The 288,358-nt window shown below is 42.9% G+C and overlaps 2 protein-coding genes across 8 annotated transcripts; one reads left to right on the forward strand and one right to left on the reverse strand.

Annotated features, from left to right (window-relative positions):
• Positions 1-8,823: 8,823 nt before the first annotated feature.
• LOC149321200 (RING finger protein 225-like) lies at positions 8,824-22,057 on the forward strand. Of its 2 annotated transcripts, XM_089516467.1 has the most exons (3): positions 8,824-9,055; positions 14,133-14,236; positions 18,565-22,057. In XM_089516467.1, the coding sequence occupies exon 3, from the start codon at positions 18,699-18,701 to the stop codon at positions 19,386-19,388; it is 690 nt and encodes a 229-aa protein (XP_089372593.1). In that variant the 5' UTR covers positions 8,824-9,055; positions 14,133-14,236; positions 18,565-18,698; the 3' UTR covers positions 19,389-22,057. The 2 variants fall into 2 exon arrangements, with proteins under 2 accessions (XP_089372593.1, XP_089372602.1); XM_089516476.1 differs by lacking the exon at positions 14,133-14,236.
• A 2,930-nt stretch (positions 22,058-24,987) lies between these two features.
• Positions 24,988-229,398, reverse strand: LOC149321201 (gamma-aminobutyric acid type B receptor subunit 1-like). 6 transcript variants are annotated; one of them, XM_089516563.1, is made up of 26 exons: positions 228,842-229,391; positions 212,565-212,621; positions 201,935-202,024; positions 185,441-185,521; positions 128,622-128,700; positions 111,176-111,379; positions 108,716-108,904; positions 105,496-105,528; positions 82,340-82,503; positions 73,004-73,138; positions 72,293-72,463; positions 68,551-68,652; positions 61,239-61,304; positions 60,395-60,586; positions 58,301-58,543; positions 56,817-56,880; positions 54,690-54,767; positions 52,826-52,976; positions 51,707-51,839; positions 46,105-46,221; positions 43,902-44,009; positions 39,433-39,526; positions 37,900-38,027; positions 30,545-30,673; positions 29,422-29,565; positions 24,988-27,065 (listed from the first exon to the last, which is right to left on the reverse strand). In XM_089516563.1, exons 4-26 carry the CDS (start codon positions 185,456-185,458, stop codon positions 26,820-26,822), a joined length of 2,988 nt encoding a protein of 995 aa, XP_089372689.1. In that variant the 5' UTR covers positions 185,459-185,521; positions 201,935-202,024; positions 212,565-212,621; positions 228,842-229,391; the 3' UTR covers positions 24,988-26,819. The 6 variants fall into 6 exon arrangements, with proteins under 6 accessions (XP_089372689.1, XP_089372697.1, XP_089372716.1 ...); XM_089516571.1 differs by having other exon boundaries at positions 201,931-202,024; XM_089516590.1 differs by lacking the exon at positions 201,935-202,024 and having other exon boundaries at positions 82,340-82,500.
• Positions 229,399-288,358: the final 58,960 nt, after the last annotated feature.

Consider the following 288,358-nt stretch of genomic DNA (forward strand, 5'->3'; position numbering starts at 1 on the left):
TATTTTCACTTGGTTCCAAAATGATGCCAGCAGTTTAGCGCCACTTTAACTGCCATTCCATCCTATGAACTCCTGGGATTTGTAGTTTGTTGTATCACAAGAACATGCTATCAGAAGGCTAAATATCTCACAAAATTACTGATCCCAGAATTCCTCCGCATTGAGCCAGGGCACTTAAAGCAGTTTCAAAATGCATTAATTCTGAATTGTAGATGCTATCTTAACACCTACCAGCCTGAGCCATTCCAGGTTCCCATGGTCTACTCATTGGACAGGAAATTGTCACCCCTTTGTAAATCCCTCAAACTCTGCTATCCTGTTTCCATATTAACATTTTGGTTAGCTCTGTATGCTGTGTCTGTGTGGATTTTGTGTGTGTGTGTGTGTGAGAGAGAGAGAGAGAGAGAGAGAGATTGCACTCCATATTTTCTGAATAAAACTCCTAATTCATTCCAAACCTGGAGTTTATCTTCAAGCTATTACTGGTGTAAACAGGTGCAAATGGTCCAAAGGTTACCCAAGCCTATTGCAAAAGTAAGAGCTGTTTGACAGTGAAAGACGCTCCTGCTGAGAGTGGTGGAATCTCCTTTGGAGGTTTTTAAACAGAGGCTAGATGGCCATCTGTCTGCTTTGATTGTGAATTCCTGCATGGCAGAATGGGGTTGGACTGGATGGCCCTTGGGATCTCTTCCAATGCTATGATTCTATGAAATCCACTGACAGTCGGTACTCTGCTAAACAATAACTTCTTGTTTTCAAGGCTGTGTTTCTCTAGGGTTTAAAACTTCCACTGGGGTGATGTCACTGTACAGACACAGAACAGCCCCAAACAAGCTTAACTTTCTCTTGGTTAAACAGCAGAACAGACCCAAGAGTTGCGCAACACACAAAGTCACACACTTCTTATGCCACTGAGGTGGCCATTAAGAAAAGGTATTCCTTGCTCTAATGCTTCTCATGAAATAAGGCCAGCAGGGGGCAACCTTTCCTTTGCCTTCATCGCTGGTTAACCTCAGCCAAGAAGACACAGGACTTGAACTAGATGGCTCCAGACCCTACAAAATGTTCTTTTTTGGACATCAGTTCTCAGAATTGACCAGCCTTTATTGCTACTGCCCATGTTCTCAGAGGGATTCTGGGAATGGTATTCCACCCACCACCAGAACATGCATGTTTCCAAGTTGTGGCTTAGGGTATGGTAGCGGTAGCAGGAAACGGCTTCTCTCCAGAGCATTACAAGGTGACTGCCACAAAGCTGAATTTATGGATTTGATCTTTGTGATGTAATGAGAGAATGAGGGATTAGCTGTAAAGGAGGGCAGCACTTTTGTATGTTTTGTGAAAAGCGGACTTTGTGCAAGGTGCAGGTGTCCCCCGTTTGGAGGTGAGCTGTTTACTTTCTAAACTTGCTGTGGAGAATGTTTGTCACACCAAATGTTTTATACTACATGTCCCATTGTCCCTTGTAGAGCATGCTGACTAAAGTTTCTTAAATTATGTCCAAAACATAAGTAGAGAAATCGAAGGCTTTCATGGCCAGCATCCATAGCTTTTTGTGGGTTTTTCGGGCCATGTGGCCATGTTCTAGAAGAGTTTATTCCTGATGTTTCGCCTGCAGAAGATGCCAGCCACAAATGCAGGTGAAACGTCAGGAATAAACTCTCCTAGAACATGGCCACATGGCCCGAAAAATCCACAAAAACATATGTAGGGAGCCAAAGCTCCAGCCCTGTTCGAAGCCAGCCTAGTGTCCCCCTAACTCCTAGCCCACTTTGGGAATTCTGGGATGTCCATTTCAACACATCTGGAGGGCAAGAGGTCAAGGAAAGTTGCTCAAGGGTCTATGTTTTTTCTCCCTCCAATGGAGGCTTGCCTTGCAATGTGAAGGACTGAGTGGAATTTTCACATGAAGCAAAGCAGTCTAGAGTCAGGGGGAGCTGGTTTGAGGCTTGTGGTTTTCCCCATTCCCAACCCAGCATCTCCTTTGAATTCACTTCTGGCAAAAAAAAGCAGTGCAGATCTGGTTCTGCCAGCTTAGGGCAGCAGAGTCTGGTTAGGCAAGTCAGACTTGAATAGAGGGACCACACAAGGCTGCAGGAACATCCCGCTGACACACACGTGGCTACTGAAATAATGGATGAAGTTGGTCAAAGGCCCCATCTTCACCAGAAGACACCTGTGTGTCCCTGAAGTATTCGGGTCCTAAATTCCTTCCAAATTCCCCCCTCCCTCCTCTCGCAGCTCTTGCAATGAATGATGGGTTACTTCCCCATGTGGTCCCCTTTTGTTGCCCACCACCACCACCGAGGTCAGGTACCCAGACATATTACAGGTCCTCTAGATGCCACAGTACTGACTCCCTCAGTAGTAGCAGCAGCTGCTGAGGGGGGCTGCAGCTGCAACCCTGAAAGTTTTTCCAGGAGGGCAATGACTCTCAAGGCCACAGTGCCGCAATGTGCCCCTCTCAGCAGTGGTCTGGGTGGGCAGCCAGGGAGGAGGGCAAGGCGGTCCCCCTCCCCACACACCAGGTGATACCAACCTTAGTGATGGCACTGGCCAAACATAGGATTTCTCAGTGCTTATCAGTTTGCAACTGAAACAGCATTGATAAAGGCCAGGTGGAATACTGAACAGGGTGACTTCATCTTTGACACAGGGGTGCACAATATCACTGGACCCAAGGGCAGGCACACATGGTTCTGTCTTCCCTTTCCCCCTTTGCACTGTTGAGAAGAAAAATTTGGGGCATAGTAGCTTCAGGGGCCATGCAGGGAGCTACAAAAGACCACAGATGGTGCACCCTCATCTTACAGATGGCAACAAAGTAGAATACTGAATTGTATTTCCAAATCCCAGTGTTTATTAGCCTACCAATGCTACTACCTTTCCATTGTGGTGGAACTGTGGGGAAAGAGACTATGCTGACGGCAGCAGTGCTACTGGTAGGAACTCCCAGGTCAGACACAGTGATAGATGGGACTTAAGATTTATAAGTAACATTTTACAAAAAACATTTCTAAGGATTCTGTATGGTGTGGTATGGGAGGAAGCCAATGGCGGGGTGACACCATGAGTTATTGTACCAGGTGACACCAACTCTAGTGATATCACTGTTGAGCAGGAGCAGTAGTGGAGTATGACACTGGTAGAGGATCTTTCAGAGATAACACTTGTTAGTACTGCACAACACAATGGCTTACATTTGTTAGTACTGCACAGAAGGAGGCATAGTAAACTCCTTTTGAATGTCTTTTACCACAAAAACCCTACCAGCAGAGGAACACACTACATGACCAAGTAAAAATAAAATGATAATGAGTGATAATGCACTGAAGAACTGTATAAAAGAGATGAAAGCATGAGGGATTTATTAAAGGAAGAACTATATGAAGGTGAACCTATAATTTTAGAAAGTGAAGTGGAAGCTGCACTCAGAGCACTTGGGAGAAATAAATTACCAGAAGCAGATGGCATACCAATAGAGCTGCTTCAAGCTACAGAGACAGAGGGGCCATTCAGACTACAGAAAAAAAAACGGGTTTGAAAGCGATTCTTGCACGTGAAGTTCATATTGGATCCGAATCCATCACAATCCATGTCGGGGCTTGCACAAGGAAATGCCCCTTACACCAAGGTATCCAGATTCGGGCTAAAATCTGTCTTTTCTCAAAAGACTCGGGTTGCGCCAAATTTGAACTTGCCCTCGATCATGATCGGGGCAAATTAGGGAGGGATTAGGGTCAGGGGGCGGGCAGAGGTCAGAGCATTCCCTCCCATCATCAGAAGGGAGGGGGGAGGAGGAGGGGGAGGAGGAAAGAGCCGAAAAAAGGGGAATCTGGATGCAAAGGGTGACAGGAAGAAAGGGGGAAATCAGGGGTGACTTTTGAGCTGCAGAGGGCTGTCAGAGAGAGGTGGGGGATGGAGAAAGTGATGAAGGAGGAGGAGGAGAAAGGGGCTGTGGGAGGAGGGGAGCCATGGAGGGGATCCTAAAACGGAGCAGGAGGGGGAGGAGGATGAAGGAGCTGGGGGAAAGGGTCAGTGGGCATCCCCAAGGAAGGAGAGAGTCTGAAGGAAGGAGGAGGAGGAGGATTTCCAGGGGGAATTGGGTTGCGGGGCTACACTGGGGCATGTAGGGAAATCAGGCTGCTTGTTTTACTTTCACTTCCTCTTGCTCCTGGATTATTATTATTATTTGTGTTATATGAGGATGCTACAGGAATGCCTGCGCTGCATTTCCATTTTATTCCCAATTGATTCCATGGGTCAGTTGGAACTGACAGGTCACGCTCTCTCAGCCTCAGTGGAAGGCAATGGCAAAGCTCCTCTAGCAGGAGGAAAAGGGTCAGGTCAGGTCAAAGGCAGGGCACAAACGGAGCTCACATCAGGCAACCCCCCACCCTTTTCATATTTTTAAAAAATTATTTTTGACCAAATATGTGCATGATTTTTTTTCTTGAGGCAGACAGAGCAGGGCTAGCAGCTTGTGCACTTTCTCTTTTCTCTGCTCGCTTCCAGCAAAGGGGAAATGTTGCGAATGCAAATGTTACAATCAAAGGGCAGACCTACAATGCGAATGTTACATTTTTTGCTCTTGTCAATTAGACAAATGATACATGCTTTTGCTACTGAATTCAGAGGCAGCCCTGAATTGCTTTTAAAAGCCAAAAAAAGAAAAAAAGAAAGAAAAAAAGAGAATGCATGGCAATTGTATCCTTTACTGGCATTTCTGAGGTGAGAAATTTATTATTATTATTATTATTATTATCATTATCATTATTATTATTTCATGTGTAAGAGGCATTCTGGGGGGCAAGGAGTGGGGGATGCATTAGCTTGCATGGGATTGAAAATGGGGACAGGGGCAGATCTGACCCAAATGCCCACATATACACACAACACAAAAAAAAGAGGTTTTAAAAAAATTGAGAATTTGGGGCATTTTGTGCATGGCTCTTTAAAAAAAAGGAGGGGGGGACACTTCCGATGCCCCTGCAAAAACGTCACCATGACCGCTTGATTGACAGCAGGCACCTTCACAGCAGGCACAGAATGCATTCGATTTAAAATGCCCCTCTTTTTGTAGTGGGCACTTGCTAACTGAGAGATTCGGGGGAAGGGCATCCGAATCAGCCCAGTTCCTTCCAGATCTTTGATGCCAGTCTGAATGGGCCCAGAATCTACTTTAGTTCTAACCAAAATCTTTCACCAAATATGTAAAACAAAATAATGGCCCACCGATTGGAAGCACTTAATATATAGAGATTGAAATAACCATAGGACTATTTGCAGTGCAAGCAAAGTGATGCTTTAAATTCTACAACAAAGATTCTCATCATCCATGCATGGTGCGAGAAAAGCTAGATGTCCAAGGAAAGGAAAAGGCACTAGAGATCATATTGCAAACATACATTGGATAATGGAGCTCACCAAAGAATTTCAGAAGAAAATCAGCCTGTGCTTTATAGATTATAGTAAAGCCTTTGTGTAAATCATGAAAAATTATGGATTACTCTTAAATATATGGGTGTGCCACACCATTTGATTTTCCTGATGCCTAACTTGTGTTCAAGACAAGAGGCTACCATCAGGACAGAATACAGAAAAACTGAATGGCTTCCTATGGGCTAAGGGCAAGGCTGCATTTTCACCCTATCTGTTAACTTGTACTCTGAACACATCATACCTGAAACAGAATTAGAGTTGGGGGAAGGAGGCGTGAACATTTGAGGAAAAAACTTCAACAGTTTAAGATAAGATTATGATACCACACTACTAGCAGAAAATAACATATACCATACTGAAGAAAGGTAAGGAAGAAAGTGCAAAAACATGTTTACAGTTGAACATTAAGAAAACACAAATAATGTCCACAAATGATTTATATAACTTTAAAGCAGATGATGAAAACATTGAAATAGTTCAAGATTTTCCATACCTTGGCTCAGTCACTAGTCAGAATTGAGACTGCAGGGGGGAAAATAATCCGAAGAACTCTAGGACCTGTAAGTGCAGCTATGAAGGTACTAGAGAAGATCCTGAAGTGTAAAGATATGGTAACTGAATACTAAAGTTGGGATGGTCTACCATCATATTTCCAACTTCTATGTATGATTGTTTAAGTTGGACAGTGAAAAAAACTGATAGGAAGAAGATAAAGAGCCAAGATGGCAAACAAATGGGTCCTAAAACAGATTAAGCCCAAACTCTCTCTGGAATCCAGGATGACTGTCATATTTTGACCACATTATGAGAAGGCATAATTCACTGGAAAAGACAATAACTGCTAGGAAGAGTAGAGAATATTAGAAGGAGAAGGAGACCAGATATCAGATGACTGGACCCAATCAGAGAGGTCACAGGCCTGAGCCTGCAGGATCTAAACAGAGCAATGGAGGGCAGGGGGTCTTGGAGAGGTCATATTCACAGGGTCACCATGAGTCAAGGTTGATGAAAACTCTACATTATGGTTTTATTGTCAGAATTTATTCTGAGGTTTGCCTCTGACTTTCTCTGAGGCTGAGAGTGTGTGCCTTGCCCAGGGTCACCCAGTCAGTTCCCATGGTTGAGCCCTGGTCTCACAGAGTCCTAGTCTAATACTCAAATGACAACACCACACAGCCCATAAATGAGGTAACTTTAAGATGTACTAGAGTATTTGTTGTAATTTATTTTTTTTACTGTCTTATACTGAATAACAATGGACCCTTTTAGAATCATAAAGTTGGAAGAGACCACATGGACCATCCAGTCCAACCCCCTGCCATGCAGGAACCCTCCATCAAAGCATCCCCAACAGATGGTCATCCATCTGTTTAAAGACTTCCAAGGAAGGAGACTCCACCACACACTGAGGGAGTGTGTTCCACTGTCGAACAGCCCTTACTGTCAGGAAGTTCCTTCTAATGTTGAGGTGGAATCTCTTTTCCTGTAATTTGCATCCATTGTTCCGGGTCCTGTTCTCTGGAGCAGCAGAAAACAAGCTTGTTTCCCTCCTCAAAATGACATCCCTTCAAATATTTAAACAGGGCTATCATATCACCTCTTAACTGTCTCTTCTCTAGGCTAAACATCCCCAGCTCCTTAAGTAATTCCTCATAGGACATGGTTTCCAGACCCTTCACCATTTTAGTCGCCCTCCTTTGGACACGCTCCAGTTTCTCAATGTCCTAAATACTTTCTCCCTACTACAAAATCTGTGTCCCTGTCATCTGTATTCCACCCACTAAGTTGTTGTTGTTGTGTTGTTGTGAACTTTCAAATAGTTTCCAACTTATGGTGACCTAAGCCTAACTTACCATCTTTTCTTTACGAGATTCATTCAGAGGGGGTTTGCCTTTGCCTTCCTCTGAGGCGAAGAGAATTGCTCAAATCACGACAACATGCTGGTTATCCATGGAGTGATTGAACAGGATTTCTGCACTCTAGATATCCTCCAGATGTCTTTCTTTAATGCTCACTGTACCTGTTTCTCTGTGATTGGTGCCATATTCTTCCATATGCTGATGAATTTGCTTGTCTGCTAGAACACATTGTCTACATAGAGCCAGTTTGGTGCACAGTGGTCAGAAAGTTGAACTTGGAGGTCTGCCTTCTAAGTCCCCACTGTGCCATGAAACTTAGTGGACCAGCCCCGTTCAATTCACCTTCCTCTCTCTTTGCATGATCTGTCTCCCAAGATTATTAGAAGGATGAAGCCAGGAGCAGAGGGGATTGCTGTTGAGCTCATTGAAGGAAAGATGGGATATTTGTTGTTTGTTATCTGCCCTTGAGTTGACATTACACTCTGCAACCCTGTGGATGAGACATCTCCAAGACCTCCCCATCCTCTACCTCTCTGCTCAGGTTCGGTGGGTCCAGGCCCATGTCATCCTTGATTGAGTCTAACCATTTGTCCTGTTGTCTTCCTCTCTTTCTACTGTTTTCCACCTTTCCTGGCATCACTGAGCCCAAACAGACAGGCCAAAATAAAGCTGCTTCAGGTCACTTTGGAGGTATGCTATTTAAATGACACACACATCTTAAGAGGCCAGCTCCAGTGCTTAGGACTGGAGTGGGGCCTTGGTGCAGCTTACGGCATACCTCCAAAGTGACCCGAAGCAGCTTTATCTTGGCCTGTCTGTTCAGGCCCATTGTCATTTCTATTGATTCATTTTTTCTCCCACCACAAAGTGGGATATACATGTAACGAATAAATAATTATCCACCTGGCTCCTATTTTACTGTCTTTCAATAAAGCTTTTCAAATCTAGCCATTGTGCCAGCAATTCTCTTTTAAAAGCAGTGTGGGGAGGAGATGATTTTGAGATCAGCTGTACAGCCCCCACTGTCTTTCTTTCCATAGAGCCTTTATTCTTTCCAAGCCCTTTTCATATCTCCAAAAACCCACTGCATTTGGGAGGGAGCTTAGGGATGCAGTTAAGTCTTTCCAAAAGTTAAAAAAAGTGCACTCAAGGAATACCTTCTGAAATTGTTTAATGGACTGTGCAGGCCACAAGGAGGGTAGGAAGATCCCCTTTGGCCCTATGGAAATGATCACACTTGCTCTCTCTGTTACCCAGGTTCTGAAGGAGTGAAAAAGAAGCATACTTACTTCCGTCTCATGCAGGTCCTGCCTTTCAAGGTGGGCAATTTGTCAGGAGCACCTGTTTACTGACAAGAAAGGCTGAAGGAGCCTTGGGGAATGGGTGGGTGACTGGGTGCCGGTTGGAATGGACATAGGGGTCAGGGAAAGGCAGCCTGGGAAGTCTGAGGGAAGATTAAGCGCTGGCAAATTCCTCCTCTAGAAGCCAGAGGGAAAGTGAGAGAATGTGGTGGCACCGGCTTGGTCACCCCGCCTCGCCCCACAGCAGGTGGAGCCCTGAGGTGAGGTGTGACCCAGGAAAACATTCTCTCCAGGGGGCAGATTTCAGTCGCAAGGAGTGGCAGTGAGAGCAGATGACAACTGCAGAAGAGATCCCCCCCTCAAAGGCTGGGAGCACCATGGGACTGGCACTGGAGTGAACCCAGCCACCAGGCAGCCTGAGCAGGAAGAGCAACGTGTGCCTTTGGAGATCAGGTGAGACTTAGCATGGGAGCAAAGGGCTGGAGGAGGGTGGGTGTCCTGGGGGTGAGCATGAAATACATGGGCCCCTAGTTGACAACCTGGAAGAGATGGTGAGCAATAGGATGTCTCCCTCTCTGGAGGGCAAAGAACATGAAGGAGCTTGATGTGGGTGGTCAGGGCCAAAACAAAGCAAGACCAAGCAATCTCTCGAGGCCGACAGCCAATTTTCTTGCAGCCCACATGCTAGTGAAAGGTTGACTAATGGTGCTTTTTGGATGCACACAGCCTTCCCTGCTGCCTTCTTTTTCAGAAGATAAAGGTATGTGGTACAGTGGGCCCTTGGCATCCACTGGGGTTTGGTTCCAGCCCCCCCCTCCCCCTGTGGATATCAACATCCATGGATGCTCAAATTCTATTAAATACAATGACATAGTGAAATTGTGTCCCTTATAAAACATGGTTTGCTTTTGGAATTTATATATCTGCTGAATTTTTGGAAGCTGTGCATGTCTGAATCTGTGGACAAAAACATCTGTGGATACTGAAGGCCAACTGCATTAGAACATGCAGAGTCTGAATCTGTCCTTTAGTGGATGCCACACAGTACAACCACATGTCAAGGATTTCTTTAAAAGGTATGCACATCAAACAGATAAAGGAAATTTGAATACCTGGGCCTTCATTTCTTTTGATAAGGAACTGAGCTGAAGGCCCAAGAGGATGAAAAAAATAATGTAGTTTGTGGTCAATTTTTTTTGTTAAATGACAGAAACCAAATTTTGATGTTAAATCCATCAAGTAGAAACATTGAAGGATATATTAGAGGGGAAAGAAACTAAATACCAAACCTGTCAAAAGGAAGCATGAATGTAATTATTTGTTTATTTTATTGAAAACTAATAAAGATATTTTTAAAAAGGTATGCTTTTTTAAAGTTCCAAGGATAGTAAGATTGCTATTTAGGCAACATGCATAAAATCAGAATGGCTTTTCCCAAGCCTTCTGGGCAATCCTAGCCACCTTGGGTCCCTTCTGGGAGAAAGGTGGCATACAAAATAAATAAATAAATAAATAAATAACAGACTGGCGATCCCCCTCCCCCATGATTTCTAATGCCTAAAATGAGACAGCACAGCCTTGGAAATCTCATCCTCTAATACTCTCCTGTTCTGGGTATGTGAAAGCTGAAGTGCCCCTTGTAGTTATTCAGCAGTGTGAGGACAGTGCAGCGTGCATATGCTTGGAGGCACTCTTATATCAAATGTTGAAGCAATGTGTTACAGGTATCTGAAACATATTCTGTGGGGTGGATGGTAACAAAAGATAGCAGTGTGTGCAAACAGAAGTTGGACCTTTGAAAGTAATGTGATGACTGGTAATGTCATTGCTTTCCCCTGTTTGATGACCAACTTTAACGATGGGTACTGTCAGGGACATTTTGAGGGTCCTCCCCTCCTCTAAATTTGAGGCTATTTTCTAATTGGTTTAGATTTTCTTTAAAAAAAAACTAATTAAAAAGTCAAGAAGTAATACAACCAGTTATTTTTTGGAAAATGGCACTCATGGACAGGAATTTCTTTCCAAGTAATTTTCTAAATGTTGCTTTTTCACCATTTGTTGCTGGTGGGTTCTCAGTTTCCAAAGATGCCTGTGTAGTTAGCAGTCCCCTTCCATGGTTCTTTAGTAATAACATACCTTCCAACATTTCACAGATGAAAACTGGAACACATGTGGCCAAGCAACACGACAGTATAATCAAGATGGCAAATGTTTACTAATGAGGAATAATACACAAGATAGGAAAGGCTGCCGCAGTTTGCCTTTGTCTATGTCTACAGGGAAGGGCAACATTTGGCCCCTTTGTCTCCTATTCCCTCCACTGAGTTGAATGCAAACTGCTTTTGCACTTTAAACTCAGTTTGCAGCAACTGAAGTATGCTGAGGATAAAGGGGGAACGTGGAAGGAAAAGAAACTGGCACATTTTGAAAGCAGTTGACAAAGTGGGATGACAGAGGATTAACTGGGACTCTTTCTGCCAAATCAGGACAGCTGGAGCATACATAGTAATGGCTTGACTTGGTTCTGATCTTTCTCTTTGCTGTCATTCACCTGTAGTCTGAGCTGTCAGTGATTCCTGATACATTTTCAGGTGGTCCCTATGACTCCAGTGGGGGTGGAAAATACCAAAGAAAAGGTCTCGCAGAGCAAGGAATTTATTTGAAGAACCAGTCCACAACTCACTTTAAGACTTAAAGCTGAAACTGAAAACTGGCTTGCTTCATTTTGGCAGTTGAAAGAGCAGCTAACTGTGGAAACTTCCAAGTTTCCGTTGCTGTTTACACAGTCCTCCCTCATGTGTGCAAAGAGCTTTGCTTGATCATGGAGGAGCTGAATCTTAATTCACAAGCCCTTCCAGAAAGTTTCAGGGCATGGCCATAGGAAGGGAAAAGGCAGTGATCCAGAAAGAGCAAGCAGACCAGAAGAGTGATCATCCTTACAAGGAAGCAGTGGAACACTATAGCTCAGTTTACATTCCCTAAGACTGTATTTGCTGTCCCAATGCTATAAAACCTCATCTGATTCAGCAGAGAACGGGAGGAGCAAAAGGGAAGCAATACAGGTTGAGTCTCCCTTAATCCAGAATTCAAAAATATTTCAAAGTCCAAAATGTTTTTCACAGGCAGCTGAAATAGTGTTCCCATTGCTTTCTGATGGTTCAGTCTACACAAACTTTGTTTCATGCACAAAATTATTTTAAAATATTGTATAAAATTGCCTTCAGGCTACATGTATAAGGTGCATATGAAACATAAATGACATTTGTGTTTTAGACTTGGGTCCCATCCCCAAGACACCTCATTATGTACGTATGTGCAAATACAGGTTTTCAAAAATAAAATAAAATAAATAAATGCAAACTCCAAAATGCTTCTGGTCCCAAGCATTTTGGATAAGAAAATCTCAACCTGTATTGCAATGGGTATATGTTTCCTGGTGCTTCTAGGAAACGGGTCCTATTATCTGTTTCGTCTCCACATTTTACCATTTTAAGGATATCTCTTTAAAATGTTGTTGTTGTTGTAGCCCAGCAGCAGTAGAATACTCTTGTTCAACCCCCATTCAATAAGTCTAGAAATCAGAGCTTGGAAATATTACTGTTTTGGATGATAATTCCCAGAACCACTGAGTCAGCACAGCCACTTGTTATTTGCTGTTGAGTTGGTTTTGACTTAAGGCAACCCTATGAATAAGAGACCCCTATGAACCCCTGTCACCAACAGTCCTGCTCAGATCTTGCAAACTCAAGACTCTGACTTCCTTGATTGAATTAATTCATCTGTAATGTTGACTTCCTCTTTGCTCCCCACCTTTCATTTTTCCTGCATGTCATGTTGTTTCATGAGATGTCCAAAATATGATACAATATAATACAAAATACAATTTTGGCTTCTCGTGAGAGTTCAGGCTTGATTTGTTCTTGCACCTATTTGTATATCTTTTTGACAATTCAAGGTATCCACAGAACTCTCCTCCAGCACTACTTTTCCATGGTGATGGGCTTCATGTTCCTTGGCTGTAAGAGACTACTGAGAAGTTCTCTCAGCCAAACAGGAGCCAGACAATATGCCAAACAGTGACTGGGTAGTAGCAGTAGTGGAGGTGACACTCTTGAAGGATCTCATAGAGACACTGGTAGTGGCATTTCTTAATACTGTACAGAAGGTGGCACTGGCAAACTGGTCCTGAATACCTTTTACCTCAAAGCCTCTATGACGATGAGGCAATCCAAAAATGCTGTGTGGCCACTGCTACTAGTTAAATTCCTGATTGGAAAGTGTGGGTACACATGCATGAGCATGCATGTGCATTTCAACCCTAGTGCAAATGCCTAGAAAAGTGCATAGACAAAGCACACTAGTATGTCAATTGTCTTTCATCTCCCTGCCCCATAACCACTTACCAAGTTTGCTAATGTGGCTGAATGTCAAGGTATTTTGTAGTGGTTTGATTCCACTAATGGCCTGACTCCATCCTACAGTGTCCTGAAATTTGTAATTTGGTGAGGTACTTTGAATACCCTGCTGGAGAGGTCTAGTCTACTCCCTAGACCTAAAATTCTCCCCCGAAGTACAGATCTCCCTAGCAGAGCATATTAAGTACTACAGCACATTACCAATTCCAGGATTCCATGGGATGGAGCAAGGGCAGTTGATGCTGCATGAAACTGCTGTAATGGTATAGTGTAGACATTTTCATGGGTCTGGGCAGTAGAAATCAATATAAATCAAACTGTTAGTTCTAGGTATAATGGTTTAAGTGTTGGGTTAGTCAGATAAATCCTTTTGGCAGCCTGCCTCCCTGGCCACAGAAAGAGGCTCTGTATCTCTCCCAAATGGTGAAATGGACCTTAGGGTTGTAGATAGGTTGTTGTGTGCCTTCAAGTCATATCTGACTTATCCAACCATAAGGTGAACATTTACAAGGTTTTGTTGACAACGATTTGTTCAGAGGGGGTTTGGCATTGCCTCTCTATAAAGCTTAGAGTGTGTGACTGGCCCAAGGTCACCCAGTGGGTTTCCATGGCTGAGTGGAGATCTGAACCCTGGTCTCCACAGTTGTAGTACAACATTCAAACCACTACACCACAGTGGCTGTCATATACCTATGGGAGCGGGAGCGGGGGCGGGGGGGGGGAATGAGGGCGTTGCCTCCAAGTAAGAATCCCCCCCCCAAAATTAAATTTTCCATCATCCCCAAATTTCTAGCACTGCAACTTAAAATGTCAGTTGAGCATTTAGAAACAGAGGCTATGCGTCAAACAAATGGGGGGGGGGCAGGCACAGTTACAAACACAACAGATATAAGAATTCTAGATACAGTGCTAGAAATCCGCAGTGCTAGAAATTTGTGAAGTGAAGGAAATTCACTCTGGGATGGGCAAAATTCTTATTGGGGGGATGTCCTCCTTTTGCTCCCCTTCTAGCTACATCTCTGCTGACCCTCCAGAATTATAACACCCCACTTCCCTCCCTCTTGGTTTTTCAAAAATAGATCTGAAGATGCTTCACTTTAACCTTGTCTTTCCAGATTTCATAAAATCTCATCATTCTAATCAGCAAAGCAAAGGACGAAGCAGGGAAGGAGCTATAATTCAGCAAGATGTGGAGCACCACTTTTTCTCCATCCTTGAAGTAAATACTGCTGAGTTAGGAAGACCCATGCTCTGACCCAGTATAAAGTATTTTCTCTGTTCTATGTACACAGGGTTGCTTACAGAATAAGCAAAAACAGCTTACAGCAGTTAGAGAGCAGCAGCTCCTCCAAATGTGTAGAAGGAGTAAATTTTATGTTAGGCAAGTTCCTTGTTTGTGAGAATATTACAAATCCATCTGTCCCTACTTTTACCCATGAAACAGTGGTGGATAGTGTCCTCAAAAATGACGGTAGATTTTGCAGCATGTTGAAGGGCTCACGATGTTGCACATGAAAGCATGTAGAGACTGCCACAGTGATAGCACCACAGTCACAGAGTCCTTCATGGCTAGGCTTGCCAGGCCAGAACTATCTCAGGCCCTGAGATTTCAGTGCCAAAACCTAAGACTTAGAGGTAACCCCTTGTGATGACATAGAAGGCAGTCTTGGTGATGTTACAAGGGGATGTTATGTCATTAAGCATAATGCATTAAGCATCAACCACAGCTGAGTAGAGTATGCCATTTAAACAAAAAACAAACAACCCAAGGTCTAACAAATAAGGAAAATATACACTCACACTTTTTTCAAGGTAGTGCTCTTGTCCTGAGTTTCCATTCCCTTATGCTAAAGACCAGCGAACATGGTCCTGAGATCCAAGAACTATATTCTTGGTACAGTTCCACGGCTTGGAATGCTTGACCAGCCTCTTGAAACTCCTTAGTGAAGTTTACACGGATCTCTTCCGGCGGGCTTATCCACCGGACTCCATTTAAAAGGTTATGATGATTGCTCCACTCCTGACTATGATTGTTGGCTATTGATGAATTGGTGAATTTTTATTTTAGAGAACTAATAGGAATGTTGGTTAATTCAGTATTAGTGTTTTACTGATCGTATTTTTGTATTATTGTATTATTTTTATTGATGTAATCCTGCCTTGATCCTTGGGAGAGGCAGGAAATATAAATAAACTCTATTATTATTATTACACAGCAGAGCTTGGAAAAGTTACTTTTTTGCCTATCAAATTGCAGAACCTATGGCCATAGGTTTCTTAATGTGTTGCAGTAGCCACTGATGTTTATGTAGAAATGTGTGAAGACATTCTATGTCTCATTTGAGTATCTCATGCCCTCCGACAGTCTGGATTAATCCTCTGCTTTCTCACTTCTAAAAGTGCTTTTAAAATGTCCCATTTTCTCACTCCTTCTCTCACTTCTCCCCAATTTACTTCAGTTGCTTCAAGCTGAATTCAAACTGCAAAAGTAGTTTCCATTCAATTAACTCACAGGGGCAGGAAGGAGTGGAATATTGTTCTTCCCAATAGGCTCAGGCAAAAACAAACTGATGCAGCCCTTCCTAGCTTCTGTTCTTCTTCATTAATAACTTTTGCTGTTTTGACCACACTCCTGATGTTGCTTGGCCACACATGCTCTGGTTTTCATCCATGAAAGTTTGGAGAGTATGATGTTCTCACACAGGATCACACCTTAAATCAGTAACTGCTTGCAGCCTAACCTATGTTGTTGTTACCACTTTGGTTGTAAGACAAATACTAACACAGCTATCCCTTGGAAATGAATACAGGTTTGCCGAGAGGCTCAAATGAAGTTGTAGTATGAAGGGTGGGATCTGGGAAGCATATGCCACAGTCTTAAATCATTTCAGGCTGTAGTGTTTGAGATCCTTGGAATGGGGAAGTTTAGGGCTCCCAAGCAGAAGGACAGAGGGCATGAATCAGAACTGCCTGCTTTTTAAACAGAAAATATATCAGGTCCCACTGTTGGTTTTGCTTTGTGCTGCTCCATTTTTTTTTTTAAAAAAAACACTAGGTCCTGCCTTTTACAGTTGCTTGCCACAAAGACTTAAGCAGGTGATAACACTTATCTCCTTCTCGTTTCCGCACAAAAAGGCTTTACTTTACTGACTTCTACAGATCAAGCTTTTCTTAAAGGCACAAGACTGGTTTCCCCCCTTCCCACTCATAGTCAGCCACCCTCAGAGATCTGTTAATGCAAGGAATTTTTATTTGTAAGAGATTGTTCGTAATCTGAGAAAAAAAATGTAGTAAGGCATTAAAGATGTCCTGCTTTTCAGACTGAAGAGCTCCGTAAGTGAAGGTCAGTGCCAGCACAGCAAAAAAGAGGGTTGTGGGATGCATGTAAGGTGGATTAGTAGACAACTTGCAGAATTGGAGGGGTGGTGGTATGGTAGACCATTTTTATATGTCCTCACTGGAGATGAAAGGTATCCAGGGACATGGCAGGAAGAGAAGGGTGAGTGCCTTGGGGTGCAACGTGGAGATATTTTGGGAAAGATGAAAATCTTCACAGTCCCTACATTCTTTGGGCTCAAGGGAAAATGTTATAAAACAGACCCACCATATTCTTGCAGATACAAATATTTGATTTAATTTACTGATCCTCTTAGGGGTATCTTACGAATTCAGATTAATACTGGAATCTGTAAGGCCTTTTTCTATTTCTGGTCCTGAGTTCAGATGATTCGTAGCAGAGGACCAGTTCATAAAACCAAGCATTTATATGTGGCTGGTTTGTTAGTTATGTCATAGTCTCTGGTAGTTGTGAGAAAGGTGTGTCCTGTGTAACTGGAAAACTCATCTCTGGTAGTTTGCAAATAGCATAGTCGGGAAATTTTACTTTTTTGGATGGTAGCACATAGAATCCTGTTTGTAATCTATTTCATGTGACTCTGTCCCAACACAGGTTTCATTTGCTCCTTTGTTATTATAAAGCATACTAGATTCTGTCTTTGGCCATTGGAGCTTTAGCCATGAGAGCAAGCAGTGTCTGAATGAGGATTTCTACAAATAGAAAAATTAGCAAGGAAGGTGTGCATCAAACACCTGGGAACATTTTTACCAATGTGAAACTGCAAATACTGTAGTAGTGAAAGGTACTTTCAACCAGGTTAATGTTAGCCTGAATATTTAACACAGTGGGGTTTTTATTTCCCTGATGTGAGAGTTCTGTATAATTTGAAAACTTGCTTCTGGTAGTTTCTGAATAGCAGAACTTGGAAATTTTACCCTGTTGTAACAGTTGCCAGAATCATCTAGTCCACATGGCTACTGGCCATTCTGACTGGTGACTTCTAGTTGTTGTTAATGAGTATCAGATGGTAAAGGGGTGATGGGAAAGAGAATTTGGAGTAATGCAAGTTTCTTTTTCTGCTTCTTTGTACAAATACTCTGCCCCACCTTATATATATCTATGATTCCTGATATTGCTAACATAAGGCAGAGATGTCTTGCTGAAAATCCTTTCTCAGCAAAAGGGAAATTTGAGGTAGATTGAAACTAGAGCAGCACTAAGGAATGTTGGCTGTCTGGATGGTTTTTGGACTGCAGTGTTCACAGTTCCTAACCATTGACTCGGTCCCTCTTCCCTATCCACCAAGCAAGGATGAGCAATTTCAGGGTGAGAGCACTGTCTTGAAAGAAAGGAGCCCTGGTGGCACAGTGGTTAAATGCCTGTACTGCAGCCACTTGCTCACAAACCATAAGGTTGTGAGTTCAATACCAGCCAGGGTCTCTGGGTCGACTCAGCCTGGCATCTTTCTAAGGTTGCTAAAATGAGTATCCAGCTTGTTGGGGGCAATTAGCTTACATATTGTAAACTGCTTAGGGAGAGCTTAAGTGCACTGATAAGTGGTATAGAAATATACTTGCTATTGCTATATATATTTATATTGTTTGCTGCTGGCTTTTCATTCTGCTGCTGGCTTCTTTGGTGGCCTACATTCCAATATTCATTTTCTTAATAGTCACTGAATAAGTTACTACAGGACTGATGTTTTGAGGCTTTCCTCACCTGTTTCCACCTTCCTCATTCTACTCTAAATGGCTGAAGCAGCAATACCTTTCTTGGTCTACACTAAGGGGAGCGTGGGCTGCACGATTAGGAAATCATGCACATGTACATTTGTGATACTTTAGGAACAGGACATGAATGTGGATCATGCAGGTTCTCTTCAGATGTTCTGCAACCAGGGCTTTAAGGAAGGTGGCAAGTGCAATCCCATCCTCTCCATTAACAGTATGAGCAGTTCAGACAAATAATTCTTAATTCAAAGTATTGACAGTAGCAGGCATAAATGTCATATGATAAAGAGACCAAATATAGCTTGAAAGTAACATGATTTGCATTTCCCCCCTCGTCTGGGTTTCCTCATTTGGTATCTACAGATTAAATGGAGCACCTCCCTTAGAATCCACCTAGGTAAAGTCGCTCCCTGTACTGTTGGGGTTGTGCTGCCCCTTATCATTTGGGATAAATATTTGGACTCTCTTTCTCCTTCCCAGAAATGTCAACATGGGCCCAACCTGTTTCTCTGGCGTGGCTGAACCGAAATGTGGCCTGTTGACACAGGATCTGAGGCCTGCAGCCCATTTCTTCCTCAAGCTTTGGGCCTAACAAAAAAGCTGAGAAGAAGGTGATGGCCCACCATAATGTCGCCTTTCAGCCCGAGAACTCCTTCCAACAGCCAGAGCCAAAGGAAGAAGCAGGGAACAGTGAGCACAGTGCCCTGGACTGTGTCATCTGCTTCACCCCTTATGACCGGCTCTTCAAACTGCCAAAGGAACTGAGCTGCGGCCACATTTTCTGTCTGGAGTGCCTGGCCCGTATCAACGTCTCTTCTGAGGATGTCAACTCGGTCACCTGCCCAGTTTGCCGAGCGCCAACTGCCTTGCCTCCCCACAAAGGGCTGCCAGGCCTCCCCACTCGCCATGACCTCCTGGACCAGCTTCCCTCGGTCCCTGCCCCACCTGGCTCTGTGCGTTTTGACCGCCGACGTGGCTTGCTCTATCTGCCTGGTGGCAACAGGAGCCGTTCGCAGGCTGGACCCAAGCCTGGGACCGATGCCCTCAACACTGTCAGCCTGAGTGTTGACGTGGGGCGACCTGCCCCACAAGGAGCCAACCGAATCCTGGGCCTCTCTGGCTGGCCCTTCTATGTGGCTCTGGCAGTTGCCCTGCTGGTTACAATCGGCTTAATTATCTGTGGTATTTATATCTTTTTGATGCCATCCATGTATACTGTTTCAACGGGAGGGCCCCTCCAAGCAAATCACAGCTTTGGCCACGAGGTAAACCAGTCATTTCCAACGAACCTCCCTCCGCCCTAGAGTGAAGATGTGGGCGAGATCTAAATCGTAACTGCTCTTCTTTTTTCCCAATTGTTGTGACTGTACCAGCTGTGAATTTGGGGCAGAATGGACACTGTCACACCCCATTCAGCCTCAGCAAGCTAAGGGATCAGGGAGGGCAGGCAGAGAATTCAATTCTCCCACTCAACAGTCTTGCTAATTGACGCTCTTATCTGTGGAGGCAGCTAAACTACCATTTTACTGGTGAGTTGCTGCTTGAATGACCACAGGAAGTCCCTGCCACAGACATCCGGGTGCATTATCATCTCTAGATAACATCGCACAAACTTGTTATGCCTAAATAACTAATGTATTGCATCAGAAGCAGAATGGTGGGAAAGAGAACTTGTTACCCCTTCTCAGCACAAGGGTGAAAGAAAGCTTCCAATCCACCCAACCCGTTGGCTACATCTGCTCCAAGGGCAGGCAACCGAAGATCCTCTGAGTTGCTGAACTGCAACTCCTATCACCCCTAGTCAGCATAGCCAGTGATGAGGAATGCTAGGAGCTGTAGTTGAACAGTAGTTGGAGAGGGCCTCAACTTGCCTACTCCTGGGGCCCCTTCACATTAGTACATGATTATAGCACTGTGATTCCACTTTAATTGCCATGGTTGCATCCTTTGGGATCCTGGAATTTGTAGTTTGGTGAGGTATTAGAGGAACTCTGTGTCTGATAAGTAAATACCCCTCCCTAAACTGCAAATCCCAGGATTCCATAGGATGGAAACATGGGAGTTAGAGTTGAATCATAATGCTATAAATGTGTAGTGTGGTCTATTCACTGCTGCCAGATGAGATAACTGAGCCTGAGGGTCATAGAATGCATGCCTTTTCTAATGGGGCGGCGGGATTGTAAACCTAAATTCTCCTCTATAATATTTGAAAAATAAAACCTTTTTTGCAGTCAGCCAGTATAAGCAGGGAAAGGACTAAGGCAGAACCTTTTCTATCTGATGGGCGTGGACATTTTGTTTTTGTTTCAACAGGAGGCACTTGGGTTCATTGGAATACCACCAAAAGTTATCCATTATTGGTCTAGGCTTTGGAGTGGCACAGTTTCTTTTTATCCCGTCATTTTGCTTCATGCTCCCACCATGTAGCATTGGCTTCATGCTTGGGGAGTACTATGAGCAGATGTCCTCTAAAGGCTGTTCCTTCTGCATCTCTGGCAAGGGGACTGGAATCTGGTACTCTTGTGACTGAGTCTCCTTGTGCTGGTCATTTGCTCACCCACTCTAGCAAGGGGAGACAAAGAGGGGTTTGGGGAATCAGCACGTGGCAGGTAGGACTCTTAGAAGAGCTTGGAAATGTTGCTTTAAAAAATGAAAACTTGTATTAACTTTTCCAAGCTCTGACATGAACCTTGGCAGATTCCTGGTGACATGAATGGCTGATGGCTGGTCTTTTGATCAGCCCCTTTTGCCCACAGACCTAACAGCTTGGTAGTTTCTCTATTACTATGAGGTGGGTAAGACAAAAAAAAGTTTATGTGACATATACAACATGCTATGAACACCAGATCCATTTGGAATAGGAGCATGTTGCTTGCTGTCTGGGACTATAACTCTCATCAGCCCCCTCCAGCAGGCACTGCATGCTCACAAATGATGGAGGATATAGTCCAAAATTTCAGGAGAGTTATCCATCTCTTGGCTGTCCCTTCCTGGGTCTTGTACATGAACTTGCTAGCAGGACTGCCAACTCTGTGTTTCTGATAGCCTTTAGGCCCAGCAAGCAGAAATTAATTTTTTTAGACGTTTCCCTCCCTAAATTTCTACCCAGTACGCAGCTGATAAAGAGTATGAGTGCCCTGCTGGGGGAAGATGGGTAATGGCCTCTCACATGAGGCCAAAACTGTCACTGGAGTAGTTGACCTGGCTTCTTCTTGTGCCTTCAACAGCAGTCTGAAATGCTGAAATCAGGGAAAGTGAAAAGCACAGAGGAGATCAATATTATCAGCTTCCAATTCTTGTGGATCATATTGCTGGAAGAGGTAGAGCAGAAGGGCCTGGTTCAAAAGCTGAGAAGGAAATTGTTTTCCATTTTTTGTTTCATGTTAATGGTTTCGCTTCCCATCCCAACACATTGTGGCTACACAGCAGCCAAGTTTCATCCCTAGTTTGGCTGTTGGTCCAAATATCAGAAACACTGTTTCTCAAATTGGCATCACTGACACGATCCTTTTTGGAAACAAGCATATTTGCAAGAAATAATTTCAAACAAGATAATGTCAGCTATTTAGAACTGAGATTTGTGATAAGAAAGAACTAGAGACTGAAGAACCTTGAATTATACAAGAATTACCTCAAGAAGCTTCAACTCCACTGAACCTGGCATCACAGTCAAGATTTTGCCTGCAAAAGCATTGGGGGACAAAGCCCATTTTAGGAAAAACTTTGTTGCAGATAAAGCCTCACTGATTTATAAAGAACATATTGAGAACAACTAGTGAGCCACTACCCCTCCTCCTGATCCTCACCAACTTGAATTCTTGGAACAGACTACTGAAGTCTTATTAAATGTTAAGGCACTTCCCAAACAAGGGATTACAAATATAGTAGCTGCTACCAATGGGGATGGTTGAAGACTTCCCTTCAATATCGTCTATTATCATCTTTCCCTTATGTATTTCCCCCCAAAAAATATTTTCCCCAGAAAGTTAAATACATTTTCATAAAAAATTAAAAATCTCCCAAGGTTTCAAATGGATTATTATAAAGCACACCCAAATCATGAGGGATTATACTGGCTAGAAAGATGGCAGTCAATCACAATTCTGGGTCCATTAACACTGGAAACTCCTGAACAGGTACAGGGGCTTGTCTACATGGGCCAAATAAAATAGTCTCAACCCATTCTCAGGGCAACCTGTCTTCATGACACAGGGCCAGAGTATTCTGACCGGTGTAGATGAGTCGAGTAGATGAGTCGATAGATGAACTTCATGCTTCTTACAGCTGCTATTTTCATTTTACTAGAGTACTGAGGTTCACCAAATGTAATAGTACTAGTGGGGAAACAGATGGGAAATGTTGCCTTAGACACCAGAGCCCTGGAACATTTACTTTTTTGGACTATACAGTTTTCAGAATCTCATGGTCAGTGGCCCACCTAAGCCATATCCTGGGACAGTTTACATGCAGAATTGTAAATCTATGCCTAAACTATGAGAGGTAAGTTCACAACAGCCTGCTCTAGAGAGGAGAGCCTTTCTGCTTGCTGTTGTTAAGCAATGCACAGTAAACAATCTTCAGCAGTCTACTGTAAATTGATCAGTAAATCACCTGCCTACTCTATAGGGTAAATAGAGGTAAGATAGCAAATACTTCATAAACTGATGTGTATAAATAACTGCAGGGGAGCTGGTGTGGTGTAATGGTTTGAGTGTTGGACTAGGGTTTGGATCCTGGCTCGGCCATGTAAACCCACTGGGTGACCTTGGGTAAGTCACACTCTCTCAGCCTCAGAGGATGGCAATGGCAAAAACCACTCTGAAAAAACTTGTCAAGAAGAAAATTCACTGATAGGTTTGCCTTAGGGTTGACGTGAATGGGTGTTAAATAGACGCAATGCTTACTATACGGAGAGCTCTCTGGATATAAAGGTGGTTTGAAGAACAAAAGAAGGGGAACGGTAGCCAAGGTGAACACTGAGGCCCAGTTGGTACACAACCCCTGACTACAGCTTTATTTACAAAGAGATCTTGTAGACTAACCAAGAGAAAGAAGTTTGTAGTAAAGACTTTCATCAGATTCTTCATCAGGTATATTGGTTTGTTTGTTCCCATACATCAGTGTTGCACCTCCATCTGTCACAGTCCAGATCTGTTAGGCAGAATGAGGCAACTGCCCTGGGTGACAAGATACTAGGAGGACAACTGGCAGGAAGTCCTGACTTGGCCTCTCATTCCCACTTTTCCATCTGGTTTTAAAATGTCCCCATTTCTCTTTCCTCCTCCCACTTTGTCTTCAGTTACTATAAACCAAGTTCAAAGTGCAGAAGTGGTTTGCACCCAGGGTGGCCAGACGTCCTCCTTTTCCAGGACATGTCCTGCATTTCAACCTTTTGTTCAGGAGCAGTTCCAAAATGTACTCCATTTTGAGCATGCCTAAGCAGCATGAATTTCAGTGGGTCCTTGTTATCCGCTAGGGTTTGGTTCCAGGAGCCCCCATGGATAACGAAATCTGTGGATACTCAAGTCCCATTAAATATAATGGCATAGCAATGTGGTGTCCCTTATATAAAATAGAAAATCAAGGTTTGCTATTTGGAATTTATAATTTTTGAATATTTTCCATCAGTGAATGCTTGAATCAGTGGATAAAAATCTGTGGATAAGGAGGGCTGACTGTATTTTGTAATGTCTCACATTTTTCTTGAATGCCCTACACTTTGTGGTGCCTTTTCTGCCTTTGTGGTTAGGACACTGGTCACCCTGTTTGCACTTAAGCTAGCTCAGAAAGGCAGGGCAGAATCTTGTCCATACCAGTAGGCTCAGGCAAAAGCAAACTGCTGCAGTTTCTCCAAGCTTGTGTGTGCTTCCATGATAATAACGTTTCCCCTCTTGACCATGCTCTGCTGTTGTTTGGCTGTATGTGTCCCTGGTTTCATCTGTGAAATGTTGGAGGGTATGCAGTCCAAGCCTTTCTAGCTGAACACTTTATAATCATTATGTTCATTATGGCCTAGCAGTCTTGTCCACTCCAGCCATTTCTTAATTGTGGCCTATGAGCCCTGCTGCAAAGCCTGTCCTGCACATGGATTCCAGAACCTCCATTCAGGTCCCAACAACTCCACTTAGGCTAAATACTTAGCCTAATACGAAATTCTTTTAAAGATCTGGAATGGCTTCACTGCATTGTCTGGCCATAATTTTCCACGCTAAAGTTGGGCTCAATTTTTTAAAAAAGAAAACTGGGTCTGCAAGTTTGTGGCACAATCCAGTTATGATCAGCACTAACTGGCTGGTAACTATAATGTTGCTAAGAAACCTCCCCCCAAGTCTTCCGATCAGTTTTTCATGTTAACAAATGAAGTTCTGCATTCCATGGCCCTGGAAAAATAACTTTTTTGGGATTACAAAATGGAAAACCCTCCACCCACACACTGGGGGATCCTGGGAACTACAGACCAAAAGATTACATTTCCAAGGGCTGGTCTTGCTATTGAGATTAATGGAATTCACAAAAAGACTGCAGTTTGAAAGACATTTTAAAAATTATCCAAGGATTCAATACTATGTATACTTTTACCTGGGAGTTAAGTTATATGGACCTCAGTGAGGCTTCTGAATAGACATCTACAGGATGGCACTTAAGGCAATGTACTGGTTGGCATCCTGTTAGTAACAAACACAGGTGCAAATCCAATATACCCGTATTTTATGCTCACCTACACCAGCCACACTAATTCCTTTTCCGATGCCAGAAAGCCCTGACACCACAAACATCATATGCCCACCTTCGCTCTTGTGGAAACTGAATTTTTGCTCTGGTCCCTGTTGGAGCACAAAGAGAAGGAATGGCACCCAAACTGAGCAAAGCACACAATTCACAGATGAGTCAAGAATCCACATCTCATATTGTATAATTTTACTTAAGAACATTTGTATGCCGGATGGGGAAAGTATGGCAGGCATCTGGGCTTTCCCCCTGCCTCACCTGCTCCCCCTGCCCTGTGGGCAGCCTCCATTACTCCCCACATCTGCTGGGACAATAAAGTGCTCAAAATGGAAAAGTGTGGGGAGGAACTGGCATGGACACATGCATGCACAATGCATACACACATAACACACACGCACATGCGCTACTGAGGCAGCCCAAGGGCTGGTCGTAAGGTAGCTGCTGGCTCCTCTCCTGGCCTTCATCAGCATTCTGCCCAATCCTTGCCTCCCCTGTGGCTCTTGTTCCTTACGCTCCTTGGCAAGACTGAAGAGGGTGGGCAGAACGAGGGAGTGATGAAGGCATTCGTGGCAAGTATGGTCCTCCTTCTTGACCCACAACTCAAGACAGATGCATCAAGCTCAGGCAGGACAATAATACTTTAAAAACAGCTTCAAGGTGACAATGCCCCTTGGGATGTCTCTGCCTCCCCTGTATCATCTTAGGAAGGATACTTTCCTAACACCTTCATCAGAAAGAAACTGGCACAGTACTCTTCTGTGGCTATGGCCACCTCTAAAAGAGGTGCTCTGGCCATGTTTTGCCTTCTTCCTGTCTCTAGAGTTACCCTGTATGCCTGGATAAGAGCTCTACAATTACTCATTGTTTTGTGCAGCTGCAAATGTAAGTCTTCCTCTGCAACAGTAAGCTGACTGTCTTTAGACTTCAACCTGTGTATTGCAGTCCAACTTTACATGAAGGTGACCTCCCTGTAGTGGTACATTCTGCCACTAGTGTACAGGAGCACCAAGGGCCATAAACATGGAGTCCACTTGTGATATATGATGTAACTATGTGGGCAATGAGAGAGTTTCTAGTTGAAGTTGCCTGTACTGGCAACCAGAATCAGATTGCTGGGGCAAGGCAGGTTTGTTTTGACAAGTTCAATGACAGAAATACAACATACATTTACTGTAGCTTAATTAAATGGAACTGTCAGGGGTTACATGTTACAGGCTCATTCATACCAAAGTGCTCTGAAAAGCAAACTGTGCATAACAGAACACTTGTGCTACAGGCTTCCTCCATTCATGAGGAAATGGATCCCTTTAAACACTATTTGTATAGGCAGGCTGCTTTTGAGCTAGTGCCTGCCTGTTCCAGACAACCTGGCTACAGCCAGAAGGAAGAGATTTGTGGTCATTAAGAAGAAAGAGTCACTTGTGAATGACTGTCAGTAACTCAGTACAATTGATTTGCCACAGCCAAGTGTGTGCAGAATTGGCACAGCTATGTCAAACAGCCTAACAGTAGCTGTCAACCTCTTCCTCCAGCTCAGCATACATGAGCTGAAACTCACAAGAGGCAGCTGTTCATCACTTTGATTTAGATTTTCTCTCTCCTTCAGCCACACGGCCACAGCAACCTTCTGCCTGATGAAGAGCTCTGTTTCCAACTTTCCTACCCTCCCCAGATAGTAACACTTGAAAAGGAGTCAGGTGTGCATGTGCTGGGAAGGTTGGATGGGGAGGTATCCCTTCACCCCTCTACTTCTAGAATAAATCTCCACAGAGCTTGCACCTGGATTCCAGGTTTGGGGGGCAGGCAGGTGGACAGACACAAAGGGGGTTGGTTTTGTTTACAAAGACCAGAGATTATGATTTCTTTGATTAAAAAAAAAAGACCACAACATCCCCAGCCAACTGTACAAGTCCCAGCCCCACTAGCTCCATGAGAGCCTCTGCCCATCTCACCTGGGCTGCACAGGGGCCACCCACCCTCCCCCTCAGCGGTGCTTGTGAAGTCCGTCACTTGTAGAGCAGATGGACGCGGCTACCGTCACAGTTGTTGCGGCCTAACTTGTCGGCCTGTTCGGCCACAAGGCAGCGGACTAGAGGCAGACTGGGCTGGTAGAGGTTGGGGCCGGTAGCGGCTGACCCAGAGGCTGAGTTGTTGAAGTGGTTGTCAGTTGCACAGTTGGAGGAGCGCCGCCGGGAGCGCAGTTGCTGTCGGTCTTTGAGTTGTTGCTGGAGCTCAGAAACACGCTCTTCCTTCTGTTGAAGACAAAGACAAAATAAATGGATGGTGAAACTGACAGCAGAGGCTGAAGTTATCTGGATGTGGCTCGTGTAGGCCAAATATGGGGGAAAGCAGCACTGGAACAGAAAGGAAAACAGTATTTTAAAATTAGAACTTAGAGACAGCTGTGTTAGGCTGGAATATCTGTATGCAAAGAAATTTTGTAGCATCTTTGAGACTAACAGTGTGAAAAAAGTTGTAACATAAGCTTTTGAAGACTTGGTCTACTTCCTCAGATGCATGGAGAGTATTTTTGGACTACCACTCTCAGACCACTCCCCAAGACATAGGGAATAGAATCAGCTAGTTAGTTCACTGCTTGTTAATTTAACTTAATCCCCGCCACCCTAATTAACACTGAACAGCTGCAGTGTGTGATGGGGGTCTTTCTCCTGTTGATCGGGGTGCAGCAGACTGGCATTTCCAGCCTCATCCTGCAAGTGATCACTGGTGCAACAGTCAAAATCAGGAATCCTTTCACAATTCCTCCTTGTACTTATTGGAGATAGCTCCTGGGAGGGTGGTGGAAACATCAGTCTGCTGTACTCCAACTAACAGGAGAACCGACCCTTATTGCTTGTAGCACCTGCTGCCTGGTAAATGAGGGCTGTAGGACTTTTACAATCTCTACATATTCCCTACACTACTGAATATGTAGGGTTTATGAATATGAATCAGTTATGAATGCGTAACTCTAGGTCAGTAATGCAAACTTTTAAGCGACTGAGTGCCCAAATGCAATGGCATTCCCGCACCAGGTGTCACCCGGTGCTGGGAGGGGGACTTCTGGGGGGAAAACCCAAGGCACATTCTCTCAGCCTCAAACTAGCAAACTCCTCTCTGATGAAACTTGCCAAGAAAACTCTATGATAGTTTCACCTTAAGGTCACCATAAGTCAGAAATTACTTGAAGGCACCACACACACAAGTTTCGCTCCCTCTGCCTCAGAGAATGGCAATGGAAATCCTCTTCTGATGAAGCTTGCCTCACGATAATTTCACTGCTCTGGGCCGATTATTTGGAAATGACTTGGAGGCACACAACAACAACAACAGCCATAATAAATACACAAGCTCAGCACAATAACAAGAACAAAGGGAGCCAGCAGTTTGAGCATGCGACTCTGGAGACCAGGACTCAAATCCTGACCCAGAGGCTGAGTTGGCCTCTCGGCCATGAAACCCACTGAGAGACTTTGGGCAAGTCACATTCTCTCAGCCTTAGAGGAAGGCAATGGCAAACCTCCTCTGAAGAAATGTTGCCAAGAAAACTCCATGGATGGCCTCATTACACCTCATTAAATTACAATTCTCAGAATTCCATAGCATAGCAAGGTGCGAGGCTTCAGGGCTGGAGGGGGCGAGGCATCTGGCCAGAAAAGGTGGGACTTCTGGCCAGAAGGGGCATGGTCCACCCCTCCTTGTTATGGCTCAGTTTTCCACGGGAGAACCTGGTGGCAGCAAGGAGCCGGTCTAGCTGCGTGAACCCCTGCCCCTACTTGCTGTGGCTACCGTGTGCCCTCAGAGAGGGCTTTGTGTGCCAGAGACGGTATGCATGCTGCAAGTTCACCACCGTAGCTCTAGGTTATACATTCATAACTGCAATTGAATTGCAGCCAAAGTATGGCTGAGATTCTACATCACTGCGTAGCACAATTCCTTGAATGCAGAGTTATATGTTGCTTGTGCTGAATGGTGATAATGTGCAACTGGATGTGATAATGAGGCCAAATCCTATTGTTAATTGTGACTAAAGCAGACCCATTGTATCAGTTAGATCAGTGGTCTCCAAATTGTGCAGTTTGAGAGATTTTGGCCTTCAGCTCCCAGAAGCCTCAACCATGTTGGCCAATAGTCTGGGATTCTGGGATCTGAAGTCCAAAATCCCTTAAAGAGCACTGTTTGGGGTCCACTGAATTAAATTTACTTCCATGTTGAGTCACTGTTCCATTTACTTCCATGTTGAGTCAAGGATTGATATTGTAGGTCTACACTAGTTAGAACGCACCCACTGGATCCCAGCTTGAATGTGTATTCAGAGGAGTACTATTTTCAGTTTCAGCAAGAGCAGTTGGATATGCATCAGCCAAAAATACATATCTGCATGTGAAACAGCACCGAATGGGCCACTTTGCTTCCGCAACCTTGAGCTGAATGTAGACAGTGTGTGTTGGAAAAAAGATACCAACAGGATTTTGTCCTATTTCCTACCTGACTGAAATAATATATGCAAACTACAAGAAAGGCACAGAGTCACCTATACCGCAGCGTCATTGTTTTCCACCACAACCCTGAATAAGTCATTCCATCTCCCCACCAGCACCAGCTCACCTCTGCAATGATTTTCTCAAGTTCACGGTTCTCCTTCTCCAGCATCCGTGATTTCTCTTCCTCATTGTTGTTAGTGGAGGAGCCTGTCTTCATAGTGTCTTGCTGCTCAGACTGCCACTCTCCCCGGGTGATGAGACGCCGCATCTGAAATAACAGACCCCTCCCCACCATCAGTGTCCAACCATCTTTCCCACACCATACTGTAAGGGAACCACTGGAAGGCCTGAGGGCTCCTTCCCCAATTTACGTCCCTCCTGTAGAAGGTGTGATGTTAAGGGAGAGGGCGCCAGCCTTGATGTGACTGGGGACATACCCAATTATAGCTCTATGGTACAATTAAAACTGCCAGGGTCCCATTCTGTGGAATCCAATGATTTGCAATTTAGGGAAGGATACCTAGCATTATATGATTCTATGATTTTTAGTCACAGGACTCTACTACCTCACTTAACTACAAAATCCAGGATCCCACAGGATGCAGCCATGAGAGGAAAAGTGGAATCATAGTACTATAACTGCGTAGTGTAAATGGAGCCTTGGCTGAATGCTGCCCAGTGTTCCTCCACCTGATGCTCTAGTTGGAATATGGGGTTCAATTTATGTGGGCTTTCCCTAGTGCCAGCAGAGCAAAGTCAATCTTCAACAAAGATGCCAGCTGGAAGGACACTCCCCCCATCTGGCATCCTGGGCACAGCAGATGTGCTCTACTTTCATCTTCCCTATGTTGGGAAGATTGGGAAAAAGGGATGAAGCCAGTGCCTCAAAGTGGTGCATAACCTGGTCCTTCTCCTTCCCACTCAAGAAAGGTCAAGGAGGGGTAAAGCAACTGATGCAATACTGAGGCTGAGAACCAATAGCTCTTCTGCATCCTTTTCCTTCTGAGTTTGGGCTCAAGGGAGGTGAAGTGACCCCTTCCTGAGGCCCTCTGGGCTCAACATCCCAAATGTAAAGGAAAATATGAGCCAGATAGTCAGCAAATAACATTTTGAAGCTGGACTCGACATCCTCCCTCCCTTCTATTGCAGCCCTGTTCTCTGGCTGGCAAAGTAGAGGTAGAGTAATTCTAGCTCCCTTCCAGGGGAAGATGAAAAAACTGGCAAAACCTAGAAGGGTAGGGACTTACCTTGGGCACAAACAGCACAACCAGAGTGATGTAAGAAGAGAAGACAATGGCGAGTGAGGCAAAAGCAAAGGATGCATCCTGTTGGCTGCTGAGAATCATGGTGACTGGGGCAGTGATGAGACACAGCACCTGCGCGAAGGGAAGAGCCACACAGAGTTTGCATCCACCCAGGAATCACTTTCTTTTTTTAAAAAATATATTTTTAATTAGTTTTATACAATGATAATATTTACAATCCAATTCAACAATGTTGTACATTTATTCTCATTCAGTACTTCCTTTCATTTTTTCTCTCCAGTTATTTTTCATATTTCCCATTTCACTGCCACCTTTTTCAACACTTATTTTTCTTCTCTCGGTGAAATACCAGATCATAAATTGTTTAATAAACTTCCATCATGGATTTTACCCAAATTTCTATGTTTCCCTGTGGTGATGTTTATTCTTCTCTTCTTCCCCTGTATTCATCTCTTTCAATATGTTGTAAGAATTATTCATACAAAATCACTGCATAGCTCCCTTTCTCTCTCTCATATATTTCATCAAGGGTTCCCATATTTTCTAAAAATCTTCTTTAGACTTTCCTCTTAAACTCATTGTTGAATTATCCATCTCCATGTACTCATAGACTTTGAGTAACAATTGGTCCTGAGTCGGAATTTCGACCCCTTTCCATTTACTTGTGTACAGTACTCTAGCGGCACTGACCATGTAAAATATTAATTTCGCACAATTTCTTTCAAGTGCCTCATTTTCCACCATATTTAATAGAAATAATTTAGGGTCTTTATTCAATTTTACCTGTAATATCTCTGTTACTATGGAATGTATCTCTGTCCAGAACTCTTTAGCTTTTTTACATTTCCACCAACAGTGGTAGTATGTACCTGTTTCTTCACCACATTTCCAGCACAGATTCTTACATTTTTTGTCTATTTTGGCCAAAATATACGGGGTGAGGTGACATCTATATTGCATTTTGATCATGTTCTCTCTCAAGCTGAAATTTGGGGTAAATTTCATTCGTTTATTCCAATTTTCCCCCCATTGTATCAATGAAATATTTTGTCCCATGTCTTTAGCCCAATCTATCATGCTTTTCTTTATCACTTCTTGTTCCATATCATATTTAAGCAATAGTTTATATAGGCGGGAGATCTCATGTACACCTTCCTCTTTAATTATTTTTTCAAATTCTTTTTCGCCTTTATCTATTTCTTGGGTTTTTTGATCCATCAGAAATCTCTCCTTCAGTCGTCTATATAAGAACCAGTTACATCTGAAACCTTCCATAATTAATTCACTTTCCATCTTGTGTTTCCATTGCCCATCTTCAGTTTCCATTGCCCAGGAATCACATTCTGTAGGTCCCACAGTGCAATCGCCTTCCTCAAACCAGCACCTTATGGTTGGGTCGAATGGACATCCCCATATTCACTATGGGAACTGTCATTCAATCCATCCAGAGGGTTGAGAAGGCTGCTGTAGGAGCTGTTCAGGGTAAACAGGAAAGACGTCAATGCTAAGTATTACAATATAGTGATGACATTTCATAGTCGACTCTATGATTCACAAACAGCTTGACAACAATCCTGAAAAACTCTGGTTGTTAATCCTGTAATTCAGGGTTCAAGAGACATCATCTTGGCTGCAGTCCAAGAAACAAAACACAACAACAACAACTGATACCCTACACTGCCTTTGTTGTTGTATGACTTCAAATCATTTTGGACTTATGGCAACCCTAAGGTGAACCTATCATGGGGTTTTCTTGGCAAAATTATATATTACTGAATTACAGAGCAGTTATGAATCTAGACCTCTTGGTTATCAATCTGTAACTACAGTACAGAATGACAATGAGAACAGAAACAATGTGACTACCATGAAAACAATGACAAAATAATAAATATCATTTAAGGCACAAAATCAATATATCAAAGGAAAAGGAAACTATATATGAATGAATGAATGAATGAATGAATGAATGAATGAGATTTTATTTATATACCGCCATTCCTTCGATCACGGCGGTTTACAGAATAATAAAAATACAAAATTACACAATCAGAGTCCCCCCATATTAAAACAATACAATACAAAATTATAAAATCCATCATTCAATCCTAATAATTAAAACCAGTAAAAACACAGTGGAAGCAGTTCCAACCATTAAAATACACACAATACACAAGGAGAAGGATGGCATTAGGACACATGGGGGAAAGCTTGGCGAAAGAGGTAAGTCTTGAGGATTTTCCTAAAAGACTCCAGGGAGGGGGCCGAGCGGAGCTCGTCAGGGAGAGAGTTCCAAGTCTGCAGGGCCGAAGCAGAGAAAGCCCTATGCGCAGACATATCTCACGTTGGGAACTCTCAAAAGTTGTCTCCCACCTGACCTGAGAGTGCGGGGCTGATTAAATGGGGAGAGGCGGTCCTCCAAGTACTCTGGGCCCAAGCCATTTAGGGCTTTATAGGTAAAAACCAACACCTTGTATTGCGCCCGGAAGTGAATTAGCAGCCAATGCAGATCTTTCAATATAGGTGTTATGTGGCTGGCCCTGGAGCTACCAGTGACCAGCCTTGCTGCCATATTCTGAACCAGTCCCCCAGCTCCACCATCTGGAATCTACCTGAGAGGTAGGAACGGAACCACTGCAAGGCAGTGCCCCCGATGCCCAACTCCCCCAGGCGATCCAGAAGGATACCATGGTCGATGGTATCGAAGGCCGCAGAGATGTCCAAGAGCACTAACAGGGACACGCTACCCCTGTCCATGCCCAGACGGAGATCATCGACTAAGGCGACCATGGCAGTCTCAACCCCATAGCCCGCCCAGAAGCCAGTTTGAAATGGGTCCAGATAATCCGTATCCTTCAAGACCCCCTGCAGCTGGGAGGCAACCGCTCTCTCGATCACCTTCCCTAGAAATGGCAGCAGTGAAACAGGTCGATAATTATTTCGAATTAGGGGGTCAAGGGAGGGCTTTTTAAATAGAGGTTTTACAATGGCTGTTTTTAGACTAGATGGAAATCGGCCCTCCCTGAGAGATGAATTAACAATTTGGCGCAACATCTCTGTTACCGCCGTTCCCCCTTGAACTGCCAGCCATGAAGGACAGGGATCGAGAGAGCACTTCGTCTTCCTAACGCTGCTGAGGATCTTGTCCACATCCTCGGTACTTACAGACTCAAAGTGATCCAGTACAACTGAGTCCACGGAAGCTCTGGAGCCTCTACTCTTGATTCTGAATTAATAACAGCGTCGAGATCAGCCCTTAGCCGAGAAATTTTATCCGCGAAGAAGCTGTTAAATTCGTCACAGCAGGCTTTAGATGGCTCCAATATTGGGTTCGGGGGGGGGGAGCCAATTGAGTGAGCTCTCTCACAACCCTGAACAGCTCTGCCGGACGCGACTCTGCGGACGCAATACGTGCAGCGAAGAACGAATTCTTAGCTGCATCTATTGCCACTCCGTAGGCCTGCAAATGAGACTCTAGGAGTGTCTTGTCGGCTAAGTCCTAATGTGTCCGCCATTTGCGCTCTAGTCGTTGCACAGCCCGCTTCCTTGCCCTGAGATCTTCCGTATACCAGGGCTTCTTATTGGAAGCAGGCCGGAAAGGACACTTGGGAGCGATGCTGTGTATAGCCCTGGAGAGATCAGTATCCCAGGTGTTAGTCAGGGCATCAACAGTGTCGCCGTCAGTTCCAACCAAATAGCCCTCTAGGGCTTCCTGGAACCTATTGGGTTCCATCAGCCTTCGAGGGTGGACCATCCTAATAGGTCCGCCACCCCCGGGGGGGATCTGGGTGGTAGCCTTGATACTAGCCTCGACCAAGAAATGATCCGTCCATGACAGGGCAGAGATATTGGTTACCTCTGCCCACGGAGACTCCATGTCCGTACAGAAGATAACATCAAGTGTATTACCAGCAGAATGCGTGGGCCCTGAGACCAATTGGGACAGGCCCATGGCAGTCATGGTAGTCATGAACTCCCGAGCCGCATCAGTTGGAGCATGACTGGTCTCGAAGGGGACTCTATTAGGTGAATGGAAAGAATGGAAAGTGAATGGAAACCTGAATACGCTATGTGGTCCTGATTTATGCACGTGTGTATGTGCCTTCAAGCTGCCTATCATTATATGGTGACTTCATGAATGTCATAGGGGAGTTTATCAAATGGGAGGAATTTCTCTTAAATTCAAATGAAAAGAAAGCAGGGCCAGAACACATTCACTTAAAGTTGCTAGTTTCGCGCAATTACGTGAAAACGCATTGCATTCGAACTGGCTCCCCATTGCCTGAAAATAGCATGCCATTGCCCGAATTTGCATGTAGCAGTCTATCACGCAATAACGTGAAACCACATGATTGCGTTCGGACTGACTTCCCATTGCCTGAAATTGTGTGTGGTAGTCTATCATGCAAAAACGTTAAACCCCATGATTGCATTCAGATTGCCATCGGATTATACTTCCAATTCCCCTTGTCTGATAAACTCCATTGTTTTCTTAGGCAAGGAATAGTCAGAGGTGGTTTTGCCAATTCCTTCTTCTGAAATACAGCCTACACTACCGCACCTGGTATTCATTGGCATCATCCATCCATCCATCCAGTAATTTTGAGGGACTCAACTCTCTCTAGCCTAACTTTAGGAGGGGCTCAAGTGCCCCATTCCAGAATCCATATCTGTGGCCACACAGGACTCTTGACTGATTTGAACCCAGATGTTCATGAGAAATAGGTCTTGCTTAACATGGGGTGAGCAGCTCCATTCATAAAGCAGAAGCAGAACTTGTGAAATACAGTGCTTACCCATGGAGAATGAGCATTCAGCTGGTGAGGTGCAGAAATGCCCAAAGTCTGGGGCATGTCCACCTGGGGCAGGGGGAAGGAGGAATCAGAGGTTTGACACACTGATGCAAAGACCTTGGAAGAAATGAGTCACAAGTAAGCTTGTCACTTGGAACAGGTTGCTTTTTTAATGTGTGTAACAAGGGCACGACCAAGGCACATTTCAAAAGTAAAAAGTGGGTAAAGAGCTATTAAAATGTTACTGTTAAAAGTAACATTTTCCAGCTACCTTTTAAAATTACTCTTTAAGTGCATTTTATCAGAAAGGATTTGACAAGATTTTCTCAAGTTTTACGCCATTCACTTATCTATCCTGCATGTTGTTTTAAAAAAGCACAAAAGGAAAAGAAAGTAGTTACACAATGAGTGATGAGTTAACAGTGGGAAAAATTACTTTTCAAAGACTTTTCAATTTACTTTTCAAAGACTAGAAATAATGACAGTGATACACTTTTTAAAAGCAACTTTCCTCTGCTGAGGCAGCCCCATAGCTCTCCTATAAATCTATGCTTGTTGAGATGCAAATTGGTCCACTGGTTGAACCAGGGAAATTGGAAATGAAGTTGTCTGCATACTTCAAAATTGGGCAAAACTTTGTCCCCAGCTCCTAGGAGTTTCTGGGGTCAAGAGGACTTGGGAGTTCAGGCTCAGGTTTAGTTCTCCTTCTGTTGTCTCCACAAGGGTTATATTGGCGGGAAACAGACCGCCCATTTGGGGTGGCCTGCAGCCACCCCTTAGTGCTACGTATTGGGGCCAGGGCAGCCACAGCGGCAGCCCAGAGCCCCCAATCCGATGCTTTTCAGGACCAGGGAGCAGCAGTAAAATGCTGCTCCTCCCTGGTCCCGGGCTTCATGTCCCAGGACACCCCGGGAGCCGCTGCCAGGAGAGAAAGGGGCCACTTGGCCCCTTTCCCCTGGCTTTGTTCCTGCAGCCGTTTGGTGGCTGCGGGAATGAGGCGCTCCCCAAGAAGGAGCTCTGTTTTGAAGCTCCTTCCAGCGCCACTGAAAGGGCACCACAAGTGCCCTGCAGCGGCGCGAGCATGCCCGCACCGCACTGTTTGGCTGCGGCGTGGCCATGACGTCATAGTGGTGGTGTCCGTGTACACAGGGCACCGCCATTATCACGCCGCAGGTATGTGCTAGGGTTGCGGGGCGTCTGTAAAGGACGCCCCGAGGCAACCCTAGCATGTATCCAGGCCAGTGCAAAGCGCTGGTCTGTAAAGCGCTCCTGTATAATTACTCAGCCCCATTTAATGGATTTTGACAGAGCATCCATACAATGTCATGGGGCTGTACATATGAGGAGGGGGAAATTAGGGCAATCCCTCTCAAAATAAGAACTCAGCCCTCCCCATGAGGGCAATCTCCAAATTTCAGTCCCAAAATTTCTGACACTGCAATAATTTAGAAGTTCAGTTGGGCATTTAGATACATGTATAATTTAGGTATCCAAAGAAAAGGGGCAAGGAAGTTACTAAGGGAATGCAAACACAGCCAATATAAGAGTTTCAAGAGTGGATGGTTTTCAGGATCTCACTTTCTGAAGTGCTAAAAATATGGGGGCAGAAGGAAAATTTCTTGGGGGGGGCAGAATTGGGGGAGGAATGCTAAAGTGGTGTACGAGTATTGGACTACGACTCTGGAGATCAGGATTTGACTCCTTGCTCAAGCACAAAAACCCACTGGGTGATCTTGGGAAAGTCACACTCTCTCATTCTCACAGGATGACAAAGGCAAACCCCCTCTGAAGAAACTTGCCAAGAAACCCTAAGATAGGTTCTCTTAAGGTAATCATATGTAAAAACAAAACAACAAAACAAAACAAAACAAAACAAAAAACCTTGGACGTACACAATGACAACAACAATAACAACCTCATTATGCCACTCTTCATAGCTACACCACCGCAATTGCATCCCCCAAATGTGTTATTCCCTGTTGTGTCTTACAAGTTTCTTTTCACTTCACATTTTTAAATAAACTAAGGTGCGGTACACACCGGCCTTTTATGCTGTGCTTGTGCCGATTTTAGGGTTAGGGACCGTGTGGCAACTGCATGATCCCTCAGCCTAATATGCCGTGGCAGCGTTACAATGGTGGTGCCCTGCCATTGGTGCGCTCGTTACGTCTGCCCTGCGGTGGAAAAAGAACCCGCTTTTCCCGTTTTTTTTTTCCTCCAGAGGAAAGCTGTGCAGTTTGGCGGCTGCGGCTTCCGTCCATAAGAAAGTAGGCTGCTGGCAGGCCGCCCTTTTCGGTCTGTTTGTCTCAGGCCTAACAGATGTAATTACTGCACAATCAGTCAGCAGCATAAAGAGCCAAACCTTGGAACCTAACTTTCCCCCCACAATGTCTGTGGAATTCTGGGACCAGTAGTTCAAATAAGTAACATTTTGAAGGGCTGCATGTCCTCCCTCTTTTTGTGATGGAGGGCTAGCTCCTCTCACAATGCATGTAACAGTCAAGGCAATGCTTGGTCTGAACCTTTTAGAGATAAGCCACTCACAGCCACGTTGTAGATTGCCATGCCCACGGCTCGGTGGTCATTGATCTTCTCTGTTGAGACACCCTTCGTCTCATAGGCAAGGAAGATGCCCAGAAGCAGCAAAAGTCCCTTGAAGCCATAGAAGATACCTGTGGTCAGGGAAAGATGGAGCTGTAAATGAGGGTGAAGGGGAAAACTAAGGAGGAAGAATAGATGAGGTCCAAGAAGAACAGTGAATGGAGTTGTAGCAGAGTCTGCACATGGTTTATTTATTTATTTGGCTATCTCACCTATCTAAAAACATTCTGAGGCCCTTGCTCTAAGGAAAATCACAATATGCAATATTAAAACCCACAGTGACTTTAAGCAATGTTTATTAAACAGCACAGTTTATTAAAGAGTGTGCTGGATACTTTAAAGAAAGGATGCAGAGAACATTTGCTCCATGTGTCAGGACAGGTATGCGTAAGAGAGGCAACTGACCTGCTTCATCCCCAAGGACTGAAAGCACAATTACAGCAAAGCTTTTAAGTTCTATAGCACTTCCTTTTAAATTCTATCTGGCAGCTTTTTGAGAGGGTAAAAGATGCATGGTTAAGAAAAAAAAATCTGAAGGTAACTGGGCATAAGCCATATTCTGTTTAGGACACCAGGTTAGAAGAAAGATCCTGGCCTTGAAGGGAGAGAAGGAGAGGCAGGCACAGCTCTACCATGCCTAGCCCTAAAGGAAGTTGAAAGGTCTCCCTCCATCTTAACTGCTATCACCTTGGACTTGGAGGGAGAGAAGAAAAGGCATTATCTGCTGGACATTGCCATCCCCTTCTCCTTTTGTGTCATGTCTTTTTAGATTGTAAGGCTGAGGACAGGGAACTGTCGAATTAACTATCTAGAAGCCATCTGAGAGCCTTTGTGGCTAAAATGTGGGGCATAAATATTCTAGATAGATAGATAGATAGATAGATAGATAGATAGATAGATAGATGGGGCACAATTTGCATAATGTAGTCATATCTGGCCTTACAATTAAACAGGGTGAAGCTACTGCTTCTGAGAGAAGTTCATGGGAACCGAGGGAGAGAAACTTAGTTTAAAAAGTTATTACTGTATTTTTATTGCCAATGTTCAGGAGAGATACTTGTGTCCAAATAATTTGGCTGCCTCTGGGCAGTATCCACTTTGACTTTGAAGGAAGAACCATGAGGTGCCTGCTCCACCTTATGTAGCAAAATGTCTTATGCTGACCCTGATTGTAGTAGGATACAGATACAGGACTATTTATCCCTTAAGTTTACATTTTAGGAGCCAAGGAGCACCTGACACTAACAGATATGTGACTATTCCAGGTACAAGAAAGGACATATAAACACCGGGGGAAGGAAGACTTGGGTAACACTAAGCCAGAGCTGGGAAAAGTCAGACTGCAGCTCCTGGAGATCCTCAGCTGGCATGGCCACTGACTATGAGGGCTAGAGGATTCTGGGAGTTGTAGTCCAGAAATATCATATTTTCACACTGAGAATCAGACTTAGCTGGGTTTTCTGGAGAGGCTCTCACCTAGCCAAGTGTTCATCTTTTCAGAACTGCAGTGTTCCAATTTGGGTAAAATCTGCACATCAATGTCACTTTTGGGGTCTTCTTTGGTGAATTCCTGCAGGGGACACAGGAAGAAGGTACCAGAATGATAACAGGCTAGTGATTACCAAGAAAGATTTAAAAAGTAGCACAGTCAACAAATAGAATATGAGGCCACCGTGCGTCATCATAGAACTAACCATTTCTTAAGGTTACAATATAAGGGCCAAAGTACACCTGATGGCAAAGACATGTGCCTGTCTCAACCCCTTTAAATCAATGGGTGGAGATGTGATTTAAAGTTGAAAAAAAAAACAACCACATGCGGACAGGTGTTATCAGTACCAAACCCTTCGTGTTTTGTGCACTCCTCTGTCCCTTGCTGCCATACCTCCCCACTAGTTACCCTTCATCCAGCCAGTATCAAGAACCCATCTGAAAGGAAACAACCCTGCAACTATGTTGAGTAAAATGGCAAGAGATTTTTGCATGATCCACTCACTCAGACACCCTATTTATGCCTTTTTTGCTTTGCTTCCAAAATCAGACAGGATCTGGTGGCTTTAGGGTAACTATTTACTTGTACTTAATTCCTTCCCCCAATAACTAGAGTATAATTGCAATATATTATGGCTGTAGCTTAACAAGGGAGAACTTTATTCCTTTGCATTACAACTGTAACTTTTAATTACTTTTACAGTTACAGGGGTGTGGCCTCACTAAATAGTGAAGGAGGAATACCATATCATTCAAATGCTGGCCCATCCTATGCCTTATGCTGGTGCATTATTCTTGAGAAGGGAAAGAATAATTATAGCTATAATGGTGGCTAACTATTGGGGAGACCCTTGGAATTAAGATAATAACTAATTACTTTTTAAAAAAGTAATATTCCAAACTCTGTATAAATATATTCTCTAAAAATAGAATATTAGAAGGATTAAGAAGAAAGCCACTGGGACGGCAGAAGTTCAAAACATCAAATTGGACGGGAAGTAAAGGCTCAATGCTTGCAACTGTAAATATGAAACCTTGTAAAACTTTGCAGTAACCAGTCTGTAATCAGGAAGCTTATAAGCTTTTAAGAGGGAGTTTGTGGTTAATTATTGGCGAATGTGGTTTGAAATGTCTCTCCATGTACCATATTAGCTCTGACCACTATTAACACCTGCTACTAACACTAAGTTTTGTTCACAACACTAGTTCTGTGCTATCCATGTTGTAGCTACCATAACATGGAAGCTCTGTGATCAGAGGCACGTCTACATGGCCCAAATAAAACAGTCCCTTCTAGTTTTGTCAGTGAGCTGTCCAAACAATGTTTGGGATGAGTGGGACCAACTCTGGGGCTTTTCATTGACTCAGGAATTTACTTTAGAGAGAAAAAAGTGAGGATTAATTCCAATTTTGAGTGGAAAATCTGGATATTTAGGTGTGTATGTGGACTGTGCTCCATAGCAATGTTGGTGAGGCTGGGGGAAGGAGTTCAGAAATATGTACATTCACATGTATAGGGAAGGGGGGAAAACATGGAGTAGCCATGGCCATGTGGCCACACATACTTCAATTTATCAGGTTGGGGTGAATTTGAAAGGGAGACTTGTGTGTGGAGAGTTCTGCTGAATTCTCCTTAATGTGTTTAGGCAAGCCTTTGGTTGCTGTAAATAGGGGTAACCTGAAGGTAAGCTGGATTTTTCTATCAATGTAGAAGCATCCCAAGTCTCCTGTCTTTTTCCTGAGATGTGATGGCATGCTTTAGAATGGCAGTGGGAAATAGTGTTTAAGCCTTTCCTGCTGTGCTTTTGCCCTGAGTTAAATCACCCCCAAAGCTGTTATTACATCCACTAAGCAAAAAGGTTTTCTCTGTCATGTCTTTGGGGAGTAGTATGGGAGAACAATTTAGGTAGGAGAAACTACAACCCATGTTCCCTCAGAAGTGTTTCTCTGATCAAATTTGTTCCCTCTGCAATTGCTCTAAAGTTTATGGCCTCTCTGCTACACTGGAGATGCTGGATTGAGGCCATAAACTTTAGAGCAACTGCAGAGGTAGCAAATATCTCTGTGTGGACCTATGCCATGCTGAGCCATTTACCTTTCTACCCTCTACCCCTCTTGCATGGTCATTTTGTATTTCTTCTGGAGCAGGCAGCCTTGGAGAAGCATCTGGCTATGTCCTCCATGGGCAGCTGCAATATGATTTACAGCAGTGCTAAGACCATTGAAGAACCCTGGGGGATCGCATCTGGGTAAGAGGATATAGCTAGACACTTTTCTGAGCCTGCCTGCCAACCAATAAACCCAGAATGTCTGGGTGGGATGGTGTCAGGCGCTTATCAGTATGAGGGACCAGGGCCTTTGGGATCTGTTCAGGAGAAAGTAAATACCAACCTCCACAGCATTCCCAAAACATGTGTGCGGATGTCCCTACCAGAATTCTGGACTATGTTGGGAGAACTGTTAACAAAACTGGTTAGGGATCTTCTGTATCACATCCAGATCAGTCTTACGATGCCAACTAGGATGTTAAAAGTGAGTTTCCTGCATTCCTTACTTTGAGAAAGACTACCTATGTGCTTGCAGCATAGCATAAGGCTAGCTGGCTGAGAGGAGGCTTCTTTTTAAGAATTTAAAGATACCCATGGAAGCGTCATAAGTTTCCAGAACACCTTCCTATAAAGAATGGAAATGGCAGCAGTATCACCATCTCACATTCAGGTAGAGGAGCTGAATGGCGATTCACATGCTGCAAAACAAGGCTGGCCAACTGTGGTGAGGAGGGTAGTCAATCTTTGTGCCCATGTATCCAGGAGATAATTTTCCCTCCCTTTGGCCCAAAATGCAAATGGAAATGTGTGTGTAATGCTAAGAAAAGTGCTGTGTGTGTGTCTATACAGAGTAGGGAAGGAAAGTTTCTGTTTGTGCACATGTGTGTATTTGCTTTTTTGTCCATGTACACACTTCTGGGCCGCCACTACAGGTTGTGGTCCTTAGGACTAATAACACTTTCCCCCACTAGGGATGTATATATGTGGTTGAGAGGCCATGCCTGTTTCATAATCCAGCAGACAGAACATGAAGTAAGAGTTACATTTCAAGAAAGGAGGTTAAGCTGAACCTTATGCAAACGTCTTATCCTGCAATGTGTGCTAGTGGCAGTGAATTTTTGCCGTGAACTATGCATATGTTGCTGGTGGAGGGGGGAGCAGAGTGAGACAGCAAGAGAGCATCAGAGCAAAGGAATAGAGGACAGAGAGTGAGAGACACTGAAATATGAGCAGGAGAGAGAAATGTACAGTACATTGTGGGGGTGCTCATTAAAGGGAAGAAGAAAAAGTGAGTTGGAGGATAAGGATCAGAGTGGGAGAAATACAGGCAACAGGGACCAAATGGGGATGGAGGGAATTTGTGGCCATCCCTTGGTGGTGGTTATAAATGTGTACACATTTATCAGCCAGAGGTCCTAAAAGACCAGGTTGCCAAAAGAACCATTGTTCTAATGTCAGGGGCATCATTAAGGGAGTGTGGGGATGGGTAGATGCAGGGGGTTCAGGCCATATCAGGTGACACCCTAAGGGATGTGACACCACTGTTCCCTAAACATCTACCTTTCGGCACAAATGGGCTATTGTGTTCCCCTGCATCCCTTTAAAACACTACAGAGATGGGGTGGGGTGGGGAGGCTCTATGGGAGGAGAAAAGAGAGGCCCCAATTTCTTTAAACCAAAAAATTTCCAAAAACTAATTAAAAACTAATTTTAAAAATTAAATCCTTTTAAAAAATTTATTTAAAAACATCAAATCTTACCAAATTTTCACTTTAACCACACGAATCTATACATGAAAACCCATTTGCATGTATGGTATGTTATTGTAATTTAAAAGGTATAATTTAATTTTGCTAGTTGTTTATGTCACAATTATTAATATTATATTCAGTGATATATGCAAATTACAATTTACGAGTAACATCAGTGCATAAAACATTACTAAGGATTCTATATGGTGTGGTAGGGGAAGAAGTCAATGGGGATGGCACCATGAGTTATTGCACTGGGTGAGGCCAACCCTAGTGATGCCACAATTAATGTGAATGCAATATCTCCGGTGAATGTTTTCATCATAGGTCTGTTTCTAAATAAACAAGGATTTGAAACCATGATTGCCATTCTGGACTGAACACGCTGTTCCGTAACCTTAGCTATTTGTGGACAGCCTGCCAGTGCTCACTAGTGAGCAGAAAGGAACTCTGCATCTGTTCAGTGACACTCTTTTCACTGGTACTTCACATATCCTAGAGGTGTCACCTTTGGGGTGACAATGAATTCTACTGTGGATTCCACAAAAATTAAGCCGTGGATACAGAGTGTCTTATTTTGGGGACTGCAGCTGAAGTAGGTAAAGCTGCAGGGTCCTTACAGCCTTTCCACATAAGTGTCGCACATGTTTGTTACCTCAGTGGTACGCTTCAGTGGGCTGACTATTTGCCAGATGGCCAAAATGACAAAATCAAGCCCAACAAGCAACCCAACTGTAGCATAGAGCTTCCAGGGTTCCAGAGTCTAGAAGAAAAGGAGAAAGAAAAGATGAGATACTGAAGTGTGACCCAGATCAAAGAGACATTTCAGAATATCAGGAAATCAATGGAGATACTAAAAGCCTAGCATTCAAGCAGCTCTGTTAGACTGAGGTCCGCCTAGCCATGGTCTACCTAGATTAGCACCCTATTCAATATAAAATATAGGTATACCTCAGTTAACAAAGCTTCTGACAAAGAGGTTCCTTCTTACAAAGGCCCGGCTCTGCCTGGCCCAGCCTAGCCTTTTCTTGTCTTCTGCCTAGCTGCACTGGCTTTGGGATGATGATGATGATGATGATGATAATTTCTTACCCATATTTCTCTCTGGATTGAGGTATGGGACAACAGATTAAAATACAATAGATGGACACATAACTCTTTTAATTGATGGTGAACGGAGGGCTGGAGAAAGAGAGATTTTCAGTGATGGTTTGGAGTTGGAATGTCTAGAGTAAACAATGAAATAAAAGCTTGACCTGGGAAAGAATGAGGTTCTAATCTAGGGGATACTACCATAGCTCTGGGCACTTAACATACAAAATGTAAGGTAAACAGATGCCTCCAGAATCACTTACTGATCATGTTTGAATAGAAAAACAGAACACAAGGGGGAAGCAGATGAGCCTGCCTCACCAGCTATGTTGAAAAAGCATGGATCTGTAAGTTTTTCCACCAAAATGAAAATCATAAGAAAAGTGGAGGATGTTGGAAGGAAAAAATAATCCTGCAATGCATTTTAAAAGAAGCTTTCAAGTGGTCTCTAGAAGATTCATTTTTTAAATAGTTTTTTGTGGGTTTTTTGGGCTATGTGGCCATGTTCTAGAAGATTTTCTTCCTGATGTTTCGCCAGTATCTGTAGCTGGCATCTTCAGAGACTCTGAAGATGCCAGCCACAGATGCTGGCGAAACATCAGGAAGAAACTCATCTAAAATATGGCCACATAGCCTGAAAAACCCACAAAAAACTATGGATGCTGGCCATGAAAGCCTTCAACTTCAAATTTTTTGTTCACTTAAACAAGGATTACCTGACCTAGTTTTTTTTTCATTTCACAGGTGCATAATGTTAGTTTTGAATAAAAGTTTTGCTGAAACATTTTGAACTGCTCTTCTTTTTTGTGGTGTAGGAACCTATTCCTATTCTTTCTACATTCAGTACCACAGTTTATATTAAAGATGTAAAGCCCAGGAACACATCCACTTTGTTAACTGAGGTATTATTGCTAATTACTGATACAGTGCCATCAGTTCACATGGTTCTTTATTGTACAACATGATATATCCCTGACTTGACAAGCTTACCATCTAAAATTCACCACATGGGAAACAAAAGAACAGAATATGTGAATAAAACCAAGGGTTAATGTGGGATCGGAAGAACCAGACTGCATGGACGAGGGGACAATTTGCTGCTGACTGTCACTAAATAAACAAAAAATAAATAAAATATTTCAAGTAGTAATGACAGACCAAAAACAGAAGAAGGCAAAAATAGCCTTAACAGTGGCACCGGATGCACAATAAGCATCAAGAAGTCCATATCAGCTATATACTTATTGTTTATCTATAGTACATGAGTCAGTCATCGTTACCTGTGGTTCAAAAATTAGCATAACTTCATTAAAATGCACCACAGGAATGGTGACATCAGGAATGCAAGGGAAATGGTTTCTTCCTTCACCCTCCCTGAACTGGATTTAAGGGAAGAACGATTTTCTCTACAGGAGTTGGGGCACACTCACCACACACAAAAGATAAATGGTGTGGTAGAGTAGAAAACTCTAATCTGCCCTTGTGATTACCAGAGTGGAATGAGGTGGTATGGGGTGATTTCAGATTAATTTTCTCTGGAACAGAAGATGACAATCTTGTGAAAACCCGAAAGCCCATAACTGAACACATTCAACTACCATCATCCCCTCAGCAGAACGTTGCTGCCTTTATCTCTTTGTAGCACCAATCCAACATACTGTATATACATTATAACAGCTAAAAACTGTAAAGGAAAAAGGCCAGTGAGAAAATCTCCAAGCCTTCTCTCTATATGACCACTTTTACACAGAGGACAAACACATCACCTTCCGTCGTTCTTTCTTCTCTTCCTTCTTGGTAAAAACGGTGTGCACCCACCAGATTTTGGTGAACATGCTGCCATAGCCCAAGCTAAAACCCAAACCCAGGAGCCATAGCCGAGCCTGAAAGGGGGGGAGAGAGGAACAAAAAGCACAGTAAGAGCATGCTCTTCACTGCCATATCTTTCCCACCATGTCTGTTGTACCTTTCCACAGAGCTTCAGTAGAGAATGAACCTATGTGTATTGTATAGTGTGACCAGTGGGTTTTTATGTGCCAGTGCGAATTTGAATTCTGGTTTCCAGTCGTTGTCCAATGCCCATAATACCACTCTGGCCTACTTGGGCGGAATTCAATTAAGTTGTGCAAATCTGTCTATTGCCTAGTGGTGGGGCTATGGAGGATGGGAGAGAAAAGGTCTGTGAAATGTATGCTTGGACAGAGTCTAAAGAAAAGTGTGAAGGGTTTCCTTTCCAATACCTGTGAGAAGGGTTAAATATGTGCTTTACTTATGCTCTTTGCTAGCCACTTTGAATGTATCTTCCCCCTAAGTCAGAATAGCAAGGCAAAAATACTTTAAATTATTAAATTTATTTTATTTATTTATGGTATTTATACCCTGCCCTTCAGCCCTAAAGGCTATCAGAACGGCTTCTCCCTTATTAAAAATACTCCAAACTGTTTTCATGGGTGGCTGAGATAGTGACCCCTTTGCCTTCTGATGGTTCAGTGTACACAAACTTTGTTTTGTGCACAAAATTATTAAAAGTATTATTATAAAATTACCTTCAGGCTAAGCGTATAAGGTGTATATGAAACATAAATGAATTTTGTGTTTAGACTAGGGTTCCATCTCCAAGATATCTCATTATGTATGCAAATTCAGTATTCCAAAATCCTAAATAAATCCGAAATCCAAAACACTTCTGGACCCTAGCATTTCAGATAAGGGAGATTATACCTGTATACTAAAAGTCAAGTTGCTTCCAGCATTATATAGAACATAGGGGTGTTTGGTGAGAGGTGGGATTAAATACAGAATAGATAAGCAAGAGGGAGAAGGTGTGCTCTTGCCACATATTTTAACCCCAGAAATTGTTTTCTTCCACCTTGGGCAAAATCACCCGGGACTGAGTGCAGTGGGCAAGGGAAAACTGTGTGGTACAGTTTAATTCTACACTTTCACTACTCCTCCATTCTGCTGCCATAATAGCTACTTTATTCCAAAAATCCAGTTTCCTTCCCACCATCCCTGACCTCCCAGTTCTGATCCTTTGTTTCCTGCATTTCAATTTTCATTCTTCGCCCATCTTGATGACAGGCATTGGCCAGTATATGATCTTTAGAAATTCTCCACAATTCAGAATCTGCAGAACAGAGTTTCCTTTCATCTGGCCCCAATACCAGAGAGATATAAAAATAAAGCAGAGTGATGCACACCATTATCTAAATAGATGATTATAGGATTCAAAAGGAACAAGAATGGGGATTTTTTCGCCTTCTAACTATTTCAGTGTGCAACCTTCAGCACAGCCCATATTATGGTAGCTGCAGTGCAAAACAGCTAGTGCTTTAAATGTTTCCTATCCCACTATGGAGGAAATAATTTCAAAATATCTTTCTGGTGTGCAGGTTAGAGTTGACCATAGAAATGTCCACACCCCAAACAAACAATAAAAGAGAGGAGTTCTGGATTTTTTTATCTAACTCTAGAATTATTTCATATGATTTTTAAAAAATTAAGCATTTAAAAATAGCTCTGCTACTATAAATGAACACTATTTATTCTGATAGAAAATCAGAGGTTGGAAGTGATGTGGCAGAAAGCACGCAGCACAGTCTGCTGTTAATACTGCAGGCTTAGGGTCAGAAAGAGAGTGCCATATGACAACCCCTAATCTGGTTATCTCTCTGTTATAGGTTGGAGTCATGGTGAGATTGACAGGAAAGCACACAACAACTCTTCAATATATTTTAGTATTATTATGCCCGCTACAGCATGTTGCAGTGGAGTGAAAATCAGAACTAACTTGTATCATGGTCTCTGCATTATCAGCTGGGATACGGCTGTTAGCTAGCCACTAACAACTCTCTAACAGTAGCTTTAAGACTGCCATCTACTTGTGATCACTGGTAAAATACAATATTTATCAGTATCACATAGGTAATTTAAGGAGATTATCACACTGCTCTTTGATAGAGGGACAGAAGTGGGATGTTCACTCTAATGGTAGGGTCCTACTGCACCGTCTCATGGCTGGGCAGTAGCTGCCCTGTAGCATATTTGTGCTTCTGCCACAACTTTTAATGAATGGGAAAATCCTGTGAATAGCCTGTCCCTCACACAGTTAACCCATTATTGTGGATGTGTGTGATAAATCCTTGCAGGGTAATTTGGAGACTGATGATCTCTCTCTCCCTGTCCCTGAACATTCATAGCCGTTGTACTGCTGAAAAGAGAAGTATCTGGCTCATTTCTCGAAAGCAGCAGCCTTTCCTAAGCCTTCTTTTTTGTTTGTTTGTTTGTTTCTTTAAAAGCCGTAATCGCATAACGTTAATGAGCAACCAAAATACATTTCCATGATGCAAAAAATATCCAAACCATCTAGGAAAGTAAAAAAATAATCTTTATTTAAAAAATTAATTTACCTCACTGGGAGAAACTTTTTTCCCATGAGGAAAATGGAATGCCGGACTGATTTCCCATTAAGCAAAACCACGCATATGTAAGTGAATTAAATTTCAGATAGCTGATGAGTGAATTCTGAATGCAATGGCTGAACAAAACAGTGTGTGATAAAATTCATTGTTGACCTGTTATCAAGCTGCAATTACATGGTTATGCGAAAAGAAGCGTTGCTGTTTTGTTTGTTAAAAAGCCACAACTAAATTGGGAGTGAAGCTTCGTGCGATAATCTCCTATGTTGTTGTGTGCCTTCAAATCATTTGGGATTTATGGCAATCCCAAGGCAAACATATCACTGATTTTTCTTGCCACAAATTGTTTTAAGAGGGGTTGCTCTTGTCTTCCTCTGAGGCTGTGACTTGCCCATGATCATCCAGGAGGTTTCCATGACCAAGTGGGGATTCAAACCATTGTCTCCTAGTGTCCTAGTCCAACACTCAAACCACTACCCCACAATGACTCTCTTATCAGAAGTTAAGAGTCTTGATTGTGTGAAATAATAAATACCCTCATACTGTACTTTGAAAAAGCTGTGAAATGACAAGGAAAGTGACTATAATGTATTCCACTGTAAACAGTAAGGAGTAGAGTTTGAGCTTAGATTGGATTTTTATTCCTCCCCTGTCAAAGCACCCTTCAAGGTGTAATAATGCAGTTTGACAACACTTTAACTGCCATGGCTCCATCCTACAGAATCCTGGGAATTGCAGTTGTGTGAAACACTTCCACTCTTTGGCAGAGAAGGTGAAACACCATTTAAAATGACAAGTCCCAGGATTCCATGGGATGGAGCTTCAGTACTAAAAGCGGTGTCAAATTGCATTATTTCTACAGTGTAGATGCAGCACAAGTCAGAGTAAAAGACCTCAGTGAGAAAAAACCAGATCCTCTCTCTTTAGGTAGCACAATTTTTTGCTTAGGAACAACAATGCACAGTCCATCAGGAGAGGACTTTGGGGCAAGCATCCAGAGTCTCACACAGTGCAATGAGGGAAGCCCTGGAACAGCATAACTGGCCCTGACATGATCATCTTTTTGGGGCTGGGTTAAGACACTTCTCTGCTCCCAGGCATTTGATAGGATGTGACTGACCAATCTTTAAATATAGATTAACTGATTAATGCATTTATTTAACATTTATTAAAATATTTATATCTTGTTCTTTATTCAAAGACCTCAGGGTGGGGAATGATAAAACCAATCTAATAAATTTAAAATAGTGTGAATAATTAAAATAATTCTAAAAGGCTAGAAACATATTAAATAATCAACTGAATCAAAAGACAGATTAAAATAGTTTAAAATGAATTAAAACAATATGCCTAAGAGGCTTTTTGTAAAACCCCCAAAGCTTTCAGGAACAACTATGTTTTTACTTGGCACCAAGCAGCAGAAATACTGGCATTGATCAGGCCTCCAAGGGGGAGGGTGTTCCATAACTGGACACCACAACAGAGAAGCCTCTATCCCATGTCCTCAGACTGACTAATGGGAAACAGAGGAGGGTCCCTCCAGCAGACCTTAAACACTGGGCAGATGTGTATAAAAGAGACACTCCTTCAAGTACTGGGGCCACAAGTTTTTTAGGGCTTTAAATGTCATTACCACATCTTGAAATCAGACTGGAAGCATATGGCAACCAGTGCCATTCCTTTTAAATCAATGTTATATGTGTTTCATATAATGCTCCTGTCAACAGTGCAGCTTTTTTATTTTTATTTTTTGCACATTTGCACATTTTGCACCAGCTTTGGATTCTGAACCATCGGCTCCTGACACACTGCAGAACTAATGCACTTTTGACACAGCTTTGACTGCTATGGCTCAGTGTCATGGTAGCAATAGCAATAGCATTTACATTTCTATACCGCTTAACAGTGAATTCAGCACTCTCTAAGCAGTTTACAACCTGTAAGCCAATTGCTCCCAACAAGCTGGGTACTCATTTTACCAACCTACAAAAGGATGGAAGGTTGAGTCAACCTTGGAGCCCTGGGATCAAACTCACAACCTTGTGGCTGCAGTACCAGCATTTAACCACTGCGTCACCAGGGCTCATGTTATTCTGGGATTTGTACTTATGAGAAATATTTAGCCAGCTGTCACAGAGCTCTAGTGCCACAACAAACTACAAATACCAGGATTAAATGGAATGGAGCCATGAAAGTTAAAGCGGTGTTGAACGGCATTAATTCTGCAGTGTGACAGCAGCCATCTTCAAGGGCAGTACCATATAGAGCACATTACAGTAGTCTAGTTGGGTGGTTCCATTACATGGACTGCTGTGGATAGGCCATCCTTGTTTGTCCAGTCTGAGCTGGCCCCAAGCATATTGAACCACGAAGTCTACTTGGGTTTCCAGTGCCAAAGATGGATCTAAGAGTACTCCCATGCTATATATATGTTCCTGCAGGGAAAGTGCTACTCCATCCAGGTTAAGTAGTTCACCCAATTCCTAGACCCAAGAACCAATAATCCACAGAAGCTCCATCTTATCAAGAGTCAGCTTCACTTTATTGGACCTCATCTCGGTTTATTCTTGGCAGGGTGGGAAAATGCTGCTTTATATTATATATTCTTGCTGTTTTTTAACTCTTGTATAATTTATCTGTAAGAAGCATACAGTCTTTTTCTCCCCCAAGAAAAAGGCACCCAATCAATATCCAAATTTTAGCTTTCTTCTCACTTCTGCCATTGAAGCATAGAGCTGGAGGGGTCTTTGTAAGCTCCCTGGTCCAACTTGTTTTCTTGTTTGGTGCAAGAAAAATCCTGATCTAGAGCATCCCCAAAAGGGAGGTTTCCTGTCTCTGCTTGAAAATAATCTGTCCCAGAGGAAAAGTAGAAAACCAGAAAAAATTAAGTCTGTATCCAATCCCAAATTTGCCAAATGGCTTGTTCCAGACGGCCCCCCTCCATATGTACCTGGCAAACAAAAGGGAAGAGCTCCTTGCTGATGTGAAGACCATCTAGCCCAAGTGGGAAGACAGACGCCTGTGCCAGGGCGCAACCCACAGCTGTCATATTGTTGAGGTATGGCTGTGAGTTCTGGATGTATCTGTGAAAGGATGAAAGGTATCAGAGATTCACCAAGGTGATGTGGGAAGTTGGCAGGGGGGAGTTGTATCTCAAAAGGTCCAGACCAAGCTGTCATCTATTCCTAAGCCACTGGGTACAAAAGAATGAGGTCTCCTGTCTAAAACCCATCCTGTAGTTCAAGTGCTATGGTGAGGTCAAGATGAAGAAGAAAAGCTGCTCTCATGCAGTCAGTGAAGTAAACAGAGAAGGCTAGTCCAGCTCTTTCACAGAGCCTGGAAAGGTTACTTTCTTGGATGACAGCCCCTAGAAACTTCCAGCCAGCAGGGCCACTGGCCATGTTAGCTGCTGTGGATGTGGGGATTCAGGCTGTTGTACTCCATACGAACCTGCCAGAGCTTTAAAATCATCAAGGCATGGCTTTCTCTTGGTCCTATCACCATCACAGACTCATTTGGTGAGGAAAGGAGAGAGAGCCTTCTCTGGAACTCCCTTCCATGGGAGGCTAAGCTGACCCTCTTCCTGCTTTCCTTTCACTGGCAGGCAAAGACATTTTTGTTCAAGCAGGCTTTTAATATGTAATCACTCTCAGGGAGGCTTCTTATTGGGGTGTGTGCTGTGTTTATATTTTTAACATTTGTATTTTTTGAAGTAATTTTACATTGTTTTTATTAAATAAAATGTAATTGTATTGATAAGTTTTAGACCAATTTTATCTGTGAGCCACCTTGAGGTCCCACAATAAATGGGTAAATAAATAAATAAGTTCATAATCTTCTGGGTAGGATGATAGGTGCTAGAAGTTAGCATTATAGTAGACAAGGGGGCAGGTGGGAAGCAGGATAAGTATCCCACACCATTTTTAGACTGACTGGCACCGGCTATACTGGATTTCCAATCAAAAACATTCCCAACCCAACCAAGAGATATCAGAAAATGAACGTGAGACCTTCTTGCATGTAAACCATATATCTGCCACTCAGCTACAGCCCTCTGAGCATCACCTACCTGACATGCCCATTGTAGATGTTGAAGGCCAGACAGATGATGGCCAATAAAATACCTATGCTGGATAGCACCGAAACGGAAATGTAGAGCTTCTGGGAGAGGTACCGGAAGGTAGTGATGATCTTGGTGTAGTCAGCTGGTGGGGAACCCCCTGCAAGATATGGGGGGATTGAGAGAAAAAATGATGGCAGGCTATTTACCACATATTCTTTTCTACCAGTTAGACTGGAAATATTACATTTATAACTTTTCTTTACCTGCTCCCTCTGTCATCCTATAAGGCTCAAGACTTATAGGATCTATGATGTCCACTTTGAGCCACTGAGGCCACCACATATATGGTTTATTTGTTTACTAGATTTATATCCTGCTTCGCTCCCAAGATGGGATTTAAGGCAATTTTTTTGTGTGGCCATCAACCTGAATAGTTCAACACTTTTGTGGTTTACCATTCCTTCTTGATCTAATTTGTTTTTGTTGTTAACACTCCTCAAGTCAACCTCAACTCATGGTGACTCTATGGATAAGACAATTCCGAGCCCCTCTGTTCTCCACTGTTCTCCTTAGGATCCTGCAAATTCATATCCATGATCTCCTTAATAGAGTGCAATCATCTAATACACAATCTTCCTCTCTTTCTACTTCCCTCCACCTTCCCTAGCTTTACTGTCTTTTCAAAGGAGCCAAGCTTTCTCATGATGTGGCTGAGGCACGATAGCCTCAGTTTGATCTTCTTGGCTTCCATGGAGACTTCAGACTTGATCTGTTCAAGGATCCATTTGTTTGTCTTTTTGGCTGTCCAAAGTATTCTTAGCACTCTTTTCCAGCAATAGAATTCAAATTAATTGATTTTATTCTTATTCTAATCTAATACATGCCTCAAATATTTTCCAAGGTGAATGGGGTTGCTGTTCTGCTCTTGCCATACAACAGTGGAGCTATTATATTCATATAACTTTCAACCACCATACCTACAAACGAGTGGCCTTTTTGCCATATCAAGAATGGAAACTTCACACACAAAACTGAAGCAGATCTCTAACATTCTTTATGTGTGGCATCCTTTACTAACCCTTTGCTTTCTTTGTACTCTGTTCCTCTCAATATCACTAAGAAACATTCTATTGATTGCTTTGATAATATAATTTCACAGGTAAGCCACTGTCCAAATAAGAACCAGGCTGGATCAGACCATAGTTCAACATTTTCTGCACACAACATCCAATCAGTTACCTATGGGAAGTCTTCCAGCAGGATATGAGTGCAACTCCATTTTCTGCCTTGTGTTTCCCAGCAAGTGACATACAGAAGTATACACTACTGCTTCTGATACTACATGTGATATACAGCCCACTTGACTAATGGTCACTGAAAGGCTGACTCTCAGTGAATTTGTCCAATCCCTTTTAAAAACCATCCAGATCAGAAGCCAATATTATATCCTATGACAGTGAATTCAACAATTATGCTATGCACTGGGTGACAAAGGACTTCCTCTGTCACCAACCAATTAGTATGTCTTCAACCACCAACTGAAGATCAGGGATAGGAAAGCTCTGAGTTCATGGGTCGATTTTGCTGCCCCCCTGGACCTGCTGCAGGGCACTTCCCCTCAAAAAAAAAAAAAAAAAAAAAAAAAAAAAAAAAAAAAAGAGGCCTTGCCTGGACCAGATCCCAGGACCCTTCACATTAAAAGTAAAATTCACATTATTGGATCAATAAGCCCTTCATGATTTATGAGATGAGCAAGTGCTACTATTGCTACTTCTTGTACTGACAAACAGTCTAGATTCATTATGAGTTGTAACAAATGGATTCTAATTTGCATATTTTCCCCTCAACAGGAGCCCCGTCAGTCTCTTACCGATCCATTTTTCATTGCCATACCAGGAGAGGTTATCCTTGGTGCTGTCATAATACCCAATCTTCTTATAGATGCCCTCTGTTGATAGAGAAAGTCATTTCAGACAGTGGATTCAAAGAATGGATTGTGTGGGGAGATGGAATGAATTATTGGAACAATAGTGGGTAAAGCTGGTTCTGGATGTTCTGGCAAATCTCCGAATATCAACTCCCAATTATTTAACAATGGCAGAAACAAAAGCACAGTGGGCCTTTGGTAACCACTGGAATTTGATTCCAGAACCCCAAAACCTGTAGATGCCCAAGTTCCATCATATATGATGGCATAGTAAAATGGTGTGCCTTATATAAAATGGCAAAATTTAAGTTTGCTTTTTGGAATTTATTTTTTAAAATATTTTCAAGCTGTGGATGGTTGAATCTTTGGATGCAGAATCTGTGGAACAGTATTCTCATCCCTACCCAACACTATATTGTTGAAATTAAGGTAGCTTGGAGAAAACAGTGCTTGATTTTGTTGCGGAAGGACTATAAGCTGCACTCACCTAAGGTGCTCATAACCATTTTCTGTGAAATAATTCTTTAATTCTAAGTGTATCTTTTTTTTAACCAGCCCTAGGTATTAGATCTTAGGGTTCTAGTTTAAAAAATAAAGACTGTGCAAGACTGAAGTTGCCCACTTGTCTATTTTCTTGTTGCAGTTATTTGTTGTCACATTGGCTTTGATTTATAGCAAAACTATAAATGAGAGACTTCCAAGAACCCTCAGTTCTTAACAGTCCTGAAGTCCTGTAAACTCAGGGCTGTGGTTTGTAGGTGATGCTGACATTACAGGGAGGATGGAAATGAGTATCTTCCATGCCTTACAATAATCCCATGTATAGCATGGCAATCGTTGTTAAGTGCCATCAAGTCAGCTTCAACTTATGGCAAACCTATTAATGAGACCCCTATAAGCCCCTTTCATTAACAATCCTGCTGATGCTTCAGTGTGCAGAGTTGACTCTCCCTTATCTGGGATCAGAAGTGTTTTGGATTTCAGAGTTTTTTGGATTTTGGAATATTTGCATATGCATAATGAGATATCTTGGAGATGGGATCCCAGTCTAAACATGCTTTTATGTTTGGTATACATCTTAGACACATAGCCTAAAGATAATTTTATACACAGTATATTGAATAATTTTGTGCACAAAACAAAGTTTGTGCACATTGAACCATTAGAGAGCAAAGATGCCATTGTCCCAGCCACACATGTAGATAATTTAGGATTTTGGAGTATTTTGGATTTCAGAATTCTGAACAAGGGAGACTCAAACTGTACTGCCTTCCACGGTACCAACTGTTGTCTTTCCAAAATGTATCATTTTATGATGTATTCAAACAAAAAGGACTTCAATTCACAAAAAGGACTTCACTTATTATTTTGGCAGTCAGGTTTGATATGCTCTTAGACCCATGTATTTGTCTTTTAGATTCTCCTCCAGCAAGACATTTCAAATGAACCAAATTTCTTCCTGTCACTTTTCTTCACTGTCAGCTTTTGCAACCATACATGAAAATTGGAAATACTGTAGCATGGATGATCCTGATTTTGATATTCAACAAGTTCAACAATAATAAATTTGGCCTGCAGTAATGGTTATAGGGAGGGGGTTAAGAATAACTATACATCAGGAACAGGTAATTTTTTTAGGGTCCTGGGGAAATGTCCTACTGAAACCAGAACTGGCCAATTATTTTTTACTCCACCAATTCCAACAAGGCACATGTGGGCTGTTCATTCTGGTTTCAAAGTGAATCACACTTCCTGGAACATTATTTTCTTTCTTCAGGGGTTACAAGGCCTCTGGGTTCTTATGGGAGTGGGAGCACATATAAATGTGTTCTACCTGTTATAATGCTATAAATGGTACAGCATGGTTAGGGCACACCATAGTCTCAAAGAATAAAACAGCATCAATCCAATCACAGCACTACAGAGTGCCATGCACAATATGAACCACCCTGTGCTAAAGTGAATAGCAAGAATAGCAGCAAAATGGGGGCAGAAAGGGGAAAACAAATGAACAAACAACTTCAAACAAACTATGCTGGCACATTCAACAAAACAGTGACTCTTGCTCACCCTGAAGTTGCTCAATGAGTGTCCAGGCCATACGAGAGCCACTGGCATCAAAAACTACATGGCCCTGAGGAGAAAAGGGAGAGTGTATTAATACAGGAGCAACAAAATTTATCTACACTGGTAGGCACTAAGTCTTGGACCTCCACTGTCCCCTTCTGGTAATAGATCAGAAGTGAGAAGGTTGTGGTCAATCTGACTGAATCCTCTACAGATATAATCTACTCTAGTAGCATTTCCTGCCCTTGAGAGACTGCAATAATGAACACATTTTGAGCCTGAGTCTCTGTTCTGGGGTAGACACAAGGACTGTGAAAATCTCACCTTTCCTTTTAAGAAATACCCCAAAACAAAAGCCAGTAGTTCAAGGATATAGCCATCAGTGTTATGAAGGCAAGTCTGAACATATACAGGAACCCTCAGTCAAAAACTCCTGTATTCACATCCATACATCATCCATCACTTTATTTATATCCCTGCCTTTCTTCCACGCTGGGAGTCAAAGCAGCTTAGGGAGACTCGATTCAAGCTTGTATTTTTCTGAGGTTTCTAAAATGAGTATCCAGCTTGTTGGGGGCAATTAGTTTACACATTTTAAACCACTTATGAGTGCTTAAATGCACTGATAAGCAGTATAGAAATGTACTTGCTATTGCTGTCTCCACTGTAGAAACAATGCCATTTAACACTTCTCTCCAGCCTATGGAATCCTGGGATTTGTAGTTCTACAAGGTCTTTAGCCTTCTCTGGAGCCCTGGTGGCACAGTGGTTAAATGCCAGTATTGCAGCCACAATGTTGTGAGTTTGATCCTAGGGCTCTGGCTTCCATCCTTTCGTAGGTCAGTAAAATGATTACCCAGCTTGTTGGGGGCAATTGGCTTACACATTGTAAACCGCTTAGAAAATGCTGACTTTACTATGAAGTGGTATAGAAATGTAAATGCTATTGCTATTTTCTTAGCCTTCTCTGCCAAAGAGTGCTGGTGCAGGATTCTATAGGATGGAGCTATGACACTTAAAGTGTTGTGAAACAGTGTAGATGCACCCAGAATCACAGGCAGAAGAAGCTGGGTTTTTGTACTCAGCCTGGATCTCTCATTGTTTGTTCTTCTCCATATACTCTGTGCTAGTACAGTATTTGATAACCACTTCATAGAATCATAGCGTTGGAAGAAACCACAAGGGCCATCCAGTCCAACCTCCTGCCATGCAGGAAGACACAATCAATTTCTTTTTTCCTGCTTCAGCAGTTCTTCTTGAAAGCCCATTTGAAATTGCCTGCAAAATTACAAAAGTAGGCTTGGAATGGGAATGCAAATTCATCCACTTTAAGCAAAAATAGGCATATTTTGCAACCTTATGATTATGTATATTGTGCAGCTCTAGGCTCTATAGAACAGATTATTAACAGACCTGCTGTAGACTATGGGCATTCTGTATCCATCCAACTCGTGCGCTCAGGAGATTAGATGTAGAGAGCCACTCACCGAGATGCCTTCAAAAGCTGAAGAGTTGAGTGCCCGGTAGATCTCATCTGTAATAGTCCGGTTATTGTAATTGAAGTCTTCAAGGCGCAGTCCCTTTTTCACCAGTTCAGTTGAGGTCTTGTTAAGTGCAAGAGCCAGTGCCCAGATGGCATCATAAGCCAGTGGGGCCTCCTGGAAACCACCTGTTTCTTCTGGAGATTTTTCTACACGTTTTGTCAGCTTATCAATGAACTCTTGTGATGTCTGAAGGCAGCATGAGAGAGGTTAAAATTACCTTCACTATACATAAATTACTGGTAAGATTGGTAGAGAAGTTATTCCCTTTCATCACTGTTTTTACAAATCAGAATTTTATTTTATTGCATTTTTTAAAGAGTCAAGGTAACATTCGTAAGAGACAAACAAAAGGACATGAAAACTTTACAGTACAGTTCAGAGAATAAGACTGTCCTTGAGATTCGTTGTGTTTGTTACATAACAGAATGCAAAGGAACCGATGTTGAAATTTTTAAAATGGGAGAAAGAGCAGCAATATAAAATTCCTTCAGAAGTGCAGTCTTTGTTGTTTACAAAATGTGTGTGGGTGTCTCTATTTTCACTTAAGCCTGAATATTTTAAATATTATTAATTAAAATATTTATATACCAAAATGTTCAAAGCCTGATAGAAAATGTGTTTCTTGCACTTTTCTCAAAACAGATTTTATTGTGAATTTAATTGTTCTAAATCAATTTTTAAAGTGAATTGTATTTAATGTTTTTTAATTTTTTTTGCATTTCAGACTGTTTTAACGCAGGGGGTAGTGGTTTGAGCACTGGACTACAACTCTGGAGAGCAGGGTTTGATTTACTGCCCAACCATGAAACTCATTGGGTGACCTTGGCAAATCACTCTCTCTCAGCTTCAGAGGCAATGGCAAACCTCTTCTGAACAAATCTTGCCAAGAAAATGCAGAGACCAGTGAACCGTGGTCTCCAGAATCACAATCCAACATTCAAATCACTACACCACACTGACTTTCAGCAAAGATGCCGCAGGCACTCGAACACTGCACCAAGCAGGATTTTGTAGGCAGGTACAAAACAATTTGAAGCATGAACCTTTTCACAGGTAAAAATAACCATGTAATAAAGGTGGTAATTTTTACCAAGTGTAGCTAATTTTGAATTATATACAATGGATATTTAGCTACCATTAGATCCAACAATACAGTTACAAAATATTGTTTCTTGAGAAACTGCAAGAACCTCTTAAATTGGACTCAACCACTAGGGAGCCCTGGTGGCGCAATGGTTAAATGCCAGTATTACAGCCACGAGCTTGTGAGTTCAACACCCACAGGGCTCCAAGGTGGACTCAGGCTTCTATCCTTTCATAGGGTGGTAAAATCAGTACCTAGCTTGTTGGGGGCAATTGACTTGCAGATTTTAAGTGGTATAGAAATGCAAATGCTATTGCGTTTGCTATTGCTTTAGTATACCAAGGTTCCTTTTTGCCAGTTACCAGAAAAGGCCAATTAAGTCTTTCCAAATGAGAGCTGCTTTTTAAAACATGAGTCAGTTTTTATTAATGAAATAAATGCCTTCTCTAAGGTCCATATTAAATTTCTAAAAATACTTTTAATTATATTAAAGTATCAGTAGATATAATGAATTGTCTTTTCAAAATGGGCAGCAATGCATTATAGTTGCATCTTCTTTAAAATGGGTATGTTTGTTAAACTGTATTTTTGCTAATTTTGAATGTTGGGGAAGTTCTTTTTATCAGGTTAAATTTATTTGCATATTTTGAATGATCTGAAATAAGAATAAATGTTTAATTATTCTTTTTTAAAAATATCACCTCTCAGCTCAAACTGGACCTTGCATACCTGTTAGCAGCCCAACCCAAGCTTGGGAGCATGTGACAAGTGTCTTTGAACACATGCTGAGTAAATTTCCTTTACCCTTAAGCAAATGAAAACAATTTGTGATGTGAAGAATTCCCAGCCAGTGGTGTCACTGTAAACAAGTTTACAAGTCTTGAAAAGCTTTCATTTTAAGAACTAAATACTCAGAGATATATTATCTCTTGCCCATCGTAACTCTTCCTCACCATATTGGAAATGCTGCGTGTGTTCTCCGGGTTCAGCATGACGATCTCGGTGGTGAAGTGCCCTTCCACTGCCTCTCTCATCTCCTCCTCTGTGCAGTTAATATTTGCATCCTTGATTCGGAACCAATTGTCAGCATACCAGCCAATTAGGAACCAGACATACTTCTTCCCAAATAAACGCTCCTTGTAGACCTATCCCAAGTGCCACAAAAGCGGAAAAGAGGTTTACCAATAAGTAATCAGAGCAATGCACACAGCTTGAGTATCTGCCCATTTATCCTTAGACTGGTCTTTTATCCAGCTACAAGTCTACAATTTCTAGCCTCTCATCCTTTGACCACTAGGTGGGCAATTTAGAGGTCTGGAGACTGCATCTGCTCCTGCAAGATCTTGGAGGTACAACTCTTGCCATCCCCTCAGTCTTATTAGTATTTTCTAGTCTGTTGCATCATTCAAGGATCCAGTTTATGTATAATCTCCTAGCTACTCTGTTTAGTTAACTTCCATTCATTTCATTAGTGTTATTGGAGCAACAGTGCCTGCTACCTCCATTACTTCTCTGACTGAAATGGTCTGTAACATGAACAAATGTTTGGTTATTGATTATCACCCCCAAAGCTGCTTTCATTAGAACAAGAGTGAGTGAAATTCTGGACCCAAAGCCTCCCTGAAGCTCCTAGATCTTCATCCTCTTCCAAGTCCCATTCCAACACTCTCAAAATGATATTACAGTGGCTTCTTCTTATCTATAAGGACCACTAAAGGGGCAGAATTAAAGAAACATCATGATGGTATCTTGAGCCGCTGGTATTCCCAAAGGAAAACATTGCCTCTGAGTACTCACTTCACAGAAGACTTTCCGTGCCTCCGTCTCATAAAAGAGCCCAACAATGATGCGAGCATCCTGCCGCTGTAAGGGGGGAAAAGTGAAATCAGATGACCAGAAGACATCCCTACAGAGACAAGCACCATAAAATCTTACACACAGTTGGAAGAGCATGTAGTTTATTTCACCTTCGCTAACACATTTTCATGCAATGTACATCAATATATATATACACACACCTGTATTAGCATTTGGGACAGATTTTTTTTTTTTTTTTTACTATAGCTCCCAGAATCCTTTGACCTGCATGACCAATAACCTTGTTGGCTAGGGGACTTTGGCAGTCGGCAGTTCCTTTGGCAAAAAGGAAACATTTTCAAGCTGTGAAGGTCCTGAACTCATATTTATGTACATTACTATTACTATTGAAAAGTATTACTGAAAAACAAAGTCCATAGACTTCTGTTTAATCAGGCACAGACATCTATCTGTACAGCAAACACATATACATTCTCTCTCTTCCTAGTCCCAGGAAAAGTAGATGGAGAAAAATCTGTTTTCTCTCCCACACATTCCCAAATGCATACACCTGTAGGCTTAAACTGTATGATCAAAAATGCAGTACCACCCACAACTCCAAATGCAGAATTTAAATGGTTGCTTGTCTAACCCAAAACACTAAAATATTTCTTTGGAAGGAATTTTAGCATTACCAGAGTGCCCTATGCAGAGATGTCAGCCTTGAGAGATGTCCAACAGTATCACAGGTCTTTGGGCATAGGTTTTTATTTAGCTTTGCTGTTGTGTGCCTTCAAGTCATTTCTAACTTAAGGCGACCTTAAGGCAAACCTATCACAGGTTTTTCCTCTTGAAAAGTTTCTTCAGAGGGGTTTTGCCATTGCCATCCTCTTACCAAGGAATAAATCTAATTCGGGTAACACTAGTCCTCATATGACAAGCTTTCTCTAACTTTGTGCCTTCCAGATGTCTTTGACTACAACTTCCCCAGCCATCATACTTGCCTTAGATCAGGGTTCGGCAACCTCCGGCCTGCGGGCCGGATGTGGCCTGCTGAGGCCTGCCGCCTGGCCCCTGGCTTCTGTTGCCACCGCCGCCGCAGCCGCGGCCGCCCGTCACAGTTTTTCACCGCTCTGGGCGCCGCCATTTTGGGCGGCAAAACAGCGGCGAGGTCGCGCGAGACTTCGCCGCCATTTTGGGCGAAAAAATGGCGGCGCCCATAGCGGCCTCTGGGGCTATGGGCACCGCCATTTTTTCACCCAAAATGGCGGGGAGGTCGCGCGAGACTTTGCCGCCATTTTGCCGCCCAAAATGGCGGCGCCCAGAGCGGCGAAAAGCTGTGATGGGCGGCCGCAGCGGCGGGCCTCTAGGAGGCCCGCTGCCATCTCTGGGGCCCTCCAGGAGGGCTCCGAGGGCGGCAGGGGGCCTCTGGGGGGCCCTTTGCCGTTACTGGGGCCCTCCAGGAGGGCTCCGACGGCAGCAGGGGGCCTCTGGGAGGCCCGGTGCCGTCACTGGGGCCCTCCAGGGGGCCCTCCAGCACTGGCGGCCCCCACCAGCTTTTTTGCCGGTCTCTGACGGGGCCTGGGGCCCCGTCAGGGGCCAGCAAAGATGGGGAGGCCTGGCCCCTGGAGGGTGGAAGCTCCACCCCCGGCACATGGCCCCGCCCTGGAGGGTTGAAGCTCCACCCCCGGCTTCGGCCCCCCAGTCGCCTGAGGGACAGCAACCCGGCCCCCGGCTCAAAAAGGTTGCCTACCCCTGCCCTAGATCAATAATATATTGTGCAAAGTAGTACTTTCTTTGATTTGTCCGGAACCTGCTACTAATCAGATTGGCATATAGCATAGTCAGAAGAATCTAGCTGCAAATTCTGCATGTTTGATGAAGGCAAGTGCTCAGTGACACAAACAGAGGGAGAGAAATGTTTTGCTGTGCTTTTTCTTGCAGAGCTAGTGCTGATGAATCCCTAATGTTGTTTCATTAATGATTAATAGACCATACTGTGCCTGGTTATCTGATGTTGAGATTATTAGCAGGCAAAATGCCCGTCTCTACATCCCTCCCTCTTTGGGGAGAGGAACATAATGCCTGTGTGTGCTGGCCCCATAGGGTCTGGATCCAAGGGGAATCCGTGGGGCAGTGCCTAGAAAGAGAGGCAAGTGTTTGCACTACCCTTAGGGAATTCCCACCATAAAGCTCTTATTTTTCTCCCCCAGGAATGAAGGAGGCCACTTAGACATGAAGGAGAATGCTGACGGACACTCGTAACCCTGGCCTACTCTGAAAAAAGGAGAAAGAAAAGAGGCTAAGTGCTTGCTGCTCCTAATGCTGAAAGCAGTATCTGGCTCATTCATTCGGATGGCGTCAATTCTTCCCATAGCAGAAGCTGTCAAGAGGATGGGGGTCTTCCCATCTGCCAGTTCAGGGGAGAGCAGCTGCCACCAGAACAAGCCAGACCCTGTATTTCAGTGTGGCTGCCTCTTTCTTCCGCAGAGGCTTGGCTTGAAGCAGGTGTGTTGTGGAAGCTCCTGCAGATCTTTCCTGGCTAGAATGACTAGACAGGAAAGACTAGGTAGGTACTGAAATTGGACTGTCTATCCAGTGCTGCTTGTAGCTTCACTCCTTTTTCTAGAACAGGGATTGGCAACTGTGCAGAGAACTTCATATGGCCCAAGTGATGCAAAGTCACTTCCAGTCACCATTTTGGCTGATTTTGGGACAATTTTTAAAGATTTATTTTGGACTATGGGGAGGTTAAGGGGGCTTTGGAAGGTAAGGTGAAGCAAACCACAGTGGTTTGGACACAATTTAGGTTGTTTACAGACAAAAAATAGCCTAAAATCAGTCTGTTTGTTAAAAAAAAAAACATTTTTACTCTTGAGGCTTGGGGGGGGGGGGGGCGGCTCCTGGAGGACTTCATGGGCCAGGATCTAGGAGTCCCAAGGTCCATGTGGGTTTGGGGGGTGCACATTGTTTAGACTGGCAGCAGTAGGGAAATGGATGATCCCTCATTAAGAAAGCTACCCTAGGCACATGTAACTGTGGACACATGTCCATCCGTTTGCTATCCTTACATCTTTATAGGCCACCTTTCCAGACAAAGCCCATTCAAGACAACAGATAACAATAGAAAACACAGAATGGCAATAATATGATTCTATTCAGCCTTTAGAATCCACACAGTCCAAAGATAAATAATACGTTAAAATATGGCTCCAGCAGCATGAAACCATTTTCACAAGCCACAGCAAATAAAACGAGCAGCGTGTCCAATGAAATCACACAAATCACTTGCAACAGATAGGCCTTCAAAGCCTTTCTGAACTGCAGGGGTGCTTCCAGGCAAATCGTTTGCTATACAATCTGACTGCCTTATTCAAAGAAATTTACAGGAGGTACAGAGGATGGCATTTTCAATTTGAAGCCCTTCCTGTGTTTTCCTACCACTTATTCTGTCTTTTATTCCTCACCATAAAATAATCAATAAAGAAAGGTTGGGGATGGTGGTCAGATCAGGTGCACAATACCTTTTGAGTGTCAGTGGTATAGGAGCCACCCATCTGGAAATACTCAAGGAATGAAAGAGCCAGCTACTCATCCCATGGAAGAGAGTTGAACTGGTTAGGGGCCATACTGAAAAAGCCCTGCCCACAGTCTCCATGAATCCAACTGACTAAGGCAAGCAAACAAATGGGGCTCTGATTCAAATCTCAAGACATGAGCATGGGTAGTCAGGGACAAGAGCAGCTCAGATGGGGTTTGCCTTTGCCTCCCTTTGAGCCTGAGAGAGTGTGGCTTGCCTAAGGTTATCCAGTGAGTTTCCATGGCTGAGTGGGGATTTGAATCCACTACACAATGCTGGTTCTCTTGTGTTAATTTGTAATATGTATAATAATAATAATAATAATAATAATAAGTAGTAGTAGTAGTAGTACAGTAGTAATATGTGCCTTACACATATTGTGTGGCAGCATTGCTAGCATCGCTCCCAACGTCATATGGCTCCCTGGCCCAGTATTAAAACACTGCATGTGGAACTCTCCAGAGAGGACGCCTTGTATGTAGGATTTCACACACCTTGTACCACTGCACTTTTGGGTTGCAAGGAAGACTATATACATAGGCCTCCTTATGCAAACATTCAGGTTCAGTGGTAAGTTGATTTGTATTTTATTGCATTTGCTTGTGTATTTCTGTCCGCATAATTCATTTTAGAATTGTACTGTATTGCTTTTATAGTTGTGTTGCTCCTTCCTCCCCCCCTCCTTTCTCTCTGTATGTGCATATATAGATATATAGATACATAGGCTGCAGCACTGATAGGGCTGGATGTCTTTTGATGTTTCGCTTGTGAAGCATCATGTACACTGATGGTACTATATAAAATGATGATGATGATAATATCAGGGGAGGGTCAGTGGTACAACCCTTCTTCTCCTTCTGTGTGAGAAGCCCTTTTTATGCAAATAGTTCGTTAAGGAGCTATAGGTCTGTACATATTTGGAGAAGTGGACTACGTAGAAACCGACATGTACATAGACATTTGTTATTGTTAACTGCTGTCAAGCTGACTTTGACTTATGGCAAACGTATGAATGAGAGACCTCCAAGACAGGAACCATCCTGCTCAGGTTCCGCAGACTCAGGTTCAACAGACTCAGGTTTCCTTGATTAAGTCCATCCATCTGTAATGCAGTCTTCCTCTTTTCCTATTGACTTCTACCTTACCAAGCATTATTACACAGGTCAATAAATAGACCCAAGCACCTTACTTTGCATCAAAGACTTGCAGTACCCCCCTCAGCAACACTTCACTGACATATCCTTAAAAGACTAAATTCTGAACTTAGCCATCAAGATTGTAACAGCTTAAGTTATAGCAGTTAAATATAAGTCTCCAAAGTTTCCAAAATCTGGGTTGGGCAATGTGTGTTCCTTCATATGGTAACTTCAGCATCCATCACCTCTCCCCAGGGCAGCCAAAAGTGGGGGAATGATGGGAACTGCAGCCCAACAACATGGGGTGCCTAACCCTGCTCTAAATGAATAGCCCACCTCACATCCATTTCTAAGGGAACAAACTGCATACTGCTATGTTTATCAGCCTGCCTAGCCTTTGCATGTGTAGAATTATCCATTTTTTTCTGCTCCAGATACTGGACATCTGTTGGCTAGGATAAGCACAAATTAGAACTGTCTCAACCCTCACTTCCATGACTCTTTCTCTGCAAAGGAGGTTATACCTTCACATCACTATCACAGACAGGTTTCCTATGAAAATATATGCCAAGTTTTCATATGAATTTTCTAGTCTGAAGTTAGCAGAAAGTTTGACCTCTGGATTCCATCCCTGCATTTTCTGCCACAAAGGCAAAGACAGACTTTGCTGTCTAACTCAAAAACTGCTTTGAACTGTGAACTTCTGTAGCCAAGAAGGCTTTAAACTCCCTCCCAAGAACATCAACTATGGCAAGGATGGAGACAAGAAGAAAATCAACACATTTGAAATATAATAGAGGAGGAGAGTTCTACAGATACCATTGACTGAGAAAAAGATGAATCAGTCCAAGAGTAAATCAAGCTTGTATTTCACTAGAGGCCAAGATGGCTAATGAGGCTGTCATACTTTGGACATTTCATAACATGATGTGACTCATTGGAAAAGATGATCATGCTTAGTAGAATGGGAAGCAATAGGAAAAGAGGAAGACCATATTACAGATGGATTCTTTCAATCAAGGAAACCACAGCCCTTAGCAAGACCTTAGCAGGGCTGTTGAAAACCAGGATTTTTGGAGGGTCTTTTACTCATAGATCATCATAAGTCGAAGCTGACTTGAAGGCAAACAGCAGAAACAACAGCAACAACATGGGGAATGTGTGGGCCTGCAGATATTCTTGGACTGTAATTCCTATCAGCCCCATCTCGCCCAGACAACAATTGGAGGGCTGCACACTCCTCATCCATGACATACATCAAGTATATGAAACTAAAGCCATTTTGTCCCTTTTGTTTCCTTCATTAAAATTCTCTTCTAGATTAAGTAAACCCACATGTTCTAATCTTGTGCGCAGGCATGTGTATACAGGGGAAAGGAATACTAACTAATCTTATCTCACCCCTTATCTTGCCTGGATCTTCCCAGCCAAATTACTAAGGATGCATACAATAATCCTCTAGGGGGCTTGAGCCGTTTGAGATTAGAAGTCGGCAGAGTATCACTTGGTATCCCCATTAGATCTATCATTTGAAAGACCCACCCCTCTGGCATCATATACAATCTGTTCCTTTTTCCAAGTAACCCCAGGAGTGCCATGATAAAGAGTGGGTAAGGATTCTTTTTACCCCAGATTCTGTAGCAAAAGAAGAGTAAATATTCACATTATCCCAGTGAAGCTGGTACTGAGATGTAGTGGGTAGGGGTAAGGATGTAGAGTGTGACGTTGTTTCATAAATTTAATACAGGTGGGGAAGGACTGAGTATGTATTTCACAAGCAAAAGGTCACTGATTCAGTCCCTTGCATGTCCAGGTGGTGGGCAAGACCTCAGCTGGAGACTGTTGTAGAGCTGTGGTCAGAATATTAAATGCATTTATTTTATTATTCATTAAGATATTTATATCCTGCTCTATATCAGAAGATCTCAGAGCAAAGTACATATAAAGTCAATTTAAATGATTTCAAAACATTGACAGTTAGAGATAATTTAACAACCCAAAAGGAAATTCATTTTAAACAAGTCAAAAACATATTGGGTGAGATGGACAGAGAAGCCCTATTCAGGCAATCACAAGAACGGTTAAAATCAATAGGCAAGGAGGGAAGTGTACTAGCCCACCACTCTATGTATGCTGTCCTCAAGCAAAAAGCACCAGTCTCAAGAGGAGAGCCTCTGTGATGTGTGGAAGCTCTCCAGGCAACTGTGAACTCTGGAAAATCAGAATGTCCAAGTGTGTAAAGATGCTCCATTGGACACTTTCCTCTACCATGGGGCAGAAAGAGCAGGGCTAAGCACAGTCTTCCTTTGTGTGTGTTGATTTTAACTCTTTTTTAATGAATGCCTGAACTAGGCTGTGGTCTAATAAGGTATCAGACAGCTTTTATATAACAGAGAAAGCAGGAAGCACAAGAAAACATTTTAGTATTCTTGCTTCTAAACATGACACACAGGCAGTGCAACTCTGAGGGAGTCCTTGGTGGCTTCTGGAGATGGGTCACATGGGAGAAGGAAGACTCTAAGGTGGATTGAATTTAAAATCTCCCAGGCAGGATATGCACCCCTCTGCCACCCACACTGCCACACACTTTGATCACCTTGAGATTCTTGACAGGCACAGCAGGATCGGAGAAGAAGCTTTGGCGGAAGGTGATCTCAATGTCAGCCTCTTTGACACGCTCCTCCAGGTCATCCAAAGTCTGTGGGAATACAGAAGGAGACAGTGTGGCATCAAAGAAAAGGATTAAGGGCAATGGTTTAGTTGAGGGCCAACACTAAAGTAGGGGAATTCACAGTTAAGGGTTACCATTAACAACAATGAACCAGAAATGTGAGTATTCTACAACAGGAGAGGGCAACTGAAGACGGGGCAGGGGTCATTTTTCCTGCCTGCACTGGCTTGGCATGCCATATGAGCACATTTCAACATGGCCAAAGTACAGTAATGCAATGTCACTTCCAGTTTCCATTTGGCCTATTTTGGCCATTTTTTCTGTTTTGGGGAGGTGGGGGGGTGTTCAGGGGACAAGATTCTTGCCTTTTTACATGGTTTTGAGAGATTTGGCATGGTTTGGGGGCAATGAATTGTTGCAAAATCAGCCTGAAAAAAAACCTTTAAATTTTTTTATGGAAGGATCTTAGGCCTTTGAGGGGCTTCTGGACGGGTCTCATGAGATACACTTAGGGGACCCTTGAGCTGTACACTTTGACAACCTGTTTTACAATCTCACAACAAAAGCACAACACAGCTTCCTGTGAATCACAGCCCCCCCCTCCCATTTTCTAAAGTTTCTAGACCCTATGTTTAATGGGGAAGGTTTAATTAAATTCTTCTTGGAAGAGGACTCTTTTACTGCATTAGGTCTTCCCATAGCAATGAAAGCAAAGCAACCCTAATTTCAAAGAGTGAATTTTAGCATAAAGAGTGGCCTAATGCATGAGAAGATAAATTCTGTGCTCTGTCTGCCACTTTATTTTGAATAATTTGAATTAGTTTTAAGAATGCTTCCTCTCACCCCCTCAAAAAGCCCAAATAATTTAACAGGTAGTTTGCGCCTTAAGGGTGCAGAATGCTGTATTGGAAGTGTTTTAAAAATAATAACTGAGATTCCCAAGATTCTACAGGAACCATGAAATGTTCCCATTAAGAGCCTCACTTAAATTGTCAGCACAACTGTGTTCTTGCAAATTTTCTAAATAGCTCTGGACAAGGCCGAGGAGTAGACAAAGGGCTAAGAACAGATTTCAGCTGAAGAAGAATTGTTCAGTCCAGAGGGAGCCAGTGGAAATGTACCACAATGAGACATTGAGGGCTTCAGCCATTTGCCTATTACAGTTTTGCACAAAAATAGCTTCATTTGTTTAACATTAGCATAAATGTGATGGACATTGGAAAACAGCTGGTAGAAATGCTCCACTTCTTTCATGGTGCCTTTGTGTGATTTTCTTCATCTGAAACTAGAAGTGGTAATTCTTCTTAGGACGTCTTGGAGAGAGCCCGCATTCATTTGAGATTTTAGATGACATTTATTAAGATTCAGTAGGAAAAAAGGGACCCAGAAATATATTTTCTGTCAAAGAGGGAGCAGATTAGAGGCATACTAAAGAGATCCTTGCCTCTCTTCTTTTCCCTTCTTCCTTTTCTCTTTTTAACTTCTCATCTCATAGCCCATCCCATCCCACTCTTCTCTCCTCATGGCTAACTTGCCTTTAGATGTATCCATACTGCAGTAATAATGTAGTTTTATACTATTTTAACTGGCATGGTTCCATACTGTGGAATCCTGGGATTTGTTGTTTGGTGAGCTATTCAGACTGGTCTGTCAGAGAGCTCTGGTGCCTCACTAAACTACAAATCCCAGGATTCCACAGTATGGAACCATGCCAGTTAAAGTGGTGTCAAACTGCTTTATTTCTGCTGTGTATATATTCGATGTTAAGTTTCTTAGGGGAAGGACTTGTCTTCTCCCTTTATATTGATTTGCATATAAAATTGGTAGCCTGCATAATAATCAATAACAATTGTTTGCATTTTTGAAGTAGAATGTTTTCAGCTATATCCTAGTTATGATAACAACTGGATATTTATTTTGAAAGAAAAAAGAAATCTCCATGTTCTAATAAAGATCCTTAAGCTTAAAATTCATGGACATCCCATGGATTTTAAGAAGTACACCTTAAGATTGTGAGCTCATTCAAGAGATGGGATGTTGGTGCTATGAGAGAGGTACATTTTGATATCTGACTAAAGTCTGGAAATTTACAAGATCAACTCAGGTAGACAAGTAACTCCTTCAAATCATGTAGTATCATATACTCGGAAACTCAAATCTGCTAATCAAAAAGGTGTATGCAAATAGAGCCAATTAGCATTCATAATATATTCAGTGAAATAGTGTTGGTTTGACACAAATTTGGAACATTCTGGTATGGATTCAGCAATTGGCTCTGACTCAGAAGAAAGGGGACAGGAGTAATGTTTAGGGACGTGACAAGGAAATAGAGCAAAGGTACACAGGTAACTCCTTTCTTGTATACTAGAAGCTCTTCGAAGGATAAGTCTATGAAAGCTCATGCTACCAACTTTTTTCTTTCAGTTAGTCTCAAAGATGCTACAAGATGCCTTTGCATAGAAACTTCTCTAAGGTCCTCTTCTTCTCTCTGACTTCAGAGATGTCACTTGCCTTCTTTTGAAATCACAAGGACTAGCTACTTAACCTGAGGTGTTGTTTCTGCCTTTTTTGACACAGTAAGTGTTGAGATGCTCTGGAAGTTGAAGACTGCTATTTACTGTTGTGAGCTGCTCCTTTAATTTAGAAAATGGTCTAAGGACTTCAGCTAAAGGATTATGAAAACACTCTCCAAAATGGAGTGGAAACATTACTGTTTATTAGTGACAAGCAGAATGCTAGTCATGCTGGGATTTTTGTACAAGTTGGGCTAGTATATTTCAAAGAATACAGAACATGCTGGAGGTGTCTCTCGGTATGGCAGTCACAGTTTTAAGGATGGGGGAAGGTTTTGTCTTCACTGCAATGCAACCATGTCTCCAAGGAATATATGTTACTTTGTCTCATAGGAAAGAACAGCAACCATGCATATATACAGGGAAAAACAAAATCAAGACATGCACTTAAGGACAGTATAGCTGTCAGGACTAAATCTTCTCTTTCTCCTGGCAACTCCACTATCTGTGAAAAGGGGCGTGTTTAACCTCCTCTGTATTGAGAAGGACAATGATTGAGCACATGCTTTGCATACAGAAGATCCCAGCTTCAATCTCTAGCATCTCTAGTTCAAAAGAACAAATGATGGGAGAAAATCTCTGCTTGAGAACCCCCAGGCCAGGGGCCAAACAGAATAAGCCTTAAGGGACAGTCCAATGGTGGCAATCATGCAGTCAATCAAATGTTCATGGACTGCAAGTCACAGCATAACTTAGCCAGCATAACCAATACTGAGAAATGATGGGAGTTGTAGTTCATCAACGCTCCTGGTTGCCACTCCTAGGATAGATGATCCAACAGTCTGGCTCAGCATAAGGTAGATTTATATATTCTCCTGGTTACATATTGTAGCCCATCATTCTGGTCCTCATGGGAACCTGGGTCGATCAGCCCTGTTCTGGGGTTAGTGCTTGAACTGATGAAATACAGGGGATTGATTTTTATAAATTTAAATTGCAAGAACAATTCCTTAGTCTTGTTGGCCATACAAGGGACTGACTAGGACTGTCACTGTGAAGGAATGCTGGGGTCTGTTCTCTGAGACCTGCTGGAAGTAACAGAATGGCTGAAATTGGTAGTGGCTTGGTGGCTTTTTAGGGTCAGGGATCCATACCGAGGTGAACACCTCTGTAGTCTGCTGTATGGTGGCAATCTTCTTCCACCCCCACTTCTTAAAGAGTTGCACACGGGTGGGGTTGTGCAGCGTGGCAGACGGGTGTGTGCGGAAGAAAGTGGGGAAACGCTGACGGTTGGATAGTGCTGGAGAGCTGGAGCCATAGGATAGCTGAAAGGAAGCAGAAGACGGAGGCATGGCTAAGCAAGAAAAAGGCTGAGAGGCCAAAGTTGACCTCACCTAATTGTGGGGTCAAGATTTTCCATCTATCCCACACTCAATCTCATTTCATACAGGCATACAAAATTGAATCTGTGCCAGAGCTTGGGAAATCCCAGAATCCTCCTGCCCAAGTTATAATCAAAACATGAACTTTTCCAAACTCTATGACACCAAAGGCTTTCTCATCCTACCTTCTGTATAAGACCCTGCTTCAACTTTGTCCCCAACTGCCTTCTAGAGATGCTGCTGTGGAGGCATTGCACTTTATCATCTAAACTGCTTATCCCCCAATCCCAGTGACATGATGAGAGCACTGATTTAACTCAACATTGAGAGAAATGTGCTTTCAACATGCTCAGAGGCATTCTCTTGATATATTTCAGATCTAGAAAACAGACTGTTGGCTGAACCCTAGTTTGAATGAAGACCTGCCTATCCCATAATGCCCAGAGTCAAAGGGTATGCAAGTCAGCATTGAAGAGTGCTTACCACAATGAGGTTCCACATGCGTGCTGCCTCAGCCACCAGAGTGGAAACACTGCTGCACCCTGGCATAAGGATGATCTTGATGGGGTCATTGTAGAGGAGTTCATAGAGGAATTTGGTGGCCACGCCAGGTTCACACTGTGAGTGGGTGGGATAAACAGAGAAGAAGTCAAGTCATGAAAATGGCAGTGTCCCTGACATGTGCATACTCCTCCGTGCACCCCAGTCAGAATTCAGGGGGGGAAACCCAGCAGGAGATCATAGGAAACAGATTACAGCAACTGCCCCAATCTTATTTATTTTCATATCAAGTCACACAGTAGATAATAGACAATACAACAGTAAAGTGGTCCTAACCGAAAGAATGCAGCTGCAATTTACTTGCGACCTACAAGATGAATAGGAACAGGCATGGCAGGTTATTGCTTGATATGGAAAGAGTGAGATTGTTATCATGGAACTTCAGGATGAAAAAGCAGGAAGGCAGCAGCTTGGTGAATTTTTGTCGTTGTGTGCCTTCAAGTCCCTTCCAACTTATGGTGACCATAACGCAAACCTAAGATGAAGTTTTCATGGCAATATTTGTTTCTGAGGGGGGTTGCTATTGCCATCCTCTAAGTCTGAGAAAGTGTGACTTATCCAAGGTCACCAAGTGGGTTTCCATGGCCAAGTGGGGATTCAAATCCTGTTTTCCCTACTCCAGTGGTCAAGCCACTACATCACACTGGCTCCTAGCTTGATTAATAGAGAAGAGAAAGATTTAAGGAAGGCTGTGGAAAAGAGGCTGATGCAGAAAGTCCCACTCTGAATCCTGGGCATATCCAGGCAGAATCTGAGGCCACGGAGAGATGGTGCACTCCACTTATGCTGCACTATAACTTTAATCATCCTACAGCTAGCACTAAGATGGGGAAGATTACTGGAGTAGACAATACTAATCAATATGGACCAATAGCCTGAGTCAGAGGTGGTTTCTTGTGTTTTCTATCTGCAACTGATGAGAGGGAGAGGCAGCAATGGAAAGCAAACGTAAATGTACTTCTGCCTCCCAAAGAGATCCCTGCCCTTCTATATTCCCAGCAAATTAAAAAAACACACAGCCGCTCATATATTCAGGAGGCTTCAGTTAACTGTCATGGCCATACCTGTAGAATCAGGCCAACACTTCAAAGGGCTAGAGCTGTTGGGTCTGATACTGGGTGGCTGCCTGTGTGTGTATGAATGTGTGCATGGTGGAGAAGGAAATAAGATCTTCCAGAAAACAACAACAGCACTCGGCCAGCAGATTTTAATAATGAAACATTCAGCTTGGCATAATAGAGGTGATGAGTTTGGACTGGGTTCAGGCACTGAATGAATCCCCTGAATTCTATTTACAAATAGATAAAATAAACAACAATTATGGGTCCTGGACAGGGCTTGTATGGGGATAGGCAGAGAGAACTTTGAGGGACTGGGGTTCTCCTCTTCCTCTCATGTCCCATGTCAAGCTGCTTTGGTTACCTCCTGTGTCGCAAGTGTGCAAGAAGAAATGGGGTAAGAGCAAGCAGGGGGTTCATTAAGGATGCATTTTCTTATTTGAAAGGTGACCATTAAAATATATACCTAGTCAAGCATTCTTTCTCACTGTGTTTGGTTAACCAGATTGCCTCTGCATGTGCCTACTCTCCTGCTAGCAGAGAATTATGGGAGAACTCACCTTTCCTTGTGGTCTCACAGCTTGATTCTGAGGTTGAGGCTTCAAGAGAAAAGCCTTCCCCCATTAAACAACTCCAATAACCTATGGTGACCAGAGATGATGGAAGTTACATTCAAGGTGCAGAAAAGGGAAGCTAAAGTGATCAAAGAATTGAAGCAACTGTCCTACAAGGAAAGGTTATAATGCTTCAGGCTGTTTATGTGAGTAGTGAAAGACATGATAGTGGTGTATAAAATTATGCATGGGTGCTCATCATTTTAGAATGAGAGGTCATCCACTGAAGCTAAATGGTGGGAGATTTAAGACAGATAAAAGGAACTCATTTTTCAAATACTACATAATTGAACTTTGGAATTCACTGCTACGTGAGGTGATAAAGAGAGATTAAATAAATTCATGGAGAGCCAGTGTAGTGCAGTGGTCTGTTGGACTAGGACGAGACCAGGGTTCGAATCATTTCTTAATTATGTAAACCCACTGGGTGGCCTTGGGCAAGTCACATTCTCTCAGCCTCAGAGGATGGCAATGGCAAACCCTCGCTGAAGAAACTTGACAAGAAAATCCTGTGATAGCTTCACCTTAGGGTCATCATAAGTCAGAAATGACTTAAAGGCACAGAACAACAACAAGAGACTTCAGTAGGTTCTAATTCAATGCCGATATTTATCACCTCCAGTATCAGAGGCAATATGCCTCTGTGTATCATTTGCTGAGAAATGAGAGGTGGAAGGTGCAATTGCCCTCATGTACTGCTGGCAGGCTTCCCAGAGGCCCGTCAGAGATTGCCCAATGGATGAACATAGGCCCTGAGTCCAATCTGCCAAGTCTCTTATGTTCAGTGAACAGAGCAGCCACCAGGTGGGGGAAATCTGATTGCAGTGGCAGAAAGCAGAATCAGAGAATCATTGAGCTGGAAGAGATCACAAGAACCATCCAGTCACTATCCTGCCATGCAGGAATACAGAATCAGTGCACTCCTGACAGATGGCCATCCAGCTTCTGCTCAAAAACTTCCAAAGGAGGAGACTCCACCACATTCCAAGGAAGCATCTTCCACTGCCGAACAGCTCTTTACTGTGAAGAAGTTCCTCCTAAAGTTGAGGTGGAATCTCTTTTCTAGGAGTTTGAATACACTGCTCCGTGCCCTAGTCTCCGGAGTAGCAGAAAGCAACCTGGCTCCATCTTCAATATGACACCCCTTCAAATCTTTAAACAGGGCTATCATATTACCCCTTAACATTCTCTTCTCCAGGCTAAACATACACAGCTCCTTAAGCCTCTCTTCATAGGGCATGGTTTCCAGACCTTTCACCATTTTTGGTCGCCCTCCTCTGGACAATCTCCAGCTTGTCCACATTCTGCAGCACTGAGCACAGCACTGGGAGGTCTGATGATTTCCAAGCAGTGGCCAGAGTGCTGGTGTCCTGATAGCCACGTATTGTACTTTCCATCCTGCCCCTCTCCATTCAGAGGGACTAAAAATGCAACAGAGGCCTCCCTCTCCATATAGTCCTTCCTTACCCTCTGCATCTTCCCCACTGAACCCCTGCCCTGTTGTGTCTCTCTCTGGACAAACATGTTAGGCATCCCACTTGCAACTTCTCTCTCCCCCTCCACCCCATCATCCTGCTCCTGGCTGTGCGCCTCCACCGCAAGGGGATGATGAATTATTCAGGGCATCTCCGCCTGGGAAAGAGGATCAGTTTCCATGGCAACCCCATCGGCAGGCGCTGCCACGGCAACCTGTCAGCGCCAGGGAGCGGGACTTCAATGGGGATGGGGGGGGACAAAAGCAATGCAGGAGGGTTGGGGTAGATAACTGGGAAACAGGGTACCATCAGAGGAGGAGTGAAAGGTGGAAGAAGAGAAGAAGAAGGTGGATGGAAGGTGGGGGATATACATTTGTAGGAGATGGGACAGAGAACAGGACAGGCTGAAAGATAGAGGAATGCAGATGGGGGTGATGATCAGGAAGAGGTAAAAGCCTAAATGGAGTTGGACAGGGAAGAACACAGATGTATTTATGGAAATTCTAGCTGAGAAACAGGGAACAGGGCATGACAGACGAAGAAATAGCAGAAAGATGCAGATGCAGAGTGGATGCTGGTGCAGATTACTGCATGCACCCGTGGATAGCTGGGAACATGGAAGGAATATGTCAGGCGTGGGAACCGCCAGACAGAGAGTGGGAAGGCATGTATGTTTATTGGGGGGGGGTGTCAGGAGATGTTTAGGGGTGTTTCAGTTTGCTAAAGTCAGTACGAGGGGCTGCAGGGTAGGCGGCTGGTGCTGGAACAGCTGCAAAACATGAACTGCAAACTCAGGGTACTGCAATGTGGGTATTCTTGGAAAACATGCACTTGTGAAGATGTCTGAAGCAACATAACTAATCCATAGGCACACACAACACTAAGAGGAAAAAAGGAAAAGGTAAGATGAAATGGCATGGTAAAGAGAGTGGAAAAGGCACTTGGGTTCAATCCCCCAGTTCAAGGTGGGAAAACTAGTTATAATTATGGCAACATATGAAATGAGGAGCTCCACTTCAATTGCATTCCCAGTACTGCTGATGAAAGCCAAGAGATATGGCTTTGCTCCCAGGCAATATTTGTCTGTGTAAGGCTATCCTAGAAAGCTTAAGCCATAGAATGAGTGCTGGTTTGTCTTCTACTCAAGTTTTTCCTTCCCATGGCACATTTTGGCCATAGCATCTCTTCCTGTGGTATGAAGTGATGCTTCGAGACTTAAACTAACATGGTGGATATAAAAGTAGTGGGATGGACAGATAGCCCAATAGAGTATATAACTTGTCACAAATATGAATATACATATTTGAAAACAAATACGATTTACATGGGGAAGAGCTTAAGTGCATCAAGAGTCAAAAGCAGGTACAGCAAATGCACACTGGGGCAGGAAGAATGAGTACACATGGTGTGTATGTGCAAGAGAGAAATGCAAAAAGGACAGGGGAGATGTGACAAAATGTGGCTATACTGATGCCCCACTGTTTGTCTGTGGAAGCAAGTCTGACAGAACTTTGGTCACCCTTTAAAAATAAATAAATAAATAAATAAATAAATAAATAAATAAATATATATATATATATATATATATAAATGTTCTGTTCCATGGTGATCAAAATAACACATTCTGGGGAGCAGTGTAATTTAGAATATCAGCAGAGACAGTCCATGGCCTGGGGAGGGGAATGTGGGTCCCCTCCCACGCTGCGCTTGGTGTACTGCCTGCTAATGAATAACAAAATTAACATCAATAGCTGGGGATTGCAGGGCATGATGGACAAAGCTGACCACATCTCGTGATGCTCACTTGCTGTGCAAACATATGTGCAGCTGGAGGTATTTGGACTGTGGGATAGCTGCTCCGTTTGGGAAGGACCTCCACAAGGAAGAAAAGATCCTTGTTCTTGCAGCACTTCACTCCTTTCCCACACCACAAAGCCAAACACACACAAAAAAACATACGTTGTTGCCTGTAGATTCCTAATCCTGAAGAAAGATTTTTACTCCATGGTTCAAACTGTACTGTGTTGTTGTTTTTGTACTTCAAGTTATTTCCAACTTATGGCAACCCTAAAGTGAACCTATCATGGGGTTTACTTGGCAAGATTTGTTCTGCAGAGGTTTGCCATTGCCTTCCCCGGAGGTTGAGAGTGTGTGACTTGCCCAAAGGTACCCAGTGGGTTTCATGGCTGAGCTGGGAATTGAACTCTGGTCTCCAGAGTCGTAGTCCAATGCTGACACCACTATGCTACATTGTCAGTAGCCATGGTCAGAAGGCAGGAACTCTCAATTGTCCCTCGTTCAGGAGTTTCCAGTGGAACATTCAGCAATGTCCGCTCAGGGCTCAACCACAGAAATAGGCTTCATGGCTCTAGCAATGACTAGCCATCCACCAATACCAGTGGTCCCAAGCCACAAACGTCTACCTCACCCCATCTTGTGTCACATCTTCAATGATACCACCTTGTCCCACTTACTTGTCCCACTAGGTCACCATCATATCCCATTCCAAAGATAATTCACCACTATAAATGCCATAGTGACTCTTGACTGCAGTCTGCTCCATAATGACAGTAGAACTTTGCCCAAGAGATGACAAAAAAAGATGGATCTAAAGACGTACTGAATCTATCCGCAACTTAGCAATGCTAGGATGACGCTCTTCCAAGCTCTGAACATATAGCCGATAGTTAGGGCCAGCCCTAAAGTAAATAAGCTGCGGTAAAGGAACACCTTCATTCCCTTTCCCTTCTCCAGTCACTTTTGCAGTGTTGACAAGCAGCATGTATGGCTTTTACAGAATTGAATTACCATGGCCAAGAAAAGTCATGTTCTCCCAATCCCCCCCCCCCCCCCACACACACACAACAAGCAACATCTATCTGGAAACTGCAAAAGAAACACACACTCATTTGATGGAAGTTTGCTTCTGGGGACAGTTCCCAAACAACCTGTAGAACCAGGAAATAAGAGATGAAAGACATTCCCTTATTGTTTAGCCATCTCAAATCACTGCTGGTAGTCCTGTCAACAAACACTGAGCCACTCCACTTAATCTGGTGCTCCTTTTAGCTTACTGCTCCAGACAAATACCCAACTCAAGCACCCCTGAGTTTGACACTATCAGCCACCTTCTAAACCCCATTAGCATCAATCACCTGTTTTCCCCCAGGTACTGCTGTCCCTGAAGGCACAATTCCCCAATTCACTTGATAAAGGACTGATCCTAGGTACTTCCCCCTTCTATCTACACCCTCTCTCTTCCTCACATTCCCCCCCCCCCACACACACACAATTTTCACAAGTGTCTCTCCCTCCAGGAGCCAGTGTACTGTAGTGGTTTGAGTGTTGGACTAGGACTATGGAGACCAGGTGTTGATTCCCAGCTCAAACATGAAACCCACTGGGTGACCTTGGACAAGCCACACTCTCTCAGCCTCATGGAAAAGCAATGGCAAACCCCTTCTGAGTAAATCTGGCCAAGAAAATCCCATGATAGGTTCTCCTTAGGGTTACCATAAGTGAGAAATGACTTGATGCTACACAACACACACAAACACCATCCAGATACAGAGCAATTCCATGTGTGTCTTGATAGGACTCTTCAGCCCCCATCCCACAGGCAGGGTCCCTGCAAGCCCCTTCTCATCAGCCCCATTTCTGATCGTGCCTCCCAAACTCTCCTTGCCTCTAGCTGCCACTCTTCCTGCATCCCTTCCTTCCTTCCTTCCTTCCTTCCTTCCTTGCTGCTGTCAGGCCAGACCATCCTCACAAAGCCCTCTGCAACCCCCCTCTCTCACAGAACACTGGCTCCCAAAGTCTCTTTGACATGTCTCTATGGGGTCACCCCTGTGAAGCTCCTTGCAGCCCATTCAGCTCAATTCCCTTTGGCTTCAAACTAGCCTCGTTGCTGTGTTCTCCTGGCAGGGTTGCAAAGGATGTCTATGAGAGGTTGCTATGGTCCAACATCACAGCAAGGTGAAAGAGAAGAATGGGGGGAGGAAGAGAGTCCTCTGTGGCCATACTCTCAAACTCTCCATCTCCCACTTTTTGGAGCCCTTGGCCACTCATCCAGCCCAATCCTTTTCTTCACTCCTCACCTTCTTGTCTTCTTCAGTGTTGTCCTGACTAGTGAACCTTCACCTTCACCTGCACTGGCCACCCCTGCCTGCTTTGTGAGGAGCTTGGAAAGCTTTCAACAGGTATTTTGTGCATTTGGGTATGATTGTTGTGTGGGTTTTGGCTGTTATTGTACTTTGCTACATGGCCATCACGGCTACCCCTAGATACCATAAAGGTATCACTGGTGGATGTGGGATGTTATTTTATTCCACAAAGAGATCTCTCCAAGCAACCTTAAGGGTCCTGACACTGCTGTATCCCGCTATTTGGGGTGGGCAGGACACACTCTGGAAACAAAAACACAAACCTAGATGTTTGCCATCCAACCATCCCTCCAAACCCCTGGATGGCTTACGTTTCTCTCTGCTGCACTTGGCCATGAAGCTGAGCCCAGACTCCACTCAGCTGGGCTCAACTTTCCACTGGCACCCCAAGCCCTGCAGATGATCCCCATTGAAGCATCCCTGCTCCCCAACCCCCAAGAGGACCAGCAGCTCCAACTGCCAGGGCCAGTGCAGTGGGAGACCTAGGATGACCAGATATCCTCACTGCAAAGGACAAGACACTGCAAAATGGAGGACATTCCAGAAAAAAATGGAGGACATGAGCAAATCAAAACCAAAAACACTCATGTTGTTGTGTGCCTTCAAGTGGTTTCCAATGTATGGCGACCGTATCGTGGGGTTTTCTTGGCAAGATTTGTTCAGAAGGGCGTTTGCTATTGCCATCTCTGAGGCTGAGAAAGTGTGACTTGCCCAAGGTCACCCAGTGGGTTTCCATGGCAGAAACAAACACTCATTTTGGAATTCCTCTTGGGCAGAAACTAAAAACTAAAAACACTCCATATATAAATGGGTCCTTATGCTTCTGAGTGATGCTCCAAAGAGAGGACATTTGGGAATCCCTCTTGGTCAGAAGGGTGAAATGGAGGACATGCCCTGGAAAAGGAGGAGGACACCTGGTCAGCCTGTCCTAACCGCAATGGAGAACAAGGCACTGCAAAAATGGAAGACATTCCAGAAAAATGAAGGACATTTCCAAATAAAAGCTAAGGACGCTCATATATAAATGTAAACCCAGACTTCTGAATCCCGCTCCAAATGGAGGACCTTTTGCAATTTCCTCCTGGAGAGAAGGTTGAAATGGAGGGCTAGGAACACTCAAATAGAAAAGTAAAGCCCAGTTTCTGAGAGATGCTCCAAAGGGAGGAGGACCTTTTGGGGCAATTTTGTCCAGATAGAGAAGAAGTCTGGAATGGAGGACGTGTCCTGGAAGATATCTGGTCCCCCGTCCTAACCACAAAGGAGGACAAGACACTGCAATCATGGAGGACAGTCAAGAAAAATGGAGGACACTTCCAAATAAAACGCTATGAACACTCATATAGAGATGTGTCCTCATGCTTCCAAGTGAGGGTTCCAAATGGAATTTCCTCCTGGATCCAAAACACACTGGAGAAATAATCCATCTCGACACTGCTTTAACTGCCCTGGGTCAGTGCTAGGGAGTCCTGGGAATTGTAGTTTCTTGTCATCCCAGAGCTCTCTCTCTCTCTCTCTGACAGAGAAGGCTAACATCTGACAAGCCCTCTAGTTCCCAGGATTCCCTAGCACTGAGCCAGGCAGCTAAAAGCAGCCTCAAACTGGGTTGTTGTTTCTGCAGTGTGTTTTGGATCCTGGAGAGAGAAGGTTGGAGTGGAGGACGTGTCCTGGAAAAGGAGGAGGAGGAGGAGGAGGAGGAGGAGGCCTGGTCCCCTGCCCTGGCCCCAAAGGCACTGCCAGACACGGAGGGCATTTCGGAATTCCTCCTGGAGAGGAACTAAAAGCGAAGGGCCCTCCTGGAGAAATGGTAAGCCCTCCTTCTGAGGGACCATCTCCTCCTGGCAGAGAAGGGGGCTCTGGGAGGGATGGAGGACGCAGAAGGCACTGCTGCCCGGGGCCCTTTCGGAGGAGGAGGAGGAGGAGGAGGAGGAGGCCTGCCCGGCTGCCTTACCTCGCTGTCTCGGTGGTCGAGCCGGAGCTCGTAGTCGGGGAGGATGTCCCTGCGGCTGTTGACGTCGTCGAGGGCCATCTGGGCGGAGGGCAGGCAGGCTTGTCCCCCGGGCCAGCCGCCGGTCATGGGGAAGAGGGCCCCGATGTGCAGCCGCTTCTTCCCTGCTGCGGCGCAGAGCAGGAGGAGGCAGGCCGTCAGCCCCACCGCCAGCAGCCCCCGCCCCAGGGCCATGCCAGCCCTTCGCCCGCCCGCCCGCAGCTCAGGGCCCCAGGCGCCCCGGGGCCCCAGCAGCCAGGAGAGGCCGGCAGCAGCCAGGGAGCCCGGCGCCCACCCCGGGGGACCCAGAGCCAGGGCCCGGACGCCCCGCCATGCCGCTCCCTGCCCGGCTCAGGCGCCCAGGCGCCGGCTGCTGCAGTCAGTCAGTCAGTCAGAGAGAGAGAGAGAGAAGGAGCAGGAGGAGGAGGAGGAGGAGGAGGGGGCTGCTGCCACGGCGCAACGCCGCCGCCGGCGTCCAGGGCGAGCGGGGAATTGCAATGAGCCCAGCTCCGCCGCAAGGAAGAAGGCAGGCAGGCAGCAGGGAGGAGGGAAGGGGCCGAGAGGGCGAGGGAAGGGGCCCGGGAGGAGGGGGAGGGAGGGAGGGACAGCAGGGTGGCGATGGAGGGAGTCAGGCACGAGGGCATGGAGACAGTGCCTAGAGAAAGCCCCTGGCACCTCTGAGACTAACCCAAAGAAGTTGGACCAAAGTCTACTTCCCCAGATGGAGGAGGATGGAGAAGGAGGGGAGGATAGAGGTGGTGGGGGCAGCAGGAGGCGGTGGAAGGCAAGGCATGGAGATGGATGGAGGGGGTCAGAAGAAGCAATGGAGAAAGAGGGAAGGAGAAGGATGGGATGATAGAAGAGCAAGTCATGGGGATGGATGGCATGGGAAGATGGAGTGAAAGGAGAGCCAGCATGGAGATAGATGGCATGGGAGAATGGAGAAGGAGGGTGGGGACAGCATGGGAGGATGGAAGAGGAAGCCATGCAGATAGATGGCATGGGAGGATGAAAGGGATGGAGAAAGAGCAAAAGAGGGGTGGTGGGGAGAGTAGGGGATGGTAGAAGAGGAAGTCATGGAGATAGGGTCAGCATGAGAGCATGGAGGGAGCCAGAAGTTGGGATGGAGAAAGAGGGAAGGATAGAGGTGGTGGGTACAGGAAGGGATGATGGAAGGAGTCAGACTAGGGCCTGTTACAGACTGCCAAAATAAAGCTGCTTCGGGTCTCTTTGGAGGTATGTTGTTTAAATGATGCATGCATCCTAAGAATCCGGAAGCTGCACCAAAGCTGCACTCCAGTGCTTAGGAATGGAGTGTGGCTTTGGCGCGACCTCTGGACTCTTAGGACCCATGCATCATTTAAATAGCATACCTCCAAAGAGACCCGAAGCAACTTTATTTTGGCAGTCTGTAACAGGCCTAGGGGACGGAGACCGTATGTAGAGAGATCTTGCAGCATCTTTGAGACTAACTGAAAGAAAGACGTTGGCAGCAGGAGCTTTCCTAGACTAAAGTCTACTTCCTCAGATGGAGAAAGAGGGAAGGGGTGGACAGTATGGGATGTCCCTACCACCCTTCTCTTTCCCTCTTTCTCCATCTCCTCTTCTGACTTCTGGCTAGTGTGATGGTGGGGACAGCATGGGATGATGGAGGAAGTTAGAAGAGGAGGTGGAGAAAGAGGGAAGGAGAGGGATGATGGGGACAGCATGGTATGATGGAAGAGGACATCATGGAGATGGAGTCAGCATAGGAAGATGGAGGAAGTCAGAAGAGGGGATGGAGTTGTTAGTTTAGAGATAGATGGCATGGGATGATGGAGATATTCAGAAGAGGGGAGAAATAGTCAGCATAGAGATTGATGGCACAGGCGGATGGAGGAAGGAAGAGGAGGGGATGGAGAAATAGGGAAGGAGGAGGTGGTGGAGACAGCATGGGATGTCCTTACCACCCCTCTCTTTCTTTCTCCATCCCCGCTTCTTACTTCCTCCATTCTCCCCTGCTGTCCCCACCACCTCCTCACATCCCATTCAGCTCCATTCCCTTTGGCATCAAGCTAGCCTGGTAGAGGGATGGTGGGGACAGCATGGGATGATGGAGAAAGAGGGAATGACAGGGCTACTGGGGACAGTAGGGAATGATGGAGGGAGGGCAGCATGGGATGATGGAGGAAATCAGAAGAGGAGATGGAGAAAGAGGGAAGGATAGAGGTGGTGGGGACAGCAGGGGATGGTAGAAGTCAGATTAGAGGATGGAGAAAGAGGGAAGGAGAGGAATGGTGGAGTCATCATGGGATGATGGAGGAAGTCAGAAGAGGGGATGGAGAGAGAGCAGAGGAGAGGGGTGATGGGGACAGCAGTGAATGATGGAGGAGGTCAGAAGAGGGGATGGAGAGAGAAAGAAGGAGAGGGATGTGAGGACAGCAGGGGAATATGGAGGAAGTCAGAAGAGGTGATAGAGAAAGAGGGATGGAGAGGAAAGCAATAGGGAGATACAGCAGGATGGCAGGAGCTGGAGGAATATCATGAGGAGGAAGGCAACAGATGGGCCCAACTTTTGATGGTGGAAGATGAGAGAAGACAAGGGTGGGGGCGAGGTGGAAAAGTGGTGAGATGGAGGCATGGAGACTATTAATGGGATGGTGAAATTAAGGGGAAGTGACCAGAGCAATGGAGCGCTAGGAAGGGCAAAGGAGGTGATGGAGAAGAGAAAAATGAGAGAGGATGAATGGATGGACAAGAAAAGAAAAGCAATGGACATGAGAAAGACAACCAGGGATGATGAGGAAAGAGGGAGAGTAGGCATGAAGGACATGGGACATAGAAGAAGGTAGGCCAGAGAGACTGGAATAAAACTTTAGGGTTGCAAGGATGAGCAGTCAAGAGGGAGGGAAGGCAAGGAACTAGATGAGAAAACTCCTGCGTGTTTTGGGGGCGGGGGGGGGGGGGGGCGGCAGGGAAGCAGGAATCAAGGCAGGATGGACCAAAGATTGTGGGCAGTAAGATGGAATCAAGAGATGGAAAAGTAAAGAGGCAGAACAGGAGCAGAGAGAAATGGCTACTATACTTCATGACAGAAGAGATAACACAAGCAAATGGAGGATGAAAAGTGTAGCAAACTTGGGGGGAAAGGCGATCAGTAGAGGAAGATGGAAGCATGCTCCAAGAAAGAAAAGAGTACTAAGCAAAAAAAGATGAATATACTTAGGCCAGTTTTTGGGGGAAAGTTGGTACAAAGAGTTAGTGGCTGGAAGCCAGTGGCAAAGGCATAAAGTATGAAGAAGAAAACTGGAGATAGGAAGATGGGCTGAGATGGAAGAATAAGGGAAAAGGAGAGAGAGGTGAAAGGAAGAATGGGGGGAAAGTTGATGGAGAAGCCTGGGAGAAACTGGTGGTCGAGGGGTGTGTGTGTGTGTGTGTGTGTGTGTGTGTGTGTGTGTGTGTAATGGTATTAGGGAGGATGGAGAAAGTGCTAAGGTAGGGTGAGGAAGAGAAAATGAAGCAGAGCTAATGTGATGATGCAGGAAAGAGAAACAGTGATGGAGGTAAGTTGAAAGTTGAGGAAAAGACACAAAGTAGGATGGGCGCCAAAAAAGTGGGAAAAGAAGATAGAGGAGATGTTGGGAATTTTATGGAGGTATGTAGTAAAGGAAGGCAGAGAGAAGGAGGACGGAGGCAGAGGGGCAGAGCAAATATTGGGAGAAAAAGCAGATGGGACACAAAACATTTCAGACTAAGGGGAAAGCCAGGCCACATTCTGAGAAGTCCAGACAACATTAAGACAAGGATGCAATGGCAATGGCTAACAAAGAACTAGGGGTCAAAGCCATCAATGGCGGTGGTGGGGGACAAAGGAATCCCAAGACCGCATGCAGAGGGAGCTCCACTTAGAGCAGCCTTCCTGAACTTCCCCAGACAGCAATGGCCATTCTGACTGGGGATGATGGGACCTATAGTTCTGACTAATCTGGTGAAACCCAGGTTGAGGAAGGTTGATCTAGGATGAGCATCATGCCTTGGACCTCCAGCTGACCAAAAGAAACTCTAAAGTGATTTTAGCAGCAGATAAAGGGAGCAATGAAAATGAGCTGGACACAGTTGCTTTGAATCAATTGTGTACCTTGTTCTGATGGAGGGGGGGCAGATTTTTTTTGGCCTAAAACAGAGGCACTAGGAGCCAGGTTTCCCGGATCTGTGGGGAGGGGGCCTCAGCTGATAGAACGTGTGTACTTTATTTGTTGGAGGGGGGTACTGTGAAGTCCTGGGCTCTTTTCCCAGCTCTGGGGAAATAGGGAGGAGGTGGTGTATGTCACCAGCTCCCCTCCCTGCTGGTTGCTGACATTTTCCTGGCACAGACACATGCGGAGGTGGCTGGGAAGGGAACGGAAGCAAAGAAAGGAATAAAGATTCCCTGCAGATCAATGCACTTTCACCAGCCGCTCTCTAGCATTCACCCCCTGTGGGGAAACTGAGGCTTAGTGAGAGGAAAAGGTATGCAGAAGAAAAAGGTAAAAGTGGAAGTAGAAATTAGCAGTGCAGGAATCTCTACCCACCCGCCACCTTCAACCTGCTATATAAGTCCTTCTTCTAAAGCTTTATGGAAGCTCGAGGCCTTAAACTTCAGGCTTGAAAGGGTAAGATTTTCTTTGAGAAAAAGAGGACTGTAGCTGGTATTACCTACTGTACTAGAAAGCACTTTCCTCCTAAGAGCTATGAATAAGTAATCTTCCTAGATCATCAAGGTGGCATGTTTCTCTCATATACACACAAGATAACAGAATTCAAAGATATAGCTGTCTTCGTCTGGAGATTAACTGAAAGATAGAAGTTTGGAGCATGAACTTTCCTACACTTGAACATACTTCTTCAGCATCTGAGGCTTCATGCTTCCTCAGCACCTGAGGAAGTAGACTCAAGTCTATGCAAGCTTATGCTACCAACTTCTATACTTCAGTTAAGTCTCAAATTCAAAGATATAGCTGTGATAGTCTGTAGAATCAATACATAGAGAGATCTTGTAGCATCTTTGAGACGAACTGAAAGAAAGAAATTGGCAGTATGAGCTTTCATAGACCAGTAGACTCAAAATGCATCTGAGGAATTGCTGCCAATTTCTTTCTTTCAGTTCATGTCAAAGGTGTTACAAGATCTCTCTACGTATTAAGTCTCAAAGGTGATGCAAGATTCCTTTGCACACATCCCTTTGCATAAGGACATGGTGAGTATACTGTTCCAAGGTGGTGCACACAAGTTTGGCCACCATTGTACATCTGGCATCTTGTTTAAGGTTTGACGCTCCCCCTCCAGAATTTTTGTCAAATTATACCCAATTGCCTAGAACCTACAGCCCTGCTTCCACTTCTTTTGAAAAAGGGGCATCTCTGGGAATTGGGAGGCATTGGACAGAGAGGAGATGGAATGTGGAGGGTGCTTAGCAAACCATTGTCTCCAGATGTGGGCCTGGAAACAATAGCATGGCCTACTTAGTCTAACCTTAGGGCACTTTCACACTACCCAATTATAGTGCCATTATTCCACTTTAAATGCTGTGGTTTCATCCTGCAGGATCCTGGGGTTGGTAGTCTGGTGAGGGACTAGAGCTCTCTGCAAATTCTTAATATCCTTTGAGACTACAGACAAGAAGGACAAGTGAATCCCACTCCAGCACTGGCAAGGAGCTAGAGTCTTCTTTTGTTGCTGTGTGCTTTCAAGTCATTTTCTACTTATGGTGACCCTAAGGTGAACCTATCATGGGACAAGTTTCTTCAGAGGAGGTTTGCCATTGCCATCCTCTGAGGCTGAGAGAGTGTGACTTGCCTATAGTCGCCCAGCAGGTTTCATGGCTGACCTGGGAATTGAACCCTGGTCTCCAGAGTCACAGTCCAACACTCAAACTACACTGGCTGTATAGAGTGCCATAAGATAACTAAAATCAGCAGGATAGTTTAGGGCATATAGGGCAAGTTTTGTGGCACATGAAACCCTTTTGCTCAAAAGCAGGGAATAGTCCAGAGGCTGAGGAGGAATGGCGTGGACAGCCATTGCTGCCTCTCTAGCATCTGATGGGTTAGACAGTGTTTTTATCTAATGACAGGGTCATCCCCATCCCTCCCAGGGTCTGAGGCAGATGTGGGGAGAAGCACAAGGTCTAGTCTGTTGGCCCCTAATATTCTTTTTCTTTAAATAACAAACAAATGGATAAATTGCCTTTCCTGCTGGCCTCCAGGGGCCATTTTACACTAAGCATCTGAAGACTACGAAAGCTCATGCTGCCAACTTCTTTCTTTAAGTTACTCTCAAAGGTACTATAAAGCCTCTCTACATACTGATTCTACAGACTAACACGGCTATATCTTTAGATTACAACACTATGAATTCACTTTAACTTGAACTGCCTTGACTACATCCTGTGGGATCCTGGCTGAGAACTCTAAATAGCAATAGCAAGTACATTTCTATACTGCTTATGAGTGAACTAGCACTCCCTAAGCGGGTTACAATGTGTAAGCCAATTGCCTCCAACAAGCTGGGTACTCATTTTACCGATCTATGAAAGGATGGAAGGCTCAGTGGACCTTGGATCCCTCCTCAAGACTGAAGTGACAATGTTGTGACTGCAGTACCAGCATTTATCCACTGCGCCACCAGGGCTCCCTTTCCCTAAATACCTTTCACTAAACTGCAAATCCCAGTACTCCATTGGACAGGACTACTATAGTTATTAAAGTTGAATCATACCACAATGATGGGTCAGTATGAAAGGGCCCCATGGCAAAGGGGTTGCAAGCATCTCCTGTCTTGCTTAACTTCAGAACATATCCATTTTTCAAAACTGTAAGACCACTCCTGTTCCTCCATCCCCACTTTTGGGCAGTCCACAAAACCTCTTGAAAATCCCAGGGACAGAAATTTTGTTTTCAGGCCTACTGAGATTTCCCACCCTTATTCTAAGGTATGCTTCCTATCCTTCCTCCTATTTAGCTTCCTTAGGGACTTGCTTAACACGGTGAATGAGGAGGGCACTAAATGACAGGCTCCAAGACTATGGCAGGAATAGATGGAAGGAACTGTGGCTGCCTTGGGTTCAGCAGACCTAAAGGTCTTATGCCTTGATTGCAATGTGGGATCCATATGCACCACTTAGGTTCTCCCTGGGTTCTCAAAACTGTCCCCAAAGGAAAGGATGTTGCAAACTCGATTCCCACTTTGGGGCAAACATAGGATATAAGTTAATAAATGATGATAGTGACAATGGCAAGGGAGAGGAGAGGACTGTTCAGTCCAGTCTTTAAAACGTGTGTTAAAGCAATGTTTACTCATTCCTGCCTGAGGACAAGAAATCATAATAAAAGGGTGAATCCCAAGTGAAGAACTTAACCGTGAGGCAAATAGTCTCTCAAGATTGGTTTTCAGCACTCTAATGTCACTAGCTGAATGGCCACATCCCAATGGGAAAGAGACTAGGCCTTCTTTGCCTAGTCAAGGCTTTTTCACTTTCTTCAGATCTCTTTCCTTGTGTCCCATGTCTTAGATTACAAGTCTAAAGCAGGGATTGGTGGCTGTAGAAATGTGAAGACCCTGGTGGGCTGCATTTCCACACCCAGTGTGACTGGAAATGACATTGCATCACTTTTTCCAATTTTATTTTTATCAGATTTATTTGCTGTTCTAGGGCATGTGAGGGTTTGGAGGGTTTCTTGGCGCAAAACTGTTGTGTTGTGCAGTGGTTTTTACCTATTTCAAGCATTTTGGGTGTAAAAACGTGCCCTAAAGGGCGTGAGGTTTTTGGGAGGTTTCAGAAACAACACATTTGGGCCTTGCAGGCCACATGTGGCTGGTGGCCAGATTATGTCCACCCCTACCTTAAAGGCAGTGACTGTCTGATTACTGATATCTGTAAGATGTTCTGAGAGTAGAACAAAATTTTTACATAAATAAAATAATAGGAATGAATAAATAAATCTGCCATGTACTCTAGAGATTGTATAGGAAGGGAGCAGAGAGCAACTGGAATCTTCCCTAACAATGGTCTCTGTCTTCTTACATGAAGGCCTCATATTGAGAAGCATGGTTATTAGGATGGCAAAAGGCACTGTTGCATCTAAATATTAGTTATCTGTGCCTTTTATTGGAGAAATGTCCTTTTACAGCCAAAGTCTCTGGGACTGAAGAGCCTGAACACGTTACACTTGCCAAAAGGATGCATCTGTGAACATAGCCTTCCCATGGTTAATAAATCTTTACTCATGACCATAACATATAGAATCGTTCATCCCACAGAACATGACTGTCCAGAGGCAAATCTCCATACTCCTGCTGGGGGCTGCATGAGAGAGGAGCATGGAGATCCACTATGACATGGGACAATCTACATGTTGAGGCTGTGACCTAACCTGGGATCGCTCTCTTTAGGAAGGATATTTTCAGAGGTATCCCTGTGGGACAAATATTAGCTGTGTTCTGGCTGCCTAACAACTGATAGAAATAATGTGTGTGATGGAGGCTGATTGGGAATATCTCTTGGAAAGCCTCAGAAGAGCTCTGGAAAATAACACCCCAAAAGGCTTGGAAGAGCACCTCTCCCTACATTGGGTTTGGCAAAGTACAACGTATGGGCAAACCGAAGCCTCCAAGGGCATTTTTGAGGGAGATAAAGATTTAAAGAAACAAACGAAGGTTGGGATATCCAGTACAAGGACTGAACCGGAAAGCTAGAGAGGAACACTCATAAGGTATTTACCACATTCTTGCCTACTCTTTCCCTAAGTAGCTCAGGGTAGCTTATGTATGTGTTTCAATTGCATACCACCTACTTAATGCTTCCCCTTTCAATGATAACACAATGAATGGAGAACTAAAGGAAGGCAACAACAGTGCTAATAAGTGCAATATAATGTAGCCCATTTATTGCAGAGGTACCTGCAGTGGACAACTAACAATGATAACCATTTTTAATATGCTGGTGTTTAGGCTGAGAAACTCTAGGGAATCATTGCTTCAACAATACTCCTACTTCAGCCCTCAGGAGGCCTATTTAGCTCCTTTGTGCTTTGTTCCCTGTCCTTTTAAAACCATTTCCAATGCTCTTCTGAGGGGGAAAAAACCAGAGGCTTTCCAAGGGATATTTATTATTTTAAGCAAAGGAGAGGACCTCACTTGTGGATTGATGGCAGCACTTTGTACTTTTAAGCACAGAGTATTGTGGATGTGGAACAATTAGAAACTTCCTCTTACTTCCCTCTGAGCGGTGGGCTAGTGGAGAGGCTGCATGCAGTTCTCAAGGCCATTTTAAAATCTTTTGTAATGTGGTGAGTATAAAGCTCAGGAAAAATAGAGTGATGCACAATCCTCGCCCTCCATTACCCAAATAAGTACAATGTGGATTGGTGTTAGACTGAGAACTGCATTTCTTTGAGTGTTTTACCATATGAGGCTGGCATTATCTACACATAGACATAGAGTAATAGAAACATAGAACTTAGTCCATCCCCAGATTTCCAGATAAAGTACCCCCAGCCTCTTTTTGAAAACGCCTTAAGAAGGAGATGCCACCACCTCTATAAGTAATTGATTCCATTGCTGGACTGCTCTTTGTTGTTTGTTGTTAACTGCAGTTGAGTCAATCTCAACCCAAGGTGACCCTGTGGATGAGACATCTCCAAGACTCCCTGTCCTCCACTGTTCTGTTTAATCTACTGTCAAGAAATCCCTTCTAATATTCAATCAAAATCTACTCTCCTATAACTAAAAACCAGTTGACCTAATTCTACCCACTGAGACAGGAGAGAACAGGCCTGACTCCTATTTGTGGTAGCCTTTTTGGTATTCAAAGAGTGCAATCATATCATCCCTCAGTCTTGTCTTCACCAAGCTGAACATGCCCAGCTCCTTCAGTCTTTCCTCTTATGCTTTGTTCTTCATACCTTTTATCATCCTCATGCTCTTCTCTGAACCTGCTCCAGCGCTCTCTCTCTCTCTCTCTCTCTCTCTCTCTGCCTTCACGTTGCCTGTCAATTTATGGTGACCCCATGAATTTCATAGGGAGTTCTTAGGCAAATAATATTCAGAGGTGGTTTTTGCCAGTTCCTTCTTCCGAAATATAGTCTAAAGCACCAGATATTCGTTGGTGGCTCTCCCATCCAATTAATAACCAGAGCTCACCCTGCTTAGCTATATCCTTTTTAAAATGAGTCACCCAGAACTGAACACAGTACTCTAGATGAGGCCTGATCAATGCAGACTATAGTGTGACTATTACTTCCCTCAACTTGAAAACTATGGTGTGTTACAGACACGCCGAAGGGGCATGCTAGGGTTAGGAAGGGGCGTATTAGGGTTGAGAAGGGGTGTCCATTCCGGACGCCCCTCAACCCTAGTACGGACCGAGTCCGTACAAAATGGCGGCACCCATCCACACGGGGGCCGCCATTTTGACGTCGCGGACGCATAGCATCTGGACGTCGCATGGTGGAAGTGACACCGCGAGTGTGCAACTAGCGCCTCGTGGCGCCACTTCTGGGGCACAGAAAGAAGCACCATTTTGGCGCTTCTTTCTTGCTGCACCCGGGAACTGCGCGATTTGGCCGCTGCAGTTCCCGGACACAGGAACCGGCGGCGGCGGCGGCAGCGCACCCTTCTTGGGCGCTCTGTAACGCGCCGCTGTTTTCAATATATATTCTAATATATCTGTTCTCTTATTTTAAAATGCATATTCTGTCAACATCTCATAATATATAATATATGCAACCCATGTGGAGATAGTTTCTGTTTGTTTGATATGTTTCTTGACATGAGTGTACTGTACATGCTTTTTAGCTCCTGTAGTTTGTTGGTTTATTTATTAATTAAAATATTTATAATCTGCTCCATATAAAAAAATATAATTTAAACAAGCTAAAAATATAGTAAACCTAACAATGAGTAAAAAAAAATAAAGAGATTTAAAAGTTTTTTTAAAAAAGTATTTGGGATGAATTAATGAGGCCCAAAGACCTACCTAAACAGCCAAGTTTTCAGTTGGCATGGAAATGAATTTGTGTTACCACCAATCAGGCCTCCAAGCCTGATTGCACAAGGTGGGTATCATGGCTGAGAAGACCCTGTCCTATGTCCCAACACAGTGTAATGACCACACTAGCGGCACACAGAGTAGGACTCCCCCAGCAGAGCTCAGTCCTTGGGCAAGCACATATAGGAATGTATAGAGAAAAAGAAAGAGTGAGAGAGCCATCGTGGCATAGTGATTTCAGTGCTGAATGAACAAATCCACTGGTTCTGCAACTCTGGAGACCATGGTTCGATTCCCAGCTCAGCCATGAAACCCACTTTGGGCAAGTCACACTCTCTCAGCCTCAGGGGAAGGCAATGACAAACTCCTTCTGAAGAAATCTTGCCAAGAAAACCCTACCATAGGGTCCGCCATAAGTCAGAAACAACTTGAAGACACAGAACAACAACAACATATACAGCGCACCTGCATTATACGTGGGCATGCTATATGCGGCTTTGAGCACACATGCTCCCCAAGGTGCGGGAAGCGCACGGGGTGCAAGGGGCAGCGTGTCCCATTTAGATGAATGGGCATGCACCTCTGGTGCGCGTGCGCTGCCACGCAGCCGCACATACAAGCCCCATTCAAATGAATGGACTCGAGCATAGGCGGAATTCACCTTACATGGGGGGAGGGGGGTCCAGAACGAATCCCCCGCGTAAGGCAAGGGTCCACTGTGTATACACACACACACACACACACACACACACACAACCTTGTCCTCGTTAATTTCAATATTAAATTGGGAAATACTCCACAGTGATGTTTACTGAATGATATGTGACCCTGTTATTGGAAAGCATACCAACAGGGACAAGAGTTTGATAGGCTGTAAGCCAGACAGTCCCTATTTAGATGCTTTCTCACTCATTAACTCCATTGGTGGCTTCATGCTATTCTCTCACCCTCCTCTGTCATCTTCAGTTCCATTATCTACGGTGCTTAAATCAAAATACAGTACTGGTCTGCCTTACCTGGTACACTTGGAATACTTGAGATGTGCTACATTATTACATTTTAACCAAATGACTACTATGAAATGATCAGGAGAAGAATTTTGGAAGGGTTTGAGACACCAACCATGGTTGGGGGCTTGAAAACACCCACAGATAGATTAGGTTTATCAAGTTTATTTAGAATAAAAGAAACAAAAAGCAAGATAAAAGATGATAAATAGATCACCAATGGCATCAGAATACTGTAAGTACTTAGCATTGCCAAGGATACATTGTAAGTGTGGCCTCTCACAGCTGGAAGCATATGTGATGCTTCAAAAGTCTCAGAGACATTATATTCTAGAGACAGCAGCACCAATGCTTAACTCCACAGTATTTGCATCATGCCAAAGTCTAAATACAGTGTGCCCACGTTATACTCGGGTGCGCTATACGCGGCTTTGAGCATACGGTCAAAGCTGCACGGGAGCGTGCAAGGTGCAAGGGGTGGCGTGTCCCATTCACATGAATGAGGTGCGCTCCCGTGGCGCATGCCCCACGCACCGCCGCCACACCGCCACAGGCACGAGCTCCATTTGTTTGAATGGGGCTTGAGCATCCACGTTTTTTCTTATGCGGGGGGTCCGGAACAGATCCCCCATGTAAGAGAAGGGCGGACTGTACTTAGGCTAGCATTTAAAATATGATGATTAATTTATCAAAGTATGGCCCCACACTTAGTGTACCCAACATTTTAGAATGGATGATTTATCCCCTCTGTGGTTAGCTGTCCTTGCAAGGATTGCAATAACTCTTAGCAAAGCCTTGACCATCAGGTTTCTTTTTCTGAGATGCCTCATTTGAGCTGGCACAGCAGCTCACACCCTAAAATAACTTCCCTCGTCCTGCCTGTCTTGAACTTTGGCAAAAATTTTCTCCTATCAACAACTTAGAAATCAAAGACTGCAAACGTTTTCTATATTTCTACAGCTGTTAGTAAGTCAGCAGATATGACTCTTGCACTATGCAGACAAGAGGTCTGTGATTATAGGCTTAGAAGCTTAACATAAGTTGATCAGGCTTTATAGCTAATTAAGACCTCTAACCAAAAAGGGAAAGCTAAAACTTTCTACCTCTAAAAATTCCAACTGTTTATATACTTGACATGTATTATACCAATGGAAACACCCTATTCTTTATGCAAGGAGAGTTCAATGGCTTCTAGATGTTGTTATAATTTTCTTAAAGCAGTGAACAGGAAGAAAAGTACTGTTCTTTTAAAAGCAGTGAACAGGATGAAAAGAACAGAGGGCTTACTTCCAAGAGAGACTGATGGAACAAATGAGACAGAAAGAATCTGTCTTATGCATAGAAGTAATCAGAATGGCAGGAAGCAAACACTAAGGCTAGAATTTATAAAATATGGTGTAGACGCAGAAGAAGACGGGGGCTGCAAAGGGAAGCTATGAAGGAACTAAAAAAGATTTTCAAGTGTAAAGATATATCACTGAATACAAATGTCTGCATTGTCCATGCCATAATATTTCTGATTTCTATGCATGGTTGTGAAAGCTGGACAGTGAAGAAAGCGGACAGAAAGAAAATCAATTCATTTGAAATATGGTGCTGGAGAGGAGTTCTACAGAAACCATGGGCTGCCAAAAAGACAAATAAATGGGCCTAATTGAAAATCAACCTTGAATTCTCAGTAGAAGCCAAAAGGACTAAGCTGTCATACCTTGGACACATCATGAGACATGATTCATTGGAAAAAATGGAAATGTTTGGTAAGTGAAAGTTAGTAGGAGAAGGCAGAGACCACATTATAGTTTGACAAACTCGATTAAGGAAGCCACAGCCCTCAGTTTGTAAGAGGGCTGTTAATAAGAGAGTGAGGCAACATATTCCATTGTCAAACAGCCCTTACTGTCAGTTCTTCCTAATCTTTAGGTGGAATCTTTTTTCCAGTAGTTTTAATCCATTGTTCCATGTCCTAGTCTCTGGAGCAGCAGAAAATAAGCGTGTTCCATCCTCAATGTGACATCCCTTCAAGTATTTAAACAGGGCTATCCTCTCATCTTTTAACCTTTTCTTCTCCAGGCTAAACATATCCAGCTCCCTAAGTCTCTCTTCATAGGGCATGGCTTCCAGACCCTTCGTCATTTTGGTCACCCTCCTATGGACATGCTCCAACTTGCCAATATCCTTTTTTAATTGTGGTGACCAGAACTAGGCACAGTATTCTTGGTGAGGTCCAAAGCAGAATAGAGTGATTTACAGTTGTTCCTTACTATACATGGGCTTGCCATCTGCAGATTGGAGCATCTGCAGATGGCCCCACCCTATTCTCCCCAATGGCAGCATGTGCATATGGCTGTGCAGATGTGGCTGCATGCATGGTGTGCTGCCATTGTAAACGACAGGACCTGAGGTCCCGCAGTTTTTGACATCTACAAGGGCATCTAGAATGGGATTGCTACTGCCAGATACAGTTGCCTTATTCTGCCTAATAGCAGGGCTGGCCACACAAATAGGGGAACTTATACCACCTGGAAGGTTAGAGTTGTGCATTGCTGAAGCTTTTGTACTAAATGAATCCTTTCTTTTTCATACAAATCTGTGCTTAGACTTCTGTTCCACAAATTTCTGCCCCATTTCTGTCGCACATTCTTCTATATATATATATATATATATATATATATATATCCACCCTGATTGCATTTTGTAGAGAGGCGGGATATAATAATAATAATAATAATAATAATAATAATAATAATTAGGCTGTAAACTTGCATTAAGGTGCACACATGAAAGGCTTGCAGAAAACATATGTAGCAGTATGAGGTTTAGTTCTGCTCTTGTAGAAAGCACACCAAACTCAAATTCAGAGCTCCTCAAGACTTTCTGTCATAATGGAAAGTTGGAGAGCAAACAGGTCAGAGGGATACATTGAGATTCATTGTCCCAAAGAGATTATTATCTTAGGGATAGTGATGTGAACTGCTTGGGCAGCCTCCATGTGCATGTCACGAACACAACAGAAACAAGATCTTGGGTAATGTTCTTCCAGACAGCACTATCAGGAGCAATGGCAACACAGTGGCAGAAAATGGGCTTTGAATGAAGAAAGGAGGTCCCACGCTCAATACCTGGCTTTCTCATGTTGAAAGATCAGGATATGTGTAGTCACTCATTCTGACAGTTACCAATTTACATTCCACCAGTTCAAAATCTGTGGCAATTCTGTTGACTTTTATCAACAAAACAATGTTGGCATGTCTTTTGTAAGGCTAAAGAATCTTGAATTGCTTATATAAAAGTAAGCTACTCCCAAATACTATTAGGGCAGGGATAGCTTATAACAATATACTCTTGCTGGGAAGATCCATATATCCCTAAACTACAGTGAGACATATAGCTAAATTCAGAGGAAATTGGGAAATCTGGTGGGAGGATAGCAGATGATGTAATTATCCTCATTAATCAAAAAGGCCCAGTGATTCGCTCCTGTGAGAACTGCCTCATCTATACACTGTGGATGAGCTAGGAACTCATGTGACAGGCTCCCTGCCTTGAGCATCTAGAGAGCCATGACCAACTAGAGTAGAAAAAAAATGACCTGGATGGCAAATAGCCTGACCTATTAAAAGTTAGATTTGTATGGCCCCAGTCATTCTAAGGCCACCCAGGGATGACTCAGAGGATGAAGAACAACAATTTGTAATCTCCCAAGATTATTCCTGGCAGCAAAACAGTGATATGAAACCACAGCACATCACAATTCCAAATCAGAGTTGCAGAACTTAGAAAAGAGATCATGGGGCTGGCTGGAGGGACTCTGAAAATTCTGTCCAAAAAGGTGAGCTTTCCATGCTGTGGCTTGGAATTGACAAGCTGTGGATTGAGCAAGGAGCAGATCTCACTCTTGACAGCATTTTAAAAAACAACCCAGAGGGGAAGAACGGAAGAAATGGCATCCATGCAACAAGCTTCAGACTTGACAAAGGGACAAAGTGTGCATGCAAATGAGACCCAATGGAAGCTCTGACCACATCAGTGATGCTGCACCAAAAGGCACCAGTGATCAAGAATTCTGGGCAGGTGTGCCCCACTTTGAGAAGAATGGACACTGCCCTTGAAAGCAACAGTTGAGATGCATCAAAGGCATATGGGAAGAATGTGTATGACTCTTCCTGTAAATGTTTGCAATCCCAAAGAGATTGGGTTGGTACAGAAACCTAACTCAAATGGGAACAGGAGAGAGAAAGAAAGATTTCATTTATTTGGCTGTTTACAACCTGAGCTGGAGCAAAAAATTCCCTTCCCTATTCAATTCAGTAAGAGGAGAGCCAGCCTATTATGAAAAGCTAAGCACTGGTTTAAAGAGAGCCACCAGAGCTTTTGTGTGCATGAATGAGAACCAGTGAGGTATTGTGACTAAAATCTTGGATTGGAAAAGACAAATTTGAGACCCTGTACTGGGAGAAAGGTAGGATATAAATAAATAAAATAATAAAATAATAACAAAACCATGCAGTCTGCAGTCATCCACAAACTTTACTAGGCTTGCATCTACACTGCAGAAATAATGCAGTCTGACACTACTTTATCTGCCATAGCTCCAACCTACCGAATCCTGTGATTTGTAGTTTTGTATGGCAGTAGCACTCTTTGGCAGAGAAAGTTAAAGATCTTGTAAAACTACAGATCCCAGGCTTCCATAAGATGGAGCTACAGCACTTAAAGTGGTGCCAAGCTGCATTATTTCTACAGTGCAGATGCACCCTAAGTGACCCCCAGGCCAGCTGCTTTCTTTGTGAACCTAACCTAGCTCACAGGTTGTTGTTGGGACAAAATGGTCTCCTTGGAAGAAATATATAAAAATGAAGTGGATGTCAAGTTTTCTGTCAGTTTAGTACAATACGTCTGGGGGCTGACTTTGATTTACTGAAGTATAAAAGAAAGGCAGTCTGTGTATGTGCTCAGAAGAGATATGAGCTCTTGGATTCAGAAAAACAATTGGTAGCTTCTCTCGTTCAAAATGCCCTTTATAAGCAAGAAACAGCTTGTACAAAAGACCACAGAACTGCTGTCCTAGAATTGGTTTCCGAGAGGATGGCAACAAAGTGGAGGAACCGATATGCTCTAGACTTAGGCATCAGGTTCTTATTAACTTTGGATAGGAAGGGAGGGAATTAATATAGCAAGATCACAATAATTTCCTTTTATCCAAGAATTTTCAAGAACATCAGCATGAGCTGGAGAAAATGGTGCTTTGGATAAGAAAGCAGTTGCATCCAGGGCCAAGTGGTACAGAGAGTTCAGTTCATAGGGTCTTAGTCCTGTTCTGCGATGGAATAAAATTAGCAGGATCACGTGAGAGGAGACCTTTGGCTGCCGTTGACTTCTTATGGTTGGACAGCTGGGAAATTACAACATGCAACCTGACTAATTAAAATTTAATTGATTAATCATAGTTGGAGGGAGCATAAGATCCTTTGCTTCTGGATGTTGTGTTTGTCTACTGTTGCAGGGATCATTTTAGAAGCAGCAATCTTCTGTGTCTGAAATTGAAGGAAGGAAGGAAGGAAGGCTCTTTTAAAATGGGGCTTGCCATTTGCAGTTTTAATAAGTCCATCCTATGTTCTTGGCTTCAGGGGAAGGCAGTGGCAAACCTCCTCTGAATAAATCTTGCTGAGAAAACCTCATCAGAGGGTCGCCTAAGGGTTGCTATAAGTTGGAAATGACTTGAAGGCACACAACAACAACCACAGGAGGTCCATACATAAAAATGTTGTTATAAAAACTCAGCATAAAAATTATTTCGGGGAGCCATTTTAGCTGATTAAAGAGAATTTAAAATCAATTGATCTGACAATCCCACACCCGCCCCCCAGGTGTGGGAAACTCATAGCTCTCCAGCTATGGCTGGACTGCAAATCCCATCACTTCTAGCCATTACAACCAACTGTGTGAGATCATGGCTACTGCAGTCTAACTGGAGGCTCACAAGTTGCCAACACCTGAATCATCTGATTAAACACTGCTATTATAATGTATGTGGCAGCAATGCATCAGTTTTCCTCAGTGCTCAACACTCTTTATATACATTATTCAGGAAAGTACTTAAAACACTCGTGTGAATTAAACTAGGATCATTTTCATCCTCACCCTCAACACCCCCCCTCTGTGTGTGTGTGTGTGTGTGTGTGTGTGTGTGTGTGTGTGTAAAAGGTAATAAAATGGCTGATACATTACCTCTCAGCCACCTCCATCTATATAATGGGGACAGTTATCAGTCTGAGTGCTGTGACTCTCTGGTGGAGCTGAGATTTGACCAGGCCTCTGCTCATTGCTCAGGCTTTTATCCACAACATTAAACTATTTCTCTGTTCATGCACTCATTAATAATCATCTTGACTGGAGTTACATGCCTTAGTAACATCCTGTGATACAGCAGTATCAGGGATTTTGTTGTTGTTATGTGCCTTCAAGTCAGCTCCACGTTATTGTAATCCTGTCATAGGATTTTCTGGGCAAGATTTATTCAGACAAACCTTGCCATTAATATACCCCCAACATTTAACAGATGAAAACTGGAACATGTGTGGCCAAGCAACATCAGTGTGGGATCAAGCATGGCAAAAGTTATTAATGATGAAGAACACATAAACTTGGGGAGGCTTTTGCTTTTTCCTGAGTCAACTGGGAAGTCTCTGTTCTCCCATTTCCTCTCCTCTTTCCCCCGCTCAAGTTAACTGGTGCAAATGACTTTTTAACTTTTAATTCAGTTTGCAGCAAGCTGAGGACAGAGATGGAAAAATGGGAAGAGGAGAGAGAATTACTCAACACCTTCTTTGCCTTAGTCTTCTCACAAAAAGGCAAAGGGTGTTCAACCTGAGGAAAGTGGAGCAGAAGACAGAAAACGGGAAATTCAGCACAGAATAAGTAAAGAGATAGTACTGGAATACCTGGTTAATCTAAATAAATATAAGTCTCCAGGATCAGATGAACTACATATAAGGGTATTAAAAGAACTGGCAAATGTAATATCGGAGCCATTGGCAATAATCTTTGAGAACTCCTGAAGAACAGGAGAAGTCCCAGCAGACTGGAGGAGGGCAAATGTCCCCATCTTCAAAAAGGGGAAAAAAGAGGATCCAAACAATTATTGTCCAGTTAGTCTGACATCTATACCAGGAAAGATTCTAGAGCAGATCATTAAACAGAGAGTCTGTGAACATCTAGATGGCAATTCCATAATCACAAGAAGTCAACATGGGTTTCAGAGAAACATGTCATGCCAGACAAATCTGATCTCTTTCTTTGATAAAATTACCAGCTTGGTAGATGAAGGGAATGCTGTGGATACAGTATATATTGATTTCAGTAAGGCCTTTGACAAGGTTCCCCATGACATTCTTGCAAACAAGCTAGTAAAATGTGGGTTAGACAAAGCAACTGTTAAATGGATTTGTAATTGACTAACTGACTCTACAGAAAGGACATGTCCTCCAGCTGTTCCGATTTGGAAGGGACAGTCCTGATTAATCTTCTGTCATTCCATTTTTTCAGCTGCCCTTAAAATTTCCTAGTTTCTCTCTCCTCCTCCCTCTTTGTTCTCAGCTTACTTCAATCGCTTCATACTGAGTGCAAAGGGTTTGTACACCTTGACAGCACTCTATTGTTGCTTAGCCACATGTATCCTGGGTTTTATCTGTGAAACTGGGAGAGTATGGAAAGATCCTACTTTTGGTCTTGCTGGGGAAGGTTACGGGCACCAGACAAACCCCTTGTTTCAGTACCATCTTAAAAGGTATATTTGGTGAGATGTGAGAGAGTGGCTTTTTTGTGGCAGCTCCCAGATTGTAGAGCTTCTTTCAAAGGGAGTCTAGACTAGCATCCTTCCTCAGGCAGGACTTCAGCAATTGCTTGCCCATACGGACAAAAGTCTTAACTAGACACAAACTTTTTAACATTTTAATTTGGAGAGAAGAAGAGGTAGACATAAGTCCTTCATGCCTAGGCCCAGAAGAAGATGAAAGGCCCTCCCTCCATTCTAATTGCCACTGTCCTGGCTGAGCAAGGAGGGTGAAGAAGAGGCAGTATTTGCTGGATTTAATTTACTTCCACACTGCCATCCCCTTTTCCTTTTGAGTCATGTCTTAATTAGATTAAGGGCAGGGAACTAGGTTTTGTTTCTGTTTTGCTGGTGGCCTTTTACTTGTAATGTGCCATGTACATTGATGCACTATATAAATAGATAGCCATGCACTATAGATGGATATTTAAGTTAAGTATCTTAATTTAATTCATATTTTAATATAATAACTAGATTTTAATACAGATAATTTTAATATGTATAATTGATGGTGTTTTTATTGGAATTTTCTTTGTAATTATGTTGAAAGCCACCATGGATCCCAGTTCTGAGTAATGGTCAAAATATAAATCAAATCAAATCAATACACAGATTTGAAAATGGCACCAGGGAGTATTTCCCAACCCAATAATAATAATTCCCTCTTCTTGTTTGGAACTTGCAAAGGTAAAAGAGATGTTATGGCACCCAATGCAGTCATAAATACAACCCATTTTCCTAACAAGGTTTGGTAGTTTTTGTTTATTAAATTGTTTTTGCATATTAAATTGTTTATACAGTTTTGCAGAATAGGTTTAGCTTTTTCTGGAGTGCACCGTTTCAGGCTGAAGGTGTGATTTTATATGTTTGAGTCATCATCCCTGTGCTCTCCCCCCAACATACACACACCTCCCTACATGGAGAAAACTAGCATACCAAGTGGAAGAAATATGGCTTATCTCTAAACACAAATCTAAAATTAAAAAACGGCAATATTTTTTATCAAAAAGAAAGAATGCTTCAACTTCTCTGCACATCCAAGATGTCCTTGGACTAACCCCCTCTCCAAAGACATATTTCAAGGTGAAACAGCAGAACAAAAATTCCTCAAGTGGTTTAGATAAGGACAAAGGCTTTTTAAGCACACTACATATGCTTAACTTGGTTAGCCATACAAGGATATCTGCTTACATTGCCATCCTACTAGTTTTGTTAATGGACACTGTTAAGGGATTTATTACTGTCTATGCTTTCTGTATTTCACTTCCTTCTGACCACACTGTCTATACCCCCATCTGTCAGCTGACAATAACTCTTCATGCATTGGATTCCATAGACAATGTCTGCAAAAGGTTACATCATAACCTTTGTGTTTAAGACACTTGAAGATTCTTTGCCATTTTCCATGATACACAATGCATCCTTGGTATCTGCTGGGGTTTGGCTCCAGGATCCCACGTGGATACCAAAAATCCATGGATGCTCAAGTCTTATTATATACAATGGCACAATAAAATAGTGTCCCTTATATAAAGTGGCAAAATCAAGGTTTGCTTTTTGGAATTTACAGTATATCTTTTTGGAATATTTTCATGCAGTGGATGGTTGAATCTGTGGATAAAACAATCCATGGATATGGAGGACTGACTGTACTTCATTTATTTGCATAAAGAAGTACTCTCCTTCCCAAATGTTGTAGAAGCATTAAAAATTTACCCCATTCCTTTGCAGTGGGAAAGGCTCTACAAGGATTGGGAACTGTGAAAGGGTAGGAAGCTGTAGTGGTTGCTGAGGAGACTTTGGAGGGCTGTTCTCCCATCATACTGACTTTGCCCGCCCCACAACCTTTTGCTCCTAAATTCTCTCAGGGATATAGGGGGCATTTTCACCATGCTTTTGGGGCCCTTTTAGATCCAAGAGAGGCCTTTTAAAACAATAGGAAGTGAAAAGAAGTCCCTTGTGCTGTGTTTTTAGGCTGTATCATACTTAATTGTATTGTGTTCTTAGACTGTAAATGGCTTTGGGTCCCAATTCTGGGAGAAGAGCAGGATACTACTCCTACAACTACTACTAAATTCCTGTTCATGTTGTATTTCCAAAAAAGGATTCTCTAGGGCTTAATTTGGTGGTGGTGGTGGTAATGGGGCTAAACCATTGTGGAAATTCCCACTCAACCATTAGAAGGCATTTTGGGACAATTTGTTTTTAAAATTTTGCATTTTTTTTACCTTGGAGGGCTTAGGGGGCTTCCAAACATTGTAGAAATGACACCCACACACCCCATAGGGCATCTGAGAACATTTTGGAGGAAAATAATAAGAACAGGAATAAGAATAATTGTTGGGGGGGGGGGGGAAATTGCCATTTTTTCCTACCTAGGATCCACAAAAATGGCCCCGGGGGCCACATGAGGCATATGAGCCACACTTTGCCCTCCCCTGTACTTGAGTCTGGAGGCTGAATTTATTATCTTACATTTCTTTTGAGATTTTTAAGAAAACAACACTAACCAAACCCACCTAAGAAAAGCAAGCAAACAAACAAAACAAAAACAATGAAGAAAAAGAAAATATTCTGAATGTTGGCAGTGTGCACTTTTTAAAAACTTAACAAAGTTCTTATTTTCAGTGAAAACTGGAAAATAAATATCATTCTTCCCCGCAACCCCAGAGCATTGAATTGCAGAGTTAGGAAAAACAATTTTCTTAGACTCCAACTCTCAATGCTGGCAAGGGGAATATTAGGGATTATAGTAAAAAAAATATTAATTTTCCAATGTCTGGCTTTAACATTTACAGCCAGCCTTGACTTTAAACAAAGGAAAATAAAAGCAACAGACATTGTAGCTCCAATCTATTCCCCAGAAGCCTTTCCACTTGCCTTCCTGCCCTTAGCTTTGCCTGTTAACTCTGCCACTTTACTGACACTCTGCTCCTGCCGGGCCCCTGAATTGCATTCAGCTGCCTGTTATTCCAGTCTGGGGATGTAGGTCACTCTGGGATTAGTGAGAAATGTCAAATCTTTACATTCTCCCACATGATGCTCACACACCTATCTTTTCCATGCAGGCAGAATCATGAATTTAGCAGCTGGGAGTCAGGACCGCAGAGGGATTAAAGCCCTGTCAGATATCAGGTCCCTTAGGATCAGCTGGAGGTGGATGCTAGGATGAGAGATTATACAAGGCAAGACCAAGATCTGGTAGGGTGGGGTGAAGATGAAACAGATTTGGAGATGTGAGAAAGCACAGAGGAAGGGAAGGTAAAAAGCAACTCACCTGATCCAGACCTGGAAACAGGAGGACGCCACACTGTAGAAGGAAGCAAGGAGAGAAAGTGATGATCAGACCCACAAAAGATGTGGAAAAATATTCTCATCTCTCCCTAAACAGAATAGTTAAGTTCCAGAATAACACACTCTTTTCAGAGTCTGACAACACTTTAACTGCCAAGGATCAATGCTATGGAATCCTGGCATTTGTAGTTTGTTGTGACACCAGAGTTCTCTGACAGAGAAGGCTAAATACCTCACAAAACTACAATTGCAGAATTCAGAGCATCGAATCATGGCAGTTAAAACGGTGTCAAACTGTATTAATTCTGCAGTATAGATGCAACCTAAGACTGAGAATGAAGTTTAATTAATGAAGTGGATCATTAATTAAATAGACACCCTGAGACCTTGCCATTCAACAGCAGACCAACACAGAGATTAACATGTAAATCACTTCCTCTCAACCAAGGGTCACACAGTATATACATACCCCACTAACTCCCATGCCAACATTCTCTGAAGATGCCAGGAACATGGCCACATAGCCCGAAAAGCCCACAAAAAACAATGAAGTTTCTGCTTGCTTATTTTTAGAAGCTATTTTGTTTCTAGTATGGAATGAATACCTTTCCCTCGGTGTTTGGTAGAGTTACTTTTTAAATTTTATTTCACCTCCCATAATCCTCTGGTGGAGTATTGAAAGATAATCAGTGAGAGGAATTTTGGGGGCTGCAGTTCAAAAGTAACTTTCTCAGGCTCTGCTTCTTGAATCTGTTCCACCTGTACTCTTTGTTCAACATCTCAGACTTTGTTCCCACCTCGATCCGCAGGGAGAGGCGGAAAATATAAATTATTATTATTATTGTTATTATGTTCCAAGTCCCGTTGCTGATTAAGAAATAGCCATTGGACACATGCCTTTGGGGCAGTGGAATCCACTTTGCAGAACACCAATTCAAGGGAGGTTTATCAGACTTCACCACTTTGATCGAAAGGTCAGGAACCTCCCATAGGTTGAATAGGGCCTGTAAAGCTTTCCCATCTATCTTGTGGCCGCCTCCCCTCTCATCTCCCCCATCCCCAACAAGTAGGTTTTGAAAAATAAAAGCTCTCAACTGGCTTCAGTGGAAGGTTTTTCCCAAGTCCAGCTGAAGCAAAGGGAAGGCATGAGGATTGATTCTTCCCTCTCTACAAACCATAATGCCTCCTTGTACAGGAATTAGCAAGACTACAACACAGGAAAGGAGAGGGGAGCAGGGTTTTGTGTGTGCATGTGAGAGGGAACTTCCCTCCCTAGCTTTGTTCTTATAGGCATCTGGGAAAGACATAGCTGTTCCAAAAGGCTTTTAATTGATTTTTCTCTTTGCTTTGTTATTTTAGTGATGCTTACCTCCATTACTGCAGTTTTATTTGATGTTAATTGATTCTGTTGTAATTTTATACTGTATTTCTTTCTTTACTTATTGTACAATGTGCTCTTATGTAAGCTGCTCTAACTGCAGGCCTGTTCTATACTGCATTCACTCTGTGAAAAAAGGCGGGGTGTAAGCATGTTAAATGAATTGATAAACAAATAAGGGTTCAGTCCTCCTGCTAACTAACAGGCTCTAAGTTGTGATAGAATGCCATATATTCCTCCTCCCTGCAAGAATGCCAGAGATGCTGCCATTGTGACACTAATGTGATCTAGTGTGGTATAGTCTTGTTGTGTTTCTTTGAGTAATTTCTGACTTATGGCCACCCTAAGGCAAATCTTTGGTAAGATTTGTTCAGAGGGGATTGCCTTTGTTTTCCTCTGAGGCTGAGAGAGTACAACTTTCCCAATGTCAGCCAATGGGCTTCTATAGCTGAGCAGAGATTTGAACCCTGGTCATAGTCCAACACCCAAACCACTAGACCACGCTGGCCCTCATGTCGTTTAGTCTTGGGATTTGAGAAATTCAGATTAGTGTTGCAAACTGGGAACTGGAAAATCCAAGTTCAAGACCCTGATGAACTATGAAACTAACTGGATGACCTTGGATTCAACATTGCATCTCAGCCTGAGCCCAATCTATCTCACAAAGTATATGCTTCTGTAAACAGAGTGAGGCTGCTCAAATTTCTCATTTAAATTTGGTGGCATTATGGGTGGAATATGGGTGCCACAGAGAAAGAGTACATGTAAGACGTATCTTATACCTCTACCTTGTATGACCATTCCCCACTGATGACACAACTTGATATTCACCCTGAAGTTTTCACATTTCTTGTTATTCCTACAAGCAATTGCCCACTATTGGCCCACTATTCACACTTCCAGAGGAAATACGTTATGCACAATTAAGTTTTTCTTTCCAATCCCTCTTCCTCCTTCTATATTATTTTCAGACAAAGAGTATTCTTTCAAAGTCATATTTACCGTATTTTCCGGCATATAAGACAACTGGGCATATAAGACGACCCCCAACCTTCCCAGTTAAAATATAGAGTTTGGGATATACTCACCATATAAGACTACCCCTCTTCCAACACACACCAAATAAAAATTAAAAAAACATCAGATTTGATTTCAGTATGGTAATTTTAATTCAAATGACATGCAGGTACTTAGCAGGAAACCTTGTTGTATACAAAGCCTGCTTGGATTGGTCAGTTCTCCCTGCCTGCCCAGCCCTCCCTGTCTTCAAGACTTTCAGAGCAGTAGCTGCTTTCATATGATCATAGCATATGGTGGGGATGTGGCTGCGGCCATTTTTGAGCTCCCTCCACCACATGTGGCGATCGCAGATTCTCCAGTCCAGCTCAGAAGTTTCAGCACCTGCCCTATAAGATGACACCCAGCGTATAAGACGACCCCCGACTTTTGAGAAGATTTTCCTGGGTTAAAAAGTAGTCTTATACGCCAGAAAATACAGTACTCAAGTTTTATTGTACCAAAACAAATTGACCTAGGGTCCCTGTGTGTCTGTGTTTCTCAGCAGAAATACACCTTCTGTCTTTAAACTCTCTGCAGAAGTCAGAGAGAAAAGCCAGGATATTAAATATGGCTTTTGTGATGTTAGACTAAAATCATGTAGCTAAAATATTCTCTCCCCTCCCCTCAGAAATGTCTGTTAAGTCTCAGATCCACACATCAATTTCTGAAAAAAGATGCCATCACCCTGAGTGAGAACCTTCTCCTCCAAATATAACCCTCCATCCATCTGGCTTCCCCACCTTTTACATCCTGCCATGTGACTTACATTCACAGATCGGCTTGGCAGAACTCCAGCGGCCCACCTTGGTGCAGTTGCTGCGGGGGCTACCCACTAGATGAAAGCCAGGATTGCAGCGATATTCCACCCAAGTGCCTTCCACAGGTACCCGTTCAATTCCCCGGACATGTACTTGCCCATTCTCTAGACTCAGATGCATCTTGGGACAGGTGCGTACTGTAAAAAGCAAGGAAAGAGAGAAGTCTTCATTTTCAGCAGCATAGCCTAATACTGACTTGCAGCTTGGTGCTGTAACTTGGGTCAGCTTAAGCAGGAGGGTGGAATGCTTCATTTTCCAGATCTTTTGGACTTCAACTCAAAGCCTTAGCCAGCAACCAATAGTAAAGGATGAAGGCCAAAGGTTCCTCACGGGCATAACCAATAACATTTCACAGATGAAAACCCAGACATGTGTGACCAAGCAACATCAGAGTGTGGTCAAGGTGGCAGAAGTTTTTAGTGAGGAAGAAGATACAAGCTAGGAGAGACGGCAGCAGTTAGCTTTTGCTTAAGCCTGCTGGGAAGAGTAAGCTTCTGCTTCTCTCCTTTCCTCTTCTTGCAACTGAGTTGAGCACAAAGTACTTTTACACTTTGAACTCAGTTTGCAGCAATTGAAGTAAGCTGAGGGTGTGCCGAGGAAAAGAAATAAATGGGTTCGTTTTTAAAGCAGCTAAAAAGTGTGATGACAGAGGTTTAATTGGGATTGTCCCTGTGAAATTAAGACAGTTGGAGATGTTAAAAGTTAGGTGTTGATGTATATACCAGGAGATTTTAGCAGTGGAGGTTGTTTCCCCATTCCACCTGCTCCTGCACATCTCCAGTTCTTTAAATTGCTGCATAGCAAGCAAACATTCAACGGATCAAGGTGCCCCCATCACACCATCCCTTCAGTGGAGAGGAGCTGCCGCTCATGAATTTTTCTGCCTATCTTACAGTTTTTTTATTGGTTTGCTTATAGGATTTATGCCTTCACCTTTTGATGTGAATAACAGACAGACTACTAAAAAAGCACTATTATGACCACAAGGATAAAAACAACAAGCAGAGCCAGCAGACAAAAACAGCAGCTGAAGATCAATAAACAGATGATGTTACAGATGTTAAAGGTACACCAGCTCTCTCAAGAGCAGGATGGGGTTGGAGCTCAGTCTAAGCTACTACAGCAGGAGTGGGAAACGTGTAACCCTCCCTCCAGAAACTGAACTTCAGTGCTTATTATTTCTGACTATGGACCACTCTGGCTGGGACTGATGGGAGCTGATCTCCAGCAACACCTGATGGCATACAGATTTCTCCTGCTTCTACTAATGGCATGGGAACTGTATCCAGGGTGTTAGATTTAGCCTTTCTGGTAACCATGGAACCAACCACTTTACCTACCTAGGCCACATTGTCCCACAGAAGTATTGTTCTCCACTTTTGGCCCCTTAGGAGTCTTGGATTTCAACTACCAGAACCTCTCACCATTGATGAAGCTGCCTGACACTTCTACGAGTGGAAGTCTAAAACATCAAGAGCTCCTTCTTATCCACAAGTTTATTTTGCTTCATCATTTAGGACACAGGTGAAAAGCTATGGAACAGTGTGAAAGGCATTAGCCCTCCATCCAGGTGACCTTAGAAGGCTGCAGCCCCCCCCCCCCCTTGGCATCTGCTCCAAGAAAAAAAAATGTCCTCAGAGGCTCTGTAGGGTACAAGGGGCATTTTTATTGTGTTTTATGCCCAGGAAAGGCCTTAAAATTAAATAAACCCAGCACAATACAGTGGTTTCAGCACTGGACTATGACCATGGGAAATCACAGTTCAAATCCCTTGCTCAGCCATGGAAACCCAATGGGTGTCCTTGGGCAAGTCACACTATCTCACACTCAGAAGGCGGCAAGAATAAACCCCCTCCCAACAAATCTTGCTAACAAAACCCCAGGATAGGTCAGCTTAGAGTTGCCATTAGTCAGAAAAAACTTGAAAGCACACAACAACAACAACAACAAACTTTGTTTACTAACAGGAAGTCACTTCTTGTTCATTTCCTGTTTCAAAAAAGACTTTCCTTGGGCCTAAACTGACCCAGGTTGCCCCCAAAACATGGTGGAAATGCCTCCCCAGGCCCCCTAGAGATGTTATTTGGGGGCAAGTAAAATGTTGCAAAAAATGGTAAATTTTTATTTTTCAGGCGTGTGGAGTGCAAGGGGTCTCCAGACATGGTGGAAATGCTCTTCACAACCCTAGAGAGCTTTTGCCAGCATTTTAAGAGCAAATTATTATTATTTTTTGCGAAACATTTTTATTTTTGCAAATTATTCTTTACTTTCTAAGGGGCCCCAGGGGCCACAAAAATGGCCTTGGGGCTGCATATAGCCTGTGGACCAAACTTTGCCTGCGCCTGATTTAGTTGCTGCATTAATATTCATATGCTTTCCCTCCTCTATCGCATATCCATAAGACTCACAACAGCGGCTCTCCACATCACTGTCTGTCCATGTCCCGTTGGGCAGGCACTTGCGCACTTTGGGCCCCACGATCTCACGTTCAGGCCGGCAGACATATTCAATCTCATAGTCAAAAGGCAGGAAGCGGGCAGTCTTCACTTGTTCACGGGTCAAGCCTCGATAACGGATTCCACCATCCCAAGGAGGAAATATAAGTTTGCAGCCTGGATGGGGAAGAGGAAAGGAAAAAGAGGAGGAAACGAAAAGAATAACAATTTCTATATGAAATGTGATTAAAAAGTGTATCATACCATGACACTGGATGTGGTGCAGTGGTTTGGGGTGGAAAAGACTTGATGGCACACAACAACAACAACATCAGCAGCAGCAATAAGGGATTTGGAAGACTTGGTCTCAAATTTCCATTCTATCACAGAAGCATACAATAATTCAAAGACATAGTTGTGTTAGTCTGGAAAATCAGTATGCAAAGGGATCGTGTAGCACCTTTGAGATTAACTGAAAGAAAGACGCTGGTTGCATGAGCTTTCATAGATTCGAACCTACTTCCTCAGATGCATAGAGTAGAGTGGAGAGTCCAGAGACAGACTTATATAAGCTGGTTGTGTGTCAGAATGTCAATTGAAATTCAAAACCTTGTGGGTATGGAAAGATGAGGTGGCAAGTTCAGTTTGGTTTAGTTGCTGGGGAACAAAGGCAGGAGGAAGGATGTCTCCTAAAGCCAAGGACATTAGCTAACCATATGAATGAGTATCTGAAGGTAGTGTGGGAAAAAGAGAGAAGGTGTGATTAACTGGTCAAGGGCACTCTCATGAAGGTGGCGGTTAGATAGTGCTGAAATGTGTGTAGTGTGCCATGAAACTATTATTTCTGTTCAACCTGCTGTTGATGGACTGTATTCTATGGATACATTCCTATTCTGCTATTTTGCTTTCCAGTCTTTCTTTGTAGTTCTTTTATTCAAGGACTGGTTTTCTGAGGTCTGAGACAGAATGCCAGGGAGACTGAACTATTCTGCTTTTAGTTTTTGGGCATTCCCATTCCTAATGTCTGGTTTATGTCCATTTATCATCTGGTGCAGGGATTGGCCTGTTTGCCCAATGTAGAATGTTGTAGGGCATTGCTGACATAGTATGCCATAAATCACACTGGAGGATGACCAATATTAGAAAGTCCCTCTAATATTATAGTTGATGTCACTAGGGTCTGTGATGACATTTTCTGAATAGATGTGTGGGCAGAGTCGGCATCTGGGTTTGTGGCAAGATCTTGTACCAGTGTCCATATCTGTGTTGTGTGAATAGGTAAGTACCTGTCTGACGTTTGGAGGCTGACTGTAGGTGAGTAAAGTCTAACACCAAGAGTCATTGGAGTTTATTACATTGGCTTTGCTCCTGCAATAGATGCAGGATGTAACTTTAAGAAAGAGGATTGTATCGGATTTCCCCATCACCAGGGAGCACACAACCTGTTTACAATCTGGGCTTCTCTGGGTTCTTCCTGCATCTTCTTCCCATTCTTGAAAAGATGCAGCAGAAACCCAGGAAATGTGATAAGATCTACCTTCTTAAAGGTACATCCCGTGTCCATCATGGGAACAAAGCGAATGCAATAAACTCCTTTGAGAAGGCAGCCTTATTGTCCAGAATGGGTTGTGCTTCACTGAACGGTCTCAGTTGGGTGCTGTATGTCACCAGTAGTGGGGTTTTGTCATTTTCTCTCTTAATTCTGTTCTGTAATATATTAGTCCTGGGTACGAGTCTTGCTTTGTTTGTTTGTTTGTTTGTTTATTTACTTTATATGGTGGGAACTGTAGCTTGAGGAATGTTTGCTGTAATTAAATAAAGGTATGGCAGGACCAATTCCTCTTTTCCCCTTCAGGCTGTGCTGTCTCCCAGTGGCTTTTATGAGGACTAAAAATGTGCATTTTGTGTGTCTTTGGCTGAGAGCTTAGAAGGGAGTGGGGAGAGTGGGGGTTGGACTGCAATTCATGGCCATGCTAGCAGGTGGATTCTGGGACTGTAATCCAGCATTTACCAAACTTTGCATTACCCTGCAGATAGCTGGAAGAAAGGTGGGAAAATAAGTAAATATTATTTTAATATATGTGTTCCCTCATCTAAAATAGTAACTAATTAGTCCTTGGTGCATAGCAGGTTGATCTCAGGATGTTGTAGCTGAAAATCTTGATCTCGGCAGGAAATGGACCTAATGACCCATAGGGCCCCTTCCAGCTCTATGATTCTATGAAGACTCTCAAGTCTGCAATGGCAGTCTTAATAGCTGTAAAATATTTTTTTTATAAAATATAAATAAAATATAAATTAATTTTACATTTTTAAAAAGAGGGGGATCAGTCATTGCACGTTTCTCTATCACCAGTGATGACGTTAGAGTGAATTGCCTGTTACAGACTGCCAAAATAAAGCTGCTTCGAGCCTCTTTGGAGGTATGATATTTAAATGATGCATGGGTCCTACGAGTCCAGAGGTCGCGCCAAAGCCACACTCCATTCCTAAGCACTGGAGTGCAGCTTTGGTGCAGCTTCCGGATTCTTAGGATGCATGCATCATTTAAACAGCATACCTCCAAAGAGACCCGAAGCAGCTTTATTTTGGCAGTCTGTAACAGGCCACAGTAACTTCAGAAGCATTCTTCAATTCAACCTGAAACCTAAATACCACCTAGCATAGCAGAGATAAATCTAATTAGGCTTTTCCCCCCTCCCACACACCTTCCTAAAACTGAGGGTGCTTCCAGATGGACAGTTTCTAGTCCTACCAATCAATAGGCACTTTGTAGCTTTTCTGCTTCTTCTTTCTCAACAGACTTTTTTCATGTGCGTGTGGTAAGAAAAAAAAGGCAGACTTCACAGTAGGAAAATTTTGAGGCTTACAAATTGAAGAGGCTGTTGTCTGAACTTGCTCCCTCTTTAAAATTCTGTGTTTGGGGCACAATGAAAAGCTTCACTTGGACGCACCCTGTGCAGGGATTTCACTAGGGAAGTGCGGTGTGTGTGTGTGTGTGCAGACCACACCAGGTGACACCCTAAGGGGAGCATGCCACCACTGCTCCCCAAACATCTACCTTTGGGCAGAAATTGACCAAGGTGTTCGCCTGTGTCCTTTTAAAATGCGAAAGCGATTGTATGAGTGGGACAAGGCTCAGTGAGAGGAGAAAGAAAAGGCCCTATTTTTTAAAATTAAAATTTAATTCTATTAAAATTTCTAAATTAAAAATAATTAAAATTATTTTTAAATTGTCTTGAAAGACACTACATCTTAACAAATTTTCACTTTACATTAGACAATGTACATGTAAATACATTTAGGCTGTGCCTAATTTAACGCTATAATTTTAATTTTGCTAGTTGTTTATGTCACAGTTACTATCATTATATTCAGTGATATACTATTCATACACTATTCATTATGATAGGCAGTGTGCCTTCTAGTAATTTCTGACTTATGGTGACCTATCACAGGGTTTTCTTGGCAAGATTTGTTCAGAGGGGGTTTGCCATTGCCTTCCTCTGTGGCTGAGAGAGCGTAATTTGCCAAAGTCACCCAGTGGGGTTCCATGGCCAAGCAGGGATTCAAACCCTGCCCCAACACTCAAACTACTACAGCATACTGGCTTTCTATGATAGGGATAGTTCACATTAATATAATGTTGCGATTAGAAGAGTCATACGCAACCCATCTCAGCAGCTATTGTGAGGACTGCAGCTAAACTCAGAGGGAACAAGGCAACTGGGGTCAGGTAAGACATGGTATCATTATTCCTGCTAATCAAAAAGACAGAGTCCTTCAGCTACAAGCCTGGTTCCAGTATAACACTGCTCACGGAGTGTATTTTACATAGGCACCCTATACATAGGTTGCCCCTGTTAGCAATGTAGAGTGAATTTGAACTATCTTTTCCAAAGAGCGAACTTATTGCACTGTGTGAAACCACACAGGGTACTGATCATCCACCACCTCAGTCCACCAAGAGAGTATTTCCTCACACACTTACAACCAACCAGGGAGCTAAGGAAGCAGAGGAGCGGTACACTTTTCCTCACCTCATGGGCAGATGCACCAGACAGATGGTGGCTCCCCATATGGTTGTATTCCCACAAGCTGCTACTTGGTAAACGGCCATCTGTATACACTCAAATATAACAAATTATTCTATATACTCCATAAAGACAGTAGGAAAAGAAAGAGAGAGAAGCACCATGATTACAAGAGTGCATCGGCATTACTTTGTATGAGAAAGGGAGAACTAAGCCAAGGCAAGGAAGAAGAGGGTAAGACCTATATAACTCTTAAGAATATTATATATAAACTGTAAAGTTCTGGGTTCAAGTGTTTACTCAGATAAAATCAAATCTGGTGACCTGCTGGTGTTACACCAGCATTTTCTCTGCATCGAGTAGTGGTTCACCAACTGTATAGTGGAGGAGACCAGAAGGGAACAGCCAGAGGTGTCACTTGGAGGGTGCTGGGAGTGCAGGCCACACTGGGTGACATCTTATGGTGGAGTGACACCACTGCTCCCCATATATCTAAATGGGCTGTGGTGTTCACCCTTTAAAACCACAGAGCTTAGTGGAAGAGAAAGACGTGAGTAGAGCGAGGCTCAGTGGGCAGAGAAAGAAGAGGCCTCATGTTTTCTTTTAAATTTCACTCTTTTTGAAAATAGCAAAGTTAAGTGTTAAAAGGAAGAAATTGGTTCTCAACCATTATGAATGTAGGTTTTTATTCTCACAAATATAACTAATTACTAGAAATGACTAGTATGTAGTATCATTAGCTATGTTTTATTTGTTTGTTATGAATAAATAAAATATGAAAAAATAAATTCACTATTTTTAAATTTTCTTTTTTAAAAAAAAAACACCCCACATCTTCCCAAATTTTCACTTTAATCACATGAAACTATGTAAATTTGGTCTGCACATATGATATTGTAATTTAAAAGTACAATTCATTTTTTCTAGTTGTTTATGTCACAACTATTGCCATTACATTCAGTGATGTACGGGAATTATGATTTATGAGTAACATTAGTACAAAAAAATATTACTAAGGATCCTGTATGGTGTATTATCGGAAGAGATCAATGGCAAGGGTGACATCATGAGTTACCGCACTGGGTGACTCTAACCCCACTGACGCCATTGGGAGCAGCTCATATACCATGAGGAATTAAGTTAACTGGAAGGCTCACTGTGAGCCCACCGCCCCTCTACAAAATGGGTGACCTCATCTCTCAATGAGTAATTTTAATGCAAAAATATAGCATGATTGCCTGGCCTTAAAATGAAACTGCCCTTTCTGAGTCATTGTTCTGAGTGTACCCCTTTGAAGCAGAAGGAGCATTCAAAACAGAGATGGTAACAGGAGTCTGGTCGGGTCAGTTAACTTAGATCAACAGCCTGTCTCCCCCAGTTGTCTACCAAATGCCTCTGGGAAGACCACAAGATTTCAAATATATCCTGCACTTGCTCCCCCAAAACCTGACATTCAGTGGTACACTGTTGGCCCAAGACATTTTACTTTCTGTTGTGGAGAATAAGATGCTCTTTCCCCTTTCCTTGATGAAAATAAACAAGTAACTGAACTGGCAATTCACTCTAACGTCATCACTGGTGATAGGATACTGTCTTCCACTGCCTCAGAGGGCACTACACGCTATGAGTAGGTCTGTTTTCCCAAACCTTTTTGCTGCTACTTACTATTCCACATCATTTGTTGCCAGAGCTTGGAAAGATTTCTTTAAAACAGGGGTGGGAATCACATGCCCTCCAGGTTTTGTTGCATTGTAACTCCCAGCATTCCTCACTATTGGCTTTACTAGCTAGGGGTGATATAATTTGCAGACCAACAATATCTGGAAGGCTGTATGATCTCCATGCCTCCTTTAAGTCCTATCATGTTGATTTTACTTTATATAAAAGCAATGCGTTGTCATTTCTCATTGGTCACTTTCAAAAAGTAGCATGTCATGTTAGCTATCAGCTATACATTGCTAATGTGTTACTTGTAAATAATTTTTTTAAATACCAGGAATGATGTTTTCAAGTCATTTTTTATTTATGGTGACCATAAGGTGAACCTAGCACAGGGTTTTCTTGGAAGAATTTGTTAAGAGGGGGTTTGCCTTTGCCTTCTTCTGAGGCTGAGAGCGTGTGATTTGCCCAAAGTCACTCAGTGGGTTTCATGGCTAAACAGAGATCCCAACCCTGGTCTTCAGAATCATAGTCCAATGCTCAAACCACTACACCAAACTGGCCCTGTGGCTGATATTAAAACACTTAAAAATAATGAAGCTAGCTATTGTTGCTCAAAAAAATAAGTAGTGATGAGTAACATTGACCCGAGACAGATGGGCGGGAAGCGACGATGTGGTGCCAATTCTAGGGTTCAGGAGCATGCAGCAACCTCATGCTCCTGAACCCTAGTCCATAAGGATGCTGCCATCATGATGACGCTGCCACTGTACAGCGACCAGACATTGCTGGCAGGAAGCAGGGTAACAGGGCTGTGTCACAGCCCTTATGATGCATCGAAAAAGGAGCCGCCTAGAGCAGCTCCTTTTGGACGGCGCGTCTGTGCTGCAGCAAGCGGATGCTGCAGCACAGATACAGGGCTTACAGAGGCGGCTTCTAGCTGCCCATCTGTACTGCCCCCTAGTTACTTTTAACATGTTATATCCAAGCTCATTTTTGCTTTCTCAGGCAGCTGCCTCATATTGTCCAAGGATAGGGCCAGCCTTATGGAGCATGATAGTCCTGTATGCTGCAACTCAAATATATTGAAAGGGATTTCTGAACATGCAAAGGAAATCTTGTTCATGTGAAGGTGAAAGAAGGGGTACCCCTAATTTGTGTTGAGAAGACAAAAACAAAAATGTGTGCTCAGCTACTGCGGATTTGGAAAATTTCAGCTCTATCTACCTTGCATGATTGTATTGTGGATAAAAGGGGAGGAATCTGATGTAAGTCAGTCTTGATCTGTAGAGTTTCTTTTTTGTGGGCAGGGGGTTATGGAGACAATTTGATAAGAGGGAGAAGAAACCAGATATTGGCAATGAACTGTGGAACTGAGAAAGGGAAGAGAAGAAAACTAGGGTAGTTCACAGAAGGCTTTTGTTAAATTAAGGGGCATTATTATCAGGCAGGAGAAAAGTAGAGCTGTAATTAATCACTAACAGCATCACTGTGTCCAATCTAATAAACCTAATTTATTTAAATTGGGAAAAGTTAATTTAAACACACACACACACAAACAAGTTACTGAAATCATTTATAAATGTTTAAGCTGATATTGCTGCTGAATCACCCTGGAGTCTTCGTTGCTGGCTACACAAGGAATCCCTACAGGTATTAGCTGACTCTCCCAACATCAAGGCTGGCTCAAGCCTTTTTTCCATCTGAGATAGTAAAGCAAATGGTTCCACATTTTGACACAGGTCAAAGAGCAGAGCACCCAGCCAAGGGAGCATTTGCTCTTCCACCCTATCAAGGTGTATAATATCCAAACCCAGCTAAGTTATTTGGGGAGCAGAAAGCAGAAAAGCCCACAAGCATTCTTCCCCATTACTAGCAAAAACAAAACAAAGCCCTTACAATAATTAGAAATTAATTGCTAACCATTTTCCTCCCTCTGCTAGCAGCAACAATTTGTTACCTGAGGCAACTACATGACTCTCTAAAGGCATAACTTCACAATATCCACAAATGAACAAGAATATAGAGTTCTGTTCCTGTCTTGTTGTTAGGAAACAGTGAGTTGACTCCCTCAACAAAAGCAATTTCAGTAATCACATAGAGAAGAAAGCTTTCAAAGCTCACTTCCTGAAGTATAAAGTTTGGTTTAAAGTTAGGCAGCTATAAATACACGGCAGTGATGTTACGGGACTGTTTCTTCACCACGGATGAGGAGTTTGGAGCCAGAGCAATTTCCTCATGTCATGGAACACTGTTCCAGACAGCTAGAAGCCATTTCTGCTGAGCTTATCTCTCCTTTTGGGGAAGAATGTTTTCCTTCCGAGGGATAGAAAAGCTCAACAGAAATGGCTTTTAGCTGTATGGGAAAAATTGTCTGAGGAGAAACCCCTCCTTCAGAAAGGTAGAAAAGCCCAAGAGAAATGGCTTTTAGCTGTTTGGGACCAGTGTTATGGGAAAGGGTTCTATGCAATGTTGTGGCCAAGGTAGGTCTTTGGGGAAGAAGTCCTGGTCCCCAAATGCAAGCAGAGCTGGCTTACCACATTTTGAAGTAAATGACATATAATACACATGACCTGCTAGAGAGTCCCCACCTCCTATATGACGATTAAATCCAGGATCTAAAATGACCTAATTGTTCCACTGGACTTGGTGGAGATCTTGGTGGGTGTTTTGGTGATGAGTAATAATAATGAGAAATGACCTGAAGGAAGTGAGATAATGAGCAGTGTGGTAAATAAAGAATGCTGTAGGCACTGTATGACAAAATTCACAGGGGAAAGAGAGGTACACATGGCCAGTTCTACCATAAGACAGAAAGAGACAGCTACTGCAGAGCACTGTTTTGGGGTATTGGGAAGGGCAACATTGTGAAGGGGTGTTATTATTGACAACAACAAATTGTTAGGCCAGGGATTAAGGGGACTGGGGATATCCTTGAGGCGTTTTCTGCCTTCTGTGCCAAAATAACTTGGCTAGTGTTGGTTAGGCTACACCTTCACTGGAAGAGGAACACCACATGCTATTTTGCCTGAGCCAGCAAAATGTCTTGGGCTCTCCTTGTGGGGAGGGTGATGTGTTTGTGTGCATGTCATCCCATTTGGAAGCATCATCTAGTTCATCCTCCTGCCATGCACAGCTAATCTTCCTACACAGCTAAAGCAGCCCTGAAAGAAAACCATCCAACCTCTGTTTAAAGACCAAGGGTGCAGAATCCACCATCTCCCAGGACAGTCGATTCCACTGTTAAACAGCTTATATAGTCAAGAAATCCTATTGTTTAGGTGGAATTCTCTTTTATTGTAATTTGAACCCATTGCTTCATATTCTAGGGTCTGACTTGAAACCCTGCAAAATGACCACTGTGAAATTTCAGTGCAATACACACTTGCCAGGGACTCTGCTGGCTGGGGAAGGTGGGAGTTGTGGCCCCTTCCATCTGGGGCATGCCACATTGAGAGTTTCTTTTAAAACATGCAGTAGGTCTCTTTTGGAAGACAGCAAAGAAGATAAAGAAATCTGGCTGTTCTGTTAGTGTAGGTTTTATTTGTGCCCCAACTGAGCAAAGCCAAATTTAAAAGGGAAGAGAACAGGTGTGTTAATCATAATGTACCGCAGGAGAGAGCCTGAACCATGCATGCAAATCAAGTAATTATTGTAGAGCACACTGTGGAAAAGTCCATTGGGGACCAACTTTTTCATAGGCACATTACATGAATTATACAGAATGATTTGGGGGAAACAATGAGGTACTGATTACCACCAGTACCTCACAGACAGATTTATTCTTGTGCTCGCAGTGTGGCTGGCTTTATGTAAGGCTGCTTTCTTAACGCAACTACCAACTTTTCAAGTGGCTCCTGAAGCTATCCCTTTAACAGGAGCATGATGAGTGTTTGATGGTAGTGTTTGTCCCCATGTTATGGTATTAGGGTATGCAAAGTGTTCCTGAGAACTCATGATTGTGGCACAAAAAAGGAAAGAATGCAGGGACAGAATGGATCTATGTCATGTAAAGTCGAAGGCTTTCATGGCCGGCATCCATAGTTTTTTGTGGGGTTTTCGGGCTCTGTGGCCATGTTCTAGCAGAGTTTCTTCCTGACGTTTCACCAGCATCTGTGGCTGGCATTCTCTGAAGATGTCAGCCACAGATGCTGGTGAAACGTCGGGAAGAAACTCTGCTAGAACATGGCCACAGAGCCTGAAAACCCCACAAAAAACTACAATCTAATGCTGAAAATGTTTCACCATTGGTATATATCACCGAATAAACTGAATTTGATATATATGATGGGAAATGCAAAATGCTGGAAATGCCAGAAACCAGACGCCATTTTTTTTCATATGTGGTGGGGCTGTAGGCTTGCTTGTCAATACTGGAAGAACATTCATTCTGCAATAACTGAAATGCTTCAAACTACAGTTTCCTTTGACCCTCTTCTCTTTCTTTTAAACATGACAATTATAATAACAGACAAAGCTGTAGAAAAGAAACACAAAAGAATAATTATTTATATGGTAACGTCAGCAAGAATTATATATGCCAAACACTGGGAAAAATCTACAATACCTACAAAAGATGAATGGCTTTATAAACTGTTTGAAGCAATGGAGATGGATATTTTAACTGCTCGATTGAAAAATAGTCAAACAGAAGCAATAAGTGAAAGGGAAAAGGAATGGCTATGTGTTGAAAAATATATAGATAGAAATAAATGCATATGTGACTAAGATGGAAATGTCAGAAAGGTTGTAAATATATGTTACAAGTATATATAACCATGTTATTTATGTAGCTATATATCGGGTTATACATATATGACAGATACACAAATCGACTCTGTGGGTTGCCGACTTTTTGACGTTATTTTGGTCCCTAAGGGAAATCAGCACAAAGAGAGAGGAAACAAACATATGAATAAATAAGAGTGCTAAAGATCACCTAGGAAGTATAAGATACTTGATATAATATGTGGTTTAGGATCTATGATATAGCCAATATGTAACCGAAAGCCTGCATGTTTTGTTTTATTTTTGATGTTTTCTGTTTTGTAATTTATACATATATGTTATATGTTGTATGTTATATGTTCACGTGTTTTATAAATAAATAAAAATTATTTTAAAAAACTACGATATATGTCATGTCTTAGAGACCAACTGCATGAAATTTTGTGGATGCACTGACAGGATACAATACAGATTTCCAGAATGATGCAAATTGTGACATTGGCAGTAAACTTTCAAAGAGTTGTTTATGATGATGCAGGTCTTTCGAGCACTACTCTTGAGATGTGAAGGCAATATATTCTGCTACCTGGAAGTCAGTTCCCAAGTAAGAACATTTTCTGAGGTTATTTTCATTACATGTGTAACTGTAATGGGACCTGTATATAAGTAAATGTAGCATGCTGAGAAACCATGATCTCTGTTCATATCTCTGATTATAGACTGGAATTTTAAAAAATATATCCTAGTTCAGCTGTTTCTCTTTTGTGGTTTTTAGCATTTACCAAAAGTGGTCGGGCAAGCAACATGTGAAGTTGGGAAGGGGGCAGAAAACACCCATGAAGGGAACTGGGATTAGAAAGTCATCTGATTCCTATTATGAACTTATTTTCTTTGAGATCAGCTGTGAGATTTTCCCTCCCCAATCACTCTTGACTGTAGAATTCAAAGACCTAGCTATGTTAGTCTGGAAAATCAGCATCGAAAGGGATTTTGTAGCACCTTTGAAACTCACTGAAAGAAAGAAGCTGATAACATGAACTTTTGTAGACCTTAGTCTACTGCCTTAGTTCTTTCTCCTGAAAACACACTACAAAATCTGGATGGAAAGTGCATTCCAGGATGGTTACTTTGCATTCTGCTTATCTCAGCTGACTTTGAATGGAGGGATAACCTGAGCTGGCTCAGGGGTCATTTTAATTGATTTAAATTCCTTTAGGGCTGTGTTTTGTTGGCTCTAACCTGTCTCCATATGCATAGTAGGGCTGCACACACACTTGCAATAGTGTTGATCAGAACTTGGATGAGTGACTTTTTTGGATTACATCCCTTGAAATCCCACAGCCCAGGGTTGTGCTAGCTGGGGGAGGGATAGCTATGCATGGCCCAGGTGGTTAATGTGTTGGACATGATACAGCATTCTTCTTCTTCTGTTCCTCAGCCAACTAGGCTCAAATATCATCTTCATCCTCATCTTTATCAGTAATATCCCACCTTTCCTGTAAGGAGTTCAAGCTGGTGTATGTTGTCATTCTCTCCATTATTGTCTGCACAACAACTCCTTGAGGTATGTTAGTCTGAAAGATAGTGTTAGCATGAAATATGTCTTTAGGGTCTTTTATTCTACATTTTAAGCAGGCTTCATTTTATTGCAGCTAGTTTCCTAAGGGACACAGAACTGTTTGCTCTTATATTTGTTAAGTCATTGCTAAGTTACTGATATTTCAAATACTGCTGTAAGTTTTGACTCAGAGTTTGCTAACTAAAAGACTGGTGATAGCTTTCATGGCTGAGATTAGAACAAAACAAGCCAATGCTACATGCTGTAACAGTTAAACAGACCCTGTTCTCAGAAGGGTGATGTGCAAGGAGGGAAGAGTGTTGGTTTCATGCCTTACCTTTACTTTACAAATGCTTGCTTATGCTAAACAGTTCTATAAATGCTTGGTGTTTTCTGACTAAAGTTGTCCATCTTGACTACTCTGAGCTCTTGGTTGAACTAGGAACCTCAGTAGCTAGGATTGGAATGCCTTGGCCAATGCTATGTGTATGTGTGTTTCTTACTTCCTAACCAGATTCAGGGCTCATCCCAGCTCCATGTCTTACTTGGGGTGACATGGTAAGGCTAATATTTTAGTCTCTCCCAACAATAGTTACTGGGCCAAGGTTACTCAAGTGAACTTCATGGTCAAGTGGAGATTTGAACTTGGGTCTCCCCAGTTCTAGTTCAACACTCTCAACACTGCACCAATATGTGGAAACCTGCTTATTCAAATACATGGCATTGTCGAGAGTGATTGGCTTTTTTTTTTAATGGAAATAGTTTGGTTCTTATTAAATGCCCCAGGGTTGGGGTGACCTAGAAATTTTGCAAAATAAAGATATCCAGTCTCCAACTATCTGAATGTTAAGAACAGAAAGACTGCTGCGTTGGATCAGATTACAGGCCCATCCAGTCCCAGCACGCTGTTCCCAGCAGTGGGCAGTCAAATGCCCCTGGGAAGCTAGAAAATAGGACATGATGGAGATAGCCGTCCCCTGTTGTTTGTGCCCAGGATTTGATAATTATGTTAGCTGTAATGAAGAGAAACTGCTCAGCAGCCTGCTTGACAAAGACAATTGCCATGTAATTAACAGCCATTCAAGTCAGTTTCATTTCCAGACAAAGATGCAGCAAAACACCAACCCCAATTTTTTTTCCATATTCATTAAAGACATTTATTCACACCAAGGCAGAAAAAAATAAAATAAAAGAAGGAGCACAGATTTCTGCTATTGTTGCCCGCTCCACTGAGTTCTGAAAAGCTTTTGACTCCATCTGGCCTCCTGAACCAAACCTTAAATTGCCACCATGTGGAATCTGAGGCAAACATATGACCTTATCAAATCCAATCTCTCAGTATGATTAAAGAACAAACAGACTGGTGCTTTGGACTGAGAGGGAAGAATAAATCAGAGGTGTCATGGAAGCTTTGCCACACAGAAATCAGCTTGCTTTCAACCTGCACGTCAACAAACTGCAAGCTCCCCCCCTCCTTTTTTTGGTTTTGACTGGGCTGAATGAAAAGACAAAGGAAGCTCAAGGCTGAACTAGATGTACCACATCAGGCTAGGATTTGAAAACTCAAATCTGGATCCACACAGCACCTACACCACAGTATGGGATGAGCATGGTCTGAAATGACAGCAGCATCTGGTGGCTTCAGTTAGATGGGTAAATCTACTCCAGGTTTCAGCCTAAAGGAGCTGTCTAGAGTGCTGACCATATTTGGCAATATTTGGCTTCCACCTTTAAAATTTTGACCGAAACCTGCTGACATGGAAGCCACCACTATCACTGAATAGGAGATGTTGCAGAGAGATGCTCGAGGTCCTTCCTCCATGTAAATGCTGAGGAAGAAAAGAGGAGTGAGGCCCATCTCCACCACTGGACCCAGCAGCTGCTAAGATGTCCTCCTTCCACCACCACATCTCAAACATGGGAGAAAACCTTCTAATTTATTCATTTCTGGCCTTTTCCCCAAAATTGGATGGAGGAATAGCAATAGCAAGTATATTTCTATGCCACTTATCAGTGCATTTAAGCACTCCCTAAGTGGTTTACAAAGTGTAAGCTAATTGCCCCCAACAATCTGGGTACTCATTTTAGCGACCTTGGAAGGATGCAAGCCTGAGTTGAGCTTGAGCCCTTTTGCTGGTATTGAACTCACAACTTGTGAGTGGCTGCAGTACAGGCATTTAACCACTGCGCCACCAGGGCTCCTCGAGCATACCCAACACCCCGCTACATTGTATAAGGGGATTCATATTTTCATGTCTAGAGCCAGGTATGTTTTTAGAGGTCACAGTTACCTTTGGAACACTAAGATAGGAAAGGCACATTGACTAAAGACATGTGGAGGATCTAGGTAATATCAAAATAAAGGTTAAATAGCTTTGCTGATCACTTTGTCCTCCAGGTTTTCCACATACCCTCTTGCACTGGAAACAAAGGAGGTCCCATTGCACTAAGACTGTATTTCTTACCTATTCCCTGCTGTGTATTCCCAGACACCATTCCTGTCCAACTATCTTGAGGTTCTCCTATATCCAACCACTGTTTTGTTAATCCAAAATTAAAACCATCAACTGGAATTGTCCCTTCGTTAGTTCCACAAAAAAACATTCAAACTCTTTGTACTTCATGTGGGAACATTAAGTGCCCCTTGAGGGTGCCAAACAGATATAAATATCCAACCCACACATGGTCACTCTGTACATACAGCTGCCATCTATCGGAGCTCTGTTCAGTCATCCAAAGCTTCCTCTTCCTGTATCATCCTCAAACGCTGTCTGAGCCAGCCCTGCTTTCCGTGGATTCCTTTCCAGGACTCATAAATAGCACATCTCTATAATCCTAAGACTCTGCTATGCAATTTCCACACCTCTATTTTGGTTATTCTTGTATGGTGTTTCCAAATTTTTACTATGTGTTTCTGTGCTCTCTTGCATATCCCTAAATAAAACCTCCTTGGTTCATTAAATCTAGAATCCTTCTGCAGTTATTACTAGAATACATAGGTGAAAACGGTCCCTTAGGTTACACAACTTCTTGCAAATCTCAAAATAATTCACCACTGTTTAAAGAGATGCTGACACAGCTTGTGAGGACCCCCATTCCCCCACTTTGGGGGTAACAAAGGTGCTTTATGCTGAGTCAGAATATTCATTCAAATGGTTCATTACTTTTGATAATGACTGGAAGTAGTTCTCTAGGGTTTCAATCAGGATTCCTTTATAACTCTACCTGGAGATGCCAGGGATTGAACTAGGGATCTTCTGCATACAAAATGCATTCTGCCACTGAGCAATGACCCTTCTCTCCCTCCTCCTGCTTTTCCCTCACTGACAGTCCCAGATGTGTGTTTGCCAAGACAACAGCCCAATGAAGGAGAAAATTGGGAGAATGAAGGAGACTGCAACAGAGAAAGGGTGCTGCCTGGTGATTCTGGGAATTGTAATCAAAATGTTCTGCATACAATGTCCACCCTCTAACAAGAGTGCATAAGAAAGCAATGTTTCGAAGCCCTACTTATATGACAGCAAAGGAAAAGAGCATTTTCTGCTGCAGAGCTTTGCTTATTACAAGACCACCAGTATCCCTTCTGCGACTTTTACTGGTGCCCATTGTAGTCCATCTGGATAGATTATTGTTGCCAAAATAAATTTTAAACCTTTAAACTTTGAAATGACAAAAGTTTATGAGCCTATAGTAATAGGAGTTTATCCCATTGGCTTTGCTTCTGTGACTGACGTGGGATGTAACTTTAAGTAGGCAGATCTAATCCCATTTCCCTGACACTGGGGAGTACACAGCCCATTTGCAACCCAGGCTTCTCCAGGATCCTCCTGCATCTTTTCAAGAACGGGATTTTCTCATTCTTGCAAAGATGTGGCAAAAGCCAGGATAGTAGCAGGCTGCAAATGGGCTTCATACTTCCCAGCAACAGGGAAATGCAGTAAGATTTGCCTTCTTAAAGTTGTATCCCGCATCTGTCGCAGGAGCAAAGCCAATGGGATAAACTCCTTTGCCATATGGATTTTTGAAAAAACCCTGAACAATACTTCTTTTCCTAGCAAAATTCTGTAAAATTTCATTTGCATAAATAGCAGACAAAATATATTTTTAATATGGCAAGATTTTGTAAACTCACTGGCTGCTGAGGAAGGGGTTTTAAATTGGGGTAATGTACTTACAAGAAGTTAACAGGAAGTGACCTCTGATCACCTCCTGTTCTAAAAACAATCTCTCATGGCTCTAAAATGGGTCAGGGGCCTAAAAGTATGGCAAAAATGCCCCTATACCTGCTAGATTATGTTTGAGGGCATTTGGGTCAAAATTTTAAAAACTGAGGCAGGGTGGGGGTACAGTTCTCTAAGGACTCTTGCAAGGCAAATACTCCTCTTCCTCCTCCTATGACTTATTGTTATTGTTATTAAGCCCCCAAGCCTTTCAGAATTGCCCACTGCTGGTTTAGGGCCTCAATGTGTCTTAATTAGCCTTTGGGAAGGAACCACACAGGAAGAGTCTTAACTGCTACCACCCTGGTCTTGGAGGGAAAGAAGGCAAGGGAGGCACATTTTCATCATGCTTAACCCAGAGGCAGATGAAAGGCCCTCCCTCCATCTTATATGCTACCACCCTGGCCTTGGAGAGAGAGAAGGAGAGGCAGGCACAGCTCCACCATGCCTAGCCCCAGAGGCAGATGAAAGGCCCTCCTTCCATCTTACTTGCTACCACCCTGGCTTTGGAGGGAGAGAAGAACTGGCAGTATCTGCTGGACCTGAATCTCTTCTCCACTGCCATTCCCTTCTCCTTTTGTGTCATGTGTTTTAGATTGTAAATCTGGGGGGTGGGGGGGGAGGAGAACTGTCAAATTAGCAATCTGTAAATTGCACTGAGAGCCTTTGTGGCTGAATAGTGGGGTATAAATACTCTAAATAAATACATAAATGGATAAATAAGAGAACTTCAGTGGAAAGGCCGTCATATCTTTGGAGAGCTTTCTGAAGGAGTCTGGAGTTAAAGGGCATATAAGTATGGGATTAAAGGGAGTTTGACAGGGGACTCTTTTTGCCAGCCGTTTTTTCAGCTACACATTTCTAGTTGATCACTTAAATGCTCAATAAATAATAATAAATTATAATAATTGCAAAGACATAAAGCATGACAGAATGCCTGTTTGAACACACTCAAGAAGGAAGCACTGTTTTATACTAGAAACTACAAACCTTCAGCACAGAAAATTGAATATTCCATGATAAGTGGATCTCAAGGTAGGAGGCAGGTTACTTGTCCTCCAGAAGTTATTTTGCTACAGCAGCTATCATCCCCAGCTAGCACTGGTAATAGACAAGTATTGTGGGAGCTATAGGTCATAACATCTGGAGGGCCAAAAGTCATCTATGTCCGATCAAAAAGACAGACATAAAGAAGCAGGAAGGTGAAAGAAAAGTCTTACCTTCTGTAATGTTCAAGTGAAGTGCCCCATGCCCAGGCTGTGGTATTGCCAGTAAGCTTAATGCTAGGAGAAACGGCATCTGAGGAGAGAAAGAGAGAGATTGCTTATATAGATATAATACTGCAGTACAATCCTGTCTGTCTGCTCTTCATTATCTACTCCAGGAGTGATGTGCTGTTTGAATTCGACAACAAAATCATCAATCATCATCATCCCGTTCTCCATCAAGGTAACCAACATTTTATGCAACATAAGAGGAAATCTGGATGTGTCCCCAGAAATTTGCAAATAAAGCAAATTCTGTGTACATTGACAAAATCTGCATAATTTATTGTACTTCTGATAGCACCCAAAGACCCGTAATGTTTGTATAGAATAAATTATTGTAGATTTAATCTCTGTCCAGTTTAAAGAACCTTAAGGAAAGGGTCTGGGAAAGACCACCCTTTGCTTTGAAATGTTGTGCAGTGGGCACTGCTAATCAAAGTAGGCCCTACTAAGTTAAAAGGACCAGTGGCATGCCCTCCAATGGTTTATAGATGAAACCGTGGTATGGATGGTCAGGCAACAATAAAGTGTGGTAAGGATGAAAAAAGTTATTAATAAGGAGGAAGTCAAAAGAAGTTGCAGCAGTTTATTTTTGCCTGGGTCTACTTGGAAGGACAAGAGTTTGCCCCACCTGTCCTGTCCCCCTGCTGAGTTCACTGAGTGCAAACTATCTCTGGACATTGCACTCAGTTTGCAGCAAATAAAGTAAGCTGAATATAAAGGGACAAAGTGGGAGAAGGAGAAAGAAACTGGAACAAGCCTCCTCTGAAAAAAACTTGTTCAAGAAAACCCATGATAGGTTCACTTCAGGGTTGCCCTAAGTAAGAAATGACTTGAAGGCACACAACAACAAGTGCTAGAAAGCTTCCCAGCAAGAACACATGTGTCCAAAAACACATTTTGTGCATACAGTTCTGCTTCTAACATGGGCAACATCCAACCATTTCCTGAGTTGCTGTTTCTAAAAGTAGATTAAAAAAACCAACAACCATTGACATGGGGTTCAGTGACATGTTACTCTCTATAGCAAAACCCTGTCTACTGCTGCTACTTCATGCAAAAAGCAAAAACCAAAAACCAAAAAAACCAAAAATGCACTGGGAGTAGGGAATTTTTTCTTAAAAATGGATAATTTCCCATTTAAAAATTATAATTTCCCATTTCCTTTCCTGTTAATTCCGCAGCATGCTGAGATAGTATACCAAAACAACAGATACCTACTCAGTAATAATGAAAAATGAATAATCTTGGCCAATCTATTTAAGTTTTATTTTTCTGCTCATTCAAAACAATTACTGACACATATATATCCCAGGAACTCTTTGGGTTTATAATTCATAAGCAATTGGCTATGCAGAAGCAGTCAGCCAAGTGGGTGCTGAAATGTCTGAATGCTGACAAGAAACAAAATCAGATGGATACCTCCACACTGAATTTACAGTAAAATGATCCACTGATATTTTTTTGAAATGACTCATTACTGTTGATGAAACATGAAACTATGATTGGGAGAGCAAGCACTCCTTGCAATAGTAGCAGCTGGGTTCTCCAGGGCTGAAGAAATTCAAGACTCAAAGGTCAGCAGGAAAGGTCGTACTCACAGTTTTTGGGGATAAGGAAGGTATTTTGATGACTGACTATCATCAGAAGGGCCAAACAGTTCATTCAGAATACTACTCTAACTTTCTGTGCCCATTAAAAGAGACATTAAAGGAAAAATGGTGAGGGAAGCTGCAGAAAGTTGTCCTCTTTGCAGGAGAATGTACCTGCTCACAGGACTGGCAAGACGATGGATGTTTTTGAAGAATTTGGGGCTTGAGTACACAAGCCATCCACCCTACCCACCAGCATTTACTCCATCTGACTATTTCCTGTTTCCAGACTTTAAAAAGAGCTAGAAAGGAAGGACATTTTCAAATAATTCGGAGGTGATAGCAGAAGAGGAGTAGTATTTCAGTGACCAGCCATCATAATTTTTTGAAGGGTTAAAGAAACTTGAGTAATGATGTTTCAAATGCATTGTACTTTGGGATGAATATGTGGAACAGCACATAAGTTTCATAGCTCTGTTATTCTCTTCTTGGTTGGGCCAAGAACTTTTTAGCACCCCCTTCCACATACACACATCAGTATCCTAGCAATTATTAGCCTGTCCACCGACAGAAAATGTCTTAATCAAAAGAAAAATCTTTTTAACCTTTTCAAAACTTAGAAAAATTGGTTTAAAAGCACAACTGATATGAGATTTTTTTAAAAAAAATATCTATTTGGGGATCATTTTTATTTTTGATTTGGCGTAACTTGAAGAAGGCAATCATGCTGTTCACTGATTAAAATTGTATGGGTTCATTTGTCTTCACCGTAAAATTGTATGGGTTCATTTGTCTTCACCAGCTGTCAAAAGTCAGGAATGGGTGTTCATTTAAACACACAACCCTTCCCTAAAAAGGTCTTTCCACACTATATCCCACACTCAGGTGGACAGAACAGAATGCAGAAAGGGGCAGCAATGGGAAGGACGAGGAATTCTGCTAACATTTATTTGCATTCTGCTTGTTATCACCATAATTTTGTGCAGGTTTTGCTATTATTCTTGTTATTATTCTTATTCTTATTATTCCCAGCTATTTCCCCAATAATGGGACACAAAACATCTTAAAACTTATTAAAAACAGTGCAGATTAAAAATAATAGAAACTATACAAAGGCAACAGTATTTGTCTTTGTATTTATACAAAGCATAGTATTTATATTTTATATAAATATAAAAGTTATTTAAGAAACAAATAAGGCTGCATTTTATCACCCTATTTATTCAACCTGTATTCAGAAAATATCATACGCAAGCAGGCTTAGATTCAGTGGCAGGAGGAGTAAAGATCAGAGGAAAGAACAATCTAAGATATGCCAATGACATCATACTACCAGCAGAAAACAACATAGATCTGGAACACTTACTATAGAAAGTCAAAGAAAAAAGTGTTCAGATAAGTTTAATGCTGAATATTAAGAAAACAAAAATAATGACCACAAAAGGACTAAATGAGTTCATCAAAGATGATGACAAACTAGAAACAGTCAAAGAGTTCCCATACCTTGGATCTAACACTGATCAGAATGGAGACTACAGTCAAGAATCAGAAAGAGACTAGGATTGGGAAGGCTAGCTATGAAAGAACTAGACAAGATCTAAAGTGCAAAGATGTAACACTGAATACTACAATTAGGATTGTTCCAACCCGGTTGCCATGTATGAATTTGAGAGCTGAACAGTGAAGAAAATCAACTCATTTGAGATGATGTGGTGGGAAAGTGCTAAAGATTCCATGGACAGACAAAATGACAAATGTATGGGTCCCAGATCAGATCAAGCCTGAGCTCTCCTGAAAACCAGGATGACTAAATTGAGGCTTTCATACTTTGGCCATATCATGAGACAGCAAATGACTCATTGGAAAAGGCAATGATCCTGGGAAAAGTGGAGGACAGTAGAAAGAGAGGTAAAGTGCATGCCAGATGGTCAGACTCAATCAGATAGGCCATCTGCAAGACCTGAGCAGAGGGGTAGAGGACAACGGGTCTTAGAGATGTCTCTTTCACAGGGTCACCTGGAGTCGAGGTTGATTCAAGGGCAGTTAACAAGAAACAACAGCAACAACAAAATTAAAACTGTTACATTCATAAAAAGACTATATTAGAAATCAAGAGTCTTATTGCATTTCAAAAGAAAGATGAAAGCCAGCGAGATAGAATTGGCTTCTGAATTACCTTCCTGCACAGTGTTATAGTACTTTCATTCTCCCTCCAGAGGGAACCAGTGGTAAATGTGTGGCTTTTGCCAAACAGTTTTTTTCCAGCCTGACAAAAGCCACGTTATCATCATCTCCCTCAGCAATAGAACGGAAGTTCTTCGTAGGTATGCGGAAAGGTAAGCCAGAAGCTGCTTCTGTCTCACTGTCTTTCATCTTTATTTTGAAATCTCCAGCAAAACAGCACAGCACACCATTAAAAGCCCATCACAGTCAGTTTTTTAAAACATGCATGTATGCTCAAAAATTCTGGAGGGAAATATGTGATAGGACAAATGAAATATTAGGTACGAAACTGGAATTTAAACCAGAAACCTTACTCTTAAATATGATAGAGCCAAAATTGGAGGAAAAATATGGAAATATTATATTCTATATGTTGACATCAGCCAGACTGGTATATGCAAGATACTGGAAAATTAAGACGGAAGTGCATATAGATGAATGGATTATCAAATTAATAGATATGTTGGAAATAGATATTCTGTCAAAAAAATTGAATAGAGAAGCAAAAAACACCAAATTGAATGAATGGGAAAATATATTAGACTACATAAAGAAGAAGTGGGGTAATGACTTGGTGATAGATCTTACAGAAAAAAACTGAGAAATAGAACAAAACTGGGTAAATGAAGCTGCAGTAATATGCAATATTATTCAAGATATATCGATGTTGTATAGCTATAAAGATTCTGAAACGGAAGCATGTATTATTTGATATTCTATTATAGAAATGATATTAATATTACAAACACATCAAACAAACCATATATAGATGAAGGGTATGCATTTATTTATAAACATCAGTAAAAGAGGATATATGGAAAAGATAGTAGATTTATCAATCAGCAAGTAGGAGTCTTCGGAAGTCTTTTTTTAGATTTAGTCTTTAGATTAGTTTTTGTGTTGTTTGGAGGTAGTGGTTTCTTACATGTAGTGGAATGTATGTGGACTGTATATGTTTAAAAAACTTAATAAAATGTATATTATTTAAAAACCTGACAGAATAAGGATGTTTTATTTACAGGTAAAAGAAGAGCAAGGAGGGAGCCACCTAAGTGTCCCTAGGCAGGGAGTTCCAAAGTCTGGGAGCAGCCAAAGAGAAGGCCCTCTTTCTTGTTCCCTCCAAACAAGCTTGAGAAGGTGGTGTGACAGACAGAGGAGCCTCTGCTGAAGATCTAAGTGACTTGTATATAAAGATACAGTCCTTCAAAGAGCTTGGACTCAAGCCATATAATGCTTTATAGGTCACTGTTGTTGTTAGCTGTCCTCGTGTTGATTTCAACTCATGGCAACCCTGTGGATAAGACGTCTCCAAGTATCCCTATCTTCCACTGCTCTGCTTGAGTCCTGCAAGTCCATGCCCATGCCCATAACCCCCCCGACTGAGTCCATCCATTTAGTCTGTGGTCTTCCCCTCCTTCTTCTACCCTTTACCTTTCCTAGCATTGTTGTTTTTTCTAGTGATACATGCATTATGTGGCCAAAGTATAATATTCTCAACTTGATCATCTTGGTTTCCAAGGAGAGCTCTGGTCTGGTCTGTTCAAGGACCCATTTGTTTGTCTTCCTAGCTGTCCACAGTATCCTATGTACTCCAGCATATTGAATGAGTTGATTTACTTTCTGTCTGCTTCCTTCACTGTCTCTCACATCCAAACATGGTAATGAGGAATATGATGGCCTGGACGATTCTGACTTTAGTGCTCAGTTGTATGGCTTTATTCTTCAGGATGTTTTCTAGTTCTTTCATAGCTGCCCTTTCCATTTCTAATCTTCTTCTTATTTCTATTCAAATCTGCTATGAGAAATCAAATACATTTTGACAAAGCATGCATGTATTTGGCAGTGCTCAGTTTCTTAAAAAGTGTTATAATGCTTAAAACAATTTTTATTTCAGAAAGGATGCCAATTGTGCTCTAAACTGAAAACACTTGCATGATTCATCGCCCCCCTTTAATTTTACTGCTTATTAGCAGTATGTTATGGGATAAAGTTGCTTAGTGGTTAAGATACCAACTGGAAGACTGGCAGTTTGAGGCTCAAGTGCTGCATGATGGGGTGAGCTCCTAGAATCATAGAGCTGGAAGAGACCACAAGGGCCATCCAGTCCAACTCCCTGCCATGCAGGAACACAGAATCAAAGCACTCCTGACAAATGGCCATCCAGTCTCTGTTTAAAAACCTCCAAAGGAGACTCCACCACATTCCATGGGAGTGTGTTCCATTGTTGAACAGATCTTACAGTCAGGAAATTCTTCCTAATGTTAGGTGTAATCTCTTTTCTTGTAGTTTGAACCCATTGCTACTGGAGGCAGAAAATCCTACTACCACCTCTCTCCATCTCCATGACAATTTGCTTCTTGTTAATGACACTGCAAACCCACTGCCTAAAGGAGTCACCTCACTCTTTCTAATAGTAGGGTTGGCCATGCCCAGTACCAGCCTTTGAATTACTTGTCAAGAAGGTATTGGATGTAACAGATACTGAGACCACACACTTTAAGGAAACAGCTCCATTTCTCAGAGAAAGTAAACTTAGGCCTGCAACTCATTGATTAATGCCTCACAGTTCTGCTGAGTGTGACTACAAGGAGAGGGGCAAAATGATGGTGTTGCCTCCCACAAAATATAATTTCTGCCCTCCCCCCATAAAATTTTCCTTCATTCCTTCAAGTTCTAACATCACACTAATGTAAAACTTCAGCTTGTAGAAACACGGTTTAGGCATCCAAAAAAGGGGGCAAGCAAAATAGTAATAGCATTTACATTTCTCTACTGCTTCATAGTGAACTCAGCACTCCCTAAGCAGTTTACAATTTGTTAGCCAACCATCTCCAACAAGCTGGGTACTAATTTTACCAACCCACAAAAAGATGGAAGGCTGAGTCAACTTTGGAGCCCTGGGATCGAACTCACAACATTGTGGCTGCAGTACTGGCATGTAACTGCTGCACCACCAGGGCTCTTGGTGACCAAGAGAACGCAAACACAGTAAATAGAAGAGTTCTAGGTGCTTGTCTACAATGGTCTGTCACTAGTTCCAGCTTCTGTCAACCTAGCAGTTCGAATGCATGCAAATGAAAGTAGATAAATAGGTACCACTTCAGTGGGAAGATAACACCATTCAGTGCAGTCATGCTGGCCACATGACCACCAGAGTAGTCCTTGCACAATGCTGGCTCTTTGGCTTAGTAACAGAGATGAGTGTCGCTCCCTAAAAGTCAGTTACAACTAGACATTCATGTCAAGGGACTTCCTTTACCTTTACCTTTTAGTAATATGTTATCATCAACCAAGACTTCATACCTATAGACGCCTTGCTCTGTTCATAGCACAAGGGGGAGGGAGACAGAATTTCAGCAGAAAAGCAGCAAGGGAGAGGTTGCTCAGCCCTTCCCACTCAGTTCATGTTTTGGGTTCATTGCAGGCTGCTCCCAGGCTTTGGATCACCCTCCCTGAGGAAACTAGAATGGCTCCCTCATTGCTCTCCTTCCATCTGCAAGTGAAAACTTTTCTATGATTTCTCCCCTTAGGACTTTGAGGCAGGTGTTTTTTTTAAGTATTTTTTTTTCAAATTAATTTTTATAACTGCATCAAACGAAAATAACATTAACCTCTTTCCCTTTTGCCCCTCCACACCAGTGATTAATACAATAATCGAGAAGAGAAAGAATGAATGGTGTTAAATTGGTTCTGGTTCTCAGTCCCCCCACTTTCATATCAAGTGTAGCATTATAACAACAGAGTGCTTATCCAAATATCCTTCCCCCTCAACTGCATGCATTTTCCACTATTCTACTCTATATTTATCTGGAACTCTAATGTCTGTGTTTTCATTGTTGTTGTTGTTGTTGTTGTTGTTATTGTTGTGTTCCCCCAAGTCATTCTTTATTTATGGCAACCCTAAGGCAAACTGATCATAGGGCTTTCTTGGTAAGTTTCTTCAGAGGAGGGTTGCGATTGCCATCCCTTTGAGGATGAGAGAGTGTGACTTGCCCAATGGGTTTTAATGTTTGAGTGGGGAGTCAAACCTTGGTCTCTAGAGCCAACTCTCAAATCATTACACCATACTGGCTCATCATTAGCATATTGAATATGCTATTGATGCAGTAAGATGCATCTGAATGAACTTTCCTTTTACCCAGTAAAGTATTATGAGATAGTTTTTCAATAATGGCTAGAGACAGTTATTTTTAAGGGTAAAGGTACACCTGGAATATAGGTGGGGGAAGTCACCTAAAGGAAGCCTGGAACTGCAACAGAGAAGTGCAGCTGCTGGTGGAAGCTTACCCTCCCCAAAGCTGCTCTTCCCTAAAGGAGATATTTTTCCTCAAAGATGGAGATATTGGGTTTTGAATGCAAGTATGTTTGTGCGGTGTGTGTTTTGGCCCACAGAGCAGAATCAGAAGAACATGCTGTCCAGAAGGACCAGCTGTTGCAGGCTGTCATCCCAAGCACCATTTAAAGACTTGTTGTCTTTAAATCCCACAGAATTCATCAGGACTTGCTACTGAGTAAACAAAAGATAGAATGGGTTATGCAAGCAGCTGTGCTTATCTAGCTCTGATATTAGGTGGATGGGGTAGTTAAGGGGAGGGCAATACATATAGGGTTGCCATAAGTCTGGACCTCCAAACCGGGACAAATGTAGGACAAAATTTTCAAATGGAGGGCACACTTTTTAAAAATGGAGGACACATGAAAAAAATTGATGATTTTAAAAAAATGTTAATATAAATTCATGTTTCTTAGGCATGATCAAAATGGAGGACATTTGGGCATTATTCCTAGACAGATGGCAGAAATGTACTTTCCCTTTCTGGCCACCCCCCTCCCCCCATTCCAAACAGCACATTTGGGCATTGAACATGGCTTTACTTAACATGGCCTCTTGCATATTTCAAAGGCTTATTCGATAACCAAACTCTTTAATAATAAATAAATAAAAATTTTATTTGTATACCGCCCTTCCTGTGATCAGGGCGGTGCACAGCAATTCAAAACAATACAATACATAAACACAGCAAATCAAAATAACAACAGTACAAATACAATAAAACTGTTAAAACCAATATTAAAACCCCGTCATCCAGCCATCACTGTTGTCAGAGGGGGAAGACTAGCTGGAGCTTGTGTCAGGGAATGTTAGTCGGAACAGGAAGGTTTTTAATTCCTTCCTGAACTGGGCCAGGGAGGTGGCCGAGCAGAGCTCTATGGGCAGGGTATTCCAGAGGGTCGGGGCGAAGATGGAATATGACCTCCTTGCTGTGGAGGCTTTAGGTTTCACACTGAACATGCTATGCATACTGAATATGTCAAGGTGGTTTAACAAGAAGTGGGTTTGCCCTCGGATTCAACTGTACTTCTGAGGAGTGTGTACTTGGTCAAGGGACTTTGGTTTTTTTCCACTGCGCATGAGTTTGTAAAAATGAGAGCAACTTACATTGGTCGTGCCTCAGAGGCTGGCTGATATCAGTATCACCATTAAAGAACCAAAAACATACAGAAAATGCACTTTGGAAGGTGACACTCTCTCAGCTTCAGAAACAGTGCCTGCATGTCTCTGAAGCTGACTCATATCATCATCATCACACTATCATTGTCAAAATAAGGGAGACTTGTTAGCATTAAAAGACCCCCCCCCAAAAAAAAGCCACTTTGAGGCCTCTAGCCACTCACTCACCACCTCCTCCTCCTCCTCTTCTTCTCCTTCTCCTTCTTCTTACTCCTCCTCCTCCTTCTCCCTCCTCCTTTTCCTCCTCCTCCTTCTCCCCCTCCTTCATTTGCTGGGTGGCCTGGAAGGAACGGAGGAGGAGGAGGAGGGGGCGCGGGCGCGCACAAGGCAGGGAGGGGGACGTGGGCGCGCACAGTAGGCGCACCGCCTCCTCCTTTGCCTCCTCCACGCGGCCGCGCAGCCTGGAACAGAGGAGGAGGAGGAGGAGAAGGAGGTGCGCCTCCTGCGTGCTCCCGCGCCCCCCTCCCCGCCCCCCACCCCCGCCTCCCCGCACGGCCGCACCACCCACTTCCTCCTCCTCCGTTCCAGGCCACGCGGCCACGCGCAGGAGGCACACCGCCTCCTCCTTCGCTTCCTCCACACGGCCGCATGGCCTGGAACGGAGGAGGAGGAGGAGGTGGGTGGCGCGGCCGCGTGGGGAAGCGGGGGAAGGTGGGTTGGCATCGTGCGGGCCCCGAACCAGGGGCTGGGGGCCAAACCGGACCGGGACCGGGAGGGGGCCCCCAAAAGCGGATTTGTCTCGGGGGCCACCGGGATATGGCTTCCCTAAATACACAGCCTATTATTTTACATATTAAAAAAGGCTAATGGGGACTCAAGTTCTTCCAGCTTTCTCTCAATATATTTAAGTTGAAAGAAACATTGGGAAACCATAGGAGGGTTACAAATAGAAACGGAAGACTGTCCTATCTGGACTCTACTCTGCTCCACCAACACACACCCGAAACATTTGGGGATTCAGGTCAATTGTACAAAGAACCTCTTTCTCTGCAAGGTCTCCAAGTAGGGTTGCCATTTCACGGTGGTGGGCGGGACTTTCCCGTCCCCTGGGGGGCGTGCCCAGTCCCGTCCCGCCCCCAACCCCGCCCCCGGGTGGCTGCCCAACTCTGAGCTCCCAGGGCTGCTGCCTGCCTTCTATAGAGTGCTGCCTGTGAAGCATGCCTGGAGCAGCAGCAGGAGGACTGAAACCAGCAGGGGCGGGGTCTGCTGCACTGCCCTGCCTCTATTGGCCAGCCCTCTGCTTCCTTATTTGGGCAACATCCAAGCAGGGAGGAATTTGCATTCAAGCAAGCTGCTTCCCCCTTTCTCTTTCTCTTTCCCCTCCTTCTCTTCTTCTTGTTACTCCGTTTTTTTTCTCCTCCTCCTCTTCCCCTCCTCTTCCTCCTCTCCTTTTTCTTCCTTTCTTCCCCCCTCCTCATCTTCTTTTTCTCTTTCTTCCTCTCTCTAAGCCCCCCTCCTCTTCTTCTCAGGGGTCCAGGGCTTCTCAAGGCTTTGCCCCCATTAGAAAAGAAAAAAGGCTTTGGATCTGCCCCATAAATCCCTCCTAAGTTGAGACATACCTGGGAAAAAGAGGGGGCGAGGGGTTTGGGGGGGGTTGGAGGGGGAAAGGAAAAGGAGGAAGGGGGGAATTGCTAAGAAGGCTTGGGAGTGGGAAATGTAGTTTGCAGTGGCACAAGGGACTGCCTGTGATCTTGCAAATGCTATGCCTGCTTGGGAGTGGGAAATGTAGTTTTCAGTGGCACAAGGGACTGCCTGTGATCTTGCAAATGCTATGTCTGCTTTGGAGTGGGAAATGTAGTTTGCAGTGGCACAAGGGACTGCCTGTGATCTTGCAAATGCTAGCTTGGGAGTGGGAAATGTACTTGGAGAATTGGGGGGGGGGTGTTTGGCCAGAAAGAGAAGTACATTTCAGCCTTCTGTCTAGGAATAATGCCAAAATGTCCTCCATTTTGAGCATGCCTAAGAAACATGCATTTATATTAACATTTTTTAAAAAAATTATCAATTTTTTCATGTGTCCTCCATTTTTTAAAAAACGTGTCCTACATTTGAAAATGTGGCCCCACATTTGTCCCAGTTTGGAGGTCCTGCCTTATGGCAACCCTATCTCCAAGGGACACCTGTACCCAAAAGATGCCCATAGAGCTTCAATGAAGTTCTCCAACTTCCCACCTGATGTTGCCTCAAAGTATCTTTGTACAATAGTTGCAGAAGTTGGATTCTACTTCAACTACCCTGGCTCTATCCAACAGAATGCTGGGATTTGTAGTTTGCTGAGGTACTCAAGATTCCTTGCTGGAGAACTCAATTCCACGCCCCTGAACTACAGCACTAGAGCTCTCTAGCAGAGAATTTAAGTACCTCACCCCATTAAAAATCCCAGCATTCCATGGGACTGAGACATGGCAGTCAAAATGGAATCAATCTCCTGTTAATTTTGTAGTATTGATGAACTGTGGGTCTCACCCTACCTACCCAAAGAACTAAACTTGTGACTTCTTCATAAAATATTTGCTGGTATCATCTCCTGTGGGGAGAATGGAAGCTAAGCCTGGATTCCTCAAAGGTTCTTTCCTTCCAGAAGAATCCAACAATACACAGAAATCTCTTTAACTAAAAGTGGGGAGGGGGGGTACTCAGCCATTTTTTATTTGGCAAAACCAGACTAATTGGACAACTTTGACTACAGAAGCCAGGGGAGGGCAACATGTGAGTCACCTCCTATTTGTTTTTGTAATACCTTACAAGCTCAGAGGTACAGTAGTGATGATATAGAATCACAGAGTTGGAAAGGGATGTCAAGGGCTATATAGTCCAACTCCCTGTTATGCAGAGATGCACTGCTAAAGCACTCCTGAGAGACAGCCATCCAACCTCTGTTTAAAGATCTCCAAGAGAAAGGAAGTCACCCACCTTCCAAGGCAGTCTATTCCACCATCAAACAGCTCTCACCATCAACATGTTATTCCTAATGTTTTGGTAGAATCTCTTTTTTTGTAATTTGAATCTGTCTTGCTACATGCTCTGGTCACTGGAGCAGCAGAAAACAAGCTTGCTCCATTTTCTACATGATATCTCTTCAAATATTTAAAGATGGCTATAGTATTACCACTCAGTCTCCAGGCTAAACATACCCAGCTACCTGAGCCATTCCTCATGGGGCTTTGTTTCCAGATCTTTCACAATCTTACTTACCCTTCTCTGTACGCAAACCCACATACCCCCTGACTCATATTTCTATTTTAAAACAAGACACACAGTGAGTATGTGACTTGTTTTAAAGGAATCTTCACAAAACCCTCCTGAAGCACCTTTCTCCTTAAGAATAAAGTACACACTCCACATGCATCAAGTGATGGAGGAAGGTAAATTGACCTCAGATTGGCCCATTTTGCCATCCCTTGATTTAAGCAGCCTTTCAAATGCCCAGACCCCACCCTTACTGCTAATGAGTGGAAGTGACATCGAGGTCATCCAGCTCAAGCTCCTCTACAGTAGGCCCTTAGTATCCTCTGGGGTTTGGTTCCAGGACCTCCCCCCCTCCATAGATACCAAAAATCAGTGGAAGCTCAAGTCCCATTAAATACAATGGCACTGTAAAAGCGGTGTCCCTTATATAAAATAGCAAAATCATGATTTACTTTTTGGAATTTATATATGCTAAAAATATTTTCAAGCCACGGATGCTTGAATCCATGGATAAAAAAATCCATTAATATGGAGGGCTTATTGTAATTCATTCTGTATTTCAAGGAAGCAACCTTGGTATGATGTTAAGACTGTCCCTGTTTTCATTTGTACTTTATCAGACAGTGCTGAAAACATATTCCAGGGCTATACCCACAGGTAGGGTTAGCAGTTTCCAGAGCCTGGCCCTTAGTTTCCAGTTTTCATGAGTCATCTCAAGTGGGAGATTAGAGGGCAAATTCTCCAGTTTTTCTGGGCAAGAGGAAAGGTCAGTGTACAAATCTCTAGTTCAACCTGTACAGCAATAGCTTGTTACAATTTCCAGTTTCATTGATTTCTTGCTGCAACATGCAAAGACTCTCCAGGGGGTCTAAAGATGTAATTTAGCTTCCTCCTCCCCAGTTGTTGTAACACAAAAACTCACCCTCCTGTTCTGCATCTACCTTCCGGGTAGAAGCAAGGAAGCTAGATTAAATAATATCTTCATTTCACCTTGATCCAGAAGCAGCCCCTTTATCTATGACTTCTGTCAATTTCCAAACAGAAAAATATATTCTCTCTGTGTTTGTGTGTGTGCTTGAAAGACTGAAAACTGTGAGCAACTGTGATTGGTATTTAATGCATAATGCAGTGGACCCTTTTTAAACGCTGGGGTTTGGTTCCAAGATCCCCCGTGAATAACAAAATCATGTATGCTCAAGTACAGTTAAATATAATGACATAGCAAAATGGTGTCCCTTATAAAAAATGGAAAATCAAGGTTTGATATTTGAAATTTATACTTTTTTTGAACATTTTCAAACTGTGAATGCTTGAATCCGTGTATAAAAAATCAGTGTATAAGAAGGACTGATTGTATTCTACTTAGCCCATGTTGGCCCATCTTGAACCCCTTTGGTTTGGTTTTGGAAATCTCAGGGTCTGAAATGATACTAAAGTGGCATCTGTATCCATAGGGGAGTCTTGTGTTGTCAAAAAGCTGTTATAAAATATACCCAAGCCTGGTGCAAAATGTCTTGCTTCCTGAACAGGAAAGGACAAGATGGTAACTACTCCCTATTTTCTGTACAGAAGACAACTGGGGAAAGGCAGTATATCCTCCACCCCATCTGAGACATCAGGCTAGATCAAGAGAAGTAATTCTAGATCAAGAGAAGTAATAGTGCCACTGTATTCTGCTTTGGTCAGGCCCCACCTAGAATATTGTGTCCAGTTCTGGGCGCCACAATTCAGAAAGGACATTGAGAAACTGGAGCGTGTCCAAAGGAGGGCGACAAAAATGGTGAAGGGTCTGGAAACCATGCCCTATGAGGAACGACTTAGGGAGCTGGGGATGTTTAGCCTGGAGAAAAGAAGGTTAAGAGGTGATATGATAGCCCTGTTTAAATATTTGAAAGGATGTCATATTGAGGAGGGAGCAAGCTTGTTTTCTGCTGCTCCAGAGAACAGGACCCGGAACAATAATAATAATAATAATAATAATAATAATTTTTATTTATATCCCGCCTTTCCAATTGCATGATCAAGGCGGCTTACAAGACAAGAAACAATAAAATACAAGTAAAACATCACAATATAAAAAGTTTAAAAACATGGATGCAAGCTACAGGAAAAGAGATTCCACTTGAACATTAGGAGGAACTTCCTGACAGTAAGGGCTGTTCGACAGTGGAATGCACTTCCTTGGAAGGTGATAGAGTCTCCTTCCTTGGAGGTCTTTAAACAGAGGCTGGATGGCCATCTGTCAGGGATGCTTTGATTTGGATTTCCTGCATGGCAGGGGGTTGGACTGGATGGCCCTAGGGATCTCTTCCAACTCTACGATTCTATGATTCTAGGCTAGTATAGGGCCCCTAGGATAGACTGCGTGTTCATCTGGGTCCTTCTGCTGTTTTGGGTCAAGGGATCCAGTAGAACATCTTGTGGGGCAGGGCCTTTCCTCAAGTATTTGTCCCTGAGTTGGTGACTTCATTTAGCCACATGGTAGGGCCATGGTTTTTCTTCTGGTCTTTTGCCCTCCAAATTCTCTCACATGTAGGACTTTCTGTGTATTAGCACAAATTGGCTTCCTTCATTTCTCTGGATGTATGTGAAGAAGAAGATGGTTTTTCTCTCTCTGCAATCTGCTCGCACGTGCGAATTCCTGTGCCAAGGCTGGGCATCCACTTCTAACAGCAGAGGCAGGGACTATTTATATGGCAGCTGACTGACAGAACAGGAAGAGAGAAGCCATGAGAATGGGGATAACTAAGAGCACATAGGCTGCTATGTATCTATTGGGGGAATGGGAGTGAACTCAAGCCTCTTTTCTGTGGCCATGAGTGAGCCCCATTTTTGCCCGCAATCACGTCACACTCAGTGAAACAATTAGAGAGGAACAAGGAGAAAACAAGCATGACGCAGATACATTATTCTGTTGCTGAGCAGTAAGCACAGACAGCTTGGAAATAAAAAAGATGGGAAGACATAGCATTGGAGAGAGGATGGAGAAGGCCACTCCTGCCATCTAACGGGTGCTCCCATAAATGTCTGCTTTTGGAATACCCTTGTTTCTGCTGCACTCTTGTGGTCATTGAACGACTTGTGAACTACCAGGCTAGTTTTTTAATGGGAATATCTGATTTTTCAGTGACTGGGCTAAAAAGGCTCGGTATGCCCTCCTGACTAAACTATGGGAACAGCATGTGAACTCAAACATTTGATGAGTTAAGTGAGAGCAGCAGCAGCACCACTTCATCAACCAGTCTCTATATTGTCGTTCAGGGCTGGGAATACAAGTCCCTCCAGATGTTTCTGGGCAACAACTCATGTAAGATCTGGCTAGCCTAAGCCAATGGTTAGGGGATGATAGGATTTGTAGTTCAACAACATTTGAAGGGCACACACTCCTTACTCCTAGGAGCATCATCTGTTATATAAGGAATGCCCAGAATATGCAAGATTTGGAAAGAAGGAAGGAAGGAGTGAGCAAGGAAGCAAGCAAGCAAGCACAGGATGATAATGCGGACAGGCATGAGAGGCCTTTTTTTAAACAACAGCAACAACAACAGGGAGTGGAGTAGAGTCATAGTGAGCCATTTGGGGCCATTTTTAAAAAGGGGTTTTATAAATTTGGAGGGGATTGGAGGATGTGGCCTCCAAATACCTATGGAGTCCTAATGCCACCTTTCACCCTTGGCAGAAGTCCAACCTAGACACAGAACATGAGAAGACTATGGAATTCATTGCTGCAAAATCTAGTGATGGCAGCCAACCTGAGTGGCCTTAAAAGAGGATGAGTTGCATCCATGGAGGATCAGGATATCAGTGGGTGACTTCTCAGCATGATAGCTTTATATATTTCCTCCAGTATCAGAAGCAGCAAGTCCTCTGAATATTAGTCACTGGAAAATGCCAGCAGGAGGACATTGATTCCTGTCCTACTTGGGGCATTCTCCTAGGCATCTGGTAAACCCAGGGCGGGTGCTCCCATTATAAATACAGCAACAGACCACATCAGATAGCAGATCATATGGAGTGTTAAATATGTTGTTCCCCCCACCACCCAGACAGGGCTGCCAGGTCAATATTGTCGTAGGTCCCGAAATTTCAGGGCCAAAGCCTGAACCCTGAAAACATCAGGTAGGTCCTCAGGATGTTACAAGACCCTACTATAGATGATAACTAAATTGAGACTGCTATACTTTGGGCACACCATGAGATGAGATGACTCCCAAGAAAAAACAATACATAATGCTTGGCAAGATGAAAGGCAGTAGGAAAAGAGGACAGGCATCAATGAAGGATGCCTGTGCCCTGAGTTTGTAAGACCTGAGCAGGGTTGTTGACAACAGGGTGACCTGGAGGTCTCTCACTCATAGGATTGCCGTAAAACAGAGTTGACTTGATGACAGTTAACAACATTAACAACACTCCAGCGATCCCTCACTACAGGGTATGGCTTGTTCTGAAATTTGTGACTCAGAGGATTCCTATTTCAGAGCCAGGCATTGTGGGTGGGATATCCATGGAGACTGCCTGTGCGCTCAGGTCATCTCCCAGGACACCCACCCACAATGTCTGGCTCTGGGGAAGGAATCCTCAGAGCCAAGCATTTGGGAAAACCAGCTCTGGAAGCGCTTTGCTCTATGCAAAACCCATCCACTCTCCCTTGGTCTCACTCTCAGAAGTGAGACTGAGAGTGGGCAGAGAGGATGGCAGCAATGGGGAGTGTGAGACTGTGAAGCATCAGGGCAGTGGTGAGGACATGGTGGGGGAGACATGTGACGGCAGCAGAGGTGCTTCAGAATAGCTTCTGCCACTACAAGACAGTACTGGACTAGATTCTTCTTTGATCTAGCATAGTTCTTCTGTCATGTTGACAAAATCCCTGAGATCAAAAAGGATATTAAATCAAGATCAAACAGGAGACTGCAACTCCTCTTTGACAGCACCCCAGTGCAGAAATGTATTCATGGCTGACCTGAAACAACATTTTCTCAGGTCCTGTATGCAAAAGCCTCCATGGGGTTGAAGTTGGTTTCTAAGGCCACATTGCAGAATTAATACAGTTTGACACCGCTTTAACCGTCATGGCTCCATCCTATGGAATCCTGGAATTTGTAGTTTGTATTGGCACCTGAGCTTTCTGACAGAGAAGGCTAAATATCTCACAAAACCACAGATCCCAGAATTCCATAGCATTAAGCCATAGCAGTTAAAGCAGTGTCAAATTGTATTAATTCTGCAGCTTAAATGCAGTCTTAGGGGCAAAACAGACTGCCCCTTTGGAGCGGCATCCCACCACCCCATTCCTCACCAGATCGGGGACGTGGCAACCACATGCCGTGGCCCCAATCCAACGCTTTGCCAGCACTAAAAATAACGGCAAAATGCTGCTCCTTTTAGTGCTGGCAAAAAGGGCTTTTCACTGATTCTTCAGCGCAGCGTGTGCTGTCTGTTTATCGCCGGTCTGTTTAGCCCCTTAGCCTCAGTTCCTTATTTGTACAAAAGTTCAGAACACAGCCAAATCATAGAGATGAATAAGGACATGAGATCCAAATGCCCCTGCGCCCCAAATCCAGCTTTTAAATACTCCATGGTGCATACTGCTATAATCAGGAGACTCTTCCCTTCAATATAAAATACTTTTCTTACCAATTTATACAAAGCTACTTTTGAAAATTTCACATAAAGAAATGATAACAGAAGATGACAATGAAGGACATATATTTCTTTATTTCTAAAAGGAAACAACACTCTCTCCCCCCAAATAAACTACAGATCTTCACGATTTATACATCCTCACATCCTAGGGAGTCTCTACTGTTAGATGGTACTCATTTGGAGCTGACTCAAAGTTCTTTCTTTGTGTACTTCTTATCTTTATTCATACGTATGATATGGTTATGTTATGAGTTTTAGGCAAATAAGGAACTGGGAATAAGGAATAACTTAAGCCTCACAAAATTTCTCCTTTGCCTGTGATACTCTGATAACATTGTGGGCAGAAACATTTGAAAGTTCTATCAGAACCTCAGTAGCTTTCATCCTGCCATCAGCCTGAGTCTAGACCAGGCCCTGTAGCTGGTTCACTTTGTTGGCATTACTATGTAACTGTGTAATGGTCCCATAAGGACCACTTTTTTTCAAACACTCACTGATGGTTACACTTGCTTATCCTTTTTCACCCAGAACATACCATTAATGCTCAAGTTATCTGGATCAACCACATCTGCTCCGTTTCCCAAGACAGACTCAGTCACTATCAATCAGATAAAAAAACAATGGACAAGTTGAGACTGGTACATAGGAACAATCTACTGCAAAACAGACCCATGACTACTTACAGCTCTTAGCTGAGACCCTGCATCATTAATGCTGTATATAATCAATGATACATATAAATCAATTAAGGAAGTCAGGACCCTGAGTCTGCAAGACCTGAGCAGGGTTGCTGATGATAGGGTGACTTGGAGGTCTCTCATTCATGGGGTAGTCATAGGTTGAAGTTTACAGCAGTTAACAAACAACAATCATAAATTAATAACCACCCATTCTGGGCTATAACACCTCTGTCTCACACATGGTGCCTGTGCTCAGTGACAGACAGCTCTGCAACCTTAAACAGCTACTTATCAACAAATGGCTACCCAACATAAATGCAAACACAAGGGACAAAGCCCTGCTACAAATACAGATGCTAACTCCATACCCACATCCATTCTAGCAACCCCATAATATAACCGAATAATGTCTCCCACAACAACAGAGGTTCATTCACTTGCTCATCTTCTAATCTGGTATAAACCAGCAGCCTCTGCCCTCCATGATCCTTGTACCTAGGGCAAACAATCTTTACACTGATGAATTTGTTGATGTTCCCCTTCAAGTCTTTTTGGACTGATGGCAACCTATGTGGAATCTATCATGGGGTTTTCTTTGCAAGATTTGTTCATGGGAGTTTGCCATTGCCTTCCTCTGAAGTGGAGAGAGGGTGAGAAGCTGAGCAGGGACTTGAGCCCTGGTCTCCCAGAATGCTAGTTCAATGCTCAAACCACTGCACCATGTTGACTCTTACACAAATGAATACAGGAACACAAATCTCGCATCAGAAAAACCAATATACAAAAAACAGTGTCAGAAAATGTTGGACGCACAGTCATTAGTTTCCAAATGGCTACAAATTAATTGGGAAACATTACGTTTTTTGTCCAGTGGATACTGGTGGCTTCCAAAAGCCATCAAAGTGTAAACAGTTCAAGGTCAGCGAAACACAAGGGCTAGAGTTCCACCAGTCACCCAGATAAGATAGTTAAGAACAATTAAGATATGGAGGAGCTGCTGGGAGATTTAAGGCAAGCTATCTCAACAACACCTGGGGGCTAATTAATTAGCATCTCTGATTTAACAGCCTTTGGGTTGATGTTTCTCTCTTAACCTTTCAACAAAGGATGGGGATATGTTGTCTTCAGCATCTTTGGCCTCTGTCAGCTCCTGCTGTGAAGCAGGGTCCCCCACTGCCTCATCCTTAACCTCCCCAGACTCAGAAAAAGCTCCATTATCAGGAGCTGCAGGTTCTTGGCAATCTGCCTCTTACTATCCCTCCAAATCATTGGACTGTAGAAGGTGAGTTTTGACACTGAGGCTGCATCTGCATGGCAGAAATAATGCAGTTTGACAACATGTTAGCTGCCATGGCTCAATGCTATGGAATTCTGGGATTTGTAGTTTGTTGGAGCACCAGAGCTCTCTGACAGGGAAGGTTAAATGACTCAAAAACCTACAATTGCCAGAATCACATAGCACTGAGCCATGAAAGTTAATGTTCTGTCAAACTGTATTATTTCTGCAGTGCAGATACAGCTCAGGTTTTAGTTCAAATTTAGGAACTATCCAAAGTGCTGAGTACTTTCCCTAAAATAGGTTCAGCACCTGAGACAGCTAGTTTAAAATTCAGATTAAATATGAAACTGATTTACTCTCCCACCAGCAAGTAAGCCACCTTATTACTATCACCAATGTTTTGAACTGATCTTAGTAGACTCCGTACATTAATACATAGGTTGGTTTTGACAACAGGTGTGTGTATAGCCTTTTTAAAAAGACTACAAATCACAATAGTACACTTTTGCTTCAGCATACAACAAACATTTCTCTGAAAGCAGAATTCATTAGTTTAACACTTCAAAGAAAATGGTTCAGCAGACTTGCATCTTGGTTGACAGATACTTATAAACAAAGGGTGGGTGGCCGTCTGTAGGGGATGTTTTGATTGTGAGTTCCTACATGGCAGAATGGGGTTGGACTGGATGATCCTTGTGGTCTCTTCCAACTCTATGATTCTTTGATTCTATGATCATGCCTTAATAGCCACAATTTAATGTTGGGATGTTAATGCTAACTGTGCTTTTGAACGTTTGGGATCAGGGTTAACAACACATTTGGCATTGCCTACATTATATTTCATTCTTATCCCACCACCCTTCATGTGCACTGTGCATATATATCTGAGGCTTGAATACACTCATCCCTTCACATTCGCCGGGGTTAGGGGTACAGGACCTTCGTGAATGTGGAAAAAATGTAAATAACAATGACACAATAACACCCCTCTGAGAATCTCTAGGTCCTACAGTGCAACTCTGTGGTCAACATCTGCCAGACACTGACCGTAGAATTGTGCTGGAGGAGCTACAAATGCCCAGTGGAGTGTTCTCTCTAGGAATCTCTAGGTCCTTCAGTGTGGCTTTTGGATAACCATAGAGTTGCGCTGGAGGACCTAGCTATTCCTAGAGCGTATGTATTTTCCCTGGAAGAAGTTTAACCATCCATTATGAAGCCAAGCCCTGCCTCCAGCCCATCTGCCTTGGTCCAGGCCTCGGAGGTAGAGAGTAACTGCTGGACCTCATCCCCTTTCCCTCCACCACTCCCTTCTCCTTTTGTGTCATGTCTTTTTAGATTGTAAGCCCGTGGGCAGGGAACCTTCTGATTAAAAAGATTGTATGTACAGCACTGTGTAAATTTACAGTGCTTCATAAATAAAGGTTAATAATAATAATAATAATAATAATAATAATAATAATAATTGTGAATAATCAAATCCAGAAAAGTCAAATCCCCAAATGTGGAGGGACAAATGTATTGTATTCCATGTATCTGTAATTTATGAAAACTCCCAATTAAATAAACCTCTTGGTCTTAAAGGTACTATGAGGGGGTGCTGAAAAGTTATTGGCCCAACCAAGAAGGGAACAATCTAGAGCATGCTATTCCACATATTAACCCCAAAATTTTGATGTACTTGGAACATTGTTTCTCAAGTTTCTTTAACCCATCTTTTAAAAAAAAATCTGAATCGTTCAAAAATTCCCTTCCATTCAAAATCTTTTTAAAGTTTGGAAACAGGAAACAGATAAGATTTGGTGAGTAGTGTGGATGGTCTATGCACTCACACCCCAGTTTCTTTAAAACATCCATTGTCTTGCTAGCCCTGTAAGCAGTCACATTGTCTTGCAAAAAGAGAACACCTTTCTGCAATTTCCCTTTCCTTTTTCCTTTAACCCCTCCTTTAATCAGCGCAACAAATTAGAGTAGTATTCTGCATTAACTATTTGGTCTATATGAAGATGGTAATCAAAATACTTTCCTTATCCCAAAAAACTGTGGCCATGACCTTTCCTGCTGAACTTTGAGTCTTGAATTTCTTCCACTGTGGAGAACCCGAGTGCCGCCATTGCAAGAAATGTTATTTGGTCTCCATACCATAGTGATATAACCATGTTTCATCAACAGTGACAAGTCATTCCAAAAAAAATTATCACTAGATTGCTCAAAATGTCACTATGGCATATTTTCAGAATGGTGCATCATAGTTTAATGCATCCTTTGTTGTTTTTGTCGTCTTTCCGACTTATGGAAACTGTCACCTTACAAACTAGCTACTCTGGTTTGGGCAGATGGAATTGAAAGTAAAATAATTAAATCTGGAGGTTACTGAGCTGGGGAAGACTGCTTTAATGTTAAAGCTGAATGATCTATGGCAGTGATTCCCAAACTTTGGTTTTCCAGGTCTTTTGGACTTTAACTCCCGGAAGCCCCAGATACCTTGTCCAACAGTCAGGAATTCTGGGATCTGAAGTCCAAAACATTTGGAGGGCCAAAGTTTGGGACCCACTGGTCTATGGGATAAAATCCACATGTGTCATTGTATATCCTTCAGCTGATTAGGCAGGGACAGTCCCAATTAAACTTCTTTCATCGTGCTTTTTAAGTGGCTTTTAAAATGTCCTTGTTTCTTTTCCCTCCTCCCACTCTACCCCTTTGTCCTTAGTTTATTTCAGTTGCTGCAAAGTGAGTTAAAATGTCAAAGTAGTTTGCACTCAGCTCAGCAGGTGGGACATGTGGGGTTGGGGCAGAATCTTCCCTGCCCAGGAGACTCAGACAAAAGCAAACTGCTGCAGCTTTTCCTAGTTTGTGTGTTCTTTCTTACGAATAATATTTGCCAACTTGACCACATTGTGATGTTGCTTGACCACATGTGCCCTAGCTTTTATCTGTGAAACATTAGAGGCACATCACTCTCAAATGTAGTTTTTTAGAGAGCTATACAACCACCATGTCTTGGGCTATTATGACTTATCTTGTTTCATCTCAGAATGCTCTGTAGTGCTTGAGCCCAAGACAAACCATCAGCAGGCAGCATGAAAATTCCCTGCTTCTTGCTCCACCAGGCTCTGTTCTCATCCTCAACCTCAGATTTTATTCTGAAGACCAAAAAGGCTTAATACTGCCACCTGCTGACAATATAAAAGAACAATTTTCTTAAATCATAAAAAAGCTACAGCAACCTTGTAAAAGGTGCCAAATGGCAGATAATACTAGGTATTCAGTCTTACTTCCAGATATAGCTAACTTCCAGCTACTGATCCCAATTATACACATAGGATCTATAACATATGGATATGTGCTCTCTCCAGAAATAGCAGAAGAATCAGTTCCTGTGGAATATGACAAAAGGCGCTGTTGCATCCAAATCCTGCTTCTGGGTTTCTCAGAGGTACAGTACTGCAAGAAATAGACTTCTGGGCTGTTGCTGGACTGGAGAGGGTTTTGGACCAACCCCTACATGGTTATTCATAATCTTAGAATCATAGAGCTGGAAGAGATCATCCAGGGCCATCAGTTTCAACCCCCTGCTATGCAGGAATACACAATAACCACTAAGCATACTCAGGTTTGGTTGTGGGTTGTTGGTTTTTTTGGACTTTTACAGGACTTCCATTCTTCTGGATTCCCCCCACTAAAGATGGATGGTGCCACCTTACCAGTATAAGGGCCAGAAATTGATGTCTCTGGTTTTCCATTTGCACCAGTCAATTCGCACTGTGTATCTGCTATGCACACTCCATTCTCACCAGACTGTTTTTGGAGTCCCAACTCATCCTTAGGTATGTTTGCTTTTGAAAGTGTCCTTTGCACAGGCATGTTAGAAAGGGGCATAAAGGGGATGAAGAAACTGTAATCTTGGAGTTTTGGTGTGGCTGAAAAGTGTTTCCTCAGCTTGCTTTGGTGGTAGTGGTGGCGGTGGTGGATAAGCAACTGGAGTCTTGGCATCTGGAAGGGAGGAATTTCTCTAGCTTGGAAAAAGTAAGCTCTAATATTTTATGCTTTAAACTTTTGAAAACCAGTGATTGGCTAATTAAAATCTTTGTGTCTGCTTTAGCTCCAACAGTACATATCCCTCTGCTCCCAAGTGATCTCTGATCTCCCTGTGGAACTGGCTCCCCCCATTTCCACCAGTCTCACTTATATTGCAAATCTAAGAACACAACCTTAGCATAAATCAAGATGTGTCAATACATCTCTAGGTATCTGGCACAGGCAACAGGATAGTGTCCACTGTTTCTAGTTTATATCTGGCAACAACTCTCTATCCACCAACAGGGGGAAGAACCAAAGGCTCAGAGAGCACACATAACTACTGCCTCCAGCATCTGAGATGGTTGTCTCATGCTGCCTAGTGACAGGATTGGACCAGTATGATGCTGAAACAAGACTGCACCATCCACACACAAGAAGGAGATATCAGCAGTTCTCAATTGTTTTTAGGTTGTTTCAAATTACTGTGAACTGCCTTGAATTGTTCTGAATTGTTGGCATCCCACCCCAAGATTTTAACAATATAGGGCAAGATATATTTTGAAGATAGATGATAACTCTAGATGACAATATTAGGTAAAGTTGAAGTCAGCAGGGAAAGAGGACCATGAAGCAAGTGCAGTGGTGCCCCAGCACCAGGTGTTGCTGATGAGGAAAAGGACAGGATAGTGTAGGATCAGGGAGTGGTGCGCAAGGATGGGGAGCACACACAGGGATGGGGGGTGGCATGTGGGGACAAGGAGCAGCTCCAGGGAGTACATGTTGGGGACAATGCAGGAGGGAGGGCCTGATTGGGTATCATCCCTCTTCTGGGGTATCGCTCGGTGTGAGCTGCACCACTGCACCCCGTAATGATGCCACTGCACGGGTGGATGGAATCAATGAAGGAAGTCATAGCCCTGAATTTGAAAGATCTGAGCAGGGAAGTAGTTATTGATTTATTTATTTGTATTTCATTTTTATGCTACCTTTCTCCCAGAAAGGGGCCCAAGGCGGCCCACAAATAAAAACAATTTAAAAACACATTACAATTAAAACAATTAAAAACATCAAATAAAAACAATTCAAAATTATGTATATTAAAATGTACAATACCCACCCCAGAAAACAAACACATATAAAAGCCATCCCATGATTATATATTAAAAGCCTGCCTGAATAAAACTCTTTTTGCTTGCCAACGAAAGGCTAGCACGGAGGGGGTCAGCTTAGCCTCCCATGGAAGGGAGTTCCAGAGGGTGGGAGCAGCCACTGAGAAGGTTCTCTCTTGTGTCCTCATCAGGTGAGCCTACAGTGGTGATAGGACTGAGAGAAAGCCTTCCCCTGAAGGTCTTAGGGCTCTAGCAGGTTTGTATAGTGAGATATTAGGGTAGTACAGACAGGTGGCTGGAAGCCACCCCTTCCTGCCCTAGATCGGTGCCGCAGCAGCTACACGCTGCGGCACTGATCCATGACCCAAAAGAAGCTGCTCGGAGCAGCTGCCTCAAAGGAGCGTCATAGGCACGCTCGCCCACCATGATGATGCCCCTTCTGGCCAGTGTTGTTTGGGTGCTGCACCTGCCACATGTCATAATGACATGCACCGTGTGGATGGGCGCATGCCATGATGGCAGCGGGGAGGTGGAACTAGCGCTCAGAGCATGTGAATGCTCTGCTCTAGTTCAGCCCTAGTACGCGGTCAGGCCGGCACAAAGTGCCGGTTTGTAATGCCTCTTAGTCTGGACCTAAGCTGGACAGGGCTTTATAGGTCATGGCCAGCACTATGAATTGTGCCCGGAAACAAACCAATAGCCAGTGAAGCTGTTTCAACAAGGGAGTTATATGCTCCCTATAATTGGCCCCGGACAGTATTCTAGCTGCAGTGTTTTGGAACCACTGAAGTTTCCGAACAATTTCCAAAGTAGAGTGCGTTACAGTAGTTCAAACAGGATGTAATCATGGCATGTATCACCATAGTCAGATCTGATGTCTCAGGGAACAGGCGCAGCTGGCACACTAGTTTTAAATGTGCAAATGCACTACTGTCCACTGCTGAAACCTGAGCATCAAGGCTCAGAGCTGAATTAAGGAGGACACCCAAGCTGAAAGCCTAAGATTTTAGGGGGAGTGTAACCCCGTCCAGCACAGGCAAAGTCCCTATTCCCTGATCTGCCTTACGACTGACCAGGGGCACCTCTGCCATGTCTGAAGTAAATTTCAATTTGCTCATTCTCACCCAGTCCATTACTGAATGCAGACATTTGTTCAGTACAGAGACAGCTTCTTTGGAATCAAATAGGAAGGAGAGATTGAGTTGGATATCATCCACATGCTGGTGACACCGCACCCCAAAACATTAGTTATTAAATAGTAAGTTATTAAATTAGTAAGTGTGGTGTAGTGGATTGAGCATTGGACTATGACTCTGGAGACCAGGGTTTGAATCCCAGTTCGGCCATGAAACCCACTGGATGACCTTGGGTAAGTCATACTCTCTCAGCCTCAGAGGATGGCAATGGCAAACCCTCTCTGAAGAATTTTGCCAATAAAACCCTGTAATAGGTTCATCTTAGGTTCACCATAAGTTGGAAATGACTTGAAGGCTCACAGGAACAATAACAATTTCATTTATTTTCAGTCTCCCCCACCTAAGCTTCTTAAAACCTGAGCCACTTAAAACCTTGTTTAAATAAAATAGCATCTTTTGTTTTGCAGGAAAGTGATGGGGAAGCAGTGCCAGTTCTCAACAGTCCTGCTCCCTCACCTAACCTTAAGCCCTTGCTTAGGCATCTTGCCTACTACCCACACCATGCCTCATAAAAGCTAAAGCCAGGCCTGGTTGAACAAACACCACAAAGAGTCTTGTCATACTGCAAAAACTACAAAGTTTGATCTGGTATGGGCTTTTATAGATTATACATAAATTCCATATAATACCACTCTGTTGTGCTTTGGTCAGATATTACTGTACTGTGTCTTGATCTTGGAATCATAGTTTAGGAAGGATTATCAGCAAATTGGAGCTTGTCAAGAGAAAAACAACCCAGGTGATAAACGAGACTACTTGTGAAAGGGATCTGGGAGTACAAGTAGACCACAAATTGAACATGAGTCAACAGTGTTCTCAGAAAAGGAAAAGGGTGCTCAACTTGAGGATAATGGAGCAGAGGACAGAATAGTGGAATTTCATCACAGAATAAGTAAAGAGATAGTACAGTAATATCTTGTTAATCTAAATGAATTTAAGTCTCCAGGACCAGATGAACTACATCCAAGGGTATTAAAAGAACTGGCAAATGTAATATTGGAGCCATTGGCAATGATCTTTGAAAACTCCTGGAGAACAGGAGAAGTCCCAGAAGACTGGAGGAGGGCAAACGTTGTCCCCATCTTCAAAAAGGGGAAAAAATAGGAACCCAATTATCATCCAGTTAGTCTGACATCTATACTAGGAAAGATTCTAGAGCAGATCATTAAACAGAGAGTCTGTGACCATCTAGAAGGCAATGCCATAATCACAAAAAGTCAACATGGGTTTCAGAGAAAGAAGTCATGCCAGACAAATCTGATATCTTTCTCTGATAAAATTACCAGCTTGGTAGATGAAGGGAATGTTGTGGATATAGTATATCTTGATTTCAGTAAGGCCTTTGACAAGGTTCCCCATGACATTCTTGCAAACAAGCTTGTAAAATGTGGGATAGACAAGGCAACTGTTACATGGATTTGTAATTGGTTGACTGGCCGAACCCAAAGGGTTTTCAACAATGGCTCCTTTTCATCCTGGAGAGAAGTGACCAGTGGGGTCCCACAGGGCTCTGTCCTGGGGCCAGTGCTATTCAACATCTTTATCAGTGACTTGGATGACAGAATTGGGGGCATACTCATCAAATTTGTAGATGACACCAAATTAGGAGGAATAGCTAATACCACAGAGGACAGGATCAACATTCAAAATGACCTGAATAGACTACAAAGCTGGGCCAAAGCTAACAAAACGAAATTCAACACAGAGAAATGTAAGGTACTGCACTTAGGACAGAAAAATAAAATGCACAGATATAGGATGAGGGACAACTGGCTGAATGAGACTACGTGTGAAAGGGATCTAGGAGTCCAAGTAGACCACAAGTTGAACATGAGTCAACAGTGTGATGCGGCAGCTAAAAAGGCCAATGCAATTTTAGGCTGTATCAATAGAAGTATAGTGTTTAGATCAAGAGAAGTAATAGTGCCACTATATTCTGCTTTGGTCAGGCCCCACCTGGAATATTGTGTCCAGTTCTGGGCACCACAATTCAGAAAGGACATTGAGAAACTGGAGCATGTCCAAAGGAGGGTGACTAAAATGGTGAAGGGTCTGGAAACCATGCCCTATGAGGAATGACTTAGGGAGCTGGGGATGTTTAGCCTGGAGAAAAGAAGGTTAAGAGGTGATATGATAACCCTGTTTAAATATTTGAAGGGATGTCATACTGAGGAGGGAGCAAACTTGTTTTCTGCTGCTCCAGAGACTAAGACCTGGAGCAGTGGATGCAAGCTCCAGGAAAAGAGATTCCATCTCAACCTTAGGAGGAACTTCCTGACAGTGAGGGCTGTTCGACAGTGGAACAAACTCCCTCGAAGTGTAGTGGAGTCTCCTTCCTTAGAGGTCTTCAAACAGAGGCTGGATGGCCATCTGTCGGGGATACTTTGACTGAGAGTTCCTGCATGGCAGGGTGTTGGACAGGATGGCCCTTGTGGTCTCTTCCAACTCTACGATTCTATGATTCTATGATTCTATGAATAGTTGAAGGAGTTGGGTACATTCAACCCAGAAAAGGGGAAATTAAGACATGAAGGACTAACACGTAAAAAAAAATGAAGCCATTTTGTTGGTTGCTGTTGTTGCTGCCCCAGATGGTAAGACCTGAACTAACAGATCCAAATGACAAACAAATGGGAGAGTCTACTAAATATCAGGAGAAAGTGTGAAACAGACTACCACAGAAGGTAGCAGGCTCTTTTTCACTGGAGGGAGATAAAGTTGTGTTGTGTGTTGTTTTGTCTTCCAGTGTTTCTGACTTATGGCCAACCAGCCCTAAGGCGAATCTCCACAGTTTCCTTGGCAAGTTTCTTTAGAGGGGACTTCCAAGGTCACCCAGAGAGTTTTCATGACTGCTTAATTTGTCATGCAAGCAAAATCATGCTTAAAAATCTGCAGTTTAACTGGATTTCTTGCACTGGCAGAGGTTTACACCAGATGACTTTGGGTTCCTTCCCACACTACAATTCTATTATGGTATGGGGACTACAACCATGTGGCCTGTGGGCCTCTTTCCTCTACTCTTCAGCTGCTTCTAACTGCCGATGAACAACTTTGTATTTTCTCATGCAGTCACTTGGGTCTTTAACAACCAGAAGAGGGCAGCAAATTAAAACTCTACTTCTTTCCCTCTCTCTGGCCTATAGGAAAGACAAAGGATGCCTGGTTTGGCTTCTTTCTTTCTGAAATACCTAAAATCAAGATTTGGAAAAGGCTCTTTTTTGGGTGACAGCCCCTTCACTCAGAACGGCCATGGCTCCATCCTCAATATGACATCCCTTCAAATATTTAAACACCTGTTAACCTTCTCTTCTCCAGGCTAAACCCACCTAGCTCTCTAAGTCTCTCCTCACAGGGTATGGTTTCCAGAGCCTTCACTATTTTGGTTGCCCTCCTCTGGACACGTTCTGGCTTCTCAACATCCTTTTTGAATTGTGGTGACCAGAACTGGACACAGTATTCCAGGTGAGGCCTGACCAAAGCAGAATAGAGTGGCACTATTACAGTACTTCCCTTGATCTAGACACTATAGTTCTGTTGATGCAGCCTAGAATCACATTGGCCTTTTTAGCTGCCACATCACACTGTTTTCAGTTTTCAGCAGAGGACTGAAACAGGGATAATGGTTTCTTGGCACATACTCATAGTCTATTTTTCATTACAGTAACAAATGCAAGACCACCAATAAATAAATAAATAATAATAAAAGCTTTATTTTTATACCGCCCTTCTATCAATCAGGGCGGTGTACAACATAAACACAAAATACAGTGCAATAATAATAAAAATACATTAAAATTACATTAAAATACCATTTTCTAGCCAGTTCATTGCCGTCAGAGGGGGGGGGGGACTAACTAGGACTTATTTCGGGGAACAACTCCTGTTGTTCATGGGCATTGCACTTTTCAAGATAAGACTGCCCCAGCGCTTTCTGGTGCAACATCCTCCATTCTGACACTGAGCATCTGATCACATTTATGTCCCATTGAGCAACCCAGTGCATCCACTGGTGCCATGGGTTGCTTCAATTTGAAGTCAGAACAAGGGGCTCATGATGGCCATATGACTGGGCATCTTGTTCTGACTTCAGAGTGAGTGAGTGATAGTAGCGGTGGACATGGCAGGTGGCTCAATGGGACATGTTTCAAACTGCTGCCAGGCATCAGGGTTTTGGATCTTCTGGCAAGATCAGGAGCAAAGAAGGAATTTGTTAAATCTGGTGTAAGAAGGGTAAAACCTAGTTTTAATGCTGAATGGGCCAGGTGTCATCTGGCCTGCTTGCACCAGAAACCGACTTTGGGCCATACATCAAATGGTCTCCCCCTGAGGTAATGGGGAGGGGTTGTTGTATTTATCCCATGCAGACAGGGCTTCTACCTTCAACAGAACCAGCTGTCCTGGGAGCAGAACATATTCCTTTCATGTTCAGAGACAAACAACAGCCTACAGCTAGCAAACCTGTGTATTAGCATCTGTGTGCAGATGCTAGAATGTTTACAAGCTCTTTCAAAGTTTATGACCAGTGTAACAATTATATGTTTATTAATTTATTTAATTTATATCACCTCTTTCTGTCAATATAGGACCTATGGTTGTTCCCCAATGTGATTGCAATTCAAACAAAATTCAACTGTCTAACTTTGTCACACTCAGGAAGATCTGCTGCCAATGGCAGATGTGTGGGAATGTCATGTTACTGTGTGCATATGTCATGTTTTCCCATAGGCTTAAGAAGAATGTTGACAAGCTGGAGCATGTCAGAGGTGAACCAAAATTGTGACAGGTTTGGAAACCAGACTGTTATCACCGCTGGTGTGAATCACTCCCTCTGAAATCGGAACAAGGCACTAAGCCATGTGAATGATGCTGGGCAGGGTAACCACGTGTCCTCCTTTTCCAGGACATGTCCTACATTTCAACCTTCTGTCCAGGAGAAATTCCAAAATGTCCTCTATTTTGAGCATAACTAAGAAACATGAATTTACATTTATGAATGTTTTTAGCTTTTCTTTGGTAATGAATGCCCTACATTTGTGGTGCCATGTCCTCCTTTGTGGTTAGAATCTGGTCACCCTGATACTGGGCACCTTGGGATCAACTTGCAGCAACGGGTGCCGCAATGGGACGCACATGTGAACAACTGCCCACTGTCACTCTGAAATGCCCATGCAACAGGAGTAATTTAGGCCTATTTCGGGGCCAGAATACTCTGGTCTGCTTCCTGAGCATTCTGGCCCACAGAGGGGTGCTCAATCTCCCTCCCTGCAGTGTGCTGTTCTAATGGGTTTGCTGATCATCTTGCTCCCCCTCCCCAGCTCTTTGCATTTCCTTTTGAAGCGAAGCGAGTTGTACTGAAAAACAAAGAGACCATGCCCTTTACCCCATCTTATAGCAATGTTCCTACACAACCTTTCCAGCCCAATTATTAAGGGATTCTCTCAAATCTAATCAATGTAAAGAGCTAAACCCATCAGTCATTTCAGACCCTTTTGTCAGTTCCCTGGTAAAACCATTAAAGCCTTTGTCATACCAAACATAGCACACTCTCAAGGGTATGAAATGGGGTAAAAATATCCACCTGTCTTTAGCCACATGGTCCACAGATCAGCAATCCCTCTGTGCTACCCTCACACATGGTCTGAGGCACTCCAAGCCTTGCGAACTCCTTTAGACTGCACTGACAATAGCAGTGCATTTCCCACAGACCTCTCTTCAGGACTAGTAATTATCACTTTCTTTAACATGTAACTTCTCTATATCCAACCCTTCACCTATTTCTTTCCAATAGCTTTCTATGATTCTTAAGGTTGCCTTGGTTCTTGTATGTCTGTGTGCACTCTTGCACATTTCCAAATAAAACATTTTATTTACTGAAACTGGAGCACTCTCTGCAGTTATTACCAGTATATCTAGGTGAAAAGATCTCACAGTTACCCTCCTCTTGCAGGTCTCCTTTGAGCTATAATTTCTGCAAATTTCAAGGAGATGCTGGCATTTTGGTAGGGACCCCTATAGTCTCCCACCTTTTGGGGTAACAAGAGCTACTCCTGCATAAGGAACAAGATGCAAAGGCTCATACAAAAGTAAGTTGACTTTTCAGAGAGAAAGGAGTCTATCTTTATAGAAACACCAATTAACCATAGGGCATGGATTGTCACTGATTAGTGCTCTCCCTCTCTCTCTGTATGTGTGTTTGTGAAGGGATGAGGAAACACAAACAGCAACCCAGTACCCTCATACCTGCACCTGGAATCATTTTTTGGTCTCAGGAGCTGCTCACACATTTTAGAGAACTGCAATGCATGGTTTGAATGCAATCAGAAAAGACCATGCAAGATGTGGATTTTTAATCCAGTTATCCTAGTTTATTCAAAATCTTATTGCTGCTGCCTAGGGGTCCCACTGTTGTGCTTATAGCTATGGGCCAGTTAGAAATTCTCTTTGTCAGTTGTATCTCTTTTACACATATGTGCCGAAATAAACATTTAATGCAAAGGAGGCACTGAAACTGCCCCCCAAACAATTCATTGCTATCCCTGGGATTGCTCTCAAAGCCAGTAAAAGCTAGGATAAAGCCATTTGAGCAATAAGTAGCCTTTTTTTCCTGGCCAGTGACCACTGCAGGATACCTTTCATCCTTTGTTTTCTGAATATTTCATCAAGTAGTTTGATCCCACCACCCCAGTCTTCACAGCTCAATTTCTGTTGTGTTGAAATAGTTTGCTTCCCCACTCAGGATACGCCAAGGTGGGGAATGGTCAAGAAATCCTATAATCCCACAACATATCCAAAGGGCAACAGCTTCCTATCTCTGCATTAATTTGATGTTTAATATTTGTGTAAAAGTGCAGATAGCTCATTCATGGATCTGTAATTCTCTTCACAAAGAGATGTTCCCTTTCTCTCTCTCACACCCTGCTAGAAAATGGCTGCAGGAGAGAGGTATACCCTCTAGTGGTTATATGATGTTGTTGTTGCATTTTAGCATGGTGCCATGATGTCACTGATGGATAGCTGGCATGGGGAGAAGGAGAGAAAAGATGTGGCAAGATAGGAGCACCTCAACATCTGTATCACCCCTAGTCACTCCCTCCTAGGAACAAGGACTATATCCGTGAGAGGGCTGGAAACAGCAGTTCATGCGGGACGGAAGGTAACTTCACAGAACCCAAATGCAACTAGTACGACTGTTTTAATAAATTTATATGGGACAAAAGAAAAATATGTAGTGAGAGATCCAAGAATACATGAAGAATATATATCCCTGTGAATCCACCCTGTGTCTGCAGTCAGGCTGTAGGTTTTTATTAAAGGTCACAAGAAGCAACACTCTTACACTGTCCTACATAAGAACTCTGAAAAACATATTTCTTTACTACAACTCCTCCAGATTCTGGAAGCTGTTGTACAAAACTGTAAATGATCCCAATCTATGAGCCTAGTTTTAGGCCAAAACATACTGCAGAAATAATCCAGACCTCTTTAAGTGCCCTGACTCAGTGCTAGAGAATTCTTGGAACTGTACTTTGTTGTGGCACCAGAGCTCTCTGTCAGAGAAGGCTAAATGTCTCACACAACTACGGTTCCCAGACTTCCCTAGCACTGAGTCAGGGCAGTTAAAGTGGTGTCAAACTGCATTATTTCTGTGGTGTGTTTTGGACCCTAATCAACCAACATCTTAATCCTATGACCAGAAGCATGTTCATGCTATTACTGGTGCACACACCAGAGGGCAGTGGTGTCATTGCCTTGCACATCAACTGTGCTGACTAGCAAACAGAAAATGTTTTTCAGCAACAGCTTTCCACTTCACAGGAACCTGGATCTGCAGACATTTCACTGATGTTCGCTACAGTAAACATGAAAACTGTGAAGAGGGAGATGCTACCCTCTGTGTCTTCATGCTTTGGGGATAAGCGCCTCCTCTTCATGCTTGAGTGCATACACCAGCAAATAACCACTGAAGCACCTGTGGTTCAAAAAGCTCAACCATCATGCATTGATTCCTCTCTGTCACAAAGATTAGCAAACATACATTACAGAAGATACCAATGAATTAAGGTCCTAGAGCTGCTACCTTTTCGTCACTAGTGCCTGTGCCTTTAAGAGTAGCCTAACACATGAAGTAGATAAAGCTTTTCCCATGCATGGGGGGCAAAAACCCACAATGTGCCTAGGGATGTTTGTGTGTCAGCTGATGTTAAGGGCACAGGAGCTGTGCTTGCCCAGAAGGTGGCAACCCCAGAGCAAGGAAAACAATTTCAGAAGAAGAATGTTGTGGTACTGTTCTTCTTCCCCACTGTAGCAACACTGGAAGTCCACAAAATTGCTACCTGGTTTAGAAGGAGCCATGCTGTTATGCACCAAATTATGGCTTTTAAAAAAAAAGATTTCCTATCATCTTTGTCTACCTGTGGACTTTCAGATGTTGCTGGACTATAACACCCATCAGCTATCACTATTGGATGGGCTAATTAGGGCTGATGGGAACTGCCGTCCTATGACATCTGAAGCATGCGACATTGCTGGCTATAAAACAACATTCTTCCTCTCTGAGTTATCTTGATTTATCTTGATCCTGACTCATAAATTCCCTTGGTTTGTGCACTCTGGTGTGCCCTTTGGATTGCTATCAGTCCAGCTCTGTAATTGCTTCTGAAACTGGGGGTGTGTGCTCTCTGTATTTCAACTTCAACTGTCTCTGGACAAAACTCTGCCTTGTGACTCCCTGTACTTGACTCCAGACTGGCTTTCACTGAAACTCTTGATTGCTCCCTGCACTGTGTTTGCTTGAATTGGGTACCTGCCACCCTAAACCAAGGTAGCTGGTGTCTGCTGTCAGTCAGGTGGTGAGTGAATCCACTCCGAGATTTAGTCCAAACTTCAAAGGAACTTTGCAAAGTATTTCATCATATTCCTCCACCATAGGTTCATCAATTTGGATAGCTCCAAAACCTGGACTAGAGTTACCACCCTACTGACATTGAAGTACCAACCTCTACTGCTGCTCTCTCCAGGTCTTAAGTTATTACCTCTGTGGCCTTTGAGGGGGAGGAAGGGGCTTCCACCTATGTCTTTGCTCTTAATTTCCTGCATCAAACAGAGGGTTTACAAGACCTCCCCAGTTCTTCGGTTCTGTGACTACATATTTAGCTCAGCACTCTTTAGGCGAAGGATGAGGAATAACCATGATAGACCAGGATCTGAATTGGTTGCTATTGTTGTCTTCAAACATGAAGGATGCTCTAATCACACTCTGCTGTTTTATTCACCCCCTTGTCCAACACAGTGCCCTCCAGAGGAGCTGGATTACCATTCCCATCCTCCCCAACCAGCATGACCTTTTGGAATTCAGTAATCAGCTTTTGGGGTCGCCAACCTGTCAGACAGCATGTTAATTTCATTTATTGCTTTGTCAATTTTACTCTTCTTTAGTAATTTCACTCTAGCCATCTCTGTTTCTGACAACTTGACAGCCACACTTTTATTTAGAGATAAATCATAAATGTAACAAAGAATGTTCTCTAATGAGTTATTTACATGGAAAGGGGAGCCGCTGGGGGCTGCATGATGTCTTGAGTACAATTCCATTACAGTAGGATCTTGGTATCAGTTGGGGTTTGGTTCCAGGACACACGCACGCACGCACGCACGCACACACACCATGGATACCAAAATATGTGGATACTCAAATTCCATTATATACAATGGTACAATACCCCTTGTTTATTTTATGGAATTGGGGGAGGAATAATAATAATAATAATAATAATAATAATAATAATATAGATTTATTTCTAGCGTACCCAATCACGTTGAATCCGGGCGGGTTACAACAATAAATCAATAAATCAATCTCTGGATGGTTGAATCAATGGATGTAGAATCTGAGATACGAAGGGCTGACTAGACTTCGGATATCTTAGCCTGATATATTGAGAACTGTAAACGAATCTCAGCCATGCATGTCTAATATTTACCCTATATGGAGTCTTTTAATTAATTACAATATTCCTAACCCAAGCTTATCAACAGATTTCAGAGTGGGATATATTCAATGAAGCAATTTAACACAAAACTGTGAACAATCATAAGGCCATCAGATTCAGCCTCCCTACAAAATCAGCACTAATATAACAAGGAAGCCTAAATGACTTAATGGCAACAGATTCCATCTGATCTTGGAAACTAAGTAGGGTCTGCCATGGTTAGTACTTAGATGGGAGACTGTCAATGAATACCAAGTGCCATAGGTTGTATTTCAGAGGAAGGAACTGGCAATACTAGTGACATCATTGGGTGGGTGCGGTGCATGTGGATCGCACAAGGTTACACTTAACAGAGGGGGAGACACCTTGGTAGAGGCTTTGTTGCTGGACCAGCTGTCTCCCCGGAGAGGTAGCTGGGCTGGCAAAGAAATCACAAGGGGCAAGCAGCAGGCAAGCCACTGTTGCCATGCCCCCAGCAGCTGCCCTTCTGCACCAAGTGTCACCAAGCCTGGTGATGCCACAGGGCAAAACCACCTCTGAATATTCTTTGTCTAAGAAAACCCAGTGAAATTCATGGGGCTACCATAGGTCGACAGACGACTTGAAGGTACATATACATATGTACACAGAAATATACCAAACAAATAAAACATGGCTGACGAATTGTTCCCAATGTTGTTGAACTCCACCTCCCAGCAACCAATGTAGCCAATGGTACAGACTGATTAGAATAGGGTGACCAGATGTCCCCATCACAAAGAGGACAAGGCACCGTAACATCTAGGACAGGGGTCAGCAACCTCCGGCCCATGGGCCGGATGCGGCCTGCGGGCGCCTTTCCGCCGGCCCCCGGTCCCTCCTGCCACCGAAATCGCCGCCGATTTCAGCCGCTCCAGCCGCCATTTTGCCCTTCAAAATGCCGGCGCACATTAGGAGGCCCAATGCGGCCTCCGTAGCCCTGAAACAGGGCTCCAGCACCCGACCTGGGCCTCTGGGAGGCCCGATGCAGCCGCCGGAGCCCTGAAACGGGGCTCCAGCACCTGCACCGGGCCTTCCAATGGGCGCCGCCCACCTCCCTCCTGGCACCGCCCACCTCCCTCCTGGCTCTGCCCTCCCTCCTCCATCCTATAAATGGAGGGGCGGGGGGGAAGGAGGAGGAGGCAGAGAGAGAGAGGGAGGGAGGGAGGGGCGGAGGAGAGAGAGAGAGGGTGGGAGGGAGAGAAGAGAGAGGGAGGGAGGGGAGGAGAGAGAGAGAGTAAGGGTGGGAGGGAGAGGAAAGAGAGGGAGGGAGGGGAGGGGAGAGAGAGAGAGAGAAAGGGTGGGAGGGAGAGGAGAGAGAGGGAGGGAGGGAAGGAGAGAGAGAGAGAGAGAAAGGGTGGGAGAGGAAAGAGGGAGGTAGGGGAGGAGAGAGAGATAGAGAGAAAAGGGGTGGGAGAGTGGGAGGGAGGGGAGGAGAGAGAGAGAGAGAAAGGGTGGAAGGGTGGGAGGGAGAGGAGAGAGAGGGAGGGAGGGGAGAAGAGAGAGAGAGAGGGAGGGTGGGAGTGAGAGGGAGGGAGGAAGGGAGAGAAAGAAAGTGGTTTGAGACAGTGGCATGCGTTTTTTGCTGTTTTGTGGCCTTGCCTAGTCGCTTCCATTCTTGCAGATATTGCTATTATTATTGTTGTTGTTATCCTTTGGTATTCTCTTTGCAAAATCCCGCCACATGGACTTGCTTGCTCTTTTCTGGGTTGAGACAGTGTGCATGCATTTTTCCTGTGTTATGGCATTGCCTAGTAGCTTCTTGCAAATATTATTATTATTATGCGGCTTCGCCCCAGAGGGTGGAAACTCCACCTCTGACATGTGGCTCCGCCCCTGGGTAGTGGAAGCTCCGCGCTGGCATACGGCTCCGCCCCAGAGGGTGGAAGCTCCACCCCCCCGGCTTTGGCCCCCCAGTTGTCTGAGGGACAGCAACCCAGCCCCCGGCTCAAAAAGGTTGCCTACCCCTGATCTAGGACATTCAAGAAAAATGTTGGATGTTACAAAAATTCCTCCTGAACAGAAGGTTGAAATGGAGGGCATGTCCTGGAAAAAGAGGATATCTCATCACCTTGTGTTAGAACAGCCTGTGTAAAAGATCTGTATAATAGTCTTAACATGGTGCCCAAATAAGCCAAATATTGGTGCCATCTAGGCTTCCAGAGGATGTGCCTTCCATAACCAAGGCACCACATCTGAGATGACCTCTTGCATGTCCCACTGGATTGTAATGAACAATCCAGTCCTGATAGCAGGAGATAGAGGAGAGCCCTCTTGGCAGGCCTGAATAGCTGGAGAGTTGGAGAGGTGTTCCTTCATCATACTGAAGTCATTCACAAAATGGTCACAGATCTTCTCTTACCACTCAAGGATATCAATATTATTCTTTCATGTTGTTTAAGCTGAGGAAAGTGAAACTGCGGGGAATCGCTGCTTGCTTAAACCACTTCATTTAACTGATTCATACCCTGCCCACCCCCCTAACTGTTAAGGTAGCTTAAAATGCCCAGTCTTATCTAAAAGCACAGCCCTGTGTCTTTATCAGCATAAAAAGGTATAAAAGAAACCTGCAATACATTTGTGAGCAACTGACTAGCTCTCGTCCATAAAACAGAACCAATTTGCCATAGTGGATTGAGTGTTGGGCTATGACTCTGGAGACCAAGGTTCAATTATGCACTGGGCCATGAAACCCACTGGGTGACCTTGGTCAAGTCACAAACTTTCCGCCTCAGGAGAAGGCAATGGCAAACCTCCTCTGAACAAATCTTCCCAAGAAAGCACCATGATAGGATCACCATAACTCAGAAACATCTTGAAGGCACACAACAACAAGAACAAGTCTATAAAAGCTTATACAGTACTAGAATTATCTTTTTCTCATTTTGTCTCAAAGGTGTTGCAGGATTCTTTTATATCTTTATATCTTAAACACACAATTAAGAATTATGAATTAAGAATATGTAAAATTACAAATGTCTGCTAAAACGGCCTATGTCAGGAATGGGGAAAGTGTGACCACAATGGCTCCTTGCCATATCCTGGAGGACTTCACTCACCACCCATCACTGTGCTTCCAGCATGCTTCTCCCTTGGATTTTCCCCCCTTTTAAAAATCTGATTCAAAACTGCACCATGTTTTGGACCCCACTCAGGATGTTTTTTAGGCCTAGCAGAAGGCCTTTATTTAGGACTACCATATTCCAGTCTCTCAAATTTAAGCATATCATTTACATATTGTGCAAATTATTATAATTATGCACATTATTAATTTGCATGTTAATTATGCAAATTCAGAACATTAGTTGTAGCACTTTTTTCTACTACTGTCTTTCAGCCTTGGTACTATTTTTATGGTAGCTACTGTTCTGAGAAAGCTAGTATAGAGTTTAAAGTGGTGGACTTGGAACAGAGAGACACATTAAGTTTGAATCCCTGCTTCGTAATTGGAATTCATCATGCTACCTTGAGCTATCACTATTTTGCAAGAAATCTACCTTACACTTTATTGTGGATACTAACAGCAAGACAGGAACCATGTACAGTGGCCATGTACATTCCTGGTAATGTTGGTAATAACCACAGCAGCAACAGTACCAAAAGTGCAAAAAAACAAAAGCAAAAGCAAATCCACAAGCAATTACACTTTTATTGGCCCAACTCCAAAACAAAATACATTATACAAGCCTTCAAGTGTCACTGGTTTCTTCATCAGGCAAAGATGTAAAAAATCATACAAGAGCAAAATGGTGATGATGTTAAGAGTCACAGGCCTACATTCTTCCTGAGATGTTATCAGTAAAGATGGTACTGAAGGATTTCAATGTAGACAGGGGCCACTTTAATTCCTGGCCATGTAAGAACTAAAGACAAAGAGCAATAAAAGACAGGTAATAAACTTTCCGTTCCATTAGCCACAGAAAAGGAACTTCTGTTGAGATCGAGCTGTCCCTGTCCTGTGCGAAGTTAACTGCTCCTTTCTTAGGCAAAAAACCTGATTTTCTCAAGGAGACTCTATACTATTATATCTACAAAAAAGTTTGGGTGCTGTATAGGTAAAACCTGCCAAATTGCCAGTAACAATAATGACATTTCATCATGCACAAGCACTTCTAATGCTACTGTATTACTATAGTATTTATTAATTTCCAATTGTTTTTGTTCCCGTAATGGTAAAAAGATATGGAGCTGCGGCCCTGATCCGGTGCACCTGTAGGTGGCTGCAGACCACCCCTAAGAGGTAGTTTGCAGCTGCCTACAGGTGCGCCGGATCAGGGCCGCAGCAACCACTTGCCGAGGCCCCGATCCAGCCTTTCCAGGACACAAAAAGGAGCCATAAGAAGCAGCTCTTTATTGCACCTTGGAAAGGATGCAATAGCCATGGTGCCATAGCTTCAAGGTGCTCCTTTGGTGCTTCGGCGTGTGGATGCAATGCCAGAGGAGCGCCGTGATGCCATGCACCATGTAGAGCAGCACATGGCATCATGGTGCCCTCAGGACCATGGCGGGGCATGCATCATCTGGACAAGACACCCCAATTCCATCCCCAGGCCGACCTTAATGGCCAGTCTGCACAGGGCCTGACTTACATACCATGCCTCTTTCTCTTGTAATCTGCCTCACTTTGTACCTACTTCTCTTTCTCCTTCCAGCTTATTGTACCTCTGATCCTGTCATCCCTCCATTCTTTTCTCTTGCCCTACCCTATGCCTAAACAATTCCTCTCTCCTTTACTTTGCAGCTGTATCTCTCTCCTTTCGTTGACCTTCACCAGGCTCCCCTCCCTTATTCTGCTCCTTGCTTCTCCCATCCTCCTTTCCCTCTTCTCTTTGCTTCAAATTGTGTTACTATTATCTTCTTTATCACCCCTTCTGACACCTTATGTCTACCTCTCTTGCTCCTTACACTGAACGTCTCACCTGCTCTTGCCTCACCTCGCCTCACTCCCTTGCTTAGTGGTGTCACTAGCTATGGTGTCACCCAGTGTGGAGGGCTGACCTCCTGCTAATTTGCTCACCTGAACCCTCTCCCTGTCCACCTGCCCCCCTCCCCCAGCTTCCCCTCCACTAGTTGCCTAGTTGCCCATCCTCCCCTTGCCTTCCCTCCCCAGCCACTGTGTCACCCCTCCTTTTCCTTCATTGCCAGGCTTCTTCCCCAGGGAGGAAGCCCCACAATGGAGCAGTCAACATGGAGCAGCCAGGTAAGACATGTGTTCACCCTAGCCAGGTGTTCACCCCTTCTGTTCCAAGGGGAAAGGAGGGCCCAACTGGGTGTCCTCCCTCACCTCTCTTCTAGGGTGTCACCCATTGCGGTCCACATCCCCAGCCTTAGTGTCACCACTGCTCTTGCTTCTTGCACACCACTACCTGCACTTCTCTCCCTCATTTCCTTCCTTCCTTCCTTCCTTCTCCCTTCTCTCTCACCTCATGTTGCTATACCTTTCTTCTCTTGCACCTTGCACTCACCTGCTGCACCTTTTATCTTCCTTTCCCCTGGCCTGCTTCACTTTACTCCTCTGCTGTGCTTGCCTTCAACCTTTTCCTCCTCCTCTTCCATTTTACTTCGCGCTGTTGCTTGCCTGCCCTCTAAAGAAGGGGCACACAAAGCTGATGGTATTATTTTAAACAGAGGGCAGATAAGTGCAGGTGAAGGCAAGAATGCCACTGTTTTTGCAAGACAAGAAACAGGAGGCGAGGAAGTTAAAGCAAGGTATTGGCAAGAGAGATTAGGAGCAGGAATGGAGGGTGGAGAAGACAATGGAGATGGCTCTTTTCCTTCCATATCAAAGAACTGACCCTCATAAAAAGGAACTATATGATTTCTTTTTTCTGGGTAGCTAATAAAACATCATAATATTGCCACATCAAACAAGTCATGAAAAACAACATACTCCATGGAACCTTAAATACCAATTATTGTATTACAGTCTTTACCCTGCCTTGTGGCATCCCTCATCATTCACTCCAATGGCTCCATTATTGTCTGTCTAATCTTTGCAAGGAACTCTGCCAAACAGACTTCAGCTAGACTTTCCTACAAAATCTGCACTGTCTTTTGGAGCTGTAATACTTGCCCAGGGAACTAGCAACTAGAATTAAAAGAGAGAGCAGGTTGCAAATGTCACTCATAGATGTGAGGCTTCACTCACTGGCTAAACACACTCAAAAAAGGGGACAGGAAGGTTTATCACTTGCAAAACAATTGTTTGGAAAAACGATTGTGTGCTTCTGTCCCATAACTTCATCCCAACAAGGGCAAAAGTCTGTGTTTTCAGTGACAATATTATCCCAACATCTAGCCCAGTGATGGTGAACCTTTTCGGGCCCGAGTGCCCCAAATAAAAAGTTTTTCCGGCACCGGATGTTACCCAGTGTCCTCCAGGGGTAGGACTTCGAGGGTGGAACTTCCCGCCTGCGCCTTTCCCGGCTTCCAGCTGTCTCCAGAGAGATAGCTGAAGGCCAGGAAAGGTCTGAGAGGAGGAAGAACAGGCGTGTGCCTGTTCCTCCTTCTCTCCCCATGCCTTTCCCAGCCTCCAGGTACCTCCAGAGAGCTAGCCGAGGGGTACTACCAATGCAGGAAACCAGTCGTGCCATATAAGGACCATATTTGGAGATCCTGCTGACTCATCATGGGGGAAGCCAGGGCACATAGCCAGGATAGATCTATTAAGATAGGAATTTACATAATTCCTTCACTGATAGGAGTGATAGTGGGTGAGAGACCTGAGCAGAAGTCCAAGATTACCTCCCTGTGGGAGTGAGACTCCTTTGTCCAGGGACATTCACATTGATTGTTCAGCCATGCACAGATTTTGAGTTTTATTCTTCCCTCCTGGGAACTTCACCTTAATCTCCAAACTGCCCCAGGATATGTTTTGACCTGTAAGCATATCTGCTCAGGCACTACCAATTTGGTCTTGTTTTGAGGTCAGACACTCACTCTGTCTGTAGCTCATCTGACTCCTCAGCAACTGCTGGCCAACTCAGATCCACAGGCAGTGTGCTGAGCCACTTTCCTCTCACAGAACTCCCTGACTGGAAACTCTGTTTCTGGAATCAGACATATTATCATTCTCTGCAAACCTTTAAATCACTATCTGCTACCATCCTTTATATCACTAGTTGTTGTACTTGTGTGTGAGCGGGTGAAACTTGATTTCCCCTTTTGCTATTCTAACAAACTACATTTAGACCTTATATTCTGGAGTTCTGTTTCTCAGAACCATATACACAGGCATGATCCCTGCTTTTAGTTGCCCAAAATCCTCTCAGCAGCTTCATTTGAGCTAATAAAATTCTCCCTGTTAAATATTGGTTGAGGGTGCCCTTTGGGACCCTGGCATTTTGGGCAACAACAGCTTGGAATTCAGACCAAATGACAGTCAAAACAAGTACTAGATGGCATATCATGGAAACTAGCTGAAACCTAGCCAACTGATTAGTATGGTAACCCTACCTTTATTTAACAAGAAATTAAACTAGAATGTTGTATAATGGAGATGTAGTGTGGGGAGGAAATTACAAAAATTGTGTTACAGATACGTTTCAGGCCGGATAGCATTTTTGTGTTTCTACTCACCCAGCCAAAGAATGCTGAGGATGATGTTAATGTTAACAGATTTACATGTCTTGGGCTGGTGGTTCAGAAAGCAAGGTCAGCAGCCTGCAAAATGTCTACTGTCCTTAATTTCATCTAGATAGAAAGCTATAGACTTGGTGTGAATCACTGGAGCCTGAGAGGAGGCCCAATATTATCCCAGATGGCTCCAGCAGGACTCCTGGTGCTGTGCCAGCCTTTGGCTACTGGCCTCACAAGGGAGGGAAGGGTTGCCGTGTGTTGCCTTTATGAGCATTTACATGTATCCATGTTGTAAATGCCTCTGAACATTTAAAAACAGGCTGGTGGCCAACGCCAACCTAGAATGGAGCCGCATCAAGCAGCTAATGTTTAAAGTAACTGAAAGGTATGGAATCTACTAAACAATTGCATAAGATATTGAACCTTCAAATAACCCTTTCTCACATAAAAGCTTCAGAACAAGAACTACTACACCTACCTGTAGTAGTGTGCATGTACAAGACCTACTACACCTACCTGTAGTAGTGCACATGGAGCCCTGGTGGCACAGTGGTTAAATGCCTATACTGCAGCCACAATGTTGTGAGTTCGATCCTGAGGGGCTCCAAAGTCAGCTCAGCCTTCCATCCTTTCGTAGGTCAGTAAAAGAAGTACCCAGCTAGTTGGGGGCAACTGGCTTACACACTGTAAACCGCTTAGAGACTGTTTAGTTCTGTATGAAGTGGTATATAAATGTAAATGCTATTTCTATTGCTATTGCTATACCTGAAATCTTCCCCAAGCAATGTATATCCAGAGCTTGAAGAAGTTACTATTTCAGACAATGGCTCCCAAAAAATCCCAGCCACAATGGCTGACAACCAGGCTGGCTGGGAGATTCTGGGTGTCGTAGAAAAGTAATTCTTTAAAGATCTTGAGTTAGTTATATGCCCTTGGGGGTAGGGGATAGAGGTCTGTTTCCCCCTCCCTTTCCCTCTTGTCTTCCTCCATTACATGTCACTCACATATTTTTGAGGGGGCAGCATTTCTAATTAGGAAAATCAGTATGGTTATAGTGGCTTAAGTATCAGACTAGGGCTCTGGAAGACCTTGGGCAAATCACACTCCCTTAGCCTCACAGAAAGGCAATGACAGGCCCTCCAACTGTCCCAGTTGGGCAGGAACAGTCCTGATTAATCTTCTGTCATCCAATAAAGGTGTGTTGGACTGCACTCCCCATCATGGGTTGGCTGGAACCCATGGGTTGACTATAACATGTCTCTACAATGTAAACCAACTGAAACACATTAGTGATTCCCAAACTTTAGTGACAATCCTTCAGGTGTTTTGGACTCCAGCTCCCAAAAGCCACAGCCAACTTGGGCAACAGTGAGGAACTCTGGGAGCTGAAGTCCAAAATATCAGGAGGACCAAAGTTTGGGAACCACTTCATGTACATTTAAAATTTCATAAAATCATTAGATCACAATAGCTTTGATTTTTTTTTTAAAAGCCATGTTTTAACTTGGTGCTGAAATGAAGACAATGGCAATGCTAATCAATACTCTTAAGAGGCATTAATAGTACATGTTAATAAGGCCTTGGAGGTGGCGTGTGACCCACAAGCTATACCTTCCCTATTAGTGATGTAAAAGTATAGTACACACCCTGAAAGATTATTACAGCATTAGTTTCACAGACAGACAACTCTCCTGAGCTCAGGGTGGTGCAGATTCTGAATGTTAGACTATGATCTGAGAGACCAACGTTCAAATCATTGCTCAGCTGTGGAAACCCAATGAGAAGTCACACACTCTCAGCTTCAGGGAAAGGCATAACAAATCTCCTCTGAATAAATCTTGTGGGGGAAAAAACTCTAGGATAGTGACTTGAAGGCCCACAAAAACAACAAATAGTATGTGTAGCTGAACTTACTAATGTTTCCCTCTCCCTTCTGCACTTCATCCTCCCCCATCTGTTTTCTCCCATGTGTGAATGTTAGATTGTAAGCTCCTTGGGGCAGAACTTGTCACCTTATACTTCATAAGCCACAATGGATATTGATGGCATGATGTAATGACATTTAGAAATCTAACTTCACAGTACCCATCCAGAACCAGCCCTCTGGACACAAGGGAAGTATTTGTCTGTAAAGCTGCGGCCACATTATGATAATCTTTCAAGGAGCTTACTGTGTGGCTATAGCTTATGGGCTGTATCTCACCCTAAGGTTATTTCAAACACACACACACCGCACACAGAGAGTGCACATCCTATTTCTCCCTCCCACACACAAATATTCTTTCATCAGAAAAAGTCCCCCCCCCCCCGCCACTCCTGTTAAACAAGCTGCTGAAAGGTTTCTCCTTCACCTGTCACATCATTAAAGCTGAGGGAGGTTTCATTCCCCCTTTTCTAGCACAGACAGGAAAAAGGAACCTAGAGCTGATAGTATTGAGCAATCCCTAGATAGATAAAAACACAGTTCTCACAGGAGAAGTTCTTTGCAAAACGGAGCAGCAGAACAATGCTAACAACATTTCTTTGCACAGCCTTTACACAGCCTAACTGTTTTGTCCACGTTGATGCTTCTTCAGTAACATCTCAAAGTGCCTAAATGTGACTCCAGTGCTATCATTTTCACATACTCTTCCAACTGTCTTGATTAATCATTTGCCACCCCACTTTTTTTCAGCTGCTTTTAAAATGTCCCAGTTTATCCCATGCTAATGGATCATAGATGAAAACTAGAACATGTGGTGTCCAAGCAACATCAGAGTGTGGTCAAAATGGCAAAAGCTATTATATGAACACATAAGCTAGGAGAGGCTGCAGCAATGGAAGGAAGCTGAGGACAAAGGAGGAAAGTGGAGGAAGTTGGGAGAAACCGGGGCATTTTACAAGCAGTTGAAAAAGTGGGATGACAAAGGATTAATTGAGACTGCTAAAGCAGCACAGTTGGAGCGTATTCTATCACCAAAAGACCCCCAAATGCTCACAAATGCCTGATCTCACTCTTTCTGTAGGGGGTGTGAGTAATTATTTTCCCTCATTTTCAGCTCTCCATGACCCAATTTAGAACCTAAAGGCCTTCTTTTCCAAAAATCGAACCAGGTAGTTACTGAAATGGCTAGTTGTGCCCCTTAAAATGCATACTTAGCTACCTTTGAGTGGAAAGAGAGAGAGCAAGAGAGAGAACGTAGTAGTTTTAGCATTGAACTAGATATCTGAACTAGATATCTGGAGACCAGGGTTCTTATCACACTCTCTCAGCCTCAAACAATGGCAAACCCCTTCTGAACAAATCTTGCCAAGAAAACCTCATGATAGGGTTGCCTTAACGTTGCCTAACTACTTGAAGGCAGATAACAACAATAACAATAACAGAAAGGGAGGGAAGCTGGTGTTGTGAAGGCCCAGAAAAACAGTCCCTGGATGAGAAGCTGGAAGATGAATGGACAGTTGATGCAACACAAGAATGAGCAAAGGCACATGGAAAGCTGCCTTATCCTGAGTCAGACCTTTGATCCATCTTTCCCAGTCTTGTTGATACACTGCCTGGAAGCAGCTCTCCAATATCAGGGGTCATTCAGACGTTGTTATTGTTGTTTTTAGCAATACAGCACAAATTATCTCATTCAAACATTCTGGGTTTGTTATTCATACTATGGAACTATTGATCTGCATCTCCGAGAGTTTTTCTGTTCACACGTTCAAACATGCCAATAAAGTTGGAGCCGACAATGCAAATAAATTCAGAACTCCTTTTTTGGTATGCAGCACTTTATCTTAGGTCTATTTGTGTCTATTCACATTGATTATTCATATTATTGATGATGCAGATCTTTATTTTTAAAAAAATTCAAGGAAAACCCCAATATCGATTATCCTGGATTAAGTGGGGTTTTGGCAGCTCCCCCAAAACTTAATCAGGTGCATTTGTGAACAATGGAGATTTAACCCAGATTCATCCTGGATTACTTTCACAGTGTGAATAACCCCTGCGACTTGGTTTTTCCAGCCCTCTTTGGAGATGCAAGGGACTGAATCTTGGGACCAACCTTCTGCATGCAAAACATGTGCACTGTCAGTCAACGCGGCTCCTCCTCATCAGTCTTACCCAGGAATTTACATAAATCTCTGCTGATTACATTTTATTTTACAGCAAGCTTTTTATCATTTTATTAAAATGTTATAACTGAAACTGTGGGCTCGGTAGGTGTGGATTGCTTCCACAAAGATCCTAGACTCCTTCATTCTCTAGTATTTTTTACTATGACTTGTGCCTTGCCTCTGCAATTTGTAAAGTGAAATGTCAGGAACTTCTGTTTCCTTATCTTTCAGAACCAGACCTTTACCAGGGAAAAAAAGAAATAGAGAGTAAGAAGGGAGATAACAAGGAAGCCGAGGCTTCGGGAAGAATTCTAATTCTAATCAGTCCTCCTAAACTCCTAACACAAGGGAACGTTTCACAATGCAAGAGGAATATGCATGTCAGGGGGAAAGATACATCTGCTCAACCTTCAGCAGCCTTCTGTGAGTTCTGCTTATACAATATTCAGCTTTGCTTATAGGATAAATGTGAACCTGAGCGAGTAAAAAGTGGGCTCAAAGTGATGACTTGAATCTAGATTGGGTGGGCGCTTTTCAGATATCCTTGGACTACAACTCCCATAATCCATCACTACTGACTATGCTGACTAAGGGTGATGGGAGTTTTAGGCCCTATCTGGTCAGCTACAGGTGCCTACCCTGATCATAATATCAATGGGATTTAAATTAGTCATGATGAATTGTATCACAATTCAAAGGGAGAGAACAGGCTGGCCTGAAGAGACAGTGCCTTTCCTCCATAACTGTCATCCTTGGGCCTGTGAGGGAGAGAACAGGCTAGCCTGAAGACACAGTATTCTTGACTGTATATTATATTGTAACATGTTTAAAATGTATATTCCCTTTGAACTTGGAAACTGCTTTGATCTCCCAGGAAAAGCGGTATAGAAATATATTATTACTAGTAGTATTAGTATTATTATTATTATCCCATATATTTCAATGGACTGCTCTAAGCACAAGAAAATCTGGATTTAACCTGGTGGAGATAATAAATTTGTGTGTATGGGAATTCCTTTGGTTAAATTTTGCACTGTCTTTTGTGTAAAAGAAATGTAAGAGAAAACAGTTTAAAGATAATGTCCAGATGGTATGGAACAATACCACCCATATTAAGTGGATAACTAGAGATTACAACAGCAAGTGCTGGATTTATATAGATATATATAGACTGTGTGTGTGTGTATCTCTCTGTCTGTACAAGCAGGTGCACATATACAGGAAATGTACTTTCCCCCTATCTGCACTAAAGTAAATTTCTAGATGTCATGATTATGTGCAGATGTCTGAAAACTTAAGAGAATGTCTACAAAATATTGCACCTCTGTAATTTAGATTCCAGAAATTTCTAGATATTAGGCTTATGTGCAGATGTCTGAAAACTTAAGAGAATGTCTACAAAATACTGCACCTCTGTAATTTAGATTCCAGAAATTTCTAGATGTTAGGCTTATGTGCAGATGTCTGAAAACTTAAGAGAATCTCTATAAAATGTTGTACCTCTGTGATTTAGATTCCAGAGATGCTTTCTTTATCAAGCCAATCAATAAGGAAGTCATGAGTATTCAGTTTCTACAGCTTGGTCCCTGCTAAATATTCAGTACAGGAGTTATATTCCAAAGCATCTGAAGGGCACCAAGTTGGGGAAAAGTGGTTTATATGGGACATTATCATAGTAGTTTGCTTTGTCTGTGCTTTCCACAGACTGAAAGAGGCAGGAGAAAAACACATTAACAGAGTTTTATGGGTGTATCAGAGCAAGTGCCTTTGAAAACTATATAAATCAGCAAGAAAACAATGGTCTAAGCTCTGGTGATCAGTCCTAACTAGAGTAGATCCACTGGATGAACAGGATTTACCTATGTGTTGACTTAGCATTCAACAATTAAGGGGCTTTACAGACAGCCCCTAAGGGGCGGCAGGATGCCTCCCCTTTCCTTGCTGGATTAGGGCTGTGGCAAACGCATGCTGCGTCCCCGATCTGGCATTTTTGCACCACGGAAAGGGCGCCCTAGCCACTGTTGTGATGCTTTTTGCCTCTTCTTTAGTGCAGCATATATAAGTGCTGTGCCAAAGACATGGTGTGACGCTGCCTGCCGTCTGGTCAGGAAGGCACCATCCAGGTGGCCAGCATGTGGACGCCACACACCCCACTCCACCCCGAGGCTGGCTTTTTATGCTGGTCTCTTCAGGCCCTAACTCAATGGGTGTACTGTAGCTGGAAGCAACCAAGAGAGTTTAGGCCAATGTCCTCCTCTTTTCTTATTCAGAAAGAAGATCCATGTCCTCCTAAATGTGAGGTTAATTTGCAGTGTTAATTTCTACTAGTTTGGTTACCATACAACCGTGTATTTCTGGATACAAGCCTGGCTAAAGTAGGACTTTCTTCTCCTTCCACTTCCACTATGGCCCAAAACACACTGCAGAAATAATCTTGTGGAAATAATTTATTGTGGCACCAGAGTTCTATGACAGAGAAGGTTAAATGTCTCATAAAACTACAGTTTCCAGAATTTCCTAGCATCGAACCAGGGCAGTTAAAGCGGTTTCAAACTGGATTAACTCAAACTCAAGGAGTCCTGGTGGAGCAGTGGTTAAATGCCAGTACTGCAGCCATTCACAGGCACAAGGTTGTGAGTTCAATCCCAGGCTAAGCTCCAGGGTCCACTCAGCCTTACATCCTTCTGTTGGTTACTAAAATGAGTTCCCAGCTTGTTGGGGGCAATTAGCTTACATATTGTAAAGTGCTTAGGGAGTGCTTTAGTGCACTGATAAGCAGTATAAAAATGTACTTGCTATGGCTATTCCTATTTCTGAAGTGTGTTTGGGACCTACATTGTCATCCCACCACTTTGGCCAAAATTTGCATCAGCCTGGAGGTGGGATCATCTTAACCCTCTGGAGCAGATTCTTCCAAGTGACCTGGGGGCATGCAGGGAGGGGAAATAAATGGTTTTGGCAGAAGCTATGGGATCTAGCAGAACTATACCAAGATCCAAAACAAACAGAACTATACATTTCTTGGGGAGACAAGAAATGTTGGCAATTGATGGTGAAAATTTTCAGGAGGGGAACACAAATGGCGGCTCTTAGTGATTCTGATGTTGGTTACCTTGGACAGATACCTAGAGTTCGGACTAGGGCCTAAAGTTGATTCACTGTTCCACTAATGTGGAAGTCTCAGCTGCCATTGTCTCTACCTATCTATTTTTCTCAAAATTTACTCTTCACTATGCCCTTTTCCCCCCAGTCGGGTTCATTTCTGGGCCCAAGGACTGCTAGAGGGAACTGCAAAACAAATACAAATAAAAAAAATTAAAAATCCCAGGGTGGTTAAGAAAACTGGGGTGGGATCCCTTATTACTAATTTTCCCCTTCAGAAGCCACCACTTTGCCTTTATAGGATCAAACACAGGATGCAAACTCCTTTGTTCTTCCCAAACATTGTACAGTTAAATCCACAAGGCTGGTTAAAATCTGCGTTTAGATGGTTTTCATGTGGGAATGGTTGTATGCAGTTCACTGACCAGATTGTTGTATTCCATCAGGGAATGCTTTGGACAGCTTTGTGCATAATGAGAGCTTGATACACCTGTGAATTCAATCCATCTGGACCAGAGCCTATCAAAGTTACTTTTGGGAGCTGTTGTTGTTTGCTTTCTAGTCGTTTCTAACTTATGGCAATCCTAAGGTGAACCTATCAAAGGGTTTTCTTGGCAAGAGTCCTTCAGAACAGGTACATCATCACCTTCCTCTGAGGCTGAGAAAAAGTGTAACTTGCTCAAGATCACCCATGGCCAAGAAGCAATTCAAGCCCTTGTTTTTCACATATCTGGTCCAGTACTCAAATCACTACATGACTTTAAATTTCTTTTTGGGAGGGAGCCACAACTTCCTATATCCCCATCTAGCATCACCAGAGGACCCAGAATGGTGTAGTTGTTTTGTTACCTAAAATGTCAGGGTCCCAGGAGGGCACCATAATTAATTTTCAAATAGGCGGATTTTATTCACTCAAATGACAGCAGCCAAGGGGGCTTGGGGAATTAAAGTGGGGATCAAGCCTGTGCATACCAATTCCAAGAAACAGAACTCCAGAGTTCTAGTTCACATAGATTTTTTTATGAATCAAAAGGGGATCACCTTTCACACAAAAACACTCACTTGTGCACACATTCAATAGCCAATGATGTAAAAGGTGGTAGCAAACAGCAACTAATAGGATTGCAGAAGGAGATACTGTACTGATTCCAGATGCAAAGCTCCAATCAAGGGGACACTGTGAAGTGGAAATGGCTCAGCAAGCTGCCTTAGGACCATGGTACGGCCAGCTATGCTGAGGAATCAAGCAAGATAAGGACAGAGTGTCTGTCTGACCTCAAATGAGACTGAACTGGGGGTGCTTGATATTTATTGTGGAAAATCTGGCCCTGGGCAGAAATTCAGGATTAAGTGGTAGCTTCCAGGATGGAAGAATGGAAGGTGTGAATGGCCGGACAATCAGTGCAAATATTCTTGGACAAAGGAGTATCACTCCCAGAGGGAAGTGAACCTGGACTTCTGTTCACTTGCAAACCCAAGATCTATCACCTACAATCCCTCCTATCAGTGAAGGTATTATACCAGGGGTCGGCAACTCCTGGCCCGCGGGCCGGATGCGGCCCACGGAGGCAGCAGGACCAGCCCCAGCCCTGGTGCTGCTGCCTCGTCCTCCACCTCCTCCTGGGCTGCATGACCGCTTGACCGCACTGCCCTCCTCCTCCTCCACCGTGCAGAGGAGGAAGAGGAGGGCTGCACGGCCTGGGGCAGAGGAGGCAAAGGGGGAAGCCCCACACCGCCCACCTCCTTCTCCTCTGCCTCCTCCGCCCCGCCCCTAGGCCGTGCGGCGCATGGAGGAGGGGGGAGGAGAAGGGGGAGGAGGAGGAGCAGGAGGAGGGGGAGCAGAAGGAGGAGGAGGAGGAGGAAGAGGAGGAGGGGGAGCAGAAGGAGGAGGAGGAGGAGGAAGAGGAGGAGGGGGAGCAGAAGGAGGAGGAGGAGGGAGAGGAGGAGGGGGAGCAGAAGGAGGAGGAGGAGGAGGAAGAGGAGGAGGGGGAGCAGAAGGAGGAGGTGGTGAGTGGCCAGAGGCCTCAAGGTTTTTTTAATTTTATTTTGTGTGCTTTAAGTGCTCACAAGTCTCCCTTGCTTTGACAATGATAGTGTGATGATGATGATGATGATGATGATGATGATGATGATGATGAGTCAGCTTGAGAGGCATGCAGGCACTGTTTCAGTAGCCGAGAGAGTGTCGCCTACCAAAGTGTGTTTTGGGTGCTTTTAATGCTAACAAGTCTCCCTTGTTTTGACAGTGATCGTGTGTGGTGGTGGTGATGATGATGATGATGATGATGATGATGATATGAGTCAGCTTCAGAGGCATGCACGCACTGTTTCTGAAGCCAAGAGAGTGTGACTTTCCAAAGTGCCTTTTCTGTGTGTTTTTGGTTCTTTAATGGTGATATTGATATCAGCAAGCCTCTGAGGCAAGGCCAATGTAAATTGCTGTGATTTTTACAAACTCATGTGCAGTGAAGAAAAACCAAAGTCCCTTGACCAAGTACACACTTCTGAGAAGTACACTTGGTGCAAGAACGGTGAAACCACCTTGGCATGTTCAATATGCATAGCCATGTTAAACCATGCTAAGTGTTAAACCCAAGGGGTTTGGTTATGGAATAAGCCTCTGAAATATGCATGAGGCCACGTTAAGTAAAGCCATGTGAAATGCACAAATGTGCTGTTGTGTGTGTTTTGGAATGCAGGTTGGGGGTGTTTGGCCAGAAAGGGACCGAGGAGGAGAGGGCAGGCGCACGTCTCCTCCTCCCAGCGGGGCTTTGGTGGAAGCTCTGCCCCCAGTGTGCAGCTCCGCCCCAGAGGGTGGAAGCTCCACCCCCAGCTTCGCCCCCCCCCCCAGTTGTCTGAGGGACAGCAACCCGGCCCCCGGCTCAAAAAGGTTGCCTACCCCTGTATTATACAGATACACTCTGTCCTTGGCTATGTGCTCTTGAGCTCCTTCCTGTTGTGCTCTAAACATCTCTTTTGATATCAATTTGATATTGGCATTAAGGAGGGGTGCAGAAGGCCAGACCCTGGGGAAACAGTTTGAGTGTTGAGCTGTGACTCTGGAGACCAGGGTTCAATGCCTAGCTGGGTCATAAAACCCACTGGATGACCTTGGACGAGGTACATATTCTCCACCTCAGGGGAATGGCAAATCTCCTCTGAACAAATCTTGCCAAGAAAACCCCATGATAGGGTCACCTTAAAATTGGCAAAAGTCAGAAATGACCTGAAGACACACAATAGCAGCAGCATGACCATTGGCCATGCTGATTGACATGGGTGGTGGTGGATTCTAGTAGTCCAAAGAAAGAAATTTTTCAAGTCCCAGTATTCATCCAATTCATTTGCATGAATTCATGCTTCTTTTGACACAAAAACATTCCATGCAGGGAACTAATAACATCTTAAGCAACACTTTAATATCACACAATAAACTCCATATTAGCCATTATGTTGGTCAACAGAACTGTTTGAAAAAAATTATTAGTAATTGTTTCATACTAGAATGCTATAAACATTCCTAGGCAGCAGTGGGATGACATGTGGTCCAAAGAAATGAATGCACTCCGACACATGCCTATTTCTGTGGTCGCTGCACACCCCATTTGCTCAGGACTAGTGTCTTTCCTCTTAGAGGGGGTTTAACACTGAACTTTAAAAGAAGCTATCCAGGGTGCAACACCTTGGACAGCTCTTTTAAAGTTCAGTATAAAATCCGGAGTTGGTTCACCACCCCACTGACATGGATTCCAACAGCAGCCAAACTTGTTGAGAACCATGCTGTTGAGATTTGGCACTGTCCCCCATGAAATACTATCCTCCCCTACTCTGAAGGAAGAAAATATTCTGTTCTGCCATTCTGTGGGGCACTATGGTATAGATCAGTGGTTTCCAATCTATGGTCCTCCATTTGATTTGGACTTCAGCTCCAAGAAGCCCCAAACAACTTGGCCAACAATCAGGAATTATCAGATCTGAAGTCCAAATAATCAAGATGAGCAAAGGGTGGGATTCACTGGGCACTCTGCTGTAACCAAAGATTAGAAAAGGTACGAGGGGGGACCTTTCAAGAGGTCTCTAGGAGGTTGGAAATATTTCTGTTTCCTTGTGCAAAGCCTGCCTGACCTGGTTGTTTCATTTCACATGTACATACTGTTATAGTCAGCCCTTCTTTTCACATGTACATACTGTTATAGTCAGCCCTTGTTATCTACCAATTCTGCTCCCAGATTCCCACAAAAAAAAAAGTTCAAAAAAGTAAACCTTGATTTTGCCATTTTGTATGAGGGACACTATTTTATTCTCCCATAATGGGACTTGAGTATCTATGGATTTTGGTATCCACGGAGCCTCCTGGAACCAACCCCAGTAACTTCAGTGAAACATACTGAGCAGTTCTTCCTGTTTTGTGGTACTGCGACCTGTTCCTATTCTTTCCATGTTATTTCTACCTCCAGCTCCAAATTTTCTGTTAAAGAAGTAAAGCCCATGATCACGTGTAGTTTATCTAGTCCTGAGACTGGGGTGGTTGCAGGGGAGGTGGGGAGGCATAATTTAATTCTGAATCTCTAAAATTGGAACTGGGAATGCAGCATACAAACAGAGTTCTCTTAATCTAAAAAAAATCAAAGTAAAAATAAACTCAGGGTATACAAACAGCATTGATCAACATTAAATCTTTTGTGTGTAGAATATGGAGTCTCTTTGTGCTATTATGTAGAGAACTCTAATACAGAGTATGAGTGTTGATTTATTTCTTTGTGATTATTTATAATCCACATTCCAACAGAAAATTATTCAAAGGACAGTATGCAACAGTTTTGAAAAACACAAATTAAAAAAAAATCAGAATGCACCAACTAGGGGGAAAGAAGAATACAAAAAGACTAATTAAAAAACACAAAAACAAAAACATTTCTCTCTCTCTCTCTTAGTGAGAATCAATATGCAGTATACCAGCAATGAAGGCTCTCTGTGTATAAATTCTTGCATCGCACAAGAGGGAGGTATCAGCACACTTGTATAAACATATTTATGGGAGGGGTGAGCACTCAGCAGAGTAGGGATGCGCAAAACCAGCTCTGTGAAGGCCGAGTGTACCCAGAAACCACAGAGCACTCATAGAATCATAGAGTTGGAAGAGACCGCAATGTGGGGAATGATAGTCAGAAAACGAAGGAGGAAGCATGGAATGGAGTATCTAGGTAAAGATCACAGCTGGCTAGCACTTTGAAGAGGAGCATACCACACTGTACCATTTTATTACAGGCCCCACCTATCCACATCCCTAAGTGCCTGATGGAATAAAAGCAATATTTTTACCAGTTCCAGAAACAACACATGTGGAATTTCCATGAAAACAGCCCACAACTCTAAAGGACATTTATCTCAATTCCATAGAAGGAGGAGGCCAGGGTAAAAATTTCAGCACCAGATTTTAGGATTGGGGAGGTACATCTTAAGATTCTTAGAAATCTCACCACATATGACTTTAAAATACTGATTAACCTTTACACACACATGTTGGCATGTTGGTAATGTATTCCTCCTACCTTTCTTCTCAGGATCATATCTTCCCAGAGGCACAGGTGGGACTTTTTATATCAGATCTTCTCAAGTTTATATTTAGCAGCCTAATAGGGACAAAGAAACAAAAGATTTGCTATTAGAGTCCAAGAATTGTCTCTTCCTTAATGTAGACATTTTTGCAGAGAAAACATAGGCATTAACAGACCTAAGTATTATCATTACAAATAAATAGTTATGTAGCTAATTACTTCCAAACCTTGAGCTTTAAAATAAATAGCTTGCTGCAGCATGTTTCAGATCAGTATATGACAGAATAAAATAAAATAAACTCTTGCACCATAGTCATGTTTCTGATCCCATCAATCCTGACTGCTTAAACAGGAGCAACCTAAAATGCAATCTCTTATTAAGTGCATCAGTTCGTTAGACCCTTAATGAACTACATATATCGTTGACATTACTCGAACTGTAGAACTGGAAAAAAATAAATTAGAGTTGAAACAATTTGTAGGACACAACTTAAAAGTAATTTCCAAACAGCTAAAGTCAAATGCACATACTCTGAATTTGAAAGGTTGCAATGTTTGCAGTTACCAATGCTGCTGTCTCAGGGGGTGTTTTAGGGTTGGAGAAAATGAGAGGTAAAATTACTGAATTGTCTCATGGTGATTGTTCACAGAATTGCCTTGAAAGGATTTGATTTTAAAAACATAGGATTTCAGGGTTTTGAAAGCATCTCCCAAAGCTGGGTTTTAAAAAAATATAGATTTCAGAAGAATGATTTCAAATCTGTAAAACATGGGGTAGGCAGATGTTGGGTTGGTGGGAGCGATTTGCTTTTACTGTTTAGGTTGTTCCTTTTTTTCCTGAAACCCCAAAATCCACCAGCCAGAATCAGGATCCATACAATGGTTCAGGGAACAGACATTTAGGTGGAAGCAAGGAACGGGGCTACCTCTGAGCACACACCCTCCAACATTTCACAGATGAATACTGGAACACGTGTGGCCAAACAACATCATAGTGGGATCGAGATGGCAATTGATGAGGAAGAACCTACAAGCTAGGAGAGGTTGCAACCATTTGCTTTTGCCCAAGTCTTCGGGGATCAAACATCAGAAGAAGACTAGGAATAGGAAAGGTAGCTATGAAAGAACTAGAAAAGATCCTAAAGAGTAAAGGCATACCACTGAGCACAAAAGTTAGAATTGTACAAGCCACTGTATTTCCTATTACCATGTATGGATGCAAGAGCTGGACAGTGAAGAAATTCATTTGAGATGTGGTGAGAGTGCTGAAGATACTGTGGAGAGACAAAAAGACAAACAGAAGGGTCCTTGAACAGATCAAGCATGAAATCTATCTGGAAGCCAAGATGGTTAAAATGAGACTGTAGTACTTTGGATACATCATGAGAAGGAATAACTTATTAGAAAAGACAATAATGCTAGGAAAGGTAGAGAGAAGGAGAAAGAGAGGAAGCCAGCACGCTAGATAGACTCTGTTAGGAATGCTATGGGTATGAATTTATAGGATCTAAGCAGAGCAGTGGAGAACAGGGGGTCTTGGCAATGTCTCATACACTGGGCCGCCGTGAGTCAGAAAAAAGGAAAAAAAGATTTCACCTGAGGATTATGAAGAACGTCCTGACAGTAAGAGCTGTTTGACAATACAATATGCTGCCTTGTAGACTGCATCTACACTGCAGAGATAATCCAGTCTGACCCCACATTAACTGCCATGGCTCAATGCTATGGAATTCTGGGAACTGTTTTTTGTTGCGGCACCAGAGCTCTCTGACAGAGCCTGAAGCTCATAGAATCATAGAATCACGAGAAGGCTTAAATGTCTCACAAAACAATAATTCCCAGAATTCTATAGTACTGAATCATGGCAATTAAAGTGGTGCTAAGATGGACAGTTTCTACAGTGTGGATGCAGCCTGAGTGTGGTGAAGTCTCCTTTTTGGAGATTTTTAAGCAGAGGCTAGATGGCCCTCTGTCAGGAGTGCTTTGGTTGTGTATTCCTGCATGGCAGGGGTTGGACTGGATGGCCCTTGAGTCGCCCCCAACTCTATGGGACTGTTGGAGGAGGGTATGTGAGCCCATGCTCAATCCAGAGCTTAATTTTCACTGCCAGAACTGAGTCAGTGCTTTTACTTTAAAATTTAGTCTAGGTTTGCTACCTTTGGTTATTCTGGGGTAAGGAGAAGCCTTTCTGTTACTGCTTTGTAATCTATTGGAAATCATGTAGAAATGAATTTCCCAGAAGCTTCTGAACTCTCTCCCGTGACCACTTGGCCTCAGATGTACAGATATGATTGACCACTGCTTTACCTGGGAACATCAAGAGCCCTTCGGGGTAAACAGATTCCTATTCTGTATGCCCTCATTATGCTAAATCAAAATAGCTTCAGCTAAGAATGGGGTCTTTACTCCTTTCAGCTTTGGCATTTTGTTCTGACTGAGCAGATGAGCACAACACATTTTGCCATCTGAGGCAGAGTAGCAAATGATGTTGCCACAACCATGTTAAAGCAACATAGCATTCAAAACTAGCCCATTTATTTCATCAACAAGAAGGGGGGGAAATCCCTCTCTCTATGGTCTAACCTGCACTGTAGAAATAATGCAGTTTTAACTGCCATGGCTCCATGCTGGGAAATTCTGGGATTTGTAGTTTTGTGAGACATTTAGCCTTCTCTGTCAGAAAGTACTGGTGCCATAACAAACTAGAAATCCCAGGATTCCATAGGATGGAGTCATAGCAGTTAAAGCCGTGTCAAGCTGAATTACAGTGGACCCTTGTTATACGATGCGGTTTGGTTCCAAGATCCCCTGTGGATAACAAAATCCGTGTATGTTCAAGTCCCATTAAATATAATGACATAGCAAAATGGTGTCCCTTATAAAAAATGGAAAATCAAGGTTTGATATTTGAAATTGATACTTTTTTTTGAACATTTTCAAACCATGGATGCTTGAATCTGTGTATAAAAAATCTGTGTATAAGAAGGGCCGACTGTATTTCTGCAGTGCAGTTTATGCCTACCGTATGTCTAGCAGTCAAAATACAATATAACGATTTAAATAAAATACCATGTTTGTTCTTTTGTGATACCACAACGATTCCCCTACAACTGAGGGGAAAAGGCTTTCTTTCCTCCAAGGGAGTTCTCCCTACACATACCCTGCCCCACTTGATGTAAAAAAATGGCTTTGTGTGCTTTTGCTGACATGCTCAGTAGTCTTTTCATGACTTTATTATTGTGTGGTTTTAGTTTAGATGCAATGGCTTTTCTCTTTTTCATAAGCTGCTTATTGAAAGTGGCTGGAAAATGTTTTAAATAAATAAATAAGTTGAGATTGAGGGCGCTTAGCTGTGGAATGGGAAGGAAAGATGGATGAGCTGAGCTACACAGGCAAAGGGAGGGGGCAAAGTACTGGACAAATATTGCACAGATTCACAGTGAACAAAACTATCAAGGACTGCTAACCATGATGGCTATGCATCACCTCCAGTACCAGAAGCAGCATGCCTCACAGCAACAGTTGCCAAGAAACGTAAACGACAGCTGCTGTCGTACTCAGGTCCAACTTGTGGACTTCCCACAAGCATCTAGTCAGCCATTTTGGGAAGCACGCTGTGTGAGAAATAAGCCTCTGGCTCAGCTTGGCTCTTTTTATGTACTTATCTTTGAATATGGGAAAGAACATTACACATCAGTGTCTTCAATTCAGTTACATTATTTATTACATTTCCTGGAATCACACCAACATCTATAATAATGTAACTGAAAAAAGTCCAGGGTTGCATAGCCTCCAACTGTCCAGATTTGGCAAGGGGAGTCCAGATTAATCCTCTGTCATCCCACTTTTTCAATTACTTTTTAAATGTCCCAGTTCCTTTCTCCTCCCCCTTTCCCTCTTTGTCCTCAGCTTACTTCAATTACTGAAAACTGAATTCACTGTGAAAAAGTAGTTTGTCCTCAGGTAAGTCAAAGGAGATGAGGGGAAAAGGGAGAGCTGGGGGAAAGGAGAAGAAGGGGGAAGTTGCCCTTCCCAGTAGGCTCAAGCAAAAGCAAACTGCTGCCAGACTCGCCTAGCTTGCGTGTTCTTCCTCATTAATAACTTTTGCCATCTTGACTACACTCTGATATTGCTTGATCACCTTGTCCTGGCTTTCATCTATAAAATATCTGAAGGTTCAGGATTGTCTTGCCCTCTGAGAAGGTGTTACAAATTCCAACAACTCCTATGGGCTTCTGCTCAAAATCAAAAGCACCATCTTAAACCTAAAACTGGTTGGCTTTTGTGAACGTCTTCTGGGATAGGAATTCATCCTAAAGAGCATTTGTAACAGAGAAAGGCTGAGGTTAGTAGCACTCTTCCCGGTTCTGTATATACTGTAATCATTTAAGAATGACACTGACAAAATGGAGCACCTCTAGCAGAGGGTGACTGGGATGCTGTGACATCTTGGAAATCAAGTCCTATAAGGAGTAGTTGAAAGACATTGGCATGTTTAGCTTGGAGAAAAGAAGATTAAGGGAAGACATGACAGCAGTCTTAAAGTATCTGAAGGCCTGTCACGCAAGAGAAGAATTGTTCTCTGTTGCTCTGGAAGGCTGGCTAACCAATGGTGGCTCACACCTGGTGATGACACAGGAAAGATTCTTTTTGGTGGCTGCACCTAATGTGTGGAATTCCCTTCCCCAATGGGTCCAATTGGCCCCCTTTTTGCCAATAGGTTAAAAACCTTTTTATTTAAGGAGGCATTTGGTTTTAATGTTGCAGCAGATGGAGCTTTGAATAGGGGTTGTTGCATTTCTAAAACTGTTTCTAATAGGGGGTGCAAGTTTTGGAGTCAAAATTATGGATTTTGCTATGAGCCATGGATAAATCAAAAGTAAAATTTAGGGATATGTAAGAAAGGATGTAAAGGATGAAGCAAAGGAAAATGTTCCCAAAGCAGACATGTTCCAGCAGACATAACTGTTTGTGCTCATCCAAAAGGCTGGATGGATGAGAGAGTAAAGGGGGTCGGTGCTTCTTTTAGGTGTTCCAAGGTCAGGAGGGATTAAGCTCTCATCTTTTGATAATGTACATTACTCACATTGTAAGTATAACCAGGGTTTTTGGGTCAATTTTATGACTAAAATTTATAGACTTATACATAAGTATATACAGTATTTGATTTTGTGCTGCTTATTTTCTCTGTGATGTTTTAAGATGTGTTCTTGAATTGCATCAAGCATGACCACTAATGCATCTAAAGCACCATTTTGTTCACAGAGACAGAAGAAAAAGTGGATGCTCTTCCCCGCCTCTGTTCTTTCAACAGACATTGATGAGATTGTCTGCCCATGGTGTTCAAAATGTGTTTGTTGTTTTGGGCTAATTATCTAGGAACCCATTGGCAAATCACTGTCAGATTTTTTGAGCCTCCCTGACACCTACTTTAAATAGCAATATTTATTATGGCATAAGCTTTGACAGACTAGAGTCCACTTCATCAGATGAACGAAGTGCTATGCTGAACTACAGGCATATTACAAATCAAGGCCAGTATTCTGTATCAGTTACTTAGGGGCTATACACACTGCCCCTTTGGGGCAGTCTGCAGCTGCCCCTTTACTGGCCAGATCGGTGCTCCAGCAACCGCATGTCATGACACCGATCTAGCCTCCATAGAGCACAAAAGGAAGCTGGAAAACCAGCTCCTTTTTGTGTCCTCGAAAGGGCTCCATAGCTGCTGCACTGTTTCGGTGCACCGTTTCAGTGCTGCGCTGTTTCTGCGCTGTTTCTGTGCTGTGCCATTTCAGCACTGTGCCAGAAGTGCATCATGTGCCACGCAGCATGTAGACTGGCGCATGCCACAATGGTGCCCTACTGGTGGTGGTAGGGCTTAGAGCATGAGGATGCTCAACCCTCACCCCACCCACAGTCTGGCGCTTTTCAACTGTCTGTACTGGGCCTTAGTTAAGTATAGTTAACTGACTTAAGTGCACAGTACTTAGGATGTATCCACACTGCAGAAATAATCCAGTTTGACACCACTTTAACTGCAATGGTTCAGCATTATGGAATTCTGGGAACTGTCATTTTTGTGGCACCAGAGCTCTCTGACAGAGACTATACTTATACAAAACTATAATTCTCAAAATTCCATAACATTGAGCCACCACAGTTAAAGTGGTGTCAAAGAGGATTATTTCTGTAGTGCAGATGCAGCCTAAATAACTTATCTTGGCCTGATCTCCCCAGAGAACCTGACGGAAACATCACTCACTCACTCCAGTCACCGGCAGAATGGACTTCCTTCTCCCCATGCAGCTAACATCTGGTAAAGTAGGTTGGGCGGGAGGAGTCACAATCCTGGCAATAGTGTCCCAGTTGTGACTAAGTAGTGACTGTGCATACGGAACAGTTAGATAATTTTTCCATAGTCACTATTGCTATTTAGTCATGAGTGGTATGTAACTGTTCTTTATTCATGATTGCTACTTAGTCATAATTGCAGCACTGTTGTCATGATTGTAACTCCCCATAACTCTAGTGACTGGAGCATGGATGAATGATGGAGAGAGTCAGGCCAAGAGAGATTCCTGAATTAAGTACAGTACTTCATTAAGTAGCTGATACAGAATACTGGCCCATTTCTTTTTAAGGTAATGTGTGTGTGTGTGCTTTCAATTTGTGTGTTGACTTATGGGGATCCCATGAATTCCTAAGGGTTTTTTAGGCAAGTAATACTCAGAAGTGGGTTTGCCAGCTACTTCCTCTGAAATAGGGCTTATAGCACCCGGTGTTTGTTGGCAATCTTCCATTCAAGTACTAACCAGGTGAACCAAGACTCTAAATAGAAATAGCAACTCCTCTTTCAATAACAACAGCAGCAACAACAACAACAACAAATTGACAAAATGAGATTGAAAAACTATAAAGCTGAAAGATGAGTTAACACATAGCATGGATTTACTACCAAAAATTCCTCTCAGCTCTAATGAAATCATGGAAAACCCTGTTAACAGTAAATAGACAAGCATCTTCTAGAGTTAATACAGTCAGCCCTCCATATCCATGGATTCTACATCCACAGATTCAACCATCCATGGCTCGCAAATATTCAAATAAAATTTCCCAAAAGTGAACTCTTGATTTTGCCATTTTTATAAGGGACCAGTGTTGCCAATTTCTGGGATTTTTCCTGGAAATTGGAAATGTCAATGTTTTTCCGTGTCATTGCCCGGATTGCTACATTTCTGGGAAGATTCTGGGAAATTCAGCCTACAGAAAAAATTAACCTTCCCACCCCAAACAAACTGGCCAAAAATACCTTCCCACCCCCCAAAAAACCTCCCGACATATCTCCCATCCTAGAAGTCCTGCCTCCTTCAGCCTTCCCATAGTGCCTTGCGCCCCTGACCCAGAAGTCCCACCCCCGACCTGAAAGTCCCGCCCCATTCTGGGAAATTTGGGGGCATTCCAGGAAGCCAATTGGGGAATTTCCTTCAAGGGTGATTGGCAACACTATAAGGGACACCATTTTAGTATGCCATTGTATATAATGGGACTTGAGCATCCACTGATTTTGGTATCCACGGAAGGGGGGGGTTGGATACCAAAACCCCAGTGGATATCAAGGGCCCACTGTATTAGGTGTAAAGTTTCTCAGGGTGACTCCTTCTTTACCTTATTAGTAGTTTTTGTAATAATGCCATTTGCAGTAATAGTAAAGAAAGCAAATCAGGGATATGAACTATCAAAGGAAGCTGGAAAACCAAACAATTCATTGTATATGGATAATTTAAAACTACTGTATATGGAAAGTCAGCATCAAAAATTGGATCCATATTCATTATTGTAAGACTATTTAGCCAAGACATCTCAAGGGAATTTGGAATTGATAAATGTACTACACTATCAATAAACAGAATTAAAACTGCTGAATCAAAAGGAAGAAAACTCTTTGATGGAAATATCATTAAAAGCCTCAACCATGATGAACACTACAAGTACCTGGGAATACTACAAGCAGAGGATATCCAACATAAGAAAGTAAAATAAATTATTAATATTGAGTACACAAAAACAATAAACAAGTCCTAAAATCAAAACCTAGCAGTAGAAGGAGCATAATTCAGGCTGTAAACTCCTAGGCCATACTAGTTTTTCAGTACAGTGCTGGAATTGTTGATTGGCCTCAAGCAGAACTAGATGCAACAGATAGAAAAACCCTGAAAATTACGGTAGTAAGCCACAGTTTCCATAATCAAGGTACTATTGATCAACAATATCTACCACACAATATTGGTAACTGGGGATTAGTATAAGCGAAACAAATTGTTGAAGAACAGAAAATATACTTGAACAAATATATCAAAGAAAGCAAAGGAAATAGTTGGTAGATGTATGTAGAATGTGCTGAACAGTGAGGAAACAAAAGATGTGTCTAGCAAGAAAATAATGAAAGATTGCCTTAAAGCCTGGTAAAACAATATACTGATCTCTATTTGGTCAGTATATTAAAGGCATAGAAAGAAAATCAGAGAAGCAGGACACCTGGAAAGGGTTACAGAATGGGACACTGAAAAAAATGAAGGAGTTATATTTGCTGTTGAAGAATAGACACTTCAAACAAATAGCATCAATGCAATTCTTCGGGGAGGGGGGGCAGGGATAACTATGGATTGTCAGAGAGAAGTACATGAAACTCTCAAGCACCTTATTAGTTTGTGTAATAAGATCGTACAGACCAAATATAAGAAATGCCATTATGAAGTGGCTGCAATGACACATTGGAATCTATGCAAAAATATGATTTACCATTTATGATTTACCATCTGCAAAAATTGGTGGGAACATATGCCTGACAAAGTCGCTGAAATGAGAAAGCAAAAATCCTATGAAACTTTAAGATTCAAACTGATAAACAGTTAGAGTATAAGATGCCAGATGTATCTGTGGCTGAGAAAAAGAATGCTTTGATTATAGGTGTGGAGGGAGGAGGAAAATCGAGGACAAAGAGAAGGGGAAGATTATTCAGATTCAGTGCCTCTGAGAAAAGAAAACAACTGTGGTTCCAATGGTGGTTCCAATGGTGATGGATGCTCTGGAAGCTATTCCAAATAGGCTGACAAAATATCTGAATGAAAGTTCCATAGATAAGAACATAGTTACAAAAAGTGACACTGCTTGGAATATGCCACATTACCTCATTGACTCCTAGATTCTTGGATATAATCTGAAAAACTGACAGTCACTTATTCAATTATTATAAAACTCCAATGAGTTTTTCAGCTATTATAAAACTCCAATGAAACTGAATATCATCATCATCATCATCATCATCGTCATCATCATCTCCTCAGAACCTAGATTAAGGCAACAAAAAGTTATTGGTTTCTCAAAGATAGGAATTGGAATCCCAAAATCCATTAAGAAGGCAATAGTCTAACACAGCTACCTCTCTGGAAATAGTCTCACTATTGATACTTCCAGACAAACAGTGCCTAGCAATTCTACCACAGGCTTGGAGCCCAAAATCACCCCTCCCATATTTGATATCAACCAATATTAAAAGGGACTCTGATTACATGTGAGTGTCCTGAGATTGCCCCCATAGCAGGACATTTGGCCCCAGACTAGTTGGCTCTAGCTTGGGTTTAAAGGAAGGCATCCACAACAGTAGATCACTCAAGATTTCAGCATAATCCCTTTTGATGTATGGAGGGCAGTGATGAGATTCTGGCAGAGGTGGATGGTGGTGCTTGTAAAGACAAGGATCTCTCTTGCTAAGGTGTAAATTTGCCTTTTGTCTTAGGAAGTAACACCTTTCTCCTAAAATTTATGTTTGTCTTTGGTCCGAAAACATTTGCTGTAGTCATCAGTCTTTTATCTAAACAATCATTTATTCCTTCCTGGAAAACAATTTGGCATATAGTTAATCCTTTCAAGTCCTTGACTGCTGCCTTCAAGGCACATTTTTGGGGTATATATATGACTTCTTAGACTACAGTTCTTCAGTGTAGTTTGAAAGCAGGTATCGATGCTGCTGGTGTTCTTCTAGATTCCTCATTAGCCAGCTGCTCCCCATGTTTCCAGGTGGCTATTGAGTCCATTTCTCTTCTGGAACCAAAGCAAGCCTCATCGGTTTGTACATATCACCATTAGCAAAGCCTTTTTACTATTCACCTTTTACCACATTTGTTTCTTAGCTTGTGTGTGTGTGTGTGTGTGCGCGTGCATGCACATGTGTTTTTGTGCATATGTTGCTCATTCCCCTTAAGAAACTGCAAATTAATTTCAAATTGCCTCTGGAGTTCTGTGTAATTTGGATCTGGTATAAATAGAGTAAGATCCAAAGACAAATCTTGCCCCAGTCATACTATATCTTTTCTTTTAGCTATTATTAAAATTTGCCTAAGACCATGGTGGCAAACCTATGGCAAACGTGCCCTCTTTGACACTAGAAGCCATTTTGGAGGGTATCTCTAAAAGGTTCGCTATCACTTCCTAAGATATATAAAAATTTGTGGGTGCCTTTAAGGACTCCCAGCAATTTGGGCAACAGCTCTCATTTTTTGGAATGAGAAAAAGAAGAGAAGAACCAACAGGAAAGAAAAGAGGTTTTACACATGAAAAACTATGCTATCTGGATCTTGCATAAAATTCCATGAAGGAGGCAGAGTGATTGCACAATTAAAGCTTCATATGGAAAAAATCTTAAGAAATTACCTGCTTTACATGTCCTTGGGCCCATACAGACAGGACAAAATAAAGCTGCTTCGGGTCACTTTGGAGGTATGCTGTTTAAATGGCACACGCATCTTAAGAGGCCAGAAGTTGTGCCAAAGCTGCGCTCCAATTCTTAGGACTGGATGGTGGCTTTGGCACAGCTTCTAGACTCTTAGGTCACATGCATCATTTAAACAGCATACCTCCAAAGTGACCCAAAGCAGCTTTATTTTAGCCTGTTTGTAACAGGCCCCTTTTTTAGTTTCTGGTGGAGGGCCTTTTAGGCCACTGCATGAAGTATGCATGACATCCATGACAACAGAAATAGTAGTGGGCATTCATGAATTTATGCATGGATGTGGTAAGGGACATTCATAAAATCCACAAGCACTGTTCCCTGTCCTAAACTGATGTCTGGTCGATGTAATGGACTGGATGAGGGCAAACAAGTTGAAGCTTAATCCAGACAAGACAGAGATGCTTCCGATCAGTTGAAAGACAGATCCGGGAATAGGGATTCAGGGGCCACACTTCCCCTGAAAACTCAGGTTTGTAATTTGGGGGTATTTCTGGATTCAGTGCTGGGCCTGCAAGCCCAGATATCAGCGGTGACCAGGAGTGCTATTGCATAGCTAAAACCTGTGTGCCAACTGCACCGATTCTTGGAGAAGTCAGATCTGATCACGGTGGTAATCCATTTGGCTTACTGTAATGTGCTCTATCTGGGGCTGCCTTTGAAAAGTGCTCAGAAACTTCAAATGGTCCAAAGAGCTGCAGTCAGGCTGCTAACTGGAGCTGGCTACAGGGAATCATAGAATCATAGAGTTAGAAGAGACTGCAAGGGCCATCCAGTCCATGCAGGAAATCTCAATCAAAGCATCCCCGACAGATGGCCATCCAGCCTCTGTTTAAAGACCTCCAAGGAGGGAGATTCCACTACATTCCGAGGGAATGTGTTCCACTGTCGAATAGCCCTTACTGTCAGGAAGTTCCTCCTCATGTTGTGGTGGAATCTCTTTTCCTGTAGCTTGCATCCATTGCTCTGGGTCCTAGTCTCTGGAGCAGCAGAAAACAAGCTAGCTCCCCACGCAATGTGACATCCCTTCAAGTATTTAAACAGGGCTATCATATCACCTCTTAACCTTCTCTTCTCCAGGCTAAACATCCGTTGTTGCAACAGCTCTATTGGCTGACAGTCTGTTTCTGGGCAAAATTCAAAATGTTCATTTTGACCTATAAAGCACTATATGGCTTGGGTCCAGGCTATTTAAAGGACTGTATCACCCTGTACGAGCCCACCAGAGTATTGAGATCATCCGGAGAGGCCCTTCTCTCTGTCCCACCACCCTCTCTGGTGCATTTGGTAGGAACAAGAGAGAGGGCCTGCTTGGTGGCTGCTCCCAAGCTTTGGAATTCCTTCCCTAGGGAGGCCAGGATGGCTCCATCCCTGGTGTCCTTCCGGTGGCAGGTAAAGACGTTCTTGTGTTGGCAGGCCTTTGCAAATTGATACGATCTGGGAATGTTGTGCTATTTAAAATTTTAAGATTTGTATCGCAACATTTGATTTTAACTCATAACTGTTATAACTTTTTAAATGGCTTGTTTTTTAAAAAATTTTATATTTATACATTTTAATGTTTTATGGTTTTTCAACTGTAGTGTTTAAATTTGGGCAGCAGGTATAAGATGTCATAAAATAGCAGCAAATTAGACTATAGGATGATGATGGTGGTTGTGGTGATGATGATTGATGATGATGGGTTTGTGAGTTTTTCTGCCTCCTAGCCAAAACAATTTGGCTGGCTGTGCATAATATGCCCCTCGACTGAGAGGCAGAGGATGGGAAATACCATTTGCTGCTCACTTTCAAGCAGCAAGCAAGACCTGGAGTCACCTCAGTTTTAGTCAAATCACCACCTCCACTAGTTGACTGTAGCCCAGAAAGTAACCTTTTCAGAAAGTAACTTTGTCTGTAATCTTGTAAAGTCAGCACTTGGGGAAGCCACTGGACAGTTAGTAGACAGGTGACTTCCTCTCCCCATCCTTTGCAATTTGGGCATTGCTTAGTGGTCCAATATATGCTGGCTCCATGTCCAGCTCCACCACTGACACATACCTGGACTCATGAGATGGTTGTGCACAGGGCTGTTTTATGTTTCACCAGTCATGTGCTAGAAAGTACTCACGCACAGGCTCCTAAGCACATACCTACGTAAATTCAAGATGTGCCTTGCTTTCTTTTCACAGGCTTCCTACCACCCAGAAAAGAAATATTTTTGAATGTCTTTCAAGTTGCTGCTATTCTCATCCTGCCTAATGGCTAAAACCATTAAAACTAAGCCAAACTGAATTATAAATATACTGAAATATTTGTTGTGAGATTCAACATTCTTAGGAAGTGCACTCTGCAGTCTCCTCTAATGCCACCTGCTGTAGCCTCCACAGCCAGAATAGGACAGCCTTATGCATAGTAAATGTATAGATTTCTGCTCTGCATAATGATTTCTTTTACGCATCTCTAAATTACAGATCTCAATCTGCAGCAATGAAATGGTTGGAGTACAGTTGGCCCTCTGTTTTGCGGAACACCCCCCCCCCCCCGCAAAAATGGAAACTCACCGTTATTCAAGCACCATTTTCTCGAATGTTGGGACGCGCTACAGGCACATGCCCCATTTAGTCCCCCTCCATTTGCTCCCGCAAATATGGGAGGGGCATGGATTTCAAATCTGTGAAAACAGAGGGGCAACTGTATTTGACATTCAGTGGAAAAGCAGTTCTGGTTTAGCTCCTGGAAGGATTATCTAGTTTAAGGCTGCTGAGGGCCTAAATGCCACATTTAAAAAATAGTTTGGTTAAAGTTATTGTTGTGCTTGGAAAAGTTAGTTTTTGGATTACAGAGCTTCTTGTTTTTCCAACTAAGTCTACTCTTCAATACTCCTTTTCTGTTTCTGTTGATGATATTTCTATTCGACCAGTCCAGGAAGCCCATAGTCTTGGTTTTATTTTTGACTCTTCTCTGTCGTGTATCCCTCAGATCCAGACCACAGCTAAGGCATGTAGATTCTTTTTATACAATATTGCCAAAATCCGACCATTTCTCTCTGCCTCTACTGCCAAGATTTTGGTCCATGCCCTAGTGGTCTCGCGAATTGATTTCTGTAACATCCTTCTGACAGGACTTCCTCTTTCTCACCTGTGTCCTTTAATTTCTGTCGAGCATTCAGCTGCACCCATTATTACATCCACCCACCGCTCTGACCATACCTCTCCTTTACTATCATCCCTTCACTGGCTCCCCCTCTCCTTCCATATTCAGTATAAGCTCCTGTTGTTGACTTTTAAAGCCCTGCATGGGCTGGCCCCTCCTTATTTATTAAACCTTCTTTCTCCTCACCTTCCCACTCGTGCCCTCCATTGTAGTAGTCAAGGTCTGCTGTCTCAGCCTAAGATTGTCACTGCCCCGTCCCGGATTTGTCCCTTGTCACTTACTGCCCCTCACTCCTGGAATCCCCTTCCCCCACGAGCCTCACTGCTCATCACTTCTTTAACCAGTTTCAAAATTGAGTTGAAGACCATCCTGTACAGAGAAGCATTCCCAGGCATTGTGTGACTATTATTTGTTATTTGATGTTTTAAATTTGTTGCCTGCTTTACTTTATTGAACCCTTTCCTGTATTGTTAGATATTATTTATATGTATTATGCTATCATTTCTTAGATTGTACGCCATGGTCAGGTTTACTTTATCTATTTTATTGTTTGTATGTATAGCGCTGTCGACAGTGGTATATAAAGCATAATGATAACAACAACAAAAAGCAACATCTTCCAGAACCACCAACCACTATGGGTCAAACCTTCATTTTGTTTCATTTTGTCAGATGCATGACAGACTAATCTGTATTACCATGCTCCCTATATGGTGAGGTATTCCATGGATGTGATTTACTGGAGATTTAAAGTGTCTGTAATATTTGCTATATTAAAAACAAACAAACAAAACAAGCAGAGCATAATGGAGACAAGCAGCCATTTTTATAGGCAGAAGATCCACTCCAGGTAGCACCTTGGGCAGTCTCCCTCAGGCAGTACACTCCAGTTTCAGCCAACCCTATCTAAAAACTCTTACGTTTTCTTTCCCCTGATGCCCAGGGCTGGATTATCATGGTATAGTTGGTACGCTTGCTCCAAGCTTCTCACTAGCTAGCAGCCCAAATCTGAAGGGAAAATATGTATCCTGCTTCCTCTTCTGCCCTGGTAAATTCCTCAATCTCCCAATGATTCTGTTGTCATTAAAACTGGGTATGCTACTTGAATAATTGAGTAAAATTACATGGAATTAGGCCATTCATCTAAGTTGAAGTTGCAGGCCAGAAAATAGAGTTGCACATGAAGATTTCTTTATTACTGTCTGTTGTAGCACTATGAAACCAGACACAGACCTGCTCAAAGGGTGTCAAATTTTGGGAGCTGATCCAGGACCCAACCACCATAATCCAGCCTTGCCTTGCCTTGCTGAATGGTTGTCAACTGTTTTGTATTGCAACAGGGACAGTTCACAACAATATGGTTTGAAAAAGAAGATAACTGTGGGTTTATCCATAAGGATAGAAGAACTCCCCAAAACCACAGGCACAGGATGTCTTTATTAGGATTCTCTATAGAGAGCCAGCATGGTGTAGTGGTTTAAGTATTGGACTATGATTCTGGAGGGGAGACCCACTGGATGACCTTGGGCAAGTCACATTCTCTCAGCCTCAAAGGAAGGTAAAGGCTCTGAGTAAATCTTGCCAAGAAAACTTTCTGATAGGTTTGTTTTAGGGTTGTCATAACATAAAAATGACATGAAGGCAAACAACAACAACAATTTCACTACAGTGTGCAATATTTGATCCCCCCCCCCCCCACCGAACTCTTCATTGGTACCAAAAAGTGGGGGAGGGATCAAGTATAGAACCAGACATTTAGTTAGATGTTTTAAAATGTTTTAATCCTGAATAAATCCCTCCATTTCCCCAGCTCCCAGTTACTGTGGATGACTTGCAGCTAAACTCAGGGGGAACAGGGAAGCTTGCAATGGCAGAGGTTTTCCTTTTCAATGCTAATCAAAATATCCCAGCCTTCTGAGCTTCTGAGCCCTGGCTCTACTACACCACTGTTTATAAAATATTTCTGTTCTGGCTGATTTGGGTTTGTTGCCTGATCAACCAGCTGTTCTGGGCTGAAATGAGGTCTCTGGACAGGTCACATTAATCAGATTAAACTCGATTTCAGGAAACCTCAGCAACAGCCCAACCATAAAGTATATCAGTGTGGTAAAAGCATGTGAAAAAAATGTAAGAACATGGCTGTGGCTGTGCAGCAGCCTTTCAAACATCCACAGGCAAAAAGGGAAACTTACAGGAAGTAGGTGGGAGAATTATTATTTGGAGAACTTGCCGGGAATTGGCACATCCCCAGAAGACTGAAGAAGAACAAATACAGAGCTACTGTATCTCTATATTTAAAAAAAGGAAGGTGGTGGGAGAAAAACCTCCCAGGAAATTATAGCTCTGTTCACTTAACGTTTGTACCCAAGAATCCATTAGTGGAGATGAAAATGTAATTAGGGGAGAATCCACATCCAGTTGGAATCAGTGGTAAAGCCCGCACTGATTTTTAATGGAACTGGGCTGCAACCTTAATGTATCAGCACTTTAAGAAAATAGAGAGATTACAAGCAGACAGCGTGACTTCATAAAGCACAAATCATTCATGGCAGAGTCAACTAACCTACTTTTGGTCTTAAAGCTGGCGCAAAATGCAAGGGGCTGCACAACTGGACTTCTGACCTAGTCTAACACACCACGTCCTGAAAGTAATAAGTCTGAAAGAGATGGACAAGAAACCACCACCAATGACAGGTGTGCAGCTGGTTGGGAAAACCACATACATAACAATGCTCAGATCAATCTAACTCCAATGGGAACAGTACTGTATTTCTTAGTGAATGATACTGATACTGGTGCTGTTCAAAATCTACCTTAATGATTTGGTGGAAAGAGTACACAATAGTTCATAGACACCAAATTCCCAGGTGGAAAGGATCATTAACCTTTTAGACTCTAAATTTTAGACAGAGGTACTGGTTGCTGGACCCCCTAATTCAGATATGGAGATATGTCAACCATTCCTGGACGGAGTCACACTTCCCCTAAAGGACTGTGTTTGAAGCCTGGGAGTGCTCCTGGATTCGTCCCTTCAAATGTCAACTCAGACATGATGGCCAGGAGTGCTTGTTATCAGCTTCGGCTGATACGCCAGCTGCGACCCTTCCTGGAGCCAGGAGACCTGAAAACTGTCACAACCTGCCCTTCATGGCTTCGGTCCACCCTACTTGGGGGATCACCTCCTTCCATACAATCTGCCCTACGCACCTAGGTCCTCTGGGAAAAACGACAGCCAATAAAGACCAGGAGCTGGGTGTAGTAACGGGGGTCAAAATGAAGGCATTGCTCCCCAAATAAGAATTCGGTCTCCCCATGAAATTTTTCATCCGTCTCTGAATTTCTAGCACTGCAGTAATTTAAACCTTCAATAGAGGATTTAGAAATATAGTTTAGGCATCCAAAGAAAAGGGGCAGACAAAGTTACCAAGGGAATGCAAACACAGCAAATCAGAGTTCTAGGTAGCAAATAAGAGTTCAATGGTAGAAATCTGGGAGCAAAGGAAAAATTTATTCGTGTGTGCAAAATTCTTATTTGGAAGGTGGCAATGCCTTCATTTCACCTCCTCCATAGCTACATACTGAGGAAGAAAGAAAAAAAAGATAGGGAAAGTATATAGGATATGAATGTGAGCCGGGAATATATATGAGAATTGGTCATATTTCTAAAAGTACATTCTCCTGAAGATTATGTCTATAACCATCCCTATGAAGCACAGCAAAAGAAGTGTATACCCAGAAACATCATATTTTTTTTTTAAAAAATGAGTTAACAAAAAACATTAAAAAAACACGCATTTAAAATTACATACAAACAAATGTACAGTACACATATCTCTACATATACACATACATACATACTTCTAAGTATATCCTCTATAAAATCCAGTTTTTTTAATATATATAATCTTCTTATCTCATATCCATCTTCATGTATCTAACTTCCTCTAATAAAAGAACGACTTTTCTTTTTTTGCCCAACTGTTCCAATCTTATATATACGCGTACCCAGAAACATCATCTTTTGATATTGTTAACCAAGCCCATCGGGTTTAGCCTTTAAAATTCTTTTGATACCTTTTTAAAAACCACCTTTTAAAAGTCTGGCAAACTGGAGCCTGCGTTTTGTCACCTGTCTAACATTTTTTGCCACCTGTCCGACACCTTTGTGTAAGGCAATCACAGAATTACTCCAGTCTGCCTACGAAATCAGACAATGGCCAAGATGCTAAGATACCCTGCTGTCTCCACCTCACACACTTCTCACAAGAGAGGAAGGAAAACCCCACCACCACATTTTAAAATTGAGCTTTCCAAATCTGATGGGCTATCCTGAACAATTTAATAACCAGCACTAACATGGGTCAAGTCATCAAAACAGATCTCATCTTACCTGAGAAGAGGGATAAAAAGACATATCCTAGTCTCTGGAGGTCAGGGGAAATCCTCAAAACAGAAGGGCCCCTTCTACATCCTTGAAGATTCCACTTTTGCAGAACACAAGTACAGTTAAGGAGAAGCCAAACCTTACAATAACTCCTGTTATTGTACACAAAAACAATTTGCTACTTGCTTTTCTCTCTCTCTCTCTCTCTCCTTTCTCAAAGGCCTTCAAAATTCCCCAGAATCCCTCAAAATCCTTTCCTTGTCAGTTCTAATCATCCCAAGGCCTTCAAATTCACCACCCCATGCCCCCACCTAACTACATAGCTCACAGGCTTATTTTGTGTTGGCATTTGTCTTCCTCTTAAAGTGCTTGTTACACACACACACACACACACACACACACAACAGAGAGAAAAAGAGTGAGTGAGTTTGCTATGGATTTCTCTGTATCTGGTGATATCACTGATTTTTAAATGCTTATTGTCTTTTAACCTTCTTGGTATATTTGTAGATACAGCAATAATCCCCTTGATGTGTGACTATAATTCACTTTAATTTATCCTTAGCAAATAAATAATTGCTTTCAAAATTCTTGCTGTTGATCTATGACTTCCTTAAGGAAGTTAAATAAACTGTTAAATTGATTTCAAATGCAGAAAGTTACATGCTTGCTGCAACACACCACTGCAACAGATTTAACCCAACACCAGACAGAAATGTTGGACTACAGCTCAAACCGTCCCCACAGTTTAAAAAAAATGGTGAGGGATAATGGGAATCACATGCCAATATAGCTGGAGGTTGTCAAGTTGGCTATGGCTGATTTCAGATTTCTCGATACAGTAGGGTCTGTAGGGGTTTTTTTCCCCTTAAAGGAAAGCTCCCAGGAAAGCACAACTCACTTCAGTGTTTGCATTTGCTTGACAGTTCTGTGTACTTTGTTGTGCATGCATTATTGAAGGTGGACTAAAATCACAAGCTAATAAGATTGATGAGGTCTTATTGATTGATAAAGTGCACCACTTCTGGCATTAATCAAATCCCATAATGCTAATCCAGAAGTCAATTAGTGCATGGATAGGGACACTGAGATGCTATTATTACCTTGGAGCTGGGGAGGGCTAAGATTTAGAGGCATAACCCTGAATGGGTTTACGGGACTGAAATAGTCTTTCTGCTCCGATGCTAAAGAGTCTCCAGCTGGCCATAATACTCCATGCTGTAACAATGGTGAAGCCTGAGAGAAATGGCAGACCTGATCTGTGCCTGGATGAGCAACCACTAGTGGTGACCCATGACCTGCCCCAACCACCATGAACAGAGAGCTGGCGAGGAGAGAAAATCCCACACGCACTATATTCCCTCAAATTTCCACCACCATCCTTCCTCCGCCACTGAGTGGGGCCAGTTCTACCTTTAAGCACAGAGAGGCAACCTGCCTCAGGTGGCAAATATGGGGAGAGAGCCCTGTTCTTCCTGACCCCCTATACATTCCCCTCCTGGACAGGTTGTCCTACTGACCTAAACTGGTGTGGTGGAGGATCTGATTCCATTGCTGCTGTTGAAGGAAGGGTCAGCTGTCCAACCAGGTGACTTCTAGGCATTGAGGGTGGTATCCTTTTGCTTTTGCTTCAAGTGCCCAAATGCCTTGAACCAGCCCTGTCCTCAGGCAGGCAGCCTGTAATATTATCCTTACTTAGAAAAGATGGAGAGAAATTAGTCCTCCTTTCCAAATAGGGTCAAGGTCACACAGTAATGAAGAGCCAGTGTGGCATAGTGGTTTGAATGTCAGACTATGACTCTGGAAACTAGGGTTTGATTCCCCGCTTGTCCATGAAACTCACTTGGGAAAGTCACACTCTCTCAGCCTCAGAGGAAACAATGGCAAACCTCATCTGAACAAAATCTTGCCAAGAAAATCCCATGATAGGTTTGCCTTAAGGTCGCCATTAGTTGGGATGACTCAAAGTCCCAAAAGAACAACAACACCACACAATAATATTGACTGGCACATCATCATCATTCCCACCTTTCCCCCAAAACTGGGGTCCAAAATGGCTTATAAAAATTACAGTAGTATACAAAGGGACCTTTTAACACCTTTGAGATTAATTGTGCAAAACATATTGTATCATATACTTTTGTAGACTTGGTCTACTGCCTCAAATACATCTGTGCATCTGAGGAAGTAGACCAAGTCTACGAAACCCTGTGCTACCAAATGCATTCTCAAAGGTGCTTTGCATAGTGATATTCCAGACTAACACAGCTATGTCCCTGAAAAATTAAAACAGATACAGATGAAAAGTCATAATGGTAAAGATATATTAAATGTTATAGTTCAAATATAATTAAACTATCTATAGAATTAATAACAGCTTGAAACCCATCTGTTAAGAAGGCATAGTATTAAAAAAGCCTTTTCCTTTTCTGAAACACCTGCCTGAATTTTCTTTTAATAATTCAGAGCACTGCCAAGAAAATACTTTATGTAGATTCAGCATATTCAGGATAGACAAATGAAAATATTTTCATACACCGCACACAATGAACTTATGACAGGGGGAGGAGTCAGAATTTTTCAGTCTACTCTGGATTTCTTACTTCTGCCCCAAGATCTATCAAACTGCACCACAAAGCACACACACTTAGCATTAAAGTGCTTCCTGTGTGTGCTTGTGTCTTCAAGATGCCTGTCAACATATGGCAGCTCCATGGTTTTCATAAGGTTTTCTGAGGCAAAGAATGGTTAGCTATTTTATGCCATTGCCTTCCCCTAAGTCTATAGTACCTGGTATTCCTTAATGGTCCGTCATCCAAGTACTAACCAGACCTAAACCTGCTTCCAAGATCAGATGGGATCTGGTGCCTTTAGGTCAGTGCATGCTAAACCAAGGGATATATTTGGAGTACCAGAATTGAACTAATTCCATTGGATATAAATGTGGTGGGGATAGAATTATGGAATGGATGTAGCCTTCAAGCCCTGTTTGCAGGCTTATCAAAGTAATCTGGTTGGCCACTGTTCAAAACGGGATGCTGAACACAGAAGGGCCTTTGGTTTGGTCTAGCTTAGTCCTTCTTATGGTGCAAATGATGTGCAATATTTTTAAATAAATGTATAGAGGATGAGCATATATATGGGACAAGCCCTGCTATTATACATGGTGATGCAGCCTCCTCAGGCAACAGATGGTGAAGGGGAAACCTACGGTATTCTTCTGCAGTCCTAAACATACCCACCTCCCTAAGGCATTCCTCATAGGACATGGTTTCCAGACCTTTCACAATTTGGTCATAGAGGGAGATATCATATTGTCCTTGGAATGTCTCAGGACAGCCCTGATGGAAACATGACCTAATTATACATGTCAATGAGTTGCAAGCATGCATTTTGGGAAAGGCCAATGCCCTATTCTGATTTTTTCAAAGTGTGCTCCCACAGCTTCCATAGTCTTGGAAACTTACCATGCTCTTCTAACACTCCCTTCGCTGAAGAGCAAGAGATATCCACCATCACTGATTCTCTAGGCTGGTAGAGCTTGGAAGGTTTTTTTTTTAAAGTAACTTGTTATATAACTCATTGCCAGTCCGTACAAAGTAACTAATTGTCTTTAATAATACATGCAACACACATACACACACACACAAATTAAGTAGTTTGCTGCGGGGTTTTTTTTTTACAAAAACTCATCTAAAAAGAAATTGTCTATTTAAAAAAAATACCCTCAAAATGTTCTCAAATGAATTTTGCCCCCTCCCCCCGCAATGAGAAAAGATAATGAGTGGAACTATTAAATCAGTTATGACATTATTTTATGAAAGAAACACTATTACGCCCTCCTTAGCCCAAAAGTGAGGCATTTCATCTGATAAAATGATTTGCACTCCACTATCTATAGTAATAAAAAGACAGTATCTGCTGTGGTGCCCATAACTCATTGTGGACATCATGTTAGGCACTTCAACATTTGATGGAATATTTGTGGATTTCATGCAAGCTGCAGCACCAGGTTTCAAAATGAAACTTCAAAGTGGAGTGTGGGTTTAGAATCAAAAACAACAAAAAAAGAGGGATAGTAATAAGTCATCAGGGAAACTGCAGATATCTCAAAATTTGACACACTGTTTAGTTGTTGCCGTCCAAATGGCAGTGCCAACTTTCAAGTTGAAAAGTCAGAATTCCACAGGGGGCCTTCCTAGAAAAGTGGGGCACAATAGCTCATCAGGAAATAGTTGCAGACACATTCAAATTTGGTTATTGCCCAACTTGCAGTGACCTGTTTCAAGTTAAAAATCCAAACATAGAAAAGCTTTCTAAAAGCAAAAAACTTGGAGTTGTCTTTTTTAGTGTGCAAAATTATGATAGATGCCTCACAATTTGACAGTGTTTTCACTGCTTTAGAGGGTAGTGGACATTCCTTGACTGAAGATTTTTAAACATAGACATGATGGTCATCTCTCAGGAATGTTTTAGCTGCGAAATGTGGCATGGCAGGGTGGTTGGAGAAGATCACCCTCATGGTCTCTTCCAACTCTATAATTCTATAATTCTAACATAACTTTTAGGGCTGGAAAACAAGTTGTGGCTAAGGTACTGCCAATGAGTTTCTAGAAGTTAAAACAAGAGCAGGAAAATGGGGGAAGGCTGTCTGAATTTTACTGCTGGCAAGATTCCCCAAGAGCCAGGATGATGTACCGCTTTAAGTGTTTGACTATGATACTGGGAGATCAAAGTTCAAATGTTTTCTCAGCCTTGGAAACTCACTGGGACACCTTGGGCAAGTCATACTCTCTCAGCCTCAAATGAAGGAAATGTCAAACCCCCTCTAAACAAATCTTGCCAAGAAAACCCTGCTATAGGTCCACCTTGGGGTTGCCATAAATCAGAAGCAACTCGAAGGCACACAGTAGCAACAAGATTCCTAAGGTTTAAAAAAGTGAGAAAGGAAAACAGGAGGCCCCATGGAACATCTTTTGGTGTATGAGGTATCGCAGGTCAGGTACGCCTCATCAAGTGACACTTAAAGCACGTTAGTTTTTAAAGTGTTATTACACGCTCTTTGTTTTTCCTGTAACAAACTAACAGGGCTCCCATCCAGAAAGTGTTACAGGTGATGCTGTTACTTGCAATGCATTACATCCAGTCAAGTTGTGCTCCCTGGTCCTCTTCCCACTTACAACCCAACAAATATTGTAAACTATCCTAAGCCACGCACATTCTCATGATAGCTACACACAGATGTATTATTTCTTAAAGTGCATCAGCCAACAGCCTTTGAACTGAGCTGGGTTAAAGCAGGTAAAAGAGCAAAGGGTTGCTGTCATTGGTTTAATAACCTGATATGAATCTCTTATCCAAAATTTAAATTAATGTAGATGTGAGAACAACAAATGAAATAGCTGACAAGCCACTGCCCTTTCATACATAGCACCCAAAACCTGCTGCTTGAGGTGACCACCTGATTTTGTCCAATGAAGACAAAGATGTTGTTCTCATGAACTACGTCTGTGTCTAGACCAGACCACTGCTAGTGGGGGCTCACATGAATGGGTGCCCCAAACTCCAGTAAATATCTGGCAGAGGAAACTAATATGTTAGATTACCTTTGGACAATAATTGCCATAATCCCTAGTCAGATTTGGGAGCTCTTGTCCAACCCCCCCCCCCCCACCAAAAACACAACACTCTATTTATATGTTTGAGAACATTGGAGTGGAGGCAAATAAATGCTTCTACAGTATTCTCCTAAATACCCTAAAGGCACCAGATCCTGTCTGATCTAGAAGCTAAGCAGGATCAGCAATGGTTAGTAATGCCAACGAATTCCAGGTTTGTTGTTGTTGTGTGCCTGCAAGTCACTTCCAACTTATGGCGACCCAAAGGCATTCACCTGTTATGGGGTTTTCTTGGCAAGTTTCTTCAGAAGGGATGACATTGCCATCCACTGAGGCTGAAAGAGTTTGACTTGTCCAAGATGATTTTTTGTCAGTTTTTTTGGGCTATGTGGGCATGTTCTAGAAGAATTTACTCCTGACGTTTCGCCAGCATCTGTGGCTGGCATTTTCTTATGGATGCCGGCCATGAAAGCCTTCGGTTTCATAGTGTCCAAGATGACCCAGCCCCCTCTCAGGATCATCCCCAGTCTCAGTTTAACTCCTTTTAGAAATTCTCAGTCCATTAAAAAATCAAGCACACACAAATGGCCGATAACGGCAAATGTTAGAACGATAACAGTAACCAATTATTTTAAACATAATACCCCCAACTTAAAAGCGACTCTCCAAGCTGTAACACTGTCGGGTGTGGTAAAGTGATTTTAAGGTGCCTTATTGAAACCAAATGAATTTCATAGGGTTTTCTTAATATTTCAGCAAAATAACAAAAAGAAACCTGCAGCTATCAGGAAATCGTCTCCTAACCATTCGCTCCTATTGATGAAACATCAACTCGTCATTTTAGACACTATTTACCAGCCATCTGAGTAACAGAAGGATTATTCATCAGGAGACCTAACAATATTACAAATATTATCAGAAGGGTTCTTAAGAGAAGGGCAAGAATTTATGCAAATTTGCCAAAAGAAAAAAAGAAGAAGGTAATCAGTCCCCGGAGATTTGGGATAACACCAGATCAAAAAAGTAACACAATCACCATGATATGTATTGTCATTTTGTAACATATATTGTGTTTTATGGCTTCTGGGAGAGTTCTACCATGAGACACATTGAGGCAATTGTCTTAGGTGGCAGATGCTGGAACATGTCAGCAAGATTTTGGAGAGAGAGCTGAATGCCATACACAGTTTATTAGGTGCCCTGAAATTACTTTGGGGCCTCCACATGTGATGGAACAGAACAGTTCTTCGGACAGTGTTGAAGAAAGAGCCAACTGCCAACCTAGATGGCTTTTGTATGTAGAATGGGAGAGACCTCCAATTGTCCCTTTCCTCAGGCAGTAATAATGTCTTGGGAAGGCCAGCCCCATATGGTTTTGAATGTCTACAACTAAAATGAATCTCAGTGTCCTAGATATGCTTAGATGACACTGGATATTCACCAGGCCTGCCTGTTTGTGCTAGATAATATGCATGGCCTCCAGGATTTTGCCATTGCAGGTCTGGGTGGTCTACTTATCAAGAATGTGAAACACTCATAGCCCTTTAACTGTCGCAATTTGTCAGGGATACTTCCCATCAGTCATCTGTCATCCTGCTGCTTTTCATTTCAGCTGCTTTTAAAATGTTCCAATTTCTGTCTCCTTCTCCCACTTTCCCCTTTAGTCCTCATCTTACTTCATTTTCTGCAAACTTCTGCAGCCTCTCCTACTTTGTGTGATCATCCTCATTACTCATTTTTGCCCTCTTGACATGTTGCTTGGCCACATTTGTCCTGGTTTTTATCCATGAAATGTTGGAGGATATGAAATCTACATCTTGAACTACAATTTGGCAGAATTCCCCAGCCAGTATTATTACTAGCATGCATACATGCATAAATAAATACCCTCCAAAATACCAGAACAGTGGCCATCCTGACTGGGCGATTTGGGGAGTTGTAGTCCAAGAGGGGACTTTTTTCAAACTCTGTGCATAAAAAATTTATTAATGCATGGAGTAACATAGTTGTGGGCATAGAATCATAGGAGTCAGTTGGCACCTAAAGAGACTATCTACTTCAGTTTTTTCGCAAAGACTAGTGGTTTGCAAACCTGAGTCAGAAGATGTTGTTGGATTTCATTTTCCAGAAACCACTGCCAGCAAGACCACTGGCTAGAAACAGAGACACCCCCACAGAAACTTTTGGCAAAGGTACAGTAGCTAAGAGTATTAATTCAATTTTAATTGTCACTTGAGTAAGTTTTTAATTAAATTATGTTTTTGAATTGTGTAGTCTAAAAACACAGTACTGTACAATTCAAAACTTACAAAATGACAATTGAAAAGGAATTAATATTTTCAGCCAGCATGGCTACTGTACTGGGTATCTTTGGCCAGGCTTTTTAAAGCCATTTTGGGTCCCAAATCTGGGAGAAAAGTGGGTTACAAATTAAGATGATGGTGGTGGTGATGATGATGATGACTATGATGATGATTGTAGTCAAAAACAGTGTACTGTATCTCAAGCTCTGCTCCTGAGGTTCCCAGTTAGCAATTCACATCTGTGCTTCCCAAGCTCCCAGGACATCATCTTCACCATCAGTTCACAAAGCACGAGCCCCAACTCATAGCTATGCGGCCGGTGTGGCAAAATCAGCCAGACACGGCACACTTGACTGCCCAAGCAGAGGGATATACCTCTAGGGGCCTGGCTGACTACTACTCTAAACATAGTCTCTAAAGCTGCTCCAGGGGATAGGAAGCTTCAGAAAAGGCAGGCACATATGTACACGTGGCAGGGGGAGGGAGAGACTGGGATGCTGGTAATGGCACAGTAAATGGCAGCTCAGGGAGGAAAGGCCAAGGAAGCACAGCCACAATCCACTGCACACAGGCAAAAGCAGAGCGTGCTAAGTGGGAAGTCGTGTTCAACCTGCAAGAGCGGCATTCCCCCACGGAGGCTTACGAGCAGCCAGACATCCCCTATTCATTATTCATATAATAGCACAAGGATGAGCATGAGAGATACTGACACATGCAAACAAAAGACACCCCCCTCCATTCAGTCCCCTCCCATTTGGATCTTCCTAATGCCCGACTCCTAAAGGACTAATACGGCAAAACACACACAGAGAGCACAGCAGAAGACACCACAAAGCACCCATACACACACCCATCCATAACAGTTTTAGGGACATGACCAGTTTCTGATTACCTTTCTCTCCAGAAGAATGCTTTATGAAATCCAGGAGGACAGATTTGATATCAGCTCCTACACAAGGCAAGGTCAGGAATTAGGATTCAATTAAAATGCACAAGCATACACGCAAAGGCTGCATCTACACTATAGAAAGAATGCAGTTTGACATCACGTTAACTACCTTAGCTCCATCCTACAGAATTCTGGGATTTGTAGTTTTGTGGGGGAGCACTAGCATTCCTTGGTAGAGAAAGTTAAAACTACAAATCCCAGGGTTTCATCAGATGGAGCTACAGCACTTAAAGTGGTGTCAAACTGGATTATTGCTACAGTATAGATGCACCCAAAATATTAACTGAGACACTTTTTAAACAACAACTACAAATAGTCCTTTGTATCTCTACTCATAAAGGTGCACCACTGAGTTCACTACAACCTCCTCACAAGGAAGTATGTAGAGTAGACTCCTCCAGTCTGGAACACTGCAGGTTCGTTGGATTGCAGCTTCCATCAGACTGTAGTACAGTCTCTAGGTACTAGGTACTATAGTGCCCTAGGTTGAGAAGCTGGTGTGATAGGACTGCACTTTGAGGTTATAACACTGACCTATGCACAGTGACTTGGGGGCAGGCGGCATTCAACTCAAAGGCATATTCTTTTGAGTAGACATGCATAGCCTAGTACTGTAAATTGGGATTTCCCCCTCATATCAGAAAATGCATATATTAGAAGCATGTATATAAATAACAACATCAACAGAAAAGAATGTCCACTCATTAAAATATATGTACAGATGGTTAACTAAACAAATAACCAAAGAGCAGAAAATAAAAACAACAGAGAAGGAACACATACACACATATACAGAGTAAAGCAAGCAAAGGAAAACCACTTTTTGTTGTTCCAAATTGTATCATCTTGCCTAATTTGATATATACACTGTTTCCTCTCAGTCTGCCAGTTACGCATAAATCAGGGGTCCAGTTTTGCATATTTGGAGAAGTAGCTTTCTCGTGCTTCAAAATGTTTTGTCAGCTACAAAGGAGGCATGGTTTAACAGTACTATTTATCCTTACGTGTGGTCCCAAATACAAGGGACATGTTGAACATTCTTTATACAGTCGGCCCTTCTTATACGCGGATTTTTTATACACGGATTCAAGCATACACAGTTTGAAATGTTCCAAAACAGTATAAATATCAAATCGCTTTGATCTTTTGGAAAAGCAGTATATAAATAAAATTTATTATTATTATTATTATTATTATTATTAAATATCAAACCTTGATTTTCCATTTTTTATAAGGAACACCATTTTGCTATGTCATTATATTTAATGAGACTTGAGCATACACGGATTTTGTTATACACAGGGGATCTTGGAACCAAACCCCAGCGTATAACAAGGGTCCAATGTAAAATAATTTTCAACAAGTTCATAACACAGGCATTAAGAGCTTCACTCAAGTGAGAGCCAAGCAAAGCAAACATTTGCTATTCTCTATTACTTTATACTCACACAGGGGTTCAATAATCTCTGAACAGGAACTTTATTCAGAATCAGTCATATGCCCATCCTGTGCCTGTCTATGTAGAATCCAAAGGGACTTACTCCAAAGTAGTAAGTGTGACCTGAGCCTTTAACACTATACCATTTTTACCTGTGAGAAATATGCATCATTGAACATTGGAGGGCTTACTTCTGAATTAATATGGTTACGTGATCAGACTAGTATATTGTGATCACAGTGAGAAAGATCTTAAAATTCCTCCCGTTCATTCATAAAAGAAAGGTGAGCAACAATTATAGCCCTTATGAAGCCTCCATGCTTAAGAAGCAGCAAACCAGCTCCATTTTACCACTAACAATTCCAGTTTTCCTTTGAAACAAGGTGAGCCCTTTCAATAACGTTGTTCAGAAGCAGAGTTGCTCTCCAAATGGCCTCCCAGGAGCCCTACTCTGCTTGTAAACATGGTGCAACAGCAATCACAGGATTTGTTTTAAAGGCAAATGGATATATTAGGTTTTTTTTAAATCCTGCTCCCTCCCCCCCTCCCACAAATTTGTTGGCAAGGGTGTGTATATGTATGGCCTCCCTCAGGTTTGGAGAGGGGCCAGTATGGTCCTGCAACGCACATAAGTTGTCTGCCTCTAACATATACTATGTTGTCAGCAACTGTTTCCCAGATATCCTTTGAGGCATACAGAGACAGTTCTAAATATCATTTCAATACTTTGTATATCATTATATATTATTACAGTATTTCCAGTTAGCTAAAGATTATGAGGCATACACAACGCCTCAAGAAATTTGAGATTGTGCAAGTAACTGTCTGCAAACATTACTCAATGAATTCTACAATTACATGTACCAGCTCAAGCCGATGTTTCTGCATCGATGATGAATAAGGCAGGAAAATATCTTTCTCATCCAATACCTCATTCAGAGTACACACACTCTGCCATTTTTCCACCCAACTGATTTGTTCTCAATATTTGGGGGCTGAGTTACCCTGCATTATTAGTGCCTCCCAACATTTACAGCTGATAGCACTCTGATCTATAATGTATGGAACAGACAGAAGATTGATGAAGAAAGGCTTGTAGATCTCTGGAAGAGAATGTCTGCAAGGATCTCTGACTCCTAATTATTTAATAGTAGCAGCAATAATATGACTTCACATCCCCATTAAATAATACAGTCAGCCCTCTGTATCCACAGATTCTGAATCCACAGATTCAGCCATCCATGGCTTGAAAATATTTTTTAAAAATAATAATGCCAAAAAGCAAACCTTGTTTTCCCTTTTTATATAAGAGACACCATTTTATTTTGCCATTGTATATAACGGGAATTGAGTATCCAGGGATTTTGGTATCCATGGGGAGCCCTGGGGCCCACTGCATTGCTAAAATCAAGAAAATTCATAATAAAGTTTGCCTTGGACAGGACAGGAGTATACTCCACTCTTGTTTTTAATGGAGTTTTACATTATGATTATAAAGAAAGAGAAAAAGATGGGGAAGGGGCGTAAGGAAAAGTACATAGGATAGCAGCATGGAGCATTAACATAATCTCACATTGACTGGCATCCTGGAACTGACATCTGTGTGCATAAGTGTGGCTTCCGTATGTGCACATCTCTTTTTAAACAGGGTGCAGAAGACTATTCTCTTAGCCTTGTTCTCTGTCCCAAACTTTCCCTGCTCACTGGCAGCTGTCAAGCCTTAGGAGAGAAGGTTGCTACTGCTGCTTGTTAGCAGGGAGGAAGTAGGGGAGGAAATTCAGAGCATGAAGATGTGACTGCTCTAGGCTCCCAGGGGAAGGAAAAGGAGGGCATGCTCTGTCCATGAATGCACCCTCCTTTCTACCCTCCACCTAATTGAGTCTATCTGCTACTTCATGGCCTGAATCAGCTCCCTACTCCCTTCTCTCCCCACTGGTGAGCAGCAGCAGCAGCAGCCCTTCCTGGGGCATAACAGCTGCTGGGTGGGGATGATGCAAAACTGTATGGACAGAGCTAGGATTTCAGCCCATATTTCCAAAAATACATTTTCTTGACACAGTCACATGCAACTAAAACAGTAAGATCCTCTGACTCTTGAATGACAGATGGTGAATGTTTATCTTTCAAACCTCAGAGCAGAAGTCTTTTTACAACAGTAAATGCATGCAGAAGGCAACCATGTACACTCCACCTTAAAATGCATGGCTATTCAAGTGATGGCAAAGAGTGCTTTCTACCAGCTTAGAGTGCTACAGCATCTTTCCTGGAGAAGGCAGATCTGGACATAGTCATCACAGTTGTTCATCAGGCTGAATTAACTGGTTTGAAGTGTAGTTGGTCAACAGTGCTCTACAGATGCTGTTCAACTGCTGTGGCCAAGATAGATAAGGGGAAGGGAATGATGGGAGCTGCAGTGCAACAACATCTGGAAAGGCTGCCAGTTGCTCAGCAATTCTCTTGATGACTAAATTTAGAAAGCCTCTAGGGAAGTACTTCACCAAAAGTCTGAGCAAAGTCCACAGATATAATGCCTGCTGAATCATTCTTGGCTTATGTTTGTTGATTTTCTCAAAGGAATGTTAAAATATTGGTGAGGCAGGAGTTCCTTTTCCAGAAACCATGCTGAATCTTCATCAGCAAACTTTATCTCTGAGCCTAGTTAATCTGGCCTTAATAATGTTTTCTATCATTTTATTCAGGAAAAACATTACACTTATTCATAGAATCACAGGCTTTGCCCTTGATAGCTTTTTAAAAACTGATGTCACATAGGCTACCTTCCAGTCTTCTTGTAAGGGATCTGATTTTAGTGACAAGCTACAGATTTTGTTCGTGAAAACATCAGTAATTTCACATTGAGTTTATCTAAAAACTTCCATGCCCTCATAAATATACCCACACACCCCAAGAATTCACACACAATTCCAGCCTTTCTCATCACAAATAACCTGTCAATATGGATATGCTTTCTTTGTATGGTGGGAATTAGAGTACAACTCATCCGCTGGGCATGAAATTTAGGTAGGCTATAGTATAGCACAGGACTAGAGTGAGACATATTTTTGCTCGTGGCAGACCAACGAATGCTACCTACCCACTTGCCAAAATTACACTTCATAGGACCAAGGCCAGCCCAGTTATTCTGGCACATCAAGCAAAAATAAATCCCATGTGCCCAGCTTAACCATTAAGGAGACAACAATTCTCTGTCCTTTCATAATGCACCTAATAGCAAAGTTGGCCCCAAAATTGGAACAGCTAGGCATTTTGTCTCCTATGAATCTAAAGATTAACTCCTTCAGCTCTTGAATCTAGAAGACAGACGGCTCTGGTGGTAGTCCACATGTGCACAATGCTTTTTACTGGATGGTGTAGGAAGCTGGATGCGTGGTTTTGCCTCATGGCAGGAAGCTATATAGTTGGCCCTGTACATTAATGGGGATTAGGGGTGCAGGACCCCCATAAAATTGGAAAAACCACAAATTTCTCTACCTGCACACACACACACAAACCTTAACTCAGTCTTTATTTCTGTCTCTATGGGCTAAGGAATCCCACAGGGCATTCCCAGCCTCCAGATGTGGCCAGAGAGGATGAATGACAAGAACTCCAGTGGTGGAAGGGGAATAAGGGATACTATGTGTTATTTTGTGCATTTATGATTTACTAAACCTCTTTTTACTAGTAGTTTTCTTTACGTTTTCTGGTCTACGTGAGTCATCTGTGATTTTCCCCAGTAGGCTGCAAAACTAAAAAAAAATCTTATTTAATTATTGATAGCAAACTCATAAACAATCAAATCCACTAAAGTTACTTGTAAACGGCAAATGTGATGGGCCAACTATATTCACAGCCTGAACTTTGAATCAGTGGTGGACATTTCCCTCAGCCAGCAAAATGTCTTAGGCCAGCAGAGCTAGCTGGTGGCTTCCTTGTCACTGAGACAGTGAATTCACTCCATATTTTAGACAGAACTTTAATGGAATTCTCCAAAACCTTATATAGCCCCAAAATAAGTTCAGCACCTGGGATAAAAGCACAGTTACTTCTGTGGTTCACCAATGTTTGCCATAACAAACATATAACCCTGCAAATTAGAAAAGCATCATTCCCTCCAACATATGCTTGGGGAGCCGGGACAAATATACTTTTTGAAGATAGGTAAGCAGATGACATATCTTTGATACATACAGATATAATGGGCTGATGCATCTTTAGTGTAAAATGGTTCCACAATGACATACATTCAAAACAAGTGAATCTCTCAGAGCATTGGCACGCAGCTCCATTAGCAGTCCACATAAGCTCACATAGCATTTCTACCCACACTCTTAACCTTGCGTAAGTCATAAGCATCTGCCTTACATGGAGCCAAACCATTGGCTCATATAACCCAAGTAGCCAAAACTCCACTGCCAGAGCCAACACATCTCCCCAACCCCCCGTTTTTGGCCTCTCAGCTGGCACACAGAGGACCTACATACATTTAATCTAGACAATGAAAAAACTGAAATAGTAAGAGAGTTCCAATACCTTGGATCAGACATAGATAAAAAAAAGACACTGCAGTAAAGAAATCAGAAGATGACTAGGAATGGGGAGGGCAGCTATGAAAGAACTAGATAAGATCCTAAAGAGCAAAGATATACAATTGAGCACTGAAGTCAGAATCATACAAGGCATTGTATTCCCTATTACCATGTATGGATGCAAGAACTGGACAGTGAAAAGAAGCGGATAAGAAGAAAATCAACTCTTTTGAGATGTGGTGCCAGAGAAGAGGGCTGAGGATACTGTGGACAGCCAAAAAGACAAACAAATGTGTCCTTGAACTGCTCAAGCCTGAACTCTCCTTGGAAGCCAGGATGCTGAAGCTGAGGCTGTTGTAATTTGACCACATCATGAGAAGGCATGACTCATTAAAAAAGACAATAATGCTAGGAAAGGTAGCTAGGAAAGGGTAGTAGAAAGGCAGGAAGACTGCACACCAGATGGATAGACTCAATGAATTTGCTAAACCTAAGTGGAGCACTGGCGGGCGAACAGCAGATCTTGGAGATGTCTCATCCACAGAGTTGCCATGGGTCGGGGTTGACTGGAAGTCAGTTAACAATAACCACAAACTCAGCTGGCAACTAAACAAGTGCAGTAGCCAGTAGGGATACTGAGCACAGCTAGTTGAGAAGCCTTCAGCTGCAGACCCTAACACTAGGTGCCTAGTCCTGGACCATTCAATACTTGTGCATTCTTGCTCAGAAGGAAGTCCCAGTTCCATTAGTCAGTGGGCATATTGGCAAGTATGTATACTTTCCCATTTGTGAAAAAGAAAAAAATTACTAATATATGCAAAAAAATAAAAAGTAATGGGAAGGGGACCAAAAATAGAAAAATGTAACTTTTCCAAGCTCAGGGAACAATAGAGCATTGAAAAGCTACTTCCTCATGCTCTGCTTATGGGCTTCTCCTGAGTGTCTAAAAAGCAAAGTAGACCATGTAATCCACAAGTAAAAACAAAATGCTAATGCCTGTTGTTGTTGCTGTGTGCCTTCGAGTCATTTCCAACTGATGGTGACCCTAAGGTGAACCTATCACAGGGTTTTCTTGGCAGAATTTATTCAGACGGAGTACCGGTATGTCCTTGCCTTTCTCTGAAGCTGAGAGAGGGGATAGGGTAAAACTCACAACTCCACACCCTATGAACATGGCAACTTCTAGTTGTCATTGCATCAAGGAGAGCTGGCATAACATTTTGTGAGCTAAGAGCTGCTGTAAAGTCCTCTGTTCAAATCATGCCTCTTGAATCCCTTTCTATAACTAATTCTGGGACCTTAAAGATGGCCTCTACTTCTTTTTTGAGAGATGTTACAGAGGGCAAAATTCCAAAAAAGGAGGAGGAGGAGATGATGATGGTGATGATCGTCATCATCATGATCATGATGATTATCACCATCATGATCATGATGGGGGTGGAATCTTCCTCTCATCTCCAGCCAAGGTCCTTGTGGGTTGACGATCCTCTAGCAGAAAACCATCCGATTTACTTTGAACTTATTATGGGCAGCGCTGGCCCAGGACATTCTGCAGCCTGACACAAAGGATAAGATGGTCCCCTCCTACCATTCCACATACAGAAGGTGATTGGCTTCCTTGTGAGTACCTGCAAAAGGATAATATTTTCCACTGCTTCTGAGGGCAGACCAGTTTAGGGGAATAGGGCAGATTGTGTAGCACAAGCACCTGGAAGTGAGGTGCTAGAGATGCCAGCCAAGGAACTACCTTTGCTGACTGAGGTGGTTGTCTCGCTCCAACTAACCTGTTTGGGTGCTATTCATCCTTCCTCCCTGATTTGAGAAGGGGGGATCACAGCTGTCATTCAGTTCTCATGGCAGTCCCTGTCTGAGGTTTCTGGAGGCCAAGGGCCTCTGTGACACTGTGTGACACTGCAGAGGCATTGCATAGAATGGAAACAGCCAGAGCTTCAGATCAACCTTGAGAAAACCTTTGTTTGAAACCTCATACCAATCAGAGAGGAAAGTATTGGGCAACTATGGACCAATGGCCTAAATCAGTATAGGACAAGGTGGGCCATTTCTTTCCCCTGTAACCCCACCCTACCTGAGGCTTTCATTAAACATCCAATTTGAGAAATATGCCACACACACAAGTCACAGTGTCTCCTCCTCTGAAGAAATTTGCCAAGAAAACCCCATGATGTATGCCCTTAGGGTCGCCATAAATCGGAAACTTGAAGCCACACAATAACAACAAAAATGTGTGTGTGTGTGTGTCCTGTGAGTATAGTGGGGGACGAAGATAACGTGATGTCATGTTTTTGTGGTGGTTTTGGTGGGTGAGTGTGTTATTTTAGGGCACATTTTTTACTGAATTTGTTCCCTTTAGGGGTAATCTGGGGATTTGGATTTTTTTCCCTGGAGACCGCAAGGCAAGGTCCCAGGGCCCACATGTAGCCTGGATTTCCCCACCTTTGGTATATCCTCTGTGTCCCTGTGTCCTGTTCTACTCCTCTTTCAATGTCAATGTTTTAGATCTTGAAAATATTACCCTCACAGCCTCACCTGGTGGCTACATGGGACAGAGCAGAGTACTGCTTCCCAAGGGAGGCTCAGTCAGCCTCCTCCTTGCTCTCTTTTCACCAGCAGGTCCAAAAAGCCCTTCAGCCATTAAGTAGTTGGGGCAGAATGATATTTTAAATGGCATGTGTGTATTCCCCCCCCCCCCTGTTTTTAACTGCTTTAAAGTAATGTTTTCATCAGATTGTTGTGGTTTTTTTACACTTTCATACTCTATACTGTTTTAGCATATTTTGTTTTAACTTTGATTGAAAGCTGGTTTGGCTCCCATATTAGGAGAAAGATGGATTATAAATTAAACAAACAAACAAAAAATATGTAAATTTTAAAAATACAGTGGCCATGCTGGCTCAGAGATTCTGGGAGGTGTAGTCCAAAAAGTATTTTCCTAGGCTCTAGGATCCTCTCATGCAGCACATATATGCTCTCTGCATGTTCTTTTATGGAGCATATTTTTGGAGTTGAGCTTGGGGAGGGGGGTATGGTAAAGTAAATTCTCAAGCAGGCTGTCTGAGATCATCTGAAAGCAAATCCTGATCTAAGGTGCCTACCCCCACCTCACCTAATAATCCAGGCAATAACACTGTTTCTATTTTGCTTTTGCCTTTTTTCTTTTTAGAATCAGAAAGCTGTCATCATTTATCTACACAAATCTAACCGTAATAATAAGTCACTAAACAACAGGGCTTCTCTATTGTGTCCATGCCTATGAAAAGGCAATGAGAAATCAAATAGCATGAAGATGCAATTCAACTATCAGGCTTTATCAGAAGATTTGAAATCCATTAAATCACAACTCCATTCTTCCTAGCTTTCAGAACAAGATTAATACTTTTTCAATTTGATTTACTCAAATATCAACTTGAATGTGAATTTACGTTATCTTAGGAATGTCAGTGTCCATCAGCTATTACACAAACTACCCTCTTCCCAGACCATATGAAATCTGCAGACAATTTTGCCCTACTGTATAGGTTTGTTGTAAAAAATACAGAAACAATGAAAGTGAAATCATTTATGAGAACAAACACTAAAAGGATATTGTTGTTGTTGATAATGATAATGATAAGGATACTAATTATAATGATCATGGCTGGGGGATTGTGAGTATTGTAGTCCTTAAAAAAACCTTTGAACTCAATGAGGATAAAGATGATGATGAGAACCACCAAAGATGTAATATATAAAAGTAGATTTGAAATAATACATTATTACTTTATAACAAAAATAAGAGACTATCTGTGGCAGCCAAGGTGGGTACCAAATACAAAGTAGCAAGAAAAGATGGTTCCTGCATTCATTTGAATAAGTGACCTTTTCTGAGAGTAAAGCAGAACAAGGCTTCTTTTTAAAAAGAAGGGGAGGCTGTGGAATACTAGGAAAAACTATTGCAGAAGTTGAGCAAAAGCAGGATGAAAAAAGAAAGAGATAAATGTGGCACTGACGGAGGTGGGGGAGAATACAATACGATGTGTATAATATTCTGCATAGTGAACAGAAAGTGGATAAGACAGATTGGTTTGCCTCTGATCTCATATTACTAGAATTTACTGTCACTTAACAAAACAGATTTGAAGTAGATTAAGAATATAGAAAGCACCACAGCAGCCCATTGGAGCATTTAGTTCAGTGCTGTCTACATTCACCAGCAGTGTTTTTCTGAGATTTCCAGCAGGGATCTTTCTCAATCCTACCAGATGTGAGGGAATGAATGTGAAATTTTCTGTATGAAAAACCCATGCTGGGCTGAGGATTTTCCACTTAGCTGCAGAGTTTGGAAAAGTTACTGTTGGCCTCCTAGCCAACATTCCTTCATGCCACGCAGAATTAATGTATGGGATTCCTTGCTCCAGAATATGGTGGTGGCCAGTTGCTTAGATGATTTTAGAGGCTGCCTGGGAATTTTATGGAGGATAAAAACAATCTCTCTTATTCATCAGCAGATGCTGACCGTGGCAACTAAATGAATCCAGGTTCAAAGACAGTATACCTCTGAACAGCTATTGCTGTGGATGAACTAGGGCATTTTTCAAGGGAGGGCCATAACTCTGGGACAGAGTACATGCTTGGCATGCAAAAGGTCTCCAGTTCCATCCCCAGCATCTCTTCTCAGGCAAGTTCATAAACTACCAAAATTGTCAAAAAGGGATACAGGAAGAAAAAATTATTTTTCTGAAAAACAGGCATTTCCACCTTGTGTGGTTTTGCAACCTATTAAAAATATTAAAAAGGTAAACTGTCCCTCCACTGGCTTCCAAGAGAAGCAGTTCAGTGTGTGTGTGTGTGTGTGTGTGTGTGTGTGTGTGTGTGTGTCAGAAGCTACCAAAAAAAATGGGGGGCTGTCCTGTGACCCCAGGGCCAAACTTCACCCACCCAGTGTAGATAACATTGAGTTATATGACCATTTGTTTGATCTGGTAGTTTCTGTGTCCCTAAGCTGCCACCATGTTCTTGCTATGTCCCTAAGTTACTGTCAGCTTGTTCACAAAGGAAGCAGCCTGGCTGCTGTTGGAAAAATGATACTAAAATCAATACCTGGGAAGGTTTGTGCTTTTTGGACTATAAGCCAATCCCAAGTGGTCAAAGTGTTGGATTACAACTCTGGAGAACAGGGTTCAAATTGCTGCTCAGCCATGAAAACCCACTGGTGGGCCTCGGGCAAGTCATACTCTCTCAGTCTCAGAAGACAACAATGGCAACCTCCTCTGAAAATATCTTGCCAAGAAAACCCCATGAGAGGTTTACGTTTGGGTCACCACAAGTCAGAAACAACCTGAAGGCACCTAGCAAGTTCCAGACTTTCCCAGCCATCAAGACCCCTGGCCATGCTGGCTGAGGGATTCTGGGGCTGCAGTCTCCAAAGGTAATCTTTCCAAATTGTAGCTGGACTGGATGGTCCCCTTGGTCTGACCCAACCGTGCTCCTCTTACATCCTTAGGACTGAGGGAAGCCTAATGAGATGGAGGTGTGCCTTTTGTGCATGTGCTGAGGAGGTGGTGTGAACCAATGGGGGCCTCTGCGAAAGCGCCCGTCTCACCGCTTTCCACAGGTGCTCTGTCTCCAGACCCCAGTGGGGTAATTAGCCCTGGGCACTAATCAACGCTGACAACAATCTCTAAGCTGGTTGCCTAGCTACACACTCTTGTCACACAGGACCTGAAAGAGAGAATGAGAAAGAGAGAGGATTCATAACTGGCTCCTCCCAGCTGTCTTTCTCTTTCCTCCTTCATTTTCTGGGGCCCCACAGGGCTGCAGTTCCACACTCAGGGTGCTCTGCATCTCTGTTGGAAATTCCCTATTTTGTGGTCCAAAGCCAGGAAAGTCAATTAGACAGAAGCCAAAGACTTCATCCAGACATTGCTGCTGGAAGGAAGCTTGCAGCTTTTGTCTCCAACTGGGTATAGCTGGAAGGAAGCTTACAGCATTCCCTCCTCTCCTCCTCTCCCCCAACCCAACATCCCAGTCAGTGACAGTCGCTTACCCTTGAAGCCCCAAGAGAGAGATACGATCAGGGCTGAACCCAAGAAACATCCGCTCCCAGAATCTATTTAGGGACCCAAGGAATCAGCACTTTGCCAGGAAATAAATAAATTCAATCAAAGAGCTTCTCCGTTACTTGTGCCACCTTGGTTAGTTCAGCCATTAATATTAATCAGGCTGCTGTCACACTTTTCTGCATGCAAAGTGCTTTACAATCATCCCTGCCTTTATCCTCGTAGACCAGTTTTGTGAGCCAGGCTGGGCCGAATTCTACTAACAAGCTAAGATTTAGCATCTAACCAAACTCTGCAGGGGGTTCCAATTTGGCATCTGTATTTATTTTTTATTTATGTATTTATATCTATCTCTACCTCTATAAATAGAGCTACATAAATACACACAGACACCACTTGGCATCTCATCAGAACATATTTTGAGGTGTTTTTCAAATTAAAAAATAATGCTTTTTATCAACTGACTTGGTCATCTATCAAACAAAAATGAATTTAGGTCAACATTATTATAATATGCCCTTATTACAGATGTAGGGGAGGTGACACTGAGGCTCTGATTAACTACTTAAAGTAATTTTGGAAACTTGTAGACCATGAAAGCTGGGGGCTTCTGTGTCTGCCTGGGTCTTCCTTTGAACGTGAAAGGAGCTATCCAGACTTGTTTTGAGAATGGGGTCCAAGTCCTTTGATAGCTTCTCCTTCTTTTTAAATAAAGGCTAAATTCCAGAACACATTCCCTACCCCACTGACACAAGATCCATCAGCTCCCATGGCACACAGGTGAGAGTCCTGGAACAGGGGCTTCCTGGTTTGGGCCTCTTACCTTTAGCCACTCTTCCTTTCAAAACAGGGCCACAATGGTGAGGCAAACAAGCCAACTCCATAACTAGGTTATGTTTGCATCTCTGAAAGGTGCTTTCATTCTTCAAGGGTAGCCATACTAGTTTATTACATATGGGAAACAAACAAAGAAAGAAAGAAACAAAACCCAAAGACTTGATGACACCTTACAGACTGTGGCACAAGTTTTTAAGAGATAGAGTCCACTTCATCACATATCTAAAACGTTATTTTTAGTTTGTAAAAATACATGAGGGTAGAGGAGGAGGAAGAAAAGGAAGAAAAGGAAACAATGGAACCATTCCCTCTCTCTCTCTCTCTCTCTCTCTCTCTCTGTACCACATGAAGGCTAGATTAAGACATGGGCTAACCAGGGCACTGCCCAAGACCACATCTCCCAGGATCCTAAAAGCATTTTGGAATAACCACTTCTGAAACTTCTCATGTGGGGTAAATCTAAACAGTACAGTATTTTGTTTCTGCTGTGTCTCATTACATGCTCCTCTTTCTCCTCGTTTTCTGCTTTTGTGTAAAAAAATCATTTTTATTTCTCTCTTTCACACACACACACACACAATTCACATTCTTCCCCCAAACTCGCTGTCCCAATGCCTGAGTGGGGGCATTCCAGACCTTTTAAAATAAACAATGCATTCAGAGCCTCTTATGCAGATATACAGACATTCCCTATGTCAGCATCCAAGCTCAACGTAGAGATAGTAAGAAAACATCAAGGAAGTGACATGATGTCAAAAGCGGGACCAGCAACTCAGCTCCAGAGTCCATACAATCAAGGAAAGCATTTCACAGGATCAGCATCAAGAGAGTCATTTGCTTTCAAGAATGTATGGAAACTATCACTAAAAGTTTGGGACTGGGGAAAGTTGGCTTCACCACAGCCACTAGCCCAGGGTCCAAGGTGATCTGGTCCAGCTTTTGACATGATTATGTGTGTATGTGTGTGTAAAGGAGGATCTCTCTTTCTCTCATATAATATGTTTGATGTGCCTACAAAGTGGAGTCCAGTCCATGAAAACACACACACACACACACATGCCACACCAAAACAGAATTTAGAGAAGCTGCTTTGGGGCTGCAGTCACCAGAATTGCCATGCCAACTTCAGGATTCAAGGAGTCCAAAAACACAACTTTTCCAAGCTCTGAAAAAAAAGTCTATTAAAGGAGCCTCTTCCCATTGAAAGAGCAATAATTTCTATCTTCTCAATACTTCACCTCCTCCTAAATTCATCTTCACCTCTTAAACCTGACCTAAAGAGGAGGATGCCCTCCCCAAGTTTCTTTTGCAGTCATATATATTGGAGCATTGGAGCATCACGTGGATTTTGTGTTTGAGACATCTGCCCTAGAAATTTGCCACTGATTCTCATGGTGAGTTTCGATTTCAGCTTCTGCTCCCTACCTGTGAGTAAATGCTTGCTCAGCTCCACTGAATGGTTTCTAGCCATTGCCTAGAGACATGCCTGAAGCTACCTTGAGGGCTAAGATGTTCGCTAGCTGGATTTTCCTAAGGACAGGCAGAATCAGGGGAGCACTTGTGGCCGTAGAGAGCTGAGGGAGAAAGCCAACTGCATATGTTGGTGTGTATCTATTGGTTTTGGTGTATGAGCAGAACTAGCAAAAGTTACTTTTTGGGACTACAGTTCTTAGAATGCCCCAGAAACCATAAGCAATGGCTGCACTGCCAAAAGCATCCTGAAACTGTAACCCACACAAGTAATTTATTAGTAGCGTACCTGAATCATAAGAGTCAAAAGGGATCTGAAGAGATGCTAGTCCAGCTTTTGACATGAGGCAGGTGCCTCTATATCAGTGGTTCAAAAGCTTCAAATCCCAGATGCCCCAGACAAACATGTCCAGTGGTTGGGGATTTGGGGAGTTGTAGCCCAACCACACTTGTAGACTCACTGCTGTCTATATGGTGACCCAGATCCATCTCTTTCTGAATTAGATCAAGCCGAAGCATCCAAATATATGACAATGACATGTTGCAAGCTTTCAAAGCTCCATTGGCTTCTTCATCAGGCAAGGTGTTAAAAAAACCCTGCAATTTCCCCAAATGCAAGGGAACTTGACTGCATAATAATAGAGGTATCATCGTTTGGTGGGTATGGCCAACATGGCAACCCCTGAATGTTTTAGGGGTTTTTTTTAAGCTTAGGATGGGTTTAGAAATGGGAACAAGGGAGTGAAATAAACAAAACCTGCCAGATGTCAAAATTTCCTGCAAAATCCTTGGGAAAGGTTTGGTTTAAAATGGGAGGCTGGTCAAGCCCCAAGTTTGGGATTTCCTGGAGGCTGGCTGGCTGGTTTGGCAAACACACTCCTGAGTTGCTGGTCCTGCTTTTGACATCATGTGACTTATTTGATGTTTTCCTACTATCTCTATGTTGAGCTTGGATGCTGACATAGGGAATGTCTATATATGGGTGACAATAACCCTGGGGGCAAAGGAAAGTAGCCAAAAATAGATACCTGGGCATGACTGGCAAGTGGGAAAGCAGAACAAGGAAAGGTAGATTAGGGTGAAGAGGATGGCCATGGCAAATCTCACTCTGAAGAAACTGGCCAAGAAACCCCCATGATAATGACTTGAAAGCACACAACAACAAGAACAAGGTAGCAGAAAGGAAGGCACACAGGAACTAGCTAGGCCTTGTTGTCACCCCAGCACTTCGCTCTCTCTCTCTCACACACACACACCTCCTTATCCCCGTCTGTATTCCCTGCCTTAGCCCTGCACAAATGCCAGGCTGCATCCACACTGGAGAAATAACCTGGTTTGGCACCGCCTTTATGCATCCTAGCTCAAGGCTATGGAATTCTGGGAGTTGGAGTTTGTTGTGGGGCCCACAACAAACTCCAACTCCCAGAATTCCATAGCCTTGAGCCAGAAAAAGAGTTAAAGTGGTGCCACGCCGGGTTATTTCTCCAGTGTGGATGCAGCCTTGTCAGCAGAGGTTCCGGAGAGCTGCCCTGAGCTCCTGAGGAAGCCATCCTCCGGGCCTCGCTCCGGGGGACAGGCATCCATCGGCCAGAGAGAGAGGCTGGCACCAGGCATCAATCCAAGCCTCTGCCACTCTGCGAAAGCTGCTGCCCTGCCCACGGTGGCGGAGGCAGCAGGGAGATGTGGGTAGAGGTCTGGCTCTTCTGGCACGATGCCACCTGGGCAGAAGAACATCCCCGGCTGCTGCCCTCAGCTCCCCAGACCAGATGACAGACCCCCCCCCCCGTCCCTTGGCCCCAAGAGGGCAACCGGTGCCCCTGCCCTCCTCTTCCCAGCCCCCTCCCAGCTGCCTCCAAAGGCTAGGCCGAAAAGGGGCAGCAGGATGCCTACCTGGGGCGCTGTCCTCCGCGGCAGAAAGAGAGAAGGAGAGAGAGAGAGAGCCTAGGAGAAGGGGCGAGACCCCCCCTGGAAGAGGGGCTCCCCCAGCAGAGCCATCCCGGGAGGAAAGCCACGCAGGAGGAAGGAAGGAAGGAAGGAAGGAAGGAAGGAAGGAAGGAAGGACAGTCCCCTGGGGGAGGCAGGCAGGGTGGGAAGGAGGGGTCCCAGATGGAAGGAGAGGAGGAGGAAGAGAAAGGAGGAGAAGGAAGGAGAAGGAGAGGAAAGAACAGGAAGAGGAGGAGGAGGAGGGAGGAGGAAAAGGAAGAGGAGGAAGAAGAAAGGGGAAGAGGAAAAGGAAGGCGGAGGAGAGGGAAGAACAGGAAGAGGGAGAGGAAGAGGAGGAGGAGGAGGGTGCCAACCTGGCCCCTGGCAGCGGGAGGGGGCGGCTGGGGGTGGGAAGGGGCCGGGGGGGTCCTCTGGGGGCGTCGGTGGTGGCTGGGACCTCCGGAGGAGAAGCGGCAGCAGCAGCTGATGATGGGCACCGGCTTAGAGGGAGCCAGGCAGCAGCAGGAGGAGGAGGAGGCTGGGGTGGTGGTGGTGCTGCTGCTGCTGAGCCTGTGCCCGGTGCCAGGAGGGAGGGGAGGGGAGGGAGGGAGGGAGGGAGGGAGGGATGGGGAGGGGCCGCTCCCTCTGTCCGTCCCTCTCAGTCCGTCCTCCTCCTGTCCGTCCGTCCGTCGGCTGTGGCTTCTCTCTCTGAGGAAGAAGAGGAGGAGGAAGAGGGGGAGAGGAAGGCAGGGAGGGGCTGTGAGGGAAGGGGCTGCAAGTGTGAGGGGAGTATTAGGATGCTGCCTGTGAGAGAGAGAGAGAGAGAGGGAAATGTGCAAATGGGAGAGGGAATGCTCCTCTCTTGCCTGGGTAAATGTGGGAGAGAGCATAGTGGTACCTTGCCTGGGGCAGAGAGGAGGTGCGAAGGGGAGAGGGAATATCCCTATGCTGTGTGTGAGAGGGCAAATGTGGGAGGGAATACTCATACCTTGCGTGTGCAAATGTGAGAATGTGCTGTGCCTGTTTGCAAGAAGGAAGATGTGTATCAGGGCTAATCTGTGTAAATTTGTGGCGTGCAAAGGTGTTGTGTGAGAATGGGTGTGAAAGTGGGTGTGAAAGAGAATATGTGGTGACCGAGGGAGAATGTGTGTGAGAATTATCTCTCACACACATTCTCCCTCGGTCACCACATATTGGTGGCTGTGAGAGAGTTAACATGTATATGTATATGTGAAAGAGAATATGTGTGAGTTTGAGAAAGAAAGAAGGCATGAATGAGAGATAATATTGTGCAAATGTGTTGCATGTAAATAGCATACGTGTAAATATGTTGTGAAAGAGAAGGAGTGAAAGAATGTATGTGACAGAATATGTATCTGGGAATGTGTGCATGAGAGACAGTGAGTGTGAATATGAAAGAGAATATGTAGCAACTGGGGAGAGTATGAAAGAACATGTGTCAGAGATAATATGTGTGTGAGAGTTAACATGAATATGAAAATATGAAAGAGAATATGCTTTCAGAAATATGAAAGAAAATACACTGTGAGTGTGAGGAAGACAGAATATATGTATGAGAGCTAAAATGCACAAGTTTGTTGTGTAAATAGTGTGTGTGTGTTGTGAGAGAGAGGTGTGCACTTGCATGAGAGAATATGTATCTGAGAGGACATGAATGAGAGATAATGAGTGCAAATATGAAAGAGAATATGCAGTGACTGTGGAGAGTATGAAACAATGTGTGTCAGAAATTATATATGTATGAAGGTGCGAGTGAGAAAGCTACTGTGTGTAAATATGAAAGAGAATATGCTGTGAGTGTGTGTGTGTGAGAGAGAATGTGTATGGGAGATAATCTGCAAATATGAAAGAGAATATGGGTGAAAGAGAATAATTATGAAAGAGAGAAATGGTTTATCTATGTGACAGAATGTGTGTGTCAGAGTGTGGGGAGGTGAGAGAGAGAGAGAGAAACTAAAAGAGAGAGTGAGAGAAAGAAAGAAAGAAAGAAAGAAAGAAAGAAAGAAAGAGTGTAATGCCTGTAACCCTAAATCAGTGAAAAATAATGATATCCAAAGTCCACAAAATAGTGATACTAGTGATAGTATGGGGCCAACTCAAATGCACAAAATACACATTGCAAGCTTTCAAAGCTCCACTTTCTTCTTCATCAGGCAGGGGTTAAGCCAGTGGAGCTTAGAAAGCTTCAAACAGGTATTTTGTGTATTTGAGTTGGCTCCATAAAGACATCACTATTTTGTGGATTTGGGATGTTATTGTGCTTTGCTACATGGCCACCACAGCTACCCCTAAATATGTTATTTGAGGAGTGTTGCTCTTTTCAGCTAGCAGGCTCATGGGAAGAAGGGATGGATGGATGGATGGATGGATGGATGGATGGATGGATGGATGGGAGTGGACAAGGCAGGCAGGCAGGGGTGGCCAGTGAAGGTGAAGGTTCACAAATCAAGACAACATTCAGAAAGACAAGGTGGTGAGGAGTGACGAAAAGGACAGGACTGGGTGAATGGCATGCTTTGGAAGCTCCACTAAATCAATGAGGCAGGGAAGAATGTGTTTCTTCTTCTTCTTCTTATTATTATTATTATTATTAAATTCAATAAACAATTACAAAATTATGCATACTAACACGGTTGCAATACAATACAATACAAACTTACAATACAAACATACCTAGCTACATACACACCTACATACGCACTATCAACTAACTGTATATAACATATAAACATTATTCCAGTCTATCTTTTCTCTTATTTCTACAGATAAGTTTCTATGGAATGGAATGGAATGGAATGTAAATGCTGTTGCTATTGCTCTGTGTTTCTGGGCAGGTGTGGAGAGCGACGGGGGCTGATCAGGAACAGGGTGCCTGCACTAGATGCCTTCACCTCAAAGGAGAACAAGGCAGTGCAAAATGGTGGACAGTCAAGAAAAATGGAGGACATGACTAGAGAAAAGCTTGAAACCTTTGATATAAATATGTGTTCATGCTTCTTAGTCCTGCTCAAACTGGAGGACCTTTTGGAATTCGTCCTGAACAGAAGGGTGAAATGGAGGACAGGTCCTGGACAAGGAGGATGACCTCTGGCCACTTTGGCTCAGAAGAGACCCACTGACCCCCAGATGCGGTACCTCTTCTGTCACGCCTCCAGCCGCATCCACACCTCTGGAAGTTGGCCAGAGAATTGTCCAGAGTGCTGAAGGGTGGAAGGTTATTGGTGGGAGAGAGGGAAGGAAGAAAGGATGGAGGAGTGGGGACTGGCAGATCTATATGCTTAAGAAGAGAGCAGGTATATTGGCACCTCCCCCCCCCCCCCCCGGTAATGGCTGCATGGCTGGGTGGGTGACTGTGCATGACTGATGGTGCAAATGCCTCCCCAGGCAAGCGGAGGGCCAGTAGGGTCACCCTTGGGGGAATGAGCAGGATGACTAGATGTCCTCACCACAAAGGAGGACAAGGCACTGCACCATGGAGGACTTTCACAAAAAACTGGAGGACATGACCCAATAACAGCTCAAAATACTCCAAAAGAAATTGATTGCCTAGGGTTTATTTTTCTAGGGTTTATTTACAGCTATAGTACATATGTTGTATTTTATTATTCAAAGACCTAACCATGTTAGTCTGGAAATATCAATATGCAAAGGGATCTTGCCTTTCCTTCCAATACATCCCTATTTTTGGGAATGGGTGTGTATAAGAGGAAATGCCCATAGAAATGAGCCCCTTCACACCCTCCAACCCACCCCTGCACCTTTGTTTTTGTTGTGTGCCTCCAAGTCATTCCCGACTTACAGCGACCCTAAGGCAACCCTAGTTTCTTCAGAGGGGGGTTGCCATTACCATCCTCTGAGGCTGAGAGAATGTGGCTTGCCCAAGGTCACTCAGTGGTTTACACAGCTGAGCCGGGATTTGAACCCTTGCCTCCAGAGTCATAACCCAATGCTCAAACTACTACACCACGCCTACCCTCCTAATACCCAACTGGAAATACCATTGCTTTATTCAAACTGAAGAGGACCTGCTCCTTAAGCTTTGAAAACTGCAACTCCTCTGCAGTTCCAGCTATCCCTCTCCTTATGAACTCTTGGCACACTCCCTTCTTTACGGTTTCCTCACCTGCTGGGCAAAGCCAATAGTCAGGGTTACACCAACAATGGATGACTGCTTGGGTCATGCTTGGGTTAGACATCAGGTGTAATTTCTGCCACTGTGTGTATAAGAGTGAAATAGCTATCCATGCATATAGGTGTGGACATGTACCTGCCAGCAGCTAAAGGTGACTGTGTAGACGTGTGCACCAGTTCCATCCAACCATGTTCCTGACAGTCCATGCCTCCTCTGCTTTTATCTCTAAGGAACATACGAGTAAATGCACAACATCACCCAGCACTGTCAGGATAAGTCTGGGGTGCTGGTGTCTCAAGGCTGTGTGACAATATGATTCTTCCCCAGAGCCCAGCATGTGCTCTCTGCAGGTTTGTCTTTCTCAGCAAGTTATTATCTGTAACTTTGTATGGATCTTGACGTGCAGTTCATGTTCCCCAGTCTTTGTGTGAGGTTTCTCTACAGCCTGCGTAACACTCCTTGGCATCTTTGCTTCCATGTGCCATTTGGTGGCACACTATTTCTAGCGCAGGCACATTGACAAAAATCAGAGGTTCTGGGAAGCTCTATACATCAAACATTTACATGGAGAGATATAAATAATCTTTTTTTTTCTCATCCCGCCTCTTCCACCTCACACCTTTGGCTCCTTGGTGTGATGCTACGTATGGCTTTAAGAGTAGCCTCTTGGCTCTCCTTCTCTCCCACCAGCAGAGTAAAGAGTGCATAACCCCATTCATCTTTCCATCTGTCTGTCCTTCCCCTGGGATTCCCCTCCATCCACCCTCAAAGGATTAGGCAGATTACTGGATTATATACTCTTGGCAGCTATGGGCTCCACAGAACAGACATCCAACATGACTCATTAGCCATCCCTCTGTCCTAATTTGCAGAGACTGGGGTAAGACTGGGGGCTCGACAACATCATTTAATACCCTTCTGGATATTAATTCCTCAGGAGGCACAACTATATAGGGTTCTTGGTGGACTAATTTAGCCAGATATTGGAGCGGGGGGAAGCTCAGCTGGTTGTGTGGGTCTCTTCCAGCACAGTGTAGTGGTTAGAGAAGAGGACACATGCAGCTCTCCAGATATTGTTGGACTACAACATCCAAAACTCATTGCCAGTGGCTAAGCTGACCCAATGGGAGTTGCAGGCCAACAACATTTGGAAGGCCATTCAATTCCCACCTGTTGGATCAGGAGTGGGTCAGGCCATGTTCAAATCCCTACTTTGCCATGAAGATCAAATCCCAAAATAGTGACAATGTTGCGGCGATATTAGGGCTCACCCAACCCTAGTAATGTCACAGGTGCGCGCACCCATCCACACAGCTGGCGCCACAGCTGCGCAGCTGTGGCGTCACATACAGACACCTGTCAGCAGAAGCGGCATCATAGGGCTGCATTCCTGCCCTTATGATGGCGCAAAAAAGGAGCTGCCTAGAGCGGCTCCTTTTTGAGTGTGCATCTGTGCAGCCACATGTGGATGCTGCTGCACAGCAAAGAGGGGCCCATGTGTACCGGACCAGTGTCAAACAAAATAAACGCTAAGGCTTAAAGCCTATTGGAAGTCTGCACTGGAATCAAACCACTGAATCAATAGGATTGCCGTAAGTCTTGATTCACTATTAAACAGTTCATATAATCAGCTGACTTTAGTCAAAACCTCCAAGAGGATTCAGGCCAAATTTCTTACCTTGCCAGGAGAGGTAACAGTTGGATAAGAAATAATAATAATAATAATAATAATAATAATTTATTTATATTTCCTGCCTCTCCCAATGGATCAGAGCAGGATTACAACAAGAATACAATGATACAATATCTAAAATACATATCTAAAATATAATATCTAAAACTGCTACAATAAAATCAATAAATGGCAATTCTGACCTGAAGTGAACTGTTCTTCTTTATAGAAGATCTGGGGGGTAGGCTCACCAGAAGAGATCCGCCTTTCATGCCTTCTTAAAGGCATCTAAGGTAGATATGAGGTGGATCTCTTCTGGAAGGTTGTTCCATAGCATTGGGGCAGCAGCAGTATATGCTCTTTGGGAAGTAGCTGTTAATCTCACTTTAGGATAGTCAAGTAGGTTCTTCCCAGTTGTTCTGCGGGTGCGGGGTGGATTGCATAGGGAGAGGCGTTCCCCCAAGTAACTCGGGCCCAAGCCATGTAGGGTTTTAAAGGTAATAACCAACATTTTGTATTGCACCCAGAAGCTAATTGGCAGCCAGTGTAAGGATTTTAAGACTGGTGTTATATGGTCTGATCTGGAAGTTCCAGTGACCAATCTGGCTACTGCATTTTGGATTAGTTGAAGCTTCTGAACTTGGTACAAAGGTAGTCCCATGTACAGTGCATTACAGAAATCTAAGCAAGAGATTACCACTGATATAGTTGCAATTTTTACACACATACCACAACTACATGACATAGCACTGTGAGACAGCAATTCTCACATAGCTCCATGAGCCCTATCACACCGCACTGTTAATAGCACTATATTCCACTATAACTTCTGGAGTTTGTAGTCTAGTGAAACCCAAGAGCTCTCTTGCTGAAAATCCTAAATGCCACTACCAAAATTACAAATCCCAAATTTCCACAGAATGTTGCCATGGCAGTTAAAGTATAGTACTATAACATGCAGTGAATGAGCTGTTAGATTAGACCTTGCCCTGAATCAGGATAACCTATACTTTAAAGTGAATGGGGAAAACTTGAGCTTCTGCCTAAAAACTTCCCAGGAAGCGGCTCCTATAGCTTTGCTAAATGACTGGTCCATTCTAAGTGTAGTGGCATGGGGCCCAATTTCAAAAGCCCTCCACAGGGGATCATTTTTGACATCTAGAAAAAGTGGTCTGCTTCTCCTTTGTCAGCCCATTGGAACGGATGGAGAGAAAGAAGCAGTGTGGAAAGTTACTTTTTGGAGAACTAAGTCCCAAAATCCCAAAGTAACATTTCAAAGCTCTGGTGGCCATCTTGACTAGCAGATTCTGAAAACTGTAGTTGAAAGAAATAACTTTGTCAAGCTCTGAGAGAGGAGGAAGATAGAAGAGGAACAAGAGGTATCACCCTCTTTGGATTTGCCCTGCCCACTTCTGATTTTAGCTCCACCCGAAGAGCTAGAATAGCACAGTGGCATTCCAACATCAGGTGTTATCCTGTGCAAGGTGGGGCTTGTGGGGGGCAGAGGCAAAGGGAATGCCCCTTCCCTCCCGCGTACCATTTTATTCATGAGTAAACCTACACACGGGAGGAAGGGAAGGCACCCAAAGCACCCTCCCTCCCTGTTGTGTGCTGATTTACTTTGGAGTAAACCAGTACAGGGGAGGGAAGGGGGTGCGCTCAACCAGGTGTCACCCCTCCTCTGGTGTGTCATCTGGTGTGATCCACATCCCCCGCACCCCAATTGTGATGCTACTGGGATGACTTAGTGGTCTGAGCATTAGGCTATGACTCTGGAGACCAGGTTTCAAATCCCACTTGACCATGAAACCCACTGGGTGACCTTGTGCAAGTCACATGCTCTCAGGCGAAGGCAATGACAAACCTCCTCTGAACAAATCTTGGCAAGAAAAAACCCTGAAAGGTTTGCCTTATGGTTGCCATAAGTCCAGAATGACTTGATGGCATACAGCGCACACATACACGCACACGCACACGCACACCAATGGTAAGTGTCCTGAAAGGTTACTCTGAAGAAATGTGATCTTCAAGCTGGGGGAGGGGACAGTTTTCCAGACCTAGATCTATTTTGCCCTTTCAATCCATAATTGTGCAGTTCATGTTCTAGTGGTTGAGAGAGAGAAGACCAAATTAGATGTGACAGGAGTAGCCACAACTGTTTTTCACCTGTCTTCACCAGGGGTTAAGGTGGAAGGTCTATTTCCTTTCCCCAGTCAAATGTGTGCACAAGTGAAGGAAACTAAACTGCCCTCTGCCTTCCTTTTCCTGAAGTCTCTGTGATTCCTTCAGACAGGTCCCTTGTCCTTTGTCATGGCTCGCTAGAAAAGACAATAATGCTTGGTAAGGTAGAAGGCAGTAGGAAATGAGGAAGAGCCCATTACAGGTGGATAGATTCAAACAAGGAGATTGTGGCCCTATGTCTACAGGACATTAGCAGAATTGCTGAGGGCAGAGTGTCTTGGAGATGTTTCACTCATAGGGTCACCATGGATTGAGGTTGACTTAAAGGCAGCTAACAACAAGAAAGGGTTGCCAAGCCAGGACTATCCCACGCCTTGAGATTTCAGGGCCAAAATCTAGGACTACAGGTTTTGATGTCACAGAAAGCAGGTCCTATGTTGTTACAGGGATGATGCTAGAAGGAACAGCCCCTAATAATGTCCTTAAGCATGACAAATTAAGCATCAACCAAAGTTAGACAGAGTGTGTATGTGCCTTCAAATTACCTGTTGACTTATGGTGACCCCCATGAGTTTCATAAGGTTTTCTTAGGGAAGGAATACTCAGAGGTTTGCAACTTCCTTCCTCTGAAATATAACCTACATCACTTGTTATTCACTGGTGTTCTCCCATTCAAGTACTAACCAGGGCTTACCATGCTTAGCTTGCAAGATTAGATGGGTTATGGTACCTTAAAAATCACTACATTGAAGTAATGAGAAAAACACACACAGACATTTAAGTTTTATTCACACATAACATTGCACATAAAAACTAACATTAAAATCATAAACTGAAAAGACAAAAAGCAAATAAGAAAGGAACTTTCTTGCACCACAAGTCAATTAGTAAATAAAATAGATTTTAAAAAACACACTAAGAATTCTGTATTTTATAGTTGCCTTTTATCTCTTATATCTTAGCTCATACTCTGTTTGTCCAATTCAATTTATCCACCCTCCACAAGCCATAAAACATCTCTCCACAATTTAGCCTGAGAGTCTGGAATTTCCAAATAAAGTTGTGGATTATTCCAATTAAAAAAAATTAAAAGACACTATATTTACAAAATATTCTTTCCTTTTTTACTCTTTTATTCAGCATTTTTTACATAAAAACAACAGGTGACATTCTGCTAAACCATTTTCCTGTGGATTATTTTTTATTTGTTAATAAGGAGGATGGGGGGGTGTTCACTTGTTAATAATGGCATTTAAATATAATAATATGCAAGTGGAAATCTATATTTTGTGTATGTAGTCATTTTAAAAGTCTGGTAAGCTCTACTCCTTATTCTTAGGTCTCTTTCCTGGTATTCGTTGATGGACTCCCACCCAAGTCTAACTAGGACAAACCCTGCTTACCTGCTTACCTTCCAGGATGTTTAGGCATAAACCCTATTTACATACTTACTTGTGGATAAACACATATCAGCTTGCACTGCATCAAGCTAAAATCTATTACTCAAGTAGTCCTCAGTTCAAAGTTCACATCTGCTATAAATCTCATTTAGTGAGCTCAGGCTGTAGTCCTAAACACTTTCTCATGAGTACCATTGAATACATTGAGACCTTACTCCTGGGTGAACGCGCATAGGATTGTGTTGTCAGGTTTTTCCAACCTCAGCCTGGCCACTGCAATATGGAGTTATTCTAGCTTCCATGAAAAATTGTTGTATGGAGACAATGTTGTACAGTGGTTGGCATGCCACTAAGGGCCTGAACAGACAGGCCAAAATAAAGCTGCTTCAGGTCACTTTGGAGGTATGCTGTTTAAATGATGCATGCGTCCTAAGAGGCCGGAAGCCATGCCAAAGTCATGCTCCAGTCCTAAGGACTGGAGCACAGCTTTGGCATAGCTTCTGGTTTCTTAAGATGTGTATGTCATTTAAACAGCACACCACCAAAGTGACATGAAGCAGCTTTATTTTGGCCTGTATATTTGGCCCCTAAGTTATTGTTGTTAATTGCTGTCGTATTGACTTCAACTAATGGAGACCTCCCTTAGCTGCACTGTTCAGATCCTGCAGGCCTAGGCCATAACCTCCCTAATTGAGTAAAGCCATCTGCCATATGTTCTTCCTCTCTTTCTACATCCCTCCATCTTTCCTAGCATTATTGTGTTTTCTAATGAGTTGTGCCTTTTCATGATGTGGCCAAAGTACAACAACCTCAACTCAGTGGCATTTCCACATCTGGTGTCACCCAGTGCAGGGGGTGGGTAGCAATGGGTCTTCTTGGGGTGGGGCTTCCAGGGGCGGCACACACATCCTCTCTTGGTGCTGCCCCACCTCTTCTAGGGTGTTTTATCTCTTCAGTTCCAGACATACAAGTTCCAGACAAAGGTGCTACAAGATCTCTCTTGGCTTGTAGGGAGAGTTCAGGCTTGATCTGTTCTAGAACCTATTTGTTTGTCTTTTAGGATGTCCACAGAATCCTCAGGACTTTTCTCCAGTATGTATGTACGTATGTATGTTTGCACCACATCTCATATGAGTTGATTTGCTTTCTGTCCATGTTACTTTACTGTCCAGCTGTCACATCCTAGGTTCAATCCCCACTTGGCCATGAAACAGGTGCTATCTCTCCACCTAACTTACCATTCAGGGTTATGGTGAGGCTCAAAATGGGAAGGATGACCATGCACACTTCCTTAAAGACAACAGATGTGAAGCTCCTTGAACATTCTAAAACGGGTGACTAAGCACAGTATGAAGCAGAGCAACAAATGTTGCCCAAGTCAAGGCAAACAGTACTGAGAATCAATCAAGTCGTTCTAGCACAGCATGCAGGAAATTCCAAAAACATTCTTCCCCATCCTGAGAAATTACAAATATAACAATAGCAAAGTAAATAACTAACAGTTTTGTGACAACAAATTCTGCTACTTGTGGTGGCTACCCCACTCTGCCTAACAGTAGGGCTGGCCCTATTCTGAAAAGTGCTGTATAAATAGAGTGTTGTGGTACCTTGTCAGATTAACAGTGCTTATTGGGGGGGGGGGGGGGAAGTACAGTATTAGTAAAAAAGCATCTGAGGGAGTAGACTGAAGTCTACAAAAGCTCATGCTGCCAACTTCTTTCTTTCAGTTAGTCTCAAAGATGCAACAAGATCTCTCTACATACTGATTCTACAGACTAACATGGCTATGTCTTTGAGTGCTTATTAGAGTATGAGTATGCATTTGAGGCTGGCTGGCTGGCTGGCCTGCCTCTCCCACTCACCCAGAAATTTTGCCAGACCTAGAAAAAGGTGGCAGGTAGTGGCAGCACCAACCCCCACCACAGTGGAGGTGGCCTAGCTGGTGGGATATGCCAGGGGGTGACAGCATGAATTACCACTCTGTAGTGACACCAACCCTAGTGATGCCACTGATCACAATCCATTTTATCAGAGACATGAAGCATAATCTTAGAGGTTCAGGGTCATCTACATAAGAAACTAGAGGAATGGGCCCAAGGACTAGTCTTCTATATGCAGGTGCCATGATATGCACCATTAAAAAGGGGAAGGAAACAAAGCCAACACAAAGTCAACTTTTGGAAAACAGGTGTTTTGATATTAAACAGTGCAGGAGGTCCTTGGAAACAATTTATAAGATGACTTGTGGCTCTTCAAGGCTTCCAGGAAAAGAGACTCACTTTCTGGCCTGAAAAAAAATTGTCCAGGGAACTGGGAAGGGGTGTCACCCTTTGGGGTGACATGGGGTACTAGGGCTACACCTTGCCCTACCCAATAATAATAATAATAATAATAATAATAATAATAATAATAATAATTTTATATCCCGCCTTTTCCAGAAGGAATCAAGGCAGGTTACAGAACAAAACAACAATAAAATACAATATTCAATATTCAATAAAATTTACATTTAAAAATTATCCCTTGCCTTTGCCCCCCTCCCAACCATAAAAAACAGTAAGCAATATAAAATAAATTACAATATAAAATAAAATTTAAACAAGAAAAAATAGCTATATTAAAGGTAGAGTGGAAAGGTTTGGGTATGGGACAAGATGTAGAAATTGTATTATTGATCTTAGCTATTAAGAAAATGAGATTCAGTGTAGGGCAGTGGTTTGAGCATTGGGTTAGGTGTCCAGGAGACTGTGGTTTGATTCCCCATGCAGTCATGGAAACCTATTGAGTGACTTTGGGTAGATCACACTCTCTTGGTTTCAAAGTCGGAAATGACTTGAAGGCACATGACAATATAATTAAGAAAACCCTTAGCAAAATCACAAGTATCCTGGCAATGGTGGCATTGATTGCAGTGGAGATTGACAATGAGGAGAACGAGGATGTGGATTTTTGTTGTTGTAACTCCCCCCTTGCCCAGATATGGATGTACTCAAGAATACTGTTTTGAGTGGTTTCTAAATATGCAGTTTGCCCCTGATGATGCCAGTGTCTCCATGGAAGGCAGATTCCAGAACTACGACCACCACAAGTGAGTTTCAAACTGAAATGAGATGATCTTGTCCTACACCAGAAATTAGGAAAACCACTGCTGGCAACCTTCTAATAAGGCAGTGGTTCTGAACCGTCCTAACGCCGCAATCCTTTAATACAGTTCTTCATGTTGTGGTGACCCCCAACCATAAAATTGTGGTGTCTCGGTTCCTAAAACCATTGGAAATATGTGAAAGAGTTGTTCGACGCCCAAAGGGGCCGTGACCCACACATTGAGAACCACTGTAATAAGGGAATCCAGGGTTTTGGGGGTGTAGGGTGGAGTGGCTGAAACATCTTTCCCCAGAACATGGTAAAATTGCCTTTTTGGAGTCTGACCTTGTCTGCACCAGCCAGGATATTTCAAGTGCAGCCTGGTGCTGCCTTGCCATCCCTCCATTACCTGGCCTTCACTTCTGATTCTGGGCAGCTGTTTGAAAATGCTTCCCACTGAACTGACTGGTGTGTCTGCCATTGCTATGGGTCACTTCGCATTGAGGTCAAAACAAAGTGCTCAGTAATGACCACATGGCTAGGTGCTTTCTTATGTCCACAGAGTGAGCAACTGACAGCAGTGGTAGACATGCCAAGTGGCTCAGTGGGACACACTTCCAAGAAGATCCAGAGCAAAGGGAGATGTATTTTAGTCTGTATTAAGAGGGGTATACCCTGGTTTTGGTGCTGAATGGGCCAGGCATTGTCCAATCTGTTCAAATTAGAACCAGGGTTTGGGCCATGCATCATTTATTTATTCCTTTATTTATTATTTCATTTTTATGCTGCCTTTCTCCAAGAACGAGACCCAAGACGCCTCACAAGATACAGACTCCACACCAAGAGGATGGGGGAGAGGCCATTTTATTTGGCCTGCGCAGAAAAGGCCTCTGACTGCCAGAGTTTTCTGGAAGTTATGTTCCAAAATGTGACTTTTTCCAATGGACATAAATCAGATATTAAGAATGGGAATACACAAAAACCAATGGCAGAACATTTCAATCTCCCTGGGCATTCCATCTCAGACCTCAGAACAGTGGTCACTGAACAACAACAGAACTGGAACTGATCCATAAACTTCCTTCAGTTCCCTCAGCAATGGATTGAACAAAGACAATGGTTTCCTGTTAACTACATGCACTTCAACACTATCTGATCCTATCCTCAGGGGGGTGCCCTACATTCAACTATTCCCCTCACCACAGACTAGTCCCATTGCAAAACTAGATCTGCCAGTTCATCTCCATGCAGAAAGACCAGTTTCCAATGTCTTTGTGCACTACTTACCACCTTTAAAACTGGACTTGCAACTTCATTTCCATACACAAAGGATTTGTAATTTGTATTGACATCCTCACATATCAGTAACATTGGCTTCCACTCCACCAAATGGATCTGATGAAGTAGAGTGAAGTCTGCAAAAACTTATGCTGTCAATTTATTTCTTTCAGTTAGTCCCAAAGGTGCTGCTAGATCTCTCTACGTACTGATTCTGCAGACTAACGTGGCTATATCTTTGAACTTTCCCCTATTTTTGTCCATACCAAGAAAGGGTAAGAGGACTGACATCAGTCCCTTTTGTAGATACATGCTGTGAAGGCTGTACACAGCAGGCTGTGGGCAAAGCATGGGTTAAAGCATTAGCCGGCAGCTCCCGCTGAGACACTGATTCAGCATCTTGAGCTCCAGGAGTGCTTTGATCAACAAACAGCCAGTGCCTCTGATCCCACATGGCAGACAGGGACAAGGAAACAGATGGAGGGACACGGACATGCTGCCCTTGGAACTGGCATGGCACTGGCCCTGCTGGAGAAACAACGTGGGGCTCATTTGCTCACACTGAGCAGCTCTCCCTTGCCATGCTAGCCCAGGGGCCTTTGGCTTAGCTTCGGAACAGGACAAAAAATGGGCATTGGTTAATATTCTGCCACATCCATTGTGTCAAAATTCCTCCATATAGTCAGCCCTTCATATCCACAGATTTTTAGCAAACCACAGATTCAAGCATCCTCAGTTTGAAAATATTTTAAAAATAAATAAATTCCAAAAACCAAAGCTTGGTTTTGCCATTTTATGAAAAGGACACCATTTTACTGTGCTATGGTATTTAATGGGACTTGAGTATCCACAGATTTTGGTATCCACTGGGGATCCTGGAACCAAATCCCAGTGGATCCCAAGGGCCCACTGTAGAAAGCAGGCCTAGACTGGAAATAGGACATGAGTTCTTGTTATGCTTTATGTGATCAATGGTGAAATGATATTGGCTGTGTTCAGCAAAATTACTTCCCCCCCCCCCTTTTTCTTCTTTTTAGTACAAGTCCTAGATACTGAGATTTGTAACCCAAAGAGGTTTTCTGAGCCCTACATATTAGTATGCAAGAAGTCAGTCAGAATATAGTGGGCCCTTCATATCTGCTGGGGTTTAGTTCCAGAACCCCCCTCCCCAGTGAATACCAAAATCCATGGATGCTCAAGTCCCATTAAATACCAATGCACAGTAAAATTGTTTCCCTTATATAAAATGGCATATAAACAAATTATATAAATTATAATTAAATTATATCAAATTACCACCATCATGGTATTCCAAGATCCAATAATGTTAGTTGAAGCATAAAGAGATACAAAGGACTCCTGTACCACCTTTGAGACCACCTTTGAGACTAACAGATTTTTTTTAGCATAAATTTTTGTGGCTTTCTTTTTCTCAATGAATCTCAATGGTGCTACAGGATTCCTTTCTTATGTTGCAACAGGTTGAGGGAGGAAAGATCTACCAAGTGTTGGAGAACTTGAGACGAAGGCTGCTAATGTCCCTGTGTCCTACAGTTGGGCTTCCTAGAGACAGCTGGTTGGCCACTTAAGGAAACAGAATGTCAGACTAGATACAGGCCTTTGGACTGATCCAACATGGCTCTTCTTAAGCTGCTGCCACACTGCAGAGCTAATACAGTTTCACATTGCTTTAACTGTCATGGCTCTATGAATCTTGGAAATTGTAGTTTGTCTCGAAACCAGAGTCATCTGACAGAGAAGGTTAAATAGCTTACAAAACTACAAATCCCAGAATTCCATTCCACTGAGCCACAGCAATCTAAGTGGTGTCAAACTGCATTAATTCTGCAATGGCGATGCAGTCTCCGCCTCTTACGACAATCAGCCTGCAGGTTTCTAGTTCAATGAATCCATGCATCAGATCTCTCTTGTGTGAAGCTCAACTAATACAAAAGGTAGTGAGAGTTGGGTTCCAGCCCTTGCTCTGCCTTGAATTATCAGGGTTCTTCTGAAATAGTATGGGTGCAGGTTATTTGCAGAGTTTGGAAGAGTCACTTACTGGATTGCATCATCCCATTGGCCTTAGTGGCTGGAAGATTCTGGAAGCTATCATCCAAAAAAAGTAACTTTTCCAAGTCCTAATGTTTGAAGGGCTCTTTCCTCCCACATGATTCTTCTTGCCCTTCAGCTGTATTCAGTAGCAGACTCACCAGTCTCAGAGGCACATCTGGGATGAAACAGGGCCTTATTATTTAATTTTTTCATTTAAAGTATTTTTGTATCGCCTCCCAACCCATAAGGGCTCCTGAGGCAATTAACAAATAAAAACCAATTAAAACAGTACAAAGATTTAAAACATTTAAAACACACATTAAAATTCTCTTTAAAAACTCCTAAAAGCAGTCTAAAAACAATCCTATTTTTAAAGCATTTAAAACAGTAGTGTCAAACACTGAATGCCAAGCAGAACAGCACTGTTTTGGCTGCCCACCAGATGCTTAAAAGAGAAGGGTCCACTTTCTGCAATTCCTTTCCTATATGTTCCCTCTTCTTTTTAAGATTTAAATGAATTGTGTGTGTGTGTGTGTTTTTAAGTGTTCCTTTCAGTTTGCTTTCACTTTTTTTCTCTCCTGTTGATTGCGCTTTGAGAGTTTTATCTTGTTCCTGGTTTCATTGTTTTTAAATTTGATATCATTGCATTTTCTGTTTTCGATTACAATCCCATGCCCAATTTCCTAAAAATTAAGATTTACTGATCTCACTGGGATCTGCTTTGAGTATTTATTGGTCTGTTTCTTTATATTAATTATCAAGTTGGTTTTTAATTTGCCTTTCAGAGCATCTACTTGCAAAAGGCATCTCACAATATAATCAGTAAGTAGTAGTAAAATACTAAAATTATTATTAAAAGAGGAAATGAACAGTTACAATAGAAAAACATCAAAATTAGCAGCAGCAGCATAAAGTATATTCACTAAAACATGGCATCAGATCAGAACAAGGGAGAGTTTATGCTGGGAGAGGAAAGGTAATTTCCCAAGGCCATGAGTTCTGTTTGAACCTCAGCAAATGAAAGGGAAGGAGGCACAAATATGGCTGGAGATGGGCAACATCATCTGGCTGAAGTTAGTTAGCCTGTGCGAAGGCGACACCACAACCTAAATACATGTCTCCACAGCCATTCCTAATATGCTACCGCTGTAAAGTATTAGCAACTGCATGCAGTATCTATGGTGCACAAGTGTGCTATAGTAATGTTTTACACAGGAGGGAGGGAGTGTGTAGCCCTCTAGATCCCCCTGGACTACAGCTCCCAGAAGCCTTAGCCAGCATAGACAATGGCAAGGAATATTAGGAGTTAGAGTTCAACAATGCCTAAAAAACCACATGATTCCCAACCTTTAATTAAAGTGTTAGGCTACATCCATATACCCTCCCTCTGTCTCAGTTTGGCAAGGACAGTCCTGATTAATCCTCTGCCTTCCCAGTTTTTCAGCTGTTTTAAAAATGTCCCATTTTCTGTCACCTCCTCCCCACTTTCCTCTTTGTCTTCAGCGTACTGTTTTGTTGTGTGCCTTCAAGTCTTTTCTGACTTATGATGACCCTAAGGAGAATCTATCATAGGGTTTTCTTGGCATGTTTCCTCAGAGGGGGGGTTGGCACTGTCATCTTCTGAGGCTGAGAGAGTGTGAATTGCTCAGGAATATCCAGTGGGTTCCATGGCCAAGTCTGAATTCAAACCCTAGTCTCCAGAGTCATAATCCAACACTTAAACAACTATTCCATGCTGGCTCCCAGACTTACTTTACAGGAATACTCTCATCTTACTTTAGTTGTTGTAAACTGAATTCAGTATGCAATTGCAAAGGTAGTTTGCACTCAGTTCTCCAGGAGAGGATGGGGGCAGAATCCTGCCCTTGCCTGTAGTCGCAGACAAAAGCAAATCACTGCAGGCTTTGCTAGTTCATATGTTGCTCCTCATTAAAAAAACAAACCTATTGACATTTTGATCACACTGAAGCTACCTGGCCACATGTGTCCTGGTTTTCATCTGTGAAATGTTGGAGGATATGTGTCCAAATAAGGGGCTATACAGATTTCCCTGAGCAGGGCACTGCAGAAATGTGAAGCCACCACTGAAAAGGCCCACTCTCTAATATTTGCCAGCCTAAAAAAGTGTCATCAGTGGACCAAGGAGCAGGGCCTGCAACACAGAACACAAACTTTGGGTAGATTCATATGGATACATGCGACCCTTCAGATAGCCCGGATCCAAATGGTTTGGGGCTTTGAAGAGGTAAGAGTTGTACTGTGATGTGAGCAGCATGAGGATAGCTGCTTTTCAGAGCTAAAAACAGCACATAAAATCTTTCCAAATAATTTTTCCTTTGTTATTTATTCATGCACATACAGCCGCCTGCCTTTCCCATAATGAACTCAAGATGGCATACATGGTTCTCCTCTTCTCCACCCTTGCTCACAAGCGCCTTGTGAGGTAGGCCAGGTTGAGAGATGACCACTGGCCCAAAATCACCTGGTGAGTTTCCTTTTCTTAGTGGAGAGAAACCAGTATCCATCACTAACTGCCACAATATACCTTGTTGTTGTTGTGTGCCTTCAAGTTATTTCTGATGTATGGTGGCCCTATCATGGGGTTTTCTAGACAAGATTTATTCAGAGGAAGTTTGCCACTGGTTTCCTTGAGGCTGAGAGCATGTGACTTGCCCAAAATTCCTGGTTAAATAAATCTCTGAGTCTTACAGCTCAGTCCTACATACAATGGCAGCTCCATCATTGCTGGTAATAAAGTTATACACAGGCCTTTCTGCTAGATTGCTAGGGAGATTTGAAACAGGCATACCCAGCCTTGTCCCTCCTGAGTGAAGATCTTCTCTGCCAGCAGTTGTCAAGGGGAGTGAAGATTGCACATTTGTTATGGTTGCCTCCCCCAAGCTGGTGCTTCCATATACATTGAATTATACCTTCTACTATCCTTAGCCAGCACCGCCAAGGTCATATAGATTCTGGGCTGAGATACCTTCTGCCATAAAAAATGTGTTCAACATTAAAGTGCCACAAAGGCTGTTTGCCATGTTTACTACCACAGACTAATGTGACCATGCAGTTTTAAACATTTTTAACTACAACTCCCAGAATCCCCCAGCCATATTCACAAGCGAATTTGGGGAACTGGAATCCAAAAACTATGCATTTAAAGCTTTCTGTGGCTCTCCCTCCTGAAAAAGAAAAAAACAAACAAGTTTCCTACTCTTGTTTTTTTGGCATTTTTCCAAACATTCTGCCGTTCCCGCTAAAGAAGATACTCCGTTCTTCCAGAGAGGAGTGCTGACTTTAGCATGGTGTGGTGAATAACTCATTATAATCTTCCACCTGAAAACGTTCAGTGACATTCTGTTGCAGAAATGTGTGCATACTTTAAAAATTCAATTTAAACACATTTCCACTGAAAAGAAGAGAATTTCCAGGTAATGTATAATATTATGATTTCCTCGTAATGACATGCCATCTTTTTCCTGCTAGTTTGTTTTTATTTGTGCATTCCAGTTGGCCACCTCAAGCACAAAAGAAAGAATGAAAACCCGCACCTGTAAACAATGTCAAAGCTTGCATGATGGAACTTAAAAGCATGCCAGCTAATCTTGGTCCAAAATAAAATTCAAACAAGGTAATCAAAATGGTTTTCGATGCTCGTGCAGCTGGCCTCACCCTCCCGAGAGCTTTGCACATCCTTTTCTATTATGCCAGAAGAGGAACAAATCCTTTTTTGTGGGGAGGAAAACATACCAAGAGGTAAATCCATTGCAAGATAGTTCAAAGAAATATTGCAGAAGTGAGAATCAGATTTGGCATCTGTCCCATGCTAGGTGTGGACAGCCAGCTCAGATTCACTGTCTCTCAGTTTTCCATCTGTTCAAAGGAAATCCATCAAGCCTTCCAAAGACTTTCTGTAGACTCAAGTGTGAAACATTAATTTCTCTGACATAGTGGTACATTTTGAAGTGTTGACAGACATCACAACAGTCCTATAGCTATGCTTTCCAGAGAGAGTCCAAACCTATTGGTAGCTGACTTGATCTAAATCAACAGAATAGTCCTAGCCATTTTTCATTCTCCATTAGGAACAAGACTTTTGTAAAGCTAATGGCCCCAAATTGTCCATTGCCTCTGAATATTTTGTATTACCACTGAGACAACTATATCTTGCTGCTGAAAAAGACTATCTTTGAAAAGTCTTCCACTGTGAGGATTGCATTTAAACTGAGAAGGCATGGGAGAAGGATATAACAGAATGTAATCTGTACTACTAATTTAAAGCAAAAAAAAAAAATCTTTTTGATCAAATTTGCTTTTGATCTCCCCCAAACTGTACTAGGACAGAATAGTACATTACTTTATCAAATTAGATGAAAAATCAGTGTAGCCATAATTTTAGAGATGCCCCAACCCAGCATTCTTGTGAGCATCTTCTCTCTTTTGACCGAAAAGATACATTTTGATAAAAGTTAGGATCAACAATGTAAAGTCCAAAATTTAAATGAAAAAAGTTAAAAGTACATTTATAGGATGGAATGAGATCCTAGTCAGCTGCAATGCATCCAAAGAAGATTTCAGTGTACTAACTGATAACAAGCTGAATATGAGCCAGCAATGTGATGCAGCTGTGAAAAAAACTAACACCATCTTAGGCTGCGTGAACAAAAAGCATGTCTCTATCAAAAGAAGCAACAATTCCAAGCTATTTTATGTTGGCTTCAGACCATATCTGGTGTATTGGGTCTATTTCTGTCAGGTTAAAACATGGGAGTTGTTGTCCAAAAAAAGTGTTTTTCCAAGTTCTACTATAGTATGCTGAAGGGAGAACAATGAACCTAGAGAAGGGACTAGAAACCAAATACTGTGAAACAGTGGCATCATTAGATGGGTGCAGGGGGCTGTGGACCATACCTGGTGACATCCTAAATGGGGGTAACACACCACTGCTGCCCAAACGTCTGCTTTGCGCTCTGCCATTCACCTGTGTTTCTTTAAAATGCTCTGAGGCTGAGAAAGTGCCCCAGATCACCATGGCTACATCCACACTGCAGAAATAATGCAATCTGACACCATTTTAACTGCTATGGCTCAATGATATAGAATTCTGGGAATAGTAATTTGTTGTGGCATGAGAGCTCCGTGACAGAGAAAGCTAAATATCATACAAAATTACAAATCCCAGAATTCCATAGCATTGAGCCATGCAATGGGTCACTAAGGGGCTGCAGGGGGTGCGCACCATCCCAGGTGACAACCAAAGTGCGGGTAACACACTGCTGCTCCTCAGACATGTGCCTTTGGGCTGTGGCATTCACTTGTGTTTCTATTAAATGCCAAAGAGATGGTGTGAATGAGGTGAGGCACAGGAGGAGGAGAGAAAAAAGGAATTTTTAAACAAAATTTCAAATTTCAAATTTTTAATTAATTCTTTAAAATTGTCTTGAAAAACATTTATCTTTTATCAACCTTCCACTTTAAGCACATGAAACAATGTATATGGTCCAAAACACACTGCAGAAACAATCTAGTTTAAGACCACTTTAACTGCCCTGCCTCAATGCTAGGGAATTCTGGGACCTGTAGTTTTGTGAGTCATTTACCCTTCTCTATCAGAGAGATCTGGTGCCACAATAAGATACAATTCCCAGGAGTCCCTAACATTAAGCCAGGGCAGTTAAAGCGGCCTCACACTTGATTATTTCTGCACTGTGTTTTGGACTTAAGTAAATACATCTATTCTGTGCATATGATATTGTAATTTAAAGATAAGATTTTAATTGTGCTAGTTGTTTATGTCACACCTATTACTATAACATTCAGTGATTTAGTACAAAAAAGCATGCCTAAGGAATCTGCATGGTGTGGTCTGGAAGGAAGTCAATGGGGGGGGGTGACACCATGTGTTATGGTACCAGGTGACACCAAGGGAGAAAAAAACAAAACAAAACCAGATGGAGCTCTTTAGCCTGGATGAGAGAAGATATAAGGGAGACACGACAGCTGTCTTCAAATATTTGAAAGGCTGTCATTGCCGAAGATGGAGCAGACTAGACCTAATGGAGGTTGGCTTTGAAACTAAAGATTGGGAGAAATATTCATAAAGAAGAACTCCTGGACAGTGGAACCGAGTGCTTCTGGCAGTGGTGAGAGGGTCTCTCCTTCACTGGATGTATTTATTTAAGCAGAGCCTGTCCACCAAAATACCTTAAAGGCACCAGATCCTGTCTAAGCTATGCTGTCAGCTGAAGCTGTTGGAAGCTAAGCAGGTTAGGCTGTGGTTAATACATGGATGGGAGACCACCAATTAATAACAGGTGCTGTAGGCTATATCTCATAGAATCATAGTATCATAGAGTAAGAAGAGGCTTCATGAGCTATCAAATTCCAACCCCCAGCCATGCAGGGCAATGACAGATGGCCATCCAGCCTTTGTTTTAAATACCCACAAAGAAGATATTTCAGAGGAAGAAACTGGCAAAACCACCTCTGAGTATTCCTTGTCTAAGAAAATCCTTTGAAATCCATAAGGTCCCATAAGTCAACAGACCACTTGAAGGCACACACACACAAACTAATATTAACTCTTTGAATTGGGACTGGGAGAGAACTAAGAGTCAAAGCAAAGATTTCAGAATAGGTCTTATATGTTAAGTCTTCACTGGTGCTATCAACATCCAAGTTGGCTGCTCCAGCTGGAGTCTTCAGTGTCTTCAAGGAGAGCCCCATGTAGAGTACATTGCAACAGTCCCGTTTGGGAAGCTATCAGTATTCCTTTCCTAAGGAAACACTATGAAATTCATAGGGTCACCATAAATTGACAAGCAGCTTGAAAGTATACACACTGGAAGACTCCCTGTCCAGGATGGATACTGGAAATGTAAGATACCTGCACTCTACAAGGGACTGAGTCAAATAACTTCCAGATGTAAAAATCTATGAGACTGACCTGAATCCTATTATAGAGAGATCTTGTAGCACCTTTGAGACTAACTGAAAGAAAGAAATTGGCAGCATGAGCTTTTGTAGAAATGCGACTAAAGTCTACGAAAGCTCATGCTGCCAATTTCTTTCAGTTAGTCTCAAAGGTGCTACAAGATCTCTCTACATATTCTTCAGATTAACACAGCTATATCTTTGAATTCTACTACTCTGAATCCTATTGGTTAGTCTCTACCAGATTAAGACCCATTGAATTATTGCAAATCAACTGATAGGATGTCTCATTCACATGAGTCAAGATGGACTCGAAAGCAGCTAACAACAAAATGGATAGGAGAGGTACAAATACCATGGACTGCCAAACAGACAAGCGTGTTCATTAACAGATCAAGCCTGAACTCTCCTTAGAAGCCAAAATGGCTAAATTGAGGCCCATCATAGTTTGGACATATCTCAAGACAACACAACTCATTCAAAATTATGATAATACTGTGTAAAGTGGAAAGCTGTAGGAGAAGAGGAAGACTGAAGTAGGAAAAGAGGATAGACTCATCCTGGGAAACCACAAGATCTGAGCAGAGCCATTAATAACAGGGTTTCATAAGGTCACCATAAGTCATCAATGAACAAGAGTTGGGACTAACAATAGCATTCAGGCCTGTGACTCCACACTTATGAGTCCATTCACATTTGCCCAGGGCTTGGGAAAGTTGTCTTCAGTACTACAGTCACTAGAAACCCACAGCTAACAGCCCATGGCATCATTGAGGGAGTGCAGGGAGTACAGACCACACCAGGCGACACCTGGTTGGGCCCTCCTTTCTCTTCCAGACAGGATGGGCGTGCATGCACCCTTCTCAGCTGCTCTGTCATCAGGCTTTTTTTCTGGGAAGGAGGCCTGGTGACGGAGGAGAGAAGAGGCAAATGCGCCTCTTCTGTCCTTTCCCACTGCTCCACTTGCCTGGTCAGGGCGACACAAAAGCTGGGGAGGGGAGGCAAGGAAATCCACTGCCATCTGGCAACTCTGCCAGGGTTTGGCCTTGTGGTGGGCTGGGCAGCTCGGGAGGGTGTGGGGCAGGCCACCGTCACTGCCACTCCCCACCAATAACCCTCCACATTGGCTATCACCATAGTGACACCACTGCCAACAAACGCTGAAAAAGCATAGTGTAGCCCATTTTTAAAAGGCTTGAAAATCAGAAGAAAGAGGAGTGGGTTGTACTGAGGCCATCCATTCCCATCCCAATCAATCAGCGAACTGTCAGGATTTCAGCTCTTCCTCCTCCTATGCGTGTGCCCATGCTGCCAGGCTGCTCTGCATGCTCTTTGCTGAATGAGAACCCAAGATGCTGGGCTAATAATGGAAATGATTGACAATGACAAACCCAGAAAGCTACACTTATTTCTTTAACCGTGTTGTACCCTGGCTTCCTCCAATGTACTCGAGACCTAAAAGTACACATATACTTGCAGGTCCTATAAGCACATGGTATATTACTGTGCAAAAGAGTGGGTGTCCTGTTTGGGATCTTAACACCATCCTCATTCAAAATGATAATGTGTGAAAAAGGGCACATAAGAAGCTGCTTCACACTGAGTCACAGCATCATATATATATATATACTCCAGTCGTCCCTATCTTTCAAGCTCAGCTTTCTGGTCTCCGCACCTGCTAGGTTTGTTGTTTTTCTGTCAGTGTTTTTCTGCCTTTGGGGAGGATGCTGAACACACCTCTTTTGAACAGTTAGTGCACATATAAAAGTCATTTAGGGCATAGATCTTTCATCCCAATCTGAAGAAAAATATCTGAATGTGAATAGGGATGGAAAAGAAGAGATGTATCTGGTACAAATGTGTGGCTCTAGTGTACATGCATTTCAAACATGTGCCTGGATAAATAAATGTGTATTTGATTTGTTTCCATCTCTTCAGGGATGTAGCTACCGGAGGGAGGGAAGGACATTGTGCCTCTACATAAAAATTCTTCCCCCTCCCCATGAAATTTTCCTTCAGTCTTCAAATTTATGGCATTGCAGAGAATGAGACATTGAAAAATATTCCCACCTAGAACTCTTGTATTTGCCATCTGTCACATTCCCTTGGTCACTTTGCTTGCCTCTTTTCTTTGCATGACTACCCTGTATTTCTAAATGCTTTACTAAAATTTTAAATTATTACAATATTAGACATTTGAGAATGGAAGGAAAATTTCATGGAGGACCTGCAGATTTCTCATTTTGTTCCTCCTTGTAGTTATTCCTCTCATTCTCTCTCCTCACAAGTTCAGAAAATTTTAGACTGCATCTCCCAGAAGATGGTTTTGCAAACTCTCCTTCCAAGCCACAGGTGATGGTTGGTCATCTCCATGTGAGCAGAACCAATGGCAGGTGGAGCTCAGAGGTCAGTGGAGCAGTGCATCTACCCCAGAGTTTTGGCAAGTTGTTAAAGCAGCTGTGCAAGGTGTGGAGCACTGTCCCCAAAATGGGTTCAGCACCGTGAATATCTCCTTTAAAGTTCAAACTAAAATCAGGTGCAGATTCCCTATCTGACTGATATCTGAGTCACCAGCCACTATTGAGTGGGAGTGGTCAATTCCCTCTTTAAAGTCTAAACTTTTAAGAAACTATGAGGGGGTGCTGAAAAGTTCTCAGCCCAACCCACTTCCCAAAGTCTAAGCATATTTTTTACTAGCTTGAAAGAGTGTTCCTTTGTATTGTAAACTGCCAATTTGCAGGATTTTTTCAGATAATCTATAGATCTATAGAACCATATCAATGAAAAATGTAGAACTTTCAAGTACTGAACTCTTAGCTGTTGTGAAGGTCCTGTTCCTGCAAAAGAAAACTCCAAAGGAAATCCATGAGTGTATGATGCAAACATTGAGTGACATGTGCCCATCGTAGTCAACTGTAAAGATGTATTCTGCCAACTTTCAGATTCTGTTGCTGTTATATGCCCACATTGGCTTTGGTATATAGTGACCCTATGAATGGGAAACTTCCAAGAGACATTGTTATTAATAACTGTGCTTAGGGCTTGCAAATTTAGGGCTGCCCTTCCTTGACTGAGTTAATCCAACTGTACCTCAGGCTATTCCTACACCTAATGACTGTATTTCTGTGCTTTGGACTTAAATGCACAAAATGCATTTGTAGAATAGCGTAGGGAGAGTTTGCATCTCTTCTGACAACTCCTAGGGCTTCCCTAAAAGGTCCATATCATACACCAAGGCAGGAGCAATTAAATCATGAACTGCCACTATCACAATCATAATAGCCCACATTGGCTGGGGCTACTGGGAGGTGAAGTCAGAAACATGTGGAGGGTTCACTTCTCAACCCGCAGCAGAAGGAGGGCCCAACCTGGCATAATCCCTCTTCTGAAGTATCACCCAGAGCAGGCCATACTCCCTCACACCTCCTATTGATACCACTGATGCAACTGAAGCTATGTGAGACCGGAGGGAATTAATATATTGTAGACTTGTAGTGTTCGGTCAAGGGATGTGGTGGCTTAGTGGGTCATAAAGCTGGCAGTTTGAGGCTCAAGTGCCGCACAATGGAGTGAGCTCCCATCACTAGTCCCAGTTTCTGTCAACCTAGCATTGTGAAAGCATGAAAATGCAAGTAGATAAATAAATACCACTTCAGTGGGAAGGTAACAGTGTTCTGTGCAGTCATAGCTACATGATCACTGGATTCTTCTTTGGACAATGCTGGATCTTCAGCTTAGTAACAGAGATGAGCACCTCCCTCTATAGTCAGTTATGACTAGACATTCATGTCAAGAGGAAACCTTTACCTTTACCTTTAGTATTTTGTCAGGGTCAGGGATTAAAAATAAAATGGAAAAGGATCTGGAAATGAAGGAATCTAATAGCACCTTTGTGATTTAATAGCTCAGGTCCAGGCAATTTGAAGGACCATATCTCTGTCTATAAGCCTGATCAAGCTCTAAGATCTTTAAGAGAGGGCTTTCTTTTTGTCCCTTATCAAGTATGTACGGTGCAAACAAGGAAAAGGGCCTTTTTAGTGGCTGCTCCCAAACCTTGGAGCACCTTCCCTAGGAAGGCTAGGATGGCTCCTTCTTTGTTCTCCTTCTGCTGGCAAGTAAAAACTTTCCTAATATATCAGACTTTTAAGAAATGACTCTGTTGATCTTATAATGGTGTGTTGTCCTGATTCATTGAATCATTGTCTCGTAATTGAATTTTAAACAATTTCAACCCAATAGATTATTTTAAAAATAACACACACACACACACACACACACACTACTGATTTTCAACTTTTTAAAATTTTACTGAGTATAATAATTTGTAAGTTGCAATGAGTCCCATTACTGGGGAAAAAACCAGGATAGAAATAGGGGGGAAAAGGAGAAGGAGAAGAATATAGTTTGTTCACTGCATTCCTGTTCCCTTTCAGTTTTATGCTGAAATAGACTAGCACAGCTATTTCTTTCAAAATCACTATAAGAGATTACAAATGAACATGTTCAGGTTTATGAAAATTCTCAGAATAAATCCCATATCCTCCAGCATTTCACTGTGTTCAAGCAGCATAAAAGTGTGGTCAAGAAGGGAAATTTTATTAATGAGGAAGACTAGACAAGCTAGAAGAGGCTGCAGCAGTTTGCCACTTCCGCCCCTCTCCCTGTTGCTGAGTTTATTGAATGCAAACTACTGTTGCACTTTGGACTTTGTTTGCAGCAATGGAAGTAGGCTGAGGACAAAGAGGGAAAGTGACAGGCGAAAGAAACAAAGACATTTTAAAAGCAGCTGAAAAAGTGGGAGAACAGAGGATTAATTGGGACTGTCCCTGACAAATCAGGACAGGTGGAGGGTATGAAATCCTCTTGTCTTGAATTTACTAGTGAACATTCAAATGTATAGTGGCCTGGTTCCCACTCTCCCTCCCTTTAATACGTTTAACACTCTGGGATTATGTGTGTTCTAAGAGAAATAAAACCATGAATTTAACAATTGAATATCTGGTTTATTTATTCAAAGCTTTTTTAAATCCCACTCTTCAGCCAAAAAGACCTCTACAGAGTCTCTTCCCTTCAACAAACTTTAAAGTGAAGATGATATGACACAAAATGAATAATTTATAAAGCTCATTTCACGTGTGCCAATGCAGTACGTCATCAATAATCCTCACAATAATCTTGCAAGGTAGGCTGCCATTTTTTGTCTCAGATGGCATCTTGCAGATTTTTTTAGCCACCAGTTGTGGATGGTGGCATGTGGAGGAGGGAGGCTGAAGCTCAAGGAATAATGTCTTCTTCAAAGCCACCTTTGACTCTTTCACTAAATATGCAAAGGGATCTTGTAGCACCCTTGAGGCGAACTGAAATAAATTGATAGCATGAGCTTTCGTAGAATCATACAAGGCCAGCCATCTGGTATAGACAATTTAATTGACACCTGGCCAACTCAATTGACACTATGGTCAATTCAATTGACCCTCGGACTAGGCAAATCTATTCCTTTTTATAGACAGAAACAAACAGGTAAGGAAAATACAGGATGGTTGGTTAATCATAGCATGGCTGATTAACCAACTGTGCCTCGACCTTTTTATTTGTGTACTGGTAATAGTTAACTTGTTTTCTTCCTAAAACGGGAAATGCTAGATTAATCAGTTGGAAATTCTCCTGTTTAATCTGATAGACAATCGCTCCCATGTTTGCATGGGTTCAAAACAATGTCTGTCAGCATGTATGGAAGAATTCTCCTACACTTGAGCCTGTTTCCTTTGAGGAGCAGCAAAGAAGAAGGGCAGGCACCCTTTTTGCCTCACCCCCTTCTACCAGTAGCCCCCCCCCCGGAAGCCCCACACGCACTGGGTGAGACGAGGGGTAGGGACACCAAGGAGTACCATCACTAGGACTGGCATCACCTTATGCACTAACACATGGTGTCACCCTCCCCCATTTACCTCCTCCCATATGACACCATACAGAATCCTTAGTAATATTTTTTGTACTAGTGTTATTCATAAATTGTAATTCCCATATATCATTAAACATAATAGCAATAGTTGTGATGAAAACAAGTAGCAAAATTAAAATGAAACCTTTCAATTACAATATAATGTATTTACATTTACATAGTTTCATGTGATTTAAGTGAAACGTTGGTAAGATATGTTTTTAAAGAAAATGTTAAAATATTAAAAAATTTAAATTTAAATTTATTTTATATTATTTTTTAAAACCGAGGCCTCTCTTTTCTCCTCCACCCAATTGTCCCCCAACTCACACCATCTCTTCCACTAAGCTCCAGCATTTTAAATGGATTCTGGCAAACACTACAGCCCATTTCTCCAATGTCAGATGTTTGGGGATTGGTGGAGTCACCCCGCTCTTAGGGTGTCACCTGGTGTGGTTTGCACCTCCTAGTGATACCCCTGCATATCTTCAAGAACCTGCTCATCAGAATCTCAGTGAAGGAGTCGACAACCCAGTGCTCTCAAAATATCTACACTGACCAATCCTTTGGGCTGTTCCCAGAGTATTCTGGCCCTGAATTCCCCTGTTACCTGTGCTCTCTCTGCACCAAAAACAGCACCTGCCTTCCTACTTGATCACTATTCATCACCTGGTGCTGCTACTGGATTACAACAAGATTCCTATCATGTTATTGATGCTGGGTGCCTCATTCTGATCTCAGAGCAATCTCTGTCCACATTGGTGGCGCTGGGTGGTTTACATGGACAGTGTGGGAAGGCAGACATGGAGAGGTTGGAATGAGGCACCCACCATCAATTACATGACTGGCACCATGTTGTAACCCCAGTGGTGATATCAGGTTATGAATAGGGATTGCGTAGGAAGGCAGCTGCTGTTTTCAGTGCAGAGAGAGCACAGGTAATGGGGGAATTCAGGGCCAAAATACTCTGGGAGAAACCCAGAATATTCTGGCCAGTGTAGACCATCCCATTGTTGCTGTGGAGAGAGCCAAGAAGCTAGAGTAAAAGGTAGTGATGTAGGCAGGGTACAGACCGCCCCTTTGGGCGGCCTGCAGCCACTCCATTGAAGCACGGATTAGGGCCGGGGCAGCCACAGCAGCAGCCCAAAGGCCCCAATCCAGATCTTTTCAGGACCAGGGAGAAGTGGCAAAATGCTGCTCCTCCCTGATCCGGAAAAGGGGTGTCTTTGGGGCTTCATGCCCCAGGATACCCCGGGAGCCGCCCAGGAGTGGCAGCCAGGAGAGAAAGGGGCCGTTTGGCCCCTTTCTCCTGGCTTCGTTCCCACAGCCGTTTTGTGGCTGTGGGAACGAGGTGTTCCCCCAGAAGGAGCTCCGTTTCGGAGTTCCTTCCAGCACCATGCCTAGACCACCGTAAGCAGCCTGGGACAGCACAAGGGCGTCACGTGCACTGCTCTGTTTGGAGGCAGCGCGCGTGTTATGTAATCATGGCGGCCCCCGTGTGGACGAGAGGCCGCCATGATTGCGCCCTCATCACGTGCTAGGGTTAGGCCTTATGTGGGCGGAGCGCCCCGAGGCAACCCTAGCACGTGATGAGGACATCACGTAAGGCCCGTCTGGAAAGGGCCGTATTCAGTTTTTTTAGTCTAAGTCTCAAGTCAAGTCTGAAGTCCTTACAAGATATTTTCAAGTCGAGTCTCAAGTCTGGGAGCCAACCTTTAACAGAAAAAAGGAGGTGAGATGCATTTATCAGAGACAACAGCAAGCGCATTAGGCAATGGGCTTGAAGTGGAGGTTGAGGTCTGCTTCCCTGCCTGTTTCTGCTGCACATCAGAGGAGCCTTCTAAATTTTTTGAAAAGCTTTAGAAGGAGCCTTCTGCCTCATACCCATTACCTAATGCATTTGCTCATCCCTTCCAAGAAATGTGCCCCACACTTTGGGGGCAGGAGGCATCTTGCCTGCTGCTCAATGTGAATGGCCCAAGCGAGTAAGCCACTAAAAATATGCAAGTTTCAAGTCAAGTTGAGTCATTGTGTCATTTTTGCCAATTTTTGGCCAAATCAAGTCCAAATCAGGTTATTGAAGCAACTTGAATCCAACTTCAGTCTACCAAGTCAAATGACTTGTCTATGGAGATTATCGCATGGACAAATAACCCAACTACTTCCTAATGGGATTCAGTCGGGGTTTGGGATGCAGGCAAGTATTATCACAAGCAAGTCACCACCAATTTAGGAGATCTAGTGCAACCTGGCTGTATCCTGGGTCCCAGGCACACTTCAGAGGCTGCTTTTCAAAGACTGAAAGCTCCCGGCTTTGAAAAGCAGCCTCTGAAGCACCTGGGACTGAGGATGCAGCCAGGTTGCACTTGCCCGGTGGAATCAGCAGCGACTTGCATGCGATAATACCTGCCTACATTCCAGCTGCATCTCATTAGGGACCAGTTGGGTTATTTGTCCATGTGATAATCTTTTACATCACTTTGTAAAAGGTAAGGTTTTTACATTTGAGTTAAGGGGAGGAAAGCTCAAATCAGGTCTGGATGTATGAAGACAGTCTGAGCCCACTTTGAGGTTTGGGCTCTATGGAAACAGGATACAGAGTGTGGGAGGGGGGGCAGTTCAAAGTAAATGTAGACAATACCCATGACTCTGCCTGGCCATGCTGGTTGGGATTTCCAAGAATTGTGGTCCAAAACATCTGAAGAGCATTAAGTTGTCTATAACCGTAAAGGGACAATGCCATACTCAGGCGCATGTATTCTTCTACCTGTGACACATACTCCCTCCCTCCCTCTTATACTCTCTCTCTCACATACACATATACACCATACTTAGGCAAGAGACATGCTTGGGGCATTTTGCAGCAAGAGGCTCCTGCCGGTCATGTCAGGCTGCCTGAGTAGAGACGTTGATGGGATAGAGTGCTCAAAGGCACACAGAGATGGGTGTAGTGAAGCGAAAATAGGCAGGCACACAGAGAACATGGCAGAAGAGAGGCACCCACATCCCTCCCGTTGTCACAATGGTTCAGTGACATAGTCAGCAGCTTATTCCTTAGGCAGGGCGATAATGGCCTCCGTCAAAGCCCCTACCCATGACTGGCAAAAAGATAGTTCTAGCCAAACCAGGTAGATCACAACAAGAAGTGATTTCTTCAAATCTCAGAAAACCCTGATTTGAAAGACCTGACGCTCATTCACACTGCACAATTATAGCACTATGATTCCACTTTAAATGCCATAGTTTCATAGAACAAAAGTGGAATAACAGTGCTATGATTATGTAGTGAGAACAAACCCTGTATATTCTTCTAGTAGGTTGCCATAATTGTCCACTATTACCAGGGACAAAATGTGGAACAAATTTGAGACAAAACTGTAGGACAACTGCAGGACAAAACTCAGCCCAAATTGTAGGACATTTAGGAAAAAGGGAGGACCTTTGCTTACCTGTGGAAAGAGGGCTAGTCTACACATATAATGGGAATTGGTGTGTATTTATACACATTCCCATTGACAGTTAATTGTCTTGAATTTCCTGCACAAATTTGTATCTACTCATACCTTTTCAACCCCCCTCTACCAAAAAATGCACAGCCATTTTAATGCATGTGAAGCAGATGGATAGCCACGTGTGCGATCAGGGACATTTCTGCAGAATTGAGTGGATCCTCCGGTAAAAAACACAAAGCCTTTCCCTGTGGAGTTTAAGGAAGGCAGGATGAAAAATATTTTAAACATCTAGACTAGCTCCCAGCCTTTCCAGGGAAGGCCCTCTCCTTCAATGTCCTCACCAAATGCACCAGTGAAAGTGAAAGGGTCCCATCACTTTCACTGGTGCATTTGGTGAGGACATTGAAGGAGAGGGCCTTCCCTGGAAAGGCTGGGGGCTAGTCTACATGTTTAAAATATTTTTCATCCTGCCTTCCTTAAACTCCACAGGGAAAGGCTTTGTGTTTTTTACCGGAGGATCCACTCAATTCTGCAGAAATGTCCCTGATCGCACACGTGGCTATCCATCTGCTTCACATGCATTAAAATGGCTGTGCATTTTTTGGTAGAGGGGGGTTGAAAAGGTATGAGTAGATACAAATTTGTGCAGGAAATTCAAGACAATTAACTGTCAATGGGAATGTGTATAAATACACACCAATTCCCATTATATGTGTAGACTAGCCCTCTTTCCACAGGTAAGCAAAGATTATTCTATTAAGGCAGGCCTTTTGCTTTTGAATTGCAATAACAGAAGGATCTTTTTAATGGGTTTTATTATGTGTTTTTTTTTTTACTATGTTCTAATGTGTTTTTAACTGCTGTAATTTAGTGTTTTTAATGGAACTGTTTTAAAAAATGTTTGTATCAAATAGGTACCTTTTAGTGTACTTCAGCTAACTTGGGACCCATGAGAAAAGGGGCTATAAATTAAATAATTAAATAAAAACCTGGGGTAAAGTCAGGCCTAGAGCCCAAAATGGAGGTAGTGAAAGAAACACAGCCAGATGCCTAATGGGCTATAGAGATTAATAATGATGATTTCTGAATTACTTTCAGGTTTTCCTGTGCCCCAGGACCCCTTTACTGCATGCACATGTGCAGGAAATAATATTACAGAAAGAACATCCATTGACCACCTTAGTCTGAATTGTTCTTAGATGAGTGGGTATTTCATAGCAATGGGAATATTTGTTAAAATGAAGAACCACAAGGATATCTTATGAAAAATAAGACCAATATTGATTGGTTTAAAGCACACACTCAGTATGCCAGAAGAATGGCATAGAAATGTGCCAATAGTTCAATCTGCTTTCACCCCGTACACATACCTTAAGATGCAATGGACTGCCAAAGTGAAAACTGGAGATGTATCCTGTAGTTTTAACGATGGTGTAGAAGAGGAGATTTCAAAAGGTGTTGCTTGTTAGCATTAAAGATACAGGAGTCATAGATTGAGATATTTTGCAGCAGCACCATCCTGGGACTGCTGCAGAACTGGGTATGCTACCACCATCTATTCTGACAAAGGAGATCATCACACACAGCATTTAGACTGCAGTTATAGGAGTAAAATAGTGACTTTGACAATAATAATAATAATAATAAAAAAAAAATTATTTATATACCGCTTTTCCAAAAGATCAAAGCAGTTTACAAAGATGCATAAACAATGACATAAATAATTACATTAGCAAATACACAACTAAAATTCAACCCCTTACCTTAACTACTGTTAAATTAATCAAAATACAATTAAATTAAGAATATTAAAGTCTATTAATATATACTCCCAACCCAATATCAAATATACAAATACAAGAACAGCAGCAAAAAACTCATTATTATTATTATTAATTAATTACAATACAATAAAATATAAAAAAGATAACAATTAAGGCAATACTATTAAATATTATCAAATACTATCAGACAATGCTATCAGATTCTAACAACCACCTTGTACTACTATATCCTCCAGCTGTTATAATATTAGTTCATGTTGACTTGGAGGCTTCACCGGTGAGCTGGCTGTGAAGGGTGCCGCGCCCACCAGTCCCTGCCTCCTCACAGCTGCACATGATGGTGCTGGGGCTGGAGTGCTCTTGTGTCCTGGCTGGCTTGGAGGCTTCACTGGTGAGCCAACTTTGAGGGGTGCCACTCTCACTGGTCCCCGCCTCCTCACAGCTGTGCATGCTGGTGCTGCTGCTGGCACTGGTCTTCTGGGCCGTCTGGGGATGCAGCTAGCAAGGTGGTTTAAAGGAGCCGCTCTCACCTGGCCCCTCTCTCTCCTCAGCCACCTCTGGTGCTGGTGCTGGTTCTGGCACTCTGTTGGCCCTCTGTATCCACGGATTCTTTAATCATGGATTCAAGCAGCCACGGCTTGAAAATATTTTAAAAAAAATATAACTTGCAAAAGGCAAGCCTTGATTTTGCCTTTATATGAGGGATGCCCTTTTCCTATGCCATTGTATTTAATGGGATGAGCATCCATGGATTTTGATATGCCCGAGGGCTCCTGGAACCAAATCCCAGTGGCTGCTATGGGCCCACAGTATTTATCACACAACGTAGCCTTCAACCATAGCTGTTGTGTCTCCAAAGTGTGGTTAGGTTGTCCCTTTTGACTGATGGTGGAAACTCATCAATAAGTTTCCAATTGCACTGCAAACCCATTAGTCCTCATGTGGAAAACATCACTGCTGGAGCCCTGGTGGCGCAGTGGTTAAATGTCTGTACTGCAGCCTCTCACTCAAAACCATAAGGTTGCGAATTCAATACCAGCAAAAGGGCCCAAGCTTGACTCAGGCTTGCATCCTTCTGACCTCACTAAAATGAGTACCCAGATTGTTGGGGGAATTTAGTTTACAGTTGTAAACCACTTAGACACTGCTAGTTCGATATGAAGCGGTATATCAATGAAGCTGTTTGTTTTGAAGCAATTGCAATATTGCCAGTTACATGGTATCAGTGTTTCCTCCTCTCCCCTTCCCCCCCTCTCCCTTGCTATTCCCAAGCAGCCTGATTTCCTTTATTTTTGTCTATTACTTTTCTTTTCTTTTTAACTTAAATCTCATTAGTGTAACTCCAGGATTGTGTTCAAAAGAGAAAAAAAAATGTTAAAAACCCAAATGGCATGCTAGTTAGGGTGTATGGTAATGAGGCAGGAACAACAACAACAACAATTTATTTATTTCCCGCCTTTCCTCAAGGCTCAAATGGAGTACAAGATGTAAATACAGCCTCAGTCTCATGATTGTTAATGGCTGCTCACAAAATGGTATACTGTACTTACATACATTTTCTTTAACTTGTGCAATGGTCTCATGTGATAATGTTCTAAAGTCAGACTGGCTTTTATTCCAGTTTCAGGAAAAGAAGTGGTCTTTCTCTCCTGCACTCTTGCATGGTTTCTAAGTTACAGGAGAATGCTCTAGCACCCTCCTGTGCCTTGGAGATATGCCACAGCTGCCTCTGAATTTTTCAGGGGTAAATTAAGTGTCAAATAAGGCAGCTGATGCCAAATTTCAGAGACAGCAGTAAAATAAAAGGCAAAGGCATCCAATGTGCATCCCAGACATGAGGTTACTGCCTGCCCCAGATAGGATTAATGAAAAGTCCTGCCTGTTGAATGCCACATTCAGAATTGCTATGGGAAGTGTGCAAGCAGAAATTCCCCTGGGACCCTTAGGTGGAGTCATGGGTGGTGATGGCAAAGGAAGGTGCACATGGGCACCAAACCTTACACCTTTAATTACATGGTCAGGTCCTTGCTAATAATGCAGATTTATATAATTCTCAATCCTGGTGCAAGGAATTTTCTCCCCATTGGCTTTAATAGAGTCATAGGTAGGAACACCACACACCAAATCTTATCCCTTTCAGTGAAAAAAGCTACCTCCCCATTCACCCCAGCTATATCCTCACAGTATAGGATAAGGTGGCACCCAAAGACAGGACACCACCACCAGTCTATCTAACCAAGAGGAGTCTTGTCGCGGCAAGGAGACGCAGAGACGAGAGTGGGGTTCACAAGCTTCCCCCAGCCAGGTTTTTGGCTGGGCCTTTTATTGTCATCTTGCTTACTTCCGTCCATTGTTTTCCTTACAATCATTGATGATAGCCTTGCTCCTAGGTCATCTGACTGGCATGACAGGTGTGTGATCAGTGCATGCTTGGTGCGTGCTCTTGAGGCAAGGAAGCAGGATATGGAGACCAGCTAAGCCAGCCGAATCAACATGGGCTTATCTATCTAATTATGGATAAAGCATTGTTATCTTGAGAGAGGGTCACAGTTCTGTGGTTTGCCAGCAGAACTGCCACATCTCAATCTTGATGAGCATTGCTATCCTGAGAGAGGGTCACGACCCCGTGGTTTTGCCAGTGGGGTTGCCACAGAGTCTCAAGAGTTCATTTAAGTCAGAAGAAGAAAGTGGTCAGTTTCCAGGGAATAATGAAGCAATTGTAGCCAATGGGCACAAACAGTGGCGTCACTAGGATTGGCATCACTCATGTTGTCACTCCTCCATTGACCGCTTCCCATACAACACCATACAGAATCCTTAGTCATGTTTTTTGTACTAATATTACTCATAAATGGTAATTCTCATCTATCACTGAATCTAATGGTGATAGTTGTGATACCTTTAAATTACAATATCATATGCATATCCTAAGATGTATTTACATGTAGATAATTTTCATGTGGTTAAAGTGAAAATTTGGTAAGGTGTGGTGTTTTAAAAGAAAAATAATAATAATTAAACAATAAAATAATGTTTTAAAAATAATTTTAAAATTAAATTTAAACATTTTAAATGTTAATTTTTTTAAAAAACTGGGGCCTCTCCTTTCTCCTTCCATTGAGATTTGCCCCATGTACACCCCCTCTTCAGTGTTTTAAAGAGATGCAGGCAAACACAGCAGCCTGTTTCTGCCAAAAGATACAGGTAGATGCCCTTGAGCACAAATATTGTACTTGTCCCTGGCACACTGGGAAAAAATAATTTGCATTCCCCCACATCAGATTGCCTGAGAAGCAATAGCATCACAGTAAGATATAAAGAACAAGTATGGCATTCATAGTTTTGAACTAGGTCTTGTTCCTTATTTGTGAGTTTGTATGACTGTCATAGCCTTTTCAAGCTCAATTGTTGCCATGGTATGTGTTTGTAAGAATTCTATATAAAGCTGGTTCAATTGCCAGCAGATCTTCTCTCCCTCAGCCCCTTGAATGGAGATGGGCCATGGCAATTGTCCCGATTGCCCTCCTTCATTCTCCTAGCCATTCACAGAATTGAATAGTGCCTTCAAGTGGAGTGGAGGTTTCTCTTTTCTTGTCAATGGTGAATTAAAGTCTCTCTCACACTGTTGGATAATTGCACTTTGATTCCACTTTTAACAACCATTGCTGCATCTTATGGAATCCTGGGTTTTATAGAACTAGACCTCTCTGGCAGAGGATTCTAAATACTTCATGGGCCTACAAATCACAGGATTCCATAGGAAGGAGAGTGGTATCTAAGTGACATAATTTTGTGGTGTGAAAGAGACCAAGGAGCAGTCCAGTCAACTTCTGTATCTGAGATGGGTGATAGAGCACCATTTTATTCTTCACCACAAGCAACTGAATATCTGGTGACCAGCCCTCTGCACGTAACTAAGACCATCTCACTAACCAGGTTGGCTCTTCAGGCTCCTCCAGTAAAGGCTGTAATAGGCAAACCATTAGAAGCCAGTTAACCCATCATGTTGTGGAGGAGGTAGAGTTCATAATAGGCAAAACCACTTTTAGCCTTTTTGGCACTCTGTAAGCTGAGAACAGGAGGAAAGAAGAAGGAAAGGGCGGGGGGGGGGGAGGAAAGGAAGCCTATCATTCTAGTTCTATGATGTGCAATGGCATTCACAAAGTTGGCAACGTGATGATAGGAGATGTTGCCCTTGCTCCTTGAAAAGCCAATGGTGCATCATTTTTCATTTTTATCTTTGCCCACACAGAATGCTCCCTGACTGTTCCCACTATTACGGATGGACTCATCTCGGCACACAGCCTCCCCTTAGGCCTAAGCAAGCTGTTTGCCCAAATGAGGTGTCTCTCTCTCTCCATTGATGTGAAAAGAAATCCAGTGACAGGGCCATGTACTTTGGTAACTTCCCCAGGGAAAGAAAACACCAGTCAGGCCCACTTCCTTGCTCCCGGGGTTCTAAAGCACTGCTCCTAAGCAGTTCTGTGTCCTCAAAGCTCTCTGTCTTTCTGTCTCGCTTGCTCTCTCGTTCTTGCACACACATACACACACACATTGCCTCCAAGGAAATTTCTGTCTCCTTTAGTTTCCTGCTAGCCCTGCACGCCATCTGCTCCCAACTCCCACAGCTTTTGCTCCACCTGGACTTCTGCTCCTCCAGGTCTAAAGCGCACAGATTCCCCCAGCAAGTCTAGTGGTTGCTTTGGAAACTGTCGCATTATTTTTATTCTCGGGGGTGTGCGACACCCTTGATGCCCCCACAAAAATATTCAGATTCATAAGACAATGCTGGGCTGTTTCTTCATGCCACAGCTTGTAACTCCACATCAGCCGCAATACATACGCTTCACCTGTGTTTTTCAAAACATGCTTCAGTAAGTACATGGATGCAGTTGGCATGCATGCATGCATGCAATCTAAACACATGTGGGCTGGATTATTTGGGGGGGGGGATCTGACACTCCCAAAACTAAGGAAGTCAGGAACTACCACCAAGTGCTCTGAATTATCAGTTATTTGTTTATGAGTTTTAATCAGATGTCAAGAGACGTCCAAAGATGTTAACACTGAAATGGTTAGAAGATAAGAAGCATTTAAAATCCAGCAGACAGTTTAATAAAGCTCAGTGGGTGGGTGAAGCAAACTATATCCCAGAGGGAAAGATGCATGCCAGGCTTAGCTATGGAGAAAGAAAAGGTGGGGTCCATTTTCAAAGTCCTGGGATGATCTGAATGGAGAAGGAGCGGTTTTGTGGCATGGTGAGAGTGTCTGAGAGGGAAAAAATGAGAAATAAATCAAGGGGTTTGGAGGAAGTTAACCAATTAGCTAATGGACCAGTTAAAAGATAAATTAGAAATTAATGTCAGTTTCACATGGGTGCTGGAATCTTCAGAGATGAGAAAGAATAGAGAGAAAAGGAAGTGGATGCTTTTCTGAGTAGAGAATAATACAGTAGTACCATTTTTTATCCCACTGTTGCTTGGTTTTGGCTGCTAATTAGGATGGGAGACCACCTGAGGTGACAAGAGATCAGCAAGTAGGGCTAGGAAAGAATCTTGCTAGAAGCCATGGAGATTTGCTGCTAGTCACAGCTGGCAATACTGGTCTGGATAGACCAAAGAACTGGCTCAGGTTAAGGCAGCTTCCTATGATCTTCTCATACCCTCCAACTATCCTGATTTGATAGGGACAATATTGACTGGCTGAAGATGGTTCATAAGACTCTATGACTCGGGGCTTTATATTAATGCCCCAGTACAATGGATGAGAAACATGCAAACACCTTCACATCTTCCTCCTTCTTGGTGTAAAGGAGGAGTACAGTACGAAGAGTCCAGCCTGGAAATCTTGGTCATAACCAGAAGTAGGGTTATGGCTAATTTCTGGGAAGTGGTTAAACAAACGCATTGGACAGATGACAAAAGACAGATAGACCTGAGTTGATCAAATTTTTATTTTTGATAAGGTTAACAACAATAGCTTTGAAGGAATTTTAAAGGCTGAACAAAGATGAACTTGGCTAATGTTGGCCCTCTCCAGACGGGCCTAAAGTGTGCCTTCGTCACATGCTAGGGATTGGCCGAGGGTGCACTGCCCATACGTGCCTCACCCCTAGCACGTCATGAGGACATAAAAATGGCGGCACCCTATACACACAGGCGTCGACATTTTTACGCGACAGACGCCTAGTGTCCGCATGTCCTGGTGTCATTGTGACACCGCAAGTGTGCCATTGGCACAGTGCGACATCACAATCGCACCGCAAGAACCTGCTTTTTGCGGGTTCTTTTTGCTGTGTGAGGGAGCCACGTGGTTTGTCCGCTACAGCTCCCTCGCACAGCAAAACAAGGCGCAGGCAGACCGCCCTTTTTGGGCAGTCTGTATCCTGCCAAAATCAAAATAAATTGCCACATTTTGGTAACCTGAACTCCAGACAAGAGGAAAGGACCATGTGTAAACCTCCAGCAAAGCTAATAGATCCAAGGGGTGATGGTCTACTTATTTATTTAGGGTGCATCTTCACTGTGGAAATAATGGAGTTTGACACCACGTTGCTTCCATAGCACCATTCTACAAAATCCTGGGCTGTGTAGTTTTTTAAGACTCCAGCATACTTTGGCAGAGAAGGCTAAAGACCTTGTAAAACTACAGATCCCAGGGTTCCATAGGATGGAGCAACAGCATTTAAAGTGGTATCAAACTCTATTATTTCTACAGTGCAGATTCACCCTTAGTTAGCTTCTTCTTTCCTCGCAGTGGCTGTGGCACCAGGACTCTACTCTGCATTCCTGTTATGGTTTAGTTAGATAAAATGTTCATTCTCCAATCTTTCTAAGTAAGTGAGAAGGTATATTCTGCTCATTTTAACTTGATTCAGGAACAGATCCTTTGTCTCTTAATTTCCAAGCATGAAAATATGTTTCCTCTGTTTGAATGACAAGTTGTGAGCAATTGTGATTGGTACTTAATGCATAATACTTAATGACATCACCAGGAGCCATCCATAAATCTGGGATTATCCTGGACTTGTAACAACAACAAACCCCACACACTCCTGTAGGATACATATACAGCTTCCCAACCCAAGTACCAATGGTAGGACTGTTCCTGCAGCTTCTGCATAGAATAGGGAGGCCTATTTCACCTTCAAAGAGCCAACATGGAGTAGTGGTTTGAGTGTTGGATTAGGACTCTGGAGATCAGGGTTCAGTTCCCTGCTTGAGCATTAAAACAACAACACTAGATGGCCTTTTCTCAGCCTCAGAAGGTGGTAATGGCAAAACCCCTTCTAAAGAAACTTGCAAACAAAACCATATGGCAGGTTTGTTTAGGGTTGCCATAAGTAAAAAAATTATTTGGAGGACACAACAACAACAACAACATTTCACCCCCATCACATCTGAATCAGTAGGAGAATACATGATGGGGTAGGCAAAGCTTTGCAGCCCCAAGTGCCATGGGCAGGAACATCCATCCAACCAGGCTAAAGCCTATAAGTAGTTTTTCTTTCTTCTCAGCTCTGCTCCCTCCTCCTCTTCCTGAGACAGGCAAGGAGGAAAGAAAGCCATTCAGCTGGTGCTTGGAGAGCCCCCTAACTAGGTCTCACTGAAGGTCAGAATTAACTCAGCCAGTCCTAGAAGCACTAGCCAACTGAGCATGGCTGTGCTTTCCCTCCTCTCTGCTCAGCAAAGTTGAGGATGGGAGCCAAGCCAGGGAGTTTGTGATGTATGGAGTCAGGGCTGGCTGTGCAGTCAAGGGGATGGCCATGGGCAGATATCACCCAGCCTGTGCAGGGCCAGGGGGTAGGGCTCTTGCCTGGCACTCAAACCAGTTTTCCATTCTTGTTTTAAGGCACTCTAGCCATTTCAGCCCTATTGGAGTCTGTGTTCTCCTTCAAGAGCAGGCTGGAGGCTGCTTCTTTTGGCACAAAAAGGGATGTTATAACAGGTGTGTTTGAATGTCTCTATACACAGGGTGTTACTGTGGAAATGTCTGCTATCATTTTGCCTGTTGTATGGATTCCTGAATTCTAGTGAATGGGTGTGCCTAGGTGTGGCTGTGAATGTCTGCCTACCTCTGTGTGTGCATGTGTGTGTGTGTGTAAATACTCACTCCTGCCCCTGGGCTGTGCCCTTCACCCTAGCATGCCAGCACAAGGGGCATCAGCTACTATCTCCTTCCCAGAAATATTCTCTTCCCATTAGAAATGGAGGAACTGGTGAGGATGGTAACACATCCAGCACTTTGTAGTGCTACACACAGCATAGCCACTTTGCATTGGTTTTTTAAAATTATTACCATTTAACATAACGTAAACAAACATAAGACAGACAGACTCAATCGCATGTACATTAAGACTGTAACATTAATAATAAAAATACTTCCTAATCTCTACCTTCCGAATATTTTTACATAATTTCTTCACTTTTCTCTTTATTTCACATTCTATTATTACTCTGTCTAATCTTATTGATACATTTATTATGCTTTCTTAATTTAAGCTTTTATTTATACATTTCTTATGCTGTTGTTTTCCCCAGAGCTATTTTCAAAAAAGCTGTGGTTCTTGACCATTATTTCTTAAAACTGTCTATTGCTTTGTTCCTAATCAAACATGTTACAGTAGTTTATCTATGTTTATATAGTCAAACATTTTCCATAATCATGTGTTCAGTTTCATAACCATTCTGAGCATTGTATTCCAGCTTCCCGATCCCTCCTCTCCCCATAAGTGGCTGATACTGGCCCTCCCCTGCTATGTCCCTTTCCATGGCTATCTATGGGAGATGGGTAATTTCCAGCCCTCCTGGGCTGAAGGTTCCAGACATTAAAATTAATGGGCCTCTCCTTTTCATCAGTCACCATCAAGAGCTTCCTGCTGCAGCAGTTTCTTGGACTAACTGCTGTGGTCATTAGAGTCTAAGTACCTTATTCATGTGTTGAATTCTGGGATTTAGTTCTGAATGCATATCCCTATCTACTGAAAAAGTTCACTTTCTGGACACCACAGTACAGCTACAAAATGGACAGATAAGCACCAAAGTATATTACAAACCCACAGACTGCTACACGTACTTACATGCCTCCAACTTCCACCCTGAACACACAACTAGATCCATAGACTACAGCCAAGGCCTCCGATACAATTGCATCTGGTCAGACCCACAAGACAGGGATGCCAAACTAAAGGAATTACAACAAGCATTCCTCAAACTATAGTACCCACCACATGAAGTGAAAAAACAAACATGGCAAGACGTGTACCCAGAACTGATCTATTACAGAACAAATGGAAGAGGGAAAATGACTGAACCCCCACTAGTGGTCACATACAGCTCCCAACTAGGACCTCTCAGGCACATCATCAATGAACTACAACTCATTCTGGACAATAATGCCACTCTTTCAAGGACTATTGATGGCAGACTTTTACTCACCTACAGATAGCCTCCAAATCTCAAACAGGTACTTACCTACAGGATGACACATGACACAGATGGCAAGACAGGTACCAAGCCTTGCCACAAACCAAGATACCAACTCTGTCCATATATTTATCCATAGAATCATAGAATCGTAGAGTTGAAAGAGACCACAAGGGCCATCCAGTCCAACCCCCTGCCATGCAGGAAATCACAATCAAAGCATCCCTGACAGATGGCCATCCAGCCTCTGTTTGAAGACCTCTAAGGAAGGAGACTGCACTACAGTCCAAGGGAGTGTGTTCCACTGTCGAACAGCCCTCACTGTCAGGAGGTTCCTCTGTTGAGGTGGAATCTCTTTTCCTGGAGCTTGCATCCATTGTTCCGTATTCTATTCTCTGGAGCAGCAGAAAACAAGCTTGCTCCCTCCTCAACATGACATCCCTTCAAATATTTAAATAGGGCTATCATATCACCTCTTAACCTTCTCTTCTCCAGGCTAAACATCCCCAACTCCCTAAGTCGTTCCTCATAGGGCATCGTTTCTAGACCTTTCACCATTTTAGTTGCCCAGGAAATGTCATCACACAAGCTAATGGTATCACCCACAATATTGGGGGGGGGGGGGCCTTCACGTGCTCATCCTCCAATGTGATCTATGCTATACTGTGTCAGCAATGCCCTTCAGCACTCTACATTGGTTAAACAGGCTAGTCCCTGCACCAGAAGGACATAAATCAGACATTAGGAATGGGAATACACAAAAACCAGTGGCAGAATATTTCATTCTCCCTGGGCATTCCACCTCAGACCTCAGAACAGAGGTTGATGAAAAAAGGAACTACAAAGGTAGATTGGAAAGACAAACAGCAAACTGGAATTCATCCACAAACTACAGTCCCTCAGCATTGGATTGAAGAAAGACAATAATTTCCTGACACACTACACACACTTCAACACTATCTGACCCCATCCTCAGGGGGGTGCCCTACATTCATCTATTCACCTCACCACAGGCTAGTCCCATTGCAAAATTGAATCTGCCACTTTATCTCCATGCACAAAGAAAGACTTACTATGTCTTTGAACCAGAGATTGTTCCAATAGTTTTCTGTGTCTTTGTGCACTAATAACCATTGTTAAAACTGGACCTGCAACTACATTTCCATACACAAAGGATTTGTAATTTGAATTGACATCTTCACATACCAATAGCATATATATGTCTGCATCTGGCTTCCACTCCACCAAATGCATCTGAGGAAGTAGACTGAAGTCTACAAAAGCTCATGCTGCCAATTTCTTTCTTTCTGTTGGTCTCAATGGTGCTACAAGATCTCTCTACGTACTGATTTTACAGACTACGTACTGATTTTACAGACTAACATGGCTATATCTTTGAAGTCTGAGCAGAGTGGTTGAGGACAGGGGGTCTTGGGGGTGTTTCATTTATAGAGTCACCATGAGCCAAGGTTGACTTGAGCAGTTAACAACAAATATACAGCCAGGGCTGCCCCAAGGCATTTTGTCATTCATGCCCACTCAATACACAAAACTGTACAGGATGTCAGCCACAGTATTTGACATATAATTCATAAACTTCCATAACCACCTCTCCACATCCCTTACGGTACAATATACAATATGAAATAACTCACCACTTTTTGGACTTTCACAACTCCTACAACCTGTTGTCTGATGTGGAAGCCTCACTCAGTCTCATGGGAGGGCTACTCCTGCACACAGCTCTTGCCAAAAAGGCCATCTAGCTCAGCATCCTGTTTCCCTTGGCTTGCCAACATCATGTTTTTAGACTACAACTCTCAGAATCCCCAGCCAACATGGGCACTGCAATGGTATCCTGGGATTTGTAGACATCTCTGCTACTCCACTTCCCTAAACTACCACAGAGCCTCCCAAATATCTCACTGGGCTATAAACTGACTTGCTAGATTGAAAACTGGATATGCTTTTTTGTAATTTTTAAAGGCTATGTAGAAGAGGTAATTTCAACACGTGTTGCTCATTATATGGTTTACTGAAATTCCCTCTTCTACACAACCAATAAATGCATAGGAGCTCTCTTCAGTTTTGAATCTGGCTACTCTATGTATAAACCCCAAGATTCCATACACAGAAGGGAGCCGCAACAGTTAAAGTATCACACTACAATAACTGTGGAGTGCAGACACACTCAAAGCTGGAGGTTTGGATGATTTTAAACAACCTTCCCAGAGCCTTTATTCCTCTCTGTAAATTCCTCAGAAACAGCGACAAGTGTTTACATGGGTAGCTTCCTACAAAATAAAAATGAAGGGAAAAAGTAGCAGGGCAAAAATTACAGTCATTCTAGAAGCGCTTAGTCCTCCAAGGAAGGACTGAACACATGCTTTTCTGTTCCCATTTATTTTATTGCTGTGGCAGACTTTGGAGAGCATCTCTTTGGTCTTCCTGGAAGCCAAGCAGGCCCATCCCCATGTCATTGCCGTGCTTCTGAAACCACGCAAAAATAAAATAAAATAAAGTCTCGAGAGCTGAAGACCTAGCAAAAATGCAGGTTCTCCATTATTAATTAGACAATTAGCTTCCCCCCCCCCGGCCTCCTGTTCTTTCATGCGCCACTTACTCTTTAACTGCAAGTCTCCCTTTCCTATCATCTTCTTGTTCTAGGTAGTTTAATTTGTTAAGAAGGGTGTCCCTTCAACTTGGAGTAACAGATCTGGTATGCAACTGTCATATTAATAAAGACAGGAAACTTACAAATCATCCCATTCATGTATACAAATATCTTTTTAAAAATATATATTTTATTATTACAATAAAAACCATAACAATAGCATTAACAAAAGCAATAACACAATAGAACCAAATATATTACATTTCTGTATATCTAAAACAAACATCTAGGGGTAACAAACCCACTAAACTCCAACAAACAAGCCCTCCCTTCATCCACCATCTTGAGGGAGAGAGAGGCAGGCTAGCTCCACCAGGCCTGCCTGGAAGAAGACAAGCCCTCCCTCCGGTCCATCTGCCTTGATCCAGGCCTCAGAGGGAGAGAAGAATGCTGGACCTGATCCCCTCCCCCCTCACCATTCCCTTCTCCTTTTGTGTTGTGTCTTTTGGATTGTAAGCCTGCAGGCAGGGAACCATCTATTACCCCTCTGTTGTAAACCGCTCGGATTCCCAATGATTGGGCGGTATATAAATAAATCCTATTATTATTAATAAATCCTATTATTATGTATTTTTATAGAATTTATATGCCACTTTTCTCCCAAAATGGAATATATATAGACAGGCACACATCCATCCATAGATAGATAGATAGATAGATAGATAGATACAATTCTGGAAGCTAGCATGGCATCATGGTTTGAATGCTGGACTACAACTCTGGAGACCAGGGTTTGGCCATGAAACCCACTGGGTAATCTTTGGCAAGTCACATGCTCTCAGCCTCAGAGGAAGGCAATGGCAAACCTCCTCTGAACAAATCTTGCAAAGAAAACGCCATCTCTGACAGAGAAGGCTAAATTTTAAAATTGAGCCATGGCAGTTAAAGCAGGGTCAACCTATATTATTTCTGTAGTGATTAGGCCTAAGGCTTCAAGGGACATCTATGAAGCAATTAAGTAAGAAAGTCGGAATCATTGATACCATAGTACTTCTACTTTCTATGTATGGTTGTGAAAACTGGACAGTGAAGAAAGCTGACAGGAAGAAAATCAGTGCATTTGAAATGTGGTGCAGGACAATAGTTCTGTGGATACTATGAATGTTAAAACAAAACAAAACAAATGAATGGGTCCTAGAGCATATTGGGTTTGGACTCTCAGTAGAAGCAAAAATAACTGCATTGAGGCTGTTGTACTTTGGACATATCTTGAAACAACATGATTCACTGGAAAAGATGGAAGGCAGTAGGGAAAAGTGGTAGACTGCAGCTAGATTGATTCAATCAAGAAAGCTATGGCCATGAGTTTGCAAGACCTGAGCAGAGCAGTGGATGACTAGGGATATTGGGGGTCTCTCATTCAAAGGTTTGCTATAAGTTGATGAATGCATCTACAATGTGAAAATAATGCAGGTTAACACTGCTTTAACTGCCATTGCTTCATCCTGCAGAATCCTGAGGTTTGTAGTTTTGTGAAGCACCAGCACACTTTTCCAGAGAAGACCTTGTAAAATTACAAATCCCAGGATTCCATAGGCTGCAGCTACAGCACTTAAAGTGGTGTCAAACTCCATTATTTCTACAGTGTAGATGCACCCAAAGTTGACTTGACAGCAAACAACAATATCACTAACATTAGTTTTAAAAGGTAGCAACATTTTGTCTGAGTTCTTAATATGGTGTATTTGTTTCATTCAGTCCCACTGCCTTCATTGCACAGATGCGGGAAGGGGGGCATGTTTCTGTATCTCAGAAATGTTGACTAGCAAAAGTTAAGCTTACTACTTAAAAACGACGACAACCACCACCCCTGTTCCTGTATCTTTAAGAGCAGACTTCTTTAGTACAGTAATTTTGAGGAAAGTCACATTTGTTATTTTTATGTGCCCAGCTGCTCCTGGATCAGCACCAGTAAAAAGAAAAGCCGAGTTGGTAGTTGTACAGTACTTGCATCACACATAGCAGGTCTGAGGAGAAAAAAGAGAGAAGGTCTTTCAAACTCAAGAGCAACATAAATGTATTTAGGGTCATTTGGTGGTCTTGGATATTCTCAGTCTCATTTCTCATCTGTAAAATAGGGTGGTGGTGGTAAAAATACTGACTTTGATAGCGGTGTTGCAAGGCTGGCTAGTCTAAGAGTTATGAAGGGTAGAAATAAACAATTACAATAGCAGATCCTGTTTTTCTTGTTGTTGCTAGACCCTTTAGTATTAATATCATCACTCAGATGCATACAGAACCTGTGAGTCTGCACTCTTTGATCATCAGACCAGAAGTGGATTAATCAGGGTCATGCAATCCTAAAATAAATGCAGAACTGTGGGAGTAGATCACCTTTGACACAAACATGCCAAAAGTTGTGGATCACTGTGGTACAATGGTGAAAGCAGGTGTGGAATCATGGAGCTGTCCAGATGCTGTTGGATTGTAACTCCCAGCATCCCACAATCCTTCACCTAACATGGCCAGTGCTGGTGAGAGAATTCTAGGCGTTATAGTACAAATAGCATCACCAAGCTCTGTCCCAAAGATTAGTCACCGATATAACTGCCAATTCAAGCCCAAACTCTGAAACTAGTGACAGTCCCTAGTGATAGTGAATTTGAGGAACAGGAGGGAAGGAGTGTCCTCAACACACACACACACACACACACACACACCACTTTTGTTTAAAACACTGCTCTCGCCCTGAGATTCCTCCTCCTTGCTCTGAAGAACGAAAAAAAGGTTCAGTCCCTGAGATCTGGAATACCTAGCCACAGACTTCACTGGGTAAGCATGGGCCAATCACTATCTCTCAGGTGCATCCACACTGCAGAAATGATCCAGGTTGATGCCACTTTAACTGCCATGGCTCAATGCTGTGGAATTCTAGGAACTGTAGTTTGCTGTGGCACCGGGGCTCTCTGACGGCAAAGGCTAAATGTCTCACAAAAATACAATTCCCAGAATTTCACAGCATTGAGCCATGGCAGTTAAAGCAGTGTCAACCTGAATTATTTCTGCAGTGCGAATGCAGCCTCAGACATACCTTACCTCACAAAGATGTTGCTGTTCTTATAAGAATAAAGGGTGGGTGGAAGGGAGGAACCAGAGATGCTACCTTCTCTCTTTGAGGATTTAAGGCAAGAGAAAAAGATAACCAGTAAGTGGTAGGTGGATGTTTTATAGCCCAGTGCTACACATACACACAGACTTCCAGACTCTTTCTTCTCAACATTGTCTCTTCTTCACCCGGATGCTGAGATAGTGCCAGTGTGATAAATGCCTAAGAAGCCTCAGCCAGGCATGAGTAATGCCCCTCACAAAAGTTATGATAGGCCCCCGGGCCTTCTTGCATTGATAAATGGGATGATGGACATCCTCCCGCAAATGGTAGGTAGGCTTCGCCAAATCGGCACCATCCTGAGACCACAACATCCTGACTCCGATTTTAAAGGACAGAAGCTAATGCCTTTCGTTAGGTTCTTGCCAAGTATAATAAAAGAGGCAAGCAGACAGCCCCAAAGGAACAGATGCAGCCAAAGGCCAAAGGCATTATGTAAACAGCAGCTAGAAAGCAAGAAATGCTTTCTATCAACAGCGATTAACTTGGCCATTAAGTACACGCAAGCCTTGCTTTGCTGGCTTAAAAGATATGCCATTATAGCTTTGATATGACACATTTCAGATTATTTGTTCAGGCTGGGGAGGAGGTTAATCCCAGTAAACTCTTAATTCTATATCTGTCTTGCCATCAGAGTCCTGATTTCTACTGGGCAGCGAAGAGCTGACAAAAAGAGAATCAACTCACTGAAAATGCAATGCTGGAGAAGAGTTTTGTACGTACCACGAACTGCCAAAAAGACAAATAAATGGGTCTGAGAGCAGACTAAGCCCAGACTCTCCCTAGAAGACAAAATAAAAAATAAATAACTACTCTGAGCCTAGCATACTTTGGACGCATAATGAGATGATGCAACTCATTGGAGAAGACCATAGTAATTAGTAATGCGTAGAGCAGTAGTAAGAGAACTTAGTACTTGGGACAAGCAGCAACTGTTAGTACAGAATATGGAGAAACAAAATGGCCACATCATCATGAGAGGGCATGAATGACTGGAAAAGACAATATTGCTAAGAAAGATAGAAAGCATCAGAAAGAGAGGAAGACTGCATGCCCGATGGGTAGACTCAGTCAGGGAAATCACAGGCCTGAAGGTATAAGACCTAAACAGAGCAACAAAAGATAAAGGAGCTTGGAAAGGTTTCATCCACAAGGTGCCATGAGCTGAAGTTGCCTCAGGGCAGCTAACACAGGAAGAGAAGGAGTACAGGGGGGACTGATGCAATCAAGGAATCATAGAATCATTGAGTTGGGTGAGACCAGAAGGGCCATCCAGTTCAACCCACTGCCATGCAGGAACTCACAATCAAAGCATCCCCAACAGATGTATTTTTATTATTCTGTAAACCGCCGTGATCGAAGGAATGGCAGTATATAAATAAAATCTCATTCATTCATTCATTCATTCATTCAGATGGCCATCCAGCCTCTGCTTAAAGACCTCCAAAGAAGGAGACTGCACTACACTCTGAGGAAGTGTGTTCCACTGCCGAACAGCCCTTACTGTCAGGAAGTTCCTCCTAATGTTTAGGTGGAATGTCTTTTCCTGTTGCTTGCATCCAATGTTCCGTGTTCTAGTCTCTGGAGCAGCAGAAAACAAGCTTGCTCCATCCTCAATGTGACACCCCTTCAAATATCACCTCTTAAGTGTCTCTTTTCCAAGCTAAACATACCCAGCTCCCTAAGTCTTTGCTCCTAAGGCATGGTTTCCAGGTCCTTCGCCATTTTGGCGGCTCTCCTTTGACACGCTCCAATTTGTCAACATCCTTTTTGAATTGTGGTGCCCAGAACTGGATGCAGTATTCTAGGTGAGGCCTGAACAAGGCAGAATAGAGTGGCACTATTAGTTCATTGATTTAGACAATATACTTCTATTGATACAGCCTAAAATAGCATTGAAGCTACAACCAATCATTTTGTAGGCCTTGAACAGAGCTATTTTGATGACAGGGTGCCTTGGAGGTCTCTCATTCATAGGATCGCCATCAGCTGAAGTTGATTTTACAGCAATTAACAACAATGGTCTGTCTTTCTAACATGTAACTTTTTTAGACTACAATTCCTGGTATCCCACAACTAACACAACTTCTGGCTTTCCAAAGCTCTGTCTTTTTTGTTATGTAGGGCTGCCAACTTTATTTTTTGGCTATGCTCTTGCAACCTTAACAGCTGTACAAATTCGGCAGGAAGAACTTTTTGCGTCATCATCTCAATACAGAGGAAAGTTGCAGCTGCTGAATTTTTCTCTCTCTCTATTTTTGGGGAGGGGTGGGAAAGAGGGGCCATCTATATGCTAGTTTATCAGGTTGTGTGGAAAAGGAAAATCTGTACCAGGTGAAATTCTGCCATCTGTATTATTTGTGATGCCACTAGACCTCTGTCAGGTCTCAGGATGGTAACTGCAGGAAAAGGAGGTGAAAAAATATCAGTCTCTTCTAGCTCTATGATTCTATGATTCTTAAAACGCCATCAGAATTTGTTATCCAAAAATAAGGTAACGACTCCACCTCAGCTCATATTGACAGCATGTGGCCTGTTTTACTAGGGTTTCTAGATTAGCACTATCCCATGCCCTGAGATTTCAGTGCCAAAATCTGAGACCTAGAGACAACTTCCTCTGTCACAGAAGGTGGGCCTTGCTGATGTCATTAGGTATGGTACATTAAGCATCAACCACAGGTGCACAGAACATGACATTCAAATAAAAAAAGACAAAGTCTAATAAATACATGCATGCACACACCTCTGCTCTTGCTCTAAGATTCCTCCCCCTCATCCTCAGGACTGAAACCTAGGAAGACTATGATTTACAAGAATGTTGCAAAAATTACTGGGGCTCAATCTACACATGCAATGATGTACATTGTAACACAATGAATTGTATTATTTCAGACTACTGGTAGGAAACACCACTTTAAATGGCCCTTTGCATAAACCAGATTGGGAATCATGCAGCTCTCCAGAGGACTGCTGCTCTAGAGGGCTGCACATTACTCACTCTTGGTATAGACCAGGAAAGAACTCCAAAAGCCTCCCCAAGTAGGAATGTTAATCAAAAGAGGGGGGAAAGCATTATTTTGGGATGGTTTTCTTCATGCAGAGATGTTTAAAAACAAAACAATAGAAGGAATGTGATTCCTCCAAGCCAACTGTATTCTAGGATAGTACAACAGCCACCTTATTTCACTGAATGTATAGATTCACTGTGAGGCCTTTTTTTACAGATACAAAAGGAAGTTAAGAAAACTCTTCAAATTATAGGAAAGGATGGAGATGAGGACACCCTCCCAACTCATCCCTATCCCATCTCATCCATAGTTCTATCAGGTAATATATAGTTAAAAAGAAAACTAATCTAGAACCTTGTTAAATTGGCAGAACACTTTTCTTCCAGATACTCTAGTATTTGCTTTTGTTTTGGGGTAAGTATTCTCAAAGGGTATTACAAGCATCTGACAGCTAGAAGTTATATGTGCTGTTTTGGAGCTGCAAGCGTAGTCAGTAGATACTCCAACATAGAATTTAGGAACTTGTGATCTAAAAAGGAACCATAGAGACCACAAGCGCCATCCTGTCCAAACCCCTGCCATGTAGGAATATACAATCAAAGCACCTCCTGTGACAGCTGGCCATCCAGCCACTTTCTAAAGACCTCAAAAGGAGGAGACTCCACCACATTAGAAGGCAGCATAGTCCACTGTCAAACTGCTCTGTCAGGGAGTTCTTCCTAATGTTGAGGTGGAATCTCTTTTCCCATAGTTTGAATCCACTGCTCCATGTCCTAGTCTCTTTAGCAGCAGAAAACAAGATTGCTTCATCCTCAGTATGACATCCCTTCAAATGTTTAAACATGGCTGCCATGTCACCTTTTAATCTTATATTCTCCAGGATTCTTATATTCTCCAGGATAAACATATCTAATTTCCTAAGCCCCTCATAACGCATGGTTTCCAGAACTTTTACCATTTTGATCACCCATCTCTTTATATTCTCCAGCTTGTTAACATTCTTCTTTAATAGTGGTGTCTAGATAAAGTATTCCAGTATTCCAGGTGAAGTCTGACCAAAGCAAAATAGAGTGGCACTGTTATAGAATGAGGCCCTATATAGACCGTCACTTTGTGCCAACCTGGGACAGAGTCAGGGCGCAGTGTCTTGATGATGCATGCCTGACTCCACCCTCTAGAGTACCCTCTAGAGCACCCTAGAGCACTGCTCCAGACAGCGTGTGGCATCATGATGCACCTTCAGCACTGTATCCAAATAACGCAGCGCCAAAAGAGTGCCATACAGCCACAGCACACAGCTATGGTGCCCTTTGGAGAGCGCAAAAAGGAGCTGCCCTCCAGAGGCTGGATTGGGGCCATGGCATGAGATTGCCGCAGCCCTGATCTGTCCAGGAAAGGGATGGTCTGTATAGCCCCTGAGCCTCCCTTATCAAAAATGCTTGGGACCGAGTGTTTTTTTTCCGTGAGTTTGGAATATTTGCATATACGTAATGATATATCTTGAAGATGGGATCCAAATCTAAACATGAAAGTATGTTTTATATATACCTTATACACTCAGAGAAGATAATTAATTAATTAATTAAAATACAATATTTTTAATAATTTTGTCCATGAAACAAAGTTTGTGTATATTGAACAACCAAAAAGCAAAGGTGGCATTATTTCATCCACTCATGTAGATGATTTTGTATTTCAGATTTTGGAATTCTAGATATTATACTCCTATTGATGCAGGCTAGAATTGCATTGGCTTTTTTAGTTGCCACGCCACACTGCTGATTCATGTTCAGTTTGTGGTCTACTAAGACTCTTAGGCGGGTTATAGACCGCCAAAAAATACGTATTGAATACGTATTAGGGTTAGGAAGGGGCGGTGCTTTCGCACCCCCCCTAACCCTAATATGTATTCAATATGTACAATATGGCGGCGGCCGTTCCACACGGCCGCCGCCATATTGACGTAACGGACGCTCTGCATCCACACGTGGCGCACCGAAAGTGACGTCGCGAGTGCGCTCTTTGGCACTTGCGGCGCCTCTTCCGGGACCCGAGAAGGAGCGCGATTTCCGCACTTCTTCCTCTGAGCATCTGGGAGCCCCGCGGTGTGGCAGCTGCAGCTCCCGGACGCCGCAAGCGGCGGCGGCGGGACAGCGCTGCTTCTCGGCGGTATGTAACCCGCCAATGATCACTTCTGTATGTACTGTTGTCAAGCCAGGTGTTACCCATCCTATATCTGTGCATTTTATTTTTTCATCTTAAATATAATACCTTGCATTTGAAATTTATCTTTATCTTGTTAATGTTGGCCCAGCTCTCTAATCTGTTAAGATCATTTTGAATTCTGATCCTATCCTCTAGGTACAGTCCAAAGCATGTGTATACCAGACCTGAAATAATCAGAGAGTTGGTTGGACTGTTTCTGTAGACCATTTAGTTTAGTCCCTGGCTGGAGGCTGGAAATCACAAGCCAGAGTATCTACAGCCAGTCCCAGTGTCCATTCTTTACTTAAGGACCTCAGCCAAGAGAGAGAGAGGCCATGGTCTGGTTAAGGAAAGAAAATATGAAGTGCCTCGTGTGGCTTCCTCTTCAGTTCAGCATCCTTTTTTCTTAGACGTCTCTAGGAAGCCCACATGGAGGACAAGAAGCCCAAACCCTCCAACATGTCAGATGAAAACTAGGACATGTGTGACAAAATAATAGCATATTTTGGTCAAGATAGCAAAAGGTATTAATGGAGAAGAATAGACAAGCTAGAAAAAGCTGCAGCAGTTTGCTTTCACTTGAGCTTACTTGGAAGGGCAACTCTCTATCCCAGTGGTTCCTAACCTTCCTAATGCCGTGACCCTTTAATACAGTTCCTCATGTTGTGGTGACCCAAACCCATGAAATTATTTTTGTTGCTATTTCATAACTGTAATTAAATAGGTGTTTTCCAATGGTCTTAGGCAACCCCCATTAAAGGGTCATTGGACACCCAAAAGGGTCCTGACCCACAGGTTGGGAACCACTGCTCTATCCCTTCCTCTCCCCTTCCCAGCCAAGTTAACCAAGTGCAAACTGAGCCAATAATAATAATAATAATAATAATAATAATAATAATAATAATACAACTTATTTATACTCCGCTTTTTCACAGAGGAATCAAAGCGAATTACAACAGTATAAGAATAAAACATTGTATAGTTAAAAGTTACAGTTAAAAAGAACAATCCCATATCCCACCCACCCCACAAGCTAAATAATTCTACCAGTGGAAGTTAACCAAAAGCAAACAGGGAAAGTGGGAGGAGAGGAAAGAAACAATGATATTTTAGAAGCAGTTGAAAAAGTGTGACAACAGGAATAATTTGGACTGTGCTAGCCAAATTGGGATAGTTAGAAGGTATGGAGGCAGTGTTCCCCAGCCAGTGGCAGTCAAGGGCACCCTGCTTCTGAACTGGGAGCTATTAATTATCATGACTAGTTACCACTGAGATATCTTGATCCCAAGTAACAGATTCCATCATTAAATTGCTCTAACCATCAAGAGGTTTAGTCCTTTTTTTTTTTTTTGGGGGGGGGGGGGGTTATATAAAAAAATAACAATTTCCAGAATCCCTCAGCTTCCAAATTCTTCCAGCCAGCATGGCCTGTGGGCAGCCAAGGGATTCTTGAAGTTGTGGTTTTTAAAATGTTTCTGTCTCCATCTTGCAGTCATACCAAGCTTTGGTTTTTCCTAATAGCTGAAAGCTCTGAGTGTGTGTGTATGTGCTTTCAAGTTGCCTGTAGACTTATGGGGCCCCAAGAATTTTGTTAGGCTTTCCCTAGGCAAAAAATAGAGGTGTGTTGTCATTGCCAGTTCCTTCCTCTGAAATATAGCCTACAGCACCTGGTATTCATTGATAGCCTCCCACCCAAGTATTAAGTCTGCTTAGCTTCCAAGATAAGATGGGATCTGGTGCCTTGGGGTGTTTAGGCCCTCAGATGACAACTGCCTTCCTGTAACTTAAGGCATTTAGAGCTAGTCTTAAACTTGGCCTTTGGAGTAGCAGTGAAGAAGCGTTGGCCTCTTTCTATGTGATAGTCCTTCGGGAGCACTTTGAAGAAGGCTCTCATACTGTCAACCCCCTCTCCTCACTCTCTTGAGTGCATGCTGTCTTGCGCTCTCTCTCTCTCACACACACACACAAGCACACCATGTGAAGTGCTTCAAGTGCTCTCCACGTGCTGTACAAATGGAAAAATACATATAAAAATATAATATTGATTGGGAAAGAAAAAAGGCGGCGGGGGGGGGGGGAAATAACACTCCCAGGAATCTGGGACAATGGGAAGGAACGTGGTCCTGTCTGCATCTTCCCTTTGAATATCACAGCCTCGGAAGAAGTCATCCACTTCACTGACTATCTAGGGCAAGCAACAAGCAAAGGATGTCTTTTCTGTTTTTACCCGTAAGCAATTTAGCTCTAGGTAACCATGCAGCATGAAAAGGGTTCCAGCCAAAATGATGCCCTACCCCCTGTCGGTTTGACGCATTTATATCTCAGCCCAGCCAAGGATCAGAAGAGATTGCTATCCAAACCATCAAGCAAGGTTGACAGCCTAGTGTATTAATTATGTGATTATTTTTGTCCATCAAAAAGGATGGCAAAGTTGTTTTTACCACCACGTCAACTCCACTTTGCCTATGATTTTCTACTGGAGAGGTGGGCAAAGTAACCCCTCAAAAGATGTTGTTAGATGGTAACTCCCATCATCCCTAACCAGCAAAGGCATAGATGAGGAATGCTTGGAATTGTAATCCCATTACACTCTGCCCATTCTCCTCCTTAAAAGTGGATCACCCCAAAAGCCTAACTTAGTCAAATACTGTTGTTTCTTTCCCCAGTAGCCAACCAATTGTCCACAAGCAATTGGTCAAGAAGCCAACAAGCACGCCATAAGCATGTGGCACTGAGAAGCAAACTGCTTATGATCCCAAAAAATACATATAGCCATGCGGATCGGTAACTACTGATAGTTTTATTTTCCATTAAATTGTCCAACCAACTTTTAAAGCCATTCAAATTGGTGGCCATTATCCCATCTAGTAATAATGAGTTCCAGAAAAAACTAGAAAAAAAAAACCAATAATGCTAGGAAAGGTAGAGGATAGAAGAAAAAAGGAAGACCACAGACCAGATGGAAAAACTCCATCAGAGGGGCTGTGGACAAGGGCTTGCTGGATCTGGACCAAGCAGTGGAGGATAGGGATTCTTGGAGATGTCTCATCCACAGGGTTGCCATGAGCTGGAGTCGACTCAAGGACAGCTAGCAACAACAACAAAGTAGTGGGTTCCATAATTCAATTTCATAGGTGTTGTATGAAGATGTACTTCTTTTTATCTGTCCTGAATCTTCTACCATTGGATGGTCCTGGGTTGTAATATCATGAGATGCGAAAAGAAACTTTTATCTGCTTTGTCCACACTATCAATAATTATTAAAATTTTCTCTCCTTACTCACCTTTTTTGTAAATTAAAAAGTCACACACAAAAAAGAGAGAGAAAGCAAAATGCTTCAGTGAGGAGGATTGTTATAAAATGCTAAGCCATCAGTAAAGGACACCCAATTAAATAAAATAAGCTGATAAAAACTGGCATATAAATTAAAAAAGTTAACACTGCAAATTCATATTTGAGCCAGCCTGGCCTAGTGGTTAGAGTAAGACAAAGACTGGTTAAAATTCCCATGAGGATGGGTGTTTGCCTGGCCTTCAGCTATTTGACAAGACGGGAACATAATAAGGAACAGTGCTTTCTTTTATGCTTAGTAAAAATATTCTTTAATTAACTTTTTTTCAGTGGGAAAGGCTGTCTATGACCTTCAAAAGATAAGTGGACACAATATTCCTTTTTAATCACAGTTTGGCTTGGTTGCATAAAAGAGGTTGTGAGCAGAAAATGTTATGAGTTGATTAAAAAGATGTTAATTACTGTTCATATATTATTAGCCAGCTAATGGAAGAAAAACAAGCTCTTTCTGCAGATGAATGTTAAAGTAAGTAGTTATGGCCCACAAAAAGAAATGGTTGGGCTTATTCCTCTAATTCAAAGAGACAAACACCATGAGAATCGGGAATATTTTATTCAAACAGGTTTTTATGGATACCATTTTGGACGGGAGCCCACAGTGTAACTCATCTTGAAACAAGGATTATATAATAGGCATACTAATCGTACAACCTATTAACCGCAGAATTGTATAATAAATATGCCTTAGTCTCACAGTTCTGCATACCTATATGTGATTTAACATATGCATACATAACTTTGGCTGGTATAGTGTGTGCCTCCACTTTTTAAAACAAACAACCTTTTAAAAATAAGCATCCATTTAATTGGTGTATTTACATTATAAAAAAAGCATTGCATTAACTATTTTTCATTGGGTTTAGAAGGGCCAGCATTTGAATTGCCCAGTGTTCTCTTAACAACTGCAGTTGGTAGGTGTTAATGTTTTGCTTTAGGCCATGTAAATCTTCACCTTTTGATTTCTGAATTTCAAATCTCTGTGAGAGGCAGGCTGTGCCACCCCCCTTTCTAATCTGGGTGAAGGGAGGAAAATGGGTTGCCTTTTAAATGGTCCAGTGCTTCTGTCTGAACTCCTTTTCCTTTCCACTTGCTGTGGTACTGGAGGTGGGGGTGATGTAATACTGCTATCTATCCCTTAGCTTTAGACTTGCCATCTTTATCTGCATCTGCACTGCAGAAATAATCCAGTTTGACACTGCTTTAACAGCCATGGCTCCATGTGAGGAGACCCTGGGAAGTGCAGTTTGTTGTGGCACCAGAGCTCTCTGACAGAGAAGGCACATTGTTTCACAAAACTACAAATCACACAATTCCATAGCATGGAGCCATGGCAGTTAAAGTGGTGTCAAACTGGATTATTTCTGCAGTGTGGATGCATCCTTGATTTCTGATGGAGGCACTGTGCATGCAAAGAGGCGTGAATTACAACAGGTGCATTTTGATTCAGCAGTTCACACCTATGCTAAGGAAATCTGCACCTATTGAACTTCTGCCTCTTAGCAAACCCTAGATCTCTCTTATCTCACCTAGAAAACCAGTAGTAATGAGTGGACAAGGCCTGCTCTATGCCTCTCTAACAGTACACTCCTAAATGCTCATCTCCTTTCCTTCCTGTCAAGGTCAAATCTCAGCTGCATTTCTCTCCTTCATCCTGCTAAAGAAGCAGTTCATTCCTTTTTGAACAAAAGGTATTTCATCAGTGGTAATGACGCCCTCTCCTGGCAGATAGAGAAATAGCCACTACCCAGCCATTTAGGTCAAAACCCCCAATGCTTTTTGAA

The sequence above is a fragment of the Sceloporus occidentalis genome, unplaced genomic scaffold (assembly GCF_023333645.1).
Source record: "Sceloporus occidentalis isolate IW3139 unplaced genomic scaffold, rSceOcc1.0.p SCAF_1, whole genome shotgun sequence".
Taxonomy (NCBI): domain Eukaryota; kingdom Metazoa; phylum Chordata; class Lepidosauria; order Squamata; family Phrynosomatidae; genus Sceloporus; species Sceloporus occidentalis.

What these genes read in the sequence shown, in the direction of transcription:
- LOC149321200 (XM_089516467.1), top strand. Translation starts at nt 18,699, where the DNA reads ATGGCCCACCATAATGTCGCCTTTCAGCCCGAGAACTCCTTCCAACAG.
- LOC149321201 (XM_089516581.1), bottom strand. An exon ending in TCTTCCCTTTTGTTTGCCAG is followed by an intron (nt 46,222 to 51,706) that starts GTACATATGGAG and finishes CCCCCCTTTCAG; the next exon opens with GCTCGGCTATGGCTCCTGGG. An exon ending in TGGCAATCTACAACGTGGCT is followed by an intron (nt 30,674 to 37,899) that starts GTGAGTGGCTTA and finishes CCCTTCGCGCAG; the next exon opens with GTGCTGTGTCTCATCACTGC.